General features: G+C 44.0%; 6 protein-coding genes and 1 long non-coding RNA gene across 15 annotated transcripts; 4 read left to right on the top strand and 3 right to left on the bottom strand.

Moving 5' to 3' along the window:
- Positions 1–489: 489 nt before the first annotated feature.
- LOC140581010 (uncharacterized) lies at positions 490–9,101 on the top strand. Its single transcript, XR_011984106.1, has 2 exons — positions 490–1,882; positions 7,556–9,101. It is a non-coding gene; the product is annotated as an uncharacterized lncRNA (long non-coding RNA).
- A 20,356-nt stretch (positions 9,102–29,457) lies between these two features.
- LOC111841536 (protein LBH-like) lies at positions 29,458–50,724 on the bottom strand. Of its 4 annotated transcripts, none has more exons than XM_023807352.2 (5): positions 50,587–50,724; positions 50,160–50,261; positions 31,450–31,531; positions 31,021–31,222; positions 29,458–30,155 (listed from the first exon to the last, which is right to left on the bottom strand). In XM_023807352.2, exons 3-5 carry the CDS (start codon positions 31,528–31,530, stop codon positions 30,094–30,096), a joined length of 345 nt encoding a protein of 114 aa, XP_023663120.1. In that variant the 5' UTR covers position 31,531; positions 50,160–50,261; positions 50,587–50,724; the 3' UTR covers positions 29,458–30,093. The 4 variants fall into 4 exon arrangements, with proteins under 4 accessions (XP_023663120.1, XP_023663119.1, XP_072558863.1 ...); XM_023807351.2 differs by having other exon boundaries at positions 50,160–50,304; XM_072702762.1 differs by having other exon boundaries at positions 31,450–31,583; positions 50,160–50,304.
- A 36,481-nt stretch (positions 50,725–87,205) lies between these two features.
- LOC140581007 (uncharacterized) lies at positions 87,206–90,551 on the top strand. Its single transcript, XM_072702761.1, has 4 exons — positions 87,206–87,335; positions 87,744–88,217; positions 88,633–88,731; positions 89,660–90,551. Exons 1-4 carry the CDS (start codon positions 87,302–87,304, stop codon positions 89,677–89,679), a joined length of 627 nt encoding a protein of 208 aa, XP_072558862.1. The 5' UTR covers positions 87,206–87,301; the 3' UTR covers positions 89,680–90,551.
- Positions 90,552–118,449: 27,898 nt separating this feature from the next.
- Positions 118,450–212,606, top strand: LOC111840283 (serine/threonine-protein kinase MRCK beta-like). 5 transcript variants are annotated; one of them, XM_072702886.1, is made up of 38 exons: positions 118,450–119,131; positions 142,129–142,220; positions 157,910–157,993; positions 158,344–158,439; positions 158,874–159,022; positions 159,899–159,992; positions 162,157–162,357; positions 162,466–162,714; positions 162,800–163,007; positions 163,766–163,876; positions 171,099–171,232; positions 171,699–171,929; positions 176,349–176,459; positions 177,300–177,538; positions 177,954–178,059; positions 178,143–178,267; positions 178,435–178,540; positions 179,005–179,153; positions 179,755–179,852; positions 180,043–180,122; positions 188,599–188,679; positions 188,910–188,957; positions 189,084–189,189; positions 189,487–189,623; positions 189,994–190,133; positions 190,215–190,296; positions 190,553–190,769; positions 191,584–191,646; positions 192,266–192,441; positions 192,718–192,862; positions 194,634–194,731; positions 194,804–194,888; positions 209,244–209,364; positions 209,453–209,570; positions 209,867–210,058; positions 210,454–210,577; positions 210,721–210,788; positions 211,150–212,606. In XM_072702886.1, the coding sequence occupies exons 1-38, from the start codon at positions 118,957–118,959 to the stop codon at positions 211,261–211,263; spliced, it is 4,953 nt and encodes a 1,650-aa protein (XP_072558987.1). In that variant the 5' UTR covers positions 118,450–118,956; the 3' UTR covers positions 211,264–212,606. The 5 variants fall into 5 exon arrangements, with proteins under 5 accessions (XP_072558987.1, XP_072558985.1, XP_023660701.1 ...); XM_072702884.1 differs by having other exon boundaries at positions 192,266–192,862; XM_072702887.1 differs by lacking the exon at positions 192,718–192,862 and having other exon boundaries at positions 118,451–119,131; positions 192,266–192,454.
- LOC140581107 (uncharacterized) lies at positions 166,195–168,210 on the bottom strand. The gene is made up of 2 exons (XM_072702888.1): positions 167,211–168,210; positions 166,195–166,801 (listed from the first exon to the last, which is right to left on the bottom strand). Exons 1-2 carry the CDS (start codon positions 167,838–167,840, stop codon positions 166,361–166,363), a joined length of 1,071 nt encoding a protein of 356 aa, XP_072558989.1. The 5' UTR covers positions 167,841–168,210; the 3' UTR covers positions 166,195–166,360.
- Positions 212,607–214,630: 2,024 nt separating the features above from the next.
- Positions 214,631–226,930, bottom strand: LOC111842848 (cell division cycle-associated protein 4-like). Of its 2 annotated transcripts, XR_011984041.1 has the most exons (3): positions 226,503–226,930; positions 216,635–217,632; positions 214,631–216,485 (listed from the first exon to the last, which is right to left on the bottom strand). XR_011984041.1 is itself a non-coding variant. In XM_023809891.2 (2 exons), exons 1-2 carry the CDS (start codon positions 226,631–226,633, stop codon positions 217,077–217,079), a joined length of 687 nt encoding a protein of 228 aa, XP_023665659.1. In that variant the 5' UTR covers positions 226,634–226,930; the 3' UTR covers positions 214,631–217,076. The 2 variants fall into 2 exon arrangements, 1 of the variants encoding a protein (XP_023665659.1); XM_023809891.2 differs by having other exon boundaries at positions 214,631–217,632.
- Positions 226,931–238,589: 11,659 nt separating this feature from the next.
- Positions 238,590–253,085, top strand: LOC111838665 (activator of 90 kDa heat shock protein ATPase homolog 1-like). The gene is made up of 9 exons (XM_023801896.2): positions 238,590–238,991; positions 240,181–240,371; positions 240,759–240,841; positions 241,386–241,503; positions 242,359–242,453; positions 243,082–243,207; positions 251,317–251,418; positions 251,526–251,577; positions 252,150–253,085. Exons 1-9 carry the CDS (start codon positions 238,912–238,914, stop codon positions 252,320–252,322), a joined length of 1,020 nt encoding a protein of 339 aa, XP_023657664.1. The 5' UTR covers positions 238,590–238,911; the 3' UTR covers positions 252,323–253,085.
- The last annotated feature ends 7,432 nt before the right edge of the window (positions 253,086–260,517 follow it).

The following is a 260,517-nucleotide window of genomic DNA, read 5'->3' on the forward strand; positions in this document are numbered from 1 at the left end:
ACTTCACTGGACCCTTACTGGACCCCCTGCAGTTTGCTTATAGAGCAAACAGGTCTGTGGATGATGCAGTCAATATGGGTCTGCATTATGTACTGCAACATCTGGACAAACCAGGGACTTACGTGAGGATCCTGTTTGTGGACTTCAGCTCTGCCTTTAATACCATCGTCCCATCACTCCTCCATCCCAAATTAACCCAGCTCTCTGTACCTAGCTCTGTCTGTCAGTGGATTACCAGCTTTCTGACAGATAGGCAACAGCTAGTGAGAATGGGTAAAATCACATCCAGCACCCGTATGACCAACACTGGCGCCCCTCAAGGTTGTGTTCTCTCCCCACTGCTCTTCTCCCTGTACACCAACGACTGCACCTCTAAAGGCCCCTCTGTCAAGCTCCTGAAATTTGCAGACGACACTACACTCATCGGCCTCATCCAGGACAGCGATGAGTCTGCTTATAGACAGGAGGCAAAAAAGCTGGCTGCCTGGTGCAGTCTTAACAACCTGGAGCTCAACACGCTCAAAACAGTGGAGATGATCGTGGACTTCAGGAGGAACCCCCCTGCTCTCCCCCCACTCACCATCATGGACAGCACTGTGGCTACAATAGAGTCATTCAGGTTCCTGGGGACCATCATCTCCCAGGACCTGAAGTGGGACACTCACATTGACTCCATTGTGAAAAAGGCCCAACAGAGGTTATACTTCCTTCGTCAGATGAGGAAATTCAACCTGCCACAGGAGTTGCTGATACGGTTCTACATCGCAATCATTGAATCCGTCCTCTGCTCTTCTATAACTGTCTGGTTCGGCTCAACTACCAAATCTGACCTTAGAAGACTGCAGAGGGTAGTCAGGACTGCTGCGAGAATCATTGGAACATCCCTCCCCACTCTCCAAGATTTGTACTTATCCAGAGTGAGCAAAAGGGCTAAGAAAATCACCCTGGACCCCTCACACCCAGCACACTCCCTCTTTAATCTGCTGCCATCTGGTCGACGCTACAGAGCACTTAGCACCAAAACGACCAGACACAGGAACAGTTTCTTCCCCCAGGCAGTCCATGTCATGAACACTTAACAATGTCATGTACACTTAACAATACACGTGGTACACACAACACTAAAACAAATTATTTATTTAACACACACGCTTATTTATTTTTCATATTTGCACATATCAACATACCTATACAAACACATCATACTGGAATGTCTTCTTGCTATTTTGCACGCTACTTTGTATATCTTTGTATATCTGTATATAACTCTTTTTATTACCTGTGTCTTGTCTTGTCACTGTCTTTCTGTCTTTCTGTTGCACTGTAGAGTTCTGTCACTTGAGGGAATAATTAATAAAATAAAGGGAATGATTCTATAAGGCTGTAACTAGTCAAAACAAGAACTGACTGGCGCGCCGGCAAGTCAAGGCTACCTAATCGGAACAGATAGGGGGGGGGCGACAGAGAACATCAGCGGCCCCTACTTATCTTTTAGCCTTCCAGAAGGCCAAGAACAGTACGAGCCGGCTAGAATCACACATGTGGTTGTCACGTACACGGAAGGTACCGAGAAAGGGGGGGGAGATGCCCAAAGGGCTTTAAAAGGGATACAGCTGATACATATGGCAGAGCCTCCTCCTGTACATGCTGAATGTATGTCAGACGGCCGCTCCCGGATTGCAATCTGTCAGACAATAAACCGGTGATTTGCAACTTCTCCCCGTGTCAGCTGTGAATCTCTTCTCATCCACGGACCCGGTGGAGACGCCGTGCTCCAACAATTTGGGGGCTCGTCCGGGATCCCCAGGAGATTCGCAGGATTCGGCTAAGTGGTGACGCGGCCTACTTGGACACAGAGAACTGCAGGGCCCAACCAGAAGAGGTAAGCAGAGCCTGTTATATCAAAATCTGCACATTGGATATGCCAAATTGAGGAGTTTGAAGTGTCCAGGGGCCCGTTGGTAAATTAAGATGGAGGAGGGGTTGCACGCACTGTGTTTATACAGTATACTGTGTTGTCTATGTATTGTGTATGCATTGTGTCCAGGTATCGTGCGCAGGGAAATTGAATTTTAAGGAGCAGAGGGTACGGTACCCCCACAGGGAAATAGAATTTTAAGGAGCAGAGGGTACGGGACCCCGCAGGGAAATAGAATTTCAGAGAGCAGAGGGTACGGGACCCCGCAGGGAAATAGAATTTTAAGGAGCAGAGGGTACGGGACCCCGCAGGGAAATAGAATTTTAGGGAGCAGAGGGTACGGGACCCACGCAGGGAAATAGAATTTTACGAGCGGTAGAAAAGCTGGGTGGGAGACCCAGGGAATTCAGGACCCCGAACTCTAGATTGGGAGGAGGGAATAAGGTCCCCCTCTCTAACTAAAAAAAAAAAAAAAAAAAAAAAAAAAAAAAGAAGAGAGAGAGGGTGAATCAAAGCACCAGCTTGGGTGCAGTTGTACTGGTTTGTGTGTGAGCAGCGTTGTGGGTTCTTCCTGTTCAGGGTGCTCGCCGCTCGCTCTGTGTTGGTTGAACTTGCCCGTGGCTCTGCTGTCACTGCTTGCGGTCTTACAGTTTGTCAGAACCGAAGGGGAGTTCTCACAGAACACCCCCTTCCAAGTTGACATTGCTGGAGATCGGGGGGGTTTCGGCTGGGAGCGGGCCTGTTTGACTGGGATTGAGCTTGTGGGACGTGCCCTGTTCAGGGGGGACACAACAGTAAGCTGCTTTGAATATAGTCTTATTATTTTAGAAGTTGCTGATTTATGTATTGGTGGTGTTTGTTGGTAGGACATTCGACTAGGATAAGGAGGTGTACTAAGTGTGGGTGGCTGAACCCACATCCGGAGGCAGAAGGGCTGCTAGACGAGGGATTAAAACAGTCAGGACTGATTAAAAATGGACCGCGAGTTTGACTGGGAGCTAGATGACGGGGGATGGGAGCCCCCGGAAAATGCAGTGTGGAAGCCACTAGTAAAGCAGATCCAGGTGGTGAAGGAAGCTATAGAAGGGGCAAGTGGTGAAGGAGATAAGGATAAGGAGGTAGCTGACGCCTGGGAGCGTATGTGAGCAGTGGTCCGGGGTGCTGGACAACAGATAGGAGACAGGCGCTCATTGGGAGAGCTATTGTGGAAAACGGAGAGAGAGCATGCTAGGCAGAGGGACGAAGCAGCACGTAAGAGAGAGAGCGCTAATTTGATGCAGAAGTGGGGAAAGTAATTACGTACGCAGTTTTGGGCTAAATCGGGGGAAGCCCACATATATGTTCAACAGATAAGTTGCAAGTAAAGATGTATAAAGCAGAAATAAGTACAAAGTAGAAGAGATCAAGTTAGCAGGGGTATACATAGAGCATTTGTGCATTTCCATAAAACGTCATTGACAGTAGTGGAAGTGCGGGTTGGTAAATTTAGAACTTAAAATCTTAATAATAAATCTTAAAATAATAATTAAATAATAATTAAATCTTAAAATAATGTATTTGAATAAAATATTGTGATTAATAGATTTTATGGATTATAGAGACTAAGTTTAGAGATAAAGGGTATTAAACCACATCTTTGTGAGAAAAATAACAGTTTATAGACAAGAGGTTTTAGTATATGTGTGCCCGTAGATAATTGGGTGCAGTGTTAGGGATTTTAGTTAGGAGAGGAAATAAGTAGAAAATAAATAATAATAAAAAATAACAACAAATAATTTAGAGCCACACATCAAGGTGAAGTAGCTACAGTCAGGGAGAGAATTCGAAAAAAAAAAAAAAAGAATAGAGCAAGGGTTGACTGTGAGGAACTCTGTTCATTTTTAGACAGGAAAACAGTTCAAGGGACAGTAGAGTGCAGAAAAGCATTAAAATGCAGGCCCCACTAAAGGCAGCAGAAACACCAGTACAGCAGTTGGGGAGAGAGCACCCCCTGCTTAAAGCGAGGATAGAAAAGATGTCTAAAAAGTGGGGGAATAGAACAAAGGCCCTGGTAACTAAGTGGCCTAAAGGGGGCACATGGGATGTGGCAGTGTGTGAGGAGATGGAGACTCTGATAAAGTATCATAAGGCTAATAAGAACACAGAAAGGCGTAAAAAGAAAAGGAGTGAGGAACTGGAGGTACTGAGGTTATTTAAAGCAAAGGGAGAGGCCTGGAGAAGGAAGCAGAAAGCCATGAGAAAGGCACTAAATGAGAAGAAGGGGGGTGAGAAAGGAGAGATGAGGCAGGAAGAAATATGGCCACTGTCATATCAAAGTCAGTGTCCGTTAGTGGAAGCCCCCCCTCCTTCATACAAGGGTCAGTTTCCAGTAATAGAGGGGAAGGTAGAATTCAGAGGTGAGGTGACACAGAAGGATGAAGGAAGTAGGGAGCAGAACGGAACGGCAAGTTGTTTAGATGGATACAGGGAAGTGAGTGCATTGCTGCGGCAGGCAGTGTAGGAAGGACTGCGAGGGAGTGAGAGAAGAACAGAAGGCCAGGCATGTGGGCCTGAGAAACAAGGGAGTGAGATAAAGGTGGGGTACGGAGCAAGTGGTAGTAATGCAGAAGGGCTGGTGCATCTGCTGGACACCCCTAACCCTCCATCTAAAGCATGGAGTCAGTTTCAGGAGAAGGAGACAGAAACAGAGAGTGAGGAAGGAGTAGAGGAAGATAATGCAGATCATAGAATAGTGAGAAGCAGGAGGGCTGTGAAGCCCACTCCGAAGGTACACTCCGAAGGTACACTCCGATGCTTCCGCTGAGGGTGAACGGAGCACAGACACAGTATGTGCCGTGGGCAGGACAAGATCTGGAGGGCCTGATTCTCAGACTCCCAGTTCTGGCAGAAGGGGCCGGAAAATGGATAAAAGCATTTGAGGAGGAAACTATGGGTCGGCTCCTGGCGATAGGGGACATAAAGGTGGTTCTGACTTGCGTTTTGGGGGTAGACGGAATGGAGAGATTGCTGCGAAGCAGTGGCCTGGCAGCGGCGACAGGGACTCCTGTGAATGACGCATGTCACTTTGACGGTTACCGTGCTAACTGCTGGCATCAGCTGCGACTAATGTTTCCTCCATGGCTGAGTGTGGTTGAAATGAAGGTGGAGCCCATCAAGGAGGGGGAGAGCCCAGCTGCCTATCTGCAAGCTCAAGAAAAGCGGTGGCGCACTGAGAAGGAGCAGGACCTGCAGAATCCGGCATTCAGAGAGAGGAGAAGGACTTTGCTAAAGAGTGTGAGAGGGAACTGACAAAGAAATGGAATCAGATGCAGCTGGAGGAGCTGACCGCTAAAAAGAAAAAAGTCCAGGCACCAGTGGTCTCTCCGGACCCAAGCCCCGGGGGCAGCCTGTGGACAGCCGACAGTCTCCTGTCGCTGGGGCCCCCCATGATACTAATTGGCCTCAGGTCCCTAATTGGAACAGAGTGAGTAGATACAATGGATGGGGGTTTCCTCAAAGGGCACCCATTTACCCACAAATTTGATGATCCCAGACTTTGGAGAGATTGGGGAACAGGCTGGTTCAGCTGGTGTGCTGGAGCTGTGATCAGCCAGGACACACCTGTATGTTCCAAAATCTTGTTTAGTGGAAGTTCAGATAGGTTACAAACATGTAAATATGCCCATACTAATATTAGAGCATATCCCAGTGAATTTGTCAGGCAGAGATGCTTTGTGTCAGCTGCAGATAGACATAAAATGTACAGAGGGGGGCGTAGAGGTGCTCAGTGGACAGTACAGCCTTGTTAATAGTTTGTTGTTGTTAATTAATTTGTTGTTCAATAGGGGACAGCATAGTTCATACGGGATTGAAGATGTTACTGATAAAGTTGGGGAAATTCTAGAACAGTGGGGCCCATTTATACAGGAACAATATAGCAATAGGCTGAATTGGACATAGAACAAACATACTTGTTTGTTGCGATGGAGAGATTTCAGTGTGAGGGAATGCAGGCTGCTACTGAAGGTGAGTTGGTGAGAGTCAGTGGAGTGAGCAGAGTATGTAGGAGACTTAAGAGGTTTGTGGCTGTGGAGCATGATAGGAGTGCAGTGTGAAGGGAAATAAAGTGTAGAGGAATGTTGGCAGGAGACAAAATGTGGAGGTTAGTTTATGATTTGTGTGCAGCGAAATAGTTAGTGGAGGATCAATCAGTGGGAGATCCCAGTCCTCACACCCTGCTAACAGATGTGCCACCCAGTGCAGAGTGGTTCACAGTTGTGGATTTGTAGATGGCATTTTTCAGGGTGTCCCGAACACAACAGTCACAGTTTTTGTTTGCGATCACCAGCAGTTCATCCATGCGAGGATACTGCAAGGATGTGAACACATACTTAGGGCAGATTTGGATGGATTGAATTTAAGAAGCAGAGTGCTACAGTATGTGGATGATCTGCTCCGTGTTATATACACAGGCACTGAAGCCGCCGTTGCTGAAGGTCTTAGCGAAAGGGGGGCTTGAGGTGCCCAAAGCTAAGCTGCAATACTGATAAGAACAGGCTGCATGCTTGGGGTGTGAGTTCAGCCACGGGAGGGGCCCTTATGAGGCCTCTGTGTGGAAACAAAGGGGATGTTAAGGACTCTGATGGTCTGTTTCACGACCGTGATGGATTTTTGGTTGTGCCTTTGTCGTGTGGTTGACACCTTAATAATGCATGTGCATGGTCTTGACCATTGCGCAAGGGGGGAGTGCTATGAAAGAAAAAAACAAGGTTTATGAGTTGAAGTTGTACATGGGGTGTCTAACTCAAATATGCAAAGTTATTTTCAAGCAGGAAGAGGGGAAAGCAAGACGGCAAGAGAAGAACAGACACAGGAGGTTTGCAGGCAGGGTATGCAGTGGTGGCCAGACAAGGCCAGGATTATGTAACCTTGAAGGCAGACAGACTGGGGGGAGCCCAGTCAGCCCAGAGAGCCGAGGTGATAGCGGTTATCGAGGCCCTGAAATTAGCAGAAGGGAAAGAAGTTACCATAGACTCAGACTCAGCATATGCTGTAGGCGCAGTGCATGTGGAACTCAGCTATTTAACCGCGGGAAACAAGCCAATAAAACACGAAGCAGAAATGAGGGAATTGGCAAAGGCCTTGATGCTTCCCAAAAAAGTGGCAGTGGTCAAGTGCAAGGGACATGAAGGGTTAGGAACAATGGTAGCGAAAGGAAATCAGGCCGCAGATGAGGAAGCAAAGAGGGTCACAGGATACGTGGTGTCCAAACAGATGATCACGGTAGAGAAGGAACTTCACCCGAATTATCGACTGACCCTGGAGAAAGCGTTGGGATTGAGACATGCGTTCGGAACTGTGTATCATCCGCAGTCCCAGGGAAAAGTGGAGCGAATGAACCAAACAATAAAACAAAAATTGGCAAAAATCTGCGCGCAGACCAAAATGAATTGGGTTGACGCTTTACCACTGGCAATGATGTCAGTGAGGTGTTCCATAAACAGGGGGACCGGGTTCACCCCCTTTGAGCTCCAGTCAGGCAGGCAGTTCCTAGGACCCCAGAAAGGGTTAACCTGGACCCCCGACGAGGAGGGGGAGCAAAATCCTAGAGCATATTATGATTGTTTGCAAGGTCTCGTTGCAGATTTCTCTAAACAGATCCAGGAGGCGAGACCAGAGAACCAGCCAGCCAAACCACACACGGCAGAGTGGGTCCTCCTGAAAGTCATCAAACGGAAGTGGTCAGAGCCCAGGTGGACGGGCCCCTTCCAGGTTACGGAGAGGACGTCACACGCGGTTCGTCTGAAAGGCAAAGGCGACACGTGGTTTCACTGGAGCCAGTGCGCGGCTGCGGAGGACCCAGGGAGAACCACAGCAGAGATCCAGGAGGCCCTGAGGGAAGGAACCTAGAGCGTCAGTTCGGCTGAGCCAGACGCAACTCAGGTCTCAACAGAAGGGGCAGAATAATCCCCTGACCTGAGCAACCAGAGCAGGGTAGTCCACCCCTGCTCCAACGACCAGAAAGAACAAAAGCACCTCATCCACCGCCAGACAACACTAGGACCAGGATGAAGATCAAGATAAAAAGGGGAATGTTGGGGAAACAAGTGTGTTATGTGTGATGCTTAAAATGCTTAAAGTGTTAATGATTAGTGGTTTGTGAGCCATGCCAGCCATGGACCCCGAAGGGGGGCCACGCCTGTGGCGGGCTGGGAGTGGAATTTCCCTGAAGCTCAGGGTTTTTGCCCTCCTTCCTAGGCTGGATGGACAGATTGTGTGTGGAACTCTTTGGAGTCCTAAAGGGGGGAGTGTGCGCTATGTTTGGGGAAGTATGCTGTACTTACATTCCCAACAACACAGCACCAGACGGCTCAGTGACCAGGGCACTCGAGGGACTCCGGACCCTCTCCAAAACGATGCATGCACACTCCGGGATCAATAACATCTGGGATGCTTGGCTGACCTCGGCGTTCGGACAGTGGAAAGGCTTAATGAGCTCGCTTTTATTATCCTTTGCTACTTTTGCTGCGATTTTAGTTACTTGCGGGTGTTGTTGTATTCCCTGCCTGCGCGCACTGTCAGTTCGTCTCATCACTACCGTGATAGAGAAGCGGGATGGCACCTATGCGCGGATGATGCCTCTCCTGCCTGTCGGGCCGGAGAGGGGCAAAGGTCATTTGGACAGCTTTGAACTACAACTCCCCCGCCAATAGGGTGATCTCCTAGTGGAGATCAAAAGGGGGAATGCAAAATTTCATAAATAAGGGAAAATATTACTAATCAGCATAATCAGGGTGATCTCCTTGCGGAGATCAAAAGGGGGAATTGAGGGAATAATTAATAAAATAAAAGGAATGATTCTATAAGGCTGTAACTAGTCAAAACAAGAACTGACTGGCGCGCCGGCAAGTCAAGGCTACCTAATCGGAACAGATAGGGGGGGGGGCGACAGAGAACATCAGCGGCCCCTACTTATCTTTTAGCCTTCCAGAAGGCCAAGAACAGTACGAGCCGGCTAGAATCACACATGTGGTTGTCACGTACACGGAAGATACCGAGAAAGGGGGGGAGATGCCCAAAGGGCTTTAAAAGGGATACAGCTGATACATATGGCAGAGCCTCCTCCTGTACATGCTGAATGTATGTCAGACGGCCGCTCCCGGATTGCAATCTGTCAGACAATAAACCGGTGATTTGCAACTTCTCCCCGTGTCAGCTGTGAATCTCTTCTCATCCACGGACCCGGTGGAGACGCCGTGCTCCAACACACTACAACAAATTCCTCGTATGTGTCAACATACCTGGCAATAAAGCTTATTCTGATTCTGATTTAGAATGTGAATAGCGATCTTCGGGTGGTCTGACCGCGGTACTACACGCCCCGATTCAGGTAAAACAAAGTAAGGTGACATGGTTTGATTTTTTGATTTAACCTAATTTTGAAAAGACAGATTACGGATTTAGCCAGCGTTTTTTCATGATTCTACATTAAGGTTTCAGCGAGATATAAACTGAAATAGACGCGAAAAGTACGCTAAAACGCCGACAATGCACTCGACCCCAGAAGGGTAAAGCATGTGAGTAGAGCAATATTCGGACCATAAGACGCAGTGACTTTTTTTCCCCACTTTTGGATGAGGAAACAATTTCTGTTTGCTCAGAAATGCTAGCCATATGAACTTGAAACTATTTTGCAGCGAATAACATTTGTCTCTTCCTTATAAACCCATCCAGTATTTGCTGTGTACAGGTATACAATGATTTATGTGTTGTAAATAACTAGATGTTAAAAGATTCAGCACCATTAATTCCAAAGAAAGCTTCCTTAATGCCAAGAATGCCTCTGTTGCCAGGAAAGGTAATGAGTATATTTAAAAATTTAATGCAACCTAAACCTTCCTGATTTCACGACACACTGTAGCTATGCTTAAATGTTCAGCATCCCCCACACTGTACAGAAATGAACCACTGGCAAAGTAACGCAAAGTGATACGCACAGATGTGCAACCGTAAGGGCTTTAGAGCGACGTGTGTTCTTAGAAATGTAAGGTTCCAATAACTGACACAAATATGTAATACTGCGTCAACTAAATCTATAGTGCTCGTACAAATAATCGTACGGAAATTGCAACGGATCTATCCTGGGCTGAAGTACACGTGGAACCTGTTGCCTTAAAGCTCTATGAATGACCTGCGCTCCCTCATCAACTTGATTATGAATAAACGGGCACGCCATGGTTATTCATGTAAAAGCCTTCAATGCACTCCTTGTCATTTTATACTTTCTGAGTAATTGGAATCGCCTGCATGTAATCTGTAATAATTTTATATTGGAGGGTCGATGTGTGCGAAAGAGGGAGAGAACAGCAGCAGAATAATCCCAGCCCTGCAGAATGTCGTGCTGCGACATCACATGGCTTGTCCAGTCATATTCATCAAGCTAAGCTAAGCTTCACAGCTAACCTGCCACGGAGCAAGCTTGTCCAAGAGCATATGTTGACATAGTAACTATAAGCGGAGCTTCAGGTTAGCCTCGTTCGTGGAACCGAATTTGGAAAAATTAAGCCGGGATTGTCGAAATAAGCCTGGATTTTGAGGTTAGCTCGCTTCGTGGAACAGCCCCCAGCTGTGTGCTTTATTCCTTAAACTTTTTATGTATGTTTTTATACGCAATTACTATAACCAGGATTTTATTCTTTATTTTACGACGTTAGTGGCTTGCCATTAAAGAGGCTGATACACGTGTGCTTAGAATCTTCCTCATTTCTTGTTGTCTAAATGATTTATAAAACCATTCATATTAATTTGAAATAACGCTATTGCAAAAAGAGCTGTTGGTCATTTCTACAACGCCCACCCCGCTATTCGCACGATAACAAAAGTCTAGTTCTGCAAATCATGCAAAGATAGTCAGGGCGTGTGGGATAATATGCTTAACCGACACGAATGATGTTTTTATCCCTTAAAACATTAATATATGTCCAAGACATTATTGTCATGACCTGCTCGTTCGCTCCTCCTGTGTGCCACGCCCACCTCGTTACCTCATGTTAATTCCCGATTGTTATCACCTGTTACCCATTCTATCCTGCTTGTCTTGTGTATTTAGACCGCGTCTGAGTTAGTTTCCCCAGGTCTGTCATTAACGTTATATGTTTCCCCTAAATAAACCTTTATCTTGTATTCACGGCTCTCTTCGCCTGCTTCGCTGCAAACCGAACGTAACAATTATACTACAACAGTATGTTGCTAAATACCGCTCACTAGTGCCTACAGCTATTAAATGTATTTAAATTAAATCGGTGGCATCTTATTTTAAATAAAACTAACAAAATACAACTAAATGCATCTTTTGTAAGTTATAATGTTTTATAATGTTTTATAGAAGAATTTAGCTAAATGTCGCTAAATAACCCGGGGGTGTGGTGTTAGAGATCGACTTTTATTTAAATTAGAAATACAGTGGTACTTCGGTTCTCATACTCACTAGAATTCGAATTTCTTGAAAGTCGAACAAACCAGTTTGACCTAGAACTCGATCTGAATATCAGAAGTCGAACCGTGAACGCTGACCTAATATAAATTGTGCGCGCCAGGAAATGAATCATACTACAATGAAATTCTTACTTGAATGCCTTCTTCACAGACTGGACGATTAACCAAATAAAGCAGCGCAGCATTACAGTAACTAACAAATAAACCACTAACTTACGTGTACTATTAGAGGATTTATGTCATTTATTTAAACTTTATTTTAACAGGTAAATTAACTGAAAACCAGTTCTCACTGCTTTACGTCATATTCGGGAGAAATAGCAGATTACGCATCGGAACTGCCTGGGATACAAACCTCATGCGTGTAACTAAACTCTTCAGCCAATAAGGGCAAAGGTGTGTCGTCACGGAGGCGGCTCCAGTTTGTGCAGTTGGGTGAGAGGTCGCAATGCATCTAGCCGTAATGCATTGCGTCAGGATCAGAATGCGTTGCTTTAAGCCAGCGCTGTAAGCAAGTGGAACGCACCCAATGACCGGACTGGGGAAACAAACTGAAACGCGGACTTAATACAGAGGACTAATGACAACAACTAGAAACAGCTGATCACATGGGGATCCCACACGAGGTTAACGAGGGGGTGTGGCATACGGAAGGAGCGGACGATTGGGGCAGGACAGGGGTATTGTTGGAATAAGATCTTTATCGTTTTGGAAACCATTAAGAAAAAAATGCTCTTCTTGTTTTATCCTGTTCATTTTGTTTTTAAATGCTAAAAAAAAAAAAAACATATTTAGGTGTAATTTTGGGGGGCCGGGAACCAATTAATTGGTTTTCCATTATTTCTTATGGGAAAAATTCGATCACAACTCGAACGGATTAAGTTCGAGAACTGAGGTACCACTGTATATTATTTTACACTATTTACAAATAAGTCAGATTAACAAATAGAGTTAATGCGCATTCTGTCAGGATGGTGGCGTGCTTTCACAATTAAGGGCCATGGGCTAGTGTCACGCCCAGCTCCGTCTGATCCTCGTGTGTGCCACATCCACCTCGTTATCTCGTGTTAATCCCTGATTGTACTCACCTGTTGCCTGTTCCTTTTGCCTAGTCTTGTGTATTTAGTCCGTGTCTCAATCGTTATCCGCAGATCTGTCATTGTATTGTCCGAATGTTCGTGTCTGTCAGTCCTTTCGTGACAATTAAACCCTGTTTACCCGTCTATCCGGCTGATCTTGCCTGCTTCCCCGCTCGCCTGCCTTGCGACTCTGACAGCTAGCATCACGATAACAATTTTCGCCGGTCGCCATTTTATCACCAATAGTGTCTCTACGTGGAGAGAGAGAGCGCATGCGCTCATTTTAACAAGGATTACCCAGCGTTATTCCTTGATTCTTGTCAAAATTTACTTTATTATTCACATTGGCAGAAAAGTGCTTCATTATTTAAAAAACGTCATGGTTAAGGGGTTTATTTGAAATAACCGGCGCACCATTGTTGTCGCCATTTTGAAACGTGTGTCTGCGTGAGTGCGCCTGCTGCCGCCCCACGGTCGATCATTTGAAGCGCAACTTTTGAACGGAGGGGACGCTCATGGCCAAGCTGCAGGGCTAAATGTTTGCTGGTTAAATGTTTTCTTCAACCTAACACTGGTACATATCGGTAAAAGTTTTTCTTCTTCTTTAAACATGTTGGTTAAATGTAATGGGTTTAAGTGCTTTCTTCTTTTAAAAACTTGGGCTAAAATATTTGTGCAAACTCAGCATTTGCTCTTCTGGCAGGCAGGGTTCCCGTGGGGTCTTAAAAAGTCTAAAATTCAGAAAGTTAAATTTAAGGCCTTAAAATGCCCAGATTTTCATCCTAGGTCTTAAATTTAATTTACCCAAGTCTTAAAATTCTTACCTCCGTTCATTCCCAAAAAGCGTTGTCCGCAGAAAATAAAATAGTATATCGCTGTAAAACTAATCCGTTGGTTGTGTTTTCTGGTCTGCACCGGTGTCTGCGTGGTAATAAAACTACAAATCCCTATCGCGGGGGATCCAGCAATAGGTGAAAATCCGCGATATAGAAAGACCATATACATAAACTTTTTATAGTTTAAGCCTTAAAATACCACTCCCACATGCTTTAAACACATGTGAACTTCTTAAAATGCACTTTGTAAACACATGATATGTGGATGTTGGGCTAAGGATATGAGTGACATAAATTTAAATTTTACTCATAATGATCTTAAAATGTCTTAAAAAGGTAGCTGAATATGAGAAAGATCTCGGTATGTATGTTGATGCTTCCATGTCCCACTCTCGCCAGTGTGGGGAAGCAATAAAAAAGGCGAACAGAATGTTGGGTTATATCTCTAGGTGTGTGGAGTTTAAGTCAAGGGAGGTGATGTTACACTTATATAATTCCTTGGTAAGACCCCACCTAGATTACTGTGTGCAGGTTTGGTCACCATACCTCAAGAAGGACATTGCTGCCTTAGAAAAGGTGCAACGAAGAGCTACAGTACGAGAATGATTCCTGGTCTTAGAGGAATGTCTTATGAGGAGAGGTTAGCGGAACTGAATCTGTTTAGCCTTGAGCAAAGGAGACTAAGGGGGGATATGATTCAGGTCTAAAAGATTCTAACGGGTCTGGATGCTGTTCAGCCAAATGAATATTTCAATATTAGTCTAAATACTAGAACTCGCGGCCATAAGTGGAAATTAGCGGGAGAACATTTTAAAACAAATTTGAGGAAGCACTACTTTACACAGCGTGTAGTTAGATTATGGAATAGTCTTCCTGCTAGTGTAGCAGAAGCTAAAACCATGGGTTCCTTTAAATCAGAGCTAGATAAGATTTTAACAACTCCTCTCGTTTGTAAATTTCTTAAATTTAATTTACTAAAACCTGCAAGATCCCTGGGCAGGGCTTCGTTCGGGCATGTTTGTACTTGTTTAAATTCTGCCTGCTTTTCTTTCTTTCTTCTTAAAAATTAACCACCTGTTGGGGCGCCCAGGAAACTGGGGGCCTTGCTCAAGGAGCCGCAGACATGCTGAGGCTGGGTTTGAACCGGCGACCTTGTGATTACAAGCACACAGGGCTAGCCCACTGAGCCACACGCTAATGTATTTTTATTCTATTACAGTTTAATGGCAACCATTATCTCCCCAAACCATATGTCCCCCTATCGGCAACACGTGGCATAAGCATGTATGATACCATTGGACATAACCCTCGACCAATCAGAACAAGGGACACGCCCCTCCCACTTATGACGTCATAGACGGGGAGAGCTTTAAGCTCCGCCCAAAGTGCCCATTAACCTTTTTTCCCATATGTTTTGATATGTTCAGTCTTACACAGTACAGCAAGGAATATTGATGATAAGGATGTCATGTCTTGCTGGTAAATTGCCTATTACCCAGTATACACCACACACTTTATGTTTCTTTTTCGATGTTCCTAATGGATTACATATTTCAAAATCATCTATATATAATCCTATAGTAATACTGATATCACAACCTGAGAGAATTTGGTTCTTCAAGTATTCACCATCTCAAAATGATTTATATTATCCAGAGTCTTTAACTGGATTTATTAGATCAATAAATTCCAGTACCTCTTCTCTTTTTAAGAGTTCATGTAATAAATTCAAAAAAGTAACGTAAACAGAAGTATGGGTCCTTTCAAGTGGATTTAAAACTTCTACAAACAGTAAAAGGACTGTTTGTAGAATTATTGCCTTTTGTGTGCTGTACCTAAAGGTCCTTCTCTTGAAAGTGACTTCAATGGATTTGAGTTTCGTAATGCTTCAAACAAAGAATCAACTATATTATTCTCATTTGTAGTTCTGTTGTTTTAAAGTATTTTCAATTGACTGCTTAGATATTTGCCCAGCTAATTCTCCAATGTCAAACAACTCATCTACAATTTCCTGAATTGCTGACTAAGCTTGGGTTTAAAATGTTCTAATGTGGAAGACTGATGGTCTTTGTAATGCTTAAGGGCTTTCTTTTCATTACTTGAAGAAAACTCGTAAAACTTACAGTTCTACTTCATGCAGCCTTTTCAAAACTCTAATCCAAAATGTTGTGCCTGTAAACATAAAACATCTTTATATTTAGAACATGGGTGTAGTAGTAGTAGTAATAATAAATAATAATAATGTGAAATTAAAACATAACTTTGAAAACCGACTTAAGATTCCGAGTTCATTAGGATTCATTTACTGGAAGAAAGTATAAAAAGTGAAATATACAAATGCTTGATCAAGGAAAGCATGATCAAGGAAAGACGTTATGGCATGTACAGTTAAATTTGTTCAATTAGTACTAGTTAGTACAAAAATCTTCTATATTTGCAAGCAGATTTTACATCATATTGGGGCAACTCATTCAGCTAACAGCAGAGTAAATGCACGGTAAAATACCGTGATTATGGCTGGGCAAACTGTGATTAATGAATCTTTTGGTGCTTGAGAAGACATTTCACAGAATCAAATTTAACTGTATTTCAAAATTATGCACACTTAACATGGTTCACTACAGAAATACAGACATGGAAATAATAATCTTAAAAAATGACCTCTTGGCCTAAATGCTTAATTAGGCTGCACGCCAGCCCTAAGCTACGAGTTAGTCTGTTTATATCAAAATACTTTGCTTTTTTAAATAGAACTTCTGCATATGGTGCACACAATGTATTGAACAAAAACAATTTGCACGTACCTTTTCCACAGTCAGAAGTAGGCTAGCTGTAGCTGAAGTCTCTTTCCCACAGTAAACGTTGGTATAAGTCTCGTTCGAATGTCAGATTTTTAAGCTTAATGACTTAACGTTGGTTTGATGTATTATTTCTCATTAAAATTTTGTAAGCAAATGAAATTGAGTCAGTATTACAGAACTGAAGAAGACGAGTAAAATTAGTAAATATACATATGTAGTGTTAACGAAATTGGGTTGTCATTTTTTACAGTGTGGGGACCAGAGAATACCACAGCTTTTCTTCTACCCCTACAAGGAATCAGCAAGAAATTATTGATATCAGCAGATATAATTATACCCTTTTGATGGTGGTCAAGTTTATATCAATACTTTAATGTTTACAAAAATGCCTTCAATTTAATTTCACAATTAACCTCCCAAAAGTGTTGGAATGAAATGAGATTATTTATTTGTAACCAGAACTTGCATCAACAGGAGAAAATGAGGCCACTTTACTTGAGCAAAAACATAGACTCTCTGGGGGCCCTTGAGGACCAGGATAGGAAACACTGGAATAAGCAATTTATTAGGTCTGAGGTGGGAAGCTTTCGGCTTTGGAATATTTCACGTGCATATGGCCGGAGGTCCACTGGGATAAGCAAATCCAAGGATCAGTTGAGGTATGAGGAAATGTCCTGAAAAATGTTCTGGTTTATTTCATCTTCAGTCTGCTTGTCTCATGCGGTGAGTACCACACATCCTATAAGAAGATGTTCTCTCTACAATCACTGGAAATTAGTATATTTTCACTACACTGGTTAAACATATATTTGACATGTAAAAGCATGCCAAAATTATAAGTATAGAGTATCTATGAGGTAGATACAAAATGTCTATAAAACATCTATCTTCTGTACCTGCATGTCCTATTCAGGGTCACAGGAGGTCCGGATCCTATGGGCAGAAGGCAGGGAACAACCTAAGATGGGCCGCCAACCCTTTACAGGACACACTCACACATCATTCATTCATATTAGCAGAACTACAGTCACATCTGTAACTCCAATTCATCTCAGTATGTTTTTGGACTGTGGGGAAAACCAGAGTACCCTGAGGAATCCCCCTGATGATAAGGGCAGATTGTGCAAACCCTGGTCCCAGAAGTGCCAGGCAACAGTGCTAACCACTGCACCACTATGTCACCAAAGTACAGAATATCAAATAAAATGAACCCTCTGGAGTCGACAGCATTGTCGGCGATGCTGCGTATCTATCTCGTGTATTTCAGTTCATAACTCGCTGAAATATTATAGAAATATGAAAAAAATGCTGACTGAAACACCAAAACAATGACTTTGACAGTGAACATACAGCATATTTTGAACTTTTCTGAGTGCTCTGAGTGCTGATGGCTTTTAATCTTCATGTCTTTCTCTGATCTGAGCATGATTATTTGCATTTTTATAAAGCACCCTGGATTTGTATGTGGTTGCTATGGAGGCAAAAGTTATGTCATCATCCTTCTGCTCTTAGTGTCTCCAGCTCTCTGCTCCCTTGCTGTTGCCACTCATATGGCACTCAGTAATTTGATTAGCAGGGCTAGACATAAGCCGCGGCACCGCGGCCAATGGCCGTCGTGCCTTTCAAAATTGGCCGCACACCTCCTCAAAATTGAAGTACCTTACGGCCAAGATTGGCCTGCCTTTAATGTTTGTCTGGCCGTATGCCCCCTTTTTACCGAAAGTAACGTTCATTACACAAAAGACTTGCGCACGACACGGTCCACTTTACCTCGTCAACAATCGATGCATCTGTACTGAACCCGAACCCAACCTTCGATACGAGAAACGAGGTCGACCCGCACATCTCGTAATTCCCAACTACTGAATGAACCGCAATGAATTCTGGACTAATACGATCATGTGTTCGTCGCATGATTGGCTGGTACGGTATGTATCGTCCAGCCTACTATGGAGCCACAGCAATGACAATGGTGCATCATCGGGGGTTACGTTTTTGATTGGAAAAGCCATCCGACGGTTTCCGAATAACAGATAGGTGTCCTCTTCGGTAATCATCGTGTAGTTGTCGTCTGCTGCTTATGCTGTCACCATGCCTCGCAAAGATCGAGAACGTAAAAGAAAGCAAGCTGAACTCGCGGCTACTGCCGCAAAATATTGCAAATTATCTACTTCGTTCAGGTAAGTGTCAGATGGTGTTGTAAAAAAACATTTGCCGAGGCAGAGCAGATTTGACTCAGAGAAGTACCAAGCACTGCTGGGAGGATATAGGACTGGTAGCGTGCAGTGTGCAAAAAACGAACGTCAAGTCAATCGTCATGTACACTAAAAGAATACGGGTGTTCTGAGCAAACAAATACAAAAATATTGACGGCTCCTTTATTGTTGGATTTTGTTTTTTGAAATAAAGCTATATATATATATATATATATATATATATTCTGTCTCAAATCGAAGGTCGTATTGCGTAGGTTGTCTAAACTTGGTAATTACAGTAATTTTGGCCTTGTGCCCAGGCTTAATGGCCTTGTGCCCTAGAAAAAATATGAATAGCCAAGGCCAAAGTGGCTGTGCCCTCCTAAATCCTTATGTCTAGCCCTGGATTAGGCTGATATTGGAGAACGTTTTGCATTTGGCATAGGGTGAGTAGCCACACCGTCATGTTGCCATTGGAGACGCAACAATAGGCGGGTCATTTATAAACACTGGCTTGCCCCTTAGCTGTGGGAGTCAGCCATTTCAGCACCTTCATTACTTCTGCCGCCATGTGGCACTGTGCCCAGTTTCACACCCTTCTAGAGGCACTAGTGCTGCCCTACAGGGCTGCTAATCTCTCTGCCCATGAGTCAACTGCAGGAAATCATGATCCAAATATAGCCACTTTGTGTAGCTCCATTGTCCACTGTAATGTCCACAGGCTCTGACATGTGGCAGCCTGATGCCATTTGGGTACATGCAAATAGCTGCATTTGCATCCCACCTCATCCTCACAACCAATGGATAATCCTGCTTTCCAAATATGCTGGATAGATAGGTATGGAAATGAAAGAGAAGGGGCTGTCAGAGACCGCACCCCCAGCTAAACAGGGTCCTGAAAGTGGGCTGCTGGTGTAAGGAGTGAGTGGGGGGATCAGATCCCTTCCATTACTGTTTGCTTGCAAAAGTCAGCTGTGAGCAATCAGGCCACCACTTCTTAGTATGAAAAGCCAAGGAAACCCTACAATAAAACCTATGATGAGAAGTAGAATAAAATGTATAAAATAGTAGTAATAGTAGTAATGAGCAACAATTGAGCAGAAAGGAAACACAACAACCATTCTGAGCCTCAAACAGAACCAGAATCAGGTTTATTGGCTATGTATGTTCACTCTCTCTCTCTCTCTCTCTCTCTCACACACACACACAGGGTCAGTGACCCTCAAACATGCAGATGTAGACACAAGACAACGAGCAGACATTCATTCTCTGACCCCACAATTGCTAGTTTAACAACAGAAAGATCAAATGATTCAAAACAATATGCTTCATAGAAATGTGCTTGTCTTACTATTGACAGAAGGTACCGGGGCAAGGGAGTTTCACAGCAGGTGTTGCTGACAGGAATGGGGAGGGCCCCCGGTTAACTTTGCCAACCTGGGGTGGCAGGGTTCTCTGTAAATTGTTGTGGATTTTGCATGATCACCTATTGTCAGAAGGGGCACTTCATAAAATTTACGAGCTGGGGGTGGAGGGAGGGTTGTCCCCCTTGATAAATTTTGCTGTGATGGGCTCCCTCGCCTCCTTCGCTACTGAGAAGATATAAGGCCCCTTATGTAATATATAACATGCTTAATGTTTAAACTTTACTTTTACTTTAGCAGATGCCACAACAACATGCAATTGAGGCAAATAGCACATTAAAAACACAGGTGTGATTTTGAGAAAGTAACTTGGATTAAACAAGTTTAGTCATACTAACACCAGTTACGCTCATGATAGCTATTGTTGTAGATTGTAGAGTGCAACCTTTCTCAAAGGCTGTGATTTCAGTCACATTTGGGGTCCAAAACAGGGTTCATCACCACACAGGCTGTGAGGGTGACAGCACTGCTGCCTTTCTTATCCAGCCAGTCATATGCAGTGGAGGCCTCAATCTGCTTCCTTATCCAGCCAACCATATGCAGAGCAGGCCTCAATTTGCCTCCTTATCCATCCAATCATATGCAGAGCAAGCCTCAATCTGCCTCCTTATCCAACCAATCATATGCAGAGTAGGTCTTAATCTTCCTCCTTATCCATCCAATCATATGCAGAGCAAGCATCAATTTGCCTCCTTATCCAGCCAATCATATGCAGAGTAGGTCTTAATCTTCCTCCTTATCCATCCAATCATATGCAGAGCAAGCATCAATTTGCCTCCTTATCCAGCCAATCATATGCAGAGTAGGCCTCAATCTGCCTCCTTATCTTGCCAATCACATGCAGAGTAGGCCTCAATTTGCCTCCTTATACAGCCAATCATATCCATAGTGGAGGCCTCAGTCTGCTTCCTTTTGTAGCCAGTCATACTCAACGGAAGCATCAATCTGCCTACTTAGGAGGGGGAATACTGGAATCTGGTGAAGGACTTTGTTGAGTGGTGCAATAAAATCCAGCTGCAGCTCAACATTGGGAAGACCAAAGAGATGGTGGTTGGTTTCAGGAGATCAAAAATCCCCCTGTATTGATGGAGAGGATGTGGAAGTGGTGGACACATATAGCTACCTAGAAGTATAACAAGCTGGAGTGGGCTGTGAACACAGAGGCCCTATACAAAATGGGATTGGGCAGCCTCTACTTCCTGAGGAGACTTTGGTCCTTTGGAGTCTGCAGGTTTGCAAGTTATATAGAGCATTGATCAGGGTCACATTTCCAGTGATGCTCATTCAATGAGGCCATCTGCTTTGGTCACATTTGAAGTATATAACGAAGGGCAGATCTTTACTGTGACAATATCTAAATTGATTATTGTGAGGATAATCTGCAGATTGGTTGGCTAAGGGCACTTTTCCACTGCACCAAGTACTGTACTTTTGGTACTTTTCCTTTTCCATTGACTTCTGGGCAAGTTCCAGTACCAAACGTTCCAGTACCAAAAGTACCAAACCAGCTGGGTGTCACGCCCACTCGGGCGGGACCAAGCACATACAGGCGATCAACAGCTGATCGCTCCACTATTTAACACTGGCAGACGTAGCATGCAGTTGTTGCCATTTCCTAATGTGCCATACCAAGCACTTTCTTTGTCTTGTGTCTTCCCCTCTCCTGCCTGCCTGCCCTGCCGACCTGCCCTGTCCTGATCCGCTCCCTCATCGGTCCCATTCCTCCTGTCCCATCGGAATCCCGTCTCGTCCGTCTGTGTAGGACTGACCCCCCCGACTCCCGACCACCACCTGTTACCCGACTACGATTTTGGAACATCCCTTTGGCTCTGTCTGCTCCCGGCTTATTAAATAAACAAGTTTGCTTCCGCATTCCGGGGTCTGCCTCCTCCGATCTAGCCTGTCATTACCGAATACTTCGGCAAAATGAATGGACCCCACGGAGCACCAACTCCCCTCCACGGGCCTCTCGCCCGGTGCCGGTTGCCATGCCGGAAAAATATGATGGCAACCCAGACCACTGCTGGGTCTTTCTCATGCAGTGTGGCCTCTACATCGAGGAGCATCCAGATCGCTTCACCGAGGAAACGGCACGTATCAGGTTCATCATCTCGCTGCTCACGGGCCGAGCCCGCGACTGGGCAACCGCCCTTTGGTCCGATGACAGCCCCCTTCTAGAGTTGGCTCAAGACTTTCAAGCAGCCTTCAAGGAGATTTTCCATCACCCCGCTGTGGGGCGCAGCGTCAGGTAGACCTCCGACAAGGTTCCTGGACCGTAGCGGAATTCTCCCTAGAGATCCGGACCATTACGGCCTGGTTATGCTGGCCAGAGGACTGCATCCGTATATTATACTGTACCAATGTGCCCTTAACCCTGAGATTCAGGACTAACTAATGTCCAGAGGCTCCGCACTGTCCTTCGAGGATTTCATCGGTGTTACGATCCCCTGTCTAGGGTCAGGGACCGCCAGAAAGGTAGAGGAGAGGGAGAGGGGAAGACAAGACAACCAGGGAATAAGGGAACGGGAACAAGGGACACAGGAGGGATCTTTTTTTATGGTTTTTTTATTTTTCACAACACGTTCACAAACAGGAGGTGCAACGAACTTCGGGAGTGACCCACGCCAAAAATAACAATCAAAACAACTAATGAGCACGTCCCAAACTGAGCTAATCCCTAAGTGAAAATAAGTGAACAAAACGACAAAGACTAAACCTGGCTCCCTATCCAAAACACACAGTAAACACCACGGACGCAAAACAAAATGGCAGTCACTCCTTACGCACCAAAAAGACATGTACAGACAACACACAGGCCGAGACACGGTATCCAAAGGGCGAGCAAAAGAATAGTCAGAAGACAGGCGGGAGATCAGAAAACCAGCAAATCAAACAAATCAGAGCAACAGTACCAGAGAGGGAAGAAGCGAAAGTCGTAGTCCAGAAGCCAAAACCAGTCATACACATATAATCAAAACAATAAGCAAACCAATCACAGAAAAACCAAAACGAGCAGAGCTCCTGAGGTGTCTTCCTGTCGGCTTTTCAGCTCCCGGAACCAGGAAGTGACGCGCGACGCATTGGAGGAGCCGTGGGCGGGATCTGGTCAGCAAGGCGGAGCCAAGATGCAGCCGGCGAATGGCGACGAGGGAGGGAGGTCCGGAGAGTCGGCAGGGCTCCTCCTAGAACTTACGGCACGTAACAATCGGGCTGTCCATCATACTGCATAACAGCCTCCGAGAACGCCGTCGCCGGCGTTCCCGTCTGCTAGCACTACCAGGACCCGTTCCTGTCGAGGGTCCCGAACCTATGCAGCTTGGAAGATCCCCTCTCACCCCAACCGAGTGGAGACGCCACACCATCCAGGGGTTGTGCTTGTACTGCGGCAAACCTGGACACACCCTCCACTCTTGTCCTGTTCGTCCCTCTCGCTCTGAACCATCCACCAAGGTAGGCCATTCCATCTTTTTGTGAATCTCGCAGGCACAATCAACATTACTCGTCGAAGTTGCATTCACAGGGGAGTCGCAATCCACACAGGCCCTGATTGATTCCGGAGCTGCGGTCAACTTCATGGATCTGACTTTAGCGCAGAAGTTATGTATACCACTGTAGCCCCTCACCAATCCTATCGTGGTCCTAGAAGTTAGCGGGGAGCCCTTGCCTAAAGGAAGAATCACCCATCAATCGTGCTGTCACCTTGCTGGTTGGTATCCTTCATACCGAAACTCTAACCTTTTTGATTCTTCCTTGCACTAAAGATCCCATCATTCCCCTGTGGCTACAGGACCACGATCCCCGTATCTGCTGGTCATCTGGGGAGCTCGTGGCCTGGTCTCCCCAATGTTATTCTCAGTGTTTTACTGTACCCTGTTGTGCATCTCTAGTAGAAAGCCCAGACCCAGAGGACCTTACCTCCATTCCCGAGGACTATGTGGACTTCCACGACACCTTCCAGTTGCCACCACATAGGGACTGTGAGAATGCGCGATAGACCTCACTGAAGGAGAACCACTCCCGAAAGGAAGGCTCTATCCCTTGTCCGTCACCAAGGAAGCTGCGATGGAGGAATATATCCGTGAAGCCCTGGCACAAGGTATAATTCGACCATCAACATCTCCCACCACCAGGTACCTTCCAGGTTCCAAGAATATCAAGGCAGATGCTCTTTCCTGGCAGTATGATCCGCAAACATCAACCGATCGGGCGACGCCCATTCTAGCTCCATCCTATGGAGTTAATTTTGTGCCAAAAGTATTAATCAAAATTTTGAAAACCGCAAACAAATTATTAAGTATCAGAATGAAAATATGTATTTTAAATATCAAAAAAGTCGAATAAAATCATTTTTTCCTTCTCTAATTTGTTTTGCTTCTGGAATGTTTTTCCTTGCTTTTGAATTAATGCTTTTTTGCTTCTGATTTGTGGCACTGTTTTAATGGGTGGGCGGGCCTGAGCAGCTTACACGTCTATTGGTCAGCTGGAATTTGGAGTGAACACACCTTTAACCATCTGAGCACGCCCACTCCATGACGCTTCAGAATATCGCAACATGGCGGGAAGCTCCGGAGCCAGTTTACAACTTGGAATTGCATCTTTGCAGTTCTGTAATAGTGTACTTTTATCAGGAATTGATGTATGCAACACGTATTTCGTGTTCATAAAATGTCACCAACCCATCCAGTTCAGTAACCTTCGCTATTCCACCAACACGCTGACCAGGGAATTTTCTAGCTAAATGATGAGGGGCTAAGTCAAGTTTACCTGGGGCACCGCGGTTAAGTTAGCTTCATATTTGATATTCAGTTTTCTGGCTTTAATAACATTTAACGGTAGTAAGGTGCGGCATTTTTAATGACAGAATTGTGATGTACAGTACACAGACAACGATGCACACCGATTATTTTTGCGCTTCAAACCATTTCGTGATTTGTGCAAAATCGTGTTAATAGCCAATATAATAGTGTCATAATATAATAATATAATAATGTCAGCTGTAATGGCATGGTGGTTTAGCATTTTTGGCTCATGACGACTGTTGCACACCCCTTTGTTTCCCAGATTGCTTTATGTATGATTTTTAATTAATTTTTGAATGTTCGAAGGTATCCGTATAATGTGCAATGGGACAGTACATGAATGGGTTAATAACTTTAAAACTAGACAAGACAGGCACATCTAGTGAAGTGTGCTTTGATCAGTGGACTACAGGGAACAATGCACACCCCTTGGATTTTCAGACTTTGTCTGTGATAGTTATTAATTATTATATTGCATCCATTTTAAAGTGCAATGGGGCAACACACTAAGGGGTTAACAGCTCTGAAACAAAATGGGACAGCCATGTCCTATGAAGTTAACCTGGGGGACAATGCACAACCCTTGCATTTTCAGAATAACTTTCTCTAAGTTATTAATTAGTATGCTGTATCCATATTACATGCCATTGGGGCAAAGCACTAAACCAGGGGTGCCCAACTCCAGTCCTGGAGGGCCATATCAACCCTGCACATTTTTGGGTTTCCCCTCATTTAACACACCTGATTCAACTCCTTGTGCTAATTACCACACAGCTCTTGAGCTGTATCATTTATGGTGGAACAGGGAAAGAACTAAGCTACACAGGGCACCCCTGCACTTAAGGGTTAATAGCTCTGAAAGAAAATGGGACAGCCATGTCCTATGAAGTGTGCATTGATCAGGGGAACCTGGGGAACAATGCACACCCCTTGGATTTTCAAGATCACTTTCTCTCTAACAGTTATCAGTTATTCCATTGTATCCATACTACATGACATTGCTCCATTTCATACATGTTGACAGTTCATTGATAACACATGTTAATCCATAAATAAGTTGTAAAATGTGTTTTAGGCAGTGCACCGTGGGACAAAGCAAATGCTGAATTGCTTGATTACATGTTTCGTCACATTTAATACATTAGCATTAAGCTTTAATGTATTGCCCCAATGGAATGTAATATGCATACAATGTATTAATTAATAACTGTTAGTTGTTTTGCAGCCACCATCTCCTGGTCCCTGGAGGAGACCCTCCGAACCGCGAACGAACGCACGCTGCCACCTACCGGATGCCCACCTGGAAGATTATATGCATATTATATTATATGCAGTCCTCAGGTGGGTCCATACCTCACAGAGCACCGGACACCCGGGAGTCTCCGCGACGCTCTGGCTGGTGGTGCGACGGTACTGGTGGCCTGGATGGTACGTGGCTTCCTGTCCGGAATGTGCCCAGCTGAAGGCATCGCACTTACTACCTGCTGTGCTCCTTCACCCTCTACCGATCCCGTCACATCCCTGGTCACATCTGGCGATGGATTTTTATCACGGATCTTCCCCTCTCAAAGGGAAACTCCGTCATCCTTACCATGGTAGATCACTTCTCAAAAATGTGTCGGCTGCTTGCTCTCCTGAAGCTCCCGATGGCGATGGAGCTGGCCGAGATTCTCCTTGCCTGGGTTTTCCGATACTACGGTATCCCAGAAGACATAGTGTCTGACTGGGGTCCTCAATTCTCCTTGCAAGTATTTCATGCTTTCTGTTCTAAGCCTAATATCTCTCTGAGCCTGTCCTCCTCCTATTACCCCCAATCCAATGGGTTGGCAGAAAGAACTAACCAGGAAGTGTCCAAGCTGCTGCGGTTATTATGTCGAGACAGATCCACAGAATGGGCCTCCCACCTCTTGTGGGCAGAATACGCCTTGAACACTCATGTGAGGACTGACCCCCCCGGCTCCCGACCACCACCTGTGACCCAACTACGATTTTGGAACATCCCTTTGGCTCTGTCTGCTCCCGGCTTATTAAATAAACAAGTTTGCTTCCGCATTCCGGGGTCTGCCTCCTCCGTTCTAGCCTGTCATTACACTGGGGTACTTTTTTGGTACTTTGGGGTGGGACTTAAAATGCTTTCTTTGTTAATTGGTTATGCAAATACCCTGCCTCTGAAACACAATACAAGTGCTGCCTTTAACACAGTTGCGAACTCAGAAAACAATGATAAACAAAAAAAATTATTGCAATCTAGTCCGAACAACAGATGCAGGATGGCATAACAATTTTTTTTTAAGATTTTATTTAATATACTATATGCATGCTGTCTTTGTAATGTGATTGTGTTGTAATTAATGTTGGGCTATTTATAAAACAAGAAAAGGAGTTCATAAATTTCTCACAAACCCATCTTCGCCTGATTTAAACAGCAAGGATGAAATAATTACAGTCAGATGGCAGCGATCCAGGGTGGCGATGCTCTCCTTATGCAAACAAAAGGTTAATGGGGGGTGTTTGACATCAACAGTGAGACATGGCGGGCAGCTGAAGGTACTTTTAATGTTCCTATAAATACTACCCCCCTCTCCGGTATGTGGGAGGTCACACAATCCCAGCCTCACCCACACATCCAGAGGATGTGCTGCCATAGATCCCCCCAGACCATAACCACCATAACCCTCCCTTTCATATAACCCACTCTAGGTGCAAATACAGTAGCAGCAGCAGAAAGCATTTCAATTTCCTGTCCCCAACCAAACCAGGCAGAAATGCAAATCCTTGTATGGATGTACTGCTGTCATTTACTAGGCATGCAAATACATATGCAGGAAGGGAGGTCTCCAAATTGGGCTGAGGAAGCTTAAACGGTAACGGACATGTAACAAAGAGTTAATGGATAGAAAAGTGCAATGGTGCAAGACGATGGCAGAAATCATACTGGTGTTTGTAATGGAAATGCTGCAGATTCACATGCTGCGGAGGGAGTGCAGTGTGCCCCTGCCAGGCAGGAGGGGGAAATTTAGAGGATAGCTCCCATAGCAGCCTGCTATGCACCTCCATTCTCAGCATTGTCACAGCAATTACACAGAGACACTTCCCATTAAAAGGTGCTAATTACAATTTTTATATGGATTTTTTAGGTTGCTGGTTTGAATCCAGTGAATGCCAGGAGTGATCCTACTTCACTGGGCTCTTGAACAAGGCCTTTAACCTTCAATTGCTACATCCTGGGTATGACGTTAATCTATATCTAGCCCTGCAAGGAGGTCCTCCAATTTGCAGGGATAATTTGGGGGTTGGTGGCAGGATTGGCACTCCAGCTACCAGAAAAAACTCACATTGTTCCATTCAGACTCCATTCCAACACCAACATGCAGGAAAACATCAATCTTATTGCTTTCTGTGGATTCATTTTAATGCTTTTAATTATTCGAGGACTGTAGTCCAGAGGGGAGCTGTGTATGTATTTCAATTGTTTGTGTGCTTAAGTGTATGCTTCTATGTTTTCTCCTGTATAATGACTTCTTTCACACCTGGTCCTAACTGGTTTTTATGGCTCTTCTGGGAATCATCCATCCTCCAAATTTTCAGTATCCATCTAGGATTGTGGTTATCTGCAGCACATACTGAAAGGTATTAAAGCCTGCAATATCCCATAGCAAGCAAAATATTGAAAGCATTAAAAAAAATACTGAAAGCCTAGTTCATATTCTTATTGAGAGTTTGTGGGCGGCTGAGAATCTGAGACCCCCAGGTAAACCAAAACCCTCCCACATAGATGGGTGTCTGAGTGGGTCAGACTGACGTATAGAAAGGCATTTGCAGGACATTGGAATATTTAAAAGATCAGAGGGGTGCACTCGGCATAGTCCTGTAAGCATCAGTTTGCAGTGCCAAAGCCAAAGTGCTGACATAAGAGCAGAGGAATCGCATTTCCAAATGTCCCATGTACTGCAGCTCCTCTTCCTCTACTTTCCTGCCTCATAGCCCCTCCTTCACCTCCACCTGGTTATTACAATAGCAGAGGGCTGCCATGTTCTAATTTGTCACCTTTGTGACTATTGGCAAATAGCTGCCATGTTTTACATGATGGCGATATTTAAAGATGAGCAAATGGACCCAGTACCCAAAGTGAAGCATTCAACTGACTTATTGTGACTGTTGGTCTGACTCCACTGACTCTCTATGCAAGATTTTGTGTGGTGAATGGAGTCTCTCCTGAAGAGGCTTGGCCTCACAGATGTCACACGAGCATAGATACAGCTTAGGTAAAGGTGTGGTGCAGCTCAGCTGGTATGGGGTCTGATCCCATATCCAGAAGTTTGTGGGTTTGATTCTCATGGCAGACAAAGCAATCAAATCATCCCTAGGCCCTTCAGTATGACCATTGATCCCAACTGTTCCGGAGGTGATGGCTGCAGAACAAGCAGTCTCCATGCCAACCTCACAGAGGTGACGTCAGGAGGCTGATGCTCTGAAAGGCCCTACAGAAGACCAAAGACACTGGGGAAAGTTCATTAACATGAGGATATGGTGCAGGTTTGAAGACTCAGAGCACCTGAAATGTATCACTGGAGTATCATGTGAAAGATGTGCATTGAATGAGATGGCTTGGGAACCGAAGCTCTTATAATGTGTTTAAACTGACAGTAAGAAGACTTCACCTCCTACATCCACACAAGGCATTCATCCCAAAGCACTATAAGAGCAGATAATGATTAAAAAAAGCAGACACTGGTTTTGTCTTACAGTATATACCCAAATAGTTGCAGAAGTCAGTGGTATCCATAGCATGAGAGTATGACTGAGGAGATGAGTGGACACACCAAAGCCATAGCTGGCAGAGTTTCACCATGCAGCCACAGAAACACTATTAAGAAACGTATATATCATATGGCCACAACTTATCATATAATATGATGAAAGTTACAAGCTGTTTCAAGGGAAAATTTTATTGGAGTGTTACTGGACAAAAAACTTTACAGTTGTACTAAGAGAGCTTAGAGTTATTGGCATTTTATGTGGCAGGCTGCAAAGCAAGGATTCAGATTTCTATTGTTGGACCTACCATGATACTTAGAAAATTATAATTAACACCGTATGCAACATAAGTATTTTTACGTATATCAAGGAATACTATAAAGGGACAAATGAATATTTAACAGAGTACATATTTATACATTAAACACATAAATTATATATGTCATATTGCAAAATGTGCCTATAAGATACTAGGGATCTAGTTCAGTGTACAATCTCTCAGAACAGATTTACAAAGTCTGAAAAACAGCTATGCTGATTATACAGATGTAGGTCTGCACTAAAAAAACTATTATAAATAGAGTAGATACGAGTACAGTAGAATTTGGCACGCCTGAGCTGCCGAGGACATTTTTACACTCCTATACCCTGCCAAAACATAACAGGGGGTCTCTGCCAAAAGGGGTCCCAGGCATACGAGAGCAAGGCCTTAGACACCCTATTAGGCACCTGGACATGAGCCCTTGTTTGCATTCACGCCCCTGCGTAAGTATTCACAGTGAATGCTGGAGTGTCGCCATGCCCGGCCCTCAGTCAGAGTCCTCGCCCAGGGGCCTGTCCATTTCTGGGGAGGTGGGAAAAAGCTCCCCCCCTAGGCCAGAGAGAGGCAGAATGGCGATGAGAGAGGTTGAGGATGGGGACTTCAAGTGCCCCATCGGTCATGACTAAGCTACCTGAGCCTGACTGTGGGGGTGGTATCAGCCCCCTGAACGACAACGACCCCCCAGTCCTGGTCACCATGACCTGGCACTTAGTCTGGGCACAGTATCCGCCATTCGACCTGTTCAGCTCTGTAGACATCCCAGTTTAGCCCAACTAACCTGAATATAAAACTAGTTATGCTAATGAAGAAACCTTTGTACGCTAATAATGTGAAATCCTGTCCTCATCCAGGTACCCATATAGGTATTTCCTCATCAGACCACACACCTGTACTCTGATTTACAAACAACAGATGTACATAAATCTACATGAAGGTCACCTGACCCAGTCACCTTGTTTATCTGTCACACTTCAGGTATAGAAGCAGAGCCACATGGCCCCTTTTCCAGGAATGAAACAATGTCGATAGCCCCTTGCCCAGTAATAATAATAAAGCTACACCTGTGACATAGCATAAGAGTATTGATGGTATTCATCATTAGCTAAAAGGGCTGAGACTATTACACAGTCTTACCTGATCATTGAGGCATGATTGCATGATTTTTTTAAGGTGGACGGCATTAGAGAGGCAATAATTCATACAGAGGGGCCAACCATATTATTAGCCAATGATTTGTTTTGAATCGGTGAGTGACAAAGGAGGGGGGGCACTCCGGGGTCCAATCAGCTTTCAGTACCTTTGTGTATACATCCCTGTCACTTACATTCCCTGCCTTTCTGGCAGAGAGCCCCCTGACAATTTGTCAGTCACAGTATCAGCGTGGTGCCCCAGTGATGGAACAGAAATAGAATACCTGTGGCAGGGGGCCGCAGGGGGGGCGCTGGGTTGAAGTGGGTGGAACTCAGGTCGTCAGGGGGCCAGCGGAGCTCCCCGCTCTCCACGTCCCCTCCCTGAGTAGGCTCCACCACAATGGAAGGCAGCCGCTTGGACAGCTTGGGGTACCTCTCGTGGGAATCGGGAAAGACCTGAACTCGAGAGGGGGAGTCAACTGGGGGCTGGGGGACAGGCAAAGGCTCATGAGCAGGACTGCTATTCAAGGACAATAAGATGAACAGTGTCTGTTGTTCCCAAGAATCACCTTGGGAACAACATCTGTACTAACGCAAAACACGCAACCAATCACCAGGATGTGGATTAGTAAGCAAGTAGAGTCCAGACCTAGGTGGGTTTCTGGTTTCTGGTAATGTCTTGAGTAATGTCAGGCAGCTCGTACTAAGGCTACCTGGAAGGAGATGCTCTGGTCCCCAGGAGCTGCACTGAAGTCCTCCATGGCAGAGTCGCAGGAGCGCATCACCTCTGTCATGCTGCAGGAGGAGAGGTGCAGATCACTGTGGGAGTCTATAGCCCTCCATTAAGCTATGACAGAGGACAGGGGCTTCAGACCAAGCTGTGGAGGGGGGGCAGCCATGCAGTCAGCATTTTGCATTATTCCCTCCTCCACGTCCTGCTCTCTGCTGTGTCTGGGCCCAAACTCGAACAGGTATGCAGCTTGCAGCAGGAGTCACACACAACATTCACTGCCTCAGCAGTGTCAGAGGGAGTTTGACGTGGGGGGAATTTGCCTTGGTGACGCAGGGGCACAATGTGTATCATGACATCACGGTGGGCACACGTGCAATAATCACACTGTGAAAAGATGCGATGTAAGAAAGATTTTAAAATAATTTTTAAATAATAAAGATTTCATTATTTAAAATAAGACTACCACTGTTTTGGGGTAAAGTTTCACAAATAAACATAACTTAAAAAGATAACTGATCCATATGATAAAATATCACAATGTAATTTTTTTCTCCAATATTGTTCCGCCCTAAATAGATATCTGTTCATTATCTGTGACATTACTGAGGATGTGGTGAAAGTTGTAGAGAGTGAAAGTCAGATTCAATGAGAATGAAGTGTGATTATTAAGAGTGACTAAGGATTAAGAGTGACAGGATGACAGTGATAATGTCTACTGATATTTTGGGGGGGGGGGGGGGGGGGTGCACATACCCCCACCCCCCCTATTTCTGACAACTCTGAAAAGCCTTGATCCAACTGCCTAACCCCCAGGCCCTCTGTCTAACCACAGGGTCTCTGCCTAACCCCAGGGTCTTACCTAACCCCAGGATTTTGTCTAACCCCAGGTTCTCTGTCTAACCCGAGGGTTCTGATGCCCGGTTGTGATGTTCAGGCTGCGATATCTCAGCTGCGATGTCCAGGCAGAGTTTCAGTTGCCCGGTGCGTTTTGTAGGTTCATCTTTTCTGTGAAAGCGCACAGATTGTGATGTCCAGGCAGAAATGTCCAGGCTGTGATGTCCCAGCTGCAATGTCCAAGCCAGGGTGTCCAGAGATTCAGTTGGCAAGTACAATTTGCAGGCTCTTAATCTTTCGGGTGTTGTGCAGATCAATGGGCCCCTAAGTTTTTGTGCCTGTGATAAGGTCGCCAACTTCAGCCTTGGCAGATCTGTGGGCCCCTGAGCAAGGCCCTTAACCCTCAGCTCTAAGGATGCCCCACACTGGCTGACCCTGTGCTGTGACCCTCCAGCTTGTTCTCATCTGTCTGTGTGTTTCATGGAGATCAAGATGGGGCAGGTACAAAGAGAATTTCTCCACAGGGATTAATAAAGTTTCACTGCTGGCTTAATTTTAGTGTGAAAAATGCTAATCCACATGAGCGTTCGCATTGCGAATCTGTCCTTTGCTATCCTGTCAAGGTGATATTCCACGCAACCTACTGTAAATGGCCAGTGTTACAGCATGTGCTGTTCCCAGAAACTAGGACACTCACATGCTATATATACACACTGAACAGTAAGTTTTATATAAACTCACAGTCTACATTTCACAATAACAGAAAAAAGAGTTTTGTTGCGACCTCTGAACCATCTGATATTTTAATTGTAAGCTTCACTGTCCTTTAAATAATCACAGTGCTAATCATGCAGGTTATGTACAGTAATACTGTGGAGAAATCAACTTTTTGACAGACAACCATATTGTTCCATCTGGCAGTGTTAACACCTGGGCATTCACATTGTACATATACAGTACATCTTTATGTCCAAAACGATGTACAAAGTCAATTTTTTTTTCCATTTAAAAAATAAAAACTTGCACAGAAGTTTTTTTTTGTATACAAGAGGGGTAAGTAGCACAAAACATTCATGCTATCAAGGAGTGAACTAGGCAGTGCAGCTAGGCTGAGCTTCCAATGAATGCCCACGTGTAAGCAGTACTGAAGCAGGAGCTACCGAACAGCTACACCACTACACATATAACTGTAAACAAGGTAGGGACCTAATAAAACCTAAGGAATAATCAAACTTATTGAAAGATTCTCTAAAATATCAGATTGCTAAATTAACTAGTCCAAATCAACTATCCTTCCGTTATTCTCCAATGGGTTGGATGCGACAGCCTTTACCACACCGATCCCAATGTGCATTGGTCACACTACATATTTAGGTATTAAAATATCCTCCAGGCTGTCAGAACTCGCCTCCCTAAATTATATGCCTCTCAAAACAATTATTGTTGATGATCTCCAGTTTTGGATGAATCTACCACAATCACTCATAGGTTGGATTGAAATGATCAAAATGTCTGTTCTTCTAAAGATAAATTACGTGTTTACAATAACTTTGTTACAACCAACTGCCAATTGGTAGAGAACCATGGACTCAATCATTAATAAGTTTTATTGTAAAAAATAAAAAACCCAGAATCAAACTGAGTATGCTTCAAAAACCCAAATGCCAAGGCAGGCTAGATGCCCCAAACTTCCTTCATTATTGCCTGACCAGCCAACTAGAGTATATCATCAGATGTATTAATCCTCAACCACTGGATAATAAATGGATTTACATCAAGCAGACGGTATGCAATCAAATGCATATCTCTGATTCAACTTTTCTTAGCTAGTGTGCTAGGAGTCACCCATGTTTTAAATGTTCATCAATGGCAACGACTCTGAGTTTGGTGGAAACTCCACCAAATCACTTAGACTCTCTACCATCTAAGAACTCCCCAAATTGGAACAACCCAGATTTGGTTGTCACTGGTAAACCACTTCACTTCAAATCTTGGTCTGACAAAGGTATTACTTATCTCAGGGACATATTTCAGAACAATACTTTTGTCTCATTCCCCTTCTTGATTCAGAAATTTGGGATTGTCAGCCAACATTTTTTCAAATATACTCAACTGAAATCCTCCATTACATCTAAAAATATTATAAGAAATAATGATGTAGAACTCCCCTACTGATCTCAGACTTTCTCAAAATTACTGTCCAAAGTAAACTGCAATCAAAAATTTATAAAATTCTTCCAAATTATGATCTGACTCCAACCTCTTAGTGGGAACAGGATTTGTCTCTCATTGGGAAACCAAACTTATGGACACAAATTTGTAAAAAAAAAAAACATTCACAATGAGCAATAACACAAAAATTCAGCTTATACAATACAAGGTTACTCACAGAGTCCACTTCACTGGTCACAAGACATTTAGAATGGGATTAATATAGTCTCATATCTGTTCACAGTGCACACTTAAGCCTGGCTTTGGCTCTCAGCGGAGGCAGACGCACTTCTCTCCCTCTCCCTCCCCTTATGTTCCCTGCTTTGCTCCTCTCGTCTCGTCCAGTCTACTGTATTACTGTCTATACTCGAGAGACCCTCTCATCCCTGCTCTTCAAAACTAAGGAAATCATGGATTTGATCAACTGGTCTCTCAACGCAATTGACACCATCTTCTCGCAGAGAAGCGCAGGTTCGGGGAACCTGACTGTCCTGCAGGAACGTACGCAGCTGGCTACACAATGGACGGATGGGAGAAGTGGAGGGTTGTGTGTCTGGTGGCTCTGTCTGTGGAGGACATCAAAGATATTTACTTATTCGGAACCATGATTACAGGTCTGATGCTGATTGGATTAGGTATCACCCTGGTTTATCAAAAATTGAAGAAAACGGTGACAGCCGCTCAAAGCCCCACTAGGCTGGGGATGATTGACGGAGTTGGCAGAGCTGTCGGCCCTCAGACTTGGCTCTAGATCGCAAATTGGATACCATTATTGTGACTATGGACTGCAGACTTGATAACATCACGGAGAAGCTTTCGGCTCTGCAAAGGATTTTGGATGGCGGAGATCAGCGTGGACATTAGAGGAGCTACAAAATTACAGCTTCTCGCCCAAAAACTCAAACAACCCAGTTCTATCTGCTTCTGGCTCCCCCTTAATCAGCACAGGCCTTGGCCAAGGCCGCTGCTGAATTCAGCAACTCCCCCAGAAGGACAAGGCAGCGAGACTCTCTTGCATCCCTCCCCCCAACCCCAAGGACACCCTCCCCCAATCCAACGCCTTCGCCGCTTCACACCCCCAGCGTGAACAGGTAGGTCGGTGACCAGGGCATCTGGCTGCAGGACCGGATGGCTGTTTGTTCTATGCTGGACTACTTCCACTTCCCCATTCCCTTCCCTGTTGCTAGTCTCGATTTTTTATGTTGTGTAGTGACTATGTGCTTATGTTGCTGAGGTGTTTTTTTCTTTCTGTTCCTACATTATACTCCCTACTGGAGTACAGTCTAGGTTAGGGGTCTCCAACTCCGGTCCTGGAGAGCTACTATCCAGTCTGTTTTCAATCCTTCCTGGCTTCTGATGAGCCACACCTGTTCTCAGGTAAATACCAGGGCCAGGTGTGGCTCATCAGACGCCAAGTGGGATAGAAAACCTACTGGATAGTAGCTCTCCAGGACCGGAGTTGGAGACCCCTGGTCTAGGGGCTGTATTTTTTTATTTGCCTCTCTCACCTCATGTAATTCTGTTTTCTCTGTTCTTCCTATGATTGGGTCGCTGCTCGTGCGGTCGACAGGTTGGCTTGTAGAGCGGCTGTCTTCCTGACCTGTCTTCCCCCACTGTGATGTTTGTATATGTATGGTCGGGTTGATCTTAACACTGCTCTATGTGCCCTCAAATTGCCCCTCGGGGACAAATAAAGTGCTTGATTGATTTAACCCCTCAGACACATTTTTTCACACTTTCTGGCTATGCACACCCATCCACCATTTTTTTTTAATAAATCACAAATTCACTATCATTCTCCCTGGCTGCGGCATGCCTCTGTCACCCATGCTCTGCCTGCTAGGTGACACAACATCTGTTAGTTTAAACAAGGAATCTACCAGACTTCTCCTCGTGGCTCTAGCTGTTGCAAAAGACTATTCCTTTGAACTGGAAAATGAGAAATTTAATTATTTTCTCATTTTGGAAAGTCTCTCCGCTTCCATTATCACCAAATCACCCAGTAGAATTCACTCTCGGTCCCTTCTTTTACATATCTGACCTTAACCAATTGACACACTCAATCTCTTTCCTCCACCTCCCTATTTCTGACCACTGCATTTATAACATCTCATATTTTATTAGTTACTATTACTTCAATCATGTCTCCCTTTTATTTTTTATTTATTTATTTTTATTCTATTTTATTTTATTTAATCTTCTTTGGTTGTTATCATTATTATTATTAGTATAATTATTTTGTCATTATTCGTTTGGGACCTATACATTGAACATCTTATTGCTATACTTACCTATGAAGCACCTGCTTTAATACTTTTTTCTTCTTCCTTCCCTTCCCTCCCTCCATTCTTTCGTTGTATACTAGCATTAATGTTCATACTTGTATTTAGGTTTATTGATCAAATCAAATCACTTGTGTGATTATTGTCACGTCAGTTGTCACCAGTACACAGGTGAGTGAAATGCTTGTGTGTAAAGCCTCTCAAAGCAGCCATAGTATGACATGAATTAACAATCAAATTATAAGTAGAAATATATAAAACAAAACATTTGACAAATCTAAGTATGTACAAAAGTGTATGCAGTTGTGCAATAAGAATGTACAGTTAAATGATGTGCAGAAGAGCATCATGTGCAATATGTAGTAAATGGTTAATGGTCAGAGTTCAGCAGTCTGATGGCTTGATGGAAGAAACTGTCCCTCAGTCTGCTGGTCTGGGACCGGATGCTGCAGTACTGTCTGCCTGACGGTAGCAGCCTGAACAGTGTATGGCTGGGGTGACTGGGTCTTTGATGATCTTCCCCACTTTCCGCAGGCACCTTGTGATGTAGATGTCCTGGAGAGAGGGAAGCTCACCTACTATAATACTCTCAGAACACTGCACCACTCTCTGCAGAGCTTTGCAGTTGTAGGCAGTGCTGTTGCCGTACCAGGCGGTGATGCATCCAGTAAGGATGCTCTCAATGACACAGCTTTAAAAACTCCTGAGGATGCAGGGGCTCATTCCAAACCTCTTCAGTCCCCTGAGAAAGAAGAGATACTGCTGCACCTTCTTCACTGTTTTGACTGTGTGAATTGTCCCTGTGAGGTCCTCTGCCAAGTGCACTCCGAAGAAACAGAAGCTGCTCAACCTCTCCACAGGAGTGCCATTGATGGTGATGGGGATGTGTCCTCCTTTCTGCTTCCGGAAGTCCACTATCAGTTCCTTGGTCTTACCGACATTGAGGGTGAGGTGGTTCTCCTGGCACCAGTGTGTCAGGACGTTGACCTTATCTCAATATGCTGTTTCATCACTGTTGGTGATGAGACCCACCACCATGGTGTCGTCTGTGAACTTCACAATGATGTTGGAGCTGTTAGTAGCTGAGCAGTTTTGAGTGTAAAGCAAGTACAGGAGAGGGCTCAGTACACATCCATGAGGAGCGCCGGGGTGAGGTAATGCTGCCCAGTCTGACTACCTGATAATAGTCTAATCAGTATGACAGGAAGTTGAGGATTCAGCTGCACAGGGTGCTGCTCAGGCCTAGGTCCCGCAGTTTCCTGTCCAGCCTAGAAAGAGCAATGGTGTTGAACGCTGAGCTGCAATCTACAAACAGTATTCTCACATATTGTCACACCCAGATCGTGCTGCTCCTCCTGTGCCACGCCCCCCTCGTTAACCTCATGTCGATTCCCAGTGTTTCACAGCTGTTTTCAATTATCTATATTAGTTCGATGTATTTAAGTCCACGTCAGAGTTTGTTTCCCTAGTTCTGTCATTGTAGTGTCGTGCATTGTAGTGTTGTATTGTTGTATAGTAGTGCCGTGTTTTCCCCTGTTATGCCCTTGCGTTCTCCCATTAAACCCTTTTATTTAACCCCGTTCCTGCTCTCGTTCGCCTGTTTCCCTGGTCCGTGTCCTACGCCGTATGACACATATGTGTCCCTCTTCTCCAGGTGGGAGAGGGCAGTATGAAGAGTCAGGGCTATGGCATCATCGTGGACCTGTTGTGGTGTTATGCAAATTGCAATGGATCTAATGAGTCAGGGACCACTGAACAGATGAAGTCCCTGACCAGCCTCTCAAAGCATTAGCTTACGATAGACGTCAGGGTAACTGGTCGCCAGTCATTCAATGATGAGATATTTGAAGACTTGGATACAGGGTGGCCGATTTGAAGCAGGCAGAAACCACAAACAGGGAGAGGGAGAGGTTGAAGATGTTCATCATGGTTGAAGCAAATTATTTTGTGCCCACATACTTCCCCCTCTTTTTTCTTTAATTTCACTATTATTATTATTATAGTATATCAGTATTATTGCTAATTCACCCATTCATTCATTAATTTTCCAAACCACTTATCCTTCTGGGCCACGGGGGGGTCCGGAGCCTATCCCGGAAGCTATGGGCACAAGCCAGGACGGGGGGGCTAGCCCATTGCAGGGCACACTCACACATGCACACCTATGGGCAATTTAGTTACTACAATTAGCCTCAGCATGTCTTTGGACTGTGGGGAGAAACCAGAGTACATGGAGGAAAACATGGGGAGAACGTGCAAACTCCACACACATGTAACCCAGGCGGAGACTTGAACCCTGGTCCCAGAGGTGTGAGGCAACAGCCCACCATGCCACCCCTGTGGTTATTATAACCTTTATTATTTTTCTCTTTGTTTACAATTGCACCACCTCTCATCAGACACAACCATTGCATGTACATGCAATCCTGTCTTTTTTTTCTTCTTTCTCTTTTCCCTTCTTTCTCTCTTCCTTATTTTCTTCCAATATTGACTTCACCAGCCAAGACACCAAGAAAAAGTCAAAATCAAACAAACTCCATTCTAGAATAGGGGTAGCAGGTCGTGTTAGGTGTGGTTTGCTTGGGGCGGGGTTGTCATTGCTGGGGAGCTGTCCTGGGGGTTGCCATGCCTCAGGCCTGCCCATGGTGCAAGGTGGGCCTGGCCTGCCTTGGTTGGCCTTATGATAACCTTCCTCCCATTCAGTCTCCCTTTAATAATAATAATAATAATTATCATTATTATAATATTTTTTTGCTTGCTTTTTTGAGTTGATTTTATTATTTCTTTCCCTTTCTTACTTCTGTTCTCTTTCCTTTATACAATTTGATGACATCTGTCTTTGTCCCTTTAATAATAAAAAAGAACCTAAAAAGGCTACTCAAGGGCCAAGGATAAGCACTACATAAGGGCATCCAAAGAACAATAAGGTTAGTAGAGAAATCCATGAAAATATGGGTCTTAAGGTGTTTCTTGAAGGCAGAGATGGAGCCCGAGTACCGGATGTGGTTTGGCAGTTCATTCTGCATCCAGGGAAACACACAAGAAACCTGTGGCTTAGTGGCACAGAGATCATTGCCAGCTGGGGGTTCTGCATGCACATGACACCGCAAGGTGCCCAGAACACGGAGAAGCAGGGCTTGCTGACCCAACACTCAGTACACACGAGAAATGTCAGCGGGTGCCAACAAATGCAGAACATCAGTGAGAGCGTGACTAAGGCCCTGTGCAGTGGGGCTCCATTATCCAACTAACTTCAGAGAAATCAGATCTACACCACCAAATCCATTCCTCCACAGATGTGAGAAACAGTGAAGGCTGGTGTTTCTGCACTGGAAAGCTATTGCATACTGACAGATACTGCCCTTTGTATATTCAATTCAATTTCAATTCAATTTTATTTATATAGCGCATTATCACAACATTACATTGTCTCAATGCGCTTTACATTTCTGCCTCGTAAGGACCCCCCATTGAGTAAGCCAAAGGCAACGGTGGCAAGGAAAAACTCCCTAAGAGGAAGAAACCTTGGGAGGAACCAGACCCAAAGGGGGAGCCCATCCTCCAGGGGCCGGCAGATGAGTCAAACAAACAAGATGAAATGACTAAGCTAATACAGACAAGATGAAATGACTAAGCTAATACAGGGGTTGAAATATATGTCTCAATGCAGCGGCCGACCGGTGCAGGCACGTGGTGCTTGATGCACGATGGCAGGATTAATAGACACACAGCCGCCGGATGGATGGCGAGGCATCGTGTTGAGCCAAGGGCAGGCAGGTTGGAGGGTAGTTGCTGGAGGTGGAGGTAGTTGTCTTGCAGGCCGCAGAGGCATAAACTCTTCAACGACATTGTGCTCCATGGAGCACACCCCAGAAGGGGTGAGGGAGGAAGTAAGAATAATTGTGTATTAGCCAGAGTTGAGGAAACCAGAGGCAGTGCAAGCAAAATGATCGAGTGCAATATTCGTCTAGGCTCCAGCAGATCTGAATATAGCAGCATGAGAAAGAGGGAGAGACAGGCGGGAACACAGGCATGGGGACTCCCTGAACATCAGCACTCTAGTGTAGAGCTAGAGTGACAGCACTGACGCCTCAGTTTATCCAAAGCCAATGACACCGATCCCCACCCAGCTCATCACCTCATACTGTTAGTCTGACTGGGAGTGAGCGACTAGCTGGAACCAGAACTAGGTTTCCTATACGCTAAGCTATACAAGTGCGTTTTTAATCTAGACTTGAATAGCGAGAGTGTGCCTGAATCCCGCACATCCTCCGGGAGACCATTCCACAGCTGCGGAGCTCTGTAAGAGAATGCTCTGCAGCCTGCCGTAGTCCTGTCTACTTTAGGAACTAATAGATATCCTGCTCCTTGTGAACGAAGCAGGCGAGAAGGGTTGTAAGGGACCAGAAGATTATTGAGATATTGTGGTGCAAGGCCATTCAGAGTTTTGTAAGTCAATAGTAATAATTTGTAGTCAATCCTAAACTTGACCGGTAGCCAGTGCAGGGAAGACAGGATAGGGCTAATGTGATCAAATTTTTTAGTTTTTGTTAGAACTCTGGCAGCTGCATTTTGTACTAACTGAAGTTTATGTAGGGATCCAGATGGACAACCCGAAAGGAGGGCATTGCAGTAGTCCAATCTAGAAGTTATAAAGGCATGTATTAGTTTTTCTGCATCTTGAAAGGACAGCAACTTCCGAAGCTTTGGTTATGTTCCGTAGATGATAAAATGCCGTACTGGTAATGCTATTTATGTGAGCACTGAAGCAGAGGTCGGAGTCTACCAGGACACCAAGATTTCTGACCACTGTTTTAAATTGAGTAGGGAGGCCGCTAGGGTTGGGGTTTACAAACTTATTGCGGGCCTCCTTAGGACCGATTAAAAGAACCTCAGTTTTTTCAGTATTTAACATGAGGAAATTCCTTGCCATCCAACAACGGATGTCTAGCAGACAGTCGGCTAAAGAAGAGAGCTGGGATGCGTCACTAGGTTTAACAGATATATACAATTGTGTATCATCAGCATAACAATGAAAATTAACACTGTAATTTCTAATTATGTTACCAAGCGGTAGCATATATAGATTGAACAGTAGGGGGCCCAGCACTGATCCCTGCGGGACACCATATCTTACTTTAGTGGCTATGGATGACTCATTGTTTACATGGACAAACTGGTAACGATCAGTTAAATACGAACGAAACCACAGTAGTGCTGTCCCTTTAATGCCAATCAATGTTTCCAACTGGTCCAAAAGAATATTATGGTCTACAGTATCGAATGCTGCAGTTAGATCCAGTAAGAATAATAGCGATATACAGCCACGGTCGGAAGCCATAAGCAAGTCGTTTATCACAGCTGGTGAGCAACAACTTTCTCAAGAATTTTAGAAATGAAGGGAAGATTTGAGATGGGTCTATAGTTTCCTAAGTCGCTAGGTTCAAGATTTGGTTTCTTTAGGATAGGTCTAATAACAGCCATTTTAAAAGATTTAGGAACATATCCAAGACTAAGAGATGAGTTTAACAAGTTTAACAATGTAGTGCTAATCAGTGGTGCAATTTCCTTAAGTAGATTGGTGGGTATTGGGTCAACAAGGCTAGTAGTGGGTTTGCAAGAGGAAATTAACTGAAGGAGTTCTGTCTGCACTACAGGAGTGAAACATTCAAAGATGTTATCATTAGTACTAATAACACTAGCACTAGCAGAGGATTGGTGGTTGTGTGCAACCCTGGGCGTGCTCGTGATGGTATGTCTAATCGTGGTTATTTTATTATTAAAAAACGCAATAAAGGCATCACTACCAAGAGCTTCTGGGACTTGTGAGTTTAACATTGAACGATTCTTTGTTAACCTAGATACAGTTTCAAATAGGAATTTAGGATTGGTTTTGTTATTTTCAATTAGTTTAGAGAGATACATAGACCTAGCAGTCATTAGTGCATGTCTATACTTAGACAGGCTCTCTTTCCAGGCAAATCTAAAAACTTCTAATTTTGTTGACCGCCATTTGCGTTCTAGCTTTCGTGAAGCTTGTTTAAGTTCACGTGTACGGTTAGAGTACCAGGGGGCAGGTTTCTTATCTCTATGTTTTATTTTCTTGAGTGGTGCTACATGATCAAGAGTGGTACGAAATGATTCTACCATGTTCACGGCTACCTGTTCAAGTTCATTTACACATGACACTTCAGAGGTTAGGTTAAAGTACTGTGGGAGCTGTTCCAGAAAAGTTGCAGCGGATAATGAGGCTATGGAACGTCTAGTATCGTACCTCTGGTCTGGGGCCTTAGGGGAGTTATGTTGTATTTGAAATGTTAAAAGGTAATGATCTGAAAGTAGAGGATTCTGAGGGATAATTGATATGTGTTCTACCAGGACACCATGACTAAGAATCAGGTCTAGGGTGTGGTTACAGGCATGAGTTGGCCCAGTTACATTCTGATGTACACCGACAGAGTCAAGAATGGCAGTAAATGCTTTTGTTACTGGATCACTTTCATTTTCCATATGAATATTAAAATCACCAACAATCAAGGCCTTGTCGGTAGTAACCACCAAGCTTGTTAAGAAATCTGCAAATTCCTTAAGGAAATTGCTATAGGGGCCTGGTGGTCTATACACAATGGCAATGGTGATTGGAGGTGTAGAACTACACTTAGATGTGCTTGCAAGATTTAGAATAATAAATTCAAACGTACTAAAGCTATAGCCAGTATTTTCACGCACTCCTAGGTCGGTCTTAAATATTGCAGCAACTCCGCCACCTTTGCGATTGGGTCGAGGAGTATGCTTATAGCTATACTCAGCTGGAGTGGATTCATTTAGTGCCAAGAACTCATTCGGTTTTAGCCAAGTCTCAGTAAGACATAGGGCACTAAGATTAGAATCAGTAATGATTTCATTTACGAGCAATGTCTTAGGAGCCAGCGATCTAATGTTCAGGAGTCCAAGTTTTAGGTTTGCATTACACCTACTATCCAGAGTTGAAATAGGTCTAATTTCTCTAAGGTTTGCAAGACACGAACATTAAAACCGCGGGGAACAGACACAGTCTCAATAATATGAAGCCTGGGTGACGACTCTAAGCGACTAGCAGGCGGTCGGTTAAGCCGTTTTGCCTGCCGCCTTGGCTTGGCTCTGGTTAGTTAGCAATCTGCCCTAAGACTGTGAGCTATGCTTTTTGACAGGAGATCGGCACCAGCCCACGTGAGGTGAATACCGTCCCTCTTCAAAAGCCAAGGCCTACCCCAGAATGTCCGCCAATGGTCTATATAACCCACACCATTTATTGGGCACCATTCCGACAGCCAGCGATGCAGCGACGATAATCTGCTGTACATTTCGTCGCCACGTCTAGCAGGGATAGGGCCAGAGCATGTTACTGACGCGGACATCTTCCTCGCAAGGCTGCACACCGCTATGAAATTTGCTTTAGTGATCTCCGATTGCCTCAATCTGACATCATTTGTGCCGACGTGGATAACAATATGCGAATACTTACGTTTACTCTTAGCCAGCACTTTTAAGTTTGATAAGATGTCGGTCGCTCTGGCACCAGGGAGACAATTAACTACGGCCGCTGGAGTCGCTACTCTCACGTTTCTTAGCATAGAATCGCCGATTACCAGAGCGCTTTCAACAGGCGGCTCAGTGGGTGTTTCACTGAGTGGGGAGAACCTGTTTGAAACGCGAATGGGTGAATGGTGCCGGTGTGAGTCCTGTTTGGACTTACGGCTATGCCGCCGGGTCGTCACCCACTCGCCTTGCTGCGAAGGCCCTGCTGCCGGAGCGGGGGGAGACTGGCTCACTATAGCGGACATATCCGGAGCCGCTAACACTGCGTCAATAAAACTCTCACTCTCCTGAATCTCCCGTAACGTCCGGATGCGTCCCTCTAAGTCTGCGATCTTCTCCGTCAGCCTGGCAACTAGCTTACACTTATCGCAGACAAACGTACCGCTAATGACGGGAGAAGAATAACTAAACATACTGCACTCGGAGCAAACGACAGGAGCGATAGTGATATACTTACGTTTAGCGGGGAAAAACTCCGGGGGCGGAGGCGATTAATCCGTCGTGGATTTGGAAGATTATCAGGAGACTATTAAGCTTGCCAAGATTTATCCGATTGCTTAATTATAACTCTAAGTATTATTTGGGTTATAGTTATAGTTATAGTTTAAAAGTTCGCGCGGTAGCAACTAGTCTCGCTCACGCAGGAAACAGCAAACAGGAAACAGCAAACCTATACATGGAAATTGACCAAAATAAACATCCACCTTTGCAAATCCAGAGATCTTATTTCTCGTTCTATCTTCTAGGAACTTAAGGCTTAAGGCTGTGTTTCACCTCTGTTTCTTTAAACCTCTATAATTCTTTTGTCATACGTCACGCATTCGAAAAATAAACAAGTCCATCAAGGGTAGTAATGGCTGGTCCTTCAGCATCTGATGGCCAGGAATTTAGCTGAGGTTGGCAAACATCCAAATGCAAATGAGGTATATGAGCCTCACCTATTCTATGGCAGCTACCACCATGGGAGCAGCCAGACCAGAGTAATTTGGTTGTTGAGGAAGTAGTACGCTGGTGAAAGAGTGGCGAAGGGGGTGCAAATTATATTGTCTCGGTACAAAAATCACTCCAGATAAATATATGTTAGCCTGCAAGACTGAGAGATACTTAACAATATCTAAGGAGGGTCCCTAAGTCACTCCGCAGAGGAGGGTCAAAGGGCTATCCGCCCTGCAAGTTGAAAAAGCGACCCATACAGACAGCAGCCGTGGCATTAGCGTTAGCACATCTGTATGAGGACCATCTGCGCTTTCGTGAAATTTCATGTATTCAGCTGCACATCAAAAGAGCCAGATGCTCTAAAGACAACTTCCCTGAAAACATCCGTTTAGAAAAAACTCATCCATTTAAAAAATCCATGTTACAAGTTAAGACTGAACAAGGAAAATTAAGCAAGATTGGCTCTAAAGACTTGACCGTATCCCCCAGTCTATGTGGGATCTCATGCTGGCCTTCAGTACAATATTAACAAGTGCCTATGTAGCAAAAAAAAGTCCTTTAAACTGTAGCTGCAACAGGATTTTGCTCTCCTACACCCTGCATAACATTTTGAATGGTCAGCTTTTTTACAGTATAGGACAGAACACTTTTTTTACAGCATAGTATTGGTTGCCACTGGAAGCTCATAATTTCTAAAAAACTGTACTTAGTTTTCAGTTTCTTTCGATAGCTTATTATATTATTTAGTCTGCTCAGAAAACTTCTGTGTCAAGCTGAACCACTTTTTATTTTGCAACAGTAAGCTGAAATTTTGTAATTCAACCACCAATTTTGTCCACCCTGTCATGGACAAAACAGATTAATAATACTTCCATGGTACTGTGGTACTACAAAGTTCCATTTTCAGAAAGATACTGTGTCACTTTCCCAATATAATTATTTTTCTGAAAATATTTGTGAATCATGAAAATTATGATACTAATATTTGCTTCCATTACACTTTTATTTTCAGTTCCACACAAAAATGAAGGAAAAATATATATGAACAAAAAATAAATTGAAATTATTTATCCTAGTTATTTATTTAATATTCAATTATAATGTTTTATTAGCCAAAAGAAATTATTTTGGTAAACTTGAAGACAACAGCTACGATGATAGGGCAAAGGCCTGACTCAGTTCAGCAGGGCTCCATATTTATGAAATAACAGGAAGCTATAGTTGTGGATGGCATTTTATTAGGGCATATAAATTATTTAGCAGGACAAATCTGAATGATATTCAGAAAAAATTATCAATGTTTTCTTTGTTTTATATCAGATTACAACACAACCTTTCCAACAGTAACAATTTCATGGCACAGATTAAGTGTATGATCTTAAACAGATAAGGTCAAATTGGGTAGTATGTCACCACATGACGAAACACCTTGCGATCCCAGTTGGCAAACCCCTAGGCAGACACACTGTCCAGTTCCACCCTCTGAAAGTGCCTATCTGTCTGCCACAGCCAGGTGCTATGTGGGCGTCCCCTTAGGGGAAGGTGCCACATGGCTGTAGTGCCTTAACTGGCACTCCTTCACAATGCACCTGAATATTAATTTCTATATGTGTTACTATAAATTGATCCAAAATACATTACATGGCCAAAAGTACTCTATGTGGACACCAGCTTGTCCAACATCTCAGTTGAGTACAGTAGGTCAGCTCATTGTTGCTTTAATAGCCTCTACTTTTCTGGCAAAGCTTTCCATTAGATGATGGGACATTGCTGGGTTTGCTGCCAATCAGGTTGGATATTGATATTGGGTGATCAGCACTTGTGCAACCAACCACTTCACAGTTGAACTTGTTCCCAGACATTTTGTCCTTCACAATCACTTCACTTGTGTTTGACCAGGACAGGTCTAACAGGGCAGGTAGTGAACTGACTTGAAACTGACTGAAAATATGGCCTCCTATTATGGTGCCAAGTTGGAAAGTCACTAACCTCTGCTGTAAAACAACCACCCATTCTGCTGTTAATGTTTGTTGTGGGAGATTGTATAACAATGTACTTAATAGTTCATCTGTGTCAGTGGTGGGTGTGGATTAAAAAGGAAGTTCCTCTGATCAATTGGGGTGTCCACATACTTTTGTTCATAAAAGCAGCTTTTGAAATTCAGTATTCTTTAGTTGTTTACCTCATAATTTCCAAATGAATGAGCCACAGTTTACAAACTGTGTACAAAGATACTATTCGGAACCAGAATGAACATTCACACAGTGATAGTTGGTTTCAAGTCCGTAATTTAAACTGTAGGAAGAATAGCAATCCCACATAACCTACTCACTGCTCAAACATCTCATTATTGTGATAGGCATTTGCTCACATAATCAAGACAGACTTAATATGTATGTCCATCCTGTCAAGAACAGAAGCATTACAGGGCAGATAAAACAGGGTGGACATTTTGAGCTAAAATGAGCATTTGATGAAAGCATGATTGACAGTTAGGTAGTGGCTATCGAAATATGACAGGGTGCACAGCAATTCCAAAAACATACAAAAAATGTTTGTCATGAAAAATGCAACTAACTTATCAAGAGACGTATGAAATGTTTTCTGTAGTTTCTTTTGCAATTTTTATTTAATCATTTAAAATACATATTGAAGAAGTAAGCAACCCCTGGGACATGTGAAAATCCTCTACATCCCACCAAATAAAATGCTGCAGAATGTATAAAGTGCATTTTAACTCAAATGTCGTTGTACCGATATATTCATAGCTATGCATCCATTCATAATAGAAGCTGGGGCAAAACAGTACTTTGCGATATTTATGTAAACATTGGATCGCTTTACTGAGGACATCTAAGGCCCCCTAAACTGTGAATGACCCTTATACTTTCCCATTGCATTAAAAAATTAATAAATAAACAAAGCTGCCATCTTCTCGCAGAGGAGCGCAGGTTCGGGGGAACCTGACTGTCCTGCAGGAACGTACGCAGCTGGCTACACGATGGACGGATGGGAGAAGTGGAGGGTCGTGTGTCTGGCAGCTCTTTCCGTGGAGGACATCGAACATATCTACCTATTCGGAACCTTGATAACGGGTCTTATGCTGATTGGATTAGGCATCGCCCTGGTTTATCGGAAATTGAAGAAAACGGTGACAGCCGCTCAAAACCCCTCTAGGCTGGCCAAATTGATTGACGGTCTTGGCAGAGCTGTTGGCGCTCAGACTATGGCTATAGATCGCAAACTGGATAACATCACAGTGTCTAATGACCGTAGATCTGATTACATCACCGTGACTATGGACCGCAGACTGGATAACATCACGGAGGAGCTCAAGGCTTTGCGCAGGATTTTAGACGACGGGGACCAGCGTGGACATTAGAGGAGCTGCGAAATTGCAGCTTCTCGCACGAAAACCCAAACAACCCTATTCTATCTTATTTTGGCTCCCCCCTAATCAGCACGGGCCTTGGCCAAGGCCTCTGCTGAGCTCAACAACTCCCCCCTGAAGAACAAGGCAGCGAGACTCTCTTGCATTCCTCTCCCCCAACCACAAGGACACCCTACCCCCATCCCACGCCTTCGCCGCTTCATACCCCCAGCATGAACGAGCGGGTCCTTGTACAGCGCCGTCTGGCTGCAGGAACGGATGGCTGTTTGTCTATGCTGGACTACCTCCACCTCCCCATTCCCCACCCCTGTTGCAAGTCTCGACTTTGGTGTTGTGAGCTGTGGTGACTATGTGCTTATTGCTGAGGTGTTTTTTTTCTCTGTTCCTATATTGTACTCCCTACTGGAGTACAGTCTGGGGGCTGTTTTTTTTTATTCACCTCCACTCTCCTCGCGTAATCTTGTTTCTCTGAGTTTTCCTATAGTCCCCTGTCTTCCTGACCTGTCTACCCCCTACGTGTGTCGTATATGTATGGTCGGGTTGATGGCCAATATTTCGCTGGTACTTGTGACTAGTGACAAGGTGTACTGCAACAGCAATAAAGGGTTTCATCAATCAATCAATCAATCAAATAGAATAAACCATAAGAATAAAGAATAAGAATAAACCAGGACTACTGTTGAACGTCAATATAAGAGATTCTTAATTTTTCCTGGTCATGAGCACCTAATGAATTACCACAAGTTATTACCCTAATTTTACTGTTACTTTATATTATTTTTGGGTGATTCTAGCACTAACAATTCCATTCTGAGTCTATATGAATGATTAATTTGATATTGTAAAATAATATTAAGTGGCACAGTAGCACTGTTGCCTCACATGTCTGGGACCAGGGTCTAAGTCGCTGCAATGACTCTGTGTGTGTGGTGTTTGCATGTTCTCTCCATGTTGCCCTGGGGTGTCCTACAGGTACTCCCCCCACAATTCAAAAACATGCAGAAGTTTGAATAGCTGTGTAGGTAGAGATGAATGGATATGGGGGCAGAGTCTAGGGGTGGCAACTAATATATAATATAAAAAGCTATTCATGACTTAAGCCAATAAATACACACATTTTTTTTTGGGGAGGGGAGGACTAAAAACATTTTAGTGGGACTAAAGCCCCCTTAAAATAGGCCTAACAACGCCACTGATTGGAGTTACCGAAGTGCGTGTGTGTATGAATGAATGGTGTGTAAGTGTGCCCTGCAATAAGTTGGTGCCCCATCCGGGGTTGCTCCCTTGCCCATACGCTCTGGAAACCCCACAACCCTGAATAGGATAAGTGGTTACAAGAAATGGATGGATAAATAATATTAATAGCTTGCATGCACATCCTCTTGTTTGACAGTGTGAAAGGGTGCAAACTTCTTATTTTAAGCATTTGGGCATTCTGGAAAAAAAGGTAACGCTTACCTTTCTAAGGAGGAGGTTTTGTTCTTAGAAGTCCAGTGTGTTGTACCAGCGATTGTGTTTTCTGAGTTGTTTAGACCCTATGGTAAATCCTCCACAGAAACTCTGTCATCAGATAAATATGTATGCTGTGAGCGCTGGTCTGGAGCTGTGTGTGTATAGAGAAGAGAGCGAGCGAGCGAGCGAACGAGAGAGAGAGAGACAGAGAGAGAAAAAGGGAGGAGTACACAGTGTAACTTCCTTCAATACCGACACACGGGCATTTATTCATATCCATCCGGTCGAGCATGCCGTGAGAACTAGATAACATAAATCATATAAATCATAAAATGAATCAGTAAAAACACGCATTTTCCTAAAAAATAACCAAACAAACGTAAATACTGTACAGCTCGCTCACGCCATTGCAAAATGGACATAAATCTCGTACCTCGTTGGTCGCGTTAATTCAAGAGGAGTTAAAGAAAGAAAACTTATGATTGCAGCTTATACAATAACTCAAATCTCCATGAATAGACACAATAACTTTAAATACTTTCTCAGCCGCATAACAAGTGCTGCGCTTAACTGAGCAAAATGAAAATGTTACCAACAAAACTGACCAGACCTCAACCCAAACGCAAGATTAGTTCCGCTATAGAAATGCTAGAAAGATCCTTACTAACATATGCCTTTAATTATGTTAATTACTAAATTCTTCATTTAAATCAAATAATGCTGGGATTTCAGTTATGTTTAAATTATTCTTATATTTAAATTAATTAAATAAACTTAAAGCAACATAACTGACCCTAATGGCAGTTACACTCCCACCAAATCACTGGTGATTTCCCATAATGAACCTAATGAATGCAATATTCCAGAATGAGACATTTTGAGACCAGGCATTAGGAAAGGTAGAAAGCAAAGCTGCTTATTCAGCTTCAAGCAGGCTTACTGTCTTATGAATAGGCCTCTCTAGATAGACTGGTTTAGTGAGTCGCATTCCTTGCTTGTCTAGTGCTGTGTCACTGACTAGCAATTGCAGCTTTCGCACATGTCCATCCTCATCAGGATACACTGCAGTAACCTTAGCCAGCCTCCATTTATTCCATGGCAGTATCATCTTGTACAACCTATTGGCCTTATCTTTGGTAATTGCCTCCTTCCTGCATTGAAGACCTTGAATTTCTTCAGAGAAGGTTGCCCTTTGGACAGTGCTTATGATGGTAAGTTCAGCCTCCTTTCTCTCTTCAAGACTTGTGGCTTCATTGCTTTTTGATGTCAAGCCTTTGAGCTCCTTTACACGCCGTATAAGCCTGGCTATAGCTTTGACTAATCTCGTCCGCAGGAGAATTTCTGGAAGCGATCAAGCAGGGAAATTTCTGTTGTCAAAGTCCTCTGTGCAAAGGTCTTGCAAACTTCTGGGTCTTCATCTGCAATATCTCCCACCTTCATATCTCCACTGGGAAGTTCATCTCGCCAGAGAAAGTCTGGACCAGTAAACCAGTTGGAAGTCTTAAGGTCCCTTGATGCATGGTCAGCGGGATTGTCTTCAGAAGTTACGAATCTCCACTGACTTGGACATGTACTTTCTTTAATACGCTGTATGTGGTTTGCCACAAACACGTGAAACCGCCTCGCATCATTGCTGACATTTCCAAGGACAACCTTCGAGTCTGTCCAAAAGAATTCCTGTGCACCTATTTCCAACTCTTTTCTGAGCAGATCACTTGTGTGTACAGCAACAACAGCAGCTGCCAGCTCAAGTCTTGGTATAGTGGTAACTCTTATAGGACCCACTCTAGCCTTGCCCATGACTAAAGAATGGTAGATTTGCCCTGATGCGTTGATTGCTCTCACATAGGTAACATTCCCCATACCCTATGACACTTGCACCTGAGAAATGATGGAGTTCGAATCTTTGGACTTCTTTGAAACTAGCTGGAAGGTAACAATGTTGGATCTAAGAAAATCATCTAAGAAAATCATGGATTTGATCAACTGGTCTCTCAATGCAATTGACACCATCTTCTCGCAGAGAGCGTGGGTTTGGGGGAACCTGACTGTCCTGCGGGGACGCACGCAGCTGCCTACATGATGGACGGATGGGAAAAGTGGAGGGTAGTGTGTCTGGCGGCTCTGTCCGTGGAGGACATCGATGATATTTACCTATTCGGAACCATGATTACAGGTCTGATGCTGATTGGAATAGGCATCGCCCTGGTTTATCGTAAATTGAAGAAAACGGTGACAGCCGCTCAAAGCCCCACTAGGCTGGCCGGGATGATTGACGGAGTTGGCAGAGCTGTTGGCACTCAGACTATGGCTTTTGATCGTAAATTGGATACCATCATTGTGACTATGGACCGCAGACTTGATAACATCACAGAGAAGCTCACGGCTCTGCAAAGGATTTTGGATGGCGGAGACTAGTGTGGACATTAGAGGAGCTGCGAAATTACAGCTTCTCGCCCGAAAACCCAAATAACCATATTCAATCTGCTTTTGGCTCCCCCCTAATCAGCACTGGCCTTGGCCAAGGCCGCTGCTGAATTCAACAACTCCCCCTAAGGAACAAGGCAGTGAAACTCTCTTGCATTCCTCTCCCCCAATCCCAAGGACTAACCTCCCCCCCATACCACGCCTTCGCCGCTTCATACCCCCAGCGTGAACAGGCGGGTCTGTTGACCGGCGCTGGACTTGGCACAGGACCGGATGACTGTTTGTCTATGCTGGACTACCTCCACCTCCCCATTTCCCTCCCCTGTTGCAAGTCACGACTTTTTTATGTTGTAAGGTGTGGTGACCACGTGCTTATGTTGCTGAGGTGTTTTTTCTGTTGCTATATTATACTCCCTACTGGAGTACAGTCTGGGCGCTGTTTTTTTTATTCGCCTCTTCTCTCCTCATGTACTTCTGTTTTCTCTGTTTTTCCTATATCCCCTGTCTACCTGACCTCTCTAACCCCTGTAATGTTTGTATATGTATGGTTGGGTTGATCGGGACAAAATTAATTACACTGCATGTTGTACCTGTACAACTGTGCATGTGACAAATAAAGCAATCTCTTGAATCTCTTGAATCTTGACATCAGATAGATTCTTTAAGTCCAAGAGCCAGGATTCCCATTGTGGCCGAAGATCATCATGTAGTGGTTCATCCCATCCAGTCTTCTCTTGGAACGTTTGTTAAAAATATTTGCTTCCCAAGTAGAATGAAAGGTGCCACAAAGCCGAGAGGGTTGTAGATAGAGGCTACTGTCAACAAAACGCCTCTTCTAGAGAGCGGGCGTTCGCTTACAACCACTCTGAATTGAAATTGATCTGAAGTGACACACCATTTGACACCTAGGGCTCTCTCAATTTGTGGCTCACCTAAAGTTAAATCTCGATGTTGTACTGTCTCAATACACTCTTCATTGGGAATTGATGCAAGTACCTCCTGGCAATTGGAAATGAACTTGCGGACCCGTAGCATGCCAACGCTGCAGAGCTGTCTTGCTTCATTACCTAAGTGCACCGCTTCAGCCTCTGTCGAGATATTTACCAGACCATCATCCACATAAAAGTACCTTTCAATGAAGCTGATGGAGGCTTCGCTGAAAAGACCACGTCCTTGGGAGGCAAAGTACCTTAGACCATAGTTTGCACATCTTCTACTGTCTGGCAGACTCGGCCTACCCTCCTCAAATGCCAAAGGCATTTCACAGTGACCGTTTGCCTTGCTTCTGATTTCCTTCCTGCATAATTGCTAAGAAGCGATCTTCTTGAGAGAAGCGAGCATCCTCTGCAGTTTACATGTTGGGTGCCTCCTTTTACATGTGTCACAGACACTCCTCCTTCCACAGTTCTTTGAAAGGTGTCCTAATTCTAAACATCCAAAACACAACTTTCTCGTTTGCACAAATTTAACTCATTCTGCAATTGACTTGTTCATAAACCTTCTACATGTGTGAAGGCCATGAGATGGTCTCTCACAAAAGATGCACCTTTTAGCATCTGGGTTCTCCTCAGAGCTGCTTGCCAGTACCTTTGCTCCAATGCTTCGGGTCTTTGGTGGCACCACCTTTTCACTGTCACTAGACTTTAGCGCATGAAGTGAGGTTACCGGATTACAAGCTCTCTCAGCTTCCTTTGTGACAAACTCAACAAACTGGCTGAAACTAGGGAATGCCATGCTTTCTTCCTCAATTTCAATGACTCTTCTATTCCATCATGTTATTAACCAGTCAGTCAGCTTGGTGAGTATTCTTTGATTTTCACCACAATCATTCAGGACTTCAAGACTCTTAATCTGAGACATTGCTCCTTGGCAGCCTCTCTTAGTTCATAGCTGTCTTTGGGTCCTATTTTTGGCCATGAGGTAAGCTTATCCCTAAAGGCCTTTGCAATCATGAAAGAAGTTCCTTTCCTTACCTTTCTTCCAAGATGTCCAACACCGCATGGTAAGCTGTCTCTGTGCCTAACAGGAAATAACTCTCTATAGCCTTCTTTGCAGGTCCGCTGACGTACTTACGGAGGTAGTAGATTTTCTCATTTACTGTAATGTTCTTCCTGCCTATCAGTGTTTGAAAGGACATTTTCCAGTCTTTATACTTTAATGGATTCCCACTGAACACAGAAGGCTCCGGTACAGGGAGCCGGCTTGCATTGATGGATTCTGCTATTGCTTCGGCAAGTACTATAATGTTATCTCCCTTATGAGCGCTAGTAGCAGGTTCACCTCTGGTAGCGATTTGTGTCATCACTGCAGGTTGCACACTATGTGTCATATGTTGCGGTGGTGCTACATGAAGCTCTGGAAGACTTCTTGCGATATGTGCCTGAACGTCCTGTATAGGTTTGCAGTCATGGAACCAATCTAACAACTCTTCATCGGATCCTACATCTTGTTCATAGACCTGCATATGTGCCTTTGCAGCATTCATCTCCTTAACTGTCTCCAAGCGCTCAATCTGCCAGCACTTCTCTGCTAATGCATTTTGTCTAGCAGCATTTTCAGCTTCTTGTAGCATGATTCTCTGTCTATTCTTGCTTTCAAGGTTTGCAAGATTTTGTTTCTCACATTCTATATCTTGTAAGACCTTCAAAGTGGCTCGTGTCGCAGCTAGATCTGCAGTGGCTTCTTGCTTCTTTGCAGAGGACAGGCTTGAACGTTTTGATCTGATGCTTGAACTGCTTGCAGTCCTTGGACCTTTATAGCTTGAACTGGATGGCTGAGATGCTGTAGATGAGAACACTGAGCCAGTCTCAGTCCAGTGTGCTCGTTATTTATGAGAATCTTCTTTGTGTTTCTCTTTAAGATGATCCCATGCATGTTCCCAGATCATTCTAGAGACAGCATCACAAGTATCTACTCTGCTATATGTCTCTCCATCAGGTGGAATGCAAAGGCGTAAATCTTCTTAAGCTTGCTTTACCTCTGTTGAAGCACAGTGAATCTTGGTCAGGAGCTCTTGTAGGCCTTCGCTGGACAGAGGTCCACGGAGTGCCTTTTTGGCTTCCTTAGCAAGATCCTTCCATTTGCCATAAGTACTCATGAAGCAATGCTGAAGCCCTTTGCATTTGTCATCATGGAGTTCTTGACCCTTTTCGGTAAGTCTTTGGGTTCTAAGACTTCGTAGTCCTTCTGGAGCAGAAGCCTGGGTCTCTACACTCACCTCAACCACTCTTGGTGGGTTTATGTCTTAAGGTTCACTATCAAAGGTCTTAGACTGCAGCTGTGACCTTACAGCTAGATCATTACTATCCAAGTCCTGTTTATTAGTTTCATGCACATCCATTTTCAGAACTGTTTTAACTAACTTATTTGTTTGACTGAAATGTAACTAAATTAATTTAATCTATTAGCACAGCCTTAATGTTACTCTACACCTATGATACAGATTGCAGCAATAACTGAAATTATATTAGCTGATCTAAATATCATTAGTGTCCTAGAACTGTCATAAACAACCACTTTTACATGCAAATTGACTTATTTTCACACACAATTAAAATACTTCCATTAAACACTTAGAAAATTACATCAATACTGCTTGTACTATGGTAATATACCTTTAAATGTCATTCATACAATGACTTAACGACCAACTGCGGTGAAATCAGCAATAACTTGAACGTAAAACATGTACATAACACCGTAACTTTATCCTTCAGCACTTATACTCCCTTAAATACATTCACGTGGCCATTCCACTATTTAACATTTAACTTGTTTTAAATGTGTTACTTCTGAATGGCTTAACTATGCAAACCTCCCAAACTACGATTGTCGGTGCATGCACAGTCTTATCTGTTTGATGCTAGGGATCGATGAAACTCTGAGGAATTTGTTTGCGATTCTTCACCCATCTCTTCACCTCGTGTCGAACAGTGTGAGTTCTCACTGTAACTCCCCTCAATTACGAACATGAACACAAGTTGATCTCTGCATGATCACAGGCATTTATTCATATCCATCCGGTAGAGCATGCCGTGAGAACTAGATAAAATAAAACACATAATTCATAAAATGTATCAGTAAAAACACAGGCATTTTCCTAAAAATAACCAAACAAACGTAAATACAGCTCACTCACGCCTATAGTTGTTTTTGGCCACCTGTCTTAATTTTAGTTTTAGTCTAGTCTTTGTGTCAAGCTGTCATTTTAGTTATTATTAGTCTTAGTCACATCCATACTCATTTTAGTCTAGTCAAGTTTCAGTCGACTAAAAGTCTGAGCATTTTAGTCATATTTTAGTCAGAATTATCCATGACTATTTTAGTCTAGTTTTAGTCAACAAAAATTGATGACATTTTAATCTAGTTTTAGTCAATGAAAACTGATGACATTTTAGTCTAGTTTTAGTCAATGAAAATGGTATTTTAGTCTCTTTATTTTAGTAATGCAATTCTATTTTACCTAGTCAGTAGTACAAGTACCTAGTAGAATAGACAAAAACAAATTTTTCTTTTAGTCAAACGCATTTCACAATTAAAACAAGGTCATCTTATTATTATATTATTGTTACCTTATAGACTCAAGAATACTCTACATCCATTCCAGACACGGAAGTGTCATGCCTGGCTCGTCCGATCCTCGTGTGTGCCACGCCTCCCTCGTTACCTTGTGTTACTTCCTGATTGGGATCACCTGTTGCTTGTTCAGTTCAGCCTGTCTTGAGTATTTAGTCCGTGTCTCAGTCAGTATTCCCGAGTTCTGTCATTGTATTGTCATGTTTGATGGTCGATGTCTGCCCGGGTCCCTTAATAAACCCCGTTTGTGCGTATTACCGGCTCTACTCGCCTGCTTCCCCGCTCGCCTGCCTGCATGCACGTGACATAACAGAACTCCCAAATGACGCACCGCAGCAGGAAGAAGACCTATGGCTCATCCTGCTGCATGAGGTGGCATACTGGCGAGAGCAGCCAGAGGTCCGAGAGGACCCCGGCTTATTCGCCTTAGCTGACCAGAGCTGGACCCTCCTGCAAGAGGTTACCCCACGCACCGAAGCGCACGCAATGGCGGAAGTGCGCGCTCTCCTGCAGCAGCTCATCAGCAAATGGAAGGAGAAGCGGCAGTCGCCGCTCTCCTTCTCAGAGGCAACCCCACCTCCACCTACCTGTCCCAGCCGGCGAAGAAAAAGAAAGAAGCGCAAGGGAAAAGGAGGAGAAGAAGCCCCGACAATCTTCTTGGGGGCTTGCTCTCTCTCCGAAGCCTCTCTCCACGCTGAATGTCGGGAGGAACCCCTCCTGATACAACAGCCAATCATCCCAGCCGCGCAGCTGCCTTTGGAGGCTTATAATGGCCGCACGCATGAGGTGCCCGCTGATGCCACCGCTCTGCCCACGGCACCGCCTGACCCGCCTGTGCCTGACCCACCTGTCCAGCCCGGCTCGCCCCTCCTGCCTGTCAAGCCCGGCTCGCCCGCGGCTCTGGCTGCACCGCCTGCGGCCACACCCGTGGCTCCGGCTGCACCGTCTGCAGTCACGCCTGCTACCTCACTGGAGGCCCTGACTCCAGTCCCCCCAGCTCAGGTCCTAGTCCCTGAGGAGGTCCCGGACAGCCTGACTGCCGCTCCCAGCTCCATAGAGGAGGAGCTCGTATGGGACCCCTCAGGGACCTTCCTTATGACTTCTTTCCCCTCGCCTCGACGTGGGCGATCCCGACCAGGACCCCGCCTATCTGTGTCCCGTAAGGGGAGGGGACATAGACGTCGGGCCAGGGTCCCGCCCGCCCTGCCCCCTGGCTCGCCCTCGCTCACTTTGGTGGGGGCTCGGGGCGCGCCTGCGGTTTCTCCAGCTCCGGGCCGGCGGTCGCCTGTGGGTCCCCCTCCGTAACCTAGTCCCCCGGCCTCAGTCCCGCCTCCTACTCCGCGACGGTTGCCTGTGTGCCTTCGCTGGCTGCGGCTTCCCCCTTCTCCTTCCCTTTGCTGTTGGCCCCTCCGACTCCCTCCTTGTCTCCTCCGTCTGTCCCTCGTCCTGTCTCCTTGTTCCCGTCGTGGTCCCCTCCTGCACCCTCCTCCCAGTTGCTTGCGGCCCCTCCGGCTGCCGACCATCTGAGCTCCCTCGGGCTCCCCTTTGTCCTTCGTCCGTTCCTGTCTGGCCTCCCCTGTCTGCTCCTGGTCCCTTTGTCCCTCCTGTCTCTGCTCCTCGTCCCCCTGTCGTGCCTCCGTTCACTCCTGGCCATTTTAGTACAGTGAACTCATTGTCATGTTCAAGAAACCAATTTGAAATGATTCGAGCTTTGTGACATGGTGCATTATCCTGCTGGAAGTAGCCATCAGAGGATGGCTACATGGTGGTCATAAAGGGATGGACATGGTCAGAAACAATGCTCAGGTAGGCCGTGGCATTTAAATGATGCCCAATTGGCACTAAGTGTGCCAAGAAAACATCCCCCACACCATTACACCACCACCACCAGCCTGCACAGTGGTAACAAGGCATGATGGATCCATGTTCTCATTCTGTTTACGCCAAATTCTGACTCTACCATTTGAATGTCTCAACAGAAATCGAGACTCATCAGACCAGGCAACATTTTTCCAGTCTTCAACTGTCCAATTTTGGATGAGCTCGTGCAAATTGTAGCCTCTTTTTTTCCTATTTGTAGTGGAGATGAGTGGTACCCGGTGGGGTCTTCTGCTGTTGTAGCCCATCCGCCTCAAGGTTGTGCGTGTTGTGGCTTCACAAATGCTTTGCTGCATACCTCAGTTGTAACGAGTGGTTATTTCAGTCAAAGTTGCTCTTCTATCAGCTTGAATCAGTCGGCCCATTCTCCTCTGACCTCTAGCATCAACAATGCATTTTCGCCCACAGGACTGCCGCATACTGGATGTTTTTCCCTTTGCACACCATTCTTTGTAAACCCTAGAAATGGTTGTGCGTGAAAATCCCAGTAACTGAGCAAATTGTGAAATACTCAGACCGGCCCGTCTGGCACCAACAACCATGCCACGCTCAAAATTGCTTAAATCACCTTTCTTTCCCATTCTGACATTCAGTTTGGAGTTCAGGAGATTGTCTTGACCAGGACCACACCCCTAAATGCATTGAAGCAACTGCCATGTGATTGGTTGATTAGATAATTGCATTAATGAGAAATTGAACAGGTGTTCCTAATAATCCTTTAGGTGAGTGTATATTGAGAAAGTGACGCCATCTGTGCGCCCGAATGGGAGACACAGGAAACAAAAATACTGCATAATAATAATAATAATAATGCGATTAAACTAAAGGAAATAACGTCTCGTTTTTGTCAACGAAAATGAAGAGACATTTTAGTATAGTTTTTATTTTGTAAACCAAATTTAGTCTCGTTTTTATTCATGAACAATATTGCATGATATATTTTGTTATAGTTATCATCACGTGACCAGCACTTACGTTGCGTCTCGTCTCATCAAAAAGGTTCGCTGACGAAGATATTTCGTCAAAAATTTCGTTGACGATAACAACACTACTCACGCCATTGCAAAATGGACATAAATCTCGTATCTTGTTGGCCGCGTTAATTCAAGAGGAGTTAAAGAAAGAAAACTTATGATTGAAGCTTATACAATAACTCAAATCTCCATGAATAGACAATATAACTTAAAACACTTTCTCAGCCGCATAACAAGTGCTGCTCTTAACTGAGCAAAATGAAAATGTTACCAACAAAACTGACCAGACCCCAACCTAAACGCAAGATTAGTTCTGCTATAGAAATACTAGAAAGATCCTTACAAACATAGGCCTATGCCTTAAATTATAATTATGTTAATTACAAAATTTTTCATTTAAATCAAATAATGCTAGGATTTCAGTTATTTTTACATTATTCTTATATTTAAATTAATTAAATAAACTTAACTGCAACATAACTGACCCTAATGGCAGTTACACACAGACAAATGGTCTTTTTTCCAAACCAACCTGATCCTTGACCCGAAAACGCATACATGTCACATGCAGCAGTCACAAATCCGTGTTAGGCCTACAGCAAAAAAGTCACATTGTTGATCTTCATCAGGGGATGTTTTAAGTTCCAAACATTATTGCAGATAATATAGAAAATCCAGGTAAGAAAACCTGTATATTCATCATTTTTGCTTCGGCTTTAATACTAAGCATGTATGGGTGGCCTTTTATTTGAGAAATTCACCTACGTACAATACAGAAATTAATTTATTCCACTAGCAGGTTTAAGTATAGGCAACATGGGCAGCTACCCAGGGTGTCATCTTGCCGGGGGTGCCCAAAAAAAGTGAAATTTGTGGGATTGGTCTTCTATTGCTCATTTGCATGTCACATCAGTGATATGTCACCGTGTGGGTCACTTAACCTTGTCAAAGTCAATGCCCTGATTCTAGTGTGTGAACTAGGCAAATTAGCACTCAAACCAAAGATGGGGGGGGGGGGGGGGGGGTTAGGGTAGGCTGTTCTCAGGAGCTAACCCATCGCAGGCTACACTCACACCTGTGGACAATTTGGTAACTCCAATCAGCATCAGCATGACTTTAGAGCAATTGGAGGAAACCCCCTGATGACACCAGGAGAACATGACGACTCCACACATAGAACTATGCTTATGCTACGTTCACACTGCGAGCGGCGAGAGTGTCAAAGCGACCGGAAGTCATTCATTCTCTATGGGAGGGAGCGTCGGGAGGCGTCGAGGAGCGGCGCGGCGCGATCTGGGCGGCGGGAGCGTCAGATAGAAGTTGAATCCCAGTCAACTTTATGGTAATGAGCTGTGACGCGGTTGGGCGTCAACCAATGGGAATGTAGAGATGCTCCGCTAAAGAGAGCGCCGCAGAACATAAGCGTGTAAACTTTTGTTCCGACCCAACCGTTCCTAGGCACAATGGAGGAGAGACTTATTATTGCTGTGGCCGGGTACCCAGTTATATATGATGTGTCTCTGTTTGCATACAGGGACATAAATAAAAAAAAATGAGGCATGGACCAGAGTGTCCGAAACAATCGGTGTTCCAGGTGAGATGGTGAAGTGCATAATATATTTTTTTGATCAGTAGTAATTTAGGCACCATAGCAGAGAAAACAGTGCAAATTGTCGGTAATGTTATACTTATTTATAGCATTAGTGTTTGTCAAAACATAATTATGTGTTTTAGTAGAACTGTCGTGATACATTTTAAGTACTATTTATGTTAACTAAAGAAACATAAAGCACAAGCAACTACTTGGCGATCATCCATTGTGAGAAGGTAAATTTGAAAAGAAGCGCTACACTATTTATAGGTAACATTTTCCCTCCAGAACACTTGATTTTAAGCGGGAATGCAAATAACTTGCTCACAACAATATTTATTTGACAAATTATGTCCTATCAGGAGTCGGCGCAAAGATATAAGCTACACGTTTGTTTGTTTTGCGGCCCATTTAAAAAGTTCTCAGAGCTTGGCATTTTGAGTGGCCTTGTCCCCGCCCACTCTATGACGTCAGAGAGTGTCTCCGGCGTTGGCTAGCGTCGCATTCAGGGCGGCGGGAGCGACAGCTGGTGTCTTTGATGCTCGCGGTGTGAACGTAGCATTACACTTGAATGCAGGTCTCAGATATGCGAGGCAACAGCACTAACCACTGCACCACCATGCCACTCCAATCCTGAACCAGCTTTACATCAGTACATGACAACCCCCCCTACTTGGCTTTATACTGTATAAGCACACCGTTTAAAGTAGATTTTCCTCCCATGTGTGGTTAGAATCCTAAAAAAACATAAAACCCTTCACTACGGTCTATTCAACACAAAGATGTACCAAACTATACATCTCTTAAATGGTGTATATATATTAACATTACTTTCCCATGTTTACTACCTGTCATTAATAATTTTATGACCAACCAAGCCCATTGGGGCGGGTTCATCTCTCTTCTGTTCTTCCTCAGTCCATGCCATTTGTGTTGTGTTTTCTGACTGTGGTATTGGGTCCTCTTGTTGGAACTTCTTCACAAATGTTGTCTTTCTAGTGTATGTGGCTCCTTTTGGAGATTGAACCACAACACTATTTCCGGCTTTGCTCATGACTCTGTGTGGCATCTTGTTAAATGTTGTCGAGAGCTTGTCTGTCTTGTCCTGTCTCAGGAGAACCTGGTCCCCCACTGACACTTGTGACTGCCTCTCTCCACCTGATATCAGCAGCTATGTTGTACTTCCCTTTTTGTTCTGCGTCCATGTCCCGGGCCTCTAGGTCATTCTGTGGAGTGCTTAGGTCTGGGAGTTTTCCTCTCATTTTTCTCTTGAAGAGTGATTAATTGTGTAGTGGTAGAGTGATTACTTGACCTGTAAACAGTCACATAGTTTCGTAATTCTTTCCTTCAGCCTGCGCGATGTATATTCTTTTCACCATTGACACATTTTGTATTTCTACCTCTGCGTTGGCCTTGGCCCATTTTGGTGTTTTTACTTGTCTAATTCCGTTTGTCTGACAGAAATCCTGGAACTGGGATGACAAAAACTGCGGGCCACAGTCGGATCTGAGTGTAATCGGAAGGCCGTGTCAGTTGAATATCTCTTCCATGCAGTAAATTACCCTGTCTGTTGTGGTTGTGGTAGTAATTCACTACTACTAATACTGAGTGTCCTGATGGCAAGGGTCCCAGCAGGTCGGTGGCCAGGTCCTGCCACGGTCCTTCTGATAATGGTGTTAGCCTAAAGGGCTCGGGCACACCGGGTCTTGCCACTATTTGTCACGCATGACAAGATGTTTCTATGCCGCCCGGTACATTCCCGGCCACCACGTCTTGGTCCTAAGATGCTGTTTGATGCCCACAATGCCTAAATGTCCCTCCTGAGCCAAGGCAAGGGCTCTAGCTCGCAATTTATAGGGTAACACAAGCTGTGTTTCCCTCAATACCAATTGTCTCACCGTGCAGAGTTCATTGCCTATTGGTGCATATGCCTCGCACTTATCATAGCAGCCACTCCGGATTGCCTGTCTTACCTCTCCAAGTTCTTTGTCAACTGCAGAGGCGTCCTCCACCTCCTTGGCTCTCGGGGTTGCGTTCACGGCTATGAATCGCACATAGTCCTCTGCGCCATGGGCGTGCTCCCATTGTGTCCTCCGTTTCCCCAGTAGCCTTCTGATGTGTTCTCTGGCTGTCGTACCTCAACCACTGCTCTCACTCTTTCCACGGTGGACCCTATGCTTTTTTGAGAGAGTAACATGCCCATGAAGACTAGTTTCTTTATGTTAAATTGACATTTGTCCCCGTTCAGGATCACGCTGCAATTCTCTAGCCACCTCAAAACAGCTAGTAGACATTGGTCATGGGTTTCCTGGTTAGGGCCATGCACAATTATGTCGTCAGATATGTTCTCTGCCCCTTCATTGCCAGTTAGGGCTGTTGCAATTTCGTATTGATATTGTTTGCTTGCTGATGGTTCCCCAAAGATCAGTCTCTTGTACCTGTATGTTCAGGTGTGCACTGCAAATGTTGTTATGCCTCTAGACTCTGGCGTTAGTTCAAGTTGATGATATCCCCACTTCAGATCTAATTTGCTGAATACAACTCATTCATTCAGTCCTTATAAGATCTCATCCACGGTTGGGATTGGATATCTCCCTCTTATAATGGCAGTGTTTGCTCTTCTCATATCGAGGCACATGCAAATGTCACCCTCCGCTTTGGGGGCCACCATCACTGGATTTACCCAAGGTGTGGGGCCCTCTACACTCTCAATTATGTCCAAATCCAGCAATTGTTTGATTTTCTTTACTACCGCACTCCTCAGATGGAATGGTATCCGCCTTAGGGGCTGTGCTACTGGTGTCACACTCTCATCTTTCTTTGTTGCCCTTTCCTTTCCTTCCCAACAATACGGTTGACCGAACCACCATCACTTGGAGCAGGGGCGCTTGCCTGCATCGCCACAATCTGCATCTCTACCCTCTCACACTGAGCTGCTAAATCAAGGGCGCAAGCTAAAGTCAGTCCCGGCTCTTCCAGTAATTTTCTCCTGACATAGTCTAACGTACATTTACTGAAAATTACATCTCTGATCTGGTTGTCATTATCAGCCCCGAAATCAAATCGAAGTCCCTCGCAACCTGGCGTAATCTCGTCACAAACTGCAGTATTGTCTCCCCATTTTTCTGGGGTAACTGGTGAAATGTTTGTCGAGTGAAAGCTGCATTAACTTGTGGCACAAAATAAGTATTCAGCGCCGCCACCACTGCATAGTAGTCAATGCGCTCACCCGTATTCGGCAGAGTGGAGGAAATGTCCTGGACATCCATGCTCTCCTGGTGCAAAAGCAAGGCTCATCATCTTTGCCTCACCGATGCTTCTGTGTTATGCGTAATAATCAGTCAAAAAATATTAGGTGGTACATTGGGAAGAGCTTAAATGGGGCTCTGTTTATGACATCATAAGTGGGAGGGGGCATATCCCTTATTCTGATTGGTTGAGGGGTTATGTCCATAACCAGAGGAGATGCCATTCTTGATCTTGTTTTCTCTAATAACCAGGACAGGACTGGTAAATTAGACATTTTAGGACCACTTGACAGTAGCAATCATAACATGGTTAAATTTGAGGTTAAGTTTAGTGCCCGAAGAGCAAAGTCCAAATCAAAAATATATAATGTTAGGAAGGCTAACTTCAATTGTATGATATTAAAACTAGAAACTGTGAACTGGATGGAGTTAAATAACAAAACTGTTGAAGAGGCATGGGAATTTTTTAAAAGCACATTATTGCAAGTGAAAGAGGACTTCATACCTGTTTCCAAGGAGAATAAATCTAGGAAATTGCAACCTAGGTGGTTTACTAGGGAAATAAAGTATAAAGTAAGGAGGAAAAGGGCTTTGTTCCAGAAATGGAAAATAACTGATGATGACAGAATAAAGCAAGAGTATCTAAATCTACAGGCTGAATTAAAAAATGACATTAGACGAGCTAAAAGGAATGTCGAAAGGAAGATCGCATTGGAGGCTAAGGATGACGTTAAAAGTTTCTTCCAGTATTTTAACTCTAAAAGAGTTCTAAAAGATGAAATTACTAATCTGCAGGATAGTAAGGGTCTTATAATTAAAAACGACATTGATATAGTAAATGAGTTCAATGATAGTTTTGCACGGGCATTCACTGTTGAGGACACTAGTAACTTACCAGTTCTTATTACTAATCCAACATCGTCTATAACTAATATATATATAACTGAAGCTGATGTTTTGCAAAGCCTAGCTAAGCTCAAAATAAATAAATCACAGGGCCCTGATGGCATCTTACCTATAGTGTTAAAAGAGATGAGGGATATTATTTGCCGACCCTTAACTTTTCTGTTTCAAAAATCCTTATCTGAAGGTGTGGTACCTTCTGATTGGAAGCATGCCAACATAACGCCCATTTTCAAAAAAGGGGATAGAAGCAATTTGTCAAACTATAGGCCAATCAGTCTAACTTGTATAACTGGTAAAGTTATGGAGGCTATAATCAAAGAGAAAATGGTAGATTACCTGGACTCAAATAACATTTTGAGGGATAGCCAGCATGGATTTAGGAGAGGTAGATCCTGTTTAACAAATCTGTTGGAGTTTTTTGAGGAAGTTACTCAGGAAGTTGATGATAAGAAGGCATATGATGTCATCTACTTAGATTTCCAAAAGGCTTTTGATGTTGTCCCCCACAAGAGGCTCTCACTTAAACTCAAAGCGACAGGTATTTTAGGAACTGTAGTGACCTGGATTGATAACTGGTTAACAGATAGGAAGCATCTAGTAGTTATAAGAGGCACAATGTCACAGTGGGCCTGCGTTCATAGTGGGGTACCACAGGGTTCAATTTTAGGACCACTATTGTTCCTAATTTACATAAATGATATAGACACCAATATATACAGTAAACTGGTGAAATTTGCAGATGACACCAAAGTGGGTGGTGTAGCAGATACTGAACTAGCGGCTCAGCAGCTACAGCGGGATCTTGATTTAATTAGTGACTGGGCTGATACCTGGCAGATGAAATTTAACATAGACAAATGTAAGGTACTCCATGTAGGGAGCAGAAATATAAAGTACAGGTATTTTATGGGACCTACTGAAATAAAGGTAGCTGATTATGAGAAAGACCTTGGTGTGTATGTTGATGCTTCCATGTCTCATTCTCGCCAGTGCGGGGAAGCAATAAAAAAGGCTAATAGGATGTTGAGGTATATCTCCAGGTGTGTGGAGTTTAAGTCAAGGGAGGTAATGCTAAGATTATACAATTCCTTGGTGAGACCTCACCTAGAATATTGTGTGCAGGTTTGGTCACCATATCTTAAAAAGGACATTGCGGCCTTAGAAAAGGTGCAGCGTAGGGCCACAAGAATGATTCCTGGTCTTAGAGGAATGTCATACGAGAAAAGGTTAGTTGAGCTAAATCTGTTCAGCCTCAAGCAAAGGAGACTGAGGGGGGACATGATCCAGGTATATAAGATTCTAACAGGTTTGGATGCTGTTCAACCGAATAGTTACTTCAGCATTAGTTCAAATACAAGAACTCGTGGCCATAGGTGGAAATTAGCGGGAGAACATTTCAAACTGGATTTAAGGAATCACTTCTTTACACAGCGTGTAGTCAGAGTATGGAATAGTCTTCCTGATAACGTAGTGCAAGCTGAATCCTTGGGTTTCTTTAAATCAGAGCTAGATAAGATATTAACAACTCTGAGCTATTAGTTATGTTCTTATGAATCCCCTAACGCATTTAAAATCACCACCGCAACGCCCTCCCAGGTACGCAAAGCCCACATTCTGGCCACAGTGTCACCACCGCTGGCGGCTTACACAAGACACTTGCGGTGTCTTGTTTTATGAAATCAGCAAAACTTTGTTGGTTACCTTCCATATTGTAATCTTGAAGATGTTTTTGATGTATGTTGCTAAATACCGCTCACTAATTCCTACAGCTATTAAATGTAATTAAATTAACCGGGGGCATCTTATTTAAAATAAAACTAATAAAAATACACTAAATTGTTTTATTCCTTAAATCTTATTGGTTTAAAAAATTATAAAGTTAAATTGTAAAGTTATGTCATACAGCCATTTAAGTTATGACACTTTATTCCTCTGATTAAACAAGTGTAGTTAGATACTTTATCCAACCCCCCAGGCCCGCAGCGGGGCGTCTGGGCTTATGCCAGAGCCCCAGAGCTGTGGTGTTAGAGATCGACTTTTATTTAAATCAGAAAAATATTATGTTATACTATTTACAAATAAGACAGATTAATAAATTAGAGGTAATGTGCTTTCTTCCAGGATGAGGCTGTTGGCTGTGTGCTTCTCAGACCCAGGACCAGTGGTTAAACGAGATGTTATAGTCACTCTGTAGGCACCCTGTAACAATTTGTCAACTGGCGGCCATTTTGTTTCATTGATGCTTCCTTCTCATGGGCTTATCGCTCACGACTCCAAAAGGTCTTGCACCAAATGGGATGTCTGTGTGAGTGTGCATGCGCAAGTGCTGCCCCCCCACAGACAATCATTTGACGCGCAACTTTTGAACAGGCCGGTCGCATGTCGCAGAGCTGCAGGATACGCTTATTTCGCCTTTCAGTTACCGTCGGACTATTCCTTCTAAAAGTTTGCTGGTTAAATGCTTTCTTCAATCTAACAACGATATAATGTAAATACCGCTAAAGTTTTTCTTCTTCTTCTTTTAACATGTTGGTTAAATATAATGTCTTTAAGCGCTTTCTTCTTTTAAAATAACGCTAAAGTTTTTCTTCTTCTTTAAACATGTTGGTTAAATCTAATAAGTTTAAGTGCTTTCTTCTTTTAAAATAAGCTGGGGCACTTGTGTCTACTGCAGACGGAACCCCCGCTGGCTGTGCGCTAGCTTACATTCATCCTGCTTTATGTTTTATTATTCCTTAATGAGTAATTAAAAATAAGACATTAATAAATACATGTAATGTATTTTTATTCTATTAAAGTTTAATGGTAACACTTATCTCCCCAAACCATATGCCCTCTTTATCAGCAATACATGGCATAAACATGTATGATACCATATGGACATAACCCCTCGACCAATCAGAATTAGGGATATGCCCCCTCCCAGTTATGATGTCATAAACGGAGCCCCATTTAAGCTCCTCCCAATGTACCACCTAATATTTTTTTCAGTCCTTTACCTTCTGCATAGAGCTTGAACGCCGTGAGCCATTTTGTCCAGCATGGTCCCAGTGTGGCCGGATCATTATAGCACTCAAACTTCGGTAGAGCGGTCTCCATTTTTCATGTAAGCTGTTTTTGAACCCACCTGACTCGTATTTAAACTAAGAAAACCATTGTTAGGTTCCCAACCTTCATACCATGAGTAATCCACTCGCTCAGTCACAGATACAAGTTCAAAACAACTGCAACATCCTTTGTTAGCTTTCCTTTTTTTCCTTACGCCGTCGCTGTCCCCAAATGTATGTTCGCCATCTAGTGGAAACATCAGTACATGACAACTGGGGTCTATTCTGATGATCTAACGTAGGGGCGTCAAACTCATCTTAGAGAATCGGCCACATTAGGACTTGTTCAGACTCATGTGTGCCTCATAAAAGAGTTACGTTGATCATAAGTCATATACAATCAAATGAACAGGCTGGGATGCTTTATGAAACTTCTGAACTTTATACAAATAATCAATGGTTTTTCTCATACACACAACCAAACAATTACAAAGAAGTTATGCTTAGTGATGCAAGATTAACAGTGCTTAAAAATGTAATTTAAAAAAATCTCATAGTTGCAGTGAACAGCATTTATCAGGAGCGAAGTGTCAAGCGCTCAATTTCATGCTCAAAATACAATCTGTGTCACAAAAGGCATTAATGATAAAATCAAGTAATGCCTTGCAGCATGCTAGACTCCACCAAAGTATAACGACTTAATTTTCTTAGGTACACATAAATCAAAGGAATGTTTCATTTTGTGCACAGAATTGTTATCAGCACCTTGCATTTTATGGACAGAGGGCTGAATGTATTTGCTTTAAATAATAAAAAGAAAGCAATTTCATTCACAAAATGCATTTTATCAAGTAAATAAATTCATTTTCTGTACAAAATGCATTTCGTGAGTGAAAGAAAGTCATGTTGTGGTAGTACTCCCCCATGGGCACTTGCCTACTACGTGATTTTCGTGGGGTAAAAGACAAACTGCATATCATGGTTCCACAAATGAATATATATGAGATGAATGTATATTCATCTCGAATCGTTATGTTTTATCGATTATAACCGTATATTCAATGGTTAGATGAGCTAAATATAGAATTGTAATGAATTCTATGGTGTGGGATGGCGCCTATGTTGCGATTACCATCGGCATAATGATCCCACACATCCAGGACCTTTCTTCCCAGTTGGCGGGGGCATCCATTTTTTTGAAGGCTGATCTGGTGCATGGCTGCCATCAGGTCCCAGAACATCCAGGGGACATTGCAAAAACTGCGTTCATCATCCTGTTTGGGCTTTTCGAGTTTCTTCGGATGCCCTTTGGGCTTAAAAACGCTGCCCAGTCTTTCCAGCGGCTCATGGATAGTGTCCTGAAGGACCTTTCCTATTTGTCTATCTGGATGACATTTTGGTGGCTAGTAACTCCAGAGCTGACCACTTAGCTCACCTTTGGACCCTTTTCGAGCATCTAAGCAGCCATGGGTTAATTATCAACCCACAAAAGTGTCAGTTTGGTTTATCCTACATTTATTTCCTCAGCCACGGCATCATGGGAGATGGGGCGGTTCCTCTGCCGGTCAAAGTGGAGGCCATCTCTGCATTTCCGCAGCCTGATGCAACCAGGCCCCTGCAGGAGTTTCTGGGCATAGTTACATTCTACCATTGCTTCATCCCACTGGCCAAACAGGTTCTTGAGTGAACAGCTGAGCAGACCCAGGCTTTTGTGGCTAACAAGGCTGCTCTGGTGAACGCGACCATGCTGGCCCACCCGTTGTCTGATGCTCCAGTAGCCCTCACCACTGATGCCTCGGACTACACTGTGGGGGCCGTGCACGAGCAGTGGGTAGATGGCGCCTGGCAGCCGCTGGTCTTTTTCAGCCTGCAGCTCAGGCCACACAAGCGGAAGTACAGCACCTTTGACCGTGAGCTTCTTGACCTGTACTTAGCTGTGCGTCACTTGTTGACCACAAGCCCCTGATGTTTGCGATGGCTAAGACATCTGAACCTTGGTCCGCTCATCAGCAGCAGCAGCTCTCCTTTATATCGGAGTTCACGACTGACATCTGCCATGTGGCAGGGAAGTATAACTGAGTTGCTGACTGTCTGTCCCGCTCAGAGGCAGGCGCTGTGCACTTAGGAGTAGATTACGCTCAATTGGCAGCAGACTAGCGGGTCGATCTGGAGGTGCAGGCTTTTAGGACCCCAGTAACCAGTCTGCGCCTGGCAGATGTTCCCTTCCTTGACTGTGTGATGTCTCAACCGGTCTAGCTAGGCCTATTGCGCCAGCCGGTTGGTGTCGTCACTTTTTCGAGGTGGTGCACGGACTTTCACACCCAGGCAGACAAACGTCTCAGTGTCTGATGGCCGCCACGTTTGTCTGGCATGGGCTGCGGAAGGATGCCCGTAGTTGGGCCACCTCCTGCATTCAGTGTCAGCGGGCCAAGGTGCACCAACATACCAAGGTACCACTGGAGCCTTTTGTGGTGCCTGAGTGCTGTTTTGACCAGGTGCATGTGGACCTGGTCGGGCCTCTTCCCCCTTCCCTGGGTTTTACTTACCTGCTAAGGGTGGTGGACAGATCTACTCGGTAGCCAGAGGCCAAACCTTTGTCATCCAGGGGACTCCCTACCCATCACCACAGCCCCTTAGTGTGCCGGACACCAGCGCTCCATTCTGCAGGACTTGGCTGGGGCTTTCATTCCACTGCCCACGACTGAGTGCCGCAGATGCACTTTGGCCGAGGCCGCATATGTCTTTGTCCGCCATGATGCTCATCAGAGCCCACTTCGGATGCCGTACAATGAGCTGTTCCGTGTGCTACAATCCAGGAACAAGTTTTTCACACTGGATCGGGTTTTGGTGAACCGTCTGAAGCCTTCCCATTTGTACATGGACACCCCAGCAGGACCCCCTCCGGCTGCTGTGCGTGCACGGAGGACTGCTCCAGCGGCATGGCGCCTAGCCTCCATGCCCATTGTGACTCGTTCTGGTCGAGTGGCTTAACCTCCCCTCAAGTTGGACTTGTCTGTTTTTGTGAATTCTGGGGGTGTGTGTGTAGGGGCTCCTACCATTTAAGATGAATTCACATTCTCCCTTACTCATGTTCATGCGCAGGGTTTGGTGGTGAGTGCGCATGCCCAAGCTAGGACTTTTTCGGTGTTTGGTGAGCTGAAATAAACACACCTGCTCTTTGGCGCTCGACTTGTGGTGGCTGCCTCTTTCCTCTTTTTCCACTGCACTGCAGCTCTGCAAAACATAATTGCCATTTTTTTAGGTTTTTGCGAATCATTTGTAATCGTATTTTATTGACGTGAGCTGCAGCGGTAAGGGGTAACTTGAAACGTACGTGATACCTTGAAACTTACCGGGGGGGGGGGGTATTCCATGATCAGGTGGGCCCACCACCCGCAAGAGGAATGTCAGGGGTTCGATGCATTGTGGATCAGGTGGCGGCCAAGGCAGGCCCTGGCGGTCCGATCCCCAGCTGACAAAACTGGCTTTCGGGACATGGAATGTCACCTCTCTGGTGGGGAAGGGGCCTGAGCTTGTGCATGAGGTTGAGAGGTATCGACCAGATATAGTCGGGCTCACCTCAACGTATAGCGTGGGTTCTGGAACCAATCTCCTGGGGAGGGGCTGGACGCTCTTTTCTTCTGGAGTTGCGGCAGGTGAGTGATGCCGGGCTGGGGTGGGGCTACTGGTGGCCCCACAGCTCGGTGCATTAACAACAGAGTTTACCCCAGTGAACGAGAGGGCTGACTCCCTGTGCCTTCTGGTTGGGGATAGGTCTCTGACTGTCATCTGCGCTTATGCGCCAAATGACGGTTCAGAGTACCCGCCCTTCTTGGATTCCCTTAGTGGTATGCTGGTTAGCGCGCCACGTGGGGATTCCATCGTTTTGCTGGGGGACTTCAACCCTCACGTGGGCAATGACAGTGTGACCTGGAGCGGGGTGATTGGGAGGAACGGCCTCCCTGATCTGAACCCGAGTGGTGTTCTGTTATTGGACTTCTGTGCAATGCATGGTTTGTCCATAACGAACACCATGTTCGAGCATAAGGGTGTCCATAAGTGGACATGGTACGAACATGCCCAGGGCTACAGGTCGATGATCGATTTCATAATCTTATCATCTGATCTGCAGCCTTCTGTCTTAGACACTCTGGTAAAGAGAGGGGCAGAGTTGTCAACTGATCACCACCTGGTGGTGAGTTGGCTCAGGTGGCAGGGGAGGAAGCCGGTCAGACCAGGCAGGCCCAAGCGCATAGTGAGGGTCTGCTGAGAATGTCTGGCAGAGGCTCCTGTTCGCCGGAGCTTTAACTCGCACCTCCGGCAGAATTCCAACTGCATACCGGGGGAGGTTGGGGACATTGAGTCTGAATGGACACTGTTCCGGACCTCCATTGTGGAAGCGGCCGTACGGAGCTGTGGCTGCAGGGTGGTCGGTGTCAGTCGTGGTGGTAACCCTCGTACCCGATGGTGGATACCAGAGGTGAGGGGGGCTGTCAAGCTGAAGAAGGAGGCTTACTGGGAATTATTAGCCCGGAGGTCTCCGGAGGCAGCAGACGGGTACCGGCAGGCCATGTGGAACGCGGCTCGGGCGGTCGCAGAAGCAAAAACCCGGGCGTGGGAGGAGTTCAGTGAGGCCATGGAAAGTGACTTTTGGTCGGCCTCAAAAAGGTTCTGGCAAACCAACCGGAATATCAGGGGGGGGAAGCAGCTCCTGGTTCCTACTATCAGTGTTGGGAAGATTACTTTGGAAATGTAATTCATTGCAATTACAAGTTACTCTATTTAAAATGTAATAGTAGTGTAACTATTTCAATTACTATATGAAAGTAATGTACCTAATTACATTTGATTACTTTTTGATTACTTTTCTAAATTATGAATGAATATTCTCAACTGTTAACCATTGTGAAATTTTGTAACCTGGCAGTGTTTACCTTACAGCAGTACTAAACACTGACTACTGTCAAACTCCTTTCAATACATGAATTAACATGATTATAATTGATCAATTTAATAAAGATACCAAACATACTGTGACGTCCAGCTCGTCCTATCCTCATGTGTGCCACGCCCCCCTCGTTACCTCGTGTTAATTCCAGATTGTACTCACCTGTTGCTTGTTGAAGTCAGCCTGTCTTGTGTATATTAGTCCACGTCTGCCTTTGTTTCCCAGATCCGTCATTGTTGTTGTGTCATGGTTGTTCATGTTTACCCGGAATAAACCCTGTTTATTCATATTTACAGCTTTGCTCGCCTGTTTCCCCGTTCGCCTTGCACGCCCGGCATCACATAATGACGGATCTCCACAACGCGCCTCCACGGATCGAGGACTAATGCCTCGAACTGCTAAGGGAGGTAATATACTGGCTAAACCTGCCAAGATAATTAACCCTTCTCGAGGAGATGACCCCGCTCACAGTCATGGTTGACGTGCGCGAAAATCTCCAGCTGCTGACAGAGAAAGTAACAGAGAAGCGGCTCCAACCGCTCGTTCTCTCCGGGGCTTCTCCGTCGCAGCCAACCTGCCTAAGCCGGAGAAAGAAGAAGCGCAAGGGGAGAGAACAGGGAAAAGATCCGACCATTTACCTGAGGGCATGCTCTCTAGGGTGACCAGATAATCCATGTCAGGGAGGACACTCTGAGCTAGGACAGGAATTGTAAATTACCATTTCAATTAAACTGACCTGGATTTCACTTGAGCACCGAGTTCTTGCTGTGTGTTGATTGGTCAGTCTCCTATAAGCATGCATGTGTCACTAATGCTAATTTAAAACAGCTGGATGAGTCTTTCAGTCAAGGAAACAAACCAGTCAAAGCACAAGAAGAGCTGAACTCTTTAGCCGAGCACAGGAGCCTTTTAATTTGGAAGTAGTTTGTAAAACCAGAAGTAACTTAAAGTGTCCTCCCTGACATGGATTATCGGGTCACCCTAATGCTCTCTCTCTCCTGCTTCACTCGCCGTCATCCCCGGAAGTCACCGCCGCTGCCTGTCTGCAGGTGCGTCTCACCAGACCTGCCAACGAGATGCCGCCACCCCTGGCGGCTTGTCATTACTGGGTAGCGTGCCTGTTCAACAGGCGCTGCTTTATTTGGTTAATCGTCCAGTCTGTGAAGAAGGCATTCAAGTAAGAATTGCATTGTAGTATGACTCATTTCCTGGCGCGTACAATTTATATTAGGTCAGCGTTCACGGTTTGACTTCTGATATTCAGATCCAGTTCTAGGTCAAACTGGTTTGTTCGACTTTCAAGAAATTCAAGTTCTAGTGAGTTTGAGAACCGAGGTACCACTGTACTTGCGAAAATAAATGGTTCTGTCATGGTGTAAGGCGCGTGGAACGTAAAAAGGGAACAGGCTGCCAAGAGGTAGGGGCAAACACGGGATTTAATGAGCGTGACAACACAAGGCGCAAGCAACAAACGGGATGACATTACAATGACCGGACTGGGGAAACAAATGGAAACGCGGACTAAATACAATGGACTAATTGACAACGATCAGGAACAGCTGGTAAACACATGGAATCCACATGCGGTTAACGAGGGGGCGTGGCACATGAGAGGAGCGGACGATCGGGGCATGACAGGTTCCATTTTACTTCTGATCTGAACAGTTCTTGCATCAGACAAGATACGAAAATTTAGCTGATTGTGTAATCACTTACTCTGTTTAAATCAATTTTTCAATCGCAAATCACGGAATAGCCTAAAACATTGTCTTCGCAGCACTGTAAAATAAAATGGGTTAGCAGAGTGGTAAGCTTCACCCAGTTTTCAAAACTCAATACGACATAGCATGTCGGGAGTGCTAATATCAGACCTAACATAAATTACCAATAACCTTAGCATATTGAAGGAGGACGGCACATTTTCTAGGTATGTTACAAAAAAATCCAAACCCCCAATATAACAGAAAATCTAACTGAATTTGATAGAGAACTAGATAACAAACAGAATGACACCAAAATCATTGAAATACCTCGAGAAATAAGGAAGTTATATTATAGTGCCGGAAATAAGTGGTCATTTTTTCCTTTTGTTCTTAATGTATTTTAAGCAAAGGCTGTGATCTTAAGTTGAGAAATTGAAAGAAATTGAATAAATCATGTAAATAATTTAAATAAATTAAAAAAAAATAATCAATTTGTTTTATAAGCTGTTTTAGTGAAAAAAGCCCTGCTGGGGCCTGTTTCAGGAAGCAGGATTTCTTGCTTAGCTAGATAAGTTGTCAGATTTAAGGTAGTCTGGGCTAAATTAACTTTATCTTTGTTCACTCATATTTACCCCAGACTACCTTAAATCCAACAAGTTATCCAGCTAAGCAAGAAACCCTGCTTTGTGGAACTGGCCCCAGGAATGCACAAAATATCAGTGAAAGATCTCTCATAACAAACACACTTGGTCATCTACAATGTAAACAAACGCGCTTGACGAATCAGGTTGCAGTATAGCAGTCACGTGACCTCTGGGGCACCTCATTACCGTGACCGCTCAGTTGGGAAAGCTTTCGTTCGCAAGCAAAACCATTGACTTCGCACTTCGAAATTTCACACAGACATGGTTGAATAAATGATATATCAAATCTATAGGATTTTATTAAAAATCTATTTACCTCTAGTGATTTTGAAGCAATGCCTTTGAGAAGTAATTTATCGGTAATTTTGCAACGGGAAAACGAAACACTTCTGACCGGTCAAAAACAAAAATTCGAAATCGAGGTTGTGACGAAAAATGTGAACTATGTCATCTATAAGCGTGTGCTCCTGGAACTTTAAAGATAAACCCACCGTTCAACTTTTTCCGCGGCTGTGCTATTCCCCGCATCCACCAAACTCATGATGACGTGAACACACCTGCGCGGAAGAGCGGCGCAGCGGGAATCGGGAGATTGTAACATACCTACATTTTCTGTCAACGGGATCAGAAGTGCCAGTGTGACTTTAAAGCACATTACATACTTCATTGTGGTGTTTACGCATTTTGTTTTGTTGTCCTATGCGCCGTATCTTATGATTGAGTTGGTGTTGTCGCCGTACAGTCTGCATACCTGTCATAGACAAGATTATCAGATCCGTATCGCACAGTGTGATCGGTAATGATTTTATAAGATTGCTGAAATCAAACAGTGTGTACCGGGCATTACACTTTAGAAGCATGGTGTGGCACGCTGAAGGTAGGCATGTCTTCCCTGCCTTGTTTAATATGACTGTTTGCAGTTACAGTAAGCTAGCTGCTCTAGATGTTTCTTTAGGTTGGACATGGACTGTTTAGGTGTCGACAACATCTTTACAGCTGGTAAACATGCACTGCATTGCAGTTAAATTTGTGCCCTTTTCCGTAATATATCGGAAATGTTTTTTTATATTTCCAGCAATGAAATGCATTCCTTTCCGTGTTTGATATTGCCTGCAACAGAAACTCAGACCACTCAGGCAAGTTCATTAGCGGAATTGGCGCTGCAAATGTAGCCGCGACAGGATAACCAATCAGAAGCATCGAGGGTGCCGCTAGTTTCAAACTTTCGGCTGTGAAGGGAAATAGCAAAGGAGGATGTTTTGCATAAGAAAAACACGAAAAGCAATAAAAAATACTGTATTAAAGATATTAGCAAGGTTTTGCATACAACTTATGATGTAACTAAAATTGTAATCATGAATATTTCCATAAGTAACTGTAATTTGATTACACTTTTTCTCTAGTAACTGTAATGGATTACAATTACATTTTTTTGTAATTAAATTACTTAACGCCATTACATGTAACTCGTTACTCCCCAACACTGCCTACTATTTATAGTGGGGAGGGGGTGCTGTTGACCTCACCTGGGGACATAACCCGGAGATGAAAGGAATACTTTGAGGACCTCCTCAACCCTGCCTCAGATACATCTATGCATGCTGTCTTTGAGACATCTGAGGGCACAGAGCCCGAGGGTGCTGGGGGGGGCTTGCCCATCACTGGGGCTGAGGGGGCTAGGGTGGTTAAAGAGCTACGTGGTGGCTGGGCCCTGGGGGTGGACGAGATCCACCCGGAGTACCTAAAGGTTCTGGATGTTGTGGGGCTCTCGTGGCTGACACGCCTTCTCAACAGCGTGTGGAGTTCAGGGACAGTGCCGCTGGATTGGCAGACCGGGGTGGTGGTCCCCAAATTTATGAAGGGGGACAGGAGGGTGTGTTCCAACTACAGGGGGATCACACTTCTCAGCCTTCCTGGGAAAGTCTATTCTGGGGTACTGGACAGGAGGGTGAGATCGATAGTCGAATCTCGGATTCAGGAGGAACAATGCGGTTTTCGTCCTGGCCGTGGAACACTGGACCAGCTTTATACCCTTGCAAGGGTACTGGAGGGGGCCTGGGAGTTTGCCTATCCAGTCTACATGTGTTTTGTGGATTTGGAAAAGGCTTACGACCGGGTACCCCGAGGTGCTCTGTGGGGGGTGCTTTGAGAGTATAGGGTCCAGGGTCCATTGTTGTGGGCGATTCGGTCCCTGTATGAACGGAGCAGAAGCTTGGTTTGCATTGCCGGTAATAAGTCGGACGTGCTCCCAGTGCGGGTTGGGCTCCGCCAGGGCTGCCCTTTGTCAACGGTCCTGTTTATAATATTTATGGACAGGATTTCTAGATGCAGCCAGGGTGTTGAGGGTGTCCAGTTTGGTGGCCTCAGGATTGCCTCGCTGCTTTTTGCGGATGATGTCGTCCTGTTGGCTTCATCTGCTGGGGACCTCCAGTGTGCTCTGGGGCGGTTCGCAGCCGAGTGCGAAGCGGCGGGGATGAGGATTGGCACCTCCAAGTCCGAGACCATGGTTCTCAGCTGGAAACGGGTGGATTGCCCTCTTCAGGTCAGGGAAGAAGTACTGCTTCAAGTGGAGGAGTTCAAGTATCTCGGGGTCTTGTTCACGAGTGAGGGTGGGCGAGATCGGGAGCTGGACAGACGAATCGGAGCGGCGTCTACAGTTTTGCAGGTGCTTAACCAGTTCGTCGTGGCTAAGAAAGAACTGAGCCGGAAAGCAAAGCTCTCGATCTATTGGTCCATCTTCGTCCCTACCCTCACCTATGCTCATGAGCTATGGGTAATGACCGAAAGAATGAGATCGCGAATACAGGCGGCCGAAATTAGGTTTCTCCGCAGGGTGTCTGGGCTCTCCTTTAGGGATAGGGTGAGAAGTTTGGATATCTGGGAGGGTAGAACCGCTACTTTTCCACGTCGAAAGGAGCCAATTGAGGTGGTTTGGACATCTGGTGCGGATGCCTCCTGGGCGGCTACCCTTTAAAGTAACAGCTTTAAAATGGCACATACAGAGATCATCCTAGGGACAGAATTAAAAATCAGCATTTTCTTCTGAATGTGTATCATGTAATGTCGAGCTCTGCAATGTTAAATGCAGTGTTTAATCTGATTTCATTTAATTTAAAGTCACATATTACAGAGGGCAAGTTGGTTTCTTGTCCTTTTCAGTTGTTGTCGTGGTTTTTCCTTCTCCGCCAAATCAGAAGTCAGAAGCCGCTCATGTAGATCCAGATTCAGTCTTATTGCAACAATGAAGTTACAACCAAGGTCAGACACACTGAAAAAAAGAACTTTGTGGTGTAGTAAAATTTATTAAATTAACTGTTTAATTTCTACATTGTAAAATTAAGTTTCAGTGAGAACTAGAATTTCTGAAGTAAAATTTTGAATATGTACACATTTTATTCACTTAATAAGTGAACTGTATGCAAATAATAAGCTTTACTATATATATGTTCATACTGTTTAATTATTTTATTGTCACTGTAAATAAACACAGAAATACTAAGTAAATTGTAATCTTAAAAAAGAATACCGCATTTGAATCGGCACATGCGCAATTTTGACGTCCAAATACGCATGTGAGGATTAAAACGCGGTGTGCGGTTTAGATACCCGCGTTTTCATCTCAAATCTGAAGTTTGGTGGTCGAATCTGTTAGAAGGAGTAGCGTGCCTGGACTATCTCCTGCTTAAGTGATTACCTTTTATTTTAGAATAATATTTGTGTCCGTCTGCATTTTGATGGTTTGAATATAGTAAAAGTATCATCAAAACCAATGGGGTGGAAAAGTGGTTAATCATGTGTAGCCGCGTTTTTGCGGAAAGTCGTCCGGTAATTTAGCTCGTGATGATTTAAATATGTGCTGCTAAACATAATGTAAATTTTGCTAGGCTGATGTATGCCACCTATATTAAACATGGTGCGGCCGTTCCTGCTTTTGTTAAAACTAATCGGTGCAGCGAGTAGGTCTAACTGTTGGACATAACCTGTACGTAAAATCAACGTTTTAAAACCACGTCGTACCAGATAGCAGTGCAAAATAATTTTCATTACTTAAATATCCAGTGTGTGGGATTTAAGGGGATTTATCAGAAAACGAATCTAAATTTCATAATCAGAATATACTGTACTGTACAATAACCTGGAAATAAGAATCGTGTGTCTTTTTTAAGCTTAGAATGAGCCTTTCATATCCTCATAACGAGCGGGTCCTGTTACCCAAAGTCCACCATGTTCCTACAGCAGTATAGAAAAACTATTGATGGGTTTAAAGAAAATGTTTAAGTAAAATTCGTCTTGCTAACCTAATATGCCACCTAAAGCACAACTATTTACAGTATACAATTTTCTACTAAGTATTTCCTTTATTTTGCTGCTTTTCATATTATATTTAACTTAATTGAGCAGTCAACCCAGTGGAAAGCCCGTCATGCAAGTCAATTCAGTCATTTTTATTACTCAATAAGTGTTTTTTAAAATAAATGTTATTAAAGTAAAGTATATGGTTTTATCAACAGGACCAGAACAGCACAGCAGCGGGTTGTTATTGTGTCAAGCCAGGATAGGCTGCAGGATAAGCCAGTGGTGTGTAATTTGATTTGTCTAACGTTCAACATTAGCTTCATTTGGGTAAGTACTGTATGAATCTATAGGTAGATTTCCTATATGTTTCCTTATTCTTAACTGCATAACATAGCATATAATTGTGATTAAATGTTTTGTGGTTTTAATATCACAAATTGTTTTTCATTTACAGGGTGGCCTTACTCATTGGACAGGACAGTTGAGGTCTAGGGAGGACAGGTTTCAAGGCAGGTGTCATCAGGGAGAAACAGTAGGCCTCATATTAAAATGATATGGCCATGCAAAAATTGCAATTTTAGGACTTCAAAGCATTTAGAGCTATTAAGGCATTATAGATTGAAACATTTACATGCTGGTCAAGGGCGGTCACTACCCTGTTTGTACACAGACTGTCCTTGTTCATTTAAAAGTTGGGGTGCACTTCGCACCCATTTGTCTAGAGATCATACACAGACTGAACAGACAGGGCAGATTGTTTCCTTTTCATGTCATGTATGTAATTCGTGTAGTTTTCACACAGAGAGGCAATATTTTGAACACCTTGGAGCTCATCTGAAAAAGTATGAAACTGTTCCTTGTGTTTTTAAAGATTGTGACTACAGTACTAATGTATATTCAAATTTTGCATCACACAAAAGTAGAAAGCACAATCCTCACTGTATTGAGGATTTTAAACATACTGTAATTCAGATATGTTCAAGTCAGGCAACAGAAGATAGTAGTTGGTTGGTAGATGAAAGTGAAGCTACTTCTTTTGAAACACTTGTCAAAGAGGGTGAGGATTTGGGTAAAATCATAGTTGATCAAATTGGCTCCTTATTGCTTAAATTAGACTGCATCTTCAACGTGCCTAGTAGATGTATAGATGAGATTGTAGAGGAGCTTCAGTTTATCACATGTTCAGCATCTGCACCTGTTATCAGAAACATTGTCTATAACACCTTAGTAAATCATAACTGTACTGTTGAAGAATTGGTGATCACAGATTTGGTAAACAACATTTGCCAGTTAAATCCTCTTAATGCAGCCTTAAGTGAAGAAGGTCCTTTTGGTACAGCATACCAAAGAAACAGATACTTAAAGGAACATTTCTGTGTTGTTGAATCAGTAGAATATATACTTGATGCAAAAGAGGGAAAGACATTCCAATATGTACCAATTTTGCAATCCTTGTCACAAATTTTAACAAATAATGATATTCAATTGAAAGCTTTGACTGCCAGCCATTGTGGTTCTTCAAGTCAGTATACCAGTTTTCGTGATGGTTCCCACTTCAAGGAAAACAAATTTCTGTCTACGGAGTTTAGACTTTCACTTCTTCTCTACTCTGATGATTTTGAAATTTGTAATCCCTTAGGAACCTCTCGCAAGAAGCACAAGGTAACAGCTGTCTACTGGGTGTTGGCTGATGTGCCATCAGTATTAAGGTCCACTTTGTCATCAATATACTTAGCTGTTTTATGCAAGGCAGATGATGTTAAAAAATTTGGCTACCCTCAAGTTCTCGGGCCATTATTAACTGATTTGAAAAGCCTTGAAGAGGATGGTATTTTTGTGCCTTATTTAGGAAAATTTATTAAAGGCACTGTATTTTCTGTGATTGCTGATAACCTTGGTGCCCATTCAGTTGGGGGGTTTGTTGAAAGTTTCAGTGGGTTGTATGTTTGCCGATTTTGCATGGGAGAGCGATCCCAGTTTCAGGAACTTGAGGTCAGGTCAGGAGCGTTCCCTGGTAGAACAAAACAGCTACACCAGTTGGATGTTGAAGCAGCATTGGCTAGTAAGACACCTAGCCATGGAGTTAAAAGGCATTGTGCAATTACTCAAAGATTAAGTCATTTTCATGTCACCACAGGTTACCCGCCTGATGTGCTTCATGATTTACTTGAGGGTATTGTACCTGTAGAATTGGCATTGTGTTTAGATATCTTGATAAAGAAAAAATATTTCTGTCTTGAAGAGCTTAATGGAATCATTAAATCTTTCCCGTATAAGTGGAAAGACAAGACAAATTATCCCCAAGCTATACCACCAACCTTTGCCTCTCGTAAAACCATTGGTGGTAACGCACATGAAAATTGGTGCCTACTGAGGCTGCTTCCACTTATGGTGGGCCCCAAAGTTCCAGAAGGCGAACAGGCGTGGCAATTGTTGATGACACTAAAAGATGTAGTTGAATTGATAATGTGTCCTGTCCTTACAGATGAAAGTATTGGATACCTAGATAGCCTGATTGCTGAGCATAGATATAGATTTTGCAGTGTTTTTCCAGCAGAGAAATTGATTCCAAAACACCATTTTATAGAACATTACCCACAGCTCATTAAAGCATTTGGCCCACTAGTGTCCTTATGGACAATGAGGTTTGAAGCCAAGCACCGCTTCTTTAAGAAGATAGTGAGACAGACTGGCTGCTATCGTAACATTTTGCAGTCAATGGCAAAAAAACACCAGTCCATGATAACATACCACCTCCATGGTTCAAATGTAAAAAAACCTGCAGTCTCTGTATCGAAGATTTCAAGAGTTCCATTAGATGTTGTAAATGAGAACATACAGGATTTTTTTTCACAGAAATTTCCTGAGGAGACAGCTGTTCAGTTGACAAAGAAGGCAGAATTTCAGGGCACCAGTTACAGTACTGGCATGATGTTAGTATATGGCTGTACTGGTGGGTTGCCCGACTTTGCCGAAATAGTACAAATCATTATTGTTCACGACAGCTTGGTATTTGTAGTAAAATTGCATGGTGCATGGTACTGTGAGCATTTAAGATGTTTCAAGCTGGAGTCCACAAGCCTAGTCAAAGTAATTGAGCAGTCACAACTCACTGACTTGTATCCACTGGCTACCTATACACTGGAGGGTGCACGAATGGTTTCTCTGAAACACCACATCTTCATGTCAAACTAGGTAATGTATTTTTATGATGTGCTCCATATTGTGTAACATCTTGTCAGATTCTATTTGTGTTTTTTATTCCAGATTTGAACTTTAAAAAATTGCATATTTTTTCTGATCTGTCTAGAGCTGTCACGCCCCTGAGGGGCGGAACCCCGCAAGTGACGCCGATTAACGCTAATCAGATCGCAGGATAAAAGAACCTAAGGAACAGAAGAACATCGCGAAGTATTGAGCCGATGATTACCAGCCATACCAAGCAATTTACTTGTCTGCCGTCTACCCTACCCTCCCGGATCTGCCTGTCTTACCTTTGTCTGTGCCTCACCTGTCTGCCTTCCCTCCTCAGTGTCCTCGTCATACCTGATCCTCCAGTTCCGACGTCCTCCGCCTTCCTCGTCATCGTTCCCCTTCGTGCCTGTGCTTCAGTGTTGGACAGCTCTTCCTGGTACCGACCCTCGCCCGTCTACCGATTACGATTCTCGCCTGCCGACTACAAGTTCCGTCAGCCATTCCCCTCCCCTGAGCGCCGCCTCGGGATCCCCAGCCCCGCCCGCAGCGTCGCCGCTGTTCCTTCAATAAACCGGTTAATTCCCTGCATCCCTGGATCCGTGTCCGTCTGTTCCCCTCTCCACCTGACAGAATACTTCGCCTTACAGATGGATCCAGCAGGGAATCTAGAGACCCGCGTAACAGCAATGGAACGACTCCTGGCATCGCATGCCTCCCAAGTGCCCTTACCTGACTCTCCTCCTCGTCCCACTGATCGTCCACCCATCGCCTTGCCAGATAAGTACGATGGGAATCCGGACCACTGCAAGGGCTTCTTGATGCAGTGCGGAATATACGTGGAGGAACATCCGGATGAGTTCCGCAATCCCGGGGCAGAGGTTCGTTTCACCATCTCCTTATTGACCGGAAGAGCGCGTGAGTGGGCCACCGCCTTGTGGGCCGACGACAGCCCATTGTTGAACTCCGGTCGTGATTTCCATCGAGCCTTAATGGAGGTTTTCGACCATCCAGCGGTGGGCCGAAGACCAGGCTTCAGGCTCCTGGATTGTAAACAGGGGAGTCGATCCGTGGCCGACTTTTCCCTAGAGTTCAGAACCATAGCCGCTAACCTCCGGTGGCCCGATGACTGCCTCCAAACTATATTCCTGCGAGCTCTTAATCCCGACCTGCAGGACGAACTGGCCCATAAGGGAGAGGCTCCCTGCTTCGACGACCTGGTCCGACAGGCGGTGAGAATAGACAATGTAGTACGGGACCGCCGACGGCGTCGTTCCCGAATGGAATCACCGCGTCATTTGGCGCTTCCAGCCATCGAGTCTCCCGAACCCATGCAAGTGGGCAGGGCCCCTCTTACTCTGACCGAGAGACGTCGACGGATCCAAGAGGGGCTGTGCCTGTACTGCGGTGAGGCAGGGCATACCATCCCCTCCTGCCCCAACCGTCCTGGCCGAGAGATGTCTCTACTTCCGGTAGGTGTGTCCTCTGTGCCGTCGCGACCCGCTTCCATGCTTACGGTGCCCGTAATCCTGGAGTGGGGTGGTCAGAGGCAGTTGGTGTCGGCCCTGTTGGACAGCGGGGCTGCAGGTAATTTCATTAACGTGCAGTTGGTGCGCCGTATGAATCTCCCTCTTCAACCTTTAGCACAACCACTTACCATCCAGGGAGTAACAGGTGAACGGATGGCCGACGGCGTCATCCGCTACCGGACTGTCCCACTCGGGATGCGTGTGGGGGCGTTGCACCTGGAGAGCCTGGAGGTCCTGGTATTGCCTAAAACAAGAGATCTCTTAATCCTAGGACTCCCCTGGTTGCGCCAACATAATCCCCACATCGACTGGGAGACTGGTGAGATCCTGGCATGGTCTAGTAAATGTACTAACAAATGTTTATCGATCCCATGTAAAGCTACTGCAGTAGAAAGCCCCGACCCGTCAAACCAGGGGGTTATCCCGCCGGAGTATCGAGAGTTCGCAGACGTCTTTAGTAAAGAGAGAGCCTTTACCTTACCACCACATCGGGAATGCGACTGTGCCGTTAACCTGCACGACGGAGCACTTCTACCTCGGGGTCGGCTCTATCCCCTTTCGGTTCAGGAGGAGGACTCTCTAGAGGCATACATCACTGAGGGATTACGGCAAGGTATTATCCGTCCATCGACCTCACCTGTTACCGCTGGATTCTTCTTCGTGAAGAAGAAGGATGGGGGGCTTCGACCGGTCGTTGATTATCGTGCCTTGAATAATGTAACCATTAAACGGAGAGAACCGCTTCCCTTGATTCCGACAGCTCTAGAGCATTTGCGGCAGGCAGTAATCTTCACAAAGTTAGACCTGCGAAGTGCATACAATTTAATACGCATCCGGAAAGGTGATGAATGGAAGACATCGTTTATCACCAGTAGGGGACAATACGAATACCGAGTGATGCCTTACGGTTTAGCGAACAGCCCGTCGATCTTTCAATCGTTCATGAATCAGGTACTGCAGGATATGATACATCGATTTGTAATCGTATATATCGATGACATTTTGATCTACTCTTCTTCCGAACAGGAGCATGTACGTCACGTGAAACAAGTTTTACAGCGGTTGCGAGAGCATTCCTTGTACGTAAAAGGTGAGAAATGCGAATTCCACCGGACACAGTTAAAGTTCCTGGGTTATGTAATCCAACCAGGAGCGGTGGCTATGAATGTGCAGAAGACCACCGCTATTCAAGAGTGGCCTCGTCCCCGGACACTGAAGCAGCTGCAACGATTCCTAGGGTTTGCCAACTTCTACCGACGCTTTATCCGAAATTTCAGTCAAATCGCTGCCCCTCTTACTTCTCTCACCCAGGGAAAGCCGTACCGCTTGCCATGGAGCCCCGCAGCGGAACGAGCGTTTGAAAAGCTAAAACATGCCTTTTGTATGGCCCCTGTGCTGCAACAACCGCAGCCCGAGCTCCCCTTCGAAATCGAAGTAGACGCCTCGGAGGCAGGGGTAGGAGCGGTATTGATTCAACGTCACCCTGAAACAGGACGCCGTCACCCCTGTGCTTATTATTCTAGGAAGCTGACTCCGGCCGAACGTAATTACAGCGTGGGGGATAGGGAGCTTCTAGCCATCAAACGAGCCCTAGAAGAATGGCGTCATTAGCTGGAGGGGGCACGGCACCCCTTCGTGGTGCTGACAGATCACCGTAATTTGGAGTACCTCCAGTCGGCCAAACGACTCACCTCACGTCAAGCCAGATGGGCACAGTGGTTCTCTCGTTTTGCTTTTAGGGTGAGTTACCTGCCTGGGGAGAAAAACATAAAAGCTGATGCTTTGTCTCGACAGTTTGATTCCCCAGGGAATGAGGAACGGAGTCATCCCATTCTCGACCCATCCTGTTTTATCTCCTCGATTACTTGGGACTTGGAAGGGAATATACGAACTGAGAATGAACACTGCTCCACGCCATCCGCCTGTCCACTGGACAAACTCTACGTGCCGGCACCACGAAGACGAGAGGTGATACAGTGGGTGCATGCTCAGGTCGGTACTGGGCATCCGGGCGTACGCGCCACTCAGCTAAAACTAGAGAAAAGGTACTGGTGGCCGAACTGGCAACGTGATGTACAGAGGTACGTAGAACAATGTGAGGAGTGTGCTAGGTGTAAGTCGTCTCCGTTAAGTCCCGCAGGGTTGCTCCACCCTCTACCCGTACCGTCGCGGCCCTGGTCCCATATCTGCATGGATTTCATCACGGACCTTCCACGATCCATAGGTAAGACGACCGTCCTGACTATTGTGGATAGGTTTTCCAAAATGTGCCGACTGGTCGCCCTACCGAGACTCCCCACGTCCATGGAATTAGCAGACATCTTAATACATGAGTTGTTCCGCTTTACCGGTATACCCGAGAATATCGTGTCCGACCGGGGACCTCAATTTGCCTCCAGAGTGTTTAAAGAATTGACGACTAAGCTGCGGGTCTCCCTGAGCCTCACCACGGCTTACCACCCGCAGTCCAACGGTTTGGCCGAACGGACGAACCAAGAGGTGTCTAAAGCCTTACGCCTGTTATGTCGGAGAAAGCCTGCCGATTGGGCCACTCACCTGGTTTGGGTCGAGTATTCCCTGAACTCACGAATCAACCCCGTCACCGCATTAACCCCTTTTCAGTGCGTCTTAGGATTCCAGCCACCTCTATTCCCGTGGGATTCACCGTCAGGACCCGTCCCACACGTGGAAGCGTGGTACCAAGACTGCCGACGAGCCTGGCGGCTGGTGCAACGCTCACTACGTCGACAGGGAGAACTCCACAAGAAACAAGCAGACCGTCATCGGCGACGTGGGTTCCCGTATCGGGCGGGACAACAAGTATGGTTGTCCACCAGAAATCTGCGTATACCCGGGTGTAAGAAGCTGACCGCCCGTTACATTGGTCCATTTCGTATCCTGAAGAGGTTGGGACCTGTCACCATGAAGCTGGAATTACCCCGTGTTTATCGAATAAACCCCACGTTTCATGTGTCCTTGTTGAAACCCGTGAAGCACGGTACCGTGTCGGCTTCCCCGGATACGCCGGACGACCTACCCCCATCGGTGGCTGACGAAGGACCATCTACCAAGATCCGGACCATCCTTAACTCCCGTCGTCGACAGGGTAAGCTACAATACCTGGTGGAATGGGAGGACGACGCTCCGGATGAGAACAGCTGGATCCCGGCCGCGGCTCTTCGCGACCCCGACCGGGTCCTAGACTTTCATCGCACCCATCCTGATAAGCCGGCCCCCCGTCCTAGGGGTAGACCGCGGCGGAGACATCGGCCTCCAGGAGGCGGCCGTCAGGGGGGGGGTAATGTCACGCCCCTGAGGGGCGGAATCCCGCAAGTGACGCCGATTAACGCTAATCAGATCGCAGGATAAAAGAACCTAAGGAACAGAAGAACATCGCGAAGTATTGAGCCGATGATTACCAGCCATACCAAGCAATTTACTTGTCTGCCGTCTACCCTACCCTCCCGGATCTGCCTGTCTTACCTTTGTCTGTGCCTCACCTGTCTGCCTTCCCTCCTCAGTGTCCTCGTCATACCTGATCCTCCAGTTCCGACGTCCTCCGCCTTCCTCGTCATCGTTCCCCTTCGTGCCTGTGCTTCAGTGTTGGACAGCTCTTCCTGGTACCGACCCTCGCCCGTCTACCGATTACGATTCTCGCCTGCCGACTACAAGTTCCGTCAGCCATTCCCCTCCCCTGAGCGCCGCCTCGGGATCCCCAGCCCCGCCCGCAGCGTCGCCGCTGTTCCTTCAATAAACCGGTTAATTCCCTGCATCCCTGGATCCGTGTCCGTCTGTTCCCCTCTCCACCTGACAAGAGCATGCATTTGTTTGAAGAGGTCAAAACTCCACCAGTGCTTGCTACATACAGTATAACACAACTATATTGTTAGATCGGTATCTGGCTCTACATTATTTAAATGATGCTTGTAATATGTTTCTTAATTACCTACTGGAAACCACAAGATGAAAAGCACTGATTAAAAAAAAAATAAAATTGTTGAATATACTACATGTATTGCTGGAGTTTTAACCTCTTTAGAATTTTTATCTTTTTATTCTCGCACCTTGGAAGTAGGTGAAGTTGAGCTGCAAACCTATGGCTGAGTAATATGGAAAAAAATCTTAAAACATTTTTTTTTTTCCATATAATTGGATATCGATATAACAATATAATTAAAATCACTTTCTGACAACGGTAAACGTTTCTTTTTACTCCAGTGTGAGATCTAAAGATTAATTTTGGTTTTTATATATCTTTTCTGTCATAAGTTGAATATGACAAATGTGCTGGGAACATTATACAAATGGACTCAAAATAAGCAATACATTTATGTATTTTATTTATAATATGTTACATTTTTTATATTTATCAAATATGCATTTTTTAGTATAATAAGGATCTAATCCTGACTAGTTCATCAATGTTGTATTGACTATGTCTTATCATTCCATTATCAATTTATCACCCAGGCCTACAAAACCCAACTGTACTTTTGAAATATGTTTTCTCATCTTTGTATGTTTTTTTTTGTTTGTTTTTTCTTGCAGGTCGTTTTGCCAAAAACTGATAATGTCGTCACCTATCCAGCTACGAGTTATCATGGAAGAGACTAAGGTTCACAAGTTAACCCTTCCAGATGGATTCCCTAACACTGTAGACGAGCTTTTGGCGGCTGCAAAAGATCATTTTCAACTCCAGGGAAATTATACTGTTATGTACATGGACAAAGATTTTGATAATCAATTCTTCACTCTAATTTCAACTGATGAGGTTAAGGACAAAGACACAATCAAACTGGTAAAAACAGAACCTTCTGTTATTCTTACATTAACTCCCATCCAGGATGCTGCATCTTCCTTGTCTCCAGTGTCACTGGATCAGTCTTGCCAGGGTGACAGTTCCTCACTTGGTTCATCTGACACCAACATTTTACAGAAGTCCCCAGAGTATCGAACAGACCCATGGCCTGCTAATTTTGTGATACCCAACTTTTCATTTAATGTTGAAATGCCCCTTCACGAAGGAAATAGGGCTTATGAAAGTGATGGCTCACTCCTCCATAATCCAAGCTTGAACTCTGACATACTTGAAATACTAGCTGAAACAATATTCCGCTATACTGCCTATCCCTCTAGTCCTCAGATTGAGGCAGTCGTAGAAGCTCTTTTAAAAAAGCATCCATGCTTAAGGGAGCCTGCAACTTCATTTTCAGGCACGTATGGATGGCAGCAGCGTCTTAAATGGAAGATGGCTAATTACCGTTCTAAAATGAGAAGGCGTGGAGTACCTTGTCCTGAACTTGATATTAACTCCTTGAAAAGGAAATCTCCTGGTGAGAGAAATCCTGCAAAAAACTGCAAGAGACCAAAGAAAGCAGAGGTCAACTATCTTCCACCACATCAAAGTGGTGAAACTAGCGACACACTGGAGATGGAGAGACAGGAGCTTCTTAAAGAGGTAAAGAAGAAGAACAACACTAGGGTAATTCAAGAAAAAATGGCCAAAACGTTCTCCTATCAAAGGCTTGAGGTTGTGAGTGGTAGTCCAAGAGCCGAAGACTTCAAACAGAGATGGCCTGCTTTTTTTTTGTGAAGCTGAGGTAAACACATTTTTTAATTCTTAAAGTTGTCTAGGCCAGTAACAATAATTAGATTTTAGAATGATATATTATGAACTACTGTTATATAATGTATACTGGAAATGTACTTCTTTCCCAGTTACAACTGTAGACCAAATTACTCTTTTTTAAGCTGAGCATTGTACAGGTACATGCACCTTTATGTAGAATTGACCCTTCCTTTACTTCGCATCAGACTATTTGGCCTGGTTCCTAATGTTGTGCGTGAGAGAGAGACTGCGAGTGTGTGTGAGAGAGAAAGTGATGAGTGTGTATGTGACCTGGGGCCTCATGTATAACGACGAGCGTAGAATTCACACTAAAACAAGGCGTACGGACAAAACTAGGAATGTGCGTAAGCAAGAAAAAATCCAGATGCATAAAACTGTGCGTAAGCACAGATCTACGCACATTCCCTTTATAAATCCCAATGAGCGTGAAATTTAACGTACATGAACGAGCCCACAGCCACCCCCCCGACCCGCCCATAATTATGAATATTTGCATATGTAAATCTGTATAAATGCCCGCTTTGTTCTATGTTTTTCTTAAACAACAATGAATAAACCACGTGGGAAAAAGAAGTATTTCAGTGAGTGCGAAGTGGAGGTCATGTTAACAGAAATCGAGAAAAGAAAAGTGATATTATTTGGTGGTATAAGTGGCATCAGCAATAAACGAAAGTTGACGGAGTGGCACAGCGTGGCAGTCAGTTAAGAGTGTTGGTTCTGAAAAGGGCACGGTGGCCAAAATTAAAAAGAAGTGGTCGGACATTAAAATCGACGTGAAAAAACGAGCGGCCGTAAGAGTCTTAAAAGCAGAGGCGGAGGTTGCGGAATTCCCGGTATCACACCCTTTGAGCAACTAGTTGCTGCGATGATTGGGGACACACTTTTATCGAATGAGGGGGACGCCGATGTCAGCGCGGGTGAGTTTTTCTCGTACCATACATGTTTGAATTACTTGCATGTTTATGAATATGTTTATGGTGTTACTTTAGTTTATTCTCTTTGTTTATTCTTACAGACAATAGTACAAGAGGTGCCCCCAGTGCATTAATAGAGTACATTAATAAAGTGAAAGTGCTTTCTATTTACATAAGCATAAGTAAATTCGTTCTCTGAAGGTGACTTTATAGCAATGTGCGTGCAGTCGATAATTCGACTAAATTTGGAAAACCGGACATCGCTGCGAATTGCGCTTTAATGTTTGCCTGTTCACCCAGTGTAGGGAAAATTTATATATCTCGATGACAAGCGGATTATATGGGGCGCTGTTTGTAAAATTACGAAACATTTTTGTACTTGCCACTTTTTCAACATTTAGTGCAATTTTCTGACATTTAGCTAGAAGTCAATGGTGTTGTGGATCATCATATTTTTTGCTGTGTAGATTATTTGCACAATTGTTCATCATATGTAAATATAAATGGTATGTGTATATATAAATATTAAATGTAAATGTCAAATATAAATGTTAAATGTAAACGTAAATATTAAAGTTAAATGTAAATATAAATGTTAAATATAAATGTTAAATGTTAACTTATATCTAAATGTTAAATGTAAAAGTTAAATGTAAATATAAATCTAAATGTTAAATGTAAAAGTTAAATGTAAATATAAATCTAAATGTTAAATGTAAATGTTAAATATAAATATAAATGTTAAATATAAATGCTAACATATCTAAATGTAAATGTAAATCTAAATGTTAAATGTAAATGTTAAATGTTAAATATAAATGTTAAATGTAGACTCTAAATGTTGAGAACATATGCAAATTCGCCACGCCCATCTGCATAGAAATGGGCGGTAACGACGAATTAGCTCGCTAAGTGGTTCGCTTGCAAACGGCAGGTCCAATCGCGAGGACCGTAATCTAGGGCTGTAGTCAAGACCACCTTTGTCGAGTCCAAGACAAGTCCAAGACCAGGACTAGTCGAGTCCAAGTCAAGACCGAGTCCAAAGAGGTTTGAGTCCAAGACAAGACCGAGTTCAAAAAAGTTTGAGTCCGAGTCAAGACCGAGTCCAGGACAGGAAAAAAAAGTCTTATGCATGATATCATCAAGACAATCATTTTGGGTTATTATTTGTTGATCTAAAAGCAAAAACAGTGTCACAACACCCATGATTTTTAAGTATAGACATTCCCCTTTATATCATATAATCTATTAATCTAAAGAAAACAGAATGATGACATATGGTGATACCTCATAATAGCAGTGTTAGAACTGATATACAAACACCAACCCACTACTATTACCAATGCTAGGTACTAGTACTGAGCATTTAAGCAACTAAATTACAATATAGCTTCACTGCAGATGTACAGTAGTGTAGAAAAGAAGTGACCAGTATTACAGAGGGGGTACACTCTGTAATACTGGTCACTTCTTTTCTACACTACTGTACATCTGCAGTGAAGCTATATTGTGGTTGGTATATATATATGGTTGGTTTATGCCTTCCCTGAAAAAAATATTGTATTGTATTATATTGTTATTTGGACCTGGGTTAGGAAAGACATTCAAGTTTGGTTAACCCCTTGGGACCGGCGATCCCGCCGGCGGGATCTGACAGAAATTCCGCAAAACCGTTTAAATAACTCCGCGAGTTTTTGTCATATACACATTTTAAAAATACTCTCAGAAACCTTGGACGGTCTACTTTTCAAATATATATAGGTAGAAACTAAATATATTTTTACAGCTTCGTGATACGAATTGAAAGAACAAGAGTGACTGACTTAAGCGTCTGCGTCTCGAAGCGGCTCTGATCGCCCACCCACTTGCAAATCGCGCTATTCGCATGATAATAACATGATAATCCGACAGTTAGTATTGGGTAAAGAAATATGTGAATACGCCCATTGTGACCGAAATAAACAAGAGCACATGTCTGGGTAGTGTTTACACTGATCGGCTACAATATAGCACACGGATACGTCTCTGCCGCTGAAGCTTTGCGCCAGTGTTGCCACTTTCAGCAGCGAAGCTCATACCTGTGTTCATAGCTCAGTGGGCTAAGCCTGTGTGCCTGTAATCACGTGGTCGCCGATTCAAACGCAGCGTATTTAGAACGTGAATAGCGATCTTCCGCTGAGAGCGGTCCTAAACGCTCCCGACGCAAGTAAAACCAAGAAAGGTGACACGATTTGCTTTTTTGCCTATTTAACCTAATTTTAAAAACTTTAATACTTCTGACAATGGAAGTTTTGAAAAGAAGACAGATAACGGATTTAGTCAGTGTTTTTTTTTATGATTCTACATAATGATTTCAGCGAGATATAAACTGAAATACACGAGAGAGATACGCGGTCGATGATGCCCTCGTCCCCAGAGCGTCAATAATAGTCACTGCATCATATTTATCGCTTTCTATATTTATATAGTCACAGTTTTTCATTTTTCATTCCATCTATCAATAAACTGTGAAAGGGATTTTATTGTTGCTACTTTTCTTGCGTTTCAAACTGCCTTTCCAAAGTGATGGGTGTGGGGTGCAGTGACATTCCAGACTGATGGGCCATTGACAGTATGCAAACTACTACAGGTGTGAGGACACCTATCTCATCAATATTCATTGTGAAGACCACTGACTTTGAGAAAAAGAGTGTCACTCCAAAGTTCTAACACTTTAGTAATCAAACTACATAAAATTTCAGAATGTCACTTTCACCTATGTGTAGCCAACCCCTGTGTCTATAAGCTTCAGAGCTCAAAAGTCTTACCTAGAAATGTCTATAATGTGATTTTTTACAATTTCTCAGCATGTCTGAAAATAGGTTTTTGAAAAGTATATGTTTAAAGTTGATTTTAACAAAAAATAGAATAATAACATTCTAAGAGGTCTCAAATTATTGGTGCTGAGTTTGTGCTGAATAAAAGCAAATGTATCACTTTGGGATAAATGTTTTTTAGATAGGTGAAATATTTTAAAATGTCAAGGCATGTCAGACTACCTCGAAAGTGGAAAAAAGGCCTCAGGCCCCAGGGGGTTAAACAACAATGAACACAGTGTAATTTAACATATGTTCTTTTTATTTGAGGACAAACTGCAGAATTTTAAAATAAATTCATCAGGTGTTTAAGAAATTCATAAGAATAATTTTTTCACAGTAAACTTAACAGTACAAGCATTTGTACAACGGTGTATTCTTCAAAAGCTTTTTTAACATGAACTATAACAAGAAAAACAAATCTGAGTAAATTATCGACTTTTAGAGTGTAGCATTCTGTCTGCAGGTGAGGTAAGTAAAACTATTCAGTTTTACAAAAGTATTTTGTTACACTTGAGAAATATAAGGGAGGAGAGCATTTCCGCTCCTAAACTGGCTCTATGGGGCCTCATAATGAGCCCTCCAGCACTGAACACTCTTTCAACTGGTGCTGAAGAAGCAGGTACAGAAAGCACTTTGACAGCTAGGGCATGCAAATGACGGTATTTGTCCTTGTTTTTTAACCAAAATACAAGGGCATCCTGCTCTGCCGGACAGCTCTGAATATCCTCCAGGTATGTATTTACCTCACTGTTGACACTTGGATGATATCCATGGGTGGAATTGTTCTTTTTGTGAGTTTTATATTTTGCCAGGAGCCGTGGAATCTTGGCGTTTGGGGGAGAATCCTGGGTTGGTTCTGTGGGTTCCTCACAGATGTCCAGGTCCACTTTCTTAGCCTGAGTGATCAAGCTGTCTGGAAAAAAAGAAAACAGAAATAAATATAACTCACTTCTTCCACTTCAATATCCTTGCAAATACACTGCACTTTAAAGGGGGGCATTTGAAATAAATACCTGTTAGTGACTTCTGCAGTTCCTTCTTAGTATTTTGTATGGTGGTAGCACTGCCACTGGTTCTGACATCCATCTCAACCCAGTTCATCCCGAACTGGGGGTCCAGCATCGCTCCCAGCATGTATATATCATGGCCAAATGGCAAATCAAGGCCATGATCTTCTGCCATTCGTAATCCAACAAAGATGCCGGCAAATCTTCTTTTAAGTGAGGCTTTGAGGGCCCTGGTCAGTGGCCTACAGAGTCTCTTTTCACTATCCATTTCTGTTAAATGAGAATGTAGCTCGAGGACAGTAGGGACAACCATGCTGATGGTAACAATTTTGTCACCCTCGGTCAATTCAGTGGCCTCAGCAAACGGTCCAAGAATTTGTGTAAGTTCTCTACACTGGGCCCATTCATGTGAGCTGAGGACAACATTCTCTAAGTCAACTGAGCACATCTGAGTTAGTGCAGTATGATCTAATTCGATGACTGCTTGTATTTGTCTGAATTGCGAATTCCACCTTGTGACATTTGAGACTGGAATGCTTTTACCACTTCCAAAAACAGCCTCAAATCGATCCTTAAATACAGTGCTACTGTGCAGCAGACTGGCAAGTTTGGCCATTTTTGAGATTGCCCGAGACATCACTTTTACTTCTTTCATCCCATCCCCGATAACCAGTTGAAGACTGTGGGCAAAGCAGGATAGCCGTTGACGGGAACCAAGAAGAAAGTCCGTATCTAACTGTTCCCCAACCATGTCCTCCTCATCCTCACTGTCATCTGAGTGGTCTGCCATAATGACTTTAAAAGCCTTCTTCATGTTAGCTGCATTATCAGTGATGATAAAATCTACCTTATCACTGATATTGTAGTCATCTAGTATTTCATCAAATGCAGCTGAAATGTTTTCAGAGCTGTGACGCCCTTTGAATCTCCTGCAGTCCAGCAGGTAGGCGTTCAGAGTGTACCCACTGGTCGAAGAGTTGAGAACATGAGCTGTGACTCCCAGGTAAGATCTCATTGTGCGGTCTGACCATATATCAGCAGTTACAGAGATTGATTTCTGATCTACCAGACTGGACTTGATGCACTCTTTCACTCTCATCACTAGTTGAGGTATCTGTTTGCTGGTTATCGTTGTTCTGGAGATTGGGGTGTACCTTTCATCCATGGTGTGTAAAAAATGTCTGAAATGTTCATTTTCCACGATTGATATAGGTAGACAGCAGCCAATGATAAGGTCATGGATGATCGCTTGGTTGATAGCCTGCTGCCTTGATGAAGAAGCATTGTAAACTTGAACTTGCAATGGTCGCTGCTGAAATGCATCATCAATCATTGGCTGTGAATCCCCCTGTTGAAGTCCTTGCCAATACTCCTGCAGACTGGAGATGGAAATACAAAAGCATCTATAAGTGTTGGAACTGAATAACAGGCAGATAATAAGCTTTATTTAAAGAGAAGTGAAATCTGTATTCCCAATCATTCATTAATGTCCACTCCATATACTGAGAAAAACTAAATAAAGTTGTGTCTGGATTGTCAAACTATTAGCCTAATAAATGGCTTTCTTTGTTTATTAAATGTTCTATGAAACTGAAATGGCATTCAAAGCTGTGTACAGACACTGACATGAAGGGAAAGCCCTTTTTGTGTTTAAGTCTGTCTCAAACAAGTACAGTATAGTTTTTTTCTGACTGGACATATTCAAAAATGTCTGTTATGTTACAGAAGAGAAATACTGCTGACAGAAAATATGCCTGACATAAGTTGTAAATTACCATGTAATTGCTATATACAGCTTTCAAATGGCAACACAAATATAGCCTATACTTCATTTTTTTGGGGGTCGGGTTGAATATGCTAGTTAAACGTGAATCTTAGTTTGCGCTAGTTAACATTAACATTTTTTTACCTCATGAAACCAGTAATACCAGACGTAAATCATTATAAATTTATGTCCAAGAACATTACCTTTATCTTCTGCTATGTTAGCTAATGTTAACATTAACACATAGTCAAGGCTTAGCAACTCCAGCTCTGCAGTTAACTTACCGCGATGTATGATTCCTCTGCAGGTGTCTGACGAAGTTTGACGTTGTCCCACAGGTTTCCGAAATTGTTGCTTTGCAGAATTTGCAGTCTGCCCTGTGTTGCTTTTTAAATGCAGCGCTGATAAATTCCTGGTGATTTCTATAAGCAAACTTGATAATGGCAGAATTGGTGGACATTTTTGTTTGTTAGAGTGTGTGTGAATCAATGGAAATTAACGTTAGCAGGGCACGCAGATGCAGAGCGTGCCGCGCAAATATAATCTAGTGTGTGATTGGTTATTACTTTTTTTGTTTTGTTTTTTTGTTTTTGTGATTGGTTATTGGTAGTGATGGGTCGTTCGGGCAGATGACGTGACGAAAAATAATATTTTAATTAAATTCGGGCGGGTGAAATGAAAAAATTAAAATGAAAAAAAGTTTAAAATGTGTGCTTACTGGGAACATAATAAAGACACCTGGACTCGGTCGAGACCAAAAGCCATATTTGGCAAGACCAGTGGCCGAGACCGAGACAAGTCCGAGTCCAAATACCAGCGAGTCCGAGACCATAAAAAAACGGTCTTGAGACCGGACTCGAGTCCAAGACCGGACTCGAGTACTACAGCCCTGCCGTAATCCATTGAGATTATCGTCACTGCTACGCGTATTTACCGACATGCGAACGAGCGACGCGTAGCAGTGACGATAATCTCAATGGATTACGGTCCTCGCGATTGGACCTGCCGTTTTGCAAGCTATTTCTTGCCATTTCCGAACAAAATGTTCAGCAGCAGCATCTTACGAACTGCCACCATCAGCTAAAGCATGGCGGGAAATATTTAAGGCCAATTTATACGATACTACTGATCCCCTTCTCAGCCCATTAAACATTCATAATTTATCGATGTTACAGTGGAAAATGCAGATGATGTTGCTCCCGGCTGTGAAGCAACGCCATGTAATGCAGCGTTCTATAGCATCTAAGTGAGCCGAATTTGCCATATTGTCCTCAATCACCCCTAACCTGCAACCACTTAGCGGGCTAATTTCGTCGTTACCGCCCATTTCTATGCAGATGGGCGTGGCGAATTTGCATATGTTCTCAACATTTAGTCTACATTTAACATTTATATTTAACATTTAACATTTACATTTAACATATAGATTTACATTTACATTTAACATTTAGATATGTTAACATTTATATTTAACATTTAGATTTATATTTGCATTGAACTTTTACATTTAACATTTAGATTTATATTTACATTTAACTTTTACATTTAACATTTAGATATAAGTTAACATTTAACATTTATATTTACATTTAAGTTTTATATTTACGTTTACATATCTAAATGTAAATGTTAAATGTAGACTCTAAATGTTGAGAACATATGCAAATTCGCCACGCCCATCTGCATAGAAATGGGCGGTAACGACGAATTAGCTCGCTAAGTGGTTCGCTTGCAAACGGCAGGTCCAATCGCGAGGACCGTAATCCATTGAGATTATCGTCACTGCTACGCGTATTTACCGACATGCGAACGAGCGACGCGTAGCAGTGACGATAATCTCAATGGATTACGGTCCTCGCGATTGGACCTGCCGTTTTGCAAGCTATTTCTTGCCATTTCCGAACAAAATGTTCAGCAGCAGCATCTTACGAACTGCCGCCATCAGCTAAAGCATGGCGGGAAATATTTAAGGCCAATTTATACGATACTACTGATCCCCTTCTCGGCCCATTAAACATTCATAATTTATCGATGTTACAGTGGAAAGTGCAGATGATGTTGCTCCCAGCTGTGAAGCAACGCCATGTAATGCAGCGTTCTATAGCATCTAAGTGAGCCGAATTCGCCATATTGTCCTCAATCGCCCCTAACCTGCAACCACTTAGCGGGCTAATTTCGTCGTTACCGCCCATTTCTATGCAGATGGGCGTGGCGAATTTGCATATGTTCTCAACATTTAGAGTCTACATTTAACATTTATATTTAACATTTAACATTTACATTTAACATTTAGATTTACATTTACATTTAACATTTAGATATGTTAACATTTATATTTAACATTTAGATTTATATTTAACATTTACATTTAACATATAGATTTACATTTACATTTAACATTTAGATATGTTAACATTTATATTTAACATTTAGATTTATATTTGCATTGAACTTTTACATTTAACATTTAGATTTATATTTACATTTAACTTTTACATTTAACATTTAGATATAAGTTAACATTTAACATTTATATTTAACATTTATATTTACATTTAACTTTTATATTTACGTTTACATATCTAAATGTTAAATGTAAATGTTAAATATAAATGTTAAATGTAGACTCTAAATGTTGAGAACATATGCAAATTCGCCACGCCCATCTGCATCGAAATGGGCGGTAACGACGAATTAGCTCGCTAAGTGGTTCGCTTGCAAACGGCAGGTCCAATCGCGAGGACCGTAATCCATTGAGATTATCGTCACTGCTACGCGTATTTACCGACATGCGAACGAGCGACGCGTAGCAGTGACGATAATCTCAATGGATTACGGTCCTCGCGATTGGACCTGCCGTTTTGCAAGCTATTTCTTGCCATTTCCGAACAAAATGTTCAGCAGCAGCATCTTACGAACTGCCGCCATCAGCTAAAGCATGGCGGGAAATATTTAAGGCCAATTTATACGATACTACTGATCCCCTTCTCGGCCCATTAAACATTCATAATTTATCGATGTTACAGTGGAAAGTGCAGATGATGTTGCTCCCAGCTGTGAAGCAACGCCATGTAATGCAGCGTTCTATAGCATCTAAGTGAGCCGAATTCGCCATATTGTCCTCAATCGCCCCTAACCTGCAACCACTTAGCGGGCTAATTTCGTCGTTACCGCCCATTTCTATGCAGATGGGCGTGGCGAATTTGCATATGTTCTCAACATTTAGAGTCTACATTTAACATTTATATTTAACATTTAACATTTACATTTAACATTTACATTTAACATTTAGATTTACATTTACATTTACATTTAACATTTAGATTTATATTTAACATTTACATTTAACATTTAGATTTATATTTGCATTGAACTTTTACATTTAACATTTAGATTTATATTTACATTTAACTTTTACATTTAACATTTAGATATAAGTTAACATTTATATTTAACATTTATATTTACATTTAACTTTTATATTTAACATTTATATTTACATTTAACTTTTATATTTACGTTTACATTTAACATTTATATTTGACATTTACATTTAATATTTATATATAGACATACCATTTATATTTACATATGATGAACAATTGTGCAAATAATCTGCACAGCAAAAAATATGATGATCCACAACACCATTGACTTCTAGCTAAATGTCAGAAAATTGCACTAAATGTTGAAAAAGTGGCAAGTACAAAAATGTTTCGTAACTTTACAAACGGCGCCCCATAGGATTATGCCATCCCATACAGCTGGCATGGCACGACTCAGTGATGACTGAGAAATGCCTGATCGGTCCGCAAGTTCACGCTGAAAAGCACCTGTGGCTAAAAATCCGAGGGTGGAGAGAACTTGTACAGGTACCGGTAACGCGCAATTTCTTGCAGTCTTCCTCCGTAAAGCTGGCTCCAGTTCAGCACACAGCTCCAAGAGGATAGCTCTTGGAAATCTGAATCGACTTAGTAACCAGTCATCATCATGAGCCAAGAAATCACTGTGATCCCTGAATACGTCTTCTGACTCTTCCATTTGCAATGTCCTCTAACAATGCAAGAGCAGCCATGGTTGGAATATTTTTTGTCTTTCCCTGCACCGTTTTATTGTCACAGATTGATTACGATCAGGTGACCGATGGCCAATTAATTTCGGTGTATTTCATGCAGACCGCGTCATGAATGCGAGTGTGACACAGTGAAACTGCAGTAGCACTCTTTTGCCAGTAGGTGCCTCCATTTTGCCAAATCGAGCAGAAACTTGCGTACGCCTTGTCTAGGGTTGCCGTAAGAATGTGCGTGGCGGTACGGCAAGTTTAGTTTTTATACATCTCGACGTGAGCGTGGAAACGGGCGTGCGCAACATTTTTGTGCGTAAGCACCGTTTATACATGAGGCCCCAGGTTCTTAATTTTGTACTTTTGAATCTTTTGTCAATTCAGGTCAAGGAGGAATTTAGAAGAATAACAACAATTTCCCTGGAGCAGAGGTTCATGTATAAACTTGACCACTACACACCAAAATTTACTGCCCTGATGAAGGCCAAGGGAGGTGTCATGGGGACCAAGCTGAGGCCGTTCCTGGACAAACTGAGCCAGGTGAGTTTGTTCAGAATTTGGCTGTTTATATTTTTATGAACAGAGAAGGAGCTGTTGTGTGTCTCTCAAACACATATGGAGCAAGAGCCATGTTTGAAAAGATGACGTGTGTAGGGGCAGAGAAGCTATAGAGCGCAAAGATTCATGCTTTAAATGCGGTATGTCCACATGCATAGCACAAGCCCTTGCACTCTGTAACTTAAGCTTTTCATGTGCAGAAATCACTGCTCTTTGCGCATGTCTGCTCTCAATTGACTGTTCATTGCATGTAAGTAGTTGTTTAGTGTTGACATCAGAATTTGTTCACAGAACCAAAGACTTGAGATGAGACGTGAAGCTGTTATCCGTAGCCTCATCGTGTACCTTGGGGAGAAAGAGGAGGAACTTCTTGAAGATTGCCTGGTAAATCATAATTTAATTGTTTTATGATAAAATTTCAAAACTTAATGTATTATAAATAAAGCAAGTTGCTTCTTAAATAAGAATGGAAAGAAGATGAGGGGATGGAAGTATTCTGCTCAACCAAATAAGACAATGGAAAAGCCAACAAAATATATCATCTGAAAGAACAAACTAAAGAGAGATTTGTCAATGATTCACAAGCATAATGACAAAAAATAAACCTGCTCTGGGGTTACAAGGTCATAGGGTTTTCTGCCACTGTAAAGTATGGAGGCTTTGACTGCTCACAGCAGAGGCTGAGAGAAATATTAAAGCAACTGTCACTCAGAGGATACTGTGGAGTGCAGACATCTTGCAACAAATGTTTTACTAATGCTGGTTCACTGTAAATAGACTTCACTCAATTTAATGTAAGCTGATCTTTGTTAAATGATCAGGAGGACAGCCGCAGTGATGCCACTCAACACGTCCTCAAGATCCTGGTCGTCCATGGTGCTGATGGAGAGGAGCCAGTGGATGTGTCCATCCTTCTTGAAGGCAAAGAGATGATGTCCGGATGTGGCAGTACTGCGAAAGCTTGCATGCTGCTTATGGGGCTCATTTATGGCCTCAACCTTGCATACCCCCCAAAACTGCGCTACACTTTTGAGGTATTTCAGAAACTATTTCTGGAATTAGATGCTATCAAGATGTCCCCAAAAGTGCAAGCATTAAAGTTGAAATTGCTCTCTTAGAAGTTAAATATCTAATTGTTGACTTTGAAAACTATTTTCCTGTTTGTAAGATGGTTTAAATGTTAAATTGCAGGAATGTCTAAATGTTGTAGTTGTGCTGTAACAGAGTTTTAAGGTTTTGATTCTGGCTGTTGACATTTTGTGTAAAGGGTTTTAGTCCTCAGAGAAATTTAAGAAGTTTTTTTTTTTTAATTATTAAATACTTAATTTCTCTGTGTGTCTGTGTGTGTGAGTGTGTGTGAGAGTGACATACTGTGTGTTGAAAATTTGTGGTTTGAATCGTGCCGGTTGCTTTTGTCAGAGAGATGTTTTATTTGTTTAAAATAAGAGCTGTGCTCCCCAGGGATATTTGAGCTGTTTTTTTGAAATGTTGAAATACTTTTTTGCATTGTTAATACACGTGTGTGAGAGAGAGAGTGAGAGTGTGTTTGTATGTTTTAGTTTGAAATGTTTTATACTGATTTGTGATAACTGTGTTGATAATGTTTGACAATAAACAGTTTAATTGTAATGCATTTTAGTTGTGTGGTCTGATATAAAATTGTATTCAATGCAGAGAAAAAAAATCATTAATTTGGTAACATTTATCAGGATAGAATTTGCAAGATTTTCATAATTATATTGAGTAATTTAACTTAATACGATTAAGTAACTGAAAGAGTCCAATAGTGAAAACATAATAAAAAATATTTATTTATATAATAGCAGTAAGTAATATTTATTATATTAGTTTAAGTAAGATTTACTTAATATTTTTATAGCAATGTTCTTCTCTATAAACTTGATTTTTAATTGATTTTACTTAATTAATTTAAGTAAATAAAACTTGCTACTTAAATATAATTATGTAACATTTACTTATTATCTTCATAAATGTTATGTTCATTTACTAAGTAAATTTACATTGATACTGGCATGTGAGTTTTACTTCATTTTACAGCAGTAAAATCTACTTAGAAGTACTAGTGCAAATTGTTACGAGGATTTTATTAAGTAAATCCTACAAGTCATTTTTTTCAGTGCACTTACAAGTGTGTCCAATACTGTCTTACACCAATTTTTATACAAGTACTTATCATTTAACAACATCTCGTCACTTGAGCATCATCATTCCTTCAATCATTCACAATCATTGCTTTTTCCCTTAATCCACACCCCTAGGTGATAAGTTTGTCAGTCATTTCTTTTATTGTTTGGTCCCTCGACCAAACATAATGGTGGAGCAACCATCTCCACTTGGTTTTTTAAAAATGCTCAGCCGTGTACTTCTGGTGAACTCAGGTGAATCCCTTCCTTCAGTAGCAAACCTTGGCAGCTTCAGCCTGTTGCACATTGTCTAATTAGAGGGTTGATATTATATCTGTCCTTCAACATAGTGATAAGGTATAACACTAATAATGGTGGATATTCATACATTTAGGGCTAACATAAAGTAGCTAACAGAAACTCTCTTAGGTTAACAAAAGGTGCAAATACATGCTCAATTGATTACATTGTGTTGATTACATTATATTGATTACATTGTAATGATTACAACATGGATACAGTATTTGGCATGCTTTTTAATAATATCATAATGAGTATATTCTACGTTGTATAGTGCTAAATAATATTCCATATCGTGTTTTTAAACCTTTTACAGTTATATCTTCATTCACTTCACGTTTGTCAAGAGTGCATAAGGGATGTACAGTATCTGTTATCACAGGCACAGAATTAAATGAACAGGATGCGACAATACAAGAGCAGAGTCTGAAGCAGTTAAAGCTGTTCTGATGAGAAACAACACCAGTGTGGCACCTCCCTATGTTCTGCAGATACTGATGGCTCACTTAAAAGAGCAGACCTGATGCTCTTCTACTACAGGCAGATGTACGTGTAAAGAATATAAACAGTTACATAACTTTGTCTGTCTTTGTAACTGATTGGAATATTGCAATGTGGGTTAATATTTAAAATCACATGTATTGATATTTTAAACAAAATGGGGTGATTTTATTAGGTAGCCCCATCTGTAGCTGATATTGAAGGGTCTCTGACGTTGCCTGATACTCCTCGAATGACTACCCTAGGTATGAATGTATATATAACATTAATATTATTTTTGATTTAAATGGATCGATTTTAGTCACATGCTTGGTCAAGGACAATATTATATTACTCTGAATTTTCATTTCACTTCCAGTGGAAGAGACAAATCGCTAGATGGTGTCTATAGAGGGCCATGTAGTGACTGAGTCATTCACTATGGGTCTTGCTACACTGTTCTCCAGCTTTTACAATTTTAACCTACAGTACCAGGATACTGTGGTCATTTATATCACTTCATACATTGATAAGTGTGTTGTGTTGCATTGAAGGCCACGGGTCATCATGTAGAAATGTCTACCTTTGCTTGTTTTGTCAATGTGTAGATGCTTTATTGACATTAACCCAGAACGTGGATCGGAGGCTCACCAAGAAAAAGTCACCAGCAAGCGAACTGGTAAGGTGGTGCAGAAGAAACTGTCCTTAATCCATGTTTGCACGTTCATGAGGAAACTGATGGACTTCCAGTGGGATTTCATATAATGTGAGTGTTAAGGAGATGCACAGTCAACCAACACACCGCAGGGCACACACACTCACAGTCATTCACTAGTGCCCAGTTTAGAGTTGTCAATCAACCTATAGAACATGCTTTTGGACTGTGGGAGGAAACCGGAGCCCCCGGTGGAAACCCACACGAACATGGGGAGAGCATACAAAATCCACACAGAAAGGCCCAAATGCCGTTCAACCCGGGGATTAATCCCACGACCTTCTCACTGTGAAGTGGCAGCACAAACCACTGTGAAGAAGGCATTCAAGTAAGAATTGCATTGTACTCTGTACATGACAATAAAGACTTTGAATCCTTGAAGTAAATGTATTTCATATTTTTTCTTTTTACACAGGGCCACTATACACAATAGTTTTTTTTTCACTGCTAGCAGTTTGGAGTTGGTTATTGTAAAAGAATTAATGTGCATGCAGGTGATATTTCTATAGATTTATCTACACCCTTCTGGCAGTCAGTTTACACTCCACCCCTGCAGCCGCTGGCAGGTCTCGCTCCATGTCACATCAGCTGCAGACAGACTTAAGCCCAAGTTGAATGCACCCAATGCCTCGCGGGTCGGATCAGAACTTTAATTTCGCCGGTTCCGGTCCATGAGCCATATGTTTGACACCCCAGATCTAACGCAAAGCGTAAAACGCTAGTAACATTTATGGGCGTGTCCAAATCCATTTTGCTATTTTAACAGTGGAAAAACCAGACTTTGCACCAGCGTAAGGTGCAAAAAGGTTATCCTAACTCTATTAATTAAGAGATACTATCACTGGTGTCAGGATTTGAACTGGTGAGCCTGCAATCACAGCCACAGAGTGAATGGCACACCTTACAGCACCATACCTCTCACATAGTCCTTACTGCTGGACATTCATTGAAATAATTTCAGTGAAAATCTATGCTCAAAGGTTCAACAGCAAATCTTTGTTAGGAATTTTTAAGTCTTGCTGGTAATCACTCCTTTTACCCATATAACACTGACACAGCCTAAAGATGCAATGGTGCTATTGTACCAGAGAGGGGTGTTGTAGGGTTAGTGAATGTTGGGCACTGTGGTAAAAAGTACAGTGAGGAAAATAATTATTTGATTCTGTTGATCCCTTAGAACACATGCTTAAGTACTTGGTGGAGTATCCATTGTTGGCAAGCACAGCTGTCAGACATTTCTTGTAGTTAATCACCAGATTTGCACACAGCTCAGCATGAATTTTTATCGACTCCTCTTTGCAAATCTCTTCCAAATCTTTGTTATTTTTAAGCTAACATTCGGATACACATAGCTTGAGTTCCCTTGATAGGTTTTCTATAGGATTAAGGTCCGGAGACTAGCTAGGGCACTCCATTACCTTAATGTGCTTCTTCTTGAACCACTCCTTTGTTGCCTTGGCTGTATGCTTAAGGTCATTGTCTTGCTGGAAGACCCACCCACAATGCATTTTCAATGTCCTGGCTGAAGGAAGGAGGTTTTCATCCAAGATTTTATGGTACATTTCCTTTAATGCAGTGCAGCCATCCTGTATCCTTGGCATAAATACACCCCGAAAGCATAATGCTTCCACCTCTGTGTTTTGAGTGTAGGGATGGTGTTCCTGGGGTTATAGTCAGCATTCATTTTCCTCCAAACACAGCAAGTAGAGTTGATGCAAAATAGCTCGATTTTGGTCTCATCTGACCATATCACATTTTCCAAGCCTCATTGAAATTATTCAGGTGTCCATTAGCATACTTCAGACTGGGCCCTTTTGAACAGGAGTACTTTGCAAGCACGGCAGGATTTCTAACCATGATCTTTTAGAATTGCTGTAGAGGCTGCTGGGATTGCTGTACTGTTCGGGAGTGGTGTAGTCACTGTGTGCACTTGTGTTGTGTGCCTGTTGAAGCGGTTGATTTGATTTGAATTATCTGTAAAGTATATTTGAGCGTTTGTGTGCCAGCACGGTTACGTGGGTGGTTGTTGTTGTTGTTTTCATTTTTTACTCTTATTTGTACGTGTGTACTTGTCTGTCCTTGTGAGTGTTACCGACAGCTGCGGGCGCGAGTGGCGTTTCTGCAGAGGGAGTAAAATCTTTCCGTGCCACGGGCATATGCCACTCGACATGTCACCGCTACGTGCGCATGGCACTGGCAGCTGCCACTCGACATCTCACCGCTACGTGCGCATGGCAGTGGCAGCTGCCACTCGACATGTCACCGCTGCGTGCGCATGGCAGTGGCAGCTGCCACTCGACATGTCACCGCTACGTGCGCATGGCAGTGGCAGCTGCCACTCCACATGTCACCGCTACGTGCACATGGCACTGGCAGCTGCCACTCAACATGTCACCGATACGTGTGCATGGCACTGGCAGCTGCCACTCGCACGTCACTGCTACCAGTACAGCAGCTGCCACTGATATGTGTGTCTGTCATCGGTCTCAACGCGACTATACACGTCTGTATACGCCACTGGACTAGAATCCCTGAAACCTACGAAATACCTCGGACGCACCTCTCGTGGAGGCCCCCCCCCACACAAACTGCCCGCCCCCTCATCAGCGCCAATCAACACTTATTGTTTTACAAATGAAAGCGAGTTTCACGGTTTCAACCTCGGGTCTGCACAGAAACGTCTTTCTAACAGTGTGGTCTGAGGAATCGTAAAATACATGTAGCCTATATTATAATCAGTGAGAAAAAATAAGTGCAGGAACTCTAATTTTCCGTCATTTGACATTTGTGCGGTGAAAAAAAAATCAAGTCTTTAGGATGTGTTGGTTCAAAAACTATTTTAATTTAATCATTCTTCCAAGCAATAACCTATAGGCATAGGCTACTTTTTTCTAATTCACAAATGGAATACTGAAAAACCATTAAAACAACATGAACCAGACCAGTGTGATACTTGTAGTCCTAACAATAGACTAGGGCTAAAGCTGATGCGATTGGTTGGGACTCAGTGGATGCATATGATAGGGCACTGTCGTGGCTCGTGGGTAATGTAGTCTTTTATCGGTCTTGTGATATTGTCTATTCTCGGGCCACTGTCGCTGCGTCGGATCAGTTTCAGTAAGTACCGGAACGCAGAAAAAAGTGGCGGAACCCAAAAGACGAAAATACAGAAGTTCCGGAACTGCGTTCTGCTGCGTTCTGGCCCACTTCAAGCACTGATTATAATTAATTGAATTTGAAATACAATTGAATCCCCATTTCTCGATTCAGCAATTGCGATTTCAGTTTCCCGAAAGTATTTGAAAGAATAAATAATGCATTTGCTTACTGTCTGTAACAATCGGTGCTAATCTCTTTTTCAGTTTTAAAGTTCGATCAGGGCTAAAAGACGAATTAATTAATGTATGTCGTTAAAATTACCCTGGCATGACATTAATGCGATATATGCATTATAAATACAGACAAAGCATTTTTATAAGTAATGAAGAAAAATATGGAACTTGCAACTTAGAATTTGTAAAAACTGTATGAAGTCCAAGCACACAAAAGACTACTGATTACTATCTCAATCTCTTATGAGATGGCACAATGCGCTTTGCACGTAAACACTGATGACGCTACCTTCGAAAAAGATTGCGCAGGTATGAGCACACGAAATACTATAAATTACCAGTAAGGGTCAGTCCCAAAAAGGCAGCTGGCAGGGGGAAGTGACGTCACAGGCACCCGTCAAGGCAGGTAGCGGCAGCTGCCACTTCTGTCCGTCGCTAGTGGCGCTAAACAGTGACAGGAGCCGTAAATTGAGGACTTGTTTAATCGTTGTATGACTATGCATAATGTTATTGTTGTTGATTGCAAAACTCTTCATTGTCATATTTGAGAAGACAATGATTGTACTGTTTATATTTATTATATTATATTTATTCATTTTACAATGTAATAAAATTTCTTATTACATTGAAACATCTCTAGGTACTATTGTTATTTGGTATGTAAATTATTTAATTTCCTCAACTTCTATAGCTAAGGAAGCTTTATATAAAATTACGTTAAAATTCCTGCATTTAGTTGTACTATTTATAATTATAATATTCACAAAATGATCATTAAGCCGATGTACAGAATCTCTGGTTTAGGCTACTTCCAGAAGTGGCGGGTAGGTGCCTCTCTACTGTATCTGAACGGCACCTGCCACTGGACCTGCCACTAGACCTGCCACGGGACCTGCCACTAGACCTGCCACTACCGGCAGGCACTGTTCCCGAACGGATCCTGTCACTGTTTAGCGCCACTAGCGACGGACAGAAGTGGCAGCTGCCACTAAGAACTGGCAGCTGCCACTTCTTAGTGGCAGCTGCCGCTACCTGTCTTGACGGGTGCCTGTGACGTCACTTCCGTAGCGGTGACAGGTCGAATGACAGCCGATATGTGAAGACACCAGGTCGAGTGACAGGTTCCTATGGCAATGCCGGGTCCCGTGAAATGCGCCGATGGCCGTGCCGGGTCGGTTGCCATGCGCATATAACAGTGAAACATCGAGTGCCATGCTCATGTAGTAGTGACATGTAGAGTGGCAGCTGCCACTGCCATGCACACGTAGCGGTGACATGTCCAGTGCCATGCTCACGTAGCGGTGAGATGTCGAGTGCCATGCGCACGTAGCGGTGACATGTCGAGTGGCAGCTGCCACTGCCATGCGCACGTAGCGGTGACATGTCGAGTGCCATGCGCACGTAGCGGTGACATGTCGAGTGGCAGCTGCCACTGCCATGCGCACGTAGCGGTGAGATGTCGAGTGCCATGCGCACGTAGCGGTGACATGTCGAGTGGCATATGCCCGTGGCACGGAAAGATTTTACTCTTACTGCGTTTCTGTTTGCGTCCTTCGCGGGTAATATTATCGAACATCGGTAACATTAACTCTAAAAGGTCAGTTGCTCCGGAGCTTTGCTCGGTCGCCGGTGGGGCCGGGAGGACATTTTCCACTTTTTTTCCCGCTCCGGCAGTAGCCTGCTTTGAGAGGGTTTTTGTGGTTTTTTGGCCTCCCTAGAGCAACTTCGCTTTAGTTTAGCTAAACGTGGTTCAGCAGGAAGTTAATCTCGGGTAAGTAATTATAAATTTGGTTATTTTAAAAGTTAAATTTAAAGGTTGTTATCGCTGACGCTGCCGGATAATTTATAATAAAGTACCGATTTAACGCAAGTGTTAATTTAGTGTTTTAGAGTACTCGGCACTTTGTTTTAACTATACGTTAATTAGATCAACTAAAAGTTTAAATATTCTCTATTAATATACTGGGCTGGGAGTAAAGGACGGGGACATAGTGAGTTAGGTAATTATGGGGCCAGCTCAGTGTTGTGTTTGCAAGATGTTTGCCCTTCTGGATGCTTGCGTCCAGTCGGACTTCGTCTGCGAGCGATGTGGGTTAGTTGACTCACTCATGGTCCAGGTTCGTGACCTAGAGGAGCGACTGGCTCTCATCCAGCATAGCAATGAGTTAAAGGAGAGAGTTAATACGCCTTCTAGGGAGACTATGTGTACGTCACAAGCGGGGAGGGGGGAGAATGATGAACAGGTAGGTCGAGAGAGCTGGGTGAACGTAGGTCGTAGACGTAGAAAAGGGCGTACACAGTTCACAGAGGCGGCATCACCTGAAGTAACGGTTTCTAACCGCTTTCAGGTGCTTCCAGCTTTAGAGCCGGAAGAGACTGGGGAGGCAGGTGGGCCCTTGGGCACCAAGGAGCCACCTAACCCCAGTAGGAGGGAGGTTGTGGTAGTAGGGGATTCAATTATAAGAGGTGTAGATAGTTATGTGTGCACCCGTGGTAGAGGATCCCGTACGGTGTCTTGCCTGCCTGGTGCCCAGGTAGGGGACCTTCCTGATCGAGTGGACAGGCTTTTGGCCCCAGCCGGGGTGGATCCAGTGGTCGTGGTGCATGTTGGCACCAATGACATAGGAATGGGCAGAAGGGCTGTTCTGCAAGATAAATTTATAGAAGTCGCGGATAAGCTTAGAAGCAGAACATCCACGGTGGTATTCTCTGGAATACTTCCCGTGCCACGTGCAAGTCAGGCAAAATTAGCTGAGATAAGGGGATTAAATGCGTGGCTAAAATGGTGGTGTAGGAAAGAGGGGTTCAGGTTTATGGGGCACTGGAAGACCTTCTGGAACAGGTGGGACCTGTTCAAGCCGGACGGGTTGCATCTGAACCATAGGGGAACCAGTGTATTGGGGAGGCGTATGTGCAGAATAGTTGAGGAATGTTTAAACTAGGGACTGGGGGGGCAGGGAGGTCAGTTAAGAATTTATGTGGGGAGAGACGGAAAGCCCAAATAAATATTAAAAGTAGACACTGTAAAAGGCCTACCATTAGTGGTCTGTATTTGAATGCCAGGAGTATTAGAAACAAAATTAATGACTTAGAGGCTTTAATTTCTTCAGACAATTATGACATTATAGGAATAACTGAAACATGGATGAGTGACAATGATGGTGATGAATATAATATGGATGGTTATACGTTGTTCCGTAGAGACCGGATAGGCAAGAAGGGAGGTGGTGTTGCAGTATACGTAAAAGAAAACTTGCAGGCAAGGGATCTCACTGATAAAAATAAAAATTCAGAAGCTGTATGGATCAAACTTGATGCTAAAGATTCAAATGGCCTAATTGTCTGGGTTTGTTATAGGGCACCTAATGTAGCTGTAGAGGAAAGCAGAATATTATATGATGATATCAGGATTATGAGTAATAAAAATGATGTGGTGGTTATGGGTGATTTTAATTTACCTGGGATACATAAGAACATAAGAACATAAGAAATTTACAAACGAGAGGAGGCCATTCGGCCCATCAAGCTCGTTTGGGGAGAACTTAGCTAATATCTCAGAGTTGTTAAAATCTTATCTAGCTCTGATTTAAAGGAACCCATGGTTTTAGCTTCCACTACAATAGCAGGAAGACTATTCCATACTCTGACTACACGCTGTGTAAAGAAGTGCTTCCTCAAATTTGTTTTAAAATGTTCTCCCGCTAATTTCCACTTATGGCCACGAGTTCTAGTATTTAGACTAATATTGAAATAGTCATTTGGCTGAACAGCATCCAGACCCGTTAGAATCTTATAGACCTGAATCATATCCCCCCTTAGTCTCCTTTGCTCAAGGCTGAACAGATTCAGTTCCGCTAACCTCTCCTCGTAAGACATTCCTCTAAGACCAGGAATCATTCTCGTAGCTCTTCGTTGCACCTTTTCTAAGGCAGCAATGTCCTTCTTGAGGTATGGTGACCAAACCTGCACACAGTATTCTAGGTGGGGTCTTACCAAGGAATTATATAAGTGTAACATCACCTCCCTTGACTTAAACTCCACACATCTAGAGATATAACCCAACATTCTGTTCGCCTTTTTTATTGCTTCCCCACATTGGCGAGAGTGGGACATGGACATACAGTGGGACACAGTCTCTGGCTCTTCTGTAAATGAACTTCAGATGGTGGAATTAGTACAGGATTGTTTTTTTACTCAGTTTGTTAATACTCCTACCAGGGGAGAAGCCCTTCTTGATCTCGTTTTTTGTAATAACCAGGATAGGATTGGAAAATTAGAGGTTTTAGACCCATTGTACGGTAGTGATCATAACATGGTTAAATTCGAGGTTAATTTTAGTGTCCGAAGAGCAAAGTCGAAATTAAAAGTATACAATGTTAGGAAGGCTAACTTTAATGGTATGAGACGGAAATTAGAAACTGTAAACTGGACAGAGTTAAATAGCAAAACAGTTGAAGAGGCATGGGAATTTTTCAAAAGCACATTGTTGCAAGTGCAAGAGGACTTCATACCTGTTTCCAGCAAAACTAAATCTAGGAAACGACAACCAAGGTGGTTTACTAAGGAAATTAAGAATAAAGTCAGGAGGAAAAGGGCTCTGTTCCACAACTGGAAAATAACTAATGATTTCAAAATCAAGCAGGAGTATCTAAGTCTACAGGCAGAGTTAAAAAATGACATTAGGCTATCAAAGAGGGATGTAGAAAGAAAAATTGCATTGGAGGCTAAGCATGACAGTAAAGGTTTCTTCCAATATTTTAACTCCAAGAGAGCACTAAAAGCTGAAATCACTAATTTGCAGGATAGTAAGGGCCTTATAATTGATAACGAAATTGATATGGTAAACGAGTTTAATGATTATTTTTCAAGGGTGTTCACAATAGAGAACACAAGTAGCTTACCACCAATTAATACGAATACAGCATCGTCTATGACCAATATATGTATAACTGAGGTTGATGTGATACTAAGCCTAGCTAAACTCAAAATAAATAAATCGCAGGGGCCTGATGGCATCTTACCTTTAGTCTTGAAAGAGATGAGGGATATTATTAGCCAACCTTTGACTTTAATATTCCAGAAATCGTTATCTGCGGGTGTGGTACCATCAGATTGGAAGCATGCTAATATAACACCCATATTCAAAAAAGGGGATAGAAGTAATCCAGCAAACTATAGGCCAATCAGTTTAACTAGCATTACTGGAAAAATAATGGAAGCTATAATTCAAGTGAAAATGGTAGATTACCTAGATGCCAATAACATTATAAAGGATAGCCAACATGGATTTAGGAGAGGTAGATCCTGCTTAACGAATCTGCTTGAGTTCTTTGAGGAAGCTACAAGTGAAACTGATCACAAAAAGGCCTATGATGTGATTTACTTAGATTTCCAGAAAGCCTTTGATGTTGTCCCCCACAAACGGCTCTTGTTAAAGCTTAAAGCTGCAGGAATTTTAGGAACTGTGCCAGCTTGGATCAAAAACTGGCTAACTGATAGGAAGCAGCGAGTAGTTATTAGAGGCACTATGTCACAGTGGGCCTCCGTTTATAGTGGGGTACCGCAGGGTTCAATTTTAGGACCACTATTGTTCCTAATTTACATTAATGATATTGACACGAATACATACAGTAAACTGGTTAAATTTGCAGACGACACTAAGGTGGGCGGGGTAGCAGATACTAATCTAGCAGCAGAGAGGCTTCAACGGGATCTGGATTTAATTAGCGAATGGGCTGATACTTGGCAGATGGAATTTAACACAGATAAATGTAAGGTAATCCATGCAGGGAGCAGAAATATACAGTACAGATATTTTATGGGTTCCACTGAAATAAAGGTAGCTGATTACGAGAAAGATCTCGGTATGTATGTTGATGCTTCCATGTCCCACTCTCGCCAATGTGGGGAAGCAATAAAAAAGGCGAACAGAATGTTGGGTTATATCTCTAGATGTGTGGAGTTTAAGTCGAGGGAGGTGATGTTACACTTATATAATATCTTGGTAAGACCCCACCTAGAATACTGTGTGCAGGTTTGGTCACCATACCTTAAGAAGGACATTGCTGCCTTAGAAAAGGTGCAACGAAGAGCTACGAGAATGATTCCTGGTCTTAGAGGAATGTCTTACGAGGAGAGGTTAGCGGAACTGAATCTGTTCAGCCTTGAGCAAAGGAGACTAAGGGGGGACATGATCCAGGTCTATAAGATTCTAACGGGTCTGGATGCTGTTCAGCCAAATGACTATTTCAATATTAGTCTGAATACTAAAACTCGTGGCCATAAGTGGAAATTAGCGGGAGAACATTTTAAAACAAATTTGAGGAAGCACTTCTTTACACAGCGTGTAGTCAGAGTATGGAATAGTCTTCCTGCTATTGTAGTGGAAGCTAAAACCATGGGTTCCTTTAAATCAGAGCTAGATAAGATTTTAACAACTCCGAGCTATTAGCTAAGTTCTCCCCAAACGAGCTTGATGGGCCGAATGGCCTCCTCACGTTTGTAAATTTCTTATGTTCTTATATCTGAATAATGTGTTACCAATTGTTTTCTTGGCAACTGTGGTCCCTGCTGCTTTGAGATTATTAACAAGCTCCTCCCATGTGGTTCTGGGGTTAGCCCTCACTGTTCTTAAGATCATTGATGCTGCACAAGACAAGATCCTTGGGGCCCCAGACCGAAGGTGACTGGCAGGTATTTTATCTTTCTTCCATTTGCAAATTATTGCACCAACAGTTGTCACTTTCTCACCAAGCTACTTGCTGATGGCTTTGTGGCCCGTTTCACCTTTGTGAAGGTCAAAAATCTTGTCTCCGATGTCCTTCGATAGCTCTTTGGTATTTTCTATGGTGATAATGTTAAAGATGTAGACAGGATAGTAACCCAAGAATACTATCTAACAAAGTAACTGCATTAAATTTGAATGCTAGCTTGTTATCTACTAATACTTATCTAGTACTACTTGCATTGTGTTAGTGCACATGTACTTGACCTAATTTCTTGCTGGCTTGTAGAGGACCAAATAATTATTTCCCTAGATAAATTACAAATTTATTTGTACCTATTACATAGTGGTTTTTTATTCTTTGTTTTGTTGAAAATCTATCTTCTGGTGTTAAAATAAACCTACCAGTGAAATTATAGACTTCTCATTTTTTATAAATGGATCTAGTTAGGAATTCAACAGGGGTTCAAAAAATTATTTCCCTCACTGTATTGTTTGTTGGGTTCAGATATATCATGCATGGAGCTGAAATATCATTTTCGTTGGTCATAGTACAAACGCAAATTAAGTGATAAACAGAGCAGAAGTATATGAATGATAATAACATAATGTAGACATGACATTTTATGACATGCCATTAAGACAGAGACAAAGACTAAGGTTAACCACCTGATTGTTGGGGTAAGGTTGCGGAAATAGATACAGAAGTTTGGCATTGAAGCAGAATGTGCAATAAATAAAAAGATTTGTGCAATAAATAGTGAATCAATCTTTGGCTGGGAAGGGCTTTAAATAAGTGTTTTTTAAACCTCACTTTTTAAACTTCTAGCTTTGAGGAATAGAACCTTTTATCAGGTGGCATGGGGGCAAAGAGGCTGTGAGGGAGGTCTGCTGGGTCCCTGATGATGCCAGTGGCCTCTGGATGCTGTGGGCATTATAAATGTCCACAGAAGGCAGAGTGTCCTAGCAGGCCTGATCTACGGGAGAGACTGGCGGTCCAAGGCATTGCAGAACCCCAGCCAGCCTGTGGTACAGTTTGTCAGGAGACTCTCAGTGGTGCCTCTGTAGATGGTAGACAGGATGGGAGGTGGCTTTCTCGCCTGTCTCACATGGCACAGGAAGTGAGTTTGTTGCTGGGAATTCTTAGTCAGGGAGGATACATACTGGCCCCATGAGAGATTTCCAGTGAGGGGCACACCCATAAAATTAATGCTGAGCTCTGCTACCAGCACAGCCACTGATGTATAGAGGGTAATCCTCCCGCAGGTTTTTATGCAGTCCACAATCACTTGCTTTGTCTGGTTGACATTTTGCAGCAGAGTGTGGGCCTTGCACCACTCCACCAGCTCTCTCCCCTCCTGTCTGTACACAGACTCATCTCCTCCACTTATGAGGCCCATCATGGAGGTATAGTCATACTTTATGATGTAATTAGAGGTGGTTTTGGCAGAGAAGTCAGAAATGTGAAGAGCAGGGGGTGGAGGCAGCAGCTTTGGGGGGTTCCCATGTAACCATAAGACTGAAGCTACAGAAGAGAGAGTCACAATGAGCACAGAGCAGCAACTGATTCAGTGTACAGACACCGGCATAAAATAGCTATTCTGCTCCAGACTTTAATAGTATGAAGAAAAATAGAGTAATAAGAAGTGTATAGATTAAGGCATGTGCCCATACATTTAAGGTACTCAGTCTTAGGCAATGGTCACTGCTAATATACCTCTGTACAAGTCATCGATGTGCATGCCATTTCTGCCTTTCACATTTCTGCCATTCATACGTATCTAGATACCTGCCCTGGTGAATGCTGTCATTGTCATTTTATTGAGTCTCTGCACATCTCATCCCACCTGTATAGCCTGAACAACGTCACCAATGGCATCAGGAACCCAAAGTCAGGAGGTCAGTCAGGTCACACCCCTCAGAAACAACAGCATTCAAACCTCTCCCTGAACTTTCAGCTACATCCATTCAGCACACACACACACACACACACATGCACACACACACACACACATGCCTGCAGACACGCGCACACACACACACACAAGAAGACAGGAACAGCAGCGTATGCTGGCCATGTGTATTTCCCAGCAGAAAAGAAAAATGTAATGAAAATATATTCAGGAGGCCATTCAACACTGACTACAAATCATTATAACAATAAACTAACTTTTGCTACATAAACTCACCTAGATCTTGCCATTAACACAGTCCAAATACAACACATCCCAGCATCTTTGATTTTCTTTTAGTAAGTAAGTAAGTAAAATTTATTTATTATTTAAACACAGCTATTGCTGACCAAAGTGCTGTACATTTTGTTTATGTTATTGGTCAAACAGGTGGTGGCAATGTCGCCAGCCAGCTGTGTGGATGAGAATGAGACTGTGTGGCACAGCTGGCTGCAGACAGATTGTTTCCTGCCTGGGGAGTCCGTCAGAGTAAAGGAGCACGATCATCAGGGAGGAGGGCTGACTAAGCTGTCATTACTGCGTGGGTGTGTGTGTATTAGAAGGAGCACTTTGCTTGGCTTATAATTACAAATTGTTCCCATAAAGGGTGGAGTGGTGGTTTTTCTTGGTAAATTTGCTCCCAGGATGCCGAGGAGTTCCCTGGCACTGAGGTGCTGATACATCCTGTCATCTGGTTGAACGACTCAGGATATCCTGCCATTTGTCCCTGTATATTTTGGTTATATTACACCCGATGTGTTCTGTCACGCATATTGTGGTTAAATGAGTGATGCCGGCATTTCACAGATGAACCGTAAGGGCCACATTACTATTCGAATCAGACTCCCAAGAGGTCCAATCCCGTTATTCCCGGGAGCCTGTCAATCTCAGAGAGCGCTTCCGGCGCGCTGGGCGGGGCTTCGCGGCCCTGGTCTGCGCTCTTGGCGAGCCGCGGATTGGGCAGCGGCGCGCATTCAGCCATGTTTCAGGGGTCGCGCACACCGTGTACTACGGGTTTACCGGGGAGTGCAGAGTAAGGGGAGCAAGCAGATACGGAAGGACTGGAATTTCCTCTAATTTAAATATCCTTTGGGATCACGGTGGTGTAACCAAGTTGGCCCTGCTCCGAGCTGGTGGAGACAGCGTTTGCAAGCCGTCTGTAAGGCAGTCGACACTGTGCGGAGCCTAGATTTGTTCAGCAGAAATGTTGGCTTTAACTGAAGTGGCCAGAATCCTCTGTGGACAGACCCGGAGACCTCACATCTAAACGACGACCGGACATCGATCGTTTCATTGGGCTGACTCGTCGCCCTTTCCCCCCAGTGTACGAGCAGCAGGTGGGGAACCACAGAAAGCCGGCCCCGGGGGGTTTTGCAGTAGGGCGGATCGCGTCGATCGGCGAGCATGTCAGCCGAGGTGAGGCTGAAGAAGTTGGAGCAGCTGCTGCTGGGCGGTCGCCGAGAAGACGAGACAGCATTGAGTGTCGAGGCGCTGCTGGACGCGCTGCTCTGCCTGTATGATGAGTGCAGCGGCTCGCCGCTCCGGAGGGAGAAACACGTCGCAGACTTCCTGCACTGGGGTGGGTGTTTGGACCCCGAACACCGGCCACTGCCGCCTCCTTCGCCATGCATGACAGTATACCACATTTTTATTGCACACTTTCACACTGATTATTTTTAACGCTGTGATTATAACGCACATTACCCATAAACGATTAAAACAAGTTCCCTGTGTACTACTAAACTTGTTTTGATTTGGTTTTGATTTAGTTTCTTGTTTTGCAATTAGCCATGGGTCTTAATCCGAATATGATCCGCAACTTTGTACCTGTCTGATGAAGAATTATCCGAAGATGTCAACATACGCTGCTTGAAGTCTTAACACACCCACACGCATTTCTGCGCAGGGTGCACCCCGCGGGGTTTTGTTACTGAAATGACGGCTTTAATTGTCTTGGTTATTATGAAACTGGTTTCAGGTTTCAGAGCGCGCACAATGTTTGTCATCCTGTTGTGTAGTGATCCTGCTCCTCCTGGATTCCTCGGCATTATCAGCGGTGAACTTATTAACGTGGCCCTTTTCAGAGAAGCGCACGTTGAAATCGCCCGCAGGCTCGGCATGGTGTGGGGCGGGTTACTCGCAGGGAGGCAGGATACACCTGGACTACCTATATTTTGCGTTTGATGCGCGTTTCTTGGAATGACCATACACCAAGCTAATACAGATTACTTTTCCAAACAGAGTGAAATAAAGGCACATGACGCTAGCATGAGTAAAGTAGTCACTGGCCATTTTTCCTGTTAGATAAGGTCTTGGAAAGAGGCTGGTGGGCTTGGCCTGTTTACTGGAGATGTGTGTTTGTTGAAGGAGGGAAATTCACTCTTGGTATCTGTGACTGGATTCCACATTCCAGGACAGGCTGCCTCTTTCCATGGGAATGATTCTTAATGTCCATCTGGTGGTCCAGAAACTGAGGAACACGCCTGTAGACCAACTGTGGGAATGTTCAGTTGTCCCTCAGAGTCTTGTGACCAAGTATGCTTTCATTGCTTACTGTTTTCAGTGCAATTTGGAGCTGATAGCTGGGTGTTTTATCTTGTGCAGATTAGGGAAGGTCCCTTTTATTAAACACGATTCCAGATGTTACCATAGTTCCACCACCATTCCTGTTGCAGTCTGAATTCCTGCACTGATCGATCGTGTGCCCTGCGATGGGTTGGCACCCCATACTGGGTTGTTTTTTGCCTTGTACCTATAGCCTTTTGGATAGGCTCTAGCCCCCCTGTGACTCCGAATAGGACAAGTGGTTACAGGAAATTGATGGATGTATGTATGTTTGGATGTGAACCATGTTCCTCCTTCTCAGGATGGACACAAACCAGTAAGCAGCGTGTGGCTCAGTGGGCTAAGCCTGTGTGCCTGTAATTAGAGGGTCATCGGTTCAAACCCAGCCTCAGCATGTCTGTGGGTCTTTGAGCAAGGCACTTAACCCCCAGCTCCCTGGGTGCCCCAACAGGTTGCTGCCCTTCATGGACAGCTTACTCTACAAAGAGCAAGTTGAGGGAGGCGTAAAAAGACAATTTCCCCACGGGGATCAATAAAGTATCGATTATTATTATTATTGTTATTAAGTCATTCTCGTCCAGAGTGGTTGTGTGATCAGCTCCCTTATGTTTTTGCTGTCCTGGGGATATGTCCTATAAACAGACTGATTTCCTGCATGCTGGTTCTGATGGGGCCCTGTTCTCTGCTGACCCCTGACCTTATGCTCACCCACTGCTGGGGGACTCCACCAGGGGCCTTTCCTGTTATACAGTAGTATGGAACTGTCTAAAACGACGCATCTTTTAAATGGTGTTCTGTTGTGTTTTCTTTCTAATTCCTCTTTGTGGGCCCTGCAGTTGGGAGCTGCCTTTATATGCTGTGAGCGACTGTTGAAATTCAGGCTGCACCGCAGGATCACATCCTCATTCCCTGTTCTTCTCTCACGCCCCCCTCCTATGTGTGGAAGCCCCAGCCACTGGCCCACTCCCCCCCTCTATTATTATTATTATCATTCATATTCACTAGAAACTTCAGCTTGAACACACAATTAGTACTGAATGAAGTTAACCACTGCAGAGGAGCTCTTGTCTATGTTTTCCCCTCCTTGCTTTTGTTAATTCTATGCAGCTATTTAAGATAGGACAGTTTGCTAGCATTGATATCAGCCCAGGGTTGCCAACTTTGTTCAGCTTGTTGGAGTGAGATTTTCAATTCGAGACAAGTCTGCCCATACATGTACATGCATGTCACAGTTTTATTTCCTTAATAATTGAGATGCACCGATTCCAGTTTTCTTGCTGATTCCGATTACTCTTTTTTTTTTTTTTTTTTGCAAGTGTGATGTGCTGATGCTGATTCTTTCTAAAATCTATATTTGACAGCATGTAAACAAAAATCCAGCTTTTCTTCAATGAAAAATTTTATTTTCATAATAAAAGAAATTGTTTAATTTTACATTTTCCCCAAACTGCGCTAGGTTACAGGATTTTCTGTCACTTAAAGGAGTCTCAAAATAAAGTGCTCTGTGACTGGAAAGAGGTATAAATAACAATTGACTGAAAATGAGTTGCTGTACACCCAACATTATCTGACATAATTTACTTTACCAAACAACAGCAGGTGCAACAGATTTAAATAACAAAACAAATTTTCCAGTGTTTTCCAGTATGTTTAAATTCACCAGACAATATGGCATTGACCTTAGGAACATTTACAAATGAGAGGAGGCCATTCGGCCCATCAAGCTCATTTGGGGAGAACTTAATAGCTCAGAGTTGTTAAAATCTTATCTAGCTCTGATTTAAAGGGACCCAGGGTTATAGCTTGCACTACACTAGCAGGAAGACTATTCCATACTCTAACTACACGCTGTGTAAAGTGCTTCCTCAAATTCATCTTAAAATGTTCTCCCGCTAATTCCCATATATGGTCACGAGTTCTAGTATTTAAACTAATATTGAAATAGTCATTTAGCTGAACAGCATCCAGACCTGTTAGAATCGTATATACCTGAATCATGTCCCCCCCCCCCTTAGTCTCCTTTGCTTGAGGCTAAACAGATTCAGCTCAGCTAACCTCTCCTCGTAAGACATTCCTCTAAGACCAGGAATCATTCTCGTAGCCCTACGTTGCACCTTTTCCAAGGCAGCAATGCCCTTCTTAAGGTATGGTTACCAAACCTGCACACAATATTCTAGGTGGGGTCTTACCAAGGAATTATATAATCGTAGCATCAGAGATGTAACCCAACATTCTATTGGCCTTTTTTTTATTGCTTCCCCACACTGGCGAGGGTGGGACATGGAAGCATCAACATACAGCTACCTTTATTTCAGTGGATCCCATAAAATATCTGTACTGTATATTTCTGCTCCCTGCATGGATTACCTTACATGTTAAATTTCATCTGCCAGGTATCAGCCCAGTCGCTAATTAAATCCAGATCCCATTGTAGCCTCTGTGCTGCTAGTTCAATATCTGCTACACCACCCACCTTGGTGTCATCTGCAAATTTAACCAGTTTACTGTATGTATTGGTGTCAATATCATTAATGTAAATTAGGAACAACAGTGGTCCTAAAATTGAACTCTGCAGTACCCCACTATGAATGCAGGCCCACTGTGACATTGTGCCTCTAATAACTACTCGCTGCTTCCTGTCAGTTAACCAGTTTTCGATCCAAATCCAAGCTGCAACAGTTCCTAAAATCCCTGCAGCTTTGAGTTTACGCAAGAGCAGTTTGTGATCTGAGGGAAAACATCAAAGGCCTTCTGGAAATCTAAGTAGATCACATCGTAGACCTTTTTGCGATCAATTTCTCTTGTAGCTTCCTCAAAGAACTGAAGTAAATTTGTTAAACAGGATCTACCTCTCCTAAATCCATGTTGGCTATCCCTCAGAGTGTTATTTGCATCCAGGTAATCTACCATTTTCACTTGGATTATAGCTTACATTATTTTTTCAGTAATGCAGTAATGTTTTCTCTTTTTTTTCTCTTTTTTACTCTCTTTCTTTAAAATAAAGTCCATAGGTTACATACCTCCAAATAAAACTGAAGTGTACTATACTGTTCCAAATAATACAACCCCAAATTAGAAAAAGTTGGGATAGTGTGGAAAATGTGAATAAAAAAATAAAGCAGTAATTTACAAATTTCCCTTAACTTTTATTTCATTGCAGACAGTATGAACACAAGATAATTCATGTTTTTTTTTTTTTTGTCAACATCATTTGATTTGTAAATAAATATCTATTCTTGCCTTTCAGGCTTGCAACACATTCCAAAAAAAGTTGTGACAGTACAGCATTTACCACTGTAACAACACTTAAAAGACGTTTTGGCATTGAAGAAATCAAGTGACTAAGTGTTGCAGGTGTTAGTTTGTCCCATTCTTCCTGCAAACAACGTTTTAGGTGCGCAACAGTACGGGGTCTTCGTTGACGCATTTTTCGTTTCAAAATGCGCCAAACATTCTCTATAGGAGACAAATCAGGGCTGCAGGCAGGCCAGTCAAGCATCCGCACCCTCTTCTTACGCAGCCATGCCTTTGTTATGCACGCAGTATGTGGTTTGGCATTGTCTTGCTGAAATAAATATGGGCGTCCCTGGAAAAGACGTCGTCTTGAAGGCAGCATTTGTTCCTCCAAAACTGAGATATACTTCTCAGCATTGATGGTGCCATCGCAGAAGTGCAAGTTACCTTTGCCGAAGGCACTGACACAACCCCATACCATGACAGACCCTGGCTTTTGGACTTGTATCTGGTAACAATCTGGATGGTCCTTGTCCTCTTTGGTCCGCAGCACACAGGGTCCATTTCTTCCAAAAAAGATGTGAAAAACCGATTCGTCTGACCACAATACACGTTTCCACTGTACAATGGACCATCCCAGATGCCTCCGAGACCAGAGAAGTCGACGGCGCTTCTGGACACTATTTATGTAGGGCTTCCTTTTGGCACAGTACAGTTTTAGCTGGCATTTCCTAATGTAACTACGTACTGTAGTGCTTGAGAGTGACTTCTTGAAGTAGTCCTGAGCCCACGCAGTTATATCATTGATTGATGAATGACGGTTTTTAATGCAGTGCCGTCTGAGGGCTTGGAGATCACGGCCATTCAGTTTAGGCTTGCGCCCTTGGCCTTTGCGGACGGTAATTTCTCCAGATTCCCTGATTCTTTTCACTATGTTATGCACTGTAGAGGGAGGAATGCCCAAATCTGTTCCTATCTTTCTTTGAGAAATGTTGTTCTTCATCATTTCAAAGATTTTTGTCCGCACTTGGTGGCAAACTGGCGATCCTCTGCCCATCTTTGCTCCTAAAGGAGTAGGCCTTTCCTCGATGCTGCTTTTGTACCGAATCATGATTGCGATCACCTGTTAACATCACCAGTTTCAAATCACATCATTAGTTATTATACCTCATTACTACCCCTGAATTGCCCCCATCCCAACTTTTTTTGGAATGTGTTGCAAGCCTGAATGGTAAGAATGTATATTAATTAATACCAACATCGCATGTTATGCACATGCAATTCTTACATCGCTAGTCAGTTAGATTAAGATATGGCTTTTTCTTGCCTTCGTACTGTACAGACCTTATAGCACAGGTGGTTGAAGTTTCACTAAAACTTTTTCTCTGCCTTAGGAAAAAAAAACTTAGCTAGCTTTGCAATTGTAATGGTTATTCCTTTTCAAGATTATGAAGTATATGTTTAACATTCAGTTTAAAGTGTACCTCCGTTTCACCACGTTTTTGTGGTGGTTCCCACAGTTTACTTTGGTATTTAATGTATTACAAATTGCAAGCTTTGTGTCATCTTTACTCACAGTGAAGAACTTCCGTGCTAACGTCATGTTAGCGTGTGGCTGTGAGTGTGCAGGTGGCTGTGAGGATATCGTCTGTGCCGCTGTTCGTGTGACGTGAGGTGCATCCGTAAAACGTGCCGGTTTGGTATCGGAAATGCATGAGACTGATCGGCTGGTCTCCGGTCCGGGCTGAGCAGGCTGAACATTGCCCATTTTGGTTCCTGGCTGATCAATAGGTGCATCTCTTCTTAATAAAAAACAATAATAAAGATAACTGTAAGCAGTGACAAGCGGGTCCAAAGCTAATGCACAGAAGCAGTGGAGAGGAATGCAGTGAATGGCATAAAATTAGAAGTTCACTAATTATGGGAAATGAAGTACAGACTGTAACTGATGGGCAATGCATTTAAATAGTCAGAAAATAGGAAATACTACTATGATATGATGAGACCTGACATTTTTGACATTACAGTAGAAATGTTCATCAAGGTAGGATAAAGGGAAAAGGGTAGATGAGAAACAGCAGGAAAATGTGGTGACTAGCTTTTGGCTAATTTATTAAAGAATTGCAATTGCTGCAGTGTACAGAGCCTGAAGAATCACTTAAGTTTGATAAATTTCTAAAAGTAAAATGGCAGGAAAATGAAAACAAATTAAAAATATGGACTGAGATGAAGGGAAAGGTGATTACCTTACTTGTCATCAAATATTTAAAGATTAATTTCAGCTGCATTAGCCAAGGTGGGTCTTAGACATATTTAGACAGTGGCCGTAGTGCCCCCCTTTGACCAATCAGCACGAAAGGTGGAGGGTCTGTCTTTGGGCCAGTGATAAATCAGTGGCTCAAATTTTGAGAGGATTGGATGAAGCATGCCAGAGATATAACTGTTTGATTGAAATGGGTATGGAAATGGTTTGGCCAGCAGGTGGAGTCAGCGCTCCATTTTAGAAATGCTATTTAATATTTTCAGGTGTAAATTTACACTTGAGAAAATTATTTTCTCTAGTGTAAATGAAGTCTGATAATGTTGTATGAGGCAAATGCGTGAGAGATGAAAGGAAATTAAAAACATGGACTCAGGTGAAGGGAAAGGTAACAATTCTTTGAAGGTTTTATGAGAAAGAAGGATATTTCAGCTGAATTTGCTAAGATGGGTCTTAGACGTATTTGGACAGTGGCTGTAGCGCCCCCTTTTGACCGATCTGCACCAAACTTGGAGGGTCTGTCTTTGGTCCAGTGCTACAATAGTGGGTCAAACTTGGTGATGATTGGACGAAGTATACCTCAGATTTAGCTGTTTGATTGAAATGAGCATGGAAATGGTGCAGGTTTGGTGTAGTTGGTGGCCATAGCATACAGGTAAGTCAAGTTATTTTTATAAATTATCCATAAGGCCAGTGTCCTGATTGATATACTACCAGAATGACCTACTTCGGCTGGACATTGTAGTAGTTATAGCAATATGTTATGTATTAAGTTTTTAAATATCACAAGGGAATGCAAATGACTATCATTAGGCATTGCATATATCTTGATTTGGCATGACTCACAGAACTTGCAGTACAAAATATTTTAACCAGCACTGGATCAAAAATGAGAACAATGTAAGTTGAACTGATTTTCCAGGTTAATTGAGACATGTTATATTGCTGTAGCGCCCCCAGTGTAGGGCCAGTACTGGGCCCTTCCCCAGTACTGTCCTACAGGATATATTCAAGTTTGGTGATGATTGGCTGAGGCACGCCTGAGATATAACTGTCTGATTGAAATGGGTGTGGCACCAGTATGGTTTGGGTGTGGCTGGTGGCCATACCTCATGGAAAGTTTAGGATTTTTTGAATAATTTTATATATGGACTTTCTCTTGATTTTAATGATATCAGATTTATGTAGGTTAGGCAATAATCCTAGGAGGTTAAAGAAAAGTACTGTTTTCACATCTATATAAATCATGCAAAAACGCAAAGATGGAGAACCAAGTTCTACATGTTATTTGATGTAGCATGTCATACTGAATTGGCCTGGCAATAAATTTCAACTGTACGCTTGACAGTTCTGGAGAAATTAGCAGAAATGCACTGTAGCGCCCCCATATGGCAGACTGAGGTGTCCTTTTCAGGGTGGGCTCAAGGTCAGAGGACAAATGTACAACCGAAATTTGGTTTGGATTGGTCATTGTTTAGCCGGTCAAATGGCTGCTTGATTTTAATTGGCTAATGGTGGCCAGGATTTTACAACTAATGACTGTCATGATACATGTCTGACCTCAGGCTTGGACGTAGTACATATCTGCCAAATTTGAATTAGATTGGTCAAGGCAGTCAGGAGATATAGGCAGTTTTTAGTTGTAGCGCCCCCTATTGACGAATTGGGGCCAGCTTTGTAGGCAGTCCCCACAATGGGGTTGGGAGGTAGGATTTGAATTTTGGTTAAGGTCGGCTAAAGCAGGGCCAAGTTATAGCAGTCAGACTGAAACTGGCCAAATTTAGGTGGAGTTTGGGCGTGGCTGATGGCCGTATGATACAGAAATTTTAGGATTTTTTTTATAAGTCTTGATCAGCTCAGAGAACTGATTGGTTTGACACCTCATATGTCTGATTTGGTCAGACGGGGTAGGACTTGAAGGCAGAAGTAGGATTTGCAAATTAGCAAAAAATCTAAGTAAGCGAAGCTTCATAGTCCAAATGGCAAGTTGGTAGGGCAAGGCTGTCTGTATCAGCAGAAAAAAGAATTTCAATTGTAGGATTAATAGGACAGGAGATATCGACTGAAACGTGTTGGGGGGTGCTAGAGCGCCCCCATCTGGCTGACAGACTTGGGTCGGAGAATCTGAGTAGTGGGTAAGAATTGACATCTTCGGGCCAAATTTGGTCTTTATAGCACTTACAGTTTTGGCTGGCCATTCAGTTTTAGAGCAGGAAAAAAAATAAAATAAAAAATAATAATCCTAAGAAAAACAATAAAGGTCCAATGCATTTCATGCTTTAGACCCTTAATAAATAATAGTCTGTAGGGTTTGCAAACTACCCCAAAGTTTTTGATATACCTATTTTTATGTTTATGATGGGATAATATAGATTTGCCGTAAGACTTCTTGCTTGAGAACCTGAAAGTGAGAGTGTCACACCAGTTGTGTGTGAGTTGTCAACCATGTCAGTGCTCGTATAAATAAAGTTTTTTTTAAATTTAGCAGTTTAGCAAGCAGGATGTTAGTCTGGGTGCTTTATTGTGCCAACACTTTTATTTTGCCAAGTGGAGCTTCGGATTAAACTCCTCTTGTTACTTGAGGTATACTCTTTATTCACCATTTCAGATTATTGCGCCACAAAGCCGGAGCTCACAGGGGAAGTTAACTGAGGTAGAAGAGATAGAGAGAGGAAGAGAGGAGGGAGAGAAAGAGGAGAGAGAGAAGAAGAAGGAAAATAAATAAATACACAAAAAATTTATTAAAAAAAAAGGGGGGGGGGGTCAGACAGAGAGAGACAGGGAAAGAAAAATAATACATGACAACTGAAGAAAAAGTAGAGCAAAAAGGAAAGAGTAACAAAAGGACAGCTTCTGCATCTTACTGCTGGACATTGTGTCATGTGCTGGGCTTTTAGAGACTAAGTCGACCGGTTTTGAGACCAATACTGCACTACTTTGAATCAATTGGGCTATTACTGTGGGCAGTTGTACTGTGCACTGTGGGCAGTAATGCTGCACTTTTCCTGCCCACTTTGTACCAACACAGTGCATGTCACTTTCACCTTTGTTTGCAAGGTTAGTTTGTTTTTGGTTTGGTAATTAACATTTAATGCTTTTTCTCTTTAAGGAACATCCTTCCACTATATTACTGTTTGTTACATGTTCTCTGTCCTCTTATAGTCTTATATACCAGTTCATGAGTTTGAGTTACAAATTTGCCTTTAATATGCCAGTAGATAAGTTAATGTGTATGTTAAATTTATGTTTGGTTAGCAGACACTTCCATGCAAAGCAATTTACAGAAATCGCATTAGTATTATTATTATTATTTTATTATTATTATAATTATTATTATTATTATTATTAATACTTTATCTTTCCTGATTAGAGAGATGACCATGAGAGCATAATGTAGAGTTCATAAGGAATTCAAACATAAAATATGAATTGTCCATGTGCCCCATCTATTTTTCTGGTCACAAGCTGCTACTGCACTGTTTTATAGTCCATTGTGTGAAATGCTGCCCACCCAAAATTTGTAATTGCTCCCCAAACCTCAGCAGTCTAGGTCGAGGCCTGGACAGGAAATCTGTATGGTTTTAAAACTGATCTGCTGTCACAGGCACTTCTGTATGTAAGGCGATAACTCAAAAAAAATTTGATGTTTGATGATGGCATTGTAGGGGCGACATGGTGGTGCAGTGGTTAGCACTGTTGCCTCACACCTCTGGGACCTGGGTTTAAGTCTCCGCCTGGGTTACATGTGTGCGGAGTTTGCATGTTCTTCCCGTGTCGTCGTGGGGTTTCCTCCGGGTACTCCGGTTTCCCCCCACAGTCCAAAAACATGCTGAGGCTAATTGGCGTTACTAAATTGCCCATAGGTGTGCATGTGTGAGTGAATGGTGTATGAGTGTGCCCTGTGATGGGCTGTCCCCCTGTCCAGGGTTGTTCCCTGCCTTGTGCCCATTGCCTCTGGGATAGGCTCCGGACCCCCCGCGACCCAGTAGGATAAGCGGGTTGGATAATGGATGGATGATGGCATTGTATGGGTGAGGAACTAAACCTGAGTAAATTCTGAGACCAGTGGGTTGGATAATGGATGGATGATGGCATTGTATGGGTGAGGAACTAAACCTGAGTAAATTTTGAGACCGTCGTTCGTCGTTGGCGTCCTCAGTCTCGGAAGACTATGGAATTCTGCGTCCGGATAGGTTACTCCATGGCTTGATTGCAGCGTCTTTGGTGACTGTAGAGCCCAATTCTGGATGTACAGCTCCTGGTGCAGTTTTGGCAGATGAAGACGGTGTCTGGTTTCACTGAGGATTTCTCCACATTTTTTCTGCGTTTTCTCCTCTCTGCCCACTGTAGGTGTCGCTTTTGTTCGTAGCTGTTTACACCCGCCTTGACGGTTCACCTCCACCCACTGCGATCTGCTGCTGCAGCTTCCCATGTTGTGGGGCTGATGTCGCAGGCTTCCATGTCACACTTGCAGACGTCTTTATAGCGCAGTGCTGGCCTCCCCACTGGTCTGACGCCAGAGTCCAGTTCTCCGTAGAGGATGTCTTTGGGGAGCCGTCCATCGTCCATGCGATGAACATGGCCGAGCCAGCGAAGGCAGCGCTGAGTGAGCAGAGCATACATGCTGAGGATGCCAGACTTTTCCAGGACAACCATGTTGGAAATGTGGTCCTGCCATGTGATCCCCAGTATCCTTCGCAGGCAGCGGAGATGGAACGTATTGAGCCTGTGTTCATGGCGGGCGTACAGGGTCCATGTCTCGCTGGCGTACAAGAGGATGCTGAGGACACAAGCCTGGTAAATACGGATTTTGGTGTTGATGGTCAGCATGGTGTTCTCCCACACCCGTTTGGTGAGGCGTGCCATTGTTCCAGCGGCCTTGCCGATCCGCTTGTCGATTTCAGTATCAAGTGATAGGTTGCTGCAAATGGTGGAACCCAGATAGATGAACTCCTCCACTACCTCCAGAGTGTGGTCACCAATGCAGATGCTGGGGGTGCTGCTGACATCCTGACTCATAATGTTGGTCTTCTTGAGGCTGATGGTAAGGCCGAAAGCACTGCTAGCATGAGCGAAGCGGTTAATGAGTCGCTGGAGGGCTTCCTCAGTGTGGGTTGCTAGCGCGGCGTCATCGGCGAACAGCAATTCCCGCAGGAGTATGTGACGCACCTTGGTCTTGGCACGCAGACGGGCTAGATTGAAAAGCTTCCCGTCTGTTCTTGTGTGGAGGTAGACGCCGTCGAAGCAGGAGTCGAAAGCGTAAGAGAATAGTAAAGAGAAGAAAATGCCGAAGAGTGTGGGAGCAAGGACGCAGCCCTGTTTTACCCCGTTGTTAATTGGGAAGGGGTCTGATGAAGAGCCGTTGTACTTTATTGTGCTCTGCATGCCCTCGTGAAAAGATGTGATCATCTTGAGTAGCTTCGGGGGGCATCCAATCTTGGAGAGCAGTACGAAGAGCCCCTTTCTGCTGACAAGGTCAAAGGCTTTGGTCAGGTCGATAAATGCGACGTAAAGCGGCTGATGCTGCTCTCGGCACTTCTCCTGCAGTTGTCGCATTGTGAAAATTATGTCCGCTGTCGATCTCCCAGCTCTAAAGCCACATTGTGACTCTGGGTAAACTCGCGCGGCGAGCATTTGAAGCCTGTTGAGAACCACTCTGGCGAAAGCCTTTCCAGCGATGCTCAGGAGAGAAATGCCCCTGTAGTTGTTACAGTTGCTGCGGTCGCCTTTGTTTTTATAAATGGTGACGATGTTGGCGTCGCGCATGTCCTGAGGGATGGTGCCCTCGTTCCAGCATTGACAGAGCAGTTCATGCAGACGGGTGAGCAAAGTGGTAGACTTTCCGGCCTTGTACACCTCGGAGGGTATGCCGTCTTTGCCTGGAGCTTTTCCGGAGACTAGGGAGTCTATGGCTTTGCTGAGCTCCTCTGGGGTAGGTAAGGCATCAAGCTCCATTAAGACTGGCAGGGCCTGGATGTGCTGCAGAGCATCTTCGGTGACGACAGTGGGTTGGATAATGGATGGATGATGGCATTGTATGGGTGAGGAACTAAACCTGAGTAAATTCTGAGACCAGTTGCCCTAAAGTTGAAGCAGCGCTGCATACAGTCATTGACAAAAGTCTTGTCACATAAGGACATAGTAACTTAAAAAGGCATATAACTTTATTTCTAATCAATCAATTGGTACAATGAATGGATCAATTTAATGCCAAGGGCGTTCACATTAATAACTGGGTGCAAAATGAAACAGTCAAAAAGTGTCCTGATGTTCACAGCTTGTTAAAGTCCATAACACCTGTTTTTGCAAGGACAAAAGTCTTGTCATGTCTTTTAATGATTCAAACAATCACAGATTAGAGGTTCACCTGTGACAAATATTGTAATTAACATAATCTCAGGTGTGTATAAAAAGATCCCCAGCAAACCAGACCTTCACTTAAAGTGCAACCTGACTTCTGACAACATGCCAAAGATTCAGCCACAGACCAAGTCTGCTGCTGAGGTGGCAGACGTCATTAATGTATCCAAACATCAAGTGGAGAGGATTAAAAAAAGATATGAAGAAACTGGTGATGTTCATGACAAGCCCAGGTCAGGCAGACCCCGTAAGACAACTCTTTGAGAGGACCATTTGTTGCTTCGAAAGTCCAGGGCCAACCCTTTTTCGACTGCAGCAGAGCTACATCAGAACTGATCACCAGAAACCGCTGTGTCTACAAGAACAGTTTCTCGAATTCTCGCACGCAGTGGTCTCCATGGCCAAATTAGTGCTCAGAAACCAGCATTAACAAGAACACAACAAAAAAAGCATGTTGAATTTGCCAAGGCCCACAGCTTGCAGCAAAGATGGACAGAGGCAAAGTGGCAGAAGGTTGATTTTTCTGACGAATCATCCATTGAACTACATACCAAATGCCGCAAATACTGCAGGAGACCTGTTGGAACCCGCATGAACTCAAAATTCACCCAGAAAACAGTCAAGTTTGGTGGAGGAAAAATCATGGTTTGGGGTTACATCCATGGGGGTGTTCGAGAGATCTGCAGAGTAGATGGAAACATCAACAGCCTGAAGTATCAAGATATTCTTGCTGCCCATTACATTCCAAACCATAAGAGAGGGCAAATTCTGCAGCAGGATGGTGCTCCTTCTCATACTTCAGCCTCCACATTGAAGTTCCTGAAACTGAAGAGGATCAAGGTGCTCCAGGATTGGCCAGCCCAGTCACCAGACATGAACATTATTCAGCATGTCTGGGGTAAGATGAAGGAGGAGGCTTGGAAGACGAAACCAAAGAATCTAGACGAACCCTGGGAGTCCTGCAAAACTGCTTTCTTTGCCATTCCAGATGACTTCATCAACAAGTTATTTCAGTCATTGCCAAGACGTATGGATGTGGTCCTCCAAGCTCATGGGAGTCATACACATTATTTTTTTTTTTCCAAGGCACCATGGCTTTATGTTCTGATGTTATTGTAGCATGTTTGTGTATTCTAAATGAAGTATATGTATAATTTCTACATTTTTTTTGTATATGACAAGACTTTTGTCCAGGCAAAAGTTGACCTTTCTGTCCTAATTCCATGACAAAACTCAATGAATGATGCAAAGCTTTATTTTGGTATAGTAAGCATAATCTAGAGGGCTTTGCCTTTTCTTATAAGCCATTTCTGATTCCAACTGATTAACTACAGGTCAAGTTATTATTTGTTGTTCCTACAACTTGGTTAAGCGACAAGACTTTTGTCAGGCACTGTAGTGATGTCGATGTCAAAAAAAGGGCAGTTTTGACACTTGATACTGTTAAGACAATAACTCAAATAGTTTTTGACAAACTTTGCAAAGGCATTGTATTGGTATTGAACTAGAAATAACAAAACACACTACCAACAAAATGTACAGAGCCCCATTCATTACTTAATGATAAAAATGATATGGCCACGTTGTAATATGTCGTGGGAATGAATTACAGTAGTCCCTCTGTATCTGCTGTTTCAGTTATCCATGGTTTACCTTGGTCAGAAAAAAAATGTGAAATGTGTAACTGTTTTTCATAGTTCCCTCGTCCTTTGATGGGTATATAAAAGCAGGATTTGCATTACTCCTTTACCTCTTGATGCATGATATTTTTTCATTGCTCCATCATCTCTTGAGAATTACACTAAAACATTAGAATCCCTTTCATTTACTTTGTTTTGGCTATCCATGGTAGGTCTTTGAACATATCACCTGTGGATACCGAGGGACTACTGTAGTAAAAGGTGGCTGCACTAAACAAAATATTTATCGTTATGTCATGATTGTGGATGTGTAGTTATCCTGAAGTTAGAATAGCTTAAGATTTTAGGAGGTTAGGAAGCTTGTCTAATACATATTTCCTGCCTTACGTTAGGATAAAAATAATAACTGCTATACTAAAGTTAGGAGAGCTTATTTAGGATTTTGGGAAGCTAGGATTTATACAACCCCAGCACAGAAACAGATGAAATGCAGTTATAAATTAGATCGATCTGACTTAGTTTGCAATGTAACCATGTTAAGTTTTGTTTAGAGCCCACCTACTGAGTCTGAGGTGGCTTTGTAACTGTTTGCATAGAGGCTTTTCGACATGCTTAGCCTTTCCATGCTCGTCTGCAAAATACTTCCGAACGGCACTTTTTATTTTTATTTTTATTTAAACTAAAGCAGTTTGCAAAGTGCCTTCAATTGCAGTATATGCCATGTTCGGCCAACTTCAGGGCTAGACATAAGCCGCGGCACCGCGGCCAATGGCCGTCGTGCCTTTCAAAATTGGCCGCACGCCTCCTCAAAATTGAAGTACCTTACGGCCAAGATTGGCCTGCCTTTAATGTTTGTCTGGCCGTATGCCCCCTTTTTACCGAAAGTAACGTTCATTACACAAAAGACTTGCGCACGACACGGTCCACTTTACCTCGTCAACAATCGATGCATCTGTACTGAACCCGAACCCAACCTTCGATACGAGAAACGAGGTCGACCCGCACATCTCGTAATTCCCAACTACTGAATGAACCGCAATGAATTCTGGACTAATACGATCATGTACATGTTCGTCGCATGATTGGCTGGTACGGTATGTGTCGTCCAGCCGACTATGGAGCCACAGCAATGACAATGGTGCATCATCGGGGGTTACGTTTTTTGATTGGAAAAGCCATCCGACGGTTTCCGAATAACAGATAGGTGTCCTCTTCGGTAATCATCGTGTAGTTGTCGTCTGCTGCTTATGCTGTCACCATGCCTCGCAAAGATTGAGAACGTAAAAGAAAGCAAGCTGAACTCGCGGCTACTGCCGCAAAATGTTGCAAATTATCTACTTTGTTCAGGTAAGTGTCAGATGGTGTTGTAAAAAAACATTTGCCGAGGCAGAGCAGATTTGACTCAGAGAAGTACCAAGCTCTGCTGGGAGGATATAGGACTGGTAGCGTGCAGTGTGCAAAAAACGAACGTCAAGTCAATTGTCATGTACACTAAAAGAATACGGGTGTTCTGAGCAAACAAATACAAAAAAATTGACGGCTCCTTTATTGTTGGATTTTGTTTTTTGAAATAAAGATATATATATATCTATAAATATATATATATATATATTCTGTCTCAAATCGAAGGTCGTATTGCGTAGGTTGTCTAAACTTGGTAATTACAGTAATTGGTAATTAGTGACTCAGTATTGGCCCAATGCCTTTTTGGAAAGTTTCTGCTTTTTTGAAAATAAAAAAATGCATCCTTTATGGAAATAAAATTCCTCCACAAGGCCCGAGGTGTCCTATGAAATTTAAATAAATGAAAAAAACATTTTTACTCCAGATTTTGGCCTTGTGCCCAGGCTTAATGGCCTTGTGCCCTAGAAAAAATATGAATAGCCAAGGCCAAAGTGGCTGTGCCCTCCTAAATCCTTATGTCTAGCCCTGCAACTTGGTATGTGTGTGTTAACCAGCGCGAATGCATTCAGCGGCTATTGAGAGGAGGGGAGGGGGCGCGTGAGCGTGTGCGTGCGTGTGCGCGCATGCACGCGTGCCTGCGCTGTAGTGGTGCTGTGTGAAGTGTGGTGAATGAGGCGAAAACCATACTGTTGGTATCAATAATGGTGAAAATGAGTATCTAATCAGATACTAATTTTTTTATATCGATTAGTATCTGAAAATTGATTTTTGACAACCCCAGTGTCTCATTATTTTCAACTCCAGTGTCAGCTATATCTTCCGTTTCTGATCTTTTGCAGTACATTTTTAGCGGCGCAGCAGTGAAAAACCCTTACCCCTCAAACGGTTTCCACTTTCCGAACGGCTATTTAAACCGGTACTGCAGTATAAGAACAATTCACATCATGACAATAATAAAAAATGGTTTTCGGTATAAACCGGTATACCTCCCAGCACTAGTATCAATCAGTTATGTGTCTTCAGATCTTCAGATCCTCAGATCCTATTGCACAATGATATAGTTTTATGTTGTGGGAACAGGGATTATCCAAACATCTCAAATATACCACATTCTTCCCATGAGATCTGCAGAGCCCTGGGAACCCAGGGAAGTTATCCCACTTATGGCACCGATGTGGCAGGTTACTTTGTTGTTCCTGCGCTGTACCCCTGCTGTGCACAATGCATTTGCTTGCTGTGTTGTTGCAGTCTGCAAGTGCAAGGCATACCATGAGTAGAAAAAGCTGGATGGGCCCCCCTAGATCGTTTCTCCTCTGTGTCATGATTTGATGCAATGAAAACCTGAAAAATATCAAGTGCAGCATTCATTCTTATGTCAGGTTAGCATCTTGGATTTTTATACAATTTGCATTGGTCAGCATGGAACCATCTGTATACTGGTTCTTTCCTCCCTTTCAGTCTAAGCTTGAGATTACCCTCCCCACAGGTATCCACAATTTCATGTGGTCCTGTCCAATTTGCATACCAAGGCTCTTTCTGGCAAACTTGTGTTTTACAACATCATCCCATTGTACTTTGTGTTCCTGGTAGGTATTTCCCCAGTTATGATTTTCAGATAGATTCAAATTGTCTTCCAGAATGCTCTGGACATTTTTTGAGAACATGTCATGTTCTGCCCAATCTTGGATGAATTGTGAAGGGCTTAGCTGTGTTTGAGTGAAAACGGGGCCTGTGTCTGCTAGCCACTTGTCACAGTAGCCTCTAAGTGTAATTTCAACACTAGGTCTGCCTAACTCATCTGGTTTCACATCATTACATTTTTTAACACGGGCAAGGTACCCCTGTGGCTTCTAATAAGCATTCTCCTTGCATCTGACACATGAATCAGTCTGAGTAGCACGCTGATGTGCTACTATTTCTTGGATTTCATGTAATAATTTGTTCATATCTTCGTAAGTCATAGTTGGTATTGATGGGGTTGGTTCCTTCTTGCATCTAGATTTCCCATCTCTCTGCACCCTTATTCTACATCCCGCTGCACCTCTGCCATTTGACCAACAATCCTTCTTAAAATGACCTATCTTTCCACAATTGTGACAAGCATCTTTCCTAGCAGATTTAAGCTTACCTTCCTTCGCCATTTGTCTCCTTCCAGCTACTGAGGAGATTACAGATGTAGGTAAAGGTCAAAGAAGGGCTGGGCGATATCATATTGATATTATATCGCGCATGCGCAATAATCACCGGACGCCAGCTTTTCGGTGCTATACGGACATTAATTTATGCCCATAATTGGGTAAGAGGATTAGTAGTATGGCTTAAATATTAATGAGATGCATTTTGTGATACCCAAAAGTTAGTAATCTGTATAAACTTTATGTTTCTTAAATTTGATTAGCGGAGCACCCCACATAATACTGTTTTGGTATGCTACGGTTTCGTATACCTCAGTGCAATAATCACTGAAGTCACGGTGAAGAAGAGCAGCCACGACATATTTTAAAAGAGGAGATCTTGTGGATAAACAAGGTTAAAACACGTCGGTGGTGTGGTGGTACTTTTTGCAGTTCAAAGTCTGACACATTTATGAAACAAGGATATGCCGTATTTATTCTAATAATGACTTTTGGACGTCATACAAAACCTCATTAATATTTTAGCCATACTACTAAACTGCTTAAATTGTGGGCGTAAATAAATGTCCGTATATCACCGAAAAGCTGGCACATGGCCAAATGTTGCGTCTGTCATCTGAAGCCCTAGTGATTATTGCGCATGCGCGATATAAAATCGATACGATATCGCCCAGCCCTAGGTAGGGCTGGACAATAATTCGATATCAATATATACCGCGATAGAATTTTTTTCGATAACGGTGATACTATTTTTAAACACATTTCCGATATTTCGATATACATTTGAATATTATATATATTCACCGGCTTTTAAAAATGTATCACAAGTGCTAAACAGCGCGTATTCAAATCGCATTCGCATGGTAATTTGCTGAACAACGCAGCTGTGAAACGTGATCCAGGTAAAACTTTTTTAGACAGCATAAATAATATTGAAGCATTTGTTTTCAAGCAGACTGTTAAAGGCAAAAGCAACAAAGCATTTTAGACTTTGTAAAGAAACCATAGTAACCACGTGTATGATACTTTTCAGAGCTGTGTCAGAGCGAAATGACTCGTGAATTTAATTTTGACACTGGTTAGCTTTTTGTAAAAACGAACTACAGTACACCCCGCAGGTTTTTTGTGATTTTATGAGCGATCTTTGTGTTTTCAATGTTGCAGAATATAATTAAAGGTTTGTATCAAGAAACGACGGTGGTTTTTATTGTATACTGGTAAATCTCTGCTGTTAGTTGGTGGTATGCCTTTTGTTAGCCAACATGTATGTCGGGGCCGGCTCTACGCTGGGGCAACGCCCCCTTAAGCAAACGTCCTGCCCCCTTAAATCAAACTTTTAGAAGTTGAGGAAGAAAATAATAATTACCCACAAACTGAATATGGACAAGATTTACTACAGTAGCTGAAAAATCCACTGAAAAAGACACAAACGAGATGATAAGTTTCACTTCTTGTTCGCTCTTTCCCTCCGCGTTCTGTTTGTGCGCGTGCTCACACAGCACTCGGCAGATCCCCCACTCACCCTCCCCCCAGCTAAACATCCAATCACTGTTAGTATGCAAATGAGCCAGTTTCTCAGTAGGCAGGGCAGAGCGAAATGAGCTGCGTGATTGCGGAAGGTTTAGAGGAAACAGCAATCTCTCTCGTCAAAATCATAGCGACTAGTGAGATCATGGTTTGAATTATTTTTGTCTATTTGGGGGGGTCTTGATCGTGGGGTACTGTACCCCCCAGTACCCCCCGATCAAGACCCCCCCCCAAATAGACAAAAATAGCAGTTTGGGGGGGGGGGGGGTATTAACATTTTTCTTGTTGTTTTTTTTTTTTTTTTTTTTTTTTTTTTAAGAAAGATAACCTCACCTTGTAGGAAAATTTTATGTAAAACGATTTTAGACAACCCTAGTGTGGATCGTACCATTTGAACCACCTTGGCGCTAGAAGCAGCTTAGCCAGTCGGTTACGTCATTCATTCTCATTGAGCGACTTGTTCGTTGTGATTTCAAGATTCTTTATTCGTCACATACATAGTTATAACAAGTACAACATGTAGTGAAATGAACCCTGACCGATCCTATTTTTCAGTTTTATATTTCAAGACTCGGTGAATTGATTTTTTCTTTTTCATAACTTAGCCTACCCTTTTTAGTTTTGGTGATATTGGCAATAGTGAAAAGTGTTTTGTTGGGTTCAAATATGTTTGATATAGGCCATCCAATTAAGGTAAATGTCTTGTTTTTAATCTGATGAGGAATATTTTATTTTATTTTTTGTTTTACTTTTCAGTTTTCCCCCTGAGGGATTGCCACCTTACTGTGGTCAGGGGCTTTGCGTGCCTCAGTGACCCTAAGAGCTACACCAGCAGAAGCTTAGCCTTCAGGTGGGACACCCAAGTTGGACAGGTCTTAGGGCAGAGGCCTGACAAAGTGCAATCCAATTACATGACAAAAACAGTTATCCAGAGCACCACCCCACCCCTTTCCCGCCTTTGTCGCCACCATGTGCCCCCTTCACATTTCTGTCTGCCCCCTCATATATGCATGTCTAGAACCGGCCCCGATGTATGTACATATTTATAGCATGCCGATCGCGTCAAACAAATCGCGGCAATTCCAAAAACCCGTGCATGTACATTCTCAGTTATTAACGCACATAAATACATTTCAAGCACATGCTAATATATTGCTGCCATATTGGTTTTCGGTTATCTCGATCATCGGTTATCTCGACGCTTTTTGGCAACCCCCTAGGCCGACGACATAACCGGGTTCGACTGTATATGAATAATCAGCCTGTTCTAGTTTAAATGGAAATATATTATTGTTAATAAGCTGAGTCTGAGAGTTTTATTTATTTGATAGTTTATTTCACATTTCTTGTTTGTAAAGGCTAAATACAAATAAAAAGTGAACCTTTTTTTTTTGTACTGTTTTTATTTAAAAAAAAAATTATATAATTTTAATAGGAGGAGCCTGGAGGTATTATAGACTTTGCAAATTCAGTTTGAAGACATCCATTGTGCGTGTCCTCGGCAGTTTTTTCCTGAGGCTTTTTAATATTGTCCATATCGATATCGGAATTATATCGTATCGACCAAAATTAAGAAATATATCGTGATATAAATTTTTGCCATATCGTCCAGTCCTAGCCCTAGGTCAAAGTACCTTCTTTTTTCTTCAAATTCAACATTAGCCTTGCAGCATCATTTATTATTGGATCATATTATTGAATTCCTGGTGTAACAGTTAAGCGATTAATTTAAGCCACATGATTTTCCCCTATTTCTGATTGTCTCCAGAATTCTCTCCCAGTTTGGCTGTGGATTGCCAATCATGGCTAATAATGCCGCCTCTCTCTCCTGTGCATTTGCCCAGGCACCAGTAACAGCCGTCTTGAAATTGTCAGGACAGGCAGGTCTGCAGGTTCAGTTAACTGAATTATTCGACAGCAATCATGGTCATCTAGACCGTTTGCTCTGGCTTGTCTCTGCAGGAGCCAGGATCACATACGCCATCCCATTTACCCACATTAGCACATGTCAGAAACACACCTCCTGTCTGACGGTGATGTCGGACAGAATTTTGTTGTCCGGGATTCCCTTGTGATGTCATTTCAACATGGCGGCTTACACAGTTAACTGTAATTCTATTTTATAAATATTTTAAAATGTTTATTTTAAATGTATTAATAGTTATAAATGTATGTGGCTGATTTAGAGAATACCATATCATGACCGTAAACAGTATCCTAGCATGCAATATCAGATTTTTACCAGACTTGTTAGTGTCTTTGTTTGTAGTTTGTTTGCCTCTCGAAAAAAGAATATCGCTATGGATCTACTAAAATATTTTATAAAGCTTTTAATGTGGTTTGACTAGTTCGTGGTTGTTTGTTTGTCTCTCGAAAAAAAGAATCACTCCAAATCTGCTAAAATATAAAGCAACAACACACAACAGCGTGCTCATGGAGGCAGCCATATTTGTTCTAAGATGTGTAACTCGACTGCGAGATTGGTTGGACGTGACGTCACGCACCTCGGAATTTCCGACTTCCGAGAGATAATAGAATGCAGGATTAGCACCTAGTGGTGCCAAATAGAACCCCCATTCTCTCCCTGACTTCCCCCATGATCATAAATTGCTAACATTGTCTGTATTCAAATGATCAACTAAGAACATGGGGGCATCTTTATTACTTTTCCTTACAATTGCTATTTATTGAATTCTATTTCAAAATACAGTATAGCTGTTTAAAACACTTTTAAAATTACAGTACTGTACAAATAAAATCACTGAACTGTGTAACAAATATGCTATAATGCAATATTGTATATAAAATATAGTTTATTGTGGTTTCACTGCTGCATCTCGTTGGCTCGCTTTTGGTGGTTTGTCATAAGCTTTGATGAGTCTATATTTGTCATTGAGAGAAAATGACTTTCTTTTCTATAGGCTATAGGTCACTACTCTGACCAGCCGCTGTGTGAGTGCCATTTGACTTGTGTAAGTCATGGGGGTGTCGTTTTTTATCACCTCCCCTCCCCCCCCCATTGCCAGTGGGCTGAACAAAAGCTGGGTTGTGTTGAGAAATCCCCGTCAGATCTGGATGCTGTGGATATCTGTGCTCGTGTGGTGGACACGAGCAGATGGGCTCGTCCAGCCAGGCCACCCCCCGCTCCATGGACCGCTGAGAGAGGGCCTTCCTTCCTGCACTGACACAGGGACAGGAGACAGCTTAGTCACTGTGTGCCTCCTCCTCCAGCTCCTCCTCCTGGGGTCTGTGGACTGGGGGTTTCCCTGCCCCTGGGCCTGGTTCTTGTACCCATTGCCCCAGGGCCTGGTTCCGACTCGCCGTCTCCGGTGCCCCTGGGCCTGGTTCCGACTCTCCGTCTCCGACATCCCTGGACCTGGTTCTGACTCGACGTCTCCGACGCCCCTGGGGCTGGTTCCTGCTCACCGCCCCCCTGTCTGTCTCTTCACAGTGAGACCATTCACCTCCACGGTGAAGGAAATGCGTCTGCGCAGGGATGACTTCGAGATGCTGAAGGTGATCGGCAGGGGGGCCTTTGGAGAGGTGAGTACAACCCAGGAAGTGCATGGAGGGGAGCATGTTAGCAGATGTGATGGACGGCTGTATGTTCCTCCCTGGCTGGAAATACGATGGCAGGAATGCAGACTTGCCTGTGTCTGTGTGTGACTCTGTGTGTGTGGATTATGTTTATATTACATTGTGGGGACCAAATGTACCCCACAATGTGATTAAAAAAAATTCCATTTTTCAGGTCCCTGCAAAGATCTGTGACTGCAATAAAAAAACAAAAAATGCAAAATGTCTCGTATTTTGTTTGGTTACTTGTGGTTAAGGTTAGGACTGGGTAGGGGTTAAGGTTTTCATATTGGAGTTTTCCCCATACTAATGAATGGAGAGTGCCCACAAAGATATCACAAAGATAATGTGTGTGTGTGTGTGTGTGTGTGTGTGTGAGGGAGAAACTGACATCTTTTTCCCACATTCTCCTCTCTCATTGCTGACCTGTCCTCTGCTGCCTGGTCACCTGACTTGTCATTTCTTCCCTGCTCCTCAGCCTTTCCTTGGTCTGTTTCTGGCTGGTATCTCTGCTACGATGTGCAAAGACAGCCACACAAGTGCAAGGGTGGGGGGCAGAAGTGGCATGGAGCCTATCCCAGGTGGCATAGGGTACATCTGCGATCAGATGCCTTGTGCCTTGGCTGTGATCTCATAGTGCAGCTATGAGAACTAAGACATAAATAGAATGTAACTACTACACACATAAACACAGTATTTACAGGACATCTTAAGACAATGAGACAGAGACAAAGACATACAATTGACCACCTGACTGGTGAGGGAAGATTTTTACTTTCAATTTTGTATGTATGTGATTGCACAGGGGGTTAAATTTAATCCTAAAACATTTTTACTCTGTCATAGAAAAAAAAGAGCTTACCTAGCTTTGCAGTTTTTCCATGTTTTGGGAGAATTATTATGTCCTGTCCATTTATATAAATTAAAAGAAATATTTAATAATATATTAAGTACAATTTAATTGCTAATTTGCATTTGGGTATGGGTGGTTTTATTTCAAAACTACAAAAAGTGAACAGTGCACTTTTCATTTCAAATTAAACGCAGGGCTACCAACTTTGGTCAGCTGACTGGAGTGAGATTTTTAAATCGAGTCTGCACACACATTTACATGTATGTAACAGTTTCTTTACCTTGAAAATGGTCTGTAGAGTTTGCAAACTACTCCAACGCCTTTGTAAATAATTTTAGGTTATATTGGAATATTATATTGGAAGACTGATTTACAGTCAATTCTTACTATCTTTTTTATGTGATTTAATATTTGTTGATGTTTTATGTGCAGATTTATAAATTTGGTTATTTTACAATTTGCTATAATGTTTTTTTTTGCAATCAAATACAATACTTTATGAACACTGTTAAAAAATTTAAGTCAAGGGAGGTAATGCTAAGATTATACAATTCCTTGGTGAGACCTCACCTAGAATATTGTGTGCAGGTTTGGTCACCATATCTTAAAAAGGACATTGTGGCCTTAGAAAAGGTGCAGCGTAGGGCCACAAGAATGATAATGATAATTGATACTTTATTGATCCCCGTGGGGAAATTGTTTTTACGCCTCCCTCAACTTGCTCTTTGTAGAGCAAGCTGTCCGCGAAGGGCAGCCACCCGTAGTGATTCCTGGTCTTAGAGGAATGTCATACGAGGAAAGGTTAGTTGAGCTAAATCTGTTCAGCCTCAAGCAAAGGAGACTGAGGGGGGACATGATCCAGGTCTATAAGATTCTAACAGGTTTGGATGCTGTTCAACCGAATAGTTACTTCAGCATTAGTTCAAATACAAGAACTCGTGGCCATAGGTGGAAATTAGCAGGAGAACATTTCAAACTGGATTTAAGGAAGCACTTCTTTACACAGCGTGTAGTCAGATGTAACCCAGATAGTTAATCTAATATTCTAGTAAGTGTCTAATATTTATATAAAATACTTAATTCATGCTACTGAAGAACTAAAAGAAAAAAAAAAGGAAAAACTCATTAAGTGATATTTATTTATGTTGTTATAAATAATTAAGAGAAAGACAGGAGGTCAGGAGGAGACAAGAGCATGGAGATCTGTCGTACCAACTAGCATTGCCAGCTGACCTTCGTAATATGGTCTTGAGAGAACTCCATGATGAAATGGGTCACATGGGGATAGAGCGAACTCTCGACCTCGTTCAATCAAGATTCTTTTGGCCTAGGATGTGCTCAGCAGTGGAAAAGAAGATCAAAACCTGCGAGCGTTGTATTCGACGACAGACTTTGCCAGAGAAAGCCACTCAATTGGTAAATATCAGAACCAGCAGACCGCTAGAGCTAGTTTGTATGGATTTCCTGTCACTAGAGCCAGACCGAAGTAACACCAAAGACTACTGGTGATAACCGATCATTTCACCAAGTACGCCATTGCCGTACCAACACGGAATCAGAAAGCCCAGACAGTAGCCAGATGTTTATGGGATAATTTTCTGGTGCACTATGGATTCCCAGAAAAACTCCATAGCGACCAAGGTACAGACTTCGAGTCTCGCACAATTAACGAACTGTGCAAAGTGACTGGAATATCCAAGACTAGAACCACCCCCTACCATCCGAGAGGCAATCCGGTAGAACGCTTTAATCGGACACTTCTACAGATGTTAGGAACCTTAAACAACAAGGAAAAATCAATATGGAAGGATTATGTCAAACCTCTAGTGCATGCATACAATTGCACAAAGACTGATGTGACAGGATTCTCTCCATATGAACTAATGTTCGGGAGACAACCGCGACTACCGATTGACCTTGCGTTTGGTTTACCTGTGGATGGACAGTCTGAATCCCACTCCAAGTATGTCCAAGATCTCAAGAACCGACTGGAAGACAGCTACAATGTCGCAAGGGAAAATGCTGAAAAGGTAGCGGAACGAAACAAGAAGAGGTACGACAAAAACATTGTTGTTTCCACTCTTGAAGTCGGCGATCGTGTGCTTGTGAAAAATGTCCGTCTAAAAGGCAAACACAAGCTGGCAGATAAGTGGGAACCTGATGTTTATGTGGTAACAAAGAAAGCAGGTGATTTACCGGTTTACACGGTAAAGCCCGAAGGGAAGGATGGACCTCTGAGAACTCTGCACAGGGATCTGCTCCTGCCTTGTGGATTCCTGTCGACAAGTGCACCTGACAAGCTTGTTGAAAGAAAAGTGAATCGGAAACCTAAAACTAGAAGTGCTGGGAAGGTTGAAGAGTTTGAAAGTATGAGCGAACGTTCAGAATATGAAGATGACCCAGTTGAATATCGTATCCCTGGAAGGTCCTTTGGGATTGAAACCAGAATTCTGTCGAATGCAAAACCTGTTCCTCCTCCCAAGAGTAGAGAAACAATCCACGTACCTGGTGCTGAACCTGTGGTGGAAGAGGATGAAGGACGTCCTGCTTCGACAGAACCTGTTGATCATGGAAATTTACCTGAAATGGAAACTTCTAATGCACAAGAGGCCGATCATCCTATCCAAGAGCAACCAGTAGAGAGTAATCTATCAGATCTGCTGGAAGTTGGAGTTCCTGTTGGAAGCTCAGTTGATGAATCTGGAAAAGGAATTGCTCAGAGAGATTAAGGGAAACCAGAGCTAGATAAGATTTTAACAACTCTGAGCTATTAGTTAAGTTCTCCCCAAGCGAGCTCGATGGGCCGAATGGCCTCCTCTCGTTTGTATAGTTCTTATGTTCTTACTATAGATTTCTTGCATGAGTGGAAGGCAACCCTGAAAACGTATGTTTTTTGTTTGTATAAAAAGAACTTTATACAGTTGTTAAATAATGTAAAACACCAATAACTACGTCTATTTATCAAACATTTGAAAAAATACTGTGTTTGAAAACTTTTTTGGTTGAGGGTGTTAGATTCGCTGCTGTTATTAACACTTATTTATTTGTGCTAATGCCACATTAGCGCAAATAAAAGGGCTGCTTAAGCCGAAATACGTCTTGCTTGGGAGCTAACTGGGTGATAGTGTTAGCTGGGTAGTTGTGCCTTTTACCACACACCTTACATGAAGGCAGCGGTGTGTATGTATGCTGATTTATTGAATATGTTTTACTTTTTAATTTGCTATTTTATATAATCTGGTTAATTTGTTTAATTTGTATAATTACACAAAATCTGTTTATTTTCAATTTGTTAATTTGCTATTGCTATACCTCATCATAGTGTGTAATTAGAAAAATCACACAACGCAGATACATAAACTATATAAGGATAAGTACTCAAATTTCAACTGAAGCTTTGAAGAAAATAAAATGCTTAATTTTTTAGAAATAGGGTGTTGTATAATTAGGCTGTATAATTCTCGTGGTGTTACCGGTATTGTGCAAATATATATCTTAAGTACAGTAACACCGGTAGTGACTGTGACATCGGTGTACCGCCCACCCCTAATTCATTTTATAGATTATTTAATGTATGTTTCTAAATCAGTTTAAAGTTTATCTCCACAGCTTTTGCATGAGCACTGCAAACACTCCTTTTTTGTTTTATAAATACCCCAGTATTTATCACAACAGATTCACTTCTCTACTCCTACTATATTCAAATATTTTTTTACATTTTCATGCCATCCTGATGTTTTTGTTGTATCTGTTCTTCTGACTAAATCTCAATAATTTTGCTTAGTTTATCATTGTTTTTTGAGTTCGCAACTATTTTCAAGGCAACATTTGTATTGTATTTGCGTAACAAATAGTCCAAAGAAAGCATGTTAAGTCCCACCTCCAAGTACCTGGAACTTTTGGTACTGGTGCTCAACCGGAAGTCAGTGGAAAAGCGAAAGAACTAAAAGTACCGTACCAAATGTACTTGGTTTGGTGGAAAAGCATCCACAGATGTTTGGCAGCAAAGGCAGAGTGATCCTAGTGGTCCAGTGGTCGTGGTGCATGTTAGCACCAATGACATAAGTAAAGGTAGGAGGACTGTTCGGCAGGAAAAATTAATAGAAGTTGCAGGTAAGATTAGAATGAGAACGCCCATGGTGGTATTCTCCAGAATATTTCCCGTGCCACACACGAGCCAGGCTAAGTTAGCTGAGATAAGGAGATTTAATGCGTGGCTAAAAGGATGGTGTAGGAAAGAGGGGCTCAGGTTTATGGGGCACTGGAGGACATGTGGGACCTAAAATGAAGGAGAACCAGTGTATTGGAGAAGCGTATGTGTTAAGTAGTTGAGGAGTGTTTAAACTAGGGACTGTGGGGACAGGGAGGTTGGTTAAGAATATAGGTGGGGGGAGACGGAAAGCCCCAAATAATGTTAAAAGTGGCAATTATTAAAGCCCCCCCCCCCCCCCCTTTGCTGTCTGTACTTAAATGCTAGAAGAATTAGATACAAAATTCATGATTTAGAGGCTTTTATTTATTCAGACTCTTACGACATTATAAGAATAACATAACAAATAATAAAAAAATGAGTTATTTACATAATTAGACAACAATTGGGTTAAAGCGAGTATGCCAATTTAAACAGATGCATCTTGAGTTTTGACTTAAATAATGGAAAATAGTCAATATTTCTGATAACGTGCGGAAGTGAGTTCCAGAGTCGGGGAGCAGAGCGACTGAAAGCTCCGTTTCCCATGGTGATGAGGTGAGCAGAGGGAACAATAAGATGGGTGGCAGATGAGGATCTGAGAGAGTGGGAGGGAGGGGTGATGTGAAGCAGGCCACATAGATAGGGAGGGGCAAGATTGTAAATGCTTTTGAAAGTGAGAAGCATTATTTTGAATTCTATTCTAATTTCTATGGGCAACCAGTGAAGCTGTTGAAGGACTGGGGTGATACGTTCCCTGGAGGGAGTACGAGTTACGATTCTAGCTACAGCGTTCTGAAGGAGTTGGAGTTTATGGAGGGACTTGTTGTGGAGACCAAAAAGAAGAGAGTTACAGTAATCAATCCTAGAAGTGACGAGGCTATGGACAAGGATGGCAGCAGCATGGGGAGTGAGGAAGGGATGGAGTCTGTTTATGTTGTACAGATGGAAGTATGCGGACCGGGTGATATGATTAATGTGTGACTGAAAAGAAAGAGTACTATTAAGGATGACGCCCAGAATCTTAACCTGGGTGGAGGGGTGGATAGCGGAATTATCAATTTTGATGGAGAAACTGTGGGATTTAGTTAGAGTAGAAGTTGTACCAACGAGTAGAACTTCAGTTTTCTTGCTATTGAGTTTGAGAAAGTTCGAGAAAGATTTAATCTCCATTAGACAGTCTGAGAAGGAAGAGGGTGGAAAGGAGCAGCTAGGTTTGGAGGAGATATAGAGTTGGGGGTCATCAGCGCAACAGTGAAAATTCATATTAAATTTCCTAAATGTGTGGCCGAGAGGTAACATGTAAATAATGAATAAATGGGGCCACAATATTGAACCCTGGGGAACACCGACTGAAACGGGAAATGAACTTGAGGAATGAGATTTGAGTTGGATAAACTGAGTGCGGCCAGAGAGATATGAGGTAAACCAAGCAAGGGGAGTATGACTGATGCCAATGGATGACAATCTATTCAGAAGAGTATTGTGAGAAATAGTGTCAAAGGCTGCGCTCAGATCCAGAATGGTGAGAAGACCTGAATCAGCTGCCATCAGGAGGTCATTGGTGATTTTTAGTAATGCTGGTTCTATACTATGGAGGAGGCGAAAACCAGACTGGAATTTTTCATAGAGGTTATGGTTACTAAGGTGTATGTGAAGCTGGGAGGCAACAACTTTCTCAAAATTTTTTGAAATAAAAGGGAGGTTTGCCGCCATGCAGTAGGCAACGCCTCAGAACCACACCAGCCCCAGTCCCCAAGAGGTCTGACTCTATTAGCTCTCCAACGGTTTCGACTCTTCTGGGGATGAGGCTCCCAAAGGCTTTCCTCCATCCCCTTCATGGTGCATGCAGGCTTCCTGCGGGCGGCTGCAGAAGAGCTACTCCCGCGGAGAGCAGAAGAGTATCGTTCTTGTTTAAATTGAGCAGTTGTGAGTTGTTTTACAGTGGCTGGAGTGCCAATCACACCACAAGCCCCCAAAGAAATTGTTTTCCTGCAAGTTGGAGGACCGCTTAATGTCATACCCAGGACAAAAAAGAGATGAGGGATATTATTTGCTTACCTTTAACTTTACTATTCCAGAAATCCTTATCTGCTGGCGTGGTACCTTCAGATTAGAAGCATGCTAATATAACAGCCATATTCAGAAAAGGGGATAGAAGCAATCCATTGAACTATAAGCTAATTAGTTTAACTTGCAAAACTGAAAAAGTAATGGAAGCTCTAATCCAAGCGAAAATGGTAGATTACCTGGATTGAAATGACATTCTGAGGGACAGCCAAAATAGTTTTAGGAGAGGTAGGTCCTGTTTATCTAATCTACTTGAGCTCTTTGAGGAAGCTACAAGAGAGATTGATCACAAAAAGGCCTACTATGTGATTTACTTAGATTTCTAGAAGGCCTTTGATGTTGTCCCCCACACCAAGCTGGGTGGTGTAGCAGATCCGGAACTAGTGGCACAGAAGCTACATCGGGATCTAGTGACTGGGCCGATACCTGGCTGATGAAATTGAATGTAGACAAATGTAAGATAATCCATGCAGGGAGCAGAAATATAAAGTACAGATATTTTATGGGTTCCACTGAAATAAAGGTAGCTGAGTATGAGAGAGACCTCGGTGTGTATGTTGATGCTTCCATGTCCCACTCTCGCCAGTGTGGGGAAGCAATTAAAAAAGCCAAAAGGATGTTGGGTTACATCTCTAGGTGTGTGGAGTTTAAGTCAAGGGAGGTGATGCTAAGATTATAGAATTCCTTGGTAAGACTCCACCTGGAATATTGTGTGCAGATTTGGTCACCTTACCTTAAAAAAGGACATTGCTGCCTTAGAACGGTTTCAACATAGGACTACATGAATGGTTCCTGGTTTTAGAGCTCAATCTTATCCGCAAAGGACCGGTGTGTATGCAGGTTTTCGCAGGTCACTAATTAGAGGACTGATTGGCTGGAGAGTCCTCACACCTGGGTTTGATCAGCTGACCTAAAGGTTATCCCAAAAACCTGATTACACACCGGCCCTTTGCGGATAAGATTGCCCACCCCTGTTTTAGAGGAGTGTCTTATGAGGAGAGGTTAGCTGAGCTGTTTTTGTTCAGCCTCGAGCAAAGGAGTCTAAGGGAGGACATGATCCAGGTATATAAGATTCTAACAGGTCTGGATGCTGTTCAACCAAATAGTTACTTCAGTATTAGTTCAGATACAAGAACTCATGGCCATGGGTGGAAATTAATGGGAAGAACATTTTAAACTGAATTTGGGAAAGCACTTCTTTTCACAGCGTGCAGTTAGAGTATGGAATAGTCTTCCTGTTTAGTGTAGCACAAGCTAAAACCTTGGAATCCTTAAAATCAGAGATAGATAAGATTTTAACAACTCAGTTATTAGTTAAGTTCTCCCCAAACGAGCTTGATGGGCCAAATGGCCTCCTCCTGTTTTTCAATTTCTTATGTTCTTATGTCTAAGTCTCAGTTTTCCCATTTCAAGTGAGTACAACGTCATGTCTCCTGTTCCATGTTCCGAGTGCAATATGTTTAGTTATTCTTCTCCAGTCATTAGCAGTATGTTTACATGTGAGAAGTATCAGTTAGTCGTTAGGCTGACGTAGAAGATTTTAGTGTTAGAGGGATGTATCTGTACGCTATGGGACATTCAGGAGAATGAGAGTTTTATTGATTCAGTGTTGGCGGCTCTGGATATGTCTGCAATAGATAGTCAGTCTCCCCCCTGCTCTGGCATCAGAGCTTTCGCAGCAAGACGAGTGGGTGATGACCCGGTGGCATAGTTGTAAATCCAAACCTAACTAACACCGGCACCATTCTCCCATTCGTGTTTCCAACAGGTTCTCCCCACGCAGTGAATCTCCCGCTGAGACACATGTTGAAAGTGCTCTAGTAATTGCCGATTCTGTGCTAAGAAATGTGAGTAGCGACTCCAGCGACTATAGTAAATTGTCTTCCTGGTGCCAGAGCAACCGTCATCTTGGCAAATTTAAATTAAAAGTGCTGGCTAACAGTAAGCGTAAATACTCTAAGATTATTATCCACGTCGGCACTAATGATGTCTGACTGAGGCATTCGGAGATCACTAAGGCAAATTTTAAAGGAACGGCCTCCCTGATCTAAACCCGAGTGGTGTTCTGTTATTGGACTTCTGTGCAATGCATGGTTTGTCCATAACGAACACCATGTTCGAGCATAAGGGTGTCCATAAGTGGACATGGTACGAACATGCCCGGGGCTACAGGTCGATGATTGATTTTATAATCGTATCATCTGATCTGCGGCCTACCGTCTTGGACACTCGGGTAAAGAGAGGGGCAGAGCTGTCAACTGATCACCATCTGGTGATGAGTTGGCTCAGGTGGCGGGGGAGGAAGCCGGTCAGACCTGGTAGACCCAAGCGCATAGTGAGGGTATGCTGGGAACGTCTGGCAGAGGCTCCTGTTTGCTGGAGCTTTAACTCGTGCCTCCGGCAGAATTCCAACTGCATGCCGTGGGAGGTTGGGGACATTGAGTCTGAATGGACACTGTTCCGGACCTCCGTTGTGGAAGCGGCCATACGGAGCTGTGACTGCAGGGTGGTCGGTGCCAGTCGTGGCGGTAACCCCCGTACCCGATGGTGGACACCAGAGGTGAGGGGGGCCGTGAAGCTGAAGAAAGGAGGCTTACCTGGAATTATTAGCCCGGGGGTCTCTGGAGGCAGCTGACGGGTACAGGTGGGCCAACGGTCGAGTGCGAAGCGGCAGGGATGAGGATTAGCACCTCCATGTCCGAGACCATGGTTCTCAGCCGGAAACGGGTGGTTTGCACTCTTCGGGTTGGGGAAGACGTACTGCCTCAAGTGGAGGAGTTTAAGTATCTCAGGGTCTTGTTCACGAGTGAGGGTAGGCGAGATCGGGAGCTGGAAAAATGAATCGGAGCGGCATCTACAGTTTTGCAGGCGCTTAACCGGTCCGTCATGGCTAAGAAAGAACTGAGCCAAAAAGCAAAGCTCTCGATCTATTGGTCCGTCTTTGTCCCTACCCTCACCTATGGTCATGAGTTATGGGTAATGACCGAAAGAATGAGATCGCGAATACAGGCGGCCGAAATGAGGTTTCTCCGCAGGGTGTCTGGGCTCTCCCTTAGGGATAGGGTGAGAAGTTCGGATATCCGGGAGGGCCTCAGAGTAGAACCGCTGCTTATTCACGTCGAAAGGAGCCAGTTGAGGTGGTTTGGACATCTGGTGCGGATGCTTCCGGGGCGGCTACCCGGAGAGGTTTTCCGTGCATGTCCTACAGGGAGGAGGCCACGGGGCAGGCCCAGGACTCGCTGGAGGGATTATATCTCTCGGCTGGCCTGGGAACGCCTCGGTGTCCCCCCCGAGGAGCTGGTGGAGGTAGCTGGGGAGAGGGAGGTTTGGGTGCCTCTCCTGAAGCTGCTGCCCCCGCGACCCGAACCCCGGACAAGCGGTAGATAATGGATGGATGGATGGAAATTTTAAAGAGGTGTGCAACCTTGCAAAGGAGATGTGTGTGTCAGTAACATGCTCTGGCCCCATCCCTGCTAGATGTGAATTTAGCTCGATGAAATTTACAGCAGATTATTGTCGCTACATCACTGGCTGTCGGAATGGTGCCTGATAAATGTTGTGGGTTATATAGACAACTGGCGAACGTTTTGGGGTAGGCCTGGGCTTTTGAAGAGGGATGGTATTCACCCCTTGCGGGCTGGTGCTGACCTCCTGTCCAAAAGCATAGCTCATAGCTTCAAGGCAAATCGCTGACTAACTTGAGCCAAGTCCAGGCGGCAGGCAAACTGGCATTACGCTGAAAAGAACATTACGCTGGATACCGACATTATCCGCACAAAAGCTAAAAAGCTTTATGAAGCTTTTACTGACAGCGATGACGTCCATGACAGCGAGGAGCAGGATTATGCGGAGCCCAGGCCATCGACGAGTGCTTTTCATGCAGAATCAAGCCCATTTAATGCCAGGGCTGGTTTGACAAATTTCAGAAACGCTTTGGACTTAAAAGTGTTTCACTGCATGGAGAGGCCGCCTCTGCGGATACCGCTGGAGCAGAGGCATACGCGAACAACAAATTTAAAGCGATCATCGAGGAAGGGAGATATAAGCCTGAACAAGTTTTTAATATGGATGAGACAGGCTTATTTTGGAAATTAATGCCCTCTCGCACCTTTATAATTCAGGACGAAGCCAAAGCCCCATGATTTAAGGCCCAAAAAGATCGCGTGACTCTGGTTATGTGTGGAAATGCCGCGGGCTTTATAATAAAACTGGGGCTTATTTATAGGTCAAAAAATCCAAGAACCCTAAAAAACAAAAATAAGAATGCGTTGCCCATTTACTGGATGCACAACGCAAGGGCTTGGGTGACAAAAGCGCTCAATCTGAATTGGTTCAAAGAGTGTTTCATCCCGGAGGTCAAGCGTTATTTGAGAGGAAAAGGACTAGACTTTAAAGGCCACACTGATGATTTGTCGTATGATGGCATGCAAATTGAATTTCTGCCGCCAAACACTACATCGCTGATTCAGCCCATGGACCAAGGCATCATCCGCGCTTCCAAGGCTCTCTATACACGCAACACCCTACAACATCTTGTTGAGGCTATGGACTCGGATCAAGATTTCTCACTAAAGGACTACTGGTGTGAATACACCATTGCATCATGTCTCCAAAATATTCAGAGAGCCATTCATGCCTGCTGTAAAAAAATGTGGCCAGAGGCAGTGCACAACCCTACCGAATACTAGGTAGATACAGCTGTGAATCTGGCTAAACAGCTCGGGGGAGATGGCTTGAATGATATGACTCCTGATGACATTAATAACCTGATTCATGCCCACTCACAACCGCTGACTGATTAAGACCTGGCAGAGATATCAAAGCCACCAAGCGAGGATGAGGGAGAAGAGGACGAAGAGGACGCAAGTGTTGATATAGACAAGGAGGATGAACTAACACTTGATCGCTTGGCAACCATGGTGAGAATGGCCAATGAACTTCAGCGAGCTGCGCAAGAATGGGACCCTTTGATGTTTTGTTCATTACAATTCTCAAACATAATCGAAGGTGGCATGTCTGTTTATAAGAATCTTCTCGACCAGAAGAAAAAAGAGCGCCAACAATTACCCATAACTATGTTCACTCGGAAAAAGACACCTGCACCGAGGTCTTCAGTGGAAAAAGACGCTACAGTTAAGCGGCGCCAGGGCGAAGAGGCACCGTCAGTGGAACTGTGAAATACTCATGAGTCACTATTAATAATTTCTTATGTGTCCAACCTCGTAGATTGATCATTAAAATTAAATTTGTTAGTTCTAAAATCCAAAACTTTTATATTTTTATTTCTCAAACAAATGTTTGGGCCTGAAAACAGGTTTTGATCTTTGGTTTCATTTTATAATACTGGACATATTTTTCTACAAAGGTTTGAACTTTGAGAGTGTTTAAACGAGAGAAAAGTGTGAAAATGTTAATGCCTGTGTGAGAAAGGTGTATAAAGTGTGTAGTGAGGGGTTTTACAGCCTTAAAACATCTATAATAATTGTAAAAAATAAAGCTGACTGCTTCGTGGATTTCGTCTATTGCGGGTTATTTTTAGAACGTAACTCCCGCAATTAACGAGGGCCCACTGTGTGTGTGTGTGTGCGTGTGCGTGCGTGTGTGTGTGTGTGTGTGTGTGTGTATATCTGTTAACCCTGATGATGCATCACTGCTCTCTCGGTTAGAAGATATCCGGTGCTGGAAGGCAAAAAAATTCCTTATGTTAAACACAGAAGTACTGGTACAGTACTTGGTCCCAAGACTGCACGAAATAAGTTTCACCACCTCAACATTGGTGGCTTTCCTACACAACCTAACACAGTGGTTAGAAATCTTGGTCTTCTAGTTGATTCAGATCTATGTTTTAATGCTCCCATAAGTATTACTAGAACTGCATTTTATCATCTACGGAACATAGCCAAGCTCCGAACATGATCTCCCTTCATAATGCAGAAAAATTAATACATGCCTTCATAACTTCCAGACTGTACTACTGTAATGCCCTCTTTTCTGGTTGCCCATCTGGATCCTGGATACATAAACTTCAGCTGGTACAGAATGCAGCAGCCAGAGTTCTCACAAGCACTAAAAAATTTGATGGCGTTACACCTGTCTTATCCTCCTTTCACTGGCTTCCAGTTAAGTCTCGGATTGACTATAAAATACTGCTATTAACCTATAAATCACTGAATGGCCTTGCACCAGAATACCTTAGTGATCTGCTGACCTCATACAACCCTCCACGCTTGCTTCGTTCTCAAGGCGCAGGATATCTGTTAGTACCTACAGTAGAAAGAGCTACAGCAGGCTGCAAAGCTTTCTCCTATAGAGCTCCTCAGCTGTGGAATGGTATTCTACCGGATGTGTGCGATTCAGGCTCACTCTCAGTATTCAAGTCTATATTAAAAACACACCTGTTTAGTTTAGCTTATAGGGACTCTAGTTCTAGCTCTAGCTAACTACTCACCCCCAGTTAGACCTGTAGTGTGAGGTGTAGAGCTGGGTGGGGATCGGTGCCATTGGCTTTGGATAAACTGAACTGTCAGTGCTGTCACTCTAGCTTCACAATCCCTTGTGGAATTGGAGTTCTGACATTTCAGGGACCCCCCATGCCTGTATTCCCACTTGCTTTTCCCTCCTACTTACTGTATGCTGCCATAGCCATATGTGCTGGAGCTTACTGCACTCACCTAACTGTTTGCACTTCCTCTAGTCTCTCCTAATTTGGCTTAATGCACATTTTATTTCCCCTACTCCTCCTGGGGTGTGCTGCTTTGAGACCTCAATTTATCAAGATATCCTGCACACTCTGCTACATGTGACATGTCGCCACTACCCATGACGTCCTTGCATCCTGCTCGCCGTTCTGTCTGTGTCATCCTCCATTTATGCCTGGCTGCCTTACTACTGGTTGCCTGGTGATCTGAAGGAGCGCCTACGCCGGCTTGCCATTACCTCCCTGCTGCCTGGCTGTGACTCAAATCTTATGACTTTGACATTGTGACTTGGCACTTGGCACAAATTTGACTCCCCCTGCTGGCCCCTGGTGGATGGGCTACCCCTTTGAGTCTGGTCCCTCCCAAGGTTCCTTCCTTCTAGGGAGTTTTTCCTTGCCACTGTCGCCCTGGGGGCTTTGGGTGGGGATGCTGTAAAGCACTTTGAGACGATGTAATGTTGTGAGAATGCACTATACAAAAATGAATTTGTTTGTTCTGTTCTCTGCTGTTTTGATAACCCACTAGAGAGGCAGGTGATCCGAGGCATTGCAGGATCAGCCAGACTGTGGTACAGTTTCTAAGCAAACTGTGAGTGGTGCCTCTGTAGATGGTAGACCGGGTGGGAGGTGGCCTGTCTCACGTGCAGGAAGTAAGTTTACTGCTGGGCGTTCTTGGTCAAGGAGGATACATGCTAGCCCCAGGAGACATCGTCAGTGAGGGGCACAATCAGAAGACTGATGCTGAGCTCTGCTGAGAGCAGTTTCTCCCTGTTTTTTTAGTCCACAATCATTTCCTTCATCTTGTGTGTCTGTGTGACTTTCTACGCAACTCACTCTCGGTCTCTCTCTCTCTGCTTATTACTCTGTGTGTCTTTGTCTGTCTGAATGACTGACTCTGGATCTGTGTCTCTATGTATGTGTGGGACTCTCTCTCTCTCTCTCTTTGTTTGTCTCGCTGTGTGACTCTGTGTGTGTGTGATTCTTTGTTTCAGTGTATCTGTCGGAATGTGACTCTGTGTGACTGTGTATCTTTATTTGTCCATGACTGTGTGTCTGTGTGTGTGTTTATGACTCTTTCTGAGTGTCTCTTTTTCTGTGTGACCCATATCTCTTCCTCGCCTCTTCCTGCCTCCTCCCGAGCAGGATACGTCTCAGATAAGTGTATTTCCTGTTTGTCCTTCAGTGCTGTGGCCCAGTGCTGTTAGGCTGCTTAGTGGGATGGTGATGGGAGCATCTTTGGGGGGTGAGGGATGTCTGCCTGCCTCTTCCATGCCAGTCCACGGTGCCTCTGTAAAATCAAGTCCGCCCCATGTGAGTGTTAGTAACTGTGAGTGCGCGGCCCCTTGGAATTTCTGTCTCTGCCAGCCTGACCTGCCACTCTCCTGCCCCATTGAGGCCTCTCTTCCCACATGGTCCTCAGTATCACTCTGGTATTTCAATCTGGCGTCATCTTCAGGATGGCCATCTCCCGCGCAGCGTGTGTTTCATGTGAGGTGAAGTTGTGTGGGGGAGCGGAGGACATGACCGCCGTTATGCAGAGGTCTCACAGTTCTGGGGCCAGGGGCCTGCTCCACCTTTGAGTCCCAGCCAGCCTGCCGCTGTGACGGATCTGAACACAGCTCAGATGTAGGTTTCAGTCTCCTGTAGGTGGAGATCCATCCTCACTCCTGGAGTGAGTGGAAGCGGTGAGGTTGTGTCTGAAGAAGGGTCCTGCTCTCATTCCTTTCAAGGGTCAGGGTTTATTAAAATATTTAAAAAGTCCAATTTGCCAGTGTTCACATGTTTGCATGGCACATGATAATGGTGATGAAGATGATGATGTGTATTCATGACTCCTCCCCACATAGGTTGCCGTGGTGAAGATGAAGAACACGGAGAGCTTTTACGCCATGAAAATTCTCAACAAGTGGGAGATGCTGAAGAGAGCTGAGGTCAGGCGCCAGCATGCTGTCTCCGGTTCTCTCTGCTCTTAATCCAGCCCCAAACCCCTTTTGTCTTAGCCACACCCCCTTTCCTCTCAGTCCCTGACCCTTTGTACTTAGCCCCAGTCTTCTTTCCCCCATATCACATGCTGCCCTCAAAATGGTCCCATGGCCTGGGTTCACCCTGTAGTCAGGGGTGTCTGTCGGGAGTGGGAGGCACAGTATAGGTGGCATGTGAGACAGATAGGGTTCCCAGTGTGTGTAATGCCCTGCCGGCTCTGTGGAGGAGGGGACAGACTGCTGGTTACTGATGGGGGAGGGGGCAGGGGCCAAAGTCTGATTGCATGTCCTCCTGCCAGACGGCTTGCTTCCGTGAGGAGCGCAACGTGCTGGTGAACGGAGACACACAATGGATCACTGCGTTGCACTACGCCTTCCAGGATGAGAGCAACCTGGTGAGCCACTCTGGGCCATGATTATGGTGATGGTGACACTCAATCATACTCATAATCTGTATGGTAATCATAAACCGTAAAACCGTTTCAGTTTCAGCCTAAAATACATGCCTGCTTTCAATGGAAGTCTTAGTCTCAATAGTGAAGTGGACTGTGATGTGACACCTCCTGTTTTATGTTGTGTGTGTGTGTGTGTCTGTCTGTCTGTCTCTCCATTTATCTCTGTATTTCTCTCTGTCTCCATGTGTCTGTGTCTCTGCCGGTCTATATCTCTCTCTCTATCTGTCTCTCTCTCTGGTTCCCTCTCTGTTGTTTTATCTCTCTCTCTATCTTTGTCTTTCTGTCTGTGTGTGTCTGTCATTTCTGCCTATTTCTGTCTCTCTCTATCTCGGTGTGTCGGTCTGTCTGTCGGTGTGCACCCTTTCCCTGCGTAGTACCTGGTCATGGATTACTACGTGGGAGGTGACCTGCTCACATTGCTCAGTAAGTTTGAAGATCGACTCCCAGAGGACATGGCTAAGTTCTACATCGCTGAGATGGTCCTCGCCATCCACTCTATCCACCAGCTACGCTACGTGCACAGGTGGGTATGGTCCCGAGTGAATGGGGGGGGGGGGTGCTCTCTGCCACAGTGACCCCCCTTCAGCAGGGCGGTGTGGGCCATAGATGCCTTCCTCTGGCAGGAGGGGCAGCATACTTTCCTAACCTCATTCGGCCTAATTAAACCCCCTGGCTGTCACATAGTAGCAGGTGATGGTGCACAGCTGCCAGGGGGATGCTCACCGTGGGGGGACAAGCGGGTGGGAGGGCAGGTGCTCCACATGCTGTGTGTTTGTATTTGCCATATTCTAGCAACTTAGTGTCCCAATAATCTAGAAAATCCTGTTACTTTTTAGCATTTTTTTTACGTCCATGCAATGTAAGCAATTTTTTTTTGCAAATCTGTGAATGCAATCAAAAAACTAAAAATGACAAATATTTTGTATTTTGTTTGGTTACTTATGGTTAAAGTTTGGGCTGGGTAGGGATTAAGGTTGTCATACTTATGATCAGGGTTAGGCCCATAGAAATGTCCCCACAAAGTGTAAGTGTGTGTGTGTGTGTGTGTGTGAGTGAGAGTCAGTTAGTTAGTAAGCCTTACTCACCTGTTTTTTTTTCCCTTATGTAGACCAGTTTCCTGGTCCCCATAAGGGCAAACTCAATTTCATAAAAATCTGTGACTGCAATGAAAAAACAAAAAATGCAAAAATTCTTGTATTTTGCTGAGTTACTTATGGTTATGGTTAGGGCTGGGTAGGGGTTAAGGTTGTCATAGTTAGCGTTAGGATTTTTCCCATAGAAATGAATGAGCGATCCCCATAAAGATGCTCTCCCAATGTGTGTGTGTGTGTGTGTGTGTGTGCGCATGCGCGTGCGCACGCGCACACTGACACTTTGCCTGTCATCTTGCCATCATCAGAGATATTAAGCCCGACAATGTGCTCTTGGACATGAATGGTCACATCCGCCTCGCCGACTTTGGGTCCTGCCTCAAGATGATGGAGGATGGTTTGGTGAGTGCCGGCTGACAGGAATAGACTTTTATAACTAATATATATATAACTGAAGCTGATGTTTTGCAAAGCCTAGCTAAGCTCAAAATAAATAAATCACAGGGCCCTGATGGCATCTTACCTATAGTGTTAAAAGAGATGAGGGATATTATTTGCCGACCCTTAACATTACTGTTTCAAAAATCCTTATCTGAAGGTGTGGTACCTTCTGATTGGAAGCATTCCAACATAACGCCCATTTTCAAAAAAGGGGATAGAAGTAATTTGTCAAACTATAGGTCAAGTTATGGAGGCTATAATCAAAGAGAAAATGGTAGATTACCTGGACTCAAATAACATTTTGAGGGATAGCCAGCATGGATTTAGGAGAGCTAGATCCTGTTTAACAAATCTGTTGGAGTTTTTTGAGGAAGCTACTCAGGAAGTTGATGATAAGAAGGCCTATGATGTCATCTACTTAGATTTCCAAAAGGCTTTTGATGTTGTTCCCCACAAGAGGCTCTCACTTAAACTCAAAGCGACAAGTATTTTAGGAACTGTAGCGACCTGGATTGATAACTGGTTAACGGATAGGAAGCAGCGAGTAGTTATAAGAGGCTCAATGTCACAGTGGGCCTGCGTTCATAGTGGGGTACCGCAGGGTTCAATTTTAGGACCACTTTTGTTCCTAATTTATATAAGTGATATAGACACCAATATATACAGTAAACTGGTGAAATTTGCAGATGACACCAAGGTGGGTGGTGTAGCAGATACTGAACTAGCGGCTCAGCAGCTACAGCGGGATCTTAATTTAATTAGTGACTGGGCTGACACCTGGCAGATGAAATTTAACATAGACAAATGTAAGGTACTCCATGTAGGGAGCAGAAATATAAAGTACAGGTATTTTATGGGACCTACTGAAATAAAGGTAGCTGATTATGAGAAAGACCTTGGTGTGTATGTTGATGCTTCCATGTCTCATTCTCGCCAGTGCGGGGAAGCAATAAAAAAGGCCAATAGGATGTTGGGGTATATCTCCAGGTGTGTGGAGTTTAAGTCAAGGGAGGTAATGCTAAGATTATACAATTCCTTGGTGAGACCTCACCTAGAATATTGTGTACAGGTTTGGTCACCATATCTTAAAAAGGACATAGCAGCCTTAGAAAAGGTGCAGCGTAGGGCCACAAGAACGATTCCTGGTCTTAGAGGAATGTCATACGAGGAAAGGTTATTTGAGCTAAATCTGTTCAGCCTCAAGCAAAGGAGACTGAGGGGGGACATGATCCAGGTCTATAAGATTCTAACAGGTTTGGATGCTGTTCAACCGAATAGTTACTTCAGCATTAGTTCAAATACAAGAACTCGTGGCCATAGGTGGAAATTAGCGGGAGAACATTTCAAACTGGATTTAAGGAAGCACTTCTTTACACAGTGTGTAGTCAGAGTATGGAATAGTCTTCCTGATAACGTAGTGCAAGCTGAATCCTTGGGTTCCTTTAAATCAGAGCTAGATAAGATTGTAACAACTCTGAGCTATTAGTTAAGTTCTCCCCAAGCGAGCTCGATGGGCCGAATGGCCTCCTCTCGTTTGTATAGTTCTTATGTTCTTGTGTTCTTATGTTCTTGTAATCCATAACCCTCACCTGCTCCCTCTTAGCTCAGTGCTCAATGCTCTGCCTATCACCACTTTCTCCATTTTGGCTTCTTTTGCTTTCCCCCGTGTCTCCCTTCCTCTTCTCCCCCACGTCTCCCTTCCTCTTCTCCCCCACGTCTCCCTTCCTCTTCTCCCCCACGTCTCCCTTCCTCTTCTCCCCCTTGTCTCCCTTCCTCTTCTCCCCCACGTCTCCCTTCCTCTTCTCCCCCTCTTCTGTGAATACTCAGGGCTGTTTCTCACAGACACAGCTCTTTTCCACCAACACAGTACTGGTTCCACTTGCCGGTGTGGGACCGCTTTCCATCATCATCATCTTTGTTTTTTAAAATCTTTATCCCTGTGGTAAAAGAGTGAAAGACCTAACCTGATCTTAGAGGTTTCTCGCAGACCTGAACATGGCCCACGGGCTTGCGATCATCAGCATCAGCGCTGTTTCTCACCCTGAGTCGACCTGGATTGTTAGCTGTGCTCATATTCGCTCTAAATTCAGATTGACTGTGATCCCCCCCATCCCTTCCTTGATAGGTTCAGTCTTCAGTGGCTGTCGGCACACCTGATTACATCTCCCCAGAAATCCTGCAGGCCATGGAAGATGGCAAGGGCAGCTATGGGCTGGAGTGCGACTGGTGGTCATTGGGTGTGTGCATGTACGAGATGCTGTACGGGGAGACACCCTTCTACGCCGAGTCACTCGTGGAGACCTATGGCAAGATCATGAACCATGAGGTGAGCCTGCCCCACCTCGTGGCCACCCTCAGATGATGACTGTTCTACAAATCAGCACCCTTGGGTGCATGGTGCAGTGGGGAGGGTCCATGACTTTTCTTCCTCCAGGACCGCTTCCAGTTCCCCGCCAACATTACAGACGTGTCAGAGGATGCCAGGGACCTAATCCAGCGGCTGATCTGCAGCCATGAGCAGCGTCTGGGCCAGAGTGGCATTGAGGAGTTTAAGAAGCACCCCTTCTTCAATGGCATAGACTGGGAGAACATCCACAACACGGGAGCGCCCTACATCCCCGACGTCACCTCGCCCTCCGACACGTCCAATTTCGATGTGGATGACGACGTTCTCAAGAACCCAGTGCGTTCCCATCCCCCCATGTCAATTCTGCTGGCTTCATGTTGCACCCCCCACCTTACCTCTTGCTGTGTCCCCCCCTCTATAGGATGTGGCACCCCCGCTCTCCCATGCTGGCTTCTCCGGGCAGCACCTCCCCTTCGTGGGCTTCACCTACACGACAGACAGCTGCTTCTCAGACCGCGGCAGCGTATGGCGGGCAACGGACCCCCCCAAGGCGCAGGGGGCCCAGTGCTTCCAGGCTCGCATTGCCCAGCTGGAGCAGGAGAAACTGGAGCTGAGCCTCAAGCTGCAAGGTGGCGCCCTTGTAGCTGCCATACATCTGTACATCCCCACGTCATTCCTGGAGTTTCCCCTGGGGGTTAATTGACTGTCCCTGCGTCTGCCCATCCCTGTGTCAGTCTGTCCCTTCGTCAATCCCTGCATGCTCTGCTGTTCTCTTACTCTCCACAGCTCCTCAGGGCCTCCCTGGGGCTGCAGACAGCCTGTAGATAGACTCCCTCCATAATCCACATTACCAGCCCAGCCCTAATCTTTCATATGCTGGAAACAAAGATCTCCTTATGTTGATGCATGGTGATGCAGTGGTTCGCACTGTTTCCTCACACCACTGAAATCAAAGTTCAAGTCTCCGCCGTGCATTTATGTGTGTGGAGTTTGCATGTTCTCCCCGTTTTGTTGAGGGGGTTTCCACTGGGTACTCCAGTTTTCCCCTACTGTCCAAGGACATGCTGAGGTGAATTGGAGTTACCACACTGCATTTGTGTGTGTGTGACTGTGCCCTGCGATGGGTTTGTACCCCATCCTGGGTTGTTCCCTGCCTTGCACCAGTAGCCTTCAGGATAGGCTCCGGACCCCCTGTGACCCTGAATAGGACAAATGGCTACAGAAGATGGATAGATGGATTTATGATTCATTCAGATACATAGCTGCTTATTTGACTGTTAAAGTCAACATTTCTGTTTGCAGACAGTGGGATCTATTGACAATGATTTATAGTGCTGTTCGTTGCATCACTATGGAGCCTCCTCACTTCCTGTTCTTATTTTTCCAGAATGCTCGCAAGCTCCTCAGGGCTTGGCATGGGGAGGCAGCATTATTGCCAGGGATAAGGAGACAAAGAAGCTGAACGAGGAGATTAAGAAGCTGAAGAAGAAGCTGGCAGGTAAGTCACGTGGCCACCATGCCTGTTTTTCTGCCCATGTCGCTAGAGTAACTTTTATTGTCCTGGAGGTAATTTGTTTTGCAGACACACTGCAATTGCTCTTGATAAAAACAAACATAATACATGAACATTTATCCTGTACACTCACACACTGCAAATCCATATACTCAGATTATCACAGAACTTTCTGCATTCCCTTCATAGAACACATCTCCCCCAAAATAAATAGGTAAACTAAAACACAGAGAAAGAAAGAGAAAAAGAAAGAAAGAAAAAGGTTAAATAAACAAACAAACACACACATCAATAAATACATGGATGGAATAAAAGTTTAGGGTTAAGAATGTATCCAGTTTAGATAAAATATACTCTTATCGTTAGAAAGTACATTTCTTTGTTAAAAATATTAAGTGTGGTTCACATGGCTTTGGCTGGCTTGTTATTTCGGGCTGTAATGGGACAGGGGGACAAAGGAGTTAAGCGTTAATCCTCTGGAGTCAACGGCATCGTCGGCGATTATGCTGAGTATCTGTCTCGTGTATTTTAGTTCATAACTCGCTGAAATCTTACTATAGAAACATGAAAAAAAACCCTGACTAAGGTCCTGTCCACACGGAGACGCGTTTCGCTGTATACGTAGAAATTTTTTATCGTATTGGCGTTTCGTCCACACGGATCCAGCGTTTTAGGAGACTGAAACCGCTATTTTTTGAAACCGGGTCCCAAAGTGGATAAATCTGAAAACGACACCCTTGCGGTTTCGTGTTTACAGCCAATCCATATATTTTGTGATGTCATCACGTCACATGTTGGCTGCGTCACACGTAACAGCAACAACAATAATGGCGGACTACATGATTGTGTTCGTGTTGCTACAAAGCCTACTAGCTTTATTACAGCAAAATCTATTGCTTCTATGCAACTGTTATGAGCAACAAGCGATAATGGACAACACCTTATGCCACATGCTCTTAGATCCACCGCGGAAGACAACCAGGAGAGCAACCAGATGAAAATTTTGGATAATACCAGGTAGAACTAGCAGTTGGTGGGACAACTTTGTCAATGGCGTTGTTGTGGAAGATGAATGGAGGGAGAATTTCCGCATGTCCAAAGCATCTCTCATCGCCCTGAGCGAGGAACTCAGTCCGTATATTGAAGGGCAAACAACAAACATGAGGGCACCAATTACTACACTCAAAAGGGTTGCGTTAACTATTATTATTATTCGAGCGACGAGGGACAGCTAAGGAAGACTGCTAACGCCTTCGGCGTGTCGCGACAGGCTGTGTCTGTTGTTGTCAGGCAAACGTGTAAAGCGATCGCTGTCCACCTGGGTCCAAAGTACATCAAGTTGCCTTTTACGGAGTCCGATGCCGAGGATCTGGTTTTGCGTTTCCATCGTGCTCATGGCATGCCACAGTGTTTGGGAGCGGTCGACGGCACACACATAGAAATCAAGCAGCCGTCTACCAACTCGATGGACTACATCAACAGGAAAGGCAAACATTCTCTCAATGTACAGGCGGTCTGTGATTATAAGTATAGATTTATGGATGTTGTGATAAAGTGGCCCGGGAGTATACACGATGCACGGGTTTTTGCTAATTCAAAGCTCAACCTGTACTTTAAGACTGGCCAGATCCCTCCTCTGAAAAAGAAGATTGTGGACAACGAAGAGGACATACCAATTTATCTTCTTGGTGACCCAGCCTACCCTCTGCTGCCTTACTTGATGAAGGAGTATGCAAATGGTGGCTCCACACCTCAAGAACAGTACTTTGGGTTAAGTTTGTGTAGGGCACGGATGGTCATTGAGTGTGCTTTTGGTCATCTCAAAGCCAGATTTGCTGCACTGAAAAGGCCTATGGACATCAACTTGCAGGACCTGCCCTTTGTCATTTACGCTTGCTTTGTTCTCCACAATTTTTGTGAAAACTGTAAGGAGACTGTGGCTGAACACACTGTGTTGGGAACGATGCAAGGTGATAAAGACTTACAGCCTCCTACACAATGCAACAACTACCTCACAGACTGTAATGAAGGAGAGGGAAAGAGAGTGAGGTGAGTACTCACAAAGTACCTTGACCCTTAAATGCTGGCCATCAAGTTTTTTTTTTCCTATTTTGGTCAGTTTTTTTTAAGTATTTACACTATTTACATTTGGAAAATGTACTAATGATTATTTTGAAAGTGTTGTGTTGAATATGTCTAGTGAAAATAAATGACTGCAAAAATTCCAGAACTTTTTTTATTGGAAAATAAATATTTAGGTCAAAGAACCATTTAAAAAAAAAACAGGTAATATTGAACAGGTATAAAGTGCAACAGTGCACAAAACACAATAACTATATACAACTACAGGTAGAATAAACTCACAAAACAGGTCAAACTGTATAAAGTGCAACCGTGCACAGAACTGACGTGCAGTGAAAACAATATACAATCAAGAATTATATAGTGCAACAGGGCAGTCACTCTGTGTCATCTTGCAGCAGTGCACGTCTGTATGAAAATGATGTTTGCTGATGTGGGGTGACGTGGTGTAAGTGTGTAGCATTCAGGGCGGTACTGTTGAGGTTGGTTTGCTGGTTTATCAGGCAGAGGTGTGTGCAGGAAGGCTGATGTAGTAGGGTGTGGTGTTGTGTTCATGAATGATGGTGGGTGCCCTTGGAATTGACCACTGCTGCTGTGGGTGGGTGTAAATTGACGCTGGAATAATTCCCTCATGAAGGAAAAACACTCCTGAATGGTACTGGTAATGTTAGCAATGTTTGTATTTATCTGCAGCATGTTGTCGGAGTTGCGTCTAGAAGAGTGCTCCATCAACTCCAACATCCTCCTCTTTATTTTAAGGTCCTCCTCTGCCGTATCGGTGGGAACCTTCCTCTTCAGCCTGTCTCCTCTATGGCTGTTCAACTTTGCCTTAAATAAAGCAGAGAAAATGTGCATTATTACTATGCAAAATAAGTTCAGAAAGCTATGTGAATAATGCACTAAACCAACACACCTGCACAAAGAACATGCATCAATCCTAACTATACTGGGAAAAAAAACTAATTCATTGAATTTACTAAATGTTATGGTAAGTGGTTGCACACAATTGATTTTACCTACTTTTAAACAAATGCATTAATTGAACTAAAATTAAAGGAATAGTTCACCTCAAAGTTGATTGTGTCATCATATACTACATACAATACTGTATCATATGTAAATGGACTGCATTTATACAGCGCTTTCAACAGACCCATGGCCAACAAAGCGCTTTACATAGTGCCTCACACATTCATACTCGCTAAGCTTGAAATCATAAACCTGGAGCCAATTTTACCTGGAGCAAATCCCGGCGCTGCTTTACAACCGCAGATGTAAGACAGTCGAAGGATTCAGTGGAGTTTGGAGCATCGGAAGACAGCTCCACTGTCGATGTAGACGACTCTTCCAGGTCATCCGCCTCGATGCCGGCATCGATGGAGCGTGTAGCAGGCGAACCACCCCAGATCTCCTCGCAAAGCTCATAAAATATGAGTACTACCTGTCCTTGACCACTTCGACGCCCTGTGTCCACCGCATGCCTGTATTTGCTGCGTATATTTTTCAACTTTGCGGTGACTTGGGCTTTTGAGACCATGGTAGCATCGTGAGGGAAATCCTTATTGGTTAGCTCCCTCGGATACTGTGCCTGAAATGCGTCCATTATATCACTATATTTGGAGTGACACGACTCCCAGTCCACGTTTTCTTGGAGCTTAGTGGACTTGTAGTCGAGTGTGACTCTGAGTAGAAGTTCGACTTTGTCGTCAGTCCACACGAAAGACTCCACTCTTGCTCTTGAAGTTGTTGCGTTCGCCATCTTCGTCTTCTTCTTCTTGGTTCGTATACAGCGCGCAAGGTTATGCGCATGCTCAAAGTCTTCTTCTCCGAGTATAGCGTACTCTATGGCAGAATTACAGCGCCCCATACTGGTCTGGCATATATACTACACCGTTTTCAGTGGTTTCGTTTGTACGCAGATATTTCTTGAGACGACGCCGTGTTTACGCAATTTTTTTTTAGAACGAGGAAAAAAAATGATCGGATAGGGAACGCACCGGCTTCATGTGGTCGGAGCCTAAATCCGTAATCTGTCGTCTTTTCAAAACGTCCATTGTCGGAATTATTTTTTTAAATTAAGTTAAATCGGCAAAAAAGCAAACCATGTCACCTTACTTTGTTTTACCTGCATCGCGGGCGTGTAGTACCGCTCTCACCCGAAGATCACTATTCACATTCTAAATAGCCGCATTAGCGCGTATTCAAATCGCATTCACATGGTAATCTGAAGAACAACGCAACAGTGAAACACGATCCAGATACATCCCTGTCAGCGCTATAAAAGGGGGGGGGGGGCGTGGCCAGGTGACAATGGCTCATTCATACATATGAAAGTTGCTACATATTCAATGAAAGGACCCAGAAATAGTGACATGAGTTCGGTTTTTCTTATTTATTTATCCAAATGAATGTTGCAACTACAATATTTAGTCATCTTCATGTAGCCAAGACTTTGGTGATCAGATATCTGGGATCAAAATAAACTGCCAGCATTGCTTACTATGTACTCTTATTATGTTTCTGCAAGTGTTCCAAACTGCATTTTGCAATGTCTATACTTTGATGTCAGATTACAAACTTAACAAAAATCTGACATATTTACAATATACATTAAAATAAAGATGGGTTTTATGCTAAAACAAATATATAAGAAATAATTTATTAGCCATAAATTAAGTTTATGATATTGAATGAAATGTGTGATCATGCCCCAGTCAGTGAAAGTGTGTTCCCTACCCCTAGACTCCAGAGGGTAAATTTGCCTCGTAGAACTCTGAAGTCCCTGTTGGTAGGGGCTGGCACTCAGGGTGGAGGACGTGGGTGGAGCCTGAAATAATCGCTTGGATCTGCCTGATGTTAATTTGGTTACAAACATCCTGTGGGGTCAGATATCTCCCATGATTTTCATGGCTCTCTGGGTCAGGCCAGTGATCTGGATCTTCAGCTGCACAATAAGGTTGCCAAACCAGGCTGTTATGCCATAGCGGATACTGTTCTGAGCTATGCTCTGGTGGAAGATAAGCAGAACCTTCTGCTGATGCCAAAGGCCCTCAGTCAGAGAAGCAAGTGTATTTTTTGTTAGACCTTAAGACAAACATTATCTACCTGGGCACTCCACGTTAGTTTGTTGTGAATGTGTACCCCCACTCATTTGTAAGAATTATGCAGCTGTGGATAACCACCGGTAAGCGGTCAGCAAGAGATGTGGGATTGAACACCTCCTCTGTTTTGTTAACTGTAAAGGTGAGGTGTTTGTCACATCACTGGACAGATTTCTGGCTCTTGTGCTTGTATACAGTTGCATCAGTTGTCTCTGACATGAGACCCAGGATGGCTATCATCAGAACATGTTGCCAGTGCTGCCTGTGAATTCCTTGGTATACAGCAGGGTTCTCAAATTACATCTGGCCCATGAGACAGTTTTATATGGCCCGTGACATGTTTTTATTTTACTGTTTAACTTGGCCCTCTAATAAATCTTTACTTTGCACTTGTGTTGTAGTACCAAGACTGGTCTCAAGACCACTTTTTTGCAGTCTTGGTCTCGTCTTGGCATTGACTTGTCAACATGTCAGCTAGTTCCTCTGTGATTAAACTGGTCTATAATAGTTATAAAGATTTAATTTGCAAAGTAACTGCAAAGAAATACACATTCAGCAATGTTCAGATTCTGCAACACAACTCTCACCGAGACGGCTGGGACAACATTCAACTTTACCCGATACTTGGAGATACAAGATAAGGAAAGATAAATTAAGTGAAGGTCTGCACTCTACTCATCATATTTTCTAGTAAGAGAGAATATTTACATAAATGTACTATATACCACGCCTACCATAGCTATAAAGACTAACGGAAAACATTTAGTCAAATTAAACAGTTAGACTATCATTGCCCTTAATTGTGCCTCTCAAACTGAAGTGGTAAAAAGTTTGCTTGTCACAGAATAAATCACACTTATTTGACTTTTAGCTGAGGGACAGGCCTGATAATTGTTATCTATCACATTCACTAACCTGTGGCTCATTAGATTCTTCAGTTAAGTCGGGATGTCTGTCGGTGAGATGCTTTGCCAAGTTTAACGAGTTGGCTCCCTTGGTCTGCATTGATTTAAAACATCTTTACACACAAGCTTTGAGATTTCTTTGAGTTTGCCCTTACTGTTGGCAAGGTAAGCGAAATAATGCCATATTTTGCATCATACATCCTCAAGCTGTGGACAGTTGGCGGCCATGGCTCTCCTGAAATGGTGTGATGCTCGTGAACTATTCTTTTGTGGGGAACCATTTTCTTAAAGGAGCTATAGACTCTTGTTCACTTCCCTGCACATGTTTGTTCTTTAAGTTCTTCTGCATGTCCTCAGAAAAATTATGTGAATGCTGCTTCCCTCCTTGACTATGACCAGAGAGCCAGTGAAGGATGTAAGGGCATGCTGTAAGTGAGCATATGTTTGAAACTGAACCTGGAACTGACCGTTTACACCTACAATGAACGAATGACCAAGTTGGTCAGTTGATCAATCAGGGAGTTTTTCTACTTCTTCAGGTCTCATTCTCATTCTGAACAAGAGACCCAAATGAGTGAACGAGTTGGTGAACAGGTCGGTGAACAAGAGATTCAGGCTACTGATCGAGAGAACTGTACCTCGGTCGTGAATGAAATACACCATCTACTGGTGTAGTATATAGCCTAAATGTGCAGTGATTTTGCTTATGTTGAACTGGATTTCAGAGATGAAACATTTTCATGATTTGAAATTATTTTAACCAAGGTTTGTTAGCATTTTGACTCGTTAACTAATAAACTGTCATTCATACTCATTCATTCATGTCCAAACAAACAGATCAAACAAATGCGAGCAGACACACCAAGCAAAGCACAGCTTGTATCTGTGTCATCCATAGAGACAGAGCCACCTGCTGAACCATGGGGTGGTCCTGCTTCACTCCTGCCCCCCAGTGGCTGTTAGGAAACAGCTGTATCATTAAAGCCCCATTGCTTTGGTTTACGATGGGATGTTACACTGCAGAAGGTTCCTGTTGATGTCACAGCCTTTCTTCTTATGGTTTCATGAACTTCTGGGTGTGTGAGGGCTCATACAGATGAGGTTTGTGTCCCCCTCAAGACTCGGACAGGCTGGGGCACCAGCTGGAGGAGGTGGTGAGCCTGAGGCAGGACTACGAGGCCACCTCGAGCAAGTTGAAGGCCCTGGAAGAGCAGATCAAAAGCCACCATGAAGAGAAGGAGGGACTTGAGAAGGTGGGCTACTCAGAGGTGTAGGGCTTGGGACCAGTTTTCTGCAGAGGTCACAAAGCTGACAGAAAATCAGCTCTCTGCATTACAGAGGTCTGAGGTCCATTTGTCATGATGGCTCACTGACAGGGGTGAGGGGAGGGTGTTTTTCCTTACACCCTCCTGGGGGCTTTGTTTGGAGTAGAGCCCTTTGCTTGTTTTGCAATGATTGCTTGTTCAGTAAGCTGCCCTGATGTCAGCATGTGGACAGAAACAGCATGATTGTTTGGTTAAGCCCTCATGCTCTCCTTCCAGCTCAACACTTTGTAGGGTCACATGGCATTTCACTGAAAGTGTCAGAGTGGCTTGGGCACATTCAGTAGGTCTGAGACCCAGAAGGCCTGCGGTATCGCTGGCCAAAGTCCTGTAGCCCTGTGTGTCTTTGTCTGTCTGCCTCTGTCTGTCTGTGATTTTCTCTTGCTTCTTTCGCTAGCAACTGGCGAAATCCCTGGATCAGCTGAAATCCCAGACAAAGAACCAGAAGGAGGCACAGCAGCAGCGCAGGCTGGCCCAGGAGCTAGAAGAGCGTGTGACAGAGCTGCGTTCCCAGAAACAGCGACTCTCCCAGCAACTCCACGACAGGAAGGAGGAGTTGGAGGCAGCCGTGCAGAAAATGGACGGCCTGCGGCAGGAAACGCGAAAGGCTGAAAGGGCTCGCAAAGAGGTAGCTGTCTGTGGCTGATCCCCAATCCAATCCCACATTGTCAGCTGACCCATCAAAGCCTTCAGCCATGCTAACATAGCGTGTATGCTGTGGAGTTTGTACCACATGGCTTCGTATACCACCTCAGCGCTGCGTGCCACACTAGGCTGATAGTGCTGTTAGGGCTTTCATGTGCTTTATTTATTAGCGGTCACTCAAACGAGTATGACTGTCCTCTCTGTAGGGTTTTCTACTTGTGGGTCTTTAGGTGGCTGTAGAGGTCAATCCGCTATCCACATATTTTGGTGCAGTGTGGGCAAGGGAAAGTAGAGATGGTGAGTAGTGATGGAGCCTTTTTCTTTAGATCTTTTCGGATTTGTCGCTTTACGTCTGCGGCCAGGTGGAGTTGAGTTTCGTGGTGTGCCGCACCTTCCTGAACTGCTTTTATCTAGCATTGTCTGTCCATAGCCAGATCCTCCCAGTTACTCAGAGTTATGTTGAACTTTTAAAAATTTGCCTTGATGTTGTCTTTGAAGCGTTTCTTTGGCCCTCTGGGGGCTTGCTGACCTTCTTTTAGCTGGGAGTGCAAAATCTGCTTAGGTAGATGGGTGTCGGGCATGCGGATGACATGGCCTGTCCAGCGGAGTTGGTTCTGCATTATGGTTGTTGTGATACTGGGCATATTTGCCTCCTCCAGAATGCAGATGTTGGTGCGTTTGTCCTCCCAGTTGATCTTTAAGATTTTTCACAGGGACCTTTGATGGAATTGTTCCAAGGCTCTTAGATGTCTGCTGTACGTGGTCCATGTTTCTGCTCCATACAGCAGAGAAGGGAGGACTACAGCTTTATAGACCAGGAGTTTTGTTTGGGCTCTCAGGTCTCTGTCGTCGAAGACTCTTGTTCTGAGTCTGGCGTAGGCTCCACTCGCACAGCTCAGGCGATGATTAACCTCAGAGTCTACTTCAGCTTTGGAGGAGAGCAGACTGCCAAGGTAGGGGAAGTGATCCACATTTTCCAGTGTAGTATTGTGAACTTTAATGGTGGGCTGGTTGGGCAACGGTTGGAACAGGACCTGTGTCTTGATGTTTAAGGCCAGACCCAGGGCACTGTATGCCTTGGCAAAGGCATTCAGAATGCCCTGGAGTTCTACTGGGGAGTGTGATACAATGGCATTATCATCTGCATATTGAAGCTCCATGATAATGGTGTTTCTGATTTTCTCTTGGCTTTGAACCTGTTAAGGTTGAACAGCCTGCCATCTGTTCTATAGAGGATCGGGATTCCCTGTGGCAGTTCTTGGCCAATAAGGTGGAGTATGGCTGCAATGAAGATGGCAAACAGAGTGGGTGCAATGATGCAGCCTCTGTCTTTACAGAGAAAGGCTCAGATGTAGAGCCACCATTGCTGAGCACTGTGGCTGACATGCCATCGTGCAAAAGACTTAGTATACGGATGTATTTATCATGGCATCCAAACCTTGAAAGTATGCTCCATAGAGCCTGACGGTCAACAGAGTCAAAGGCCTTCGTCAGATCAATGAAGGCCATGTACAGAGGCAGCCTTTGTTCACGGCATTTTTCTTGTAGTTGGCGGGAGGTGACGATCATATCTATTGTTCCTCTGGATGGGTGGAAACCACATTGTGATTCCGGGAGTAATTCCTGAGACAGTGGAAGCAGGCGGCAGACAAGGACGCGTGCAAGGACTTTGCCTGTTGTTGACAGGAGTGAGATGCCCCTGTAGTTTCTACATTCAGCTTTGTCCCCTTTTTTGAATATGGTGACAATCTGGGCATCCCAGAGCTCTGAAGGGAGTTCCTCTCTTTCCCAGACCTTAAGAAGCAGCTGATGGATGCGGTGCCAGAGCTTTGGTCCTCCTTCCTTTAAGATTTCTGTGGGGATCCCATCAGGACCAGCAGCCTTGTTGTTCTTTAGGCTCCTAATGGTGTTAACAACCTCAGTTTTGGTGGGAGGTTCCCCCTGGTCTTCTCTGGTGGGTTTTTGGGGGATCCGGCTCACAATGTCTAAAGCAGCTGAGCTGTCACGATTCAAAACCTCTTGAAAATGCTCTTTCCAGCATGCATTTGTGGCTAGATTGTCTTTTAAAAGCATCCTTTGAGCGCTGGGGATTTAAGCCGTAGGTGCTGAGGTCATAAAGAGCTTTTGTGGCACTGAAAAATCCCCTTGTGTCGCCAGAGTCTGCAAGTCTCTGGAGTTCTAGAGCCTTTTCAGTCCACCAGATATTCTTTAGCTCTCTCACCCGTCTCTGAACTTTAGTCTTAGCCCTGCAGTGAACTACCCTTTTGGCCTTGCTTGTTGGATCATTTTGCAAGGCCCGGAAGGCTTTTAGTTTTTTTGAGATAAGATGTTCAATCTCTGTGTCGTGCTCATCAAACCAGTCTTGGTGTTTTCTGGACTTAAATCCAAGGGTGGATTCACATGAGTCAAGGATGGTGGATTTCAGAAGGCCCCAGTGCTCTTCAATGTTATTATGGTATTCTTGCTGAAGGCTTTCTGCAAGGCAGTCCTGGAGTTGCTGCTGGATGGCATTTAGGCTGTCAAGATTCAGCCTTCGTTGGGCCTGCTTCCTTTGAATCCTCCTTGTTTTCTTAAGTTTGATGGACATTGTGGATCGAATGAGGCGATGGTCTGTCCAGCAGTTGTCAGAGTTGATCATAGCCCTTGTGATGTTCATATCACGGCGAACGCTGGCTCTTACAATGACATAGTCAATGAGATGCCATTGCTTGGAGCGGGGGTGTCTCCAAGATGTTTGTTTTTCTGCCGAAACAGGGTGTTGGTAATTATGAGGTTGTGCCAAGCGCATTTACTTAGAAGTAGCACTCCATTTGAGTTTATGTTCCCTAAACCCTCCTTGCCAATAGTGCCTTTCCAGAGATTTTGATCCCGGCCGACCCTTTCGTTGAAGTCCCCGAGGAGGATGATCTTGTCCTCCCTGGGGATTTTAGACAGGATTTGGTCTAGGCAGGCATAGAAGGCCTCTTTTTCTTCTACATCAGAGTCTAAGGTGGTAGCATAAGCGCTTATTACAGTCGCCATCTGGTTGTTGGTCAGAGCCAGACGGATGGTCATAAGGCGTTCGCTGATCCCCAGGAGAAGCTCAGAAAGGTGGCTGACAAGCTGGTTCTTGAATGCAAATCCAACCCCATGGATCCTAGGCTCATCAGAGTGTTTTCTCTTCCAGAAGAAAGTCTAGCCTCCCTTCTCCTCCCTCAATTGCCCTTTGTCTGCCCGTCGGGTTTCAGACAGGGCTGCTATGTCAATCCGGCATCTTCGTAGTTCTCTAGCGATGATGGCAGTTCGTCTCTCAGGTCTATCACTGGAGGTGCAGTCCATCAGTGTGCGCACATTCCAGGCTCCAAAGTTGATTATTCTTTGTTTCTGACCACAGTATGGTGTACCTCTGGACGCGGTAATCCAGTCGGGTGGTGTAAGGCAAGCTATTTTTGGGCCACCTTTTCTAGCCCCTTCCCCATGTGGGGTGAGCAGAGTGGATCCTAAATTGGGCTGCTCAGTCATGGGTGCAGCTGCCGAAGGACTCTTTTGCCTTGGTCCAAGATCCCAGCGACTGTATCTAGCACCCACCACCTAATGTGCCACCTTGTGACTAGGGGCTTACAGATTACACAAACCGCCCCCTGTCGCCATTTGCTGATCGCCATAGGACTTTGATCCTAGATGTAAGGGCGGATTCCCTTTTGTGGAGGACGCTTGTGCGTGGCGTTTAACGTGAGGAGACTGGTGCACAGACAGCCACCGCACGGTCCTTGGCAGGTCTGGGGCAGGATCCAGTGGCATGGAATCCAAGACGACTGGGGACCCATCTCTGTTGCAGCCTTCATCCGCCTTTCCAGCCATTGTGATGCTCCCCACAGGTCAGCCATCATCATCTGCCTGTTCCGCCGTTGAGGTCTTTTGCTTTTCTGTCGGGGTGTGCTCCCTTAGCCGTGCCTAACTAGGCTAAACCACAAGGCAGTGGGGCTATTTACCCATAGTTGGGGCAGTGGTTGGCTGGCGTCAGGACGTGTCCACCCCATGGCGGGCCTGAACACCGTGCCTCTGGGGCCCACTGCTACTCCGAGATCCCCTACAGTTCGGCCTGGGTCCGCAGGGGCCCAGTTACCATGTGTGGCCGCGAGGAGGCACTGTAGGAGTCTTGGCAGAGGAGAGGCTATGTACCAGAAGGAGGGGACTTACGCACTCGGCTCCTCTTTGCCCTAGCAGAGCGGGCTAGCTGGTCGCAGAAGCTGAAAGCAGAGAAAGGCAAGCAGAAGCAGCATGCAGCGTGCAGCATGCACTAACTACAAGCACTACTACTAGCACTACTACCCCAACACTACTGCACTGACGCATCACACATGCCCTGTGCCATGGGCACACACACAATTTTCATGTGCTAACCAACTCTGCTCCCCTACAGCTGGAACTACAGCTGGAGGCTGCCACGGTGCAGGCATCCAAGGAACGCAAGCTACGTGAGCGAAGCGAGACCTACTCCAAACAGCTGGAGAGTGAGCTGGAAACACTGAAGGTCAGAAGTCACTGGCGCACCATCATCAGCAGTGTTCTCACATGCTGCACAAAAGGAGACATTGGGTGTGTCCGAAATCGCGCACTTGCGCACTTTTAGTGCGCGATTTTAGGGCGTAGTGCGTTCACACTGACAACTAAGCCAAAATTAAGTGCACTGAAAGTACCCGGATGGTGCACTGAAAACGGCCAGAAAACGCAGTGCAGAACGATGGACACTACTCGCACTAAACGGACGCCATTTTGACTACGTAGCGGAAGGGGAGGGACTTTCGGCAAGTTTAAATAATGGCGGACAACACAGACACGCAAGCTCATTCGGAGGCAACTGCGTCATATAAATGTAACATTAATAAAATTATTTTACTGATGTATACTTCGGTGTGTAGCCTGTCACTCTCTGACGACAGTTATAGATAATTTTGAGTTTGCGATTATATCGGCTTAGAAGAGTTCGCACACGTAAATGTTAGCAGTTTTTTAGCCGGTTAGGTGGTCGTAGATAAGTTATATACACGCAAATAAAACCACAAGGAAATTCATTGTAAATAAAACACGGCAAATATTTTGGGGCGCTGGAGAATCGCGATCAAATGCTAGTCCGTCACTTCCGGTAAGTGCAAAACGTTAGTGTTCCATTTATGACAGCACTTACCCATGGTAGTGTGCACTACAGGAGGAAGTGCGCACTACGCCCTACATCTCAGTGCACTGAGGTAAGTGCGCGATTTCGGACACACCCATTGTACAATAGAGAATATTCACACTGAATCAGGAAGTAGTCACTCAATATTATTCTCTGAATGCTGTTGAGGACAGTGTGTTCGTGTTTCTGTCTCAGGTTAAGCAGGGCAGTGACAGGCGGGCCCCTGGGGGCACACAGGAGCTATCCAAGGTGCAGGCAGAGCTGGAGCGCCAGGCAGTGCTGCACGAGGAGGACCTAGGCCGAAGGCAGACTGTTCACGCCGCTGAGCTCAAGGGCCTGCAGGCAGAGCTGCGCGACTCCAAGGACCAGCAGGCGACACTCAACGCTGAGCTGCTGCAGCTCAGGGACAAGTTGGACAAGGCCAAGCGCGAGTGGTGCGGCGGGGACCGGGTTACAATCTGAGCTCAGCCAGGGGCTCCACTTTTTTAATTACTTCATTACACACATCCTAATACACTAAATACAGGCCTTTGAAATCACTGTACACCCCAGGGAGTGGAGGTGAGATAACAATCCTAAAAACTGTGGCAGGTGGAATTTTATAGCAAAGACCCAAAAGCAGATTACTCTTCAGGAAATTAACTCTGAGATTCCAGAGAGGAGTATTATTCCTTTTGTGCTCAGAACAGCAGCCCGGGCAGATAGTCATATGAAACTGTGAGGAGTCTGGAAATGCGTAGCTGATAGTGGCTAGCGAAGCTCACTGCTAATGCATGTCTAATGGTGCTTCGTGCCTGGGGATGGGTGGCTAGCCACTTCCTGTCACATGACACCGTCTTCCTGCTGCAGGCAGAGCGAGATGGATGAGGTCCTGAGTGCCATCAAGGAGAAGTATGAGCGAGAAAGGAGCAAGTTCACTGAGGACAACTGCAAGCTGACCTTGGAGACCGAGCAGGTTAGTCTGGCTTAACGGGTAACAGGCGTCATGGTGGCAGGGTCTGGATTCTCAGTGCTGATGCTGGCCGCTCTCCCCCCAAGTTGTGTGCTTTCGTGGACAAGTTAACAACCCAGAACCGGCAGCTAGAGGATGAGCTGCAGGACCTGGCTTCCAAGAAGGAGAGCGTGGCCCACTGGGAGGCGCAGATAGCTGAGATCATCCAGTGGTGAGCCTCTCCGCCCCTGCCCCCTCAGCTCCCCACCCCCTTTACTCCTTGCCTCCTAGCTTCCTGCCCCCCCCCGACTTCATGCTCCTGTCCCTCCAGCTCCCTGGCCCCCTTCCACCCCCGATTCACCCATCTGACGCTGCCACTTGTTCTGTCATGCCCTGCAGGGTCAGTGATGAAAAGGACGCCCGCAGCTACCTGCAAGTACTGGCCTCCAAGATGACAGACGAGTTGGACTCCCTGCGCAGCTCAAACCTGGGCTCAAGGACCCTGGTAAGCCCCCTCCCCTTTCAAAGTGGCATTCTAGGGTAGTTAGAACAAAGCAGAAGGGTCACATCATTCTTAGTATTAAGCCTTAATGCTGACACGCTGTGCTAAGACCCCTTATGCTTTTCTATGATGAGCCATTACCTAGGCAGCCGCCTAATGGAGCCCTGGAACTAAGAGCGTTCATACACAGACTCATCCTCCTCCCCGCCCTTCCCCATTGAGGTATAGAGCCACCACATGGCAGAAACAGAGCCTCACCTAAATCACCTTCATACATCCTGCTGCTCCCATCTGAAAAAGAGCCTAGATTTCTTTGTAATAAAAACGACATTTGGTCTGCACCCTCAGCAAATGTCAGGTTTACCCAGGCCACACGCCAACCCAGAGCGGGACTCTCACAAGATCACTAGCAGTATCAGAATTCCTCAGTAGCACCCCCACTATCGCAGCCTCCGTGTCCCCACCAGGACCCACTGTGGAAGGTGCGGCGCAGCCAGAAGCTGGACATGTCGGCTCGGCTGGAACTGCAGTCTGCACTGGACGCAGAGATCCGGGCCAAGCAGCTAGTGCAGGAGGATCTGCGCAAGGTCAAGGCCACAAACATCTCCTTGGAGAGGTCAGTAAGGGACCACCGCCAGCCAATCAGTCTGCCTCTGTAGGTGGGCTTCAGGTCAGGACATCCACTCCTGGCGGGGCCCCACCTTAGAAGCAGTTTTGAAGAAACAAAACCATTCAAGTGTCTCTATAAGTCTGTGGATGAGCAGATGGGCAGCACAATCACGGCCTCTGGTCTCTTTCTGACCTCCCTGTGAGGGTGCAGGCTCCCCCAGCCTGCCCATATCCTGAGCCTGACCACAGCCTTGCCTGTCTGTTCTTAGTCTGACCTTCCTATGGGGGTGCAGGCTCCCCCAGCCTGCCCTTTTCCTGAGCCTGACTGACCGCGGCCTTGCCTGTCTGCTCTCAGTCTGACCTCTCTGTGGAGGTATAGGCTCCCCCAGGCTGCCCTTATCCTGAGCCTGATCGCGGCCTTGCCTGTCTGCTCTCAGTCTGACCTCTCTGTGGAGGTATAGGCTCCCCCAGCCTGCCCTTATCCTGAGCCTGATCGCGGCCTTGCCTGTCTGCTCTCAGTCTGACCTCTCTGTGGAAGTATAGGCTCCCCCAGCCTGCCCTTATCCTGAGTCTGATCGCGGCCTTGCCTGTCTGCTCCTTTCCCCCAGCAAGCTGAAGGACTCAGAGACTAAGATCCGCGAGATGGCAGAGCAGCTGGAGGCTCTGAGGAAGGAGCTAGAGGAGAGCCGTTCCGGGGTGAGCCGAGGTAAGCTACTGCTGTCTGCGGCCACAGTGATGGCAGCTTATTCTGAGAAGCTCTCTGCAAAGAACTTTCATTTCAAATACTCATGTGATATCCCTACTATGTATGTATGGATGGATTGATGAGTGGATGTTCTTTGTTTTTCACTGAGAAAATAAGGCATCTGACTGCAGTATACATTTTTTCCATGTAGGATTAAAGCTTCACGAATTCCCGGGGTCCATATTTGAGTATTTCAATACTTCTCCAGTGACCAGCAGCCTGTCATTTAAGGTCAGGCCATCCCTGGAGCTTGGCATCTGTCTCTGTCTCTGTCTCTGTCTCTGTCTCTGTCTCTATCTCTGTCTGTCTGTCTGTCTGTCTGTCTGTCAGTCAGTCAGTCAGTCAGTCAGTCAGTCAGTCAGTCACTCACTCACTCACTCACTCACTCACTCACTCACTCACTCACTGTCTGTCTGTCTGTCTGTCTGTCTGTGTCATGTCACCCAGGCCTGACATGTTGCCAGAACATACACTGCCTCACTTTCCAAATGGGACTTCAGGCTGTAGTACACACCACCTGCTGCTGGCTAGTCCCTGGATAGTGGTTTAGTTAAACCTGAACTCTGAGGCTGCGTCAGGTGTTCCTTGCTCTTTCTGCAGCAGGAATTGTCATGCTTGTTACTACTATTGTTTATAAAAACACTTTATATACATAGTTGATATTTAAGCTGTAATTCAGAGGAGACCATGATTATAAATCAGAATTAGAATCTGAATCAGCTTTAATTGGCCAACTATGTTTTTGCATATAAGTAATATGTCATTGCTCTTGGTGTACTTAAACATACAACAACAGAAAAAACAGGACATCAAAAAATTTAATACAGTATGTACATAAGAGACTTAAGCCAGAACGACATAGTGCAAAGGTGCATGGTGCAAGATGCTGGTTGCTATATATAACATAGCTGTTAAGTCTCCTGTTTTGGCCGGGAAACTACCATATTTTACCCCTCTTTCCCGCCGACCTCCCGTATTATAATATCATTTAAAAAAAATTCCTCTGCCTCTCCAAACTGAACTGTCAGTAGCCTCACGAGAACTGCCACCTGCAGTAGTCTGCAGGTCATTTACAACATTAACCAGGTCATAAATGCGGAGGTTAAAATGGCAATACTGTGTGCCAAAAACAACGTACGTTACTTTCATCTTCTGTGACGACTTCAACAAGGATAGAAACAAAATTAATGACTTAGAGGCTTTAATTTCTTCAGACAATTACGACATAACTGAAACATGGATGAGTGACAATGATGGTGATGAATATAATATGGATGGTTATACGTTGTTCCGCAGAGATCGGATAGGCAAGAAGGGAGGTGGTGTTGCAGTATACGTAAAAGAAAACTTGCCGGCAAGGGATCTCACTGATAAAAATAAAAATTCAGAAGCTGTATGGATAAAACTTGATGCTAAAGATTCAAATGGCCTAATTGTCGGGGTTTGTTATAGAGCACCTAATGTAGCTGTAGAGGAAAGCAGAATATTATATGATGATATCAGGATTATGAGTAATAAAAATGATGTGGTGGTTATGGGTGATTTTAATTTACCTGGGATACAGTGGGACACAGTCTCTGGCTCTTCTGTAAATGAACTTGAGATGGTGGAATTAGTACAGGATTGTTTTTTTACTCAGTTTGTTAATACTCCTACCAGGGGAGAAGCCCTTCTTGATCTCGTTTTCTGTAATAACCAGGATAGGATTGGAAAATTAGAGGTTTTAGACCCATTGTACGGTAGTGATCATAACATGGTTAAATTCGAGGTTAATTTTAGTGTCCGAAGAGCAAAGTCGAAATTAAAAGTATACAGTGTTAGGAAGGCTAACTTTAATGGTATGAGATGGAAATTAGAAACTGTAAACTGGACAGAGTTAAATAGCAAAACGGTTGAAGAGGCATGGGAATTTTTCAAAAGCACATTGTTGCAAGTGCAAGAGGACTTCATACCTGTTTCCAGCAAAACTAAATCTAGGAAACGACAACCAAGGTGGTTTACTAAGGAAATTAAGAATAAAGTCAGGAGGAAAAGGCCTCTGTTCCACAATTGGAAAATAACTAATGATTTCAAAATTAAGCAGGAGTATCTAAGTCTACAGGCAGAGTTAAAAAATGACATTAGGCTATCCAAGAGGGATGTAGAAAGAAAAATTGCATTAGAGGCTAAGCATGACAGTAAAGGTTTCTTCCAATATTTTAACTCCAAGAGAGCACTAAAAGCTGAAATCAATAATTTGCAGGATAGTAAGGGACTTATAATTGATAACGAAATTGATATAGTAAATGAGTTTAATGATTATTTTTCAAGGGTGTTCACAATAGAGAACACAAGTAACTTACCACCAATTAATACGAATACAGCATCGTCTATGACCAATATATGTATAACTGAGGCTGATGTGGTACTAAGCCTAGCTAAACTCAAAATAAATAAATCGCAGGGGCCTGATGGCATCTTACCTATAGTCTTAAAAGAGATGAGGGATATTATTAGCTAACCTTTAACTTTAATATTCCAGAAATCATTATCTGCAGGTGTGGTACCATCAGATTGGAAGCATGCTAATATAACACCCATATTCAAAAAAGGCGATAGAAGTAATCCAGCAAACTATAGGCCAATCAGTTTAACTAGCATTACTGGAAAAATAATGGAAGCTATAATTCAAGTGAAAATGGTAGATTACCTAGATGCAAATAACATTATAAAGGATAGCCAACATGGACTTAGGAGAGGTTTAACAAATCTACTTGAGTTCTTTGAGGAAGCTACAAGTGAAATTGATCACAAAAAGGCCTATGATGTGATTTACTTAGTTTTCCAGAAGGCCTTTGATGTTGTCCCCCACAAACGGCTCTTGCTAAAAAGCTTAAAGCTGCAGGGATTTTAGGAACTGTGGCAGCTTGGATCAAAAACTGGCTAACTGACAGAAAGCAGCGAGTAGTTATTAGAGGCACAATGTCACAGTGGGCCTCCATTCATAGTGGGGTACCACAGGGTTCAATTTTAGGTCCACTATTGTTCCTAATTTACATTAATGATATTGACACAAATACATACAGTAAACTGGTTAAATTTGCAGACGACACCAAGGTGGGCGGTGTAGCAGATACTAATCTAGCAGCAGAGAGGCTTCAACGGGATCTGGATTTAATTAGCGAATGGGCTGATACTTGGCAGATGAAATTTAACACAGATAAATGTAAGGTAATCCATGCAAGGAGCAGAAATATAAAGTACAGATATTTTATGGGTTCCACTGAAATAAAGGTAGCTGATTACGAGAAAGATCTCGGTATGTATGTTGATGCTTCCATGTCCCACTCTCGCCAGTGTGGGGAAGCAATAAAAAAGGCGAACAGAATGTTGGGTTATATCTCTAGATGTGTGGAGTTTAAGTCAAGGGAGGTGATGTTACACTTATATAATTCCTTGGTAAGACCCCACCTAGAATACTGTGTGCAGGTTTGGTCACCATACCTCAAGAAGGACATTGCTGCCTTAGAAAAGGTGCAACGAAGAGCTACGAGAATGATTCCTGGTCTTAGAGGAATGTCTTATGAGGAGAGGTTAGCGGAACTGAATCTGTTTAGCCTTGAGCAAAGGAGACTAAGGGGGGATATGATTCAGGTCTATAAGATTCTAACGGGTCTGGATGCTGTTCAGCCAAATGACTATTTCAATATTAGTCTAAATACTAGAACTCGTGGCCATAAGTGGAAATTAGCGGGAGAACATTTTAAAAGAAATTTGAGGAAGCACTTCTTTACACAGCGTGTAGTTAGAGTATGGAATAGTCTTCCTGCTAGTGTAGTGGAAGCTAAAACCATGGGTTCCTTTAAATCAGAGCTAGATAAGATTTTAACAACTCTGAGCTATTAGTTAAGTTCTCCCCAAACGAGCTTGATGGGCCGAATGGCCTCCTCTCGTTTGTAAATTTCTTATGTTCTTATGTTCTTATGATACAAAGTCTGCAACAAATCTGTATAATAAGTCATTAGTGAATGCCAGAGAGCCACGAGTGAACATGAGAAATTAAAAGAAAATGTGTAATGAAAATAAAATATTTTATTTTAGATTTCTTGTACACCTGTCTTAAAATGTAAGGGATACTGGAGCTTGGTTGGGGTGGTGGGGTGGCTCACGGTGGGTGCCGGAAAATTTCCCTTATTTTCAAATCCAAATCTTGACAGGTATGATATGAGTGCAATGCTTGGTGACAGCAGATACTGCATAAGACTTGTCCTTTACACTTAAGTGTTCATCAGAGTGATGGCCCATGGAAAAAAAACTTTGTGTGTGGTTGTTTTGGCATACAGTGCTCTGTAGTGCCATGCCAGAGGGAAGGAGTTCAAACAGGTTGTGACCAGGGTGTGATGGGTCTGCAGTGATTCTACCTGTTTCCTGACTCTGGACATGTACAAGTCAGCACCAGTGATTTTTCCTGCAGTCCTGACTGTCTGTTGTAGATTTTTCCTGTCCTTCTTGGTGGCAGAACCAAACCAGACAGTGATGGACATGCAGAGAACAGACTGGATCATTGTGGAGTATTTTTTCTTGGATTATGTCTGGATTATTTTTGACAATTGTGTCTATGTTGGTCGCCCACTTTAGTTCCTGATGGGGGACAGTACTGGGGGGCACCTTTGGAAGTCTACTATCATCTCCACCATTTTAAATGAATTGATCTCCAAGTTGTTCTGACTGCACGAGAGGGCCAGCTGTTCAGCCTCCCCATCTGTATGCAGACCCATCACTGTCCCGATGAGGCCGATGACCGTCATGTTGTCTGCGAACTTTAGGAGTTTATATCAGATGGATCCCCTGAGGTGCAGTCATTTGTGTAGTGGGTGAAGAGCAGAGGGGAGAGGAAACACCCCTGGGGGGCCCAGTGCTGATCGTCTGGGTGCTGGATGTGATTTTCCCCACCCTTACCTGCTGCTTCCTGTCTGGCATAAAGTTTGTGATCCACTGGCAGATGGGGGCTGGTACAGTCAGCTGGGTGATTTTGGAGTGGAGACCTTCTGAGACAATGGTGTTACACGGCGAGTTAAATTCCACAAACAGGACCCTAGCATATGTTCCTGGGGAGTCAAGGTGTTGCAGTATGTAGTGCAGTCCCATGTTGACTGTATCCTCTGCTGACCTATTTGCCCGTTATGCAAACTGTTGAGGGTCTAGCAGGGGGCCTGTGATGTCCTTCAACAGTCTCTCAAGGGATTTCCTGACCACAGACGTCAGGGCCATAGGCCTGCAGTCGTTTAACCCTATGATAGAGGGTTTCTTAGGGACCAGGATGATTGTGGAGTGCTTGAAGGAGAAGGAGACTTTGCACAGCTCCAAGGATCTGTTGAAGATCTGTGTGAAGATGGGGGCCAGCTGGTCAGCGCATACTTTAAGGCAGGAGGGTGACATGCCATCTGGACCTGGTCCCTTCCTGCTCTTCTGTCTTCTGAAGAGCTGATTCACGTCTTCTTCACAGATCCTGATTGGCAGAGGTGTGACAGTGTGGGGGGTGAGGGGATGACAGGGGGTGCTAGTTGTATGATGCAGTCAGAGAGGGTGGGGTGTGAAAGTTGGTTTGTCGAACCTGCAGTAATGCACATTCAGACCGTTGGCCAGTTGATAATACTCTGCAGTGTTGGGGGGGGGGGGGGGTGGTCTTCCGTAGATAGTGATGTCCTGTAGGCCTCTCCACACCGATGGAGGATCGTTACCTGAAAACCTATTTTCCAGATTTTGAGAGTAGCACCTCTTTGCTATTCTGATGTCCTTTGTCAGTGTGATCCTTGCCTGGTTGTACAGAATTCTGTCCCCACTTCTGTCGGCTTCCTCTTTCTCCCAACGAACTTGCCTGAGTTTGGCTGTAAACCAGGCTTTATTGTTGCTGTATAAGTGGAAAGTTTTAGTTGGCACACACACGTCCTCACAGAAACTGATGTAGGATGTCGCCGTGTCAGTGAGATGGTGCAGGTCGGTAGCTGCAGTCTCAAAAACACTCCAGTCAGTGCAGTCAAAGCAGTCCTATAGTTTGAGCTTAGCCTCCCTGGTCAATATCCTCACCGTCTTGACCACTGGCTTTGCAGATTTTAGCTTCTGCTTGTAAGTAGGAGAGGTGTACCATACAGTGGTCAGAGTGTCCAAAAGCAGCACGGGAGACTGCACAATAGGTGTCTTTTAATGTGGTGTAGCAGTTATCCAATGTGCTTTTGTCCATGGAAGGATACTTAATGTGCTGTCTGTATTTTTTCAGATCAGGAGTTGGGGTCCCATAATCTCTTACCATAAAAGGACTCTGTGCTCCTTATCTCTGCTGGCATCTAGGATAAAGTAACTGTACAAACATGTCCCATATGCACACACACACACACAGGTTTGCAGTTATATCTTTGTGGGGACTCTCCATTCATTTCTATGGGGAAAACTGTAATCCCAACATGACAACCTTAACCCCTACCCAGCCCTAACCTTAACCATAAGTAACCAAACCAAAGACTTCTGGCATTTTTAGTTTTTTGATTATATTGACAGATCTTTGTGGGGACCTGAAAAAGCCCCCCAAAGCACAATGTAATATAAACCTAATCCACACAAACACACACACACACACACACACACACACACACAGAGAAAATGTGCAGACAGAAGTAGGCAGTGACTAATCATTAATGAAATAGACCTCTCTGTGAATCACAGTCTGCCTGTGGATGGATGTGTTTGATATCTTTGTCCAGTCAGCCAAGAAACAAGCCAAACTATACTGTCAGACACAGTTCCTCAATTAGTCTGACTGAAGTGCAATACCAAATATGGGAATAAAGCTACCCAATGTAATGAAGGCTCATTACTTTCATTTAATACAGTTGTGCTCAAAAGTTTACATACCCTGGCAGAATTTGTGATGTTTTGGCCATTTTTCAGAGAATATGAATGATAACACAATAACCTCTCTGTCACTCGTGGTTAATGGTTGGGTGAAGCCATTTATTATCAAACAATTGTGTTTGCCTTTTTTACATCATAATGACAACAGAAAATACCCAAATGACCCCGATCAAAAGTTTACATAACCTAGTTCTTAATACCTTGTATTGCCTCCTTTAGCATCAATGACAGCCTGAAGTCTTTTGTGATAGTTGTGGATGAGACACTTTATCTTCTCAGATGGTAAAGCTGCCCATTCTTCTTGGCAAAATGTCTCCAGTTCCTGTACATTCTTGGGCTGTCTTGCATGAACTGCACGTTTGAGATCTCCCCAAAGTGGCTCAATGATATTGAGGTCAGGAGACTGAGATGGCCATTCCAGAACCTTCACTTTTTTCTGCTGTAGCCATTGACAAGTTGACTTGGCCTTGTGCTTTGGATCGTTGTCATGTTGGAATGTCCAAGAGCGTCTCATGCGCAGCTTCCGAGCTGATGAGTGCAAATGTTCCTCCAGTATTTTTTGATAATGTGCTGCATTCATCTTGCCATCAATTCTGGCCAAGTTCCCTGTGCCTGTGTAGCTCACACACCCCCAAAACATCAGCGATCCACCTCCGTGTTTCACAGTAGGGATGGTGTACTTTTCATCATGGGCATTGTTGAGTCCTCTCCAAATGTAACGTTTATGGTTGTGGCCAAAAAGTTCAATTTTAGTCTCATCACTCCAAATAACTTTGTTCCAGAAGTTTTGAGGCTTGTCTCGGTGCTGTTTGGCATATTGTAAGTGAGCTATTTTGTGGCATTTGTGCAGTAATGGCTTTCTTCTGGCCACTCGACCATGCAGCCCATTTTTCTTCAAGTGCCTCCTTATTGTGCATCTTGATACATCCACACCACTTTTTTTCAGAGACTCCTGTATGTCAGCTGAAGTTATTTGTGGGTTTTTCTTTGCATCCCGAACAATTTTCCTGGCAGTTGTGGCTGAAAGTTTTGTTGGTCTACCTGATCGTGGTTTGGTTTCAACAGAATCCCTCATTTTCCACTTCTTAATTAGGGTCTGAACACTGCTGACTGGCATTCTTAATTGCTTGGAAATCTTTTTATATCCTTTTCCTGTTTTATGAAGTTCAACATCCTTCTCCCGCAGATCCTTTGATAATTCTTTTGCTTTCCCCATGGCTCGGAATCCAACAAAAATCAGTGCAACACTGGATGACTCATATCAGGAGCCTAGAAACTCACTGACTTTTTATACACACCCACTAATTACAAGCAAACAGATCACAGGTGAGGATGGTTACCTTTAGTAGTCATTTACACCTGTGTGTGTCAACCTGTGTCTATGTTATCATGCCAAAATTTCCAGGGTATGTAAACTTTTGATCGGGGTCATTTGGGTATTTTCTGTTGTCATTATGATGTAAAAAAGGCAAACACAATTGTTTGATAATAAATGGCTTCACCCAACCACTAACCACGAGTGACAGAGAGGTTATTGTGTTATCATTCATATTCTCTGAAAAATGGCCAAAACATCACAAATTCTGCCAGGGTATGTAAACTTTTGAGCACAACTGTATCTATGAAAATTAAACAGTGTATACTTAAGGAAAAAGTAGACTGGGAGTTTAATTTTAATGTTGTGTAGTGTGACCATCTGGTTGTGTCCTATCAAGATGAAGCCATGAAGATGTTCCCCTTCCTCTGACAGCCTGTAGCTCTGCCTCTTAGCTTCACTCTGGTATAACTTGACCTTATGCCCTCTGCTCCTGTGCTCTAGACCAGCTCCACACCTGAGCTTGAATCCACGCTCCAGAAGCAGGAAATTTCCTTCTCACCCACTTCGGCTCGAGAACAAAACGTAGGTGTTTGTTTTATTGTGTCACCTGGTGGATCCACATGCTCATTCTGGCCTTGGAGTGGTGGCTGAGTGATCTGGGCACACTGAAAGCCCTGTTAGGACTGTTAGTTATCAAGTTACCTGCACCACGTTACACTTCTGCTCGGTGCACCTATAATAGCTGATATTGATGCTGCATCTGAACCTGGTGTTACCAAAGTGATGATACTTTAAAATCCTACCTCTGACAGGAACAGCTCAAAACACCCCCAGTTGGCCCTGTGCCGGTCTCCCCAATGGTAAGCCTCTCCTCCCATAATGCACGTGGCCTCTGAGTGATGCACTTGTTAAGCTGCCATACTGCAGGCCTTAGTCTGCATCGTCCAGAGCATGTCTACCCCCTTGAGTCTGTGTCTGTGTTTCAGCTCAGTGCTCACCAGCTGAGTATAAAGACCTTCTCCAGTCCCACCCAGTGCTCCCACTGCAGCTCTCTGATGGTTGGCTTGATCCGCCAGGGTTACGCCTGTGAGGGTAAGACCCCCTCCGCCCCCTCACCGTTGGACACAGTATCCCCCCATTCAGAGTGAATTAAGAGCTCTGAGGCACACACTGTACCCAGTATTTTCTTCAGGTCATACCAGCATTTTAATATGGTTATGTGAGCTGCTTATTCATGCCATTTGTCTTAAGCAGTCCAGGTTAATTCACATTCATTTTAAATGAGAATGAGCATGCAAGCCCAGCAGGCAGTTAGGTTGCAGCATCTCAGCACCATCTTCACACACCAGCTGACTGTCTGCTTGCCTTCCCCCCACCCTTGGCCCTCAGTGTGCTCCTTCATCTGCCACGTCTCCTGCAAGGACTACGCCCCACAGGTGTGCCCCATCCCCCTGGAGCAGGCGAAGAGGCCACTGGGCATTGACATGCACCGGGGCATTGGCACAGCCTACAGGGGCTTCGTTAGGGTAAACCCTCCGCTATGTCGACCCTGGGGCATCCCTTGGAGGCCGAGCCATACATCGTTCACATTTAAATCGCTGGGCAATGGCTATCTTGGCCTGTTGGGTGTCTTTCACCTCCTGCTTAATACACGCGCTTCTACCCATCACCAGAGAGAAAGGGGCAGGCCGGCCAGGCAGTGAGCAGCTCCTGCGAAATTGGGCCAGTGTCCCTATGAGATGCTGCGGTTATTTCCTAATAAGTGTTTTTGCAACACAGTAGTGTCCCAGAAGTGAAAACACCCAGCCTGCCCCATGTAGCTAAGACCTGTCTAACCATAAGTACAGTTTAATTATTCTCATTGAGGCCCGATTAGTAATGTGAGCCCCCCGGCAGATCCCTAAGCCGTCAGGCGTGCGGAGGGGCTGGCAGAGAGTCTATGCCGTACTTTGCGACTGCAAGCTCTTCCTGTACGAGGTCCCTGAGGGCAAATCAACACAGCCTGGTGTGGTGGCCAACCAGGTGCTCGACCTCAGGTGAGTGTCCTGCAGCAAGACCCCCCCATTTTCAAGAAGTGGGGGCTGCATGCATCTCAACCTCGCTCCCCTGATTTTCAGAGACGAGGCCTTCTCTGTAAGCTCGGTGCTGGACTCAGATGTCATCCACGCAACACGGAAGGACGTCCCCTGCATATTCAGGGTAAGTTCTTCTCCCTGCATGTATCAGCTTTTCCGTCATGCACCATCTCTTTGAAAATACGGGCACGCCATCCTGTTAACGCCGTGGGTGCACCGTGCATTTACTCAGTACGGGTGGCTGCCCTTCGCGGACAACTTATTCTATGAAAAAGTGGAGGGAGGCGTAAAGACAATTTCCCCAAGGGGATCAATAAAGTATCGATTATTATTATTATTATTATTATTTTTTAACATGGTGGCCTAACCCTCTGCCCCAGGTTACATCATCGCTGCTGAACTCACCGGCACGCACGGCCTCATTGCTGGTGCTGGTGGAGAGCGAGGCTGAGAAGAGGAAGTGGGTGGGCATCCTGGAGGGTTTGAAGACCATCGTGCAAAAGAACCAGCCCCCAGAACGTTCTGTGTACCTGCTGAGCGAGGCCTACGACAGTGGCCTGCCTGCCATTAAGATGACATTATCCGCTGCCATCCTGGGTGAGCTACAGGGGCTCAGGTCTGATCCCGGGTCAGTACGGGCTACGTGGGTACCCAGGTCTGATCCTGGGTTAGTACAGGCTGCGCAGGTACCCAGGGCTGATCCTGGGTTAGTACGGGCTGCGCGGGTAACCAGGTCTGATCCTAGGTTATGATGGGCTGTGTGTGCAACCAGGTCTGAACCCGGGTCAGTATGGGCTGCGCAGGTACCCCGGTCTGATCCCGGGTCAGTACGGGCTGTGCTGGTACCCCGGTCTGATCCCAGGTTAGTACGAGCTGCGTGGTTCCGAGGTCTGATCCAGGGTCAATACAGGCTGTGCGGGTTCCCAGATCTGATCCCAGGATAATACAGGTTACGTGGTTCCCACGTCTGTTCCTGGGACACTACAGGCTGCATGGTTCCCAAGTCTGAATCCGGGTATTTACGGGCTTTGTGGTTCCCACGATTGCTCACAGGTCAGTACAAGCTGCGCACAGTTGGGGAAGAGGCTGTGTCTGAATTGAAGGCTGCATCCTGCAATCTTGGGATATGTTGAGGTGTAAAGAATCCATTGGGAGGATCCTTTGCAACTCGGCAAAAGAAGGATGCATTTCTAGGCTGCATTTGAAGGACCCTTCGAAGTGGGTCAGCCTTGTCATGCCATTGTGACAAAATCCAGTCTACAGCTTTAGAAGGATGTAGCTCCTGAATTCAGACACAGCCACAGGGTGTTAGGTGGTCGAGGTTATGACCCTGGATCAGAGGGCATTGAAGGTTTCCTGGGAAAGTTGATTGCTCTGTTGCTCTGACCTTGGTCTTGTGTCCCCCCCCCAGACAGAGAACGAGTGGCCTTGGGCACAGAGGAAGGCTTGTTTGTCATCGAGGTCACCAGGGATGGTAAGGTTTGGTGTGTTACCTGGAGGGAGAATACATATGGTTCTGGGACAGATCTGCCACCTCAGACACTTGATACCATTAGCACAGTCTTTCTAAATATCTGAAGAATCTGTCAAACTTTGCAGACACACTGTTTGGGTGAACATCTGGATTTTTGTGACATTGCACCAAAAGTGGTGGCAAAGAAAAGGGTAGCCGCAGAGGCCTTGAGAAAGTGACAATTCGAAGTGTTTCACAGATCCTATTACTACTTAAGTACCAACAAAAGATGAAGATCTGTATGTGTTATCTTTTTGTGACAAGTTGAATGAAGGTTGAAGCAGTGCCACATAGTGGTGGCACATGAAAGGACAGCTACAGACACAGATTTATTTTTTAAGAAGTCCCCCATCCAAAATGAAGGGCATTGTTGATGATTAAGACCATTCACTCAACCCCAGCCTGTGGAGTGATATCCGGTTCTCCTGAGAGTGTCACCATGGCCCAGCGGGGATCAAAGCCTGATGGTCGTTTACCTGTTATTGAGTGTCTTTGTCATGATTGGGCCTCATCCACTGGGCTTCCCTGTAATTGCCCCACTTGACTGCCCCCACCCCCCATCTTCCGTCTGTGTCCCCAGTGATCGTACGAGCGACGGACTGTAGGAAGGTGCAGCAGATCGAGTTGATCCCCAAGGAGAACTTGGTGATACTGTTGTGCGGCCGCTACCGCCACGTGCACTTCTACCCCTGGGAGGTGCTGGAGGGTGTGGAGGGGGTACACGATGTCAAGCTGGCTGAAACCAAGGGCTGCCAGGTGCTGACCACCGGTGAGCTGCGGCCTGGGGGCCCTGCCTGTCTGCTGGCCGCTGTCAAGCGCCAGTTGCTTTGCTACGAGGTGACACGTGGCAGGCCGCACCACCGCCGCCTCTGGGAGGTGCAAATGCCGGGTGTGGTGCAGTGGCTGGGCATGGTGCACGAGCGCATCTGCGTGGGCTACCCGTCCGGCTTTGCCCTGCTTGCCCTGCAGGGGGAGTCCTCACCCGTTAGCCTGGTGGGCCCCACTGACCCGTCGCTGTCCTTCCTGAGCCAGCAGTCTCTGGATGCACTGCACGCCACCCCTGTGGGCGCCAACGAGGTGCTGCTCTGCTTCAGCCAGCTGGGCATCTATGTGGACCGACAGGGTCGCCGCTCCCGCACCCAGGAGCTCATGTGGCCGGCCACACCCCTTGCCTGCTGTACGTACCTCTGTGTTTGCCATTGGGGTCAGTGTCTTTCTCTCTGTGCGTGTTTGTCAGTGTCTCTATCTGCGTGTCTGTCAGTATCTCTGTTTTACGTGTGTGTCTGCCTGCGTGCGTGTGTGTGTGCACGTCTGTCAGTGTCTCTGTCTGTGTCTATCAGTGTCTCGGTCTGTGTCTGTCAGTGTCTGTTTGCATGCGTGTCTGTGTGTCTGCGTGCATGACTGTCTGTGTCTCTGTGTATGTGTCTGTCTCTGTCTGCCTATGTGTCTGTCAGTGTCTCTGTCTGCTTGCTTGTTTGTCAGTGTCTCTGTCTGCCTATGTCTCTGCGTACGTGTTTGTCTATGTCTCTGTCTGCATATTTGTCTGTGTCTGTCTGTGTGCATGTGTGTCTGTCTGTCTGCGTGCGTGTCTGTCTGTCTGTCTGCATGCGTGTCTGTCTGTGTCAGTCTGTGTTTCTGTTTGTGACTGCATGCATGTCTGCATACGTATCTGTCTGTTCAAGAACCATGGGCTCAGTCATATTAATTAGTATCTCTAACTTTCATTTCTACGGGCATAACCCTAATCCCAATTCTAACAACCTTAACCACTACCCAGCCCTAACCTTAACCATAAGTAAGACTTCTGGTATTTTTAGTTTTTTTTTATTATTATTGCATTCACAGGTTTTTGTAAATTTGATGTTTTATGATTTGATGATGGGGAGTAAGTGTCAGGTTTTTATAATGCAGTAAAACCTCGGATTGCGAGCATAATTCATTCTGGAAACGTGCTTGTAATCCAAAGCACTTGTATATCAAAGCGAATTTTGCTATTAGAAATAATGGAAACTCAGATGATTCGTTCCACAACCCAAAAATATTAATATTAAAATGATTAATACAAAATATAAAGTAAAAATACATAAAACAAATTAACTTGCACTTTACCTTTGAAAAGAATTGTGGATGGTGTGAGGGAGACGAGAGAGAGGAGAAGAGGAGGGTTATTTTGTAGGACGACTTTCACTTTAACTAACGGAATCACTGCTATCTGTTGGCTCACTGGAATCTTTTTCTTTTTGTGCGACTTTAACAAGGAACCTATCCGATGACATCTGCTTTTGCCTCCTTTTCGATTTCGCATAAATGTGTTGTTAAACAGATTAATCCTTTGCACTGCTATGCCCTTATTCGGGTGGTGCTTTTATACTAAATTTTGACTATACGTGTGAGGCACACTGACTGAGGCCGAGCATGGGAGACGATTACTTACAATCCTGCATCGAAAGGGAGAAGAAACCTTTGGCTGAGTTGTGATCACGTGACGCTAGGCAGACAAAGTGTATATGTAACACTCATATTGCAGGACCTCGCTCGTTTATCAGGTTAAAATTTATTTTTTAAATTTGCTCGTCTTGCAAAACACTCGCAAACCAAGTTACTCGCAATCCAAGGTTTTACTGTAATTAGTGGTCCATGTAATCCATGCTGAGGTGATGTTATAGTCCAAATGCAAGTGGTATGTTGATTCGACCATTCCTTGCTGCAGTAAATTTGAAAAATTTCAAGCTCTTACATTTTGATTTTACATTCATTTCTACATTTGCAGAATCGCAAAATCCTATAAGGACTGTTTTTCTGCTCGTTCATGTTGTATCGATTATGCAGCAGCTGTATGATGCACATATCGGAATGAAGACACAATGCCATATCAATATTCAGCACAGCCCAAATGTCTCTCTGTCTGCCTGTGACATTTTGCTCATGGTATCTTCCTCCCATTCCAGGCTCTAACCTATCCTACCTGAGCGTGTACAGTGACTACGGCATTGATATCTTTGATATCAACAGCATGGAGTGGGTGCAGACGCTCTCTCTCAGGAAGGTGGGTGTCACAGTGCATGTCCGCGTGTGCTCACCATGCAGCTTCTAAGCTGCCCCTTTTCCTCCACCCCAGATCCGACCCCTGAACCTAGATGGCAGCCTGAATCTGCTGGGCTCTGAGCAGCCCCGGCTCACCTACTTCAACCATCACTCCTCAGGTACGCTATCCCCATGACTGTCCCCTCAGATTAAATCATGCTCATTTTACGGGCACTAATTAGTAAAACGCTACCCATTTTTAGCTAAACTGTTGGTTACACTGCCTGTTCACTTGTGCCACTTTGATGGCACCATGAACAAATGCAGCAGCTTTTACTGAGTAACTGAAAACAGCAAATTCTATTTAATGTACATCTTAGTCAAAACATGCCAAAAGCCAAATAAGCACAATAGAGATTATTTAAAAACAAATTTGAAGAATTTGTATTTGTCACTATCTGACTTCACCGATAACCCATCCGCTACGATGCCTTGGATTACTGCACGAGGCCCTAAAGCAGAGGCCCATTTTTGCTGTTTTTAAAGTAATGTTCTCTCATTGTCTGTATGTGCTTTAAGATTTTCTCTGTAAAATGTAAAGTGCATTACAAATTAAATTTATTATTATTATTTATTATTATTAAAAAGAAGTGCCGCAAACGGTGAGAGAGAAAACAGAAGTAAGGCAAACCAGCAGGCATCCACATCAAGTTAACAGCTAACGCAACAGACCAGCTGCTCCATCCATCTTTCTGCCCTTAGTACAGGGGTGGCCAATCTCATCCGCAAAGGGCCGGTGTGTATGCAGGTTTTTGGGATAACCTGTAGGTCAGCTGTTCAAACCCAGGTGTGAGGACTCTTCAGCCAATCAGTCCTCTAATTAGTAATCTAATTAGGGAGTTGCAGCGAAAACCCGCATACACACCGGCCCTTTGCGGATAAGATTTATGCGAAATCTTACCTTGTATGCATGTACCATGTGTGCAGACATCTCGACTTGAAAATCTCACTCCAGCCAACTGGCAAAAGTTCTGTGTTACATGGCAATAAATATTGTCAAAAAGTTTTTGAATTGTACTGAATTAATTTGATTTGACAGTCAGGTATTGATTACATGCAATGTTGATACAACTAATAGGCTACTTAAATATATATCACACTAGACAGTTAGACCTTATGAGCTTCCGGACCTTTGCTTCAAGAAATTTTCTCTAACTGGGCCTCTTTAAATTTTAGTTGAATACTCCTGGTCTAAACTATCAGTCTGCATACAAAGTGACACCCCGCCCCTGCCTTGGATCTTCCGATTCCCTCTCTGTGATCCTAAATCCAGCATACAAGCCATTACTCAGATAGGGGAAAACAGGTTTTGAAGAAGATTAGAGTGTGACCAGGAGGTTCTACACTTCTGGAGGTCAACACTTCTGACTGTTTTGAATGACAAGTGATTGTCAGAACACAAGTTTTGGAGAAGTACACATCAGCTACATCAGTTACATCATCTAATATACAGAGGATGTCACTGTCTCAGTGTCTGTACATCAGTATACAGACACATGACTGCTTTGCTGCTCCTTCATTTACGATGGCTTGACTTACAATATTTCAACTTTATGATGGTGTGATAGTAATTCAGGCACATTCAGTAGCCAGCTTTGAATATTGATCTCTTCCCAGGCTAGTGATATGCCATACGATACTTTCTACTGATGCCGGGTGATGGCAGTATCCACCCAGTCATGAGTCCAATCTCTGTAGCAGTCTTGACTAGAAATATCTCATGCAGTGTTCAACATTTTTTTTGTGTGTGTTTAATCAAATAAACTTATATCCATTTACTTATAATAAATATTGATACTGTTACAGTAATATTTTTTTTTACTTATCCAGTGATAGTAGTTATTTATTTACTTATTCATTTGCCATATCATATTCGTATTTTGCTTATGATATTTTCCACTTACGAGGGGTTCATTGGAAGGTAACTGCATCGTCAGTCTCTGAGCACCTGTACATGCCAACCAGAAACCCCAGCTAACGAATGAAGTCTGAGCTCTGCTGAATGCTCACATCATAGCCTACAAAGCAGCAAGGAGTGCCCTGATTCATGCCAACAGAATGGCCAAGAGGAGGTATGCACAAAGGATCCACAGCCAGCAGTGACCCTCTTCCGCCTTTCTTCCGGACTTTCATAGACACTTTCACACCCACGATGATGTGCAAGTGCAAAAAAGCACCTCTCTTCCCAATGATCAAGACCTCCATCTGTCCACCGAAGTGGATCAGTGCAAAGCCTTTGGGCCCTAAAACATTCCCTGTCATGCTCAGGGAATATAAATGCTAACTGGCAGATCTACTTCTTCTACATTTCTCTGAGCTAGGCTGTCAGGCCTTCACCCCTCAAAACAGCCACAATCATTCATCTACCAAAACAAGTCAGCAGTGACAGGACTAAATGACTTGTGACTAAATCATAGTCCATTTCAAGGCTGCCTCCCCATCTCACTAGATTCCTTCAGGTTTGCCTAGCACTCCTGACCCACCTGGAACACAAGAACAAATACATCTCAGTGCTGTTTGTAGACTGTAGTTCAGGATTCAATTCTGTTCTCCCACAGAAGCCCATCAGGAAACTGGAAACCCTCAGGGAATGATAACGGCAGAGAAGATCATCAGAATTTAGTTTATTGCCAAGCATGTTGAATCTATTCAATTCATTCAATTTATTTTTATATAGCGCCTTTCACAACAGAGTTTACATGGATGTGTTGTGATACATAAAACATAATTAGAGAGATCTATGGAACAGGAAAAAGGAAGAAAAGAAATTAAATAAAGAAAGCCAGAAGACAACGGAGGAGAGGAACCAAAAACTCCCAAGTAAAGATTAAAAAAACTTCTGGAGGTCCAAGGTCAACTGGGCATACTGACATTACTGAAAACAGACATGTGGGAAGGCAGAGAGCATGTATGGTCAGAACATGCATTGACACATAAATGGACAAGCATAGTAGATAAAAAGATGTGTACAGCAGCACCAACAGCCATATTTATGTTGTGTTAGGTTGCGGGTTAACTAAACTGAAGTAATGGGTCGTCAGTCGAGATTTAAAGACCGAATCGGCATCCCAAACATAGGCTGGTAGACCATTCCACAATATAGGGGCCCTATAGCAGAATGCTTTACCGCCCACTCTCACTTTATTTATGTGTGGAACGACAAGGAAACCTTCATTCTGTGATCTGAATGGACGACGCGGCTTGAAAACTTGAAGAATTTCTGTCAGGTAGGCAGGAGCTAGACCTTTAAGTGCCTTATATTTAAGTAGGAGAACTTTGAAGTCGGCTCTAAACTTAACAGGAAGCCAGTGCAGGGAACTAAGAACAGGGGTTATGTGTTCAAATTTCCTGCTCCTGGTGACAATTCAAGTTGCTGCGTTTTGAATATGCTGCAAGGTATTTAGTGTGCAGTGTGTGCTACCAGGTGACAGAGCATTACAGTAGTCTAACCTACTGTATACAAAGGCATGTATCAATTTCTCTGTGTCTTGAATAGTAAGAAATCGTTGCAGTTTGGTGATGTGTAGCTGTAGGAAACACACCTTTGATAATGCACTTACATGACACCTAGGTTACGGGCTGAGCTGTTGAGGGAAAAGATCAGCCCTTTGGAGTGGAGGGCAGAGATAATAAAATTCCTACCTGCAGACCTGCCTCCAAACAACAGAACCTTGGTTTTCTGAGCATTTAGTGATGAGAAGTTTTCCGCCATCCAGGTTTTAACTTCCTTAAAGCAATTAGCTAAGGTGAAATTAGATGTGGTGCCGTATTAAATGTATATTTGGGTTTTCTTTCAGGAAGTTTTCTTTGGTATGGTAGTGCTCCATACAAAAAAAAAAAAAACTACAGTGAGTAATAAAAGCAACAAGTATTAAGAAACAAAGAATCAAAAAACTATATAGCAAAAGCTCTACAATATTCAATATTTTTGTTACATTAACTGCTGTTCCATAATGCCCTTACAAAAGATTCATAGAACATTCAGTGCACCTTTTTGATGCATTTATTGAACATTCATAAGCAGCATGGAAGTATACCTTAACATCTTAACATACCTTAGCAGCTTTAATATACATTACATGATTAGAATATTATGTTTGCTAATGTATATTAAAGCTAAGGCATATTTACATGCTGCTTATAAATTTTCTATAAATGCATCAAAAAGGTGCACTGAATGGTATATGAAGGAATTATGAAGATGCATCCATCCATCCATCATCTTCCGCTTGTCCGGGGTTCGGGTCGCGGGGGTAGCAGCTTCAGTAGAGGCACCCAGGCCTCCCTCTCCCCAGCTAACCCCACCAGCTCCTCGGGGGGGACACCGAGGCGTTCCCAGGCCAGCCGAGAGATATAATCCCTCCAGCGAGTCCTGGGCCTGCCTCGGGGCCTCCTCCCTGTAGGACAGGCACGGAAAACCTCTCCGGGTAGCCGCACTGGAGGCATCCGCACCAGATGTCCAAACCACCTCAACTGGCTCCTTTCGACGTGAAGAAGCAGCGGTTCTACTCCGAGGCCCTCCCGGATATCCGAACTTCTCATCCTATCCCTAAGGGAGAGCCCAGACACCCTGCGGAGAAACCTCATTTCGGCCACTTGTATTCGCGATCTCGTTCTTTCGGTCATTACCCATAGCTCATGACCATAGGTGAGGGTAGGGACAAAGATGGACCAATAGATCGAGAGTTTGGCTTTTTGGCTCAGTTCTTTCTTAGCCACGACGGATCGGTTAAGCGCCTGCAGAACTGCAGACGCCGCTCCGATCCGTCTATCCAACTCCCGATCCCGCCTACCCTCACTCGTGAACAAGACCCCGAGATACTTAAACTCCTCCACTTGAGGCAGTACGTCTTCCCCAACCCGAAGAGGGCAAACCACCCGTTTCCGGCTGAGAACCATGGTCTCGGACTTGGAGGTGCTAATCCTCATCCCTGCCGCTTCGCACTCGACTGCGAACCGCCCCAGTGGCTGCTGGAGATCCCCAGCAGATGAAGCCAACAGGACGACATCGTCTGCAAAAAGCAGCGAGGCAATCCTGAGGTCACCAAACTGGACACCCTCGACGCCTTGGCTGCGCCTAGAAATCCTGTCCATAAATATGATAAACAGGACCGATGACAAAGGGCAGCCCTGGCGGAGCCCAACACGCACCTGGAACACGTCCGACTTATTGGCGGCAATGCGGACCAAGCTTCTGCTCCGTTCGTACAGGGACCGGATCGCCCACAACAGCGGACCCCGGACCCCATACTCCCGAAGCACCCCCCACAGAGCACCTCGGGGAACCCGGTCGTAAGCCTTTTCCAAATCCACAAAACACATGTAGACTGGATAGGCAAACTCCCAGGCCCCCTCCAGTACCCCTGCAAGGGTATAAAGCTGGTCCAGTGTTCCACGACCAGGACGAAAACCGCATTGTTCCTCCTGAATCCGAGATTCGACTATCGATCTCACCCTCCTCTCCAGTACCCTGGAATAGACCTTCCCAGGGAGGCTGAGAAGTGTGATCCCCCTGTAGTTGGAACACACCCTCCGGTCCCCTTTCTTAAATAAGGGGACCACCACCCCGGTCTGCCAATCCAGCGGCACTGCCCCTGACCTCCACGCACTGTTGAGAAGGCGTGTCAGCCACGACAGCCCCACAACATCTAGAGCCTTCAGGTACTCCGGGCGGATCTCGTCCACCCCCGGGGCCCGGCCACCACGGAGTTGTTTAACCGCCGCGGCCACCTCAGCCTCAGCCCCCAGCACCCTCGGGCTCTACGCCCTCAGATGTCTCAAAGGCAGTATGCGTAGATGTATCGGAGGCAGGGTTGAGGAGGTCCTCAAAGTATTCCTTCCACCTCCGGATGATGTCCCCAGATGAGGTCAACAGCCCCCCCCCCCCCCACTATAAATAGTAGGAACCAGGAGCTGCTTCCCCCTCCTGATACTCCGTATGGTTTGCCAGAACCTTTTTGAGGCCGACCGAAAGTCACTTTCCATGGCCTCACCGAACTCCTCCCACACCCGGGTTTTTGCTTCTGTGACCGCCCGAGTCGCGTTCCGCCTGGCCCGCCGGTACCCGTCAGCTGCCTCCGGAGACCCCCGGGCTAATAATTCCCGGTAAGCCTCCTTCTTCAGCTTCACGGCCCCCCTCACCTCTGGTGTCCACCATCGGGTACGGGGGTTACCGCCACGACAGGCACCGACCACCCTGCAGCCACAGCTCCATACGGCCGCTTCCACAATAGAGGTCCGGAACAGTGTCCATTCGGACTCAATGTCCCCTACCTCCCCCGGCATGCAGTCGGAATTCTGCCGGAGGCACGAGTTAAAGCTCCAGCGAACAGGAGCCTCTGCCAAACGTTCCCAGCAGACCCTCACTATACGCTTGGGCCTACCAGGTCTGACCGGCTTCCTCCCCCGCCACCTGAGCCAACTCATCACCAGGTGGTGATCAGTTGACAGCTCTGCCCCTCTCTTTACCCGAGTGTCCAAGACAGAGGGCCGCAGATCAGTTGATACGATTATAAAATCGATCATCGACCTGTAGCCCCGGGCATGTTCGTACCATGTCCACTTATGGACACCCTTATGCTCGAACATGGTGTTCGTTATGGACAAACCATGCATTGCACAGAAGTCCAATAACTGAACACCACTCGGATTCAGATCAGGGAGGCCGTTCCTCCCAATCACCCCCTTCCAGGTCACACTGTCATTGCCCACGTGAGCGTTGAAGTCCCCCAGCAAAACGATGGAATCCCCCCGCGGCACACCAAATAGCATACCGCTAAGGGAATCCAAGAAGGCCGGGTACTCCGAACTGACATTCGGCGCATAAGCGCAGATGACAGTCAGAGACCTATCCCCGACCCGAAGGCGCAGGGAAACAGCCCTCTCGTTCACTGGGGTAAACTCCGATGTTAATGCACCGAGCTGTGGGGCCACCAATAGCCCTACCCCAGCCCGGCGTTGCTCACCCGCCGCAACTCCAGAGTAAAAGAGCGTCCAGCCCCTCTCCAGGAGATTGGTTCCAGAACCCAAGCTATGTGTTGAGGTGAGCCCGACTATATCTAGTCCATACCTCTCAACCTCACGCACAAGCTCAGGCTCCTTCCCCACCAGAGAGGTGACATTCCATGTCCCGCAAGCCAGTTTTGTCAGCCGGGGATCGGACCGCCAGGGCCTCCCTTGGCCGCCACCCAATCCACAATGCACCGAACCAATGAAGATGCAGTTAATGTTAATTTCATTCTATTCTGTTAAGTATAGAGATATTAATGAGGTATTAGTATTGAAATAGCATGTGATTGCAAAATATGAACAGATGCGCAAAAATCTGTGTGCGTGAGTCAGTGGGGGAGGGTTGGAGGCAGGGACTGTCACTGGGGGTCAGAGGACTTGTCAATTAGTTCAATTGCTGAAGAGAAGAAACTGTTTTTGACAGGGTAAATTGGAAATTTCTTATTGCAGCACTAAATAAATTTGGGTTTGGATCATCTTTTATTAACTGGATTAAAATTCTATATAGCTCTCCTAATGCATCAGTCAGGACAAACGACCAAACTTCACCAAGCTTTCTTCTCCAGAGGGGTACTAGACAAGGCTGCCCACTCTCCCCCTCTCTCTTCGCTATTTTTATTGAACCTCTAGCAGCCATGATAAGACAAAATAGAGATATTACAGGTATTCAAATTAAAAATGAGCTTCATAAGATAAGTCTTTATGCAGATGATGTATTAATTTTCCTTCCAAACTCTCAATCCTCCCTATCTCACACAATTTCAGTCATAGAAAGATTTTCATCAATCTCTGAGTATTCCATCAACTGGTCAAAATCCACAGTCCTGCCTATAAACTGCGATTTTCAAAATGCGCCAACTACTACATTACAATCAGGAAATATCAAATATTTAGGTATAAATATTTCCCCCAGGCTGTCAGACCTGCAAAAATTAAACTTTACTCCACTACTTAAAACAATAGAAGACGATCTTATACGGTGGAAAACCCAGCCCATATCACTCATGGGGAGGGTGGCCTCTATTAAAATGATGGTACTACCCAAAATTTACTATTTGTTTTCAATGATCCCCTATAAACCCTCTTCTGCCTGGTTCAATTCATTAAATTCACACATTTCCAAATTTCTATGGCGGGATAAACCACCAAGAATTAGTATAAAAACCTTACAAAAGAATAAACAATGCGGAGGTTTAGATTTGCCAAATTTTTACTACTACTTTCTTGCAAATAGATTACAATATGTTTTGAAATGGATTAATCCTAGCCCGCTAGACAGACTATGGCTAAATGTAGAACAGGAGTTCTGTGATAATTTAGATATCTCCGATTTGCCATTTATCAGCTCTAGCATCAAACACCATAAATGTTTCCTAAGTATTAATATTAGAACATCTCTGACAGCCTGGTGGGACTTTCTTAAATTAAACAAATCCTCGCTAACCCCATGCCAACGAACGCCCATCTGGAACAATCCAGACATCCTACTGAACAAGAAAGTGTTAAATTTCACTGTATGGAGGGATAAAGGCATACGGTATCTAGAGCATATTATCCAAAATGGACAATTTATTCCATTTGAAGAACTTGTTTCACAGTACAATATTCAGAGAAGCAAGTTTCTAGAGTACCACCAACTTAAATATATCCTGCGGGTTAAATACGGACATGATGAATTAAATCTACAATTACCTACAAAGGTAACCCAACTACTGAGAATCCATGCGCCTAAAACAATGTCAAAAATATACAGATCATTGTCAGATTTAAACGACTCAATATCTCTCCCAACCTCAAAATGGGAAATTGATTTATCGATTAGTATAGACCAGAGCATCTGGACACAAATATGTTTAAATACTTTTAGAATGACCAAAAAACCCAATCTGCAACTCATACAATATAAGACTCTCTATAGAACACACTACACAGGACAAAGGATGTTCAAGATGGGCCTCATAGAATCCGACACCTGCCCTTACTGCACAAATAATGCACCAGACAATTATATGCACGCCATGTGGGAATGCACAGCTGTTCACCTATTTTGGCAGAGGGTATGCGAAGACTTATCTACGTATTTAGGGTATAATATTCCGGCCTCCCCGAGATTATGCTTGCTAGGCGATGTAAGCAATATGGATCTGGAGGGTAGTGCAACACAAATGGTTCTCACCGCCTTGTGCATCGCCAAGAAAACTATTCTTGTGAATTGGAAATCAAAAAACAATTTGAGTATTAATCAATACAAAGGTCTCTTGTTGGACCACATTAGTATGGAGCGAATGTCTGCTTCCTCCAAGAATCAATTAGCCAATTTCAACTCTCTCTGGTCCCCAATAATTGACTCCATCACTTAGTGGGTGTGTGAGGTCATGGCTTTGCTGTTCCTTGTGTCCCTTGGATGGTGGGGGGGCTCTGGGGGGTGTGGGTGCCGGTGGCTCCATGGGGCTGGGGGCCTGCGGTTCCTGGGCTGGGGGTTGTGGGTCGCCCCTGGGCTGGCGGGGTGGGGGGGGCTGGGGGCGTCTACCCGGTGGGCGCGGGGGGGGGCCTGGCGGCCTGGCGGCCTGGGCGGGGGGCGCCGGCCCTGGCCGGGTGGCTAGGGCCTCGTGGGTGCGGGGTGGGGCGCAGGGCTCCGGGGGGCCCGTTAGTGGGGTGGGGGCCTCGTCCGTGCCGGGGGGGCCGGTCTCCCCCTGGGCGCCCCTTCCCATGTGGGACTGACTAGGGTGTCGCTCTGGGAGCCTCTGGGCATGCTGGCCTCTGGGTGGAGGGCACCGGGGCAGGGTATGGAGGGTATAGGTCCCAGGTCAGTCTGTCTGGTGAGTGTAGGTGTTTGTGTGAGAGCGGCTCGTCAGCGAGGCCTTCGCAGATGAGGCTCCAGATACCCCCCTCGGGTTGGGGCGGGGGTGCTGCGGCGGGGGGGGTAGCACCCCCGTGGGCGTTGGCGCCGCGCATCCGGGCGCGTCGTGCTGGATGCCCGCTGCCCTGCTGCATTACCACCTATTCCCCCACAGCCCCCTACAGCCCACACCCACCTACACCACACTCCATATAGGTACTGGGGGGTGATCAGCTAGTCACCCCCCCATCTCTTTTAATTCCACTTTAGACACCACACCCACAACACCACACTGCATCACACAGAGGGAAGGGGGGGTGACTAGCCACTCACCCCCCTCTGTATTATTTTAATTGCACTTTAGACATACATTCATGTCACACCACTCTTTCACATAGGGCATTGGAGGGTGGGGGGAGCTGTGCAAGTCCTGGGTCGGCTGCCAAAGCAGCCCACAGCTGGACAGCGCGGCTCCCTTCCCCTCTATTTTAACTCCACTTTAGACATTGAGGGCCTGTGGGGGCTGGGGGGGGAGGACCGCAGCTCTGGCTGGGGTATCCATCCCCCACTTGTGTCCCCTCCACATTTTAACTGCACCCTAGCTCCACACACACACCCATTCCCACTGACCAAGGGGGGTGGTGGGCGGACCGGGGGAGTTGGGGGATGGCGGGGGCGGCGGGTGTTGGCTGGTGGGCCCGGGTGCGGGGCGGCAGCGTCCGCGGGGGGCTGCCGGCCTTCGGCGGGGGGCCGCTAGCCTGCGACCTGGGGGGTGGGGGAACAGCCTCTGGAGCCGTCCACTGGACAATTCCAGGGCATCTGCTGTTGGGCCTCGAGATGAGTGTGTGCGTGTGGGCGTGCGTGTCTATGTGTGTATCTGGTGTGTGTGCGTGTGGGCGTGCGTGTCTGTGCGTGTGTATCTGGTGAGTGTGTGCGTGTGGGCGTGCGTGTCTGTGTGTGTATCTGGTGAGGGTGTGCGTGTTGGGCGTGCGTATGTGTGTATCCGGTGAGTATGCATGCTCTGTTTGTCTGCATGTATGGCCTGGGACGGGGGAGCACGTCGGTGTTGGGGTGGTGCGGGTGTGGTGGGGTGCGAGTGTTTGGTGAATGTGGGTATCTGGGTATGAATGGCTCGTCGGCGATGCCGGCGCAGATGAGGCCCCAGACACCTCCTTGGGTTGGGGCGGTGGGGCGCTGCGGCGGGGGGCGGGGGTGTCCCCCTGGGTGTTGGCGCCGCGCGTCCGGGTGTGCCTTGCCTGGCGCCCGCTGCCCTGCGGCACTGTGGACTATCGCCGCGCGCCCCCCCTGCCGGCCCGCATCCACCTACACCACACATAGGTAATGGGGGGTGATCAGCTATTCACCCCCCATCTTACACATTAGACGCCACATCTAGACATCACACCGCACCACACAGAGGGAAGGGGGGGCGATTAGCCACTCATCCCCCCCTCATTATCTTAACTGCATTTTAGACATACATCCACGTCACACCACTCCTCCACATAGGGCCTTGGAGGGCGGGGGGAGCTGGGCAGGTCCTGGGTCGGCTGCTTCTGCAGCCCGCAGCTGGACTGCACAGCTCCCTTCCCCTCTATTTTAACTCCACTTTAGACACTTAGGGCTTGGGGGGGGCGATGGGTGTCTTTTCCCCATATGCTCCCCCATATCTCAACGACACCTTAGTTCACACACATGTACACCATCAATGATCAAGGTGGGTGGGGGGCGGTTGGGGGGGGGGGGCGGGGTGAGGGGTCCTGGGTGTGGCGGGGGTGGCGGGCGCCAGCGGGTGGGCTCAGGGGTGGGGCGGCCGCATCTGTGGGGCGCTGCCGGTCTCCGGCGGGGTGCCCGCTCGCCTGCGATCTGGGGGGGTGGGGAACATCCTCTGGGCCGTCCACTGGGCAAGTCCAGGGCATCTGCTGCCGGACTTCAAAGACGAGCAGGTGAGGGGGGGGCCGGCGCGCTGCCGCCTGTGGCCGTGGGGTTCCTGCCTCGTGCTTGCCGGTGGGGGGCGCCCGGTGCCTCCTTCCCTGCCTTCCTTGGGTGGGCGCGCAGCCTTCCGGTGGCGGGGGCCCGGGTACCTGGCCACTGTGGGGCGGCTGGGTCCGTGACCCGTCGGGGCTCTCCCGGCCGTCTGGGGGCCCCGGGGCGGCGTTGTTGTGGCCTCGCACACACACTGGGAATCATTCCATGTTAACCTGCACACTCATACATACACTCACAACACACAAACATACACATATGCGTACACACACACATGCATGTACATATGCACACGCACACACATACACTTAGAACGCACACACACATAGACATGCACGCACACGCACACACACGAGAGCCTGGGGCTCTCTTCCCCTATTTTATCCCTCTTTCCCCTTGTCTGGGTGTGTGTGTGTGTGTGTGAGAGTGTGTGTGGGGGTTGGTGTGTGGCTTCCACTCCCTCCTCTCGGATGCGGATGCGGGTACGACAATGTTTGGACGGTGTTCCTGGTGGTCTGCTTGTGCCTACTGTATATATTTATTTTCTTTCGTTGGTATTAACGTATTTAATTCCAGAAGCAGATACTGGCACAAGCACATTCCCATGTCATAATGGTACCACTGGTTTCTTTGTGTGTATACTGTTTGTGTGTGTCCCTGGATCTTATCTTTCAGATACAGCAGCTGATGTGATGATACGGTGTAAAGCAGCAAGATGCAGAAGCTGTCCTCTTATTACTCTTTCCTTTTTGTTCTACTGTTTGTTATGTATTATTTCTCTTTCCCTGTCTCTCTCTCTCTCTGACCCCCCTCCTTATTTTATTTTTATTATGCATTTATTTATTTTACTGTCTCTCTTCCCTTTCTCTCCTTTCTCACTTTCTCTCTCGATTTTTTCCCACTAACCCCCCCTGTCAGCTCCGGCTTTGTGGCGCATTGACATATAACTGATTAATAAAGAGTATACCTCAAGTAACAAGAGGAGCTTAAATCCGAAGCTCCACTTGTTAAAATAAAAATGTTGGCACAATAAGGCACCCAGACTAACATCCTGCTTGCTAAACTGCCGGACACGACAGGGGAAAAAAAAAAAAAAAAAAGAAACTGTTTTTGTGGTGTGTGGTTCTGGTCTTGATGGACCTCAGTCTTTTGCCGGACATTAGTGTTTTCAACATGTTTTGTGAAACACCCACCCAGAGGCATACAGATCCTGGAGGGATGGTGGATTTTAGTCAATCACCTTCTCTGTAAAGCAGATGATGTGCTGCAGTTAGCCCTTGTCCTTGGCAGTGACAGCAGCATACCAGACGGTGATGGAGTACGTGAGGATGGACTCGATGGCAGGTTGAACTTCAGCTGCCGTAGGACGTACATCCTCTGTTGGGCTTTTTTGATGAGAAGCCCCACCTTGAAATCCTGGGAGATGATGATGATGATGCCCAGGAAGCGGAAGGACTCCACTATTGACCAGGGACTCATGTGGACAGGGATGGGTTGAGCCAGGATAATCCACTACCATCTCCACTGTCAGAGCAGATTGTTCTAGCTGCACCAGGTCAGCAGATGATGATTCACCCTCCTGTAGATGGACTCCAGAGATAAGTCCAATGAGGGTGGTGTCGTCCCCAAACTTCAGTAGCTTGAAGGAATGATGGCTATAGGTGCAGTTGCTGGTGTACAGAAGAAGACAGTACGCAGCTTCGAAGGCAACTGGTGCTTATGATCAGGAGGTCAGAGATGTGCTTCCCCAGCTTTACATGCTGCTTCCTGTTAGACAGGAAGTCAGTGATCCACCTGCAGATGAAGCTCAACACACCCAGCTGGGAGAGCTTGTCCTAGAGTAGAGCTGGGATGATCATACTGAATGCAGAGCTGATGTCCACAAACAGGATCCTGGTATCAGATCCAGGACAATCCAGGTGCTGGAGGATTAACTGAAGAGCTGTGTTAATAGCATTGTCTGCAGATCTGCATTGGGTCCAGGAGAGAGTCGGTGATAGATCTGAAACACAAATTACTTCATTACTGTAGAGGTCATGGCAACAAGTCTGTAGTCATTCAGTCCTGAGATCCTGGGCTTCTTGGGGATGGAAATGATAGTGGAAGTTTTGAACCAGGCTGACACAGGGCATGTCTCTACTAGAACCAACGCTACAGCAACAGAGCCAACTCCATGACACGTGACCCCTTGCACCCATCAGAGAGCCTGTTCACCCCCCTTCCATCTCGAGAAAAGGCTCCGAACCATTCTGTCCACTTCACCAGGATCTGTAGCAGATTTTTTTTCATCAGACTATCACACTTCTCAGCTCCCGCCCTCTTATAAATGCTCCTTTACACTATACCTTTTCTGCTGTTTGCAGTCTGTTCATGTGCAATGTTTACTTGTATTATATGCACTGTTGTTGTGTACTGGTTTTATTCTACTTTAATTTTAATTTAGTTAAAATTTTTCTAATTGTATTCTGCATTATTATGTTCTAGCTGTACGGTGCTCTGTAGAAACACAGTTTTGTTTCAGGTGTGTGAAATAACAATACAGTAACTTACCAGCAGAATTGGAGAATGGACTGTCAGTATGACCAGATGTTTGTGTCAGTGACAGGTCTGTTCTACTGAAGTCTCCTGTCCTCCCCCACAGAGGTTTCTGACTTGACCATCCCAGAGACCTCAGACAAGAGCAAGAAGTTGATGTTGAGGACACGCAGCAAGAGGAAGTTCCTCTTCAAGGTGCCTGAGGAGGAGAGGCAGCAGCAGAGGAGGTGATGTCATATGTGATGAGATAGCCCCACCCCCATCTCACCCCCATCTAACACATGTTCACCCTACTCTGTGCTACATGTCCCACAGGGAGATGCTGAAGGACCCATCGCTGCGGTCCAGGATGATTTCCAATCCCATCAACTTCAACCATGTGGTTCACATGGGCCCTGGAGATGGCATGCAGGTTCTGATGGACCTGCCTCTGGTAAGGCCCTGGCAAGCATGCTTTCTACAGGCCATTCTCCAGTGAGGCTGCTGGTGCCCCCTACAGGCCACTCTGTGGTGAGGCTGCTGGCGCCCCCTACGGTCCACTCTGCGGTGAGACTGCTGGCAAGAGCACCCCCTACAAGCTGATCTCTAGTGAGGCCACTGAGGCCGCTCTACATTGTGGCCATTGGCACCCCCTACAGGCCGCTTTCTGACTTGACTGCTTCCTTCTTGCACCCAGTCCTTCACTCATGGTCTCTCTGCCTATTCTTTTTCTCCTCTCCTGTTGCCCAGCAAAGTGAGTCTCACTCCCCTACTCCCTCCCGACACCATGCATTGATCTCTCCTCCTACCAACTTTGAACACATCTATCACATGAGCCCTATGTCCGCTGAGCTCTATCTACAGAAAGAACCTTCTTCGCAGCAAAGCCTTCCTCCACTCTCCTCCTCTTCCTCCTCTCCCTCCACCTCCTCCTTGGGATGGGTAGGCGCTGCCTTTCCCTCCACCCAATCCTCCTTTGTCCTATTTGTGCTCTGTGCCATTTCTGTTTCTCCTTAATGTGTGCCGCTGTGCTCCATGGTCATGTGCCCCAAGACAAGTGCGTCAAAAGTCCTGTCATGTACACCTGGAGCTGTACTTGCATGTTCTTGGGAAGGCCCGTTATCTGTGAGGGTAACTCATTGTTCCCGGAATGAAGGCCTGTGCGCCTGTGTTCATCATTCAGCTGCTTTTGTGATGTAATGCCCATTCGGGTGAGGCTGCTTGCCTGTCTCTCCATGTCTCACAGTCCATACAAGCATCTGTACCTGTCCATCTCTCCCCATGCTCTTCTCACCCGTCCCCTCCCCCCATCTCTGTCTCCCCTGTCACTGGACCAGACTGTCCTGCCATCTTCTCAGGATGAGCCTGTAAAGGAGAGGGTACGGCTGGTCTCCAGCATCTCAAGTGTCTCCAGTGCCTCCCATCAGCGGAACAAGCCATTGATCACACACACTGCACCGGGTCAGTACCTCACGGGTAAAAACACAAACACACACTGTGTCTGGTCTGCACCTCATAGGTACAGACATATGCACATACACAAACTATGTCTGTCATGTCATGACATCAGACATGTCAGTGTTGATTCTGGTTGTGTCCTGCAGTTGCAGGAGACTTTGGCGGCACTGGATCATCCCGGAATGTCTCCGATGCTGAGCCGGAGGAGAGAGAGGTGAGGGGCCCTGTGGGCACAGAGACCATCGACCACATCCCACAATTCGTGCCTGGAATGAATATCTGAGTGGTATGCTTAAAGCACCCTCCTAGTTCTTCTTTATGAACAGAGTAGCGTGGATGATATCCTGGCCTGTACACATGCAGACTGAAAGACAGACTGACTCTACATAAATGGAGTGGAGTGGATTATCTCCTGGTTCGCACACATGTAGACTGCCCTGTAGGTTCAACTGCTGCCACATCTGGCTGCTAAAAAAACTGTTCCTGTTGCTATGTGGTATTGCTAAGTGCTGGTTGCCTAGCACATCCCTTATGTGTCTTCTCCTGCCAACCCCCCCCCCCCCCCCCCCACCCAGCCTGACTCAGACTCTACCAAGCACTCAACTCCTTCTAACAGCTCCAACCTCAGCAGTCCACCCAGCCCCAAAGTCACCCTGGATGGACTGGACTACTCTACCTTTGATGCCTAATCTCTGTTGCCGGGGGCCCACTGCTGCTTGAAGTGCCAGACTGTCTTTTAATCCCCACCAGATGCCAGTATTGTCCACCTTCCAGTTCAGTTCTCTCCCAAAGAAGGGTCAAAGTTCATGCAGTATCCTGAAACGACTCCCCAACTAAACCTGCTCCCATGCTTAATGAGGGTCTTCTCTTGTTATTTGCTTTTTAAAGCCTCTTTTCTTCCCTGTACTGAAGAGGTGGTGTCAGCTGGTGTGCCCATGGGAGTGTAGTAACATGGAAGGGACTCTGCAAGCTGCAGTTCAGCCTGAATGAGTGGGTAAGGCTTGTCAGCCACCTGCGGGTGGGAGCTGGTATTACAGACAGATGGACAGAATCACTTGAGTGCGTGCAGCTGCATGGATTTCAGGCGTCTGCCCCTGGGTTTTTGTAAGCAAAGTTTGTGTATCTACAGAGCACTGCACAAGGTTCTGGCAGGGTCTGCAATGAAGGGAGATGACACAGTAAATATGATGCGTCCAATTTCATTCAGATTAAATTTTCTCCAGTACCCGTCACACTTCCTGGCCGGTGATGTGGCCTTTTTCCAGTGAAAAATGTCTGTGAGTGATTTTGTGAGAATTTGTCCAGCCTGTTTGAGAATCTGCTGAAGGAGATTGAATGCTTATCACTGATAAAATTAACCTGACCTACTAAAGCTGTTTCTCACCTCGGTCCTCGGGGACATTCAGTCTGTCCACCTTTTTGCTGGGAGCTGGGAGGGAGCAAAAGTGTGGACACTCTGGGGGGTCCTTGAGGGCAGGGTTAAGAAACACTGCACTAATGTATATGCCTGTCATGTCTGTCCATGAGAATCTAGCAGGATGAACTACAGTTTTCGGATGTTTTGCTGCACATCAATCCTGATCCCAGCTGCCAGGTCACGACATTCATGTTTTAATCACAGCATGCCATGATCCTATATGTCCACAAGGTGGTGCACAGTTTAATGTATATTTTACTTTTGCACTGTTATAAAAGTATACAGAAGTCTGAGTTTTCCCCGTGTTTCAGTACTAGTGTGTTTTTAAGGCTTGGCTGGTGTATGTAACTGCCCATTCTAGTCTGCTTTTGTTCCATTTCATGTACTTCATTATTTAACCCGTTCCAGGTGACAGCCTCACCTTACATGTGGTGGTTATGGGTTTTCAGAAACTTTATTTTTTTTAATCACAATCGGTTATGCTGTATTTTAATTTTCCCTCTGTTTATGAAAATGGGACTTTGACACTCCTGCTTTTCTATAAAAATGGTTAATCTTTGTTATTAAATTGTCAGGGATAATCTGAACAGAAAATAAATGAGGGATATATGTCCATTCTTCCCATTGTGTGCTTGTGTGTGTGGGGGGCGGGGGTGGGTTTTTGCATTGTTTTTGTGCTGGATTCTACACAGTTCTTGATGTACTCTACTGTAAATGTCATTTAAAGTAGTAGATTGGCAATCCGGTTGACATTACTCAGTACTAGATGGAAATAGTGGATTTTTTAAGTTTCTGCTGCCTTAGCTGGAAAATTTTTGTGGACCATCTGGGGGGTTGCAGAGTTTTGATAATATTACAACCACTTAGACTGGAATGAATGTACGTGCGCTACAAACAGTCAGTCTTATGAAGCATTTCTATTATTCTTTCTGGTGCATGGCTGTGGAGCATAAGATTTGTACTTAAAAAAAATGTAAGTTGTCTGTCTGTCTTGGTCCTGCCTACTTATGTTCCTGTTTGCTTCTGTGATTCTACCATCCCAGTGGAATGACGGAGGCACAAGTGATATGTCTTTTAGTGGAAAAATCCATTGACCTTATAAATTGTAACAATGTGGGTCTGATTTGCAGTCATACTCTCCATCCCAGAGAGCCTTGTTTTAGAATTACAATGGGACAAAAAGTGAGGTATCTATTTTTCCCCCGTAATTTGTACATCAGCTTTGCCTGTTTATCCTGTGAATATATACACTCACCTAAAGGATTATTAGGAACACCTGTTCAATTTCTCATTAATGCAATTATCTAATCAACCAATCACATGGCAGTTGCTTCAATGCATTTAGGGGTGTGGTCCTGGTCAAGACAATCTCCTGAACTCCAAACTGAATGTCAGAATGGGAAAGAAAGGTGATTTAAGCAATTTTGAGCGTGGCATGGTTGTTGGTGCCAGACGGGCCGGTCTGAGTATTTCACAATCTGCTCAGTTACTGGGATTTTCACGCACAACCATTTCTAGGGTTTACAAAGAATGGTGTGCAAAGGGAAAAACATCCAGTATGCGGCAGTCCTGTGGGCGAAAATGCCTTGTTGATGCTAGAGGTCAGAGGAGAATGGGCCGACTGATTCAAGCTGATAGAAGAGCAACTTTGACTGAAATAACCACTCGTTACAACCGAGGTATGCAGCAAAGCATTTGTGAAGCCACAACACGCACAACCTTGAGGCGGATGGGCTACACCAGCAGAAGACCCCACTGGGTACCACTCATCTCCACTACAAATAGGAAAAAGAGGCTACAATTTGCACGAGCTCACCAAAATTGGATAGTTGAAGACTGGAAAAATGTTGCCTGGTCTGATGAGTCTCGATTTCTGTTGAGACATTCAAATGGTAGAGTCAGAATTTGGCGTGAACAGAATGAGAACATGGATCCATCATGCCTAGTTACCACTGTGCAGGCTGGTGGTGGTGGTGTAATGGTGTGGGGGATGTTTTCTTGGCACACTTTAGGCCCCTTAGTGCCAATTGGGCATCGTTTAAATGCCACGGCCTACCTGAGCATTGTTTCTGACCATGTCCATCCCTTTATGACCACCATGTACCCATCCTCTGATGGCTACTTCCAGCAGGATAATGCACCATGTCACAAAGCTCGAATCATTTCAAATTGGTTTCTTGAACATGACAATGAGTTCACTGTACTAAAATGGCCCCCACAGTCACCAGATCTCAACCCAATAGAGCATCTTTGGGATGTGGTGGAACGGGAGCTTTGTGCCCTGGATGTGCATCCCACAAATCTCCATCAACTGCAAGATGCTATCCTATCAATATGGGCCAACATTTCTAAAGAATGCTTTCAGCACCTTGTTGAATCAATGCCACGTAGCATTAAGGAAGTTCTGAAGGCGAAAGGGGGTCAAACACCGTATTAGTATGGTGTTCCTAATAATCCTTTAGGTGAGTGTATATATATATATAAAGTGGTGGCCAAAATTATTAGAACACCTGACAGATCTGAAAATATTGACCTTTTTTTGCCTCCAAAACATGATTTCACAAAGGAAGTAAATCAGTGGCATCAGCATTTCAGGATTTATGACAATATAAAAGAAATGAACCTAGACAACAGCTTGATCAATTTCACACATTTATTACGAAACTGCTACTGTGATACTGCATTTGCATAGTAAAAGGCATCAGAATGAATGTTAGACTACAGGAAACAAACATTTCAGACTGCTAATCTTGCAAATGGAGATGTTTAAAGACCATGTGACCTTTAGAATTTAACATTTACCTACTGAATCCTTCCCCCCCCCCCAAGAAGATAATTCTAAGTTCATATTGCACTTGGAAAGTGACTCAAACTATTTTGCTTTTGGTTTTCATACCAAAAAAATGATGCAGATTGTGCTAACAATGGACAGAAAATGCTGCAGGAATTTGTGACCTCTCCCCAGGACACATAATGCACAAGGCCACACTGCATGCTCTGCCTGTCATCTTCCTGCTGTGGTCTGTACCAAGGTAGGGAGCTTTAGGGGAGGAGCCTGTAGCTAGACAGAACCACTCTGCCACACGATCTCACCATCATTATGGCTACTAAACATCACCAGATGTTAGCTTGTCCTACTTTGACAGTTTAATATTAAAAAGATAAATGTGTAATACTAACAATGACCTGAAGAGCTTTCAAATGAATTAAAGGGTGAACATAATTGGTACCTAGCATTGGTACCTGCCTGTGACTCTGTACTAGCCAACAACCCAAGCCTAGTGAACAGCTTAAATTAAATATTAAATACAATAAAATCCATAAAAAGTAAAATGCTTACGAATACCAATGGACAAAGAAAGCTTTTAAAGCTTAAAAGTAAAGATTCTAGGTAAGGAAAAGGGTAGATGGAGACGAGTCTGTGCTGAGGTGGGCTCGCTGGCTCTGACAGACTACTGGGCTCATTTAACAGACTTCAGTGTAAATAAGCAACTTGTTCATAAAATGCTGGTAAGGGAACAAGCATGAAACCTTCCTGAGGAATCAAGCCACTTAAGATGCCACTGCATGCAGTTTCTAACACCTGGCTACAATCCAGGAGGCCCATGGAAGGCGGTGGGGCTTCTCTATCACCAGTTCTTACAGAAGTAGGTCCCCCCCACCCCCCTACAGACAGCCCCAATGTTGCTGGACATCCCAATAGTTCACAACCATCACCTTACACGTTATATGGAATGATTGGTCTACTTTCCCAATTTAAAATCAGAACTGTCCTAAAAATGCCACATTTAGTTTCAAAAGTACTCACTACCTCATTTAGGCCAGAGGCAACAAATGCTGGTGGTGGGGGGGGTTAAAATGGCTTATTCAAGGACACAATCACAACAGTGGATACATCTTAGTCCAGAATTTGATCCCAAAGACATCAGCTTTCTCTCTAACAGGCACAATGTTGATCTCTGGGCAATTACAGAAATTGTAAATGTTTCATGAGTGACAAGAAAATCCTATTAATTGCACACAAAGTGATATTTGCAAGGGCTCGTCTTCCTCTGTAAGGGAGGAACACTGGTCCACTGCAAGCACTGAAGGCATGACAACTGTGGAGCTTGCACAAAGTGGGCTTCAAAGGCAGTCAGAAGATATTGGCAGTTTTTAGTTGTAGCGCCCCCTATTGACGAAATGCAGCCCGCCTTGGACCGTGTCCCCAGAATGGTGTCAGGAGGTAGGATTTCAAATTTGGTCTAGGTAGGCCAAGGCACGGCCAAGTTATAGCCATCAGACCAAAACGGGCCAAATTTGGACATTGTTTGGGCGTGGCTAATGGCTGTAGAATATAAAAATGTCTAAATTTTGTTAATGGTTCTTGATCAGCTGAGAATTCTGATTCGTCTGACACCTAATTTGTCTGATTTGGTAGGACAAGCCAGGACAGGAAAAAGTATGATTTGTAAAAGAGGTAGAGCAGGGGTCTCCAACTCCGGTCCTGGAGAGCTACTATCCAGTAGGTTTCCTGTCCCACTTGGCTTCTGATGAGCCACACCTGTTCCTGGTATTTACCTGAGAACTGGTGTGGCTCGTCAGAAGCCAGGTATGATAGAAAGCCTACTGGACGGTAGCTCTCCAGGACCAGAGTAGGAGACTCCTGAGGTAGAGTAAACTGAGTCTATGTGCCAAAGTCCACCTCACTAACTGAAGCCCAACAGGACACATGGAACCATTTAGAGACATACTGAAATTTTGAGGACATGTCCTGAAAGTTCACAAAAATATGCTGCTCGTTTCTGTATACAGAAGCATGGCTGCTCCTATTACATAGGGTGTCTCCTTCTCTGCTTAAATGGCTGAAAGCTTAAGGAGCCTGAGGTAAACCTCCTGAATGCCAGTCAGCAGTAACACTGATTCTCTGGCCTAAAACGTGCAATCATTCTACAGTAGGTGTCAGGCATAATCCTTTATATAAATATATTAGAGCATTTCATAGAAAAAATATAATCATTCAGTTCTAAAAACAGCAATTCTGTTTTTAATAAAAACTGGCAAAAAACAAGAGGACCATAACACCCACATTGCAATCCATGGAATTCAGGGCTGGACCAGGATCTCCATGATGTGGTCCAGGTCACTGAGGTCTGTAAAGCAGAGCTGGAGGGCACTGGCCGGGGTGCAACTAGATAAGACCTTGAGGCCGTCATCCAGTATTGATGATTGGGATCCCAATCCCCATGTTGAGGAGAAGACCAGGGCACAGGTATCTGCCGTGTCATACATGGATGTATCAATGTCCTCAAAGATGTCATCTAATGCCAAGTCTGTCATATAGCTGGTGGAGTTTGTAATCTCAAAGGAGCCAAAAAGCGGGTTTGCTACGTCCTCAGGAACAGATCCTTCATCTTGAAGCACACAGGGAGGTGTGAGACTGGGAGAATCTCCATTCTCCCGCTGCATCTCCTCCTGAATCTGCCGGAGCGTGTTGGCCAGCAGGACAGATCGACGCAGGCTGGGCTCTGCATGTGTGCGGACACTCTGTAGCTTGTCCAGACAGAGATCCAGCACAAGCTGTCGCTGCTGTGGGTATGGCAGGCACAGAGCTTCCTCTGTGCGGCTCAGCATACGCTTGACACCATGTCCCACCAGGTACCTAATGGAGGAAATACACATCAATAAAGGAACCCATCAAATGATTTGCTACAGACAGGTGTTTCATCGATGTGCCATCAAAGCAGCAGAAATAGCGATGGAAACACAGCTGGAGGGAATAACACTCCACAGATCATCAGGCAACACTCTTTTGAACTGCAGAGGAGCAGCCCCTCATATACCACTTCCTCAAAGCTACAGCTCCATTCATATGACTCTTGCTTTAGAGTAAAAAACTACATACTCCTATGATGCACTAGACTAGAGCTGGGCGGTATGACCAAAAATTTATATTACGGTATTTTTCATAGTTATATCGGGTTCACGGTATACGACGGTATATTTTTTTTAAAGTATGACTGGGCGTTTACCACATTTTACAGGATTTTACAGGACACATTTCTGCAGGGCTGTGGAGTCGGTAGATAAATGCTCCGACTCCGACTCCTCAGTTTCTAAATCTTCCGACTCCGACTCTCCGACTCCTCTGTATGTATATACTATGCTAATGTATTTTCTACATCTATTGAAGGAAAGGAAGGCAACGTACATGTCATTTCACCACAGAACTACTGGCTAGGAAGCCAACACTCTACTATAATGCCAGATTAAAGACAAACACAATGACACAAAAACAAGGATTTTGCCACCGACCAATGTGCGTGTACAATCGCGGCAATTGATTGGCGGCCGCAGATTGCGGGTGTCCACATGGACGGGCAGATCCAGCTTATCGAAAATCTCGACCACCGCCCCCATCCAAAGTAATGTGATGCCTCTGTCTGCTGCAGTGGCTGTCTCCTCTGTCAGCCAGCCGGAAGTTTAGTGCATTGTGTCACTCACCGGCCAGCTGATCAGCAGAACGAGCCTCTGCTGGAGACAGGTAGGGAGATCTGTGTTCTCGGCTCCTTCGGCCCCCTTCACTAGCGCATAGCGAAGGGGAGCCGACGGAGCTGAGAACACACCAGATGATTTTTCAGGCGTTTGACGCGTGATGACTCGTTGAACGGCCGAAAAATCGGCAGTGCATCTGTAAATGTATGGGGGGCTTTAGGCTAGGTTCACAGTTCCCTGTAACAGTGGAACACGACACAATGGAAAGCGGTGCTGCACCTTACCTGTGCATTACATCCCATATAGTGACGCATACAGTCAATGAAAAGCATGCTTCATGGTTACTTGACATGTTCGTTTTGTGGTAACATTATGCACTGCATGCATTGGGCTTTATTCTTACAGCAGAGAAGTAGTTCATTATGACTGTTTGTGAATTGGGACATTTCAACTTACTTTTTTAATTCCCATTTAAATTTAGTAGGAGTCGGAGTCGGTTAACTTTTTGCCGACTCCGACTCCAGGTACCCAAAATTGTCTCCGACTCAGACTCCTCGACTCCGACTCCACAGCCCTGCATTTCTGTTATACGTTTTGTATTGTTCCCACATTAACTATATTATTTTATTATTAGTCATTGCGCCTATCCGCTACCTTAATAAAAGATGGCTAACATGTTTGTTGGCTACCTGCTTATTAGGGATGCACCGAAATGAAAATTCTGGGCCGAAAACGAAACCGAAATTTTTGGATGCACTTGGCCGAAAACCGATACCGAAACCGAAAATGGCTTCATTAAAAAACATGTTTAAAATATTTTCTTTTTGTTTGTATTAAAAAAACTACAAATTAATTAAGCAATCAAACTTTTATTGATAATAAATAACAGTAATAAGGCTGTTTAACAATAACAAAACTAAATAAAATTTCTTTCTGTAACAAAATTGTGCAAAAAAAATGCTAGCTGCTTTTTTACTTCAATTTTAAATTACTGTACCAAACAACAGTGCACAAACAGAAGAAAAATAAATAAATCCAACCTCTTACTGTAAACAACATAACTATACACACTAAATTGGTCTGCTTTTAATTTAAGCAAAAGAAGCAGGTTTATCTTTATGAACAAAAGTTTTTCAGTTTTCTGGCTGAAGACACAGTTCCTCTTCTCATGAAGAACATACTGCACTGAATAAAATCACTCAGTCTGTGCTAGCTTTTAGTGCCTTTACGAATTGTGCAAAATATTACCTGCATTAAACGTTTTACTTCAATTTTAAATTACTGTGCAAAACATTGCAATAACAGAATAAATCAAACCTTTAACTGTAAACAACATCAAATTAGGCTGCTTTTATTTTAGCAAAAGCGGCAGATTTCTCTTTATGAACAAAAGTTGTTCAGCTTTCTGGCTGGAGAGACGATTTCTGTTCTCATCAAGAACATGAGATGCTGCACTGAATAATCTCTCACTGTCTGTGCTGGTGCTTGGGGCAGATAAGTACTTGCGCACAGTCCATGCAAGCAAAGGAAAGCGATCTTTGTTCGCGCAGTAGTCAAGTGGATTGTCACTTCTGCCAATGGGTAGTTCAGCTAGATAGGTTGCTACTTCTTGTGAGGCTGCGCTTGCTCTTACACCGCTGTGGGTTGGGACGCTTTCCTGTAAAATTTCGTCAAACATAATCAGAAAGCGAAGGAATGTGCGCCTCATCACTTGTACGTGACCGTTTCTCAGGCACAGTTTGCTCTGTTCTCCCCGTCGTGGCTTGTGCTTCACCAGAGGTTTCAAGAGCCGTAAGCTCTGTTTGCACCATTTCGCGTACATCCTGCCTTTTCTCATCGTCAAAGTAATGGTCTTTAAAGCGTGGATCTAATATTGTTGCAATGCCGTAAAGAGGGTTGGACTCAATGTCTTGGAAGCGTTTGTTAACAGCCTCCAGTAGAGTTTTTTTTAGCTGTTTTTACGCCATGATCTGTTTCCGCCTCTTTTCCAAGCAGGCGCTTCAGTGCTGCGATCAGTGGAATAACTTCAGCAACAGACGCTTGAGCTGAGCTTATTTCCTTGGTTAACTGTTCGAACGGGGCGAGAAGAGAGACAATGTTTTCCACCAACATCCACTGATGTGCACTCAAAGTTGCTGGCAGGTCGTGATCTGTCATGTATGCAGCTAAAACCCGCTTCTGTTCAAGTAATCCTTGCAACATATAGTATGTACTGTTCCAGCGAGTGCCCACATCTTGCTGTAGTCGTTTTGTTGGCATCCCAAACTGTTTTTGCAAATCTTGTAGTCTGGAATAAGCAAGCGGAGAATGCTTAAAATGTCCCACAATTTTTCTCCCAGTTGCTGTGATTTCTGATATGCTCCGCTGACTAAGCACTCCCTCATTCACAGCCAACTGCAGCGTGTGTGCCATGCAAGGTATGCTCTTTAATCCACTGTCATCCATAGCCTTTATCATGTTCCGTGCATTATCTCTCACAATCACATGCACTTTAGACTTGTCTATGTTCCAAGTTTCAAACATGTTAGCCAAAGCATCGGATATTGCTGCTGCAGTGTGTGAGCCGACAAACTCCTGGGCATGAAGCAGAATGTTTTGCAATTTAAACTCCGCGTTTATCCACTGCGCTGTCAAACTGAGCATGCTAGTTGGACTAACGTCAGAGCTCCATATGTCTGTGGTAAAACTTAGAGCAGAGATATCTGTGGTCATGAGCTCATGAACATGTTTTGCAACACGGTCATACATTTCAGGTAGAGAGGTCTCTGCAAAATACCGTCTGCTTGGCAGTGTGTAACGCGGCTCAATGTGGTGTATTAGCCTACGAAATCCGATGTCCTCAACGACTGAAAACGGCTGGTCATCTAAAGCAATGAATTCCATTACTTTCTCTGTTATGTCACGTGCTTTAGCACTGTCATTTGCAAATTTCTTAATTTTTTCGAAAACTGTGGCAACCGAGGGTGTTGATGTGCTAGTTGGCTTAGTTTTAACCAACGTTGTTTGACGGTATTCCTCAAATTCAATTGCGTGTCTTGACTTAAGGTGGTGTATTAAACCTGTAGTCGAAAATGTCTTTGCTGTTGAACCCCCTCTTGAAACTTTTGCAGAGCAAATGTTGCATATTGCAACTTTGCTGTCCTCATCTGAAACTTTGAAGTGCTTCCAAACTGCCGACATACTGCGTGTTTGATGCGTAATGACAGCGCGAACGAGACGGAAGGATGGGAGAGGCGTGGCGACAATTTCGGCTTTTATTTTCGGCGCTTTCTTACGTTTCGGCCGAAACCGATAATGCTATTTCGGCCGAAAATTTTCGGCGGCCGAAATTTCGGTGCATCCCTACTGCTTATATATAAATGGCTAATGTTAAGATGTGTAGCAAGTTAACATTTTTGATAAGTGTTTAATACCATGGTACAGTATCTCGGTTAAGTTTGAGTTCTGATCGAATGTTTCCCATAAGAAATAATGGAAAACCAATTAATTGGTTACCGGTCCCCCAAAATTACATCTAAATATGTTTTTTTTTTTTAGCATTAAAACACAAAATGAACAGGATAAAACAAGAAGAGCATTTTTTTCTTAATGGCTTTCAAAACGATAAAGATCTTATCCCAACATTACCCCTGTCCTGCCCCGATCGTCCGCTCCTTCCGGATGCCACGCCCCCTCATGTGGAATCCCCATGTGATCAGCTGTTTCTGGTTGTTGTCATTAGTCCTCTGTATCAAGTCTGGGTTTCAGTTAGTTTCCCCAGTCCGGTCATTGGGTGCGTTCGACTTGCTTACAGCACTGGCTTAAAGCAACACAAACTGATCCTGACGCAATGAATTACGGTTAGATGCATTGCGACCTCTCACCCGGCTGCACAAACTGGAACCGCCTCCGTGACGACACACCTTTGCCCTTATTGGCTGAAGAGTTTAGTCACACGCATGACGTTTGTATCCCAGGCAGTTCCGATGCGTAATCTGCTATTTCTCCCGAATATCACGTAAAGCAGTGAGAACTGGTTTTCAGTTAATTTACCTGGTAAAACAGGGCTTGCACGCCATCACGCGCCTAAAATGGTGAAGAGCTGCGCAAAGAAACGCGCGCCTATCAATAAAAAAGAATGAAATTGTACGCGCCTCATAATTTGTCACGTGACCACTCGACGCTCCACGGAATTATTCATGACAACAATGGCGTCGAAAAAAAGCATGGATAGCAAGAGTCATCCGTGTCAGAATGTAACGTTTTTGGGGAGGGGAGGGATATGGTTGTTGTTAAATAATTAATTCATAACGAATTAATTAATTCTAGCCTACCATTTCCACTACCTGACCCGCATGGTCTTTGTTTTACCCATAACCAAACCATAAATAAATAAAGATAAGTTACACACAAATTACCACCTGTCAATCACTTTTTCCGCGGGACTCTGGCATGAATAGGCACAGTGATCTGTGTCGTTATAATGGCGTCGACAAACTTGGTTAATAAAAAAGGTGCAAATTCACCTTTCTGGCAATACTTTAATCAAGTTCTGACAGGAGCAGAATACGTATATTACTGAATGCAGTATAATATAAATATAGTAACTTCATGGGACACACGGACGTGAATATGTGACACGTACAGGGAGCAAAATACAGATTTTGATTTTAACCACTGACACACAGAGAACACCACTTTCAAATTTGCTCCCATTTTTATTTTACCAGAAATAAAAACGTCCGTAAAACAAGATCAGACAGTCCAATGCAGCACACACTTAAGACATTGGTAATTCGGGAAGCAATGGGGGGCGCACATGAATTTCTATTCTCAAGTAGGTTTATATATCTAAAATCTAGACGACAGTCTGTGGTACGGTGTTCATTTTAGGACATCCTCAGGTCTTATGAAAAAATCCGTCAGACTTCAGACAAAACGGCATCAGACATCGAACTCAGACAAAACGGACTCAGGTGTCAGGAAAAAAACCGTCAGACTTCAGACAAAACGGCATCAGACATCGAACTCAGACAAAACGGACTCGGGTGTCAGGAAAAAAACCGTCAGACTTCAGACAAAACGGCATCAGAACTAACGGACTCAGACAAAACGGACTCGGACAAAACGGCATCAGAAAAAACTTTTTTAAATTTTTTTCGACCTCAAAGCCTGATGAAGCGTCATCAAGCTACGACAGCGGATGATGAAGAGAGTTAGCTTTTTATTATATTTCAAAATTGTAATATTTGGATGTTTGTGGACCGAATCCGTGCTAGCTAGCTTAAGTAGTGGCAATGATGTTAAGTTTAATTGACGATCCGTATATTTGTCAGGTTATGGACAAAGTAAAGGCCTATGAGGATCTTAAAAAAGACCTCGAAAACGGTAACGACTGTTTATTCTGCCTAATGTTGGCACATTCTTGCTATCGACGTAAACTGCCTGATAAAGCTAACAGGATGTTCTGGGCTAATTTAAATTTGATAATTAAGCATTCCTATCTAATTGACTGTACAGATTACCACTTGAGTAAGAATGGCAGTCTTCATGTTTACAGTTGCAAATGCTTTTTTCAGAAAAGTCGAGCCGTCAAGCTATAATAAACAGGTTTCACTAACGTTAATTTGTGTGTGTGTGTCTCTGTGTGTGTGTTTAGAATATCAAAGGTAAATCAGATGTAAGACCTCGTGACTACTGCTTAGTACTACATTATTTTCACTCCTTACCTCTTAAAATTTTATTTCAAGGTGAGCTTACTCAAAAAGGCTTTGATACCAATGTGAAAAAGCTATTGACAGCAGACAAAACAGGTAGGCTTTTCTAGTGATGGTTGTTGCACAGCATGTAAAATATTTTGATTCCTAATTTAATGATCTGGTTAGTATTTAGTGTCAGACAAGCAAATGTATTACCTTGAGACAACATATTTTCACAAGTTTACTGTAGAGAACTACTGTAGAGATCACGACACTTACTGTGGCAGTAGTAGGATTCTACAAAGCACTGTCCCATTTATATTGTAGATGACTCCAGCTCAAGGAGTGCCAATGCATTTATCAGTAAGGAAAGCCCAAATTATTCCCATTTGTGAGTTCTACTATTGTTACTGTGAGAAGTAGTCACTTTGCATAGGTTTCAGGTACGATATATATATGCATTACAGGTGCAGCACAGGCTTTTGGAAAAGCCAAAAAGCTACTGCAGCTTCAAATAAAGAAAAAGCTTTGTGGATTTCAGTGACAGGTCGCTGGGGGCATCTCCGCTTCAACCCCAAACGTCCTAAAATTCTTCTCAAGTGTCTTTCACTGTTATGCCACAAACCAACCACAACATAGACTTTTTTTTTTTATCAAAAGACACTACATCCTGTCCAGTCTCAGAGATGTGTCTAGGGTGACCACCTAATCCACGTCAGGAGGGACACTATGAGCTATGACAGGGTTTGCAAACTACCATTTCAATCATTTCAATTAAAAGGACCTGAATTTCACTTGAGCACCGAGTTCTTGCTGTGTGCTGATTGGTCAGTCTCCTTCAGTCATGCATGTGTCAGTAATGTTAATGTGAAACAGCTGGATGAGTCTTTGAATGAAGGAAACAAACCAGTAAAAGCACAAAAATTATTATTTAGAACTAGAAGAACTAATTAGCCAAGGAGCCTTTCAGTTTTAAAGTATTTGTAAAACCTGGAGTAGCTCATAGTGTCCCTCCTGACATGGATTAGGTGGTCACGCTAGATGTGTCATATCAATGCTGATACAGCAACACACTTTTCTAAATGTAGGCTTACCTAACTTGATGTCTTTGTGAGTCCAGTACACAGCTAATTTCCATTTGTTTAAATCCCTGGTTGAATAACAACATTATCATTGCATCTACAAAATTAAATGTGACAACCACCTTTCTATTACCACCTCTACCAGCCAAACATGTTATGGGATTTAAATCTAATTACACCCCAAATTCAAAATTAAAAATAATTACCACATAAGACAAATGTATTTTATTTCAACATTTTTTCAAAAGGCTACTTTTCTTCTCAATAACTTAGTGGACTAGTAACTTTACATCATATAATAATAATATATACAGGTAGTGACAGTAGGATTTTTCAGCACTCTTTCCACCTCTGCTATCAGACTACTAGATTTTACACTGTGATAACAGCTTCAAACAAAGCCAGTGTCAAACTGCCAGATGACATCTTGAACAAATGTCTGGAAAAAAAATAAATCTAAGGAAAATAGCGAACAATAATTGTTCTACATTTTTATATTAAATGTATTAAAAAAAAAAAAATTAAGCTTTTTCTGATGCCGTTTTGTCCGAGTCCGTTTTGTCTGAGTCCGTTAGTTCTGATGCCGTTTTGTCTGAAGTCTGACGGTTTTTTTCCTGACACCCGAGTCCGTTTTGTCTGAGTTCGATGTCTGATGCCGTTTTGTCTGAAGTCTGACGGATTTTTTCATAAGACCTGAGGATGTCCTAAAATGAACACCGTACCGTGGTACCCAAGCAGATAGGATGAACGGCAGACCGAAGCCCCTCGTCGACACGCGAAGGTCAGCCTACCGCCCTGGTGAGTCACTTCCCACCGGGAACCAGTTCCATAACACCCACTTCCTACCCATCAGCAGAAGACTCGGGACTCAGAGAGTGAGGGGTGTTACAATAATCCAGACCGCGTCGTGAAGACCGTGAGGTGCCGCCAAACTGCGGCCGTCTACCGGACACTATAACCGACTAGGCTGTGGAATAGGGGAGCCAGCCAGCCAAACTAAATTATAAAATATGTACAATAATATGACAATACCTATTTCCCTGGGACAATTTGCACTGTTTGGTAAGGTAATTCAGCTAGTTTCTTCGTAACTTACAAACGCATGACTATCGACCGACTGTCAGTCAGTCTCATAACCACACAAATACGCCGACCTGAACGCACGACTTACAAGCAGACCAGGCCTTAAACGCTAAAAGTAACCGGACGGGCAACAACGTTATAGAGGCGACACTGGAGTCAGCTAAACGGCCAGCGGAGCCGAACCACAGACTTACCGTGAAGATAGAGCGTCCCGGGGATGGCTAGCCTCCTTCACAACGCCGCCTACGTCCAGTCGGCAAACGGTAGCTGCTCGAACGACGCTCCGCTTCATCGAGGGCTCGTACAACAGTTCGCGCTGCCCCATAGCAGCATTATGGGGGACTGAGAGCGGGAGGTCGAAGCTAACAGACTACTTTAAATTACAGATTAACCCTCGTGGGAAGCAATCTGACTTTGTATATTTACTCTAGGAAGACTAACATTTTATGAAGTACGCTTCATATGACTAACCAGCTAACTAACCGTTACTCAATTCAAACTACAGCACTCCTTTACCGCCTCGACCAGAACTGCGAAATCTAGCAGAACATACGCGAAAGACACTCAGCTGATCAATGAAAGTCAGATGGGAAGACGCCGATTGGCTACGAGAACACGTAGCGTACTCAGTAGTCGTGTTTCATTGGTTGCATGTTTTCTGTATCCGTTGTGCGTCACGTGTAAATCATCTTGGTCGTGTAAGACGTGATCGCTTTAAAATGCTGATTTAAGAAATGTGAATAAGAGTCATCACGCCTGATATCTTCCCGCTGTAACATATATATATATATATATATATGTGTATATATATATGTATATATGTGTGTGTGTGTGTGTGTGTGTGTGTATATATATATCAGGGACGGATTATGTGTTGTGTGGGCCCCTGGGCAAAACGTTCGCGAGGCCCCCCCCCCTCAAAAAAAGAAAAAAAAAAAAACGCCAGCATTGTCTGGGATAGATAGTTGCTACGTCATCATGCCACTTGTGGGTTCAAACTAGTGTCAGAAGTCAGAAAATATTAGAACTTGTCCAGTTTTAATCAACAATGCAAACTGATCATGCATTGAATGTCATACAATTCATGCTCTAAATCAAAGCACTTTTGCTAATCATCCCATTTCTATTCAGCAGCCTGGTTATTACCATGGGAAAAGATAGGTCTCTCCCCATGATTTACGCATTGCAAGTTCTCCAATGTGAAAAAAACAGTTATTAACACCAACTTTCTCAAATTAATTCAAATATTTATTATTTGGAGTGTCATTATTGATGTCACGTACATTCACATCAGAAGAGACCAGAGCGACGAAAGTCATTATTTCTCTATGGAGAGTCGGCGAATTGGCCGAACAAAGCAAATTCACTGGCAGCGAAGCGAATTGGGCAACCAGAGTGAAAAAGAAGTTAAAAGTCAGCTAACCTTATGTAATGAGTTATGACGCGGTTCGGTGAAAACCAATTTTAATATATAGATTTACCAATGCCCCACGGTAACAGGCTAAATCAAACATTCCAATGAGCGAACAAAGTGAATAAAGCAAATTCAACAACGAAGCTTCTTCAACGACCTTGGCGACGTGTTCGCTTTGGTCTCTCCTGGTGTGAACGTACAGTGAGAGCCATGTTGGGGCACGGTTAGTGATCACACTACATGTGTACCGTGTCCAGCTGAACCATGCCAGAATCCACCTGTGTACCATATCCCCTTACAGAACGGAGTGATCAGGGGTGTAGTGGTAAAATAAGAGGTGGGTGAACTACGAATTCTGTGATCACATTTTGTGCATAAACTATACTATGATGTGCATTTAGATCAATTGAGAAGTGGGTAAACTCTAATTCTGAAATTTCAGAGGTGGGTAAACCGTGTTTACTTGCGTTTAGCCTCCACTACAGCCCTGGGAGTGATTACACTGGTCAAACTCTTACACTGCTACACTGGTCTGGGGGCCACTCAGCGGGCAGGATAACCGCCTCCATCCCACCATGCTACCGCTCCCTAGTCAGAGGGCCTTCTGTAAGGCTGTTAACACGCCCCCCTCCCCTCCCCCCAGAAGCCAGGGGCCCCATGGTAGGGGCCCTTGTAATCAGATGGCCCTCTAAAGGTACACTACACCCTCCTCCCTAGGGCCTCCTAGTAGGGCCCTCATAATCAGAGGGCCCTCTAAAAGCTCCCAAAGCCCCCATCCTCCCTAGGACCCCCTGGTAGCCAGAAGCCAGGACCATAATAGGAGGGCCTAAGAGGGCCTTCTGAAAGTAGGCTCCCATGCACCCATTTCCCTTTAAAGTTCCTATAGCAGGGCCGGGGGCCCCCTGAAAGCACAAACTGCATGATCAGTAAATATATATATATATATATATATATATATATATATATTTTTATTTTTTTATTTTTTTTTTTTTATTTTTTTACGGACGTTTTTATTTCTGGTAAAATATATATACACACACTCACTGCTCAAAAAAATTAAAGGAACGCTTTGAAAACACATCAGATCTCAATGGGGGAAAAAATCATGCTGTATATCTATACTGATATGGACTGGTTAATGTGTTAGGAACGAAAGGATGCCACATAGGGCTGAATTCAAAGACACCCCAAAAATCGAAGTGAAAAAGTGATCCGGTAGGCTGGTCCATTTTGCCGAAATTTCATTGCAGCAACTCAAAATCGTACTCAGTAGTTTGTATGGCCCCCACGTGCTTGTAGGCATGCCTGATAATGTCGGGGTATGCTCCTAATGAGACGACGGATGGTGTCCTGGGGGATCTCCTCCCAGATCTGAGCCAGGGCATCACTGAGCTCCTGGACAGCCTGAGGTGCAACCTGGTGGCATCGGATGGACTGAAACATAATGTCCCAGAGGTGTTCCATTGGATTTAGGTCAGGCGAGCATGGGGGCCAGTCAACAGTATCCATTACTTCATCCTCCAGGAACTGCCTGCATGCTCTCGCCACATGAGGCCGGGCAATGTCGTGCACCAGGAGGAACCCAGGACCCACTGCACCAGCGTAGGGTCTGACAATGGGTCCAAGGATTTCATCCTGATACCTAATGGCAGTCAAGGTGTCGTTGTCTAGCCTGTAGAGGTCTGTGTGTCCCTCCATGGATCTGCCACCCCAGACCATCACTGACCCACCACCAAAATGATCTTGCTGAACAATGTCACAGGCAGCATAATGTTCTCCGCAGCTTCTCCAGACCCTTTCAGTTCTGTCACATGTGCTCAGGGTGAACCTGCTCTAATCTGTGAAAAGCACAGGGCGCCAGTGGTGGACCTGCCAATTCTGGTATTCTATGGCAAATGCCCATCGAGCTCCACAGTCCTGGGCAGTGAGAACAGGGCCCACTAGAGGACGTCGGGCCCTCAGGCCACCCTCATGAAGTCTGTTTCTGATTGTTTGCTCTATGGCCCTGTCCATCTCTCCTAGAGTAACTGCCTATCTCCTGGAATGTCCTCCATGGCCTTGAGACTGGGCTGGGAGACACAGTAAACCTTCTGACAATGGCACATATTAATGCACCATCCTGGAGGAGTTGGACTACCTGTGCAACCTCTGTAGGGTCCAGGTATCACCTCATGCTACCAGTAGTGACCGACAGAGGAGAATGGGCCGACTGTAGCCAAATGCAAAATTAGTGAAAAATACTGTCAGAAAAGATGAGGAGGAAAAAATGTCAGTGGCCTCCACCTATTAAACCACTCCTGTTTTGGGGGTTGTCTCATTGTTGCCCCTCTAGTGCACCTGTTGTTAACTTCTTTAACACCAAAGCAGCTGAAACCGATTAACAACCCCCATTGCTACTTAACGGACTAGATCAATATCCCAGAAGTTAAATTGACTCGATGCTATACTCTGATTAAAAAGTGTTCCTTTAATTTTTTTGAGCAGTATATACACTCACCTAAAGGATTATTAGGAACACCTGTTCAATTTCTCATTAATGCAATTATCTAACCAACCAATCACATGGCAGTTGCTTCAATGCATTTAGGGGTGTGGTCCTGGTCAAGACAATCTCCTGAACTCCAAACTGAATGTGAGTATGGGAAAGAAAGGTAATTTAAGCAATTTTGAGCGTGGCATGGTTGTTGGTGCCAGACGGGCCGGTCTGAGTATTTCACAATCTGCTCAGTTACTGGGATTTTCACGCACAACCATTTCTAGGGTTTACAAAGAATGGTGTGCAAAGGGAAAAACATCCAGTATGTGGCAGTCCTGTGGGCGAAAATGCCTTGTTGATGCTAGAGGTCAGAGGAGAATGGGCCGACTGATTCAAGCTGATAGAAGAGCAACTTTGACTGAAATAACCACTCGTTACAACCGAGGTATGCAGCAAAGCATTTGTGAAGCCAAAACACGCACAACCTTGAGGCGGATGGGCTACAACAGCAGAAGACCCCACTGGGTACCACTCATCTCCACTACAAATAGGAAAAAGAGGCTACAATTTGCACGAGCTCACCAAAATTGGACAGTTGAAGACTGGAAAAATGTTGCCTGGTCTGATGAGTCTCGATTTCTATTCAGACATTCAAATGGTAGAGTCAGAATTTGGCATAAACAGAATGAGAACATGGATCCATCATGCCATCAGCCATCAGAGGATGGGTACATGGTGGTCATAAAGGGATGGACATGGTCAGAAACAATGCTCAGGTAGGCCGTGGCATTTAAACGATGCCCAATTGGCACCAAGGGGCCTAAAGTGTGCCAAGAAAACATCCCCCACACCATTACACCACCACCACCAGCCTGCACAGTGGTAACAAGGCATGATGGATCCATGTTCTCATTCTGTTTACGCCAAATTCTGACTACCATTTGAATGTCTCAACAGAAATCGAGACTCGAGAATGTGGGCGAAATCGCCATTTTGGTTGTATACAACGCAAGAGCGAGCTTTTGTGTCCGGTTTTATCTTTGGTAAGATGGGACACTCGTGCAGTTTGAAAGGCTGGGATATCAACTTTAGAAGACAAAAAAATGCATATTCAGTAATATTACTTAAACAAAAAACATGCCGAGAGCAAACACGCATGAAGGGAGATATCGCGTTGAAAGTGATCTTCCGTCTCACCGCGACGCCTCTTCGTTACCTCCATTATCTGCAGTCCATATCTTCTTTTCCAAGTGGGAAACCGAAAAAATCTCATGTTCTGGTCCACCTTTCTGCTATTTCCACCATGTGATTTAGTATGACAGCCTTTCACACTGCACGAGCGAGTATCCCATCTTAGCAAAGATAATACCGGATGCAAATGCTCGCTCTTGCGCTGTATACAACCAAAATGGCGATTTTACCCACAATACATTGCGGCTATAGCGAGTGTGACGTCAGCGGACAAAGACCGATTGAGTGGACCTGCTGGCTGGACCAAAAACACAAGGATGGACCACTTGGACATTTGTTACATGCAGAAAGCAATACCCTGTGTAAATAGTTTTAATGGGATGGATGTGTAATCAATGTAAAGTAATTTGATTAAAAAAAATAAGTTGTGATGTTAATATAACGTGCTTCAAATTACATGTTTAAAATGAACTTATGCTGTTGTGTCATGAAGTGTTACATGAATGTTTAAGTGAAACAAATAAGCTATGTTAACATTCATTGTTCTTATTAACCCCTTAAAAAGAACTCAGTAAATGTTTGTGAAATAGTTTACTCAGTAACACCACATTCATTACTAATGAGTTACAGTGTGTTTCACTTTATAATACTGTTCTTGTTCTTTAGTAACTCATTGAGGAAGTCAGTAACGCCACATTCATTACTAATGAGTTACAATTAGTTTTATTTAGGTCATTAGTAAGACTTCATTCCTTATTTAAAATGCATACATTCATTTCTTAATGTTTAGAAAAGATCAACAATATGTGGTGGAGCACATCATGTGGCAAAACACTAGTCTCTGATTGACCATCCCTTCAGTTGGACTTCAAAGCACAATTTGAAGAACACTGGCACACGGACTGAAGTGATCGAGTAAATAATTCAAATGTAGGTACTTTATACATATTTTAGGCAGTAATATTTTGCAGAATAACTTGTATGTCATACAAACAAGTAGGAAGAAACAAGCCTGTTATTCCAAAAGGAAAAAAATGGCAAAAACCATTGAGAACAGTAGCCTGTAAGTTCCTGTTAGTCCAAAAAAAAGCACTGTTCATTTGATGAGTAATGAACTAGTAGTTATTAGAAATAATCCATAGTTAGTACATAATTCCCAATGAGACCAGCAATACTCAATAGTTCCTAATGAAGTAATAGTGAACTACTATAATAATTAGTTCACTATTACCTATTGAGTAATTAAGCATAATTCCTTAGTAGTTAATAGTACCAATTTAGGTGTTAATGAAGCACTACTCCTTTGTTGCTGCTTACTTCTTGCATATTTACCTGTTGACTACGGAACAGTATTATAAAGTGTTACCCCCAAAACTTTTGCGATATAACCCAAAACCTTTGCGTTATAACCCAAAACTTTTGCGATATAACCCAAAACTTTTCCGTAGTAATGCAACAATAAAATCAGGAGACTAGCGTACTTTTGGTCATTCAAGTGCAACTTCCAAAGCCGCTGTTTGCATGATGTGGTTGATCCCCGCTTCGCTTATTAATCTAATTTAACGATTAAAAAAAACTTTAGAGTTCATTGTGGTAAGATTTGATTGTTTAATTCATAATTAGTAATTTGTACAGCAAGCCTTGGTATAGTTTCAGTAACATTGCTAATTAATGCTAATCTGTTGAGGTTGATTTAAGCCTAAAGAATTGTTCGTTTTTTGTTGTTGTTTCATCAAACACACATCCTCTTTTCTCACATGAAGTCCATTTATTCTGCATTTTGCATATATCCATCGATAACCATGAAGCTGCCCAGAGTGCAAAAGCTGCTTGCGAATGTGGTATGAAAAAGTTTGGGCACCCATGATAATTTTGTGTTCCAATAATTAGTGCTAAAGGTATTCAAATCAATGAAATGACAAGGGTGCCCAAATTTATGCACCTGCCTAATTTTGTTTAAATAATTATTGCACACTTTCTGTAAATCCTATAAACTTCATTTCACTTATCAGATATCACTGTGTTTGTCTGCTATATAATATATTTAACTGAAATTGCTGATCCAAACAACCAGTGACTCATAAAGGAAAAGCATGAAAATGATCAGGGGTGCCCAAACTTTTTCATACCATTGTATTGTAGACCAAGATCAAAGTAAAATTCAATCAAACGCTATATGTTTTCCTATCCATTATGTTTACACTGACATTTCCAGTTCCAAGTCACAACAGTTTTGTCTTATGTTGCAAAAGTTTTGAGTTATAACGCAAAGGTTTTGGGTTATATCACAAAAGTTTTGGGTTATAATGCAAAGGTTTTGGGTTATAACGCAAAGGTTTTGGGTTATATCACAAAAGTTTTGGGTTATATCGCAAAAGTTTTGGGTTATAACACAAAACATGACGCCGCGGTCCGCGGTAAACAGCACTTCTTTTTTTTTTCTCTTCTGCCGTTTTTTCTGCTCCTTTGTCACCTTAGGGCAGGGGTCATCAACTATATTTGTCAGAGGGCCAGAGTTTAACCAGACAGTCTCCTTGGGGGCCGGACCCTCAAGAAGAAAATCAAATAAAAATCTAATTTTGGCTTAACATTATATTTAATGTTTATACTTTTTCCATTTCATTACAAAACTGAAGGCATTTGATTCAGGCTCCAATACACTAGTTATGCGTTGTTTTTTTTGTTTTTTTCTTTTAAAAAAACCTGTTTGAAACAATAAATGCTTAACGCCGCATAGTCTGTCTGAGTCTGTCCTCATTTCGGAGTGTAGCCTAAATATAGTCATAAATGGTGGTTATTCTGACAAGAGACTCAGTTGTTGTTATTTTTAGTTGTTTTAATAGTGTGGACCACTATTTTCTTTTTGATCCTCACAATTTTGGAATCCAGTCGCGGGCCGGATTGAACGGCTCAGCGGGCAGGATTCGGCCCGCGGGCCGCCAGTTGATGATAAGAACATAAGAACATAAGAATGATCAGTGCCTTAGGGGCTCCGTATCTTGGGAATGAACGGAGGTAAGAATTTTAAGACTTGGGTAAATTAAATTTAAGACCTAGGTTGAAAATCTGGGCATTTTAAAGAAATTTTAAGGCCTTAAATTTAACTTTCTGAATTTTAGACTTTTTAAGGCTTTTTAAGACCCCGCGGGAACCCTGATTTTATGACAGAACACCGGCCCAGATATGTCCCTCATCTGTTTCAAATTCGGAAATTGTTTTCGTACCAGTATTGGTCCGTTGTGCAAAAGACAACGGGCCAGGTCCAGTTTACTTATCTGTGGTGACTTCTGAACGGCATTTAGCCCGGATCCTGAATTTAGACTGATCTTGCAAAGTGGGACTCCGAAACGAAGTGATTTTTTTTCACGCCCGTGCTGCAGTTTGTAAGACCCCCCCCCCCCCATACTGTATGAGGTACCCACGTACGGCTTGTACACATAAGCTTTCTTCACCAAATCAATTATCTTTTGTCTATGTCTCTGTAAAGTATAGCTTCCACAGATGTAGCAAAACGAATCGGAGGAATTAACACAACTTATTATGAACAGATTCTCATCATTACAGCCGCCGCCATATAAGGTGCTTACAATATCTTTAAAATAAGCAACGCACTACAGTTTAAGGCAGTGATTTTCAACCACTGTGCCGTGAGAGATTGTAAGGTGTGCCATGGCAAATTATCCAATTTCACTTAATTTGTCTAAAAAACTTTTTCGAAAATGTATTATTATTTGCAAATAATATGCCATTGTTGAGTGTCTGGGCTGTAATAGTGATGTATTCTAAACAAAAAAAGCTACACTCACCTAAAGGATTATTAGGAACACCTGTTCAATTTCTCATTAATGCAATTATCTAATCAACCAATCACATGGCAGTTGCTTCAATGCATTTAGGGGTGTGGTCCTGGTCAAGACAATCTCCTGAACTCCAAACTGAATGTCAGAATGGGAAAGAAAGGTGATTTAAGCAATTTTGAGCGTGGCATGGTTGTTGGTGCCAGACGGGCCGGTCTGAGTATTTCACAATCTGCTCAGTTACTGGGATTTTCACGCACAACCATTTCTAGGGTTTACAAAGAATGGTGTGCAAAGGGAAAAACATCCAGTATGCGGCAGTCCTGTGGGCGAAAATGCCTTGTTGATGCTAGAGGTCAAAGGAGAATGGGCCGACTGATTCAAGCTGATAGAAGAGCAACTTTGACTGAAATAACCGCTCGTTACAACCGAGGTATGCAGCAAAGCATTTGTGAAGCCACAACACGCACAACCTTGAGGCGGATGGGCTACAACAGCAGAAGACCCCACCGGGTACCACTCATCTCCACTACAAATAGGAAAAAGAGGCTACAATTTGCACGAGCTCACCAAAATTGGACAGTTGAAGACTGGAAAAATGTTGCCTGGTCTGATGAGTCTCGATTTCTGTTGAGACATTCAAATGGTAGAGTCAGAATTTGGCGTAAACAGAATGAGAACATGGATCCATCATGCCTTGTTACCACTGTGCAGGCTGGTGGTGTAATGGTGTGGGGGATGTTTTCTTGGCACACTTTAGGCCCCTTAGTGCCAATTGGGCATCGTTTAAATGCCACGGCCTACCTGAGCATTGTTTCTGACCATGTCCATCCCTTTATGACCACCATGTACCCATCCTCTGATGGCTACTTCCAGCAGAATAATGCATCATGTCACAAAGCTCGAATCATTTCAAATTGGTTTCTTGAACATGACAATGAGTTCACTGTACTACAATGGCCCCCACAGTCACCAGATCTCAACCCAATAGAGCATCTTTGGGATGTGGTGGAACGGGAGCTTTGTGCCCTGGATGTGCATCCCACAAATCTCCATCAACTGCAAGATGCTATCCTATCAATATGGGCCAACATTTCTAAAGAATGCTTTCAGCACCTTGTTGAATCAATGCCACGTAGAATTAAGGCAGTTCTGAAGGCGAAAGGGGGTCAAACACCGTATTAGTATGGTGTTCCTAATAATCCTTTAGGTGAGTGTATATTTCAACATTACAGTGATCCCCTGCTATACGTGGTTTAGCTATCGCGCCCCTGCTAGGCTATATCGTGGATTTTTCCCTTATCCGTCACAGTTCTCTGCGTATCGCGTATCTTGCTTGTGGTCCGATTGTTTTTTTAGCCCTACGATGGCTCCCAAGCGTCCTGCATCTTCTAAGCCTTCTGGTAGTAGTGAGCCTAAGCGCCAGAGGAAGACCATGACCATTCAGGAGAAGGTAAAACTGGATATACTGGATAGCTCTGGAACCAATTGAGAGCCATTATGGCTTGAGTGAATCGACAGTACGATACATCAAGAAGGATGAACATAATATGAGCCACTGCATCACTCTCCTTTAGTCAGACAGGAAAGAGGGTGGCATGACCTCAGAATAAAGCCATCGTTAAAATGGAATCACATACGTATACATATTATTATTATTGTTATTATTATTATTATTAGTTTTATGTTACTCATATCCTTAGTCCGACATCCACATATCACATGTGTTTAAAGTGTTTTAAGGCTTAAACTATAAAAAAAATGTTTATATGGTCTTTCTATATCGCAGATTTTCACCTATCTGATGGGTGTGGAACGTAACTTCTACAATAAGCGGGGAATCACTGCATGTACTCCCATTTTCCACAACATATCTGTGTGAGCTTAGTTTTTCAAGCCTGACTCATATAAAAACTAAAAACAAAGAGAGACTGAGAGCTGTTGAGGAAGAGCTTCATGTGTCTGTCTTCAATTTATGCCAGGATATCAGCTTTGTGTTCAACCAAACAGGCTCAGGTTTCACACTGAGTGAGTATAAATAAATTGAGAGACTATTTTGTCATTACTAGGCTACAGAGTGTCATTTTGTAACATTTTTGGTTAGTGGTGTACCGTGGGATTTTTTTCAATGTAAAGAAAGAGAGTTGGCTTGGCAAAAAATAACGGACAGAGTAAATGCGTGTGTATTAAATTGCAAATTTGACATCGCCTCCCCTTTTATTATAATGCAAAATAATTAAACACGTACCCCTTCCGCATCCTTTTGACTGTTAAATCACTATGAAAGCATTTACTTTTCCTGCCATTCATTTCTTTAGGTTAAAATAACAATGTGTATCGACTAGGAATATATGGTTTCTTATTTAATAAGGTCTTAACTTTGAGCCAAGTCAAAATGAAACACAAAAACATTCCGCAAAAAGGTAATATTTGATTACACGATCACTGAGCTATTTATTAAACACGATTTAGTATATTCTTTCTGTCATGTAGCTAATAGAAAAAAGGCTGAAGCCCGTCTAACTGGCAGGGGCCCACCACCACTTCCCCTCACCCCATCTGAGGGCAACCAGTGGTAACCAGCATTGTACTGTCCTGTAATGATTACCTATAGTTAGTGGAAAAAAGTAATGAGTTTGATGATTTTAACAAGGCAAAAAATTAAGGATACAAAATCAAGTTACCTGCACATTGATACTATGAATAGATTTCCTATTAACATAGTCTCCCTCATTTATTGAAGGAGCTTTAATAGGAATGTAGGTGCCATCAATGCACCCAATTATGAATGAATGAATGTCCACAGGATCGTCATCAAAAGGGCACGCCATGCTCAGTAACCTTCTGCAACAAAATGACCCTGGAACATAACCTGCTCAGTAGCAGGTTATCTTCAGAGAGTAAGCTGCTATGGTTACGTACATACCCAGAAAGTTAACCTCCGTTTTTGGAACCGAAAGATGAGGTTAACCACTAACTTACCCTTAAACTTACCCCGGTATGTCACATAACCTGCTTTCTGGAATACCCCCCTGGTGTGTACTGGAATATGCGTTTCCTCAGTTTTTTGTATACACTTAATTTGTTTTGGTGTATAGTGTAATAATGTACGTTGTAATGAATCACAACACACCCAGCGTCTAAGGTCTTTTGACCAGCAGGTGACTCTAGTGAGCATTCGAAGCCTCGATAAATGAACCAATATTTAACACGATTGGCTGGAAAACCTCAGTGCAAGAAGCTTCATCTAGTAATTACCTGCTTTCCCCTTTGAATCATAGTGTATTTCTTTTCTAGGTTAATTTATAACCATTCCCAATCAGTAATTAGGTTCTGCACCTGGGCCCTACCTCAGGAACTGCTGTCAATTAAGTGGAACTGAAATATTTTGTGACGGTCAGGGAAAGTTCCAGTCAGGAAGCATTTGGTGGTGACACTGAGCGCCCTTTCCAGTAAGTTCTACTGGGTGCTGATATAAAACTCCGGGCGCATCAACGAGTGTTCTGGAAATCTTTTGGGGGAGAACGGAGAGTGCGAGCCGACTACATTGCGGACATTGCCCCGTGTCAAAACTGGGGAAAGTTTTAACGATCGTTGGTGTCTCTCAAATAAGCAGATTTTTGGATAGATAGGCAGGTCCGTTAGGATAGTCGTCTGTTTCGCTGACTCCGTAGTTTATTTGAGAGGTTAACATTGTAGCTCACATTGTGACTACCGGCGCTGTCATGGCTAAATGGGGAGAAGGGGATCCACGCTGGATCGTGGAGGAGAGAGCTGACGCCACCAACGTCAACAACTGGCACTGGTAAGGTGCGGAATCGCAGGGCACAGCGTAATTGAAGCCAGGCCAGGACGGCACGCTGATCGGCGTCAATGTCACTTTAGGTCGGAACACTGTGGGTCGTGTGGGCGGCCCAAAGCAGTCGCGACGCTCCACCTTATGAATCTTCGTGATGCACATGGTGCCGGCGAGAGAGGCACTCCGCGCTGCTAGTGAACTGTGGATGATCGGATATATAACATACACTGGGCATTTAACGTCTTATTTCGCCAAATGTAATTTCATTAATCTACTGAAACTAATGGAAATGACAACATTCACACGCCTCTGTGTTAATTAATGTGGCATGGAAGAATGTGCCTCGGTATTTTAAAGTGACTTTAGTACAGGTGTGTGCGATACATTGAAGGTAACCTCCGTGTATGAAGTCCTTTGACTGGACGGATTGTATTAACGATTGATTCCAGTTTACAAAATGCCACATTTGGACATTAAGAATTTAAGGAGGTCGGTGAGTAAAAACATAAATGACTGGACCTGCGTGACTTCCAAGAGTAATGTCGTAGAGCGGCGCAGTTCTCTTGTTGCAAGAAAGACGCAGAGAACACTGTGTAGTGGTTATATGATATATTTCAAGCTTCAGACCCGCCCAGAGACTCATTTGAATGGGCTACAGAGGCTATTTCCGGAGCTCACAAGGCAGAGGACAGCAGCCTTTACGGGGGCTGGGGGAACTGGCTGTTTTTGTACCATATAGGGCACAGGTGTCAAACTCCAGTGCTGAAAGGCCGGAGCCCTGCACATTTTTGGGTTTCCCCTCATTTAACACACCTGATTCAACTCCTTGTACTAATTACCACACTTGAGCTGACTCATTTGTGGTGGAACAGGGAAAGAACTAATCTACACAGGGCTCTGGCCCTCCAGGACTGCAGTTTGACACCCCTAGGTAAAGGAAATGGAACAGAATTCATACAGGTATCAATGTTAAAATACCAAATACAATTTCCAGTTTTAATCTGGTCTCCTTGTTTGGAAGCATAATAAAAAAACACATGTAATATTTAAATGTAGATAGAAAATAAATGTCATCTTTGCTAGTCGCCAAGGCAGAATCTTAAGACATTTCTAATACACTTGTGCTGACTTTGCATACTGGCCAGGAGGAGCTCATGAGTTCCTCTCCTTCATCCTTCTAACTGTCTAAATGCAGGACTGAGCGGGATGTGACCTCCTGGTCCTCAGACAAGCTGAAAGAGCTGCTCATCGGAGTCTGCGTGGTGAGCAAGGAGGGGAGCTGCGAGATTGTGGAAGTGAGCAAACTGGAGGGCGAGGCATCCATCAACAACCGCAAAGGCAAGCTTATCTACTTCTATGAGTGGGACGTGAAGGCCAAGTGGACAGGTGAGTTACAATGGTTTGTGTTCTGTAAGCTTGTTTGGGTGAATTTCATAAATGCCCATAAATGTTCAAACAATTTAATAAAAATACAGCTAAACTGTCCAGTGGGACTATTGAATACATTTAACCTGTGAAGCACTGGATGTTGAACTTTGGTGTTTTGTTCTGGTGTTTCTCTAGCTTTCAGCTTTAATTGACTTCCCCTTATGGTCTTCCAGTGCGACTCTTTATGTCATCTGTTCACAGTTCTGTAGCTAGGTGACTGTGCATTTCACTGCACATTGTACTGAGTATAACAAATAAAAAATTTAATTTGGGATATCCCAGTGCCAACAAGGGGATGCTTGTTACATATGATCTCAGAGCCCTCACTGAAATGTTGTTTCTCAGGAACATCAACTACTGGAATCGTATATAAAGGAAACATAGAAATTCCCAACCTGTCTGATGAGAATGACATGGATGACATAGATGTAAGTATTTTAAGGAGGAAACAATATTTGTTCATTGTACATGTACATAGAAATTCTTTAGTTGGGTTATTCCATGTCAAATCATCACACTTTCGGACCTCATCGTCACGGATTTTAACGAAACTTGGTATGCTGATTTGGTCACATGAGTAACTCATGAAACTGAAATTGGGCATGTCTTGAATCAATATTGAGGGAGATTTAAGCGAACAAAGTTTGAACTTTTTTTGGGGGGGGGGGGGCTATGACTTTAGCTGGCTATATTTACCTTAATATAAGCTGCACAGAAATTGTCCTCATACAGGTTTGTTTGTTATTCAATTTTTTATATTTTAATCAGTTATTACATGGTAATTATTCCTATGGGGATGACATATTTATGCAATCTATAGAGCTGGACAGTAGCTTTAAAACAATGAGGACCATCTCATATGGGGGATTTAATCAATGACCCTCTGATCACAGGATGCAATGAATGGGGTGTGTGGCAGCTGTCAGTGTGTATATGAACTCTGACTACTGTGCCATTTACTTCTTCTGGCAGGTCAGTGTGTCACTTTGTAAGGATGAGCCTGACACCCCCCTGTTAACCCTGATGAAGAAGGATGGGGTAAACAAAATAAGGACCGTGCTGGGGGGCTATGTGGGATACCTGAAAACAGGTGAGCCTGGCACCTTTATGCTTTGTAATATGAAGATCATTACTATAGTACTACAAGCAGTGTTGGGGTTGTTACACAAAAAAGGAATTATGTTGCCAATTCGTTAAATTGTACTGGGATTACTTTACTCATTCCTCCTTTTGAAAAGTAATTACACTACTCATTACTTCACTTTTGAGTTGCTCTCTAAAACTACAAATTCCTCCAATTTGCTCCATAAAAATATAAGAACAAATATAGTCGTTTCATTACTTTTATTTTCAATACTTTGTTCTTGCCTGTTGTCTTATCAGGTGCTTAGACAGGTTGCCCATGTTATTGACAGTGGTAGAAAGGTGTTTCTGACCTGGGCATAGCTTATGTTTTACAGTAATATTCTTGTCTTTTCGTGGAGTAAATTTGAAAATGATGAATATCTCCACTTACTGAAGCACTCTCTCTTCCATCAGGTTTTTTAATTTATTTTCTGATCTAGAAACATCTGTAATTAAAATTGATCAGAACACATGCCCTTTGCATCTTCCAGTTCTAAAATAGATGTTAACTGTGATAATCAGTTTGTATAGACCAATTTACACGCAGGACTGCAATTACCTATTTTACAAGTTAAATTTAAATATTCGTCATGAAAAACATTCTTTTGAAAAGTAATGCAGGAAAGAATTTAATAATCCAGTAACTGTAATGTGATTACTGAAATTTCACTGTAATGCTTTACTTTATTTCTTTCCACCATAACGAAGTAATTGCAATAACACATTACATTGTAACTCATGACCCCCAAAACTGGTTAAAAGTCATGTGACTCACAACCAATCGCTGATATGGAGAATGAGATTAATGAAATCTTCTCAGAGTTCACCCAGGGCATGATCCTCCCCACGACCAATGGCATGAACAAGCAGCAGCAGCAGACACCCCAGTCCAAGGGTAACACTCAGAATTTACAGGTGGGTGTGCATGGGCCGCGCAGGCAGAACTCTGGTCACGTGGGGTTTGGTGAAATGGGATTGGCTGCCTGGCTGGATTGGTGGGCTGTCTAAAACATAGCTCCAGTTGTTGTTGTTATAATGGGAAAATTGCACAGACAGGTATCTGTAGATAAAGTATTTGGTACTGGATGAGAATTCAGTATATGCTGGCCATGGCTATTTAAACATCCTCATTGGAAAATAGTATCACTAACTGTATGGCATGGTTAATATATAGCTACCTGTAACATGGGTGTCTGCTCAGCTCTGCTTTTGTAGAATGTATGGTTGTTATGGGGTCTTTCTTTTCAGTTGGTGCTGTGTTGCCCTGGTGCACATGTGGGAGGGGCTTATGTAGATCGGTTGAAACCACTCTGTCACAAAGTTGCCAGCTATATCCTGCTGCTTCAGGAGCCACGAATCATGTAGCTCAGATTCTGGAGGGTTTGTTCTTTAGGACCGCATTTGATGTGTCATCAAATTGGTTTCCTCTGGCTGGATGGTTTACATGCATGCAAGTTTAGATGTTGATACAGGAGGAAAGGATACTCTTTGGGTTAGTAGATAAAGGCACAATGTTTCTCAAGACCCCTGTTTCTCCCTACAGCCAGGAGCTGTCAGCTCCACCCCTTCACCTAGCACTGGCATAAAGATTCCTACTTGCAAATTCTGTCTGAAGGAAACGTTTCTCACCTCACCAGAGGAACTCTACAGAGTCTTTCTCAATGAGGAGGTGAGCACAGATGTCTGTCTACCTTCAGCAGACTAATGCTATGTTCACACTGCACGACTTTTAAAGTCATCAGAATGCTATACTGTTCACACTCCACAACTTGTCATCTTGTAATCAGGAATCTTGAAGTCGTTGTGGTTTACACACTACACAACTGATCAGCAACAGGGGGTCACATGCTACAAGATCTTTAACCGGAGGAATCGCTGATGAGTCTGTCTGGTATCAAAGCTATGTTTTGTCATGAAATCACACACAAGAATGACCCCAGAAAATTAAAATTCTTGTCAACTCGATACACGTATACTGGATATTTACAAACGTGGTAAATTAACACCTGTATACATAGAACTTTCAGGAAACAGTATCTCATACCTTTGGTCTTCAATGATCCGACATATAATATAGCCTAATATAATATCCCTGAACAATAACTGTACGTTCACACCGTGGGCTGTGAGAGTGTCAGTGTTCACTCTGGCTGCCCTATGCATTACTCTAGCAAATGCTGGGAACGCTCTCTGATGTAGATGTAGTAGGTGGGACAAAGTTGTTCACAATGCTGGGTCTTGGAAACTTGTTAAAGTGGCTGCAAAGCAAACAAACGTAGCTTATCTTTGTGCTAACTGCCGATAGGATGTCATTTGTCAAAGCACATGTAATTAAGATGATAGAATAAGTAACATAAAAATTACTGACCATTTGTATTGTTTTGCATGGCACAAAAAGTAGTATGTGATATCCTTCTTTTTTCCCCCACCAAAAATATTATGCACTTCACCAATTGATCACCACCATCTGGATCACCAATAATTTCAAACATCTTGGTCTATGCTTCATTATTTTTGTCTCTGTATCAAACTCACTTTAATGATATTGGTGAAACGTGCCAGTAAAAAATACATGAATGTAAAATAATGCATGTAAGAATGTGCATTCAATAGTCTAGATAAGCTAGATGTGTTAATGACAATGTATAATAAACAGGGTTCCCGCGGGGTCTTAAAAAGTCTAAAATTCATAGTTAAATTTAAGGCAGATTTTCATCCTAGGTCTTAAATTTAATTTACCCAAGTCTTAAAATTCTTACCTCCGTTCATTCCCAAAAAGCGTTGTCCGCAGAAAATAAAATAGTAAAACGTTGTAAAACGGTAATCCGTTGGTTGTGTTTTCTGATCTGCACCGGTGTCTGCGTGGTAATAAAACTACAAATCCCATTGCGTGATCACTGCAGCTAGGCAACCATCTAGTTTGAGAAGGGTCTGGCTGCAGAATGTGCACTTTCAACCACTGACATCAGGTGCACGCTCAGCCACAACAGGAAGTGCAGGGGAATCAAGTGCTAACTTAGTTCTTGAGGTCAATGTGAATGGTATGTTGTTTTATTATTTGTATTACTGAATGATATAGTTACAAGTTTTTTTCATGCGTTACATTATTGCAATGTAAATGTTTTGATGTAGTGCGTTAGTAACTTTTTTTTTCTCTGATAACTGAAAAAATTCACTCCAGTCAAAAGGCAACTACTAGCCAGTTGGCTCATGTTATCTTATCATAAAATGAACACATTTCTACTTTTACAGAGCTTTTCATGGAGTTATCTTGTGAATGTCTTAGTTTCCAGCATATAGTTTTTAGTTGTTCATGTGGTCTTGAGGAAAACATTTCTCTGTCAACTTATGGTATGGCAAGTTTTTATTATCATACACAGGGGTTATTTAATGTGCTTTATAAAAACATGATTTAAAAAGTTAAACCAACACAAAAAAAAGCAAAATAGAGATGAAGAAAAAAAACTTATTTGAATAAAAATTGCTTAGAAAATCAAAAAAATCTGATTAAAAGTGCAGTATGTCCTGCCCCGCTGGTCTGCTCCTCCCGTGTGCCACGCCCCCTCGTTAACCCCATGTGGATTCCCCGTGTTTATCAGCTGTTTCCAGTTGTTTTCATTATCGCTGATGGGTCTGGAACGTAACTTCCGCGATAGGTGGGGGATCACTATATATTTTAAGGCATAAATATTTTTTATTTTTTATTTTTTTTAGTTTAAGCCTTAAAATACCACTCCCACGTGCTTTAAACACATGTGAACTTATTAAAACGCACTGTGTAAACATATATATGTGGATGTTGGGCTAAGGATATGAGTGACATAAAATATGAGAATTTCTGGTATCATTTGAATGTTTCAAGTAATGCATAGTGTTGGTCTTAGAAGGTCTTAAAAAGGTCTTAAATTTAACTTACTGAAACGTGCAAGAACCCTGAATAAAACTATATAAACAACAGTTATTTTGGGCAGTCTGGGGCTTGAATTCTATCTTTGACTACTTTTGGTCCTTTTTCTTCACTTGCTCCAAGTCAGACATTGATTCAGTGTATGAGACAAAATAATGAACCTCTTAGTTGAAATTTTCACAATTTTAATATCAGTCTCTATGATTAAAAGACCAAGTTATCATATGGCAAAACATATAATGCATTGCAGACTGAAACCTTTGCCCTTGAATAGAAAATTATTAGCTTAGGTATATCCTAGTGCTGAATGACCTTTTTAAACACATACATCTATACTGTGCTGGCGGCGGTGTTAATTTTGTTGACGAACAAATCGTCAACGCCCCTTTATTTTCAGACTAAAACGAGACTCTAAATAAATATTTTGTGACGCCTAAGACTATGACTAAGTGTATTGACAATTTCGTAAACAAATAAAAACGAGACGAAAATGTTTGGCAGAGACGAGATCCAGTCAGAACTAACAGAGTTCGCCTAAGGCAGGGATCAGTCTTGAAGCAAAGGTCTGGAAGATCATAATGTCTAACTATTTAGTGTGGTATATATTTAACTAGCCTATTAGTTGTATCAACATCTACTAAATCAAGGTAGGGCTGCAGTTCAAAATAAGAGAAAATGAATAAAATGTGAAAATTGTGCATGTTTAAATAAGTTAAGCACTTTAAGCCGTAAAACCCTAATACAGTCGTGTCTATGTCATATATTTTAGTGTTCATGGATTTAAGTACTGGTTTTCTATAATCCCACACCGGTAGTAAAATTAAAGTCTCGTTTTAATATAAATACATACAAACTTATCTACGGTGGCCGAGAGAGCTCAACGCGCTGCAACTTCAGAAAACACATGCAAACAGAAAAAAACCACAACAAATTAAGAAAATGTCTCCATCAGTTTGACAACACAGGCGCTGCAAATACGGAAACGCGCTGCAAACACAAAAAACGCGCTGCAAATAGCAGACCACAACGGAAATGTTTCAGGGGGACCTCAAAAAGTGACGAACCCATCTGGGAGCTGATTATTTGTTCAATATGACGTTTTTCTCACTCGTTTTATATTTGTTGGAGTAACAACACAAATGGATGAGCCGTTATAGGTGAAAACAGTGCATTTTACTTTTTATTCCAAATAAAAACGTGGGGTTGCCAACTTTGGCCAGCTGGCTGGAGTGAGATTTTCAATTCGAGATGCCTGCACACCTGTAACAGTTCTTACCTTGTAAATTGTCTGCTTCTGTATTTAACCATGTAAATACACTTTGGACGTAGCTAATTTTAGGTTTATAATGGCATAATATAGATTTTCCGTAAGATTTCCTGCGTGTGTCTGAAAGCGTGAGCATCATACCAGAAGCTTAAAATTTGGCAATCCTGAAAATGTGCATTTTTTGTTTCACCTGAGTTGATTTATATAACGAATAACATTAATTTATACAGTTGTTAAAAATCGGACACTTCAACAAACATGAAATCACCAATAAACTATGTCTACAAATATTTTTTTAATATTTCTATTTTAATATTCAGAGAGAGCCTGGTCTCTCTGGCCTGGTGGCATTATAGCCTATGCGCTTTGAAGTGATTTTATTTTTGCACTAATGGCACTACTGATTTTAAAGTACTCAGTTTCCGGGTATCCATCCATCCATCCATTTTCTCCCGCTTATCCGAGGTTGGGTCGCGGGGGCAGCAGTCTCAGCAGGGAAACCCAGACTTCCCTCTCCCCGGCCACTTCATCCAGCTCCTCTGGGGGAATCCCGAGGCGTTCCCAGGCCAGCCGAGAGACATAGTCCCTCCAGCGTGTCCTGGGTCTTCCCCGGGGCCTCCTCCCAGTGGGACATGCCCGGAAGAGCTCACCAGGGAGGCGTCCAGGAGGCATCCTAATCAGATGCCTGAGCCACCTCATCTGGCTCCTTTCAATGCGGAGGAGCAGCGGCTCTACTCTGAGTCCCTCCCGAATGACCGAGCTCCTCACCCTATCTCTAAGGGAGAGCCCAGCCACCCTGCAGAGGAAACTCATTTCGGCCACTTGAACTCGCGATCTTGTTCTTTTGGTCACTACCCACAGCTCGTGACCATAGGTGAGGGTAGGAACGTAGATCGACTGGTAAATCGAGAGCTTCGCCTTTTGGCTCAGTTCCTTCTTCACCATGACAGACTGATGCAGCGCCCGCATCACTGCGGACGCCGCACCGATCCGCCTGACGCACCCCATACTCCCGGAGCACCCCCCACAGGACTCCCCGAGGGACACGGTCAAATGCCTTCTCCAAGTCCACAAAACACATGTAGACTGGTTGGGCAAACTCCCATGAACCCTCTAGAACCCTGCAGAGAGTAAAGAGCTGGTCCACTGTTCCACGGCCGGGGCGAAAACCACACTGCTCCTCCTGAATCCGCGGTTCGACAATCTGGCAGACCCTCCTCTCCAGAACCCCCGAATAGACCTTACCAGGGAGGCTGAGGAGTGTGATCCCCCTATAGTTGGAGCACACCCTCTGGTCCCCTTTCTTGAAGAGGGGGACCACCACCCCGGTCTGCCAGTCCAGAGGCACTGCCCCCGATGTCCACGCGATGCTGCAGATGCGTGTTAACCAAGACATCCCCACAGCATCCAGAGCCTTCAGGAACTCTGGGCGGATCTCATCCACCCCCGGGGCTCGACTACCGAGGAGCTTTTTTACCACCTCAGCGACCTCCGCCCCCGACATAGGGGAGTCCACACCCAAGTCCCCATACTCTGCTTCCACATCGGAAGGCGTGTTGGTGGGATTGAGGAGATCTTCGAAGTACTCCTTCCACCGACCCAAAACGTCCCGGGTTGAGGTCAGCAGCACCCCATCCCCACCATAAACAGTGTTGATGTTGCACCGCTTTCCCACCCGGAGCCGCCAGATGGTGGACCAGAATCGCCTCGAAGCCGTCCGGAAGTCGTTTTCCATGGCCTCGCCAAACTCCTCCCAAACCCGAGTTTTTGCCTCAGCGACCGCCGAAGCCGCATCCCGCTTGGCCTACCGGTACCCGTCAGCTGCCTCTGAAGTCCCACAGGCTAAATAGGCCCGATAGGACTTCTTCTTCAGCTTGACGGCATCCCTCACCACTGGTGTCCACCAGCGGGTTCGCGGATTGCCGCCGCGACAGGCACCGACTACCTTACGGCCACAGCTCCGGTCAGCCGCCTCCACAATGGAGGCGTGGAACATGGCCCATTCAGACTCAATGTCCCCCGCCTCCCCCGGGACATGGGAAAAGTTCTGCCGGAGGTAGGAGTTGAAACTCCTCCTGACAGGGGATTCAGCCAGATGTTCCCAGCAGACCCTCACTATACGCTTGGGCCTGCCAGGCCTGGCCAGCTTCCTCCCCCACCAGCAGAGCCAACCCACCACCAGGTAGTGATCAGTTGACAGCTCCGCCCCTCTCTTCACCCGAGTGTCCAAGACATGCGGCCACAAGTCCGACGACACGACTCCAAAGTCGATCATCGAACTGCGGCCTAGGGTGTCCTGGTGTCAAGTGCACATATGAACACCCTTATGCCTGAACATGGTGTTCATTATGGACAATCCGTGGCGAGCACAGAAGTCCAACAACAGAACACCACTCGGGTTCAGATCGGGGGGGCCGTTCCTCCCAGTCACGCCACTCCAGGTCTCACTGTCATTGCCCACGTGAGCATTGAAGTCCCCCAGCAGAACAAGAGTCCCCAGAAGGAATGCTCTCCAACACCCCTTCCAGAGACTCTAAAAAGGGTGGGTACTCTGAACTGCTGCTCGGCGCATATGCGCAAACAACAGTCAGAACCCGTCCCCCCACCCGAAGGCGAAGGGAGGCTACCCTCTTGTCCACCGCGGTAAACCCCAATGTGCAGGCGCCCAGCCAAGGGGCAATAAGTATGCCCACCCCCGCTCTGCGCCTCTCCCCGCAGGCAACTCCAGAGTGGAAAAGGGTCCAACCACCTTCAAGGAGACTGGTTCCAGAGCCTAAGCCGTGCGTCGAGGTGAGCCCGACTATGTCTAGCCGGAATTTCTCAACCTCGCGCACCAGCTCAGGCTCCTTCCCCATCAGAGAGGTGACATTCCATGTCCCAAGAGCTAGCTTCTGCAGCCAAGGATCGGACCGCCAAGGTCCCCGCCTTCGGCCACTGCCCAGCTCACAATGCACCCGACCCCTATGGCCCCTCCTACGGGTGGTGAGCCCATTGGAAGGGGGACCCACGTGCCTTGTTCGGGCTGTGCCCAACCAGGCCCCATGGGTATAGGCCTGGCCACCAGGCGCTCGCCATCGAGCCCCACCCCCAGGCCTGGCTCCAGGGGGGGGCCCCGGTGACCCGCGTCCGGGCAAGGGAAAACGTGTTTCCAATATTTTTCTCATCATATGGGGTCTTTTGAGCCGAACTTCGTCTGGTTCCTCACCCCGGACCTGTTTGCCTTGGGTGACCCTACCAGGGGCATAAAGCCCCGGGCAACTTAGCTCCTGGGATCACTGGAACACGCAAACTCCTCCACCACAATAAGGTGTCTGCTCCAGGAGGGGATAAATAAACATAAGTTTGTGTTTCAAATAAGAGTGAAATCTGTGTCTTTGTGTACTGCACAGTCAGACCTTAATACCATCCCTTAACATTGGCTTCATTTCATCTTGGTGAACATAATGACTTTCTGACATCAAAGGGAAACTTTAAACATTACATTTTATACTTCATTTTAGTCTGCTAAATCAACTGTAGTTTTAGTTGACTAATCTTATGATATTTAGTCAACTAAAACTAAAATAATTTAGATGACAAACTAAATTACATTTTAGTCAAAAGACTGACTAAAACTAAATAAATTTGCAGTCAAAATTAACACTGGCTGGCGGGGTATAAAAATGCATATGTCCTTTTTTTTTTTTTCTTTAAAGCATAGTTTTATGCTGCCTAAACACAGTTATGTTTTACCATGTCTAGAGGGTGGAGACATATTCTCACAGTTTATACCCCGATGGTGCTTGGGAACTTTTTGGTCAGAACAAAAGTTTACATGCTCGTGTTCTGTGGAACTCTTTAGTGGAGCATCTCTACATTCCAATTGGTTGTCGCCGAACTGCATCATAGCTCATTACCATGCTCTCACTGCCCAAATCCACGATGCAACACACCATACTGCTCTTCTCTGCCTGGTGACGTGCCTTCCCATAGAGAATGAATGGCTTCCAATTACTTTGACGCTCTCGCCACTCACGATGGGAACACACCTATTGAAATTCCTCCCTTGACTTTTGCCTCACCTTCTGTCTTGCGCTCTCATGGGCTCATTGTCAGTCACAACACATTTCACACTACAGGATTTGGAGTCCAGATATTTAGCCTGCGAGATATCTAATGGGCATCTGTGATGCATTGGCAACTTCATCGGGTTGTCTTTGAACAGTTTAAGCATACAGATCGAGTGCCGATTTTGCCAGTGCTGATCAAACACCAATTGGTCTTCAATCTGAGGGTTTTGTTGGCTCTAAAAATTGTCTGCAAGCAGAGCGCTGGAGCTAAAAGCATGTAGTGTGAAGTTTAGCATAAAGGGAGAATAAGCACTACTTTCTTGAATGGAGTTGGGGAAAGAATCACAGTAATCCTGGAGTGCATTTCTAAATGAAAGCTATCATTGGGAGTTGTCGTCGTGTTTTTTTTTTTTTTTTTTTTTTTTCTTTTCTTTTTTCCAGGAATAAATCATTGTTGTTCTAGCTAGAGGTGCTTGTAACCATGTATGTAGAATGTTTATTAGCTTATCTTTCAGTCAGGTTCATGTGTTTATTTTTTTCCTCCCTTGTCTGTAGATGGTGCAGGCATTTACTCATGGGCCAGCCATGGTCAACGGTGACAAAGGAGGGAAATTTCGTCTGCTGGATGGGAATGTCTGTGGAGAGTTCAAGGAGTTGGTAAGAGAGAGACTTCCTATCATTTAAGAGTTTGTACTTTTGATTATAGTTTGATTTGTAATGGCTTTACTTGACCAACAAGAACCAAAAGATGCAATATTTTCCAGGTTCCAGATGAGAAGATTGTCATGAAATGGCGGTTTAAGACGTGGCCTAGTGGTAGGTGGTCATTTTCCAATAGTATACTCAGTCATAATTAAGGGTCTGCGTAATTATCTGTTTAACACTGCTGGGTTATCGCACCTAGTCACATTTTTATTTGAACCCTCTCTGTATACACACTGAGCCTAGCTTTGTGCTTTACCTTCAAACTTGAATTAGCATCTAATTATGATTACAATTATATCAGTATTATAATAATGTATTCCTCGGTCCACCCCATCTCCCCTCTACACTAGGCTTGGGTGGTGTCAGATTTTTCATATCTTGTACTTCAAAAGCAACGCTATTCTGTCATCTTGGCTGACATACTCTCCCCAGCCTTTATTAAAAGCATAATTTTGTGTGACTTATCAAAGTAATCAGCACCTCATTCATGTGCTACCACTGACTAGGACTATGGCCAAGTCACATGATTAAATTCCCCCATGATATTTCGCTGGGGGGTTCACCCACAATCTGGGTCAAGGTCTAGATGATGGCACTGTGTCGTACTCCCGTTTTAGTACCCCTCAGAGCTTTATGCGGACCATTCATTTGCACACACTGAGAGCCCTGCCCATCTCCCTCAGAGCACTATGCCACTATCACCATATATCTTGTGGAGCGTGGAGGCGAGACAGAGCTGAAGCTGGAGTGCACGGGTGTGCCGGTGAACGAGGAGGACAGGACCAAAGCCGGCTGGCAGCGGTATTACTTCGACGCCATCAAACAGACGTTTGGCTATGGGGCTCGACTCTACTGAAGGTGCCGCATGGTGGAGCTCCTCCCTCTTGACCTCTGAACTGGAAACAAAACGGAACAGAAAACGGAAGCGTGTTTGCTTGTTCCGTTTTGTTCATGTATATTGCATTCATTTCTAAGGCGATTGGATCTGTACACCAGCTGCACGGCACGCATGAATGAACTGTGCCTTTGTGCCCCACGTAGTAGTTCAGCTTTGCACATGGGTTTTGTAGTCCGAGGTTCTTTGAATATTTTAAGGAGCAAGAAAGTAAATAGGAATCGCAACGGAAAAACACCTCAATTGAGTATTTAAAAGGAGCAATTAATCGGGCCCTTTTGTTCATTTGTCATGTTAATATCAATAAAATACCATTTCGAGTTTGCTCAGCTTTTTTTATAATGAAAAAGATTGATCGTGTGTAAAAGCCTTAAGAGTTCCGTGCACCGATTTAAGTTTGAAAAAAAAATCCCCTTAATGCAAGATAATGCAGCTTGCTGTTATAATAGTTTCATTTACAGCATTTCCCTGAGTACTGTAAGTCAAAATTGTTTTATTGAATATATATGTAACGGCCTGCGCAATGTATTTAAATGTTCTGTGTTCAGACGATTTATTGCAATGTTTGCCATTCAAGTGTAAATCAGCAGCTGGTAAAGCTAGAGGATGACTACAGAGGACAACTGTAATGGCATATGAGTAATTTTAAAAGCTTCCTGTACTGGTATAATGTGTTTGCCAGTGATTTGCGTCCCTATTTAAATAAAATGAATAATTCATTTTGGATCGCTGTTCTTTGAAGATGGTTAACTGAATTTGTACATAGGAGACCAATTGGGTCTGGGAAAGGGCCCCGCTGAGGGTTTGCTACCTGTATTTCCAGTGCTCTTGACCAAGCACTGTGTCCTTCCATCTGAATTGTGTAAAAAGTCATAGGCTGCACACAGTATTTGTATATAAAGACGACAGACCTGGTGGAACGCTGGTGCTTTAAAACCCAGCAAGGGGTAAGCAGCTATTAGGGGATTAACTCCAGTTTATCCTGCATGCTAATCCAGAAAGTTCCATCAATTTCCAATCTAGTACATCAATTAACTTTGTTAAAATGCTATTAATTTATGTGTGAGCTGCACTTAGAGAAATTGTTTTCCCCATGTTCAACTTAAGAACATAAGAACATAAGAAATATACAAACGAGAGGAGGCCATTCGGCCCATCGAGCTCGCTTGGGGAGAACTTAACTAATAGCTCAGAGTTGTTAAAATCTTATCTAGCTCTGATTTAAAGGAACCCAAGGATTCGGCTTGCACTACGTTATCAGGAAGACTATTCCATACTCTGACTACACGCTGTGTAAAGAAGTGCTTCCTTAAATCCAGTTTGAAATGTTCTCCCGCTAATTTCCACCTATGGCCACGAGTTCTTGTATTTGAACTAATGCTGAAGTAACTATTCGGTTGAACAGCATCCAAACCTGTTAGAATCTTATAGACCTGGATCATGTCCCCCCTCAGTCTCCTTTGCTTGAGGCTGAACAGATTTAGCTCAAATAACCTTTCCTCGTATGACATTCCTCTAAGACCAGGAATCATTCTTGTGGCCCTACGCTGCACCTTTTCTAAGGCCGCTATGTCCTTTTTAAGATACGGTGACCAAACCTGTACACAATATTCTAGGTGAGGTCTCACCAAGGAATTGTATAATCTTAGCATTACCTCCCTTGACTTAAACTCCACACACCTGGAGATATACCCCAACATCCTATTGGCCTTTTTTATTGCTTCCCCGCACTGGCGAGAATGAGACATGGAAGCATCAACATACACACCAAGGTCTTTCTCATAATCAGCTACCTTTATTTCAGTAGGTCCCATAAAATACCTGTACTTTATATTTCTGCTCCCTACATGGAGTACCTTACATTTGTCTATGTTAAATTTCATCTGCCAGGTGTCAGCCCAGTCACTAATTAAATTAAGATCCCGCTGTAGCTGCTGAGCCGCTAGTTCAGTATCTGCTACACCACCCACCTTGGTGTCATCTGCAAATTTCACCAGTTTACTGTATATATTGGTGTCTATATCATTTATGTAAATAAGGAACAAAAGTGGTCCTAAAATTGAACGCAGGCCCACTGTGACATCGAGCCTCTTATAACTACTCGCTGCTTCCTATCCGTTAACCAGTTATCAATCCAAGTCGCTACAGTTCCTAAAATACCTGTCGCTTTGAGTGAATGTGGCTTCACTTCTATTTAAAAGGTCTGAATTTTAATGGGGAAATAGAAGTTTTGTTCCTCATGATCAGAAGAATAAGACCCTTAATGTAGAAGAAATTCATAATACATAAATTATAAATATCAAACCCAGATCAACAGGATAGGCAAAGTAATTTTACAATTACATAATTACTAATTATGCAATTAACGTTGCCAGGATTAATCGGGGTTACATAATAATTTTCTTTAATAAAACAGGAATGAAATATTTGCTTTGACCAAGGTGTCGTCACACAAATGTCATCTGCGGGACTTTTATATTACTTTGCCATTTTGTCCTTAACATGAATCAGCTAGAGAACTAGAATGGCTGTGTCACTAAACCATTCACTGTCCTCAAACAAAAAAATGACCATTTATGAAATAACAAAATGCTAGATGGAACTTCCAGGAAATCGAACCTTTACATTTGAAAAGGAATAAGCAACTATTACTAAGGCTATACTGTCAGATTTATTGAATTTGTTGCAGGGTTATGATCCTGTTGATGATGATTTTCACAGTATAAATCTTATGGTTGACGGTGTGAACATTAAAGATAAAAGATCCTGTAATAAACTGTTCAGGAAAATGTACCAGGTACATTCAATACCCCAAGCAAACTGATGCCTCAATGAATTTGGTAGTGTCAAATGGAATCTTGTCTGGAATTATAATAATAGATTTTGTGTCACCAGTAAAGTGAGGGAGGTGTGTTTCAAGATTCTCAATTTTATATATATATATATATATATAAATTCTGTCTGCAGTATATGTATGCATATGTTTGTAGCATCACTGTATTCTGTATTTACAGTTTAAAATATATAATTACACATGCATTATGTTTATTTTAAGTTCTTTCTGTGTATTATTTGTTTTTAAACTACTTACCTTTTCTAAAAGACCTGATTTGAGTCCTTTTTTATTTCTTAAATCCATCCCTTTTATTAGTTTTTTACATTAAATATGATATATATATATACACACACACACACACACCTAAAGGATTATTAGGAACACCATACTAATACGGTGTTTGACCCCCTTTCGCCTTCAGAACTGCCTTAATTCTACGTGGCATTGATTCAACAAGGTGCTGAAAGCATTCTTTAGAAATGTTGGCCCATATTGATAGGATAGCATCTTGCAGTTGATGGAGATTTGTGGGATGCACATCCAGGGCACGAAGCTCCCGTTCCACCACATCCCAAAGATGCTCTATTGGGTTGAGATCTGGTGACTGTGGGGGCCATTTTAGTACAGTGAACTCATTGTCATGTTCAAGAAACCAATTTGAAATGATTCGAGCTTTGTGACATGGTGCATTATCCTGCTGGAAGTAGCCATCAGAGGATGGGTACATGGTGGTCATAAAGGGATGTACATGGTCAGAAACAATGCTCAGGTAGGCCATGGCATTTAAACGATGCCCAATTGGCACTAAGGGGCCTAAAGTGTGCCAAGAAAACATCCCCCACACCATTACACCACCACCACCAGCCTGCACAGTGGTAACAAGGCATGATGGATCCATGTTCTCATTCTGTTTACACCAAATTCTGACTCTACCATTTGAATGTCTCAACAGAAATCGAGACTCATCAGGCCCAGACAACATTTTTCCAGTCTTCAACTGTCCAATTTTGGTGAGCTCGTGCAAATTGTAGCCTCTTTTTCCTATTTGTACTGGAGATGAGTGGTACCCGGTGGGGTCTTCTGCTGTTGTAGCCCATCCGCCTCAAGGTTGTGCGTGTTGTGGCTTCACAAATGCTTTGCTGCATACCTCGGTTGTAACAAGTGGTTATTTCAGTCAAAGTTGCTCTTCTATCAGCTTGAATCAGTCGGCCCATTCTCCTCTGACCTCTAGCATCAACAAGGCATTTTCGCCCACAGGACTGCCGCATACTGGATGTTTTTCCCTTTGCACACCATTCTTTGTAAACCCTAGAAATGGTTGTGCGTGAAAATCCCAGTAACTGAGCAGATTGTGAAATACTCAGACCGGCCCGTCTGGCACCAACAACCATGCCACGCTCAAAATTGCTTAAATCACCTTTCTTTCCCACTCTGACATTCAGTTTGGAGTTCAAGAGATTGTCTTGACCAGGACCACACCCCTAAATGCATTGGAGCAACTGCCATGTGATTGGTTGATTAGATAATTGCATTAATGAGAAATTGAACAGGTGTTCCTAATAATCCTTTAAGTGAGTGTATATATGATATATATATATCATATGATATATATATATATATATTTACTATATATATATACACATTCACATATATGTACACTGTATATATGTGTGTGTATATAGTGAATATATTATTACATTTTTAAATAAAATTTAGATAGTAAAATAACTAATACAGAGACAAAAAAAATGGATTTAATTAATAAAAAAGGATATATACATACCAGAGCATGTGAGCGGAGCGTGAGCGAGGAGCGGAGCGGGCGGAATTTGGTCAGAGCGCGGAGCGGTTTTTTAATTAAGGCTGGAGCGGTCGCTTAATTTGTCTCGCTCCAATTTCGCTCCGGTACCGCTCACACTACGTATGATTCTGAGGCGTGCCCAAATTTACCCAGAATTCATCTGTACAATTATTAAGACTGTTATACAAATTGGCCGAGATGCAATTCGCAAAGTATTTCTCAAAGGAAACTGATAAATCATATAAGTGTACTATTCTTATCAAACGTATAGATGACAATAATGTACAGCAAGAACAAGAATGGGGTGAAACTGTTTCAGTGAGTAAAGATTCACTTTGGAATCACTTTTCTCAGAAACGTGAGAGTGTGCTACGCGAACAGGCGGAAGCCAGAGCAAAACGCGAGCAAGTTTTATATGGTACGTTGTAGCATATCAAGTGTAGGCTATAAAGTAAATTAAAGTATAAAAGCCTATAAAGTAAATATTGGTAATCAAATAAATTCGTTTTGTCATTCAAAGTAGGTCTAATTAGATTTTTTTTATATTTCACGTAACGCTGTCAGTGAAATTTTATTTTATAGACGTGCTGCATCAACAGAAAAAAAACTGAGGAATTTAAAACGTGCCTGTATATTTTTTAGGCTATTAAGCCCACTGATTTCTTTATTTTTTTGTGTGGCTATTTTTGTGTGGAATGCCATTGCCAAACCTGTCCGTTGTTGCGTATAAGTTGCTTAAAAATAAATATTTTCTGTTCTGAATGGCAATGTTGCCGTTGCTCATATTTCTTTATGACATAAGGCTTCGGTTTAAGGTGACATTTGTTAGGCATGCAGATTATTTGTCCCTCTTTTAAATTGGAGCGAGCGTGGAGCGATTTGACTGGAGCGGGAGGAAATTTTAGTGGAGCGAGGAGCGGTGTTGAGCGGAGCGGCTTAGTGCGAATTAGAGCGGAGGAGCGGGCGGAGCCAACAGCCTCGTGAGCGAGGAGCGGAAATTCTCACCGCTCCGCTCCGCTCACATGCTCTGATACATACACACACGTAAATCAAAGTGTCCAACTTTGGAGAAATTTTTCCGCTCTCGAGATACTATCTGGGGACTGCATAAACGCGGACATCCTCGGCGGCTTCGAACGCAATAACTCGCCGTAACAGAAAACGCGGATCCGACTGTGTCATAAACTGCTTTACGACCCCAAGAGAGTCTGGCTGCTGGCACTCTGGCTGCAGCTGCTGTGGAGCGTGGACTCCGTGGAGTTTTACAGGAAGTGGAGTTTAACCGGAAATGGAGCGTAGAGTTTTACAGGAAATGGAGTTTAACCGGAAGTGGAGTTTTACAGGACGTCCCTCCTTAAAATGATTAGGAGTGTAGTTTTTGCAGGTAGTCCTTCCTCAAAATAAATACGCAACCTCATCTCGATAAAATATTCTCGGCATTCCATTTTATCTTATATTTTGGACAAGAAAACAGTGGACTTACTAAAGTAAAAACATGTATTTCTACAAAATATACAAATTAACTTCTTAGTGTATTGTTTACGGAGGAAACAGCCGGAAATGGAGCAATGTGGAGATCATAATTTAAGTCAAGGTAAGTTCCTTAGAGCTTTTTATTTTATTTTATTTTATTTATTTATTTATTTATTTATTTTATTAAACTTCTCAAACAAGATAACAATATAGTGCATTTACAATATAACAAAAAGCAATATAAAAGAATAAATGGTTAAGAACAAGGCAGTTGTAAAAAAAAAAAGAGCATTAAAAGAATAGTATAGATCAGGAATACTATAAGGCAGCATACAAGTACAGTAAAGTGACCTATCATATAAGGATAAAAAAAAAAACAAAAGACAAAAAACAAAAACAAAAAGTACGCACATACAATCTCGTTGCATCAATCGAAAAGCAGCATCAAAAATTCAAGTAAGGTGTGAGTTACAATTAAGTTTTGTCTAATGATGCCGTCCACAGGAGAACTTCATTTTTAAAGCCAACAAAAAACGGAGTAATTTTCAAGAAGCGGCATTTGTGAATGTAAAATTTTGCAACTATGAATAAGTTGTTAATCCCAAATTCTATTTTTTTATTTTCTGTTTGTAGGCCAAATTTAATTACTTGAAAAGTTAAAGAAGGGCAGTTGTCACGTTCGGCGGTTGACGTGCTGGTAAGCGAACGGGTAAGGAGGAGCAGAAAGTCGAAATGACGGGGAAACGGGGTTTAATGGTAGGGAAGGTAGACATCTACAAACACGTTGACAATACAGTGCTCGATCTGGGGAATAGAGTTGTGATATTCGCGAACGAACCGATTCTTTTGAACGGCTCTTAAACATGAACGATGGGAGCCGAGTCGCGGCTGGAGGGGAGCCGTTCTTTCTGTCGTTCTTTTTTTCCTATGCGTGTTTCACACAGATGCACACAAATTAGCTCCTCCGCGAGACAGAACAGTTATAGGGGGAGGGGCGCACCCAGCGCAGGGGTGCTACTGCCTAACAGCATGATGATAGTTTAGGTATGTCACAATCACCAGTTCTGCGCCATAGGGGCTTTGGCAGGCAGCCTCGTTTTCAATTTGGTCGTCATTCCACAGAGCACCAGGGTATCCCAATAGTTTTTGCCTTTTTGTTGTTTTATTTTTGTGTCTATTAGGGTAACCCGTTCTGATAACGTAAAACACACCTTCATCTGGGGATTTCCATTCAAAACACGGTAATCTGACTTTCTGATAACTTCGAAATTTCCTCCCGATCTTACCGAAAATTTCACTCGTTAAAACCTTCGTTGGGACAATAAACGTAAGCAGAATTATTCTTCAAATTATGATAATTATATTTCTTAGTTAGTTTATTGTATTTAGGCGTATTTTGAGCAAAATGTATCGATCAGCAGTTCACTTTTTTGGATCCGCCGCGAGAGCCGGTCATGTTTTGTGGTGAACAGTGCAGCAAGAGCCGAAAATAGCATGATTTTCAGCATGGAATTTACAGCTTTAAAATGATGTGAAGGCTTTTAAATTAGGTTATATGTGTTTATGAATATATATTCTTGTAATAAAATGGAGTAGATACCCATCGCTTGCTTTTGTAACACAGATGATTGATAATTTTGAATCGGTTGGAAAGGCTAGAAATAGTTGCATATTGTCTTTTCAGTTACCTTTAACATGAAGAGAAAACGTAATCCTCCACAACCAGCACGGGCTGGCATAGCAAGGCAGCATCTCAAAGACTTCTTTTCTTCAACTCCCGGAGATCCGACAGTTCTTTACGGGCACATACTGCATATTTACCTGTACCTTTTGATACTTTACTATGGACAATGCTTTTCAAATGTATTATTATTGAATGGATTATAATGATAACACAAAGCACTTTTAAATTTGATGCTGTGGACTCTTTGAAAAGACATTCTTTGTATTATTCACTACATACATTCTCCGGTGAGTATTAATTGACAGACAAATAAATTAAATAATTATTTGTTTTATTTTCAGTGTATCTGAGACTGTTAGGCA

The sequence above is a fragment of the Paramormyrops kingsleyae genome, chromosome 19 (assembly GCF_048594095.1).
Source record: "Paramormyrops kingsleyae isolate MSU_618 chromosome 19, PKINGS_0.4, whole genome shotgun sequence".
Classification (NCBI taxonomy): domain Eukaryota; kingdom Metazoa; phylum Chordata; class Actinopteri; order Osteoglossiformes; family Mormyridae; genus Paramormyrops; species Paramormyrops kingsleyae.

What these genes read in the sequence shown, in the direction of transcription:
- LOC111842848 (XM_023809891.2), bottom strand. Translation starts at nt 226,633, where the DNA reads ATGGGGCAGCGCGAACTGTTGTACGAGCCCTCGATGAAGCGGAGCGTC. An exon ending in CGGGACGCTCTATCTTCACG is followed by an intron (nt 217,633 to 226,502) that starts GTAAGTCTGTGG and finishes TTCCTCCATTAG; the next exon opens with GTACCTGGTGGGACATGGTG.
- LOC140581107 (XM_072702888.1), bottom strand. Translation starts at nt 167,840, where the DNA reads ATGGGGCGCTGTAATTCTGCCATAGAGTACGCTATACTCGGAGAAGAA. An exon ending in AGCGCCGGGATTTGCTCCAG is followed by an intron (nt 166,802 to 167,210) that starts GTAAAATTGGCT and finishes GCTTTATTTAAG; the next exon opens with GCAAAGTTGAACAGCCATAG.
- LOC111841536 (XM_023807352.2), bottom strand. Translation starts at nt 31,530, where the DNA reads ATGACAGAGGTGATGCGCTCCTGCGACTCTGCCATGGAGGACTTCAGT. An exon ending in ACCAGAGCATCTCCTTCCAG is followed by an intron (nt 31,223 to 31,449) that starts GTAGCCTTAGTA and finishes CCTGTCCCCCAG; the next exon opens with CCCCCAGTTGACTCCCCCTC. An exon ending in CCTGCGGCCCCCTGCCACAG is followed by an intron (nt 30,156 to 31,020) that starts GTATTCTATTTC and finishes TCTCTGGCCTAG; the next exon opens with GGGGGGAGCTTTTTCCCACC.
- LOC111838665 (XM_023801896.2), top strand. Translation starts at nt 238,912, where the DNA reads ATGGCTAAATGGGGAGAAGGGGATCCACGCTGGATCGTGGAGGAGAGA. An exon ending in TGTGGGATACCTGAAAACAG is followed by an intron (nt 241,504 to 242,358) that starts GTGAGCCTGGCA and finishes AAATCTTCTCAG; the next exon opens with AGTTCACCCAGGGCATGATC. An exon ending in GTGGAGAGTTCAAGGAGTTG is followed by an intron (nt 251,419 to 251,525) that starts GTAAGAGAGAGA and finishes AATATTTTCCAG; the next exon opens with GTTCCAGATGAGAAGATTGT.
- LOC111840283 (XM_072702884.1), top strand. Translation starts at nt 118,957, where the DNA reads ATGTCAGCCGAGGTGAGGCTGAAGAAGTTGGAGCAGCTGCTGCTGGGC. An exon ending in GCAAGATCATGAACCATGAG is followed by an intron (nt 162,358 to 162,465) that starts GTGAGCCTGCCC and finishes TTCTTCCTCCAG; the next exon opens with GACCGCTTCCAGTTCCCCGC. An exon ending in GCTGAGCCTCAAGCTGCAAG is followed by an intron (nt 163,008 to 163,765) that starts GTGGCGCCCTTG and finishes TTATTTTTCCAG; the next exon opens with AATGCTCGCAAGCTCCTCAG.
- LOC140581007 (XM_072702761.1), top strand. Translation starts at nt 87,302, where the DNA reads ATGGATTTCATCACGGACCTTCCACGATCCATAG. An exon ending in GGACCTTCCACGATCCATAG is followed by an intron (nt 87,336 to 87,743) that starts GTAAGACGACCG and finishes AGTGCGTCTTAG; the next exon opens with GATTCCAGCCACCTCTATTC. An exon ending in TAACTCCCGTCGTCGACAGG is followed by an intron (nt 88,218 to 88,632) that starts GTAAGCTACAAT and finishes TTCCCTCCTCAG; the next exon opens with TGTCCTCGTCATACCTGATC.